General features: G+C 40.9%; 14 protein-coding genes across 43 annotated transcripts; 8 read left to right on the top strand and 6 right to left on the bottom strand.

Moving 5' to 3' along the window:
* The first annotated feature begins 13871 nt into the window (after positions 1 to 13871).
* On the top strand, positions 13872 to 120985 carry LOC138179220 (apoptosis-stimulating of p53 protein 1). Of its 8 annotated transcripts, none has more exons than XM_069111806.1 (11): positions 13872 to 15366; positions 20811 to 20866; positions 92671 to 92811; positions 97858 to 97984; positions 114593 to 114840; positions 115179 to 115680; positions 115769 to 117287; positions 118009 to 118773; positions 118856 to 119022; positions 119107 to 119306; positions 119465 to 120985. In XM_069111806.1, exons 2-11 carry the CDS (start codon positions 20834 to 20836, stop codon positions 119498 to 119500), a joined length of 3738 nt encoding a protein of 1245 aa, XP_068967907.1. In that variant the 5' UTR covers positions 13872 to 15366; positions 20811 to 20833; the 3' UTR covers positions 119501 to 120985. The 8 variants fall into 8 exon arrangements, with proteins under 8 accessions (XP_068967907.1, XP_068967902.1, XP_068967901.1 ...); XM_069111801.1 differs by lacking the exons at positions 13872 to 15366; positions 20811 to 20866 and adding exons at positions 30426 to 30855; positions 33173 to 33703; XM_069111804.1 differs by lacking the exons at positions 13872 to 15366; positions 20811 to 20866 and adding exons at positions 30463 to 30855; positions 85451 to 85960.
* Positions 120986 to 121026: 41 nt separating this feature from the next.
* Positions 121027 to 128414, bottom strand: LOC138179224 (uncharacterized). 3 transcript variants are annotated; one of them, XM_069111813.1, is made up of 6 exons: positions 128282 to 128414; positions 122781 to 122891; positions 122528 to 122708; positions 122015 to 122456; positions 121716 to 121942; positions 121027 to 121641 (listed from the first exon to the last, which is right to left on the bottom strand). In XM_069111813.1, exons 2-6 carry the CDS (start codon positions 122887 to 122889, stop codon positions 121560 to 121562), a joined length of 1041 nt encoding a protein of 346 aa, XP_068967914.1. In that variant the 5' UTR covers positions 122890 to 122891; positions 128282 to 128414; the 3' UTR covers positions 121027 to 121559. The 3 variants fall into 3 exon arrangements, with proteins under 3 accessions (XP_068967914.1, XP_068967915.1, XP_068967913.1); XM_069111814.1 differs by lacking the exon at positions 128282 to 128414 and having other exon boundaries at positions 122528 to 122728; positions 122781 to 122889; XM_069111812.1 differs by lacking the exon at positions 128282 to 128414 and having other exon boundaries at positions 121030 to 121641; positions 122781 to 123249.
* LOC138179222 (ESF1 homolog) lies at positions 123448 to 126686 on the top strand. The gene is made up of 8 exons (XM_069111808.1): positions 123448 to 123748; positions 123852 to 124555; positions 124653 to 124828; positions 124928 to 125035; positions 125107 to 125307; positions 125376 to 125598; positions 125671 to 126428; positions 126511 to 126686. The coding sequence occupies exons 2-8, from the start codon at positions 123853 to 123855 to the stop codon at positions 126613 to 126615; spliced, it is 2274 nt and encodes a 757-aa protein (XP_068967909.1). The 5' UTR covers positions 123448 to 123748; position 123852; the 3' UTR covers positions 126616 to 126686.
* On the top strand, positions 127705 to 140018 carry e(y)3 (PHD finger protein enhancer of yellow 3). Of its 8 annotated transcripts, XM_069111798.1 has the most exons (13): positions 127705 to 127903; positions 127999 to 128121; positions 128608 to 135195; positions 135298 to 135507; positions 135586 to 135948; positions 136690 to 137019; positions 137091 to 137601; positions 137673 to 137854; positions 137937 to 138084; positions 138159 to 138365; positions 138791 to 138906; positions 139151 to 139262; positions 139618 to 140017. In XM_069111798.1, the coding sequence occupies exons 2-13, from the start codon at positions 128115 to 128117 to the stop codon at positions 139688 to 139690; spliced, it is 8847 nt and encodes a 2948-aa protein (XP_068967899.1). In that variant the 5' UTR covers positions 127705 to 127903; positions 127999 to 128114; the 3' UTR covers positions 139691 to 140017. The 8 variants fall into 8 exon arrangements, 6 of the variants coding, with proteins under 6 accessions (XP_068967899.1, XP_068967896.1, XP_068967895.1 ...); XM_069111795.1 differs by having other exon boundaries at positions 135298 to 135948; positions 136705 to 137019; positions 139618 to 140018; XM_069111794.1 differs by having other exon boundaries at positions 128021 to 128121; positions 135298 to 135948; positions 139618 to 140016.
* Positions 140019 to 140037: 19 nt separating this feature from the next.
* LOC138179223 (uncharacterized) lies at positions 140038 to 145860 on the bottom strand. 3 transcript variants are annotated; one of them, XM_069111810.1, is made up of 13 exons: positions 145760 to 145860; positions 144585 to 144788; positions 144329 to 144513; positions 144185 to 144258; positions 143876 to 144056; positions 143602 to 143693; positions 143440 to 143530; positions 143194 to 143368; positions 142957 to 143124; positions 142545 to 142846; positions 141909 to 142236; positions 141747 to 141848; positions 140038 to 141677 (listed from the first exon to the last, which is right to left on the bottom strand). In XM_069111810.1, exons 2-13 carry the CDS (start codon positions 144697 to 144699, stop codon positions 141373 to 141375), a joined length of 2118 nt encoding a protein of 705 aa, XP_068967911.1. In that variant the 5' UTR covers positions 144700 to 144788; positions 145760 to 145860; the 3' UTR covers positions 140038 to 141372. The 3 variants fall into 3 exon arrangements, with proteins under 3 accessions (XP_068967911.1, XP_068967912.1, XP_068967910.1); XM_069111811.1 differs by having other exon boundaries at positions 140038 to 141650; positions 145609 to 145823; XM_069111809.1 differs by having other exon boundaries at positions 145609 to 145822.
* Positions 145861 to 146831: 971 nt separating this feature from the next.
* On the top strand, positions 146832 to 154890 carry CoRest (REST corepressor). 2 transcript variants are annotated; one of them, XM_069111786.1, is made up of 10 exons: positions 146832 to 147085; positions 147613 to 147681; positions 147802 to 147876; positions 147950 to 148164; positions 148246 to 148428; positions 149115 to 149225; positions 149743 to 149831; positions 150150 to 150324; positions 150449 to 150763; positions 150829 to 154890. In XM_069111786.1, the coding sequence occupies exons 1-10, from the start codon at positions 146983 to 146985 to the stop codon at positions 150910 to 150912; spliced, it is 1419 nt and encodes a 472-aa protein (XP_068967887.1). In that variant the 5' UTR covers positions 146832 to 146982; the 3' UTR covers positions 150913 to 154890. The 2 variants fall into 2 exon arrangements, with proteins under 2 accessions (XP_068967887.1, XP_068967888.1); XM_069111787.1 differs by lacking the exon at positions 149115 to 149225.
* Positions 154830 to 159978, bottom strand: LOC138179212 (tRNA (32-2'-O)-methyltransferase regulator THADA). 3 transcript variants are annotated; one of them, XM_069111777.1, is made up of 7 exons: positions 159844 to 159978; positions 158856 to 159739; positions 158022 to 158784; positions 157564 to 157951; positions 157349 to 157491; positions 157109 to 157260; positions 154830 to 157047 (listed from the first exon to the last, which is right to left on the bottom strand). In XM_069111777.1, exons 1-7 carry the CDS (start codon positions 159919 to 159921, stop codon positions 154830 to 154832), a joined length of 4626 nt encoding a protein of 1541 aa, XP_068967878.1. In that variant the 5' UTR covers positions 159922 to 159978. The 3 variants fall into 3 exon arrangements, with proteins under 3 accessions (XP_068967878.1, XP_068967881.1, XP_068967877.1); XM_069111780.1 differs by having other exon boundaries at positions 157349 to 157470; XM_069111776.1 differs by having other exon boundaries at positions 157349 to 157951.
* On the bottom strand, positions 159966 to 161823 carry LOC138179218 (cytochrome c oxidase assembly factor 6 homolog). The gene is made up of 5 exons (XM_069111793.1): positions 161451 to 161823; positions 161046 to 161155; positions 160733 to 160874; positions 160518 to 160579; positions 159966 to 160096 (listed from the first exon to the last, which is right to left on the bottom strand). The coding sequence occupies exons 3-5, from the start codon at positions 160871 to 160873 to the stop codon at positions 159991 to 159993; spliced, it is 309 nt and encodes a 102-aa protein (XP_068967894.1). The 5' UTR covers position 160874; positions 161046 to 161155; positions 161451 to 161823; the 3' UTR covers positions 159966 to 159990.
* Positions 161824 to 162013: 190 nt separating this feature from the next.
* On the bottom strand, positions 162014 to 164018 carry Membrin (Golgi SNAP receptor complex member 2). 4 transcript variants are annotated; one of them, XM_069111791.1, is made up of 3 exons: positions 163905 to 164018; positions 162973 to 163227; positions 162014 to 162806 (listed from the first exon to the last, which is right to left on the bottom strand). In XM_069111791.1, exons 2-3 carry the CDS (start codon positions 163110 to 163112, stop codon positions 162308 to 162310), a joined length of 639 nt encoding a protein of 212 aa, XP_068967892.1. In that variant the 5' UTR covers positions 163113 to 163227; positions 163905 to 164018; the 3' UTR covers positions 162014 to 162307. The 4 variants fall into 4 exon arrangements, with proteins under 4 accessions (XP_068967892.1, XP_068967891.1, XP_068967889.1 ...); XM_069111790.1 differs by having other exon boundaries at positions 163806 to 163910; XM_069111788.1 differs by lacking the exon at positions 163905 to 164018 and adding an exon at positions 163306 to 163601.
* Positions 164014 to 166851, top strand: LOC138179214 (beta-catenin-like protein 1). Its single transcript, XM_069111785.1, has 9 exons — positions 164014 to 164442; positions 164570 to 164949; positions 165028 to 165359; positions 165432 to 165655; positions 165779 to 165961; positions 166032 to 166179; positions 166252 to 166418; positions 166479 to 166662; positions 166728 to 166851. Exons 1-9 carry the CDS (start codon positions 164413 to 164415, stop codon positions 166814 to 166816), a joined length of 1737 nt encoding a protein of 578 aa, XP_068967886.1. The 5' UTR covers positions 164014 to 164412; the 3' UTR covers positions 166817 to 166851.
* Positions 166852 to 168120: 1269 nt separating this feature from the next.
* LOC138179213 (uncharacterized) lies at positions 168121 to 203898 on the top strand. Of its 4 annotated transcripts, XM_069111784.1 has the most exons (13): positions 168121 to 168430; positions 192445 to 194988; positions 199651 to 199745; positions 199830 to 199959; positions 200173 to 200276; positions 200415 to 200592; positions 200979 to 201222; positions 201309 to 201483; positions 201554 to 201680; positions 201753 to 201926; positions 202049 to 202131; positions 202533 to 202571; positions 203103 to 203236. In XM_069111784.1, the coding sequence occupies exons 2-12, from the start codon at positions 192862 to 192864 to the stop codon at positions 202552 to 202554; spliced, it is 3459 nt and encodes a 1152-aa protein (XP_068967885.1). In that variant the 5' UTR covers positions 168121 to 168430; positions 192445 to 192861; the 3' UTR covers positions 202555 to 202571; positions 203103 to 203236. The 4 variants fall into 4 exon arrangements, with proteins under 4 accessions (XP_068967885.1, XP_068967882.1, XP_068967883.1 ...); XM_069111781.1 differs by lacking the exon at positions 202533 to 202571 and having other exon boundaries at positions 168122 to 168430; positions 203103 to 203898; XM_069111782.1 differs by lacking the exons at positions 168121 to 168430; positions 202533 to 202571 and adding an exon at positions 185920 to 186071 and having other exon boundaries at positions 203103 to 203898.
* Positions 203899 to 207072: 3174 nt separating this feature from the next.
* Positions 207073 to 209965, top strand: LOC138178802 (protein O-mannosyl-transferase TMTC4). Its single transcript, XM_069111048.1, has 9 exons — positions 207073 to 207251; positions 207330 to 207555; positions 207626 to 207809; positions 207892 to 208071; positions 208133 to 208593; positions 208664 to 209044; positions 209112 to 209219; positions 209320 to 209461; positions 209528 to 209965. The coding sequence occupies exons 1-9, from the start codon at positions 207221 to 207223 to the stop codon at positions 209960 to 209962; spliced, it is 2148 nt and encodes a 715-aa protein (XP_068967149.1). The 5' UTR covers positions 207073 to 207220; the 3' UTR covers positions 209963 to 209965.
* Positions 209724 to 211698, bottom strand: Pbp49 (proximal sequence element A Pbp49). Of its 3 annotated transcripts, none has more exons than XM_069111050.1 (6): positions 211582 to 211698; positions 211279 to 211496; positions 211020 to 211209; positions 210673 to 210945; positions 210356 to 210600; positions 209724 to 210269 (listed from the first exon to the last, which is right to left on the bottom strand). In XM_069111050.1, the coding sequence occupies exons 2-6, from the start codon at positions 211467 to 211469 to the stop codon at positions 209999 to 210001; spliced, it is 1170 nt and encodes a 389-aa protein (XP_068967151.1). In that variant the 5' UTR covers positions 211470 to 211496; positions 211582 to 211698; the 3' UTR covers positions 209724 to 209998. The 3 variants fall into 3 exon arrangements, with proteins under 3 accessions (XP_068967151.1, XP_068967152.1, XP_068967150.1); XM_069111051.1 differs by having other exon boundaries at positions 211566 to 211634; XM_069111049.1 differs by having other exon boundaries at positions 211279 to 211648.
* A 1156-nt stretch (positions 211699 to 212854) lies between these two features.
* LOC138178973 (paired box protein Pax-1) lies at positions 212855 to 231176 on the top strand. Its single transcript, XM_069111364.1, has 3 exons — positions 212855 to 213698; positions 228673 to 229317; positions 229999 to 231176. The coding sequence occupies exons 1-3, from the start codon at positions 213680 to 213682 to the stop codon at positions 230463 to 230465; spliced, it is 1131 nt and encodes a 376-aa protein (XP_068967465.1). The 5' UTR covers positions 212855 to 213679; the 3' UTR covers positions 230466 to 231176.
* The last annotated feature ends 661 nt before the right edge of the window (positions 231177 to 231837 follow it).

Genomic DNA, 231837 nt, shown 5'->3' with positions numbered 1-231837 from the left:
GTAACCCATGTGGCGAGCTAAGTTATGTGAATATTAGAATAAAGTTCTTTGTAATACCTCAAAAAATCCTTTCCATACTTTAACAACGAATATAAAAGGCTCTACTACAGAAATACAAAAGCTAAAGAACTTTATCTCCCGATTTTAATTGAACTCGAAAAGACGATATTAGGGGGCAATGTTGTTAGCTTAAAAAAGTTAAGTAATTTTATTGATTGTATAAGTAGTATAGAAAATCAAATAATTTTGAGAGATTATTATAATAGTTTTAACAACCCTATTAAAAATACTAACTTAGTTATCTTAGCTTGTAAACACAATAAAGTAAAAATTTTAGAATACTTATTTGGTAATGACAGTAAAATTCTAAATAATCTATCTGTTGATATTGGGAAGAGCACTGTGCTACCAAATGATGAAAATGAAGTATGCCATAATACATTTTACTATGCTATACGTTCAGGCAATATTCATTTTCTTGGTACACTCATCAATAAATGTCAAGGTAATTATTTTGTTATTCATTTGGGAGAATTGGATGAAAATCTTTCTATACCTTATGAAGAATTAAAGCTAAGGGATGTACCATTGTCAGAAGAAATAGAAATTTTTGTTGAAAATACATTAATAAACGTCTGTTTCTTCTCTAATACTTATGGACAATATCAAAGCTTTAGGAATAATGTTATCATTATCAAAGAACGGATTGGATTAGTACTTCAAAACATTAGCCTGTTAAAAGCAAAATATGCAAACACAGGAATAGTAGATAAAAAGTTTTTATTTATAGCAAAATTTATAGCACAAAATATTCATATATTAAAACGACAGTTGGAATCAACCTATGATATGACCTTTGGATTACTTATATTGAATAAAGGCAAAATATTAAAATTTGTATACTTTTGTACCGTTCGTAAGTACCTACAGTAGGAAAAAACGAACTCGTTCATACAGTACTGACATCTATAGCTTTAATTTATAGTATTTTCAAATGGAATAAACGTGATTAGCCCGCTATTATTGTTTCTTCTACTGTAAAACTTTCATGAGCAAAACAATAACATTTAAACAAGATTAATTTAAACGTGGGGGTTATATGTGCCGTTTTTAATTGCATAAAGGGATTATATAATTTAAGTCGTCTACTAATAATTGTCAATGTCATTGTTTCATTATCAACTCCATTCCGTCAACATTAATCATAAATAGCTTTATTAACTTTAGTTACAAATGCGTATTGCATATGTTAATGTAATTTAAAAACGTACGTAACTTCGTGCATGTTAATGAAATGAAATGAAGACAGCCAAATACGATAGCCTTTGGTAAAAAAAATATCAAATACATACGATGTTTGCTCATACTCGTACTCGTACTCGTTAATGATCAGTTGGACGTTCGCGAAATTCAACGAATCGACGGAAGTTGAGGAATATCGGTATCGAAAAATAACCGGTACCACTAATTTAAGTAATTGCAGTATTATATTATAATTAATCAATATATGTTATATTTAAGTAAATTAAGTAAATGCTGCTTCGCATCGTTTACTGTAATAAATTCCAATTTAATGAAAGTCGATCTTTTATCTACGAACCAACCGTTCGTCACGTGAACTCACGATGAAACGGTAATCGCGATTAGGAATAGAAAGTTTGTTGACGGGAGACGGAAAAAAGTTCTTGGTACACAACGTTCGGACAACGGCCTCAGTTGCACTCGGTTTACTTTTTCATATAGTTCTCGACTAATTTTAACTGTACCGTGGTCTTATTGCGTAACTGACCTATACCGAGGCAACTGGCCATCTCTCTCCCTCTTTACACGACTCTTCTTCGATGTTTCTTTCCTTTTTACTATGCCCGGTGTCCTCGTTGTTATTTAAATCGGAACAAGAACGCCGGACGGTCGAAATGTTTCTGCCTCTCGACTCTGACTTCCACAACGTTGCACTTTTTTATACAACCGTGCAAACATTTTCGTCAAACTGACGTAGGTCGAGGTGGCGCTCACAATAAAAGAAAAAAAAAATACGGGCATTTTTTATCGCACTACCAGCAGCCCAGGAGCTGTTTGTGTAAATCGAGTCACTTTCGTGTACCAATTCCGTTGGTAACCAATTTCTTGATGCTTTTGTTTCGGTCGCGAATACGAACAGTGGAGTTAACAGTCGGTATGGTTGTCCAGCCTGCTCGTTGCCGTCGGGAATTTTTCGCCATGATAAAATAGGACCGTATTTGTTGGTATGCATGATAAAGGGAAATAGGCCAAGAAGAAGTATTATTTAGAAAAAGTGCAAAGATAGGCTTGATAATTTCGAGAAAGGAGAACGAGGTGTGAAAGAATAATGGGCGAAAATAGTTCGTTTCTGTCACGATAGTGGGCGTAATGCGAGGCAATGGAAGCTGTTGGCGCGTGTTTATCGTGGTACCTGTACGTAGAAACGTGACATTTAACTGGGGCCGACAGAAACCGTCCGTCGAACGCTTATCGCGCGAACCGTATCTATACATTTTCCCCAAACCGGATGAATGCTTTCGCGCCCATGAGAACCAGGAACCTATTTAAGAACGTCTTTTAGATACGAGTTCTTCTCGTTACACGAGATCGATTTTTCGTATAATAAATCGCAAGGTATACGTTTCGCAATTTCCCGTTTGCCCCAAAAACTACGTAGCGGTATATACTAGAAACGTTTCGTAAGATCTAAGATACAGAAGTCTCTACGATATAGGGAACTGCTAAACTGAAGGATCAAATAGCGGTGTTGCCGGTCGATACGGTGACAGGCAAGGTTGCATGCAATATTCTGCCTGTTTTAACAGCTGTGTTACGTTACCTGAAGTTTTCGCCAATTTACTCAACCGGAAATCCCTAAACATAAAGGTATGATAAATAAATTTCATGCTTTGGCTGATTTTATGATCCTCTTATATCGTGGATCTCTATATTCCTTCTCTTTCCTTATTATTTCTTATCTTATCTTTCCTACACTTTTCTTGATTTTTCTATGATCATACAACAAGATTGGCCACGTTGTTCGCCGTTAATTTCTGTCGCGAGAGAAAAAACGAATCCTTCGGTGTTGCGCAACGTTCGTTGTCTTCCTTTAATCATACATCTTCCTGGGAAGGATCCCAGGACGTTTCCGACCATTCTGTCTCCGAAGACCTTTTTCTTTTCTAACCGAGACGTTCTTGTGAACGAATGTTTCTCGCGTGCGTACACGAGGCATCGCGATGGTTATCGTTAATTGCGAGTCCCATTAAAACTCGTTAAAAATTTTTTGGGAATCTCTCGCGAACCTAATGATCGAACTTAGCCTTCCATTGTTCGACGCTCGAGACGCGTAATCGCGAGGCCCTCCGGGAAAGAAAGAAAGCGTATGACGAGTGTTTGACGTTCTGCTTCACGCTCGGAGAACGTCTGAAACGTGGGATTTCCATTGTTGTACGCGGGCAGGGGGAGGGGGTCTGTGGACTGGTTCGACGGATAAGGTACAAGCCGCTTTTGACGTGTCTGACGGGGAATTGTCCGACGCACAGGTAAATAACCGGGAATCGTCTGCTAATTCAATTTGCCGCGCCCTTGTCGAATCCAATTAACAGTGAGTTACCGGGCTTCCCGGATAATCGTCAGCTATCCGCAATTAAATTCAACAATTTAATGTCGTACCGCCGACAAACGTTTTGATTTCTCCTCACGAGTCGCCGACAGAGAAATCGCGTCTTGGGCGATTCTCGTCGAATCTGCTATCCCTGATAAAAATTCATGAAAAGCAGCGGACGATTCTATGAATTTTTATGCCATTCTCCTACGTCGCGGAACTGCCCATTCCTCTCGATGAGATTCTCAATTATAGTCCACGTAATTATAAAGTTCCGCTTACATACACCGTTTCACGGCCGCAATTTGTTTGGCCGCGGTTCGTGACAAACGTTTCTCAAGCGCCAAGGAGCGGAGAAGTGGCTGCTCGATCCGAGGTCGGTTTTCGCGCTGCGAGCAAACGCCGCCACTACGAGCTACGCCGTTTTCCGGACCACTTGGTTTTTGCTTACGCGCAAGCGGAAAATAAAGAGCGCGAAAATGTACTGACGATGGACGACGCGCGTGCAAGAAGACACTCGCGTTCGCGTTGAAAGAAACGCGTGCTAGTTTTCGCGATCGTAAAAGGAATAAAAGGATACGACGTTAATATCGGGAGTACGACGATATGAAAAAGCGTTGCGACATAGCCAGTCGCGTTTCATTGTTTTCCAGCGGGCCGATGTCGCGTTCGCGAATCATAGCTCGGCGCACATGTTGCACGCCATGTAATCTGCGATTGATAGTCGGCAGCCGGCTGATTCGTCTCGTGCATCCTGCACGTACTTACGTGCAGGAATTCGGTAACAAGAACCGAGAAATCTCATTTTTATTCCTTTACGAGGGGATCTCGTTGTTTGCCGCGGCCATGGACATCTCGCGAGGATATCTTGCAATTTCCGAGTTCCTTCGCGAAAGGCGAATTTCTTAGACGTTTTAAACGACTGTTGTTTGCTTCTTGGATTAATCATTTACGAGGTAGCCGATGTTCTTGCGCGTACCTATTTCCGTTCGCATCTCGGCAAGCATTTGCTAATTTTCTTTCCTCGAGATTCCGACGTCCGAAAGAGCCGGAGATCCTTTTTTTTTCGGTAAACACGAGCGTCCCTTTGATCGCGCAAATCGGGTCTTTTCAATTTGTACCGTTCGTAAATGAAATTTGCCCTGCTTCGTAATTACGAAAGTAGACGTCTGAAGATGGTTTTCGAAGTCTGGAGCACTGGCTTCGTGCAACTCCTTGTTAAGTTGGCGAGCAGAAGGAAGTAAGAAGAACTGGACAGAGAGTGACGCTGAGAGCCAAGGAAAAAGCAAGAGGCAAACTCATGACGTGATACGAGGTTGGCCGCAGAAAGGGTGAAGCTCGAGAAAATAAATTCACGTCTTTGGAGACACTTGCGTGAAAAGCTCTGAAAGGGGCAGAAACAAACGGGTACGTGTATCCTATGCGCGGATGCAGGCAGAAGCAAGAGGTCAACCGAATTTCGACTTCTTAAAAGGACAGAGAGAACCTTTTTCGGTGCGAGCTCTCGAGGAGCCCGGAGATCTTTTTACGAAATGTTTATCGAGCTTCGAAAGAAAAACGGTCTACCGCGTAACCATCGACAGCGACGATTCTCTGCCTCCTCTCCTCCTCGGAAAGCAATTTGCGCAGGTATCGCGGCTGGTTTTTTAAGAAAATGCCCTCTTTGCGCGTTGAATTTACACCGCGAAATTCGCATGGCATGGAAATCGGAAGGAAAAACTCGATTGTAAGCCGATTAAGAATTGCATTTAAAGAGAGAGAGAGAGAGGTGGTTTATTAAGTTTCACGAATGGAACCACGACCAGGTAAGCCGCTGGTAAAGTCAAAATTTCTTTGCTTTTAAAGAGCGAAGCTGAAAGGGCTCGTCTCGAAGCAGGTCGAATGAAATTTACGTCGCTCATCCGTCGTCGCTTTCACCGGCCCGTGAAAACAACCTTCGGGAAATTTCGCTGAAAATGCGTTGTCTCCCTATCGGAACTTGTCGAACCGAATCGAACCGTGTCTTTTTATCGGCGGCTCGTTAAAGGCTGAACGACTTGCACGTAGGATCACGGTGCGCGATACAATCCTTCGTTACGCAAACTCACCGATCCGATCTTCTTCCTCGTATTCGTTCCCGATGCAGCTGCAATCGGAATGGATTGATTCGTTTGAGACGCGCGTGATCCTCGTTGCAGCGAAATAGGGCGCAGCTGTTTGCATCCTCCGTGTTCTCCGTGTAATTTGTAGCCTATTGTTAGCGTGGCAAGCTTAAGGATATCCGTAAACAGGTAATCTTACGTGCATAGGAATTGAATCGAAGAAGAAGAAGCTCGCGCGAATGCAAAGGGAGAATAGAGAAGAGAATAAGGTTTATCCGGTTGAATATCGAATAGGAACGAGATAGAACTTTTTCGAAATATTTTTTCTCTCTTCTTCTTCTTTTTCCGTGTACGATAAGGCGGGCCGATCGAAACGATATCGAGAAGAGGCGACAAGATGCTCGAGCGTCGATCGACGAAAGGCTCTTCGTTGTTTGAAGCGGCAGCTCGATCGTTTCACATTGGAATTACGCGTCGATATAAAGGTTCGTTCGAAAGGTGGAATGGTATCGGACATGAAAAAGCAGATCGATCGGTAGATTGTTCTTCGGAGACACGCAGTTACATTTTTCATCTTCGATCCTCTTTCCAAACTCTTCACTCGACCCACATACCGAATAAAGATTTGCTGGAATCGCACCACTGAATTTGTCGCTTTCGCGAATATCGATGGGAACTTTGTATCGGTAACGAATTCTACGGTTTTTAAAATCTCGTGAATTTATCATCGGTAAAAGTGACGCAAATATACTCGCACCTTATCGTAGAAATTCGCTGAAATCGATCGACCTGTGCTCGACTTCCACCTAGTCGGATATTCATCCTCCTTGTCGTTTCATCGTTTCACGCGGCGAAAATCGATGCTCGCTTTCCTTTGTCCCTTTTATTTCCATGTTAATGGCCGTCGTCCATAGAAGGCAGCGATTTCGCGAATGTATTTCTGAACCGCGGATCGTGAGAAGAAGCGATTTTAACGCGGGCAACTCGGCTGCAATGGGCGACGAAGGAACGATCAGGGCAGTGGCTCGCATAAAGACACCAACGGGTAATAAATTCGCGTGAAAAAAGCCATGAAACAAAGGAGTACGCGAATACGGTCTGGAAACGTTGGGAAAATCGATGTCGCCGAGGAAATCGATTAAACGTATTGCAGTCTGCTGCAGTGGGATTTGAATTAACGTGGAGCAAAGGGAAATTTAAAGGCTTTCGTTGCTTCTCTCCACTGTCTCAGCTGCGATAGTAACTGCAAATCGAGTCTGTTTTTTGATCTTCTTCGATCGTGAAATAAGAAGGGGTATACGTGTATTTATACGTATGTTTATCGTGAAATGCAATATAACTGGGATAGTTGACCGCGGTAGAATCTGTTTTGTAAAGGTTTCTTATAAAAACAGACTCGATAGAAGAATAGAGTAAGAAAGTAAAGTCCTTTGGGACGAAGGGAAAGTAACGAGCCCTCTGATCTCGACTAAACGCACTTAGTGTCCCCGATGGAGAATCTCTATTTGTCATTGTCGCGGCTTGAGTGAGATTAACGACCGTCAGAAGAAAACTCGGTGTCTGATGCAGCGACAACGTAGCGAGAGTACCTCGTTTTTCGTCATTTCTTGTTGGCCGCTGGATATTTAACGATTTCCAATATCAGTTTTTCATATCGGTAATAGCCGAGCGGATCTTCATAACCTTGTGAGTTTTGGTTTTTCATTTCAATCGAGAATCAATTGATTCGACGGTACGACGACGGTAAAGAGGAGAGGGGCTTGGAACGTCGCCTTTGCACGGCACTCCAGCAAGATTTATGAAATCGATATCGCGCGATAATCGAGTCCACGGAAAAGCCCGGCCCTGGCAAAGTAATGGGCAAAGTTCTGGCAGCAACCAGTGTTCGCGGATATACCCGTTTACATCGGTTGTTCCTCGTCGAAGCATATTTACGTACCGCGGGTTAAACTTCCCGCCGATGCACCAGTTTGCCTTTTTGTCCCGTTTATTTATTCAAACAAGACGCATCGTGTTCTTAAAAGAAGTATACTTCCTCCGTTGTTCTCCACAACCATGCGAGAAACCATTCACATTTTAATTGTATCTCGCGATAACGGCACGCGTTTCGAGCTCGGTTACACGTTTCGCGTGTGGCCCGCGTTACACGATAAACAGAATGTTTGTAAGAAAACGAGGGAAATTGCCGGATGATACGGTCGTTCTGGAAAAACTGCAGTTCTATCCGTCGTTCCTTCTCTTGTTTGTTCAACGCCGGTTTCTTGCGATATTCGCAAACCTACGGTTGTATCGTTAAGGAGACATCTGGAAGCTGTGTAACGGGTATCTCGTTAAAAGTAGAGTACTCCGGTTTTTATCGCCTGGTCGTGATATAAAAAGATACGACGCGTTGGGTAATAAAGAAACGCTTTAAATTCGAGCCTGTGATTTCGAACGATGGGAAAACTGTCGCACAGTCACTGCGAGCATCATCATTTTACACTGGATTTTGTTCCACCAACGTTGCAGTTTACCTCATACCGCGTCACCGTGTTCGAAGGGCTGATTTTCATGTAACGATCACGACTATCACACGGGATATTCAGCTGCGAATCGCCCGAAAATACACGGAGCATCCCCGAGTATTATATTTCGGGCTTTGTCCCGGAAACCGGAATGACACGCGACGAACGGCAACGAAAATTGTTCGCAAATAAGCATACGATGATGGCTGGAATAAACGATCCGCCTCGAAATTCGCGCGGCCAAATTAGTCGCGATAATAAGAAAACCTATAGAACGAGCCGCGTGCACGCTATACGCGCTTCGAGATTCGTGGCGAACACGGAGGAAAATTTCGCGGCAACTTTAATGACACGTCACGAACGTATGGAAAATACCGCGATCTTCCTGCGCTTCAACGATAACACGATCTCTTTTTCCAGATGCAAGTACGTGCGTTGGAATAAGGAGGACGCGGTGTCGAGCGAAAGTATTCAACGAATGGCTCGGAAAACACGGAAAAACAATACGGCCGAGAAAAAAGCTCGATTGTTATGCGAGCAAACAACCGTTGATGGTATGTACCGAGACAAATAGATATAACGAAGTTACTCGTCCAACTCGTATTGCTGACGATTGTTGGATCGAACGATTATTTTGTTTAAAAAGAATCTAGTTATACATGGATGTAACAATGATATCGAGAACCAGAATCGGTTTCCATCGATGGATCTAGCTATGAAAGATGTCAAACAACCGGATGCATCAGCCAGAGCGATACGTAGATAGATATAGCGCGGGCTACAATTTTCAAAGCGTCGATATCTAGTTTCATCAAAGTCGTTGACTGGAATCGCTCGTACTAGGTAGCCCGGCTTATCTATGTTTACCGGGACAAATGGAAAAGAGCTGAAGAGGGGAATAAAGTAGTAGGCGTAGGTATGCTCGGCGCCAATAGTCTTAAGAGAGTGGTATCGGGTTACGCGCGATTGTTGTAATAATTACGTGTCACTCATTCCTGCGTACGTACGTGTTACGCTATTATTTAGGCCGCGCCCACCGTTGCAGACACATTGTCTAGAGACCATTCGAAATGGACAAGAACGTTCGATTCGTATTTCTGGACACGTGTACCATTCTGTGGTCACATCGCTAGCATGTTCTGTTATATTATATATTTAACGTAAAATTTATTCAAACGCGTACATTTAAATTTATATATTCAACTTTGAATTTGCCAGCTTAAAAATTGAAATGGAAACATTCAAATGTGAAATTTGGCAAGACGCGATATAGAGTCTTTCGAGAGGAAGTCCCGGCTACGCATTTACAGATGGACACGTTCGCGCAAAAGGAAGTGACCTGTCTTTTTGCGGCACGCACGAGGATGCGAGAGATTTCATTTCGTAAATTATCATTGAGCTCTGTCTGCATGAACCATAGCTGTCCGGAGAGAACAGCATTAATTACACCGGCAGGTAAAACTTGAGCTTTCTGCATTGTGCGCTGGGATTACAATGCATTTTATGCAAACCAGCTCGTAGAATAGCAGCTCGTTGAATACCGCGGCCAATCCTCTTTCCCCTCTTTGTTCCTCGGTCCACCCGTTCGTCGATTCTCCTTCTCCTCTCCATCTCGTTTTCCTAGCTCGGTTCCTTTCTTCTCTTCCTTCGCCTTGTTTTCTTCCTTGTTACAAAATAATAAACGAATCTGCAATTACTTTCTTAACTATCGTACCAATTGCCGGCGAATCGACTCTGTTTTTTTAGGAAACCATCGCCCTCGACAAAATATGTACCCGGACCGGTGTCCGTAAACGTAATATTTCCGCGCACCGTCGCGCGTCAACTGCCTCAATTTGTCAAAATGTTCGCATCGCGAGTTGTCGGAGCAATTTGACACGGGTGCCCGGTCTCGCCGAATCGACGTAAATTGCGATTCGTCGCGTTATTGGGCCGCGCGTGATCGCAAAACTCCTCCACGCGCTCGCCAACTTTCGAAAAGCCGATTAATTCGCCGACGAGCGCGGTCTAAAGTTACGATTCGTACTTTTATCGAAGGTGAGCCGAGTGTGCCTGTACGTATACGGCTTCGTGGTTTTCGCTCACAGAGAAATCAGAACCGCCACCCTTGACGCTCCGTTATCAGCCGGCCGAGGGGGACGTTCGATTTGGCTCGAGACAAACGAACCTTAGAGTGATTTCAACAAAATTACGTGGTATTAAGTATGTTGGAGATGAAAGGACACCGAAGCCTCCCCTTTGGAACTTCGGGAAAATCCGTAAAATTCTAATTAAAGTCTATAGTTGTAATTAAACAATTTGCCCTCATTCTACCCAATTGTATTTATTTGTGATTTGTGACAATGAGCTTGGGCGCAAGGCGACAATCAGTCGCCGCGGTCAACGGGACGAACGCTCCGTCTAACAAAGATATGGAGTAATAATATAGCCCTCGTTAAAAGAAATATTTGTAGAGGTACTCGACACGAAACATTCCAACGGTTCCTTCGGGCAAAATGATTTCCAGATGTCGATGCACCTACACAGCACAAGTTCAGCTAACCTGAGGCTAGCCGCTAGAAATCTTAGGATTTTGTTAATTAAGATTCTTCAAACGGGCAAGCAGTTTTTGTCCCAACTATGGGAAGATCGGAGAAATCTACTTTTCTCACGAACAACGCTTCCATGTTGGCGGCTAGCATCCTTTTCTAGCCACCAACATGGAAATTGACCAATTAACAGCAACGTCGATTTCTCTCACTTTCTGAACGAAGGTTATCCCCGACGAATCCGATGATCTCGTGTCCTTAGACACACCCCATCATAGTTTTCCTCTGGAGCATCATTGCGACGGAAAGTCATCCTCTTTCGTGTGGATATTCCACGTTTTAACAAAGAGTTAGTTTAGTAATACTTTCACCGTAGCCAAGCAAGTCGATCACGGCTTGGGCTTTGGAAGAAAGCGCGTTCTGTTACCCCGTTGACCGCGGATTCGTTGTTGGATCTAGGATCATTGTCATTAGCTTCTCGAGTGTCTGATTACCGCGATTACTTGTCAAATTCTGTAATAGTCGTATTTGCACTAGTCAATGTCTTCTCCATTGCATAGCAACAATGTGTAGTCCAAATGTGAACCATAATGTGAATCCGACAAGTACATGTGTATTTGCTGGATCATTCAGATGCATAGAAGGTGTGAAGCAAACGTAACGTAACGGGTCATTGGAAATAATGGTTGACATGTCGTCGACAAGGGGGATGTTCACTGCTAAGCTAACTAGAGGATAGAAATGAGCGTATAACGGAAACAGTAGAGTTAAGGAATTCGGAACGATCGTAAAGCCAAATGAGATTCTTAGAAGGGACGCATTAGTTTAGTAGGCAAAGCCGAGTACGATTTGTCTTTAGCAAATTGTCGGTGATTTAACTCTTTCCAGACGATTGCCCGAGAACCCGTTTCTCTCCCCGTCACCTCTTTCCGTGTATCTACGATTCGTTGGTCATTGGAAAGCGCGTACATGTTGAAAATTGAAATAAAAATCACTGATAGAATTCGTGTCAAGGATGACTTGGTATCTTGTTGTTCGCGAGCATGAAATTCTACGGATGGTCATGTTCGTTTCAAGGTAAATCGGAATGACGATCACATTGGGAAAAAACGACGAAATTATCTTCCATCGGTGTAGCCACGTGAAATTCAACAAGTAATCGATTCCGTTGCGTAACTGTTTCTTTTCTTGTTTTCAGATTGTTACGTTCTCGGCGAATACAAGATTAAAGAAAAGTACATATGTAGCATACGGGATGGATCGAAGTAAGCGGAAACCCTAGTTCGGGCTTCTATAGATATTTGATTACACGCTCTAATTCGGCAAGCATGTAGATCTCCGTCTCTGAAACGTATCGCGATATCGCGATACGAAACTGTATACGAGAGGCTTGCTCGAAGGTGATACGGAGGAACGAAAAGGGAAAGCAGCCAGCCAGCAGCAGACAGATATCGAGTATCTCTCGTTCTCACAAATCTTCAATGTCCCTAATCCACGTGGTGGCGGGTTGGCCGTGAACGAAACGGCGCTACAATAAAATAGGAACGAGTGAATGAGCAAATACTACGCCGAACGCGTGAGAGTACGCCCTCCATTCAGTGACGCCACCATATTGCTCCCACCTGTTATATCCGTCAGTACTTTATCTTTCCTTGGCCGTATTAACCTTACCGCACCACCCACCCCTTAGTCTCACTCGACCGATTTGCAGAGCACTTTATTTCCAAGAAGAATCCACTCGTTTGTCGACCGTTCGAACAAAAAGGTAACCATCTTCCGCGTGAAAATCGTACTCGTCAGGTAAAAGACCTTCCACTTCCTTTTTCCTTTTACAATTTGTTCGTCGATTGCCAGTCTTTATTTTCATAGTTATTACTCCCTCTGCGTCCCCTGGGCGTGCGTAGATAATGATTATTCCCCGTCGTAAAATGTAAAAGCAGATTGTGCCCGGTTTAACCTGAGCGTGACGGATAAATATTTACGGTGCAGCTGTACAACGACAATAGTGCAATATATTCGTGCTACGTAGCATATGATATATAGATACGATAATAAACGGAGAAAGTATTTTTAGCTTCGGGCAACGTCCCTTTCGTGTGCTTCTAACGATTCTATTGCTTCGTTTCGGATTCGATAAACTCGAACGAACGTCCTACCGTAGAACGTCCTGCCTTGTGTGCATCAGGCGTGTCGTTGTCCTAATGGAAAGATGAGTATCTCGAAATTAAATATGACTCGTGTTTGGTGCACCGACTTGCTCCGAATCGGACACTTATTTCCCCAACGTTGGCGGAGGAGGAAGGTGCATCATATGGAGAACAAGAGAGAGAAACAGAAGAATGGAAGGAAGGAAGGAGGAAAGAGAAAAAGAAAAAAGGATGAACGTGGAAGAAAAAAAAGAGGCCGTGTCTGTGGAACAGCCGGAACACCCACCTTGATTCGATATCGACGTTCCAGACGATCGAAAAAAAAATCCATTGCAAGGGTCCCTCGAGAAAATAGAGTAATTTAGATAACAGCCATCTCCCCCACCACGCTCTCCGTCTATATCATCGGCCAAGTTCCTCGCGTAACGTGCCTCCGGTGGCACAATGCAGACACTGCGCTCAGCGCTGGTACCCTCGCCGCTGTTGCAATTGAGAAACGACGTTATTCTCTGGAACTCTATATTTTCTCGCCTATACCTCTCGATATTCGATCAATCAGAAACATATGGTTCTGTATTAAGGCGTGATACAATCGCGAAAGTCGATCGTGAAAATTCGTGAAAACGAACGTCCAAGTTACGCTTATGAACGTGGGCTTACCGTAATTCGCCTCTCTCTCTTTCTTTCTCCGGTCTTCCCCCTTTCGTGACTTAGTTGCTTCTCTTTCGTTCATTCGTCGGAAAGTCAGACTTTCTCTGTCACGTTACCCCTTCTCCGTCTTTTGTCGACGACTCCCCTCCAGGAGTCGAGCAGGTAACGTGCCAACGCCAGGCAATGGCGCCTTAGCCGCTGCACCTGGGCTAACCGTTCGCCAGGTGAGAGAGTACGATGATTGGTCGAGTCGCGCAAAACGCCGCGCTGATTGGCCGATACCACGGTTCTGCCGGTACGGAGCTTTAATCTCGTTTACCGTAGGCGCGCTGCTGCTCAGTTCAACTTACCTTAGCCGCACGGACGGTTGGCCACGCAACTCACGCCGGACATTCCACGAAACGTTGCGACGAATAGCCCCCCTCTCCTCTTCCGCCCTCTTCGTCGCACAATAGTGTTCGTCCTCGGGTTAGTGGCGTGCGTAAAATCGTGTCGATCTTGGATCGTCGCGGGTGAGATCGCTGGAAAGCAGCAGGGAAGGATCGACACGACACAACACCCGTAAGATCGCGTCGCCGCTTGTCCGTGTGTGCGTGCGCGCGCGCGAGATCCCCCCTTCGGTGCCTGTGTATATACCTGTACGTAGTGTGTACGAGCAAGCGGACAAGCGCGCGCGTGTATATAGCGGCTCCACTTCTTTCTCTCTTCTTCTATCTTCTTGTACCGTCTGCGTTCCGTGCCCTCGTGTTCGTGATTGGTCGGTGCGTGGCATTTTTAAAAAGTCGTCCTGCTTCTGTCCGTTATAACCTGAAAGATCCGGCAGCGGCGATGTCGCGAAATCACGAGTAAATCGATACGGCGATCCATGTCGAAATAATGTCGGTACGACGAACCGGCTGCTCCTGGCTCCGAGTTTCTCCGGTTGTTCGCGATACGACGGTACCCTTCGAGTCGTGATCAACAGTGTACCACGGGTACTCCGTTGCTTTTTTTCCTAGTGATAGCAGCGGCAAACAACAGAAGAAACCGTGCAAGGGGCACGTATGAGATTTGAGCAAGAAAGGAACGGGGGGGGCTCTACTATTACGGTACCGGCTCTCTTGCTGCCAGAATTATTCGCGGTGGCACGTTTCTCGAATCAGCGGAAAATTCAAACACATTGAAGATCCATCCTGACTCGGCAACGCCGGCGACGTAACAACGACGCTATCGTCAGTGACAGGTAGAATACGCGACACGAGAACCGGAGGAAGAAAACGAAAGGGAAGAGTGCAGTGCAAGAGAAAGAGAGGAAAAGAAAGAAGAAAGCCGCAGCGTGCGCGTGTAGTTCCTTTTTCACGAGCTACCCCCGACTGACATATGCGTGTGGCGCGTAGATTCCAAAGCCAAAGATAAAGTTTCGTCGCGAATCAGAGGTCTGGAAAGCGGCTGAATTTCGAAAATAGTTTCTTGATCGCGTCTCTGCGCGTTGGAACCAAGAAGTAGAAGGAAGGGGGGAAAGAAAACGACGGAATAAACGTCTCGGCGATTTTCTGGTCTCTCTTTAGAGGTGCGCCTACAGAGGCGTTCTCCGTACGTCGCGGATCGTTCGCGGAGTGTCGGTCGTGCTACAGTGTATTGTAGTTGTGCTGGTGCAGGGTGAGGTTAGGATCGTGTTGGAGAGAAAGGAAGCTAAAGAGAAAAGGATAGATAGGAGTGGGTAAATGATAAACTGCGATTAAGTGCAAACGAGAAGAAATATCGAGGCAAGAGGACACTGTTCGAAGAGGAGTCGCTCGCAACCTCGAGAACTGGATAACACGGGCGACTCGAGAATCGCCAAAATTTTGCCGGTTTATAAAAAAGGTGAGTACGCATGTTGATGTCCGCGGTTATTGGTCCCTTGTATACACCGATAGCTTATCTTCGGCAAGTTGAATAAACGGGCGTCCAATTTCGTTAACTAATACGTCGATCTATTTTTTTCTCTTATCGTTTGTTTTTGGATCGGTTTATCGAGTTTATTCGATAAGCTACGTTTATTCGACAGCAGCGATACCGGCTGCGATTACAGCTGCGGCAAATATACGACCGCTATTTTGATTGCATTACCGATTCAAAGCATAAAGCAACGCGTTAATTTGCAAAGAACCAATTTGCCGTTCGATCTTTAAGAGCCATTTACTTTTGAATGGATCCATCTCGGAAGATTATGGTCCGTAGTCTTGACAGAAGGGAGAGCAATAATAATCACTAGGACTCTTCCGTTAATAGTATTAAACGCAGCTGGATCGAAATCGTGCGATTTTTTACGTGACGCGTACAGTCTTTATGTTATTCTCTAATTTCTTGTCGCGCTACGGAAGAAGAGTCAGTTTGCTCACCGTTTAACCTCAGATGTCTCGCTCCGCCTAACCTTGAAATCCCACTCGTCGCCTCTTGCGTGTTTTTAAAACACTCGGATCTTGCCTCTCGTAAGACGCGCGCATGCGCCGTACCGCTGGTCCTTTTTGTGTTCTTTAAGTCGTTTCTTTCTACCTTCTTCGTACCGCGTGCCTTTTGCTCTCGAGACTTCGACAAAATTTCAATTAAAATCCTTCCTGATGTCGCTGACATTGTCGAGCTCGATTTAATCTCGAAATAGAATTTCATTTTATTCGAGAAGCCGGGCAAAGTGCAAGAATGAAAATCCGATGAATTTCATTTTACGCGATATCTTCTGCATACTTGAATTTCGCGGGCTTATCTTTCCCATGTTTTCGTTTAAACAACGTGTGACCCAGAAGATGTGCGTCATTGTTTCGAATTCAGGTAACAAAGAGTATTGTGATCGATAGAATTTCTGTAATTCGTTGAACGTTTCACGACACGAGACAAAAGATGTTTTTGTTCAACATCCATTAATATCGATCGATTCTTGACAATGGCAAAAGCTAATATTTTCAAGTTATCGTGCATCGATAGTGTATATCTTTGACGGCATTGGTTTTCCCTATTGTGCGCTCACCCTACGATATCGTGTTGACAGCGTTCGGGAATGTGGATCATTGTGAGAATCACTGAAAGGAAAAAAAATCAGGTAAATCGACTATGACGAAGCTGAAAATTGCACAAGAAAATGACCAACGACTGTACAAAGATGATTCGGTATATGTGCATGTCAAGGGCGTTGTAAGACAATTCGAATTTTTTTTAACCTCGATTGCACGTACGATTTTTTCGAATACTACCAGCGTCACACTGTGACGCACCGATTTTCCATTGAGAGCCCAGCATCATAGACACGTGACGACAATCAATTTTTGTTATCTTTGTAGAAACAAATGGATCCTAACCTGAACTTGGCAAGTATAGCCGAAAATAGTCAAATCTATAACCAGCGCGTATGGTTTGAGGTTATATTATATAGTTAAAATAATTTATTAAAATAAAGTATTAACTCTTCTCCTCGTGTATTCTGTGATATTACTCAGTTTTGCAATTGCTAAAATAGATAACAGATATGTAAGTAATCTTGAATATATATTATTGTCGTATAATACATAACTGTCATAAAGTAGTAAGTAAATCTTCCTATCCAGGAGATCATTCATGAAAAACAGACGAATATTATATGATGGTTCGAGCGATGAAAGCAGATAATATGATGGAGATATCATAGATTTATTTGATACTAGTACTTTGTCAGACGATAACGATCTCAACAGGATACATTTACCAGTCATTTCTAACACAAGCGACGATTCTCTTGATGAAGGTTGTGATGATTCTCGTAACAGTGATTGGATGGAAGCAAACATTGATCCCGCTTTTTTCATTGTTTTACCGGAAAGGAAGGACTAAGAGTAAATCTTCCAAGAAATACTTCGATACTAGATGCGTTTTGTTTATTATTTGGCGATTTTCTTATGCAAAAAATTGCGAATTGGATAAATGCTCGAGCTTTGTTGTTATATCCTCTACATGCATTTTCCATGTTACAAAAAGAATGGAAACCAACTTCAGTTAAAGAAATAAAACAATCCTTAGGATTATATATTGCCATGGGCAATATTCGAACGCCTACTATTATGCACTCTATTATCAACCTCAACTTAGCAAAACAATGCCTTGAAATCTACATAAGAAAACTCTTCGCTGCCTTTGCTTCTATGGCCAAATGTGTGATAAATCGTACCGCCTTCATACAATTGATCAAGTATTGCAGCATTGAATAAAAAATATAAAAGATTGCTATTACCCTGGTGAAAATTTATCGATAGACGAATCAATGTTATTATGCATTCGTATTAAATATTCTTCCTTATTCTGGAAAAAATACAGTACGCAATGAAATCGGACGTGCTTTCTCTGTTGTTTATAGATTATTAAATGATTATTTGGGAAAAGAACATTTATTATATCTACATGGACAATTATTACATTAGCGTTGAACTAGCCAATAAAACTCATGTGGTTGAGACACTAAGGAGAGATCGTAAAGGTAATCTCAAGGTTGTAATTCAGCAGAAATTATAAACTGGAGAATGTATTTTCAAAAGAAAAAATAACATCTTAGTTCAAAAATGGAAAGACAAACGAGACGTATTAACAATATTCACGAAGCATAACACAGATCTAATTGAAATACCATCTTCAAGAAGAAAAGGAATAAAAGCTCGTACTGTGTTCGATTGTAACAAAAACATGTCTGGGGTTGATCGGTGCGATCAGATGACGGCATATTATTCCACGCCACGAAAAGCAATACGCCGGTATTCGAAAGTTTTCTTTCGCTTATTTGATATAGCAATTTGGAATGGGAATTGGCTGCTGAATAGAATTAATTTCTCAAAAAATGTCTTATTTACAGCTTAGAAATAATCTTGCACTAAAATTGCTTAATATCGATACCAATGTCCTTCGTCTCAATCTTAGCGGGATGTAACATTTTTCAATAAAATTAGACAAAAGATTAAGATGCCGTGTTTGTGCGAGGAGAAAGAAATCCACTGCCACATGGTATGCATGCGAAGCATGTAAGACTAATGAGAGTGAATCAATAGGATTATGTATTAGCATATGTTTCAAAATGTTCCACAGTATATAAATTGACTATATTAATTTTAAATACACGTTTGTATAGTTAAATATGGCACATTTTTCCCAGTAGAAATTTTATTTACTTTATGAATCGAATAAAATTTTTCATGTGGCCCAGCGTCACATATTTGTGACACGATTTGTGACGGTAAAACTAGATTTACGTGCTCATTTACTAGGTTTTAAAACCATCCAAATAAAAATCTGTAGTATATTTTGTAGAATTCTGAAAGAAAAAGTAATGGGCTGTGGGTGGAATTTCTTCTCCGCGGCGTGATAGCGAACGTGTTAAAAAAGAAAACATAACTCGTCCGAGTTACGTTCACGTAAATTTTTTGCTCGCCGGATCGACAAATTTCGTAGATTCTGTTCGCGTGTAATTGCTTGCGTTTCGCGACTGAAAATTATACGAGCTACTAATTTCATGGTGCTGCCGCGGCGGCTAACATTTATTTAACTGTCGTATACTTTGTCTGACAATTCTCGGTGTACATTTCGACAACGGATAATAACACTTTTCCGTCTGAAATACCGCAAGAACGTTAGGAGAAAGGAAGACGGCCGCGAAATTACGAGGATTCGTTTCAACCACAGAGGAAAGGCGTCGAATTCGAAAAAAAATGCCTGAAAGAATTCAGGAAAAAACGGATGATTTTACCTTGGTCGACCAGAGTCGACTTTCGATTCAAGTCGAAAATACCGAATATACTCGATTCGTGAAAACTGGACAAAATATTGGCGTTATTTTGCTTCGTTTTACGAGCGGTTCAGTGACTGCTCCCTCGATTACATAAGGTAATAAACACGTAACGCAGTGACCTAGAAAGCGCAGCTTTCGTCATCGTTTTCGAGTGACATAAATTGCAGCTTTAAGACCGTTTTATCACACATTCGAGACCTTGAACGACTCAACGGTTGTCCAGGTCATCGAACTCGCTTCTACATGCAGACCTAAGGCAACTATTGCTATTCGAATGGTTCGATTCGCCGTAAGAGAACGTGTTATTAGCAAAAGCTAGCGCGATTAGGCCATTCGTAGCGGAATCACGCGCGCGCCGCACTCTCGGAGGAGAAAGATCGGCTCGGCCAACGGAGCAAAGTTGAAGTTTTCTCGGAAATCGTTTGGCACCACTTACGCCATTGCTCGTGCCGCACGGTTACCTCGAAGCTAATTACGTTCGGTTAAATTTCATTTGGGAAGGAAAAGTTGCGGGCCCGAGCCACCTACCTTTCGCTTGTGCCTCGTAAACGAAAAGAAGACGTTGATTATTTCGACGAAGTTACGCGTGGAACCTGTGGCTGTTCGATCGCGTCGATATCGGTCGCGATCACTGAAAAATCTTGACGCGCCTAATGAAATCTTCATGAACGTTATACCGTTCTATCGGTCGCGGCTCGTGCCTCGGACTAATTTTCTCCGCGTCGGTTCAATTTTCTATTAATTAACTGGCCGTTCCAACCTTCCTCGTTTGGCTGAATTTTAACCATGCGTTTCCCTGTTTTATTACGTGTTAGCGCGACGGCGCTGGTCATTGCACTCTGGTCGCGCTAATTGAACGTTTCGTTATCGCGACTCGATCTCGTCTACGCTCGGATTCGATACGAAGAAGGTAAACGGCGCGTATTGCGAGTTTGAAAATCGCAAGATGCAAAGAACAAAGAAGAAACGGGAAAGATATGGCGCTTCCTGGATAGCTCGTTGCTCCCGCGATCCGATTCATTCACACGCGTTCCCGTAGAGCTACTGGTTGCGCAATCTTCTCCGTTGCAAAACTTTTACTAGACGACTCAGCGTCTCTGAATAATTCATCGGAGGAAAAATGTATCGAGCAATTGCGAACGTTTAATCGAGTACAATTTCTCGCTTCGATTACGTTCGTTGCTGTTAAACGATGACTATACGCAAGAGCGGAAGTCGCTACAGATAACACGAACGATCGAGCCAGATTCCCTGAAAAGCGGTAAAAAGTCGAATGATATTCACGCGAGTGGTCGATCGGCTCGCGACTCCAGTTTACGCACTCGTGCCACTTCCGTCTAGCGTGCTCGTCGACCACTCGAGTGTGACGATTGGCCTGAATCCTTGCGAATACGAGTAAGAACGAGAGATACGCGGCGGTACGGTCCGTCTTTGTGAGAGTTTACGACGCGAGTTATCGAAGCGCGATCGTTTTACGCCAATTATGCAACTATCCGATTTTCATAATGTCTTGCATTTCCGTTTTCAGGGGGACGCACGGACAGAGATGGCATGAGGGACGGTTCCGGCAACGTTGCCGAGGTGGTAAGTGCTCTTTCTCTCTTCTTTCTATTCTCATTTGCATATCGAGTATATATATACGGAATTTGTAAATGTTTCTCCAATTACGCAACGACTCGTACGTGTTGTTAACCGGACGGTACATATACATATATAGCTGTTACGTGCTACGTAACTTTACTGAAATAGAGCAAAAGTCTTGAAGGAAACGGAAACGATTCCCCTCCTTTTGTCTTCGTTCCTAAGAAAATGGATTCCAAACATACTTCCGGGATGCACATACTCGACCAAGCCTCGACCTCGCGGATATCCCTTACGGTACTCGTGTCACCCCTCTCTTGAAACTTCTCAACAACCCTTTTCCTCGAAGAGAATATACGATAAACACAGCCTTAGGTAGTTTCACCGAGGAGAATGGTGAATTTCACGAATGAACGCCATCATCGACCCTTCGGCTTACACAAGTTTAAGATAAGGTGGCGGAAAAGTGGGAAGGTGATAGGTGTTTTCAGTTCACGCTCGAAGGCAAAAACGAGCGTTTCTCCTAGTTTCCTTGCATTCGGGCGTTTACCTGGCGTCGAGTTCCTCGGACCTTTGTGAGCGTGAATAGGGCTTCTTTGGAGCCGACGTGCCGTAGGAAACGGCGAGTAGGTACGCAAAGTATTTTCGAAAGGCTCGAGGCTGTTGGCGCCAGGAAGTAGGCTACCGGGTTAATACTTGACAGGGAGAGCCGGAGAAAAGCACGAACCGTGAGAAGAACGTAGAAAAACTAAGGAGAAATTTCACCATCTTTAACACGCTGCTCCATAATTAGCCAGAGTGTGTTGCCCCGATACGTATCGATCGTTCGAGATAATTGTCTTGCATTCGATCGAGGTACACGCGAGTAAAGTTAAGCGAAATATCGGCGTGAAGCGAGATAAGTAAAGTAAAATACACCATCGAGATCGCATCGGCTAATAGCGGCCATTGCCGAAACAAAAACGTATAATGGAGCGTACGATAGCCAGGCGCGCCGGTTGAATCGATGAAAGCATAGTACATATATACCTGTTTCCTCGTTGCCTGACCTTGGAGAGATCAGGTGAAAAGTATACCGGATTGCATGGAAGGGGAACGTTCAGGTTCAATATACTTGGTGGATGAGTGTCACCCAGATCCACAGTGTGCCAGCCTTGTGTAAAATGGGAGAAATTATGCGAGCCGTGAGGTCACCTACGAATCAATTACGAGGTCATGGAATCCAGATACTCGTTCGTCGTCGAACTTGCCGATTGTTCTTCTTTCGCACGATCTCTGGTATCTGTTCTAACGCGTGATTTAAGTTGGAAAGTGGACCGAAGAATGGCACGTGCCACGGCAGTTTCATAGTCCCTCGTCACCTTGGAACTTTAACACGATTCTAGCCTCGAGAAACTTGTTCCCTGGAATAAAACGTGCAAAATAGCTGGTCTCGGCATAACTCGACACCCAAACGTCCAGCATTTTTACCCTCTCGCTTGAAAAGAATCGTCGTCGTTCTTGCTACGCCTACGGTTTTTGCGCGGTGTCACGATTTACGCAACCTACGAATAGACAAGGCGATATTTATACGGGAAACCAAAAGTTTCTTCAACGTGATCACGATCGCCTGGTACGTTTAATCGGCGAAGAAACTTGAACATTGTTGAAGTAAGTTATTCGAAAACGCAGTTTACATGGCGGTTACACCCTCTGCTCCCTCTCCTGATTCAATCGTTCAACTAACATTGATCTTCCGGGCGGTTCTATCCTAATTAAAACGAGGCATTCCATTGACTAAACTTCGCTCGCCCAATCGATAGATCTCGTTTCGCTTTTATAGCGCATAGTTTATCAAAAAGTGAGGTTGCACGATGGCGAATAATTGGGACACGAATTCCACGGGTTCTTGATAGCCATCGAATCGATTACAAGCGAGATCCGCGAGGTCGCTTTGAATTACCAAGTTGTCCGAACGAAATTGCGACAATCGTCACGGTAAACATAGCAGACTCTCGCGAACTGCTATTTCGACGGACGTGTACGTTCTCGCATATTTATCGCTGGTTCTGTATTTATTTTTACACGATCCGCTATCCGCCCCGTTCGTCGTTCCCGTTTCAGCTGGCGATTAAATATCGCGACAATGTTTGACTTTGCTCGCGTCAGCTGATCGGATTAATAAAACGTCACATACGGTGACAACGCCTCTGTTTCGTGCCTTTGTACGATCTTATCGTACGTGAAAAAATATTTCTCTGACATGGCAATGTATCGCTTTGCGAAATCTTGCGTATAAAATTTCGTCATCGTACACGTACGATAATAATTTGTCTGTATTTTTAATGGTCGCGTGTTATGACAATTCCATACACTCGACGCTCGATAGAGAAGACCGATCGAACGGTGCTAAATTAATTATCGGCTCCCTTTTGTGGCGACATCCAATGGTCCTGTAAATGTTAAACTCGGATGTAATTGCTATTTCTACAACCGAATGGATCGGCCAGGGAAATTCTCGATCGCAGAATTTCACGGCCATTTCGCAACTGGTCTGCGCGAGACACGCGGTACGTTCGCGTCGTCGTGAGAATCCTCTAGGCCAGCGGTGATTTTCGTTCTCGATTTTGATCAAATGCTTCTAATATCGAACGTAAACGCGTAATGGACGTGTGAAAATTGCCACGTAGATTGCACGTTTGCAGATATTATGGAGGGGAATTCGCGGTGATATTCTGCCGCGATCGAGTAATTAATGGGGCGATAATATCGGAATCAATTGGCGATGTAGACAGATTGAAACGATGGAAAAGCAGCGCGTGTGTGTACACGCGTGATCTTTCACTGGGATTAGTATGATTTCGCTGGCGAAATGGGATTCGTTGTTTTCGCTGAAAATTGAGAAAATTACAGGTTGCGACATCCCGTGCGTGTATTTTAAGCTTTAAATGGAATCGCAATTGGATTTCCCCGTTTCGAAACGAAAGGTGACAGTCGGTGGAAACGCAAGAGAAAAAGCATTTGGAATAATGGAAGGATGGCGGTTGTTTCACAGAGTTTCAACAATCGGTAAAACACGAATGAAAGATCGTTCGGAGGGCGGGAGGGCACCGACAAACAACGAAATTACCAACGAACAGTTAGACAATGAGTGCTTTAATTAACCCCTATATAAATTGTCGGTGCTGCATTGTTTGAATCGGGCAAATAATACGCGCGAGAACCCGCAATGACAGGATAGGTTGCAGCGAACCACGCAAATGATATATGACCGCACCACGTATCTAGCCTGTTCTATGCTTGACCCACTGTTTTGCGTCGATCTTGACAAATGACGTCTGCGTCGATGCTAAACGCATAACGCAGACATCCGTCGGCCATGTATCATCGTTTCTGTAGCATCATTGAAAACCGACCAACAACCGAGATTTATTGACTCTTTGACCGACCGACGTTGGTCGAGTAAGACGCTATATAGAACGAGTTTCTTCTCTGTCTAACAGTTTAAATATCGCGCGTCGTTAAATATAGTCATTCAGAAGCACGAATCTCGACGCTTTATCGGTTGACTGTTGTCAAGACGTTCGATCGATTCAACGTACCGCCGACCATATTCTTGGTGTCACGAGCAAGTTTCTCAAACGCTTGGCTGTTTCCTCCGGTGCGAACAATGTTCACGTCGCGAAAATCGTTTCTCGTTGGCAGACCATTATAAAATGGCGTGGACGTTGACGTTAGGACGACAGCTATGGAACGTTACCTCGGGGACAACTCGCGTTTACACGCGAAAGCGTTCGCACGTGCTGCTATTTCTTCCCTGCTACGTGTCGTTGATGGATAGAAGGGAGTCGATACGTGTCGTTCCCATGGAACGAATACGTTACGCACGTCGTACGTATGCACGCTTTTACTACCACATCTTCCGTGAGTTTCCAGTTACGAGAACTAGATTCCCGGCCCTTGGACAAATTCCAGCTCGCACCTCTGTTTGACTTCCAGTAGCGAAGAACAACAGTTGTTTCGAAGAAACGCGCCTCTTCGATTTTACTTCTGGAAACCGTGTCGTTTACCGACCCTCCCTAACGCCCCATTCCACCCCATTCTTATACAGCTTTACACTCTCATAACGGAGAGCCGCTTATCCAGAGAATGCCGTATTTATCGTTCACTTTGTTACGTACGGTTTGCGTATCTCTAGTTGTTTGTTTGCGTTTATCTATTCTTTTTTTACTTGCGTGTAATACTTTGCCGGGTTCGTTTAAAATATTAAACGAGCTGCAGGGTATACGTTCAGAGTGCATGGACGCTGCGAGCCATTTGCGAACAAATATTCGTCGTCCTCGCTAGTGGAAAAGATCGTGCGTCTATGCCGGTCGAGGCGTACGTAATTAGCTTTCAAAGGGACTTAAACTCGGCTCGTAGTGCGGCTTCTTCTCCGAACGAAAAGGGTTATTATAAATTCCCATTGATTAGAACGGCCGTAAACGGGTTTATGACGTACAAACGAGGCGACACGACCTCGTGGTCGAAGAAAAGAAAGATTTACGACATCGATAGTCGGCGTAGCGCTCGCATAGTGGCGCGTACGGCATGCAGCTGTTTCTTTTGACGGAAGTCGAGCACGTTCCGCGAACCTAGCACCGCTTCGAAGAGGCCAGTGTCGTGGCCGCAGCGTCGAACGCCTTCCACCACGAACATCTCGTGCACGTGAGCGCTCGCTAACGGTAGTACAAGATCTACGATAGTCCTCTTCCCCTTCCGTTCTCTGCGGTTTCGTTTCTTGCGGCCCCTTTCCTTCTTGGTCGACCAATCACGAAAATTCTCGGCGATCGATCGTTAGATCTTGCGCGAATTTCCTCCATAAATCGCGTCCAATTTCGAATTTGGTTACTTCCTCCCATTCCAAATCGCTATCTCTTTGAACAAACGATGGCGAGGATGATAGAAGTTGGGGGAACCGATTTTTCTTACTGTGTTGCTCCATAACGCTCGTATTTGCCACGTTTCGTTCCACCGCCGTCCATCGTTCTGCAAATTCATTGTCCAAATCGCCGCGATGTTCCGTGTCGTCGCTTGCTGAGAAATCACTGGAAATTTTTTTCTAGGTTCGTCCCTGAGGAAACGAACGCGATTTAAACGTCCTGTAAAATACTTGCGCGACGGTAACAGCGTAGGGGTAGCGATACAGGAAACGCGAATGGGGTGACCGGTTGTATCCCCTTTGCTCGCGTCACTTTAGAGTCCTCGTTCGATCGGATGCGCTCAGACGGTTTTCGCTCTGGGCACTTTTAAGGCGTCCTTTCTAAGTACCTTTTATTCGATGTCGCGAACTTTCAAGCGTTCTTTCTTTCGACCGAAGATACGAGCTTCTTGAAACGTCGCTGACGTCTATAAAATTCTTACGACGTCGCCACGGGACTATTATCTTTACCGACTTTTTCCTTCAAATACTTCCCTTTCAATTTATCTTTCAAACTAGTATTCAGCACCCGACGAAAACATTCATTTCCGCTCTATCGTACGGTCTTCGGAGAATCTGCGTAATGGTAACTTCATTCAGAACTACGAGTAGAACAATTACAGTAGCTAGACGGTTGGTCTACGTTTCTCCATCAAGCCCGTATAAATCATAATTAGCGGGAAGCTCGTAATTTAATCTCGCGTACCGGGTGATGAATGACAACAGATGTCGACAAGGACCACGAGCGGTATCGTTGCTCAATTAGGCGGCGCGGGCTAGGAGCGCAGGCTCAACCCACATGCTTTCCCGCACCTTTGACCTCTTTCGTTTCACCTCTATTCTCCATCCTCTCTTCGTTTCTCTGTTCCTCTTTCTGCTCTCTAATCAGCTTTCTCGAGGCGACTGCTGGGGAATTTGTTGCGAATTCACCGATTCCTCGTGCGTATCAAAATTCCACGCCCGTCCTGGTATCTTGCCGCGCGTAAAATCCAGACGAATTTCCACACTCGAAGCGTTCGAAGACGAGCGAGTCTGAGCGAGATGTCGCTGGTACAATGTCGGTAAATGGACGCGTGTATGTCGTATCATTGCGTGCGGTACAAAGCGCCGTAGCCGAGTATTGCGTTCGTTTTACAATCTTCGAACCAGCGACCAGGTGGGCGATGTGGAATTAAATGGCTCTCTTAGAAATAGTTTCTCCTCGTGGAGAATATTCTTTCGTTTCCTATGAGCAACGACCGCGAAATCGTAGAAGAATCGTGGAGGAAGATTCACTGCGTTAACAGGAAGCGGAAGCGGTCCAAGGCAGGTTTCTTTTAATTAAGCGTTTCTCCGACGTTATTTTCACTCGTATTTCCCTGCGTGATTATGCGAGGATTCCTCGCATCACCGGTTTTATTTGTCGTTCTTAGAACCTGGAATTACCTTTTCTCTCCTCGTGTCTACTTTCGGAACGCTCTCCGCGCTTCCAGACTAACGAAGCGTGCCTACCCAAAAAGGATCGCACGTACACGCTGAAATACGTGGCGAGCTAACGCGTTTGCACGGCCATTCCCGCGTGTGTACGAGCGGGTAAATTGCGCGAAAGTTGTACGGCGCGAACACAAGCGGGATTTAAAGCGGGATAACACGTAAGAAACGCGATGAAGCTGCATGTAGAGCGTAGAAAGTTGAGACTGTATATCGTCCCGTGGCAGAAACAGGAGAGCAAAGTGCAAAGTGCACGGACTCGTCGAGAGAAAGAGGGGAAGGTCGATGGTAGGCGAAGGAAGAAGGGAGAACGCGCCAAGGGTTCCTCTGTCATTGACTCTCTGCGTTTCATCGTCCGGCCTGAAAGCCTTCCTTGTCCTCGGCTACAGTGCCTTTCAGAATAGGCTGACACTATCCAGAAGCTGGCTCGCTGGATGAAAAAGCCGGGGAGATCTCGTTGTCGGCGTAGTTTTGTACCAATGGTTTCAACGATCTTGACTGTTCGAAGAAAAGGAAAAACCGCTTATCGTATCTACTTGAAATCCAGACTTTGACTAATCGAGGGTTCTAGTAGCTGTAATGTTCTTCGGTTGGGTCATAGCGAAGTCAAAATTGATGAACCTCGTTTTTCTATCGTGTTCTGATTGTGTCGAACAAATCGGATCTTTCAATCATCGCCCCCATTTTTGATCCCACGGACACGCTACGAAGGGACAAAAAGTAGTAGAATTTCGAAATAACAGAGCTCGTAAAACTCGATTCAGCAGCTAGCACAGGCAACAGCTTTGGGAAATTTATGCCACCCCGGAATAAGAACTCGGCTGTTGGAAACAACGTCGGACGAGGATGATCGCGCTGTATACCGGCGGAATACGAAGTGGAATTTCGCCGTTAATGATAACAGAAACAGAGTCGGCGGAGTTTCGTGATGTCAGTCAGTCGCAGAGAGGCCACTCTTACCGAACCTTGCTTTCGTGGCACGGCTGCTGCATTCGGTTTTGAGCGTACCCACACGTGCTATAATGCACGCCGTGTGCCGATACCAGCTCGAGATAAAGTACTAGGAAACGAGCGTGCATAGGCAGAGAACCGACGCGCAACAACCCGGCGTCGTGCATCGCGATCGCCATAACGTGTATCGCTCGTTTCAAAGCTTTCCGTGCACGGTATTGCACCGCGCTCGTTCCATACGAAGAAAGGTGAACGATCGTGCCATTCGACGATCAAAAATTTGCCGAAATTGGCAACGTGATTCGACGTGCTCTTTCGCTGTTTCGAACGGATACGCTAGATTTCATTATCCACACGATTTATATCGTTTTAAACGAGATACATTTCGTCAGCCTTCTATCTCTATTAATAAAAAAAATGCAGTTAATCGATTCGCGTATGTCTCATTGGTATGAGGAATGCGTGATAATATGACGAAAATTCTACTTTGACAGCAACGAACGTTTAGTAATTTCAAGCCCACGCGATAATATGAAACTTCATCAACTTTAAATTCAGCTTTCTCGATTTACAAACTAACAGAGATGCGACAGAGTGAAGAGCTGGAACGACGATTTAACGCAGAGTTGCCTTTCGAAAACTCGAAACTCGAGACAGTGTTCGCAACGTCACCGTTTTTCTCTACTTTTCGATATACAGAACTTTTTTTTTTTTTTTATTTATTAATATTTACAATCAATTCTCGCATTGAGAAGATATACAGAACTGACACACTTCTCTTTCTCGGTAGGGTCCGTAAAAATATAAATTTGCTTAAACTACCACAGTCTACTTACAACTGTATAGCTTCTTTGTATCGTATCATTTTCGCTGTAAATTATTTCCCAGCGATCGACGAAATCTCGCTTTTGCTCGGAAAAAGGGGGCCGATTACGTCGAATAAATTCCGATCGTAGAACGCGTTCCTTCTCCTTCGCACGTAACGGGGCCACGACCTGCGAAGAGGCCCTTTCGCGGCTCGTCGAATCCGCTTTGTAATGAAATTATACCGGTTCTCGTCGATCGGCAAATTACGGGCTAGATATTGGCCGATGTACACCTACCAACTTGATAACGCGGATATCCGTCTACGTTACAAATCGGAGGTCCGACGCGCGCCTCGCACCTACGTTAAGCAGATTACCCGCGCGTCGATGAATATGTATGAGCGTGGCGCATACACGGAGCCGAGAGACCCGGTGATCCGTGTCACGCAGAAGAGAGAGAACGGTGGGCGTGCGCGTAACGCACGCACGTGGCCACGTACACGCGCACGCATCCACCTACGTGAGTACACACGCACGCACGTGTCTGTGTACGAGCGAAAGCGTGGGTGGAGAATGGACTGGCGAGGAGTTAGCGCGAATAGACAACGACGAACGTTCCATCGCGAAACTGTGTCGCTCCGGGATACCAGATTTCAGATTCGAAACGGGTTTCGAATGAAGACACGCCGACTGTAAGATTAGTAATACGCGATAATTAACTCGTTAACCTGTAGACAAGAAAATTAAGCGTTTTAATCTATGCGACGATGCGTTCGTTCTCTCGGATCTCCGTCATCGCAGGTAGCTTGCTACGGGAAAAGAAATTCTAATTTTAATTCTAATTTAAAGCTTGGTTATTATTAACGGATACGAATATATAAATCGTGTAGTGGTACAATAACAATAAATCAATGAACAAAAGGAACATTCGTGCAGTACGTTGTATGAAACTTTTGGTAATTTCGTTAGCGCTGTAACGAGACGCGATAAACGCGTGTAAACATCGATGGTAACAATGAAATTTCACAATGTCTCGTACTTCACAACGCAATGTATTCGTACAAATAATCTACATATAAGTTTTATACTTTCGCGAGCCACCGTAATTCTATGCGGGAAATTTCCTATTACGCACGATGACAAATAGAAGATGGAAAGATTGGACTCGCTGTGGACGCTTCCCCCTTTCACCTCCCAGGGAAAAATAATTGCGGTAATCAAAGCCGGGTCGCGTTACCGATATCCATCCTCCTCTACAGGCGCGTGCATGGAGCGATCAACGCTTGGTCGGTATCGTGTTAAAGCCAGGCTGCTCGACCCGGCGACCGGACAATCGCGTAGCGTGTACGCGCACGAATAGAGTCGTACGCGCGCGGAGAGAGGATTAGCGAGAGAGCGTGGGTGGAGCATGGCAATGGGAGCAACGGTGGACTTGTTAGCGCGAATACATCGTCAGGAATAAAGCGTGTCGCATGTATATACGTCTAAATATAAAGTCGGTGGAGCCGGTGGAGAAGAGGCGCGAGTGCCACGGATCCCTGGCGAAAGAGCGGTGTAACCACCTAGTCAAAACACGCCTGTTGTGTCGCTCGGAGAACTCGCGAGGCGACGTCGCAACAGCGACTGCAGCTGTAGTTGCAGTCCGCTGCAGCTGAGTTCGATTCCAGACCGCCCTCTTCTCCGTGTTCTTCGCGAATACGTCGTTCGAGTTTCTCTCGTCGATTATGTTACAGTTTCGTGTCGTTTAGTGGGTGCGTCGATGTCTAGTGAAATCGATATCACCGTGCAGGATCGATAGTGGAAGCGGAAGAGAAATTGTGAAAACGGTGAATTTATTAAAAAAAATAAGAAACTTCGAATTTTGAATGCTAATACGTCGATGGCATTCGCTCCTTCTCGTTTTACATCTCGATCGTTCGTCTACGTATTACGCGAACGCGTTTATATTTACATTCAATGACACGTGTCTAGTACCCCGGTGATTACCAAAATACGTATCTCGAAGAAGTCGTGGACGAAGTAGATATTCGCGAGATTCGCGATACCAGCGACCAGTGGTTAAAATTCGCTCGCAGTCGCGTGTCGCCGGGATTACGCGATTGGAAAAGTTGAAAACGAAAGGTTATTGGAAGTTTCGAAGCGGCAGCGTGTCGCGTCAGAGAAATATAATTAGCCGTGGTTTTGAGACGCGACTGGAAAGCAGGCTGTCCATTTTACGACGATCTTGGCTGTGAGGAATCGTAAAAACCGACGTGGAACGCGCCATGCTCTCTGTATCGCGCTATTTTCGGGCGGATAGCGAACCACTCGCGCGTAAGTGGCGGGCGAGATCGAACGGGGACGCGATACTCAGATATTTTACGACCGAGTCCATCCATTGACGTGGAAGTTCGTTTCGCCAACTTCGTTGCAGAGCGTCCATCCGTACTGGCATTAATTAATTTATCGTACAAAAGGGAATCGAGTCAACGGGGAAGACGCTTTCGAGCGATCGGCGTCGTCCGTTTACCAGAAGCGTAGGTCCCGAACGAAGCTTCGCTCGAGCGTGTTAACGGCAATTATTATTATCGTTCCTTCCTGGTAATCAGAAGGGTGGCGCAACAAAAATCGACTGACGTAGACCGATGAAACTGCATCGAGATTCCTCGACTCGTAACGGTGTTGTGCGTAAACAGGTAGCTCTTCTGGCCTCGTCTACTGGTTCTAGATTCACAGGAAACGCCTTAGAACTGTTATATGTTACATTCTATTGCGGAATACTCGTCGTGATGATCTCTGTGCGTCCTATATCCGTTCTTTCGTTTCTTCTTCCACAGACTAGATTTCCTGCGGTTCTTGCATATAAAATTTACACCGTTCGTTAACATAGGAAGGAAGGATTTTACGATCGTGGATAGTTTCGCTCGCTTTAAGAATCGCTCGCTTTACGAGGAAACAGGGATCGCCTGTCTCAGTTGGTCTCAGTCTACAGGTTGGAGAAATCCCGTAAATACCGAGGGTCCGGTATCGTCACCATCTACGATCCTCCCGTAATTAATTATTCTCGTCGAGTCGCGGGGCATTTAAACGAACGAGGCCGGAGGCCCGTGAGAGGAAAGCGTAATCGGTTAAAAATTGTGCCGTCCCAGAAACCGAGGGCCAACAATCTGGACGAGTCCGCTCGCGAGAGAGAGAGAGAAAGAGAGAGAACAATAGCTCGGTTGATGACGATCAAACGTTCTCGTTGTTCCGCGTTCGTTAAAACAGAGAACCGGCCTTCTCTTTCCGGGATCGACGCGACGTATTACGCTTATTACGAATTAAACGAAAAAGAGGTTAATTCCGTGGCGGCTAAAACGGTCGATTCGAGCGGCTATTTTCAGCTGGAAACGTGACACTTCATTCATAATCCTCGACCGTGTAAGCTCGCCAGCCGACACCTAATTAAATCTGAATTTCCTCTTGCACTTGTTCGAGCGAACAACTTCCTCGTTGCTACTCGAGAACAAGACGCGACGTCGACCCCCTTTCCACTCATGCAAATTTTATTTACCTAGTAAAACTTGTTATTCCGTATTTGCATCGTGCCATTGAACTATACCGTATACATAGAGAAGCGTATTTGCTACTGTACATCGGCAAAATGACGCTCGAGAATACTTCATCGACGCGTGATCGATGATAGTCATCGTGGCACATCGTAGCAACGAAAGGATTTCGCAAGCGAGTGTCAAGGGAACGAAGGACTAAGTGGAAACGCGTGTTTCCGTCCCCGTTCGGCTGCCCTTTCGCCCTTAATCCCGCCAGCCCGTTTCCACGACAGCACGTAACTGAGTCGGTAAATCAACCGGGTATTCCTTTCTTGGTCCTTCATCCACCGAGTGCAGGTTGGTTCGCGATTGCGGCATTAAGTTTAACGCACCCGGATTAAAACCTTTACCGTATGTCGCGAGGATTAAAGTTTCCCCTTTATGCGGCGTCGCGAATGGAGAACGTCGTTAAATGTTACTAACCGCTCGTTGACTGGACGTTGCTCGATTCTCATCTGTCGACGATATTCTCCTTACCGATTCTGTTCCCGCGAAACAATTTCAAGGTGGACTTGCTCAGATTTTTGACGAATCGTTCGCTTGTCGTTTGTCTAATCAGTAGTGGGCGTTACAGATAGATCCGCGGTTAAACATATACCTTCGCTGTGACTTCGTATTTCAATTCTTTTCTAGTAAAAGCTTTTAAATCTTGTTCGTGGAACGAACGATCCTAATGATTAGCGCGCGTAGGACTCGGGTCGAAAATATTTAACCGACCGTGTCGAATGTTGACCCTAATCGCGACCGAACCAGATCGGACCCGGCAATTTGTGTCCTGTGCTCGGTTAGCCATGCGAGGATTGTGACTGTGCGCGAGCACTTCGTGGTACGATTCTACTTACCGAAGAACGAGCTGGAGATGGAGCGTGCCATTTCGACGGACGACAGTTGCGCGAAGAGGCTGTCGACGATCACGGAATACTCGGAGCCCGGGATCGACAGCGACGATAACGATCGCGAGGAACGCCGCGAGGAGGAGTCAGCGATTCCCAGAGGCGATTCCGAGCAAAGGCTCGAGGAGCAGGCGACAGCCGTCAAGTACTTCCTCGTGGACGACTCGCCGATGGCGAAGTTCAGTCGGAGCATCAAGTGGATCTACAAGAAAGTGAGTCTCGAAAGTACCTCGGTTAAAGAGATTTGTACTTTTTCTTCGTCTCGAATAATCATTGTAACGTTCGCGCAGTGGCTTTACGATAATAATTTCATAGCGGTGATATTGCGATCGAAGATCTTTGGAGATCCTTGTACGACGAAGGAAACGTAAGGGAATCTACGAACGAGAAACCGAATATCGCAGATTTCGCTGTGAAAGCAGAGAATAAGCAGAATTCTCGATACAGTTCGAACCCCAGGGAATCGTCTGTGAATCTGAATCTGCGATTCAAGCAGATTCGCCATTTGCACCTCAAAGTCAGCTTATGAGCGAACGAGTGTACCAGGGACTAATTCGTGCATATGCGGAGCAAAGCTCGTTTCCAGTTACGATACGCGCCTTTATCCTAAGTTGCCACCGTGGAATTATCGTATCTCGCGGATGTCTGACGTTGACGTTTCTATCGGGCCGGAAGGTTCGATCGTACTCTAGTCGCGTCCGCTTCGTCTTCGTCTCGGTGAAAGAAGCTATTAACCGCACGCAGCGAACGCCGTGCGTTCTTTTGCTCTGTTTTACTTTCGAACTCCTCGAGCCGTGTCTGCTTCGTACGGAACGAAACGTACCGTGTACGCCCGGCGGTTCCTGGCGCGACTCACGAAAGTCGTGACGGGCCTCGCGCCTCTCCTCCACTCATCTACGATGCCTCGGAACGTGCTCGAAAGCGTGCCCCGTCGCGATGCATCGACGCTCCGCGCTGAAAAGGTCTAGCGTGCAGGAATTTTAGGTGAATTGGTTCGGAGTTGCGTCGATCGAAGTTCGCGAGTGGCGGTTACGCCAGGAATTTCTAAGCGGCGAGTGAGAACCGCGATCCAACAGGGCATTTTGTTCCGCTATATATCCGTAAGAACAATGATTTACGCTCGAATTAATTCGTTTCCTCGGTCCCTGCGATTCGTAGAAAAGCCTTTCCATTTAACATTCACTGCCAACTACGAGATATCTCGCAGTATGTACCAAGACTGCCGACGATATCTCGTAGTTTGCGCAGTGAGCACAGGAATTTTATTCAGCGACGCCAGCTGCCAGTTATCTGGCACTGCTTTCTTTCATTTTCAACTTGGTGTAAACGCCATTTTAGTATTATATTTGCAACTAATAAAATTTCCAACGAATGGGATAAAGACGTTACAATGCACTTGCACCTTCTTTTCTTCATATTCTTGGTTTGTTCGTTGGTATTCCTCCTGCTTATTCGTTCTTATTTTCGCGCGACAAAGCGCACCGATGATGGTACACAAAGCACGGAACGTGTTAATGAACTCGGTGACAACATTCTCCTCTTCCGATCCGCGTCCCCGACCTCGGATGAAATGCCGGTGGAACGCGAGTGCCCGGAATCGAGATAGAATCCTCTCGTGCCCTCTTTCACCCTCCTTCCGCCTATTCTCCCGTTCCTTTCGTCCTCCTTGCTCTCAGTCTCGCTTTGTCTCGTCTCGTCCGCGGGTCTCCCGCTTGTCTTTTCCAATCTCTTCTCGTCACGTGTTCGTCGCAGAATGGGGAGGTCGCGCAACAACCACCGGGCTACTTGTCCTCCGCTCCTCGCCAGACGGATAAAGAGCAGAAGTGGAGACAGTCGAACCGGTAGCACAGAAGAAACAGCCTGAGAAAGATGAACGAAGCCGAAAGAGGGGAAGAGGAAATCGCGTGTCGAGAGGCTCAGCGGACCTAGAAACTCTTCTCCGACCTCCGCTACTAGAGAGTCACAAGACCAGCCTCTCGAGAAGGTCTTAGGAGGCGGAATGACCTATTTCGCATTGTGGCTAGGTTTTCGGTGTACCGGCGGAGAAACGAGAGACGAAACGATGCCGGCGTTACAGCGAGTCGCGTGGACTCGCAAGCGACTGTTAGCTACAGCTACCTAGCAGAGTATTCTTTGAAACGGGAAGGTTAACGAACTTCCGCTGAATTCCGCACGCGTTTTCCACGACGTGGAATTTCGTGTTTTACCTCTTTGTGACTCCATGAAAATTGCCAGCGTCTAACGCGTCGCGAAAGAACCGCCGTCCGTGTATCGTTCTCGATTTTCGTGGCGAGAAAATTGTGATACTATTTGAAAACTAAAGAATGTAACGTGATAGAAGACTCGGGAAATAGGTTTGTAGAAAAACTTAATGGGCCGGTTAGGAGGAAATCGATACATCAGCGCGACCCGGTTACGCGAGAAGTGATAAATTTTAATTACCAAATTATGCTGTCCGACCTGACACAGAGTTGGAGAACCGTCCTAACCCACGACCGACCGAGCTAATTGAAATCTCGATTTTTGGTAGCTCTAATTCGTTCCCTCGGCTTTATGGAGTCGTACATGCCTGAAATATCTCAGCCATTCGCCGTGCGCCAGGTGGAACGAATAGGCGGCACGAGCTCTACCCGAGATTCTTATCCCGACTGCGACGCGTTCCATGCGTCAGCAGGGTCTTCTCTCATTTTACGTTCCTTCGATCGACAATATTCCGGGGTCAATAGAAACCGAATCGTTCCAATTTCTTCCTGGTCGTTTTCTCTCCGCGATCGTTTCGCCCCGGTGTCGGACTTCCTTTCGAAACAGCATCTCGCGCCTTGCTTCTGATACGAATGACCGAGAACAAAGCGAATCGCGTTTACACGCTTTTAACATGCCGGCGTACCGAACGAACGCGCTCTTAGGAGCAAAACCAAAGTAATTTGCCACAGGAAACGCGCGTAATCGCAAAATCGACCACAATGTCGATGTCGTTGCCGAAAGTGCGGCGGCAGCAATTTCCATCGATGGGTTCGTCCATCGTCTGCGGGCTGCTGTGTAGCGACCAGACCTTCGATTGAAACTCGCAATTGACGTTACGAAGTTAACGCTTACGCACGCGAGTTCATGCTCCACGTTCCATATAATATCACCGGCACCGGAAATATCGACTACTTTTCGAAATTACCATATTGCCTAAGTAATCCTGTCCTCCGTAATTTCAATCAATTCCAACCCCTTTTAACCGATCGGCTACGATACGACTACCATCTGTCGTAAATTTTCACGAATCTCATTCATCTTCCTTCTATATCTTTGGAATTTGAGAAAGCAACAAGGATCGCGACAAGGAGACAGGTTTAATTCCGTGGATTACGATGATCTTTTTGGATATTTGTGACAGCGGTAGATGCGTATATTCGTTACTTTAAACATCTTACTATGTCTGAAGGAAAACCTGGAAATATGTATACGAAATTTCTAGTAATACGTAATTCTGCTTAATTCAGAAACTTGTTAATGGTCTTATCAACGATCCCTGAGTCGCTGTTCTAGTGGATTTCGCAGCGATATAAATAATCTCGTAGCTTTAAATTGAAATAGTAATTGGAGCTAGACTTTGATACTAATACGTAGGAACTTTATTACTTGTAGTAATTAATTCTTACAATGTCGTTTCCTTGGGATTTATTTGCATATATAGACTATTATTATATATATGGTTGTGCCATAAGTTTCTTTCGTTTTATAAGGAAATAATAGACGCACAACGTTTTGTTTTGTTCTATTGGAAGAAAATGGATCATGCATAAATCAATAAAATAAAAAATGTTGCGCATCTATTATTTCCTTATAAAACGAAAGAAAGTTTTCGGGCGATCTATCGTATTATTGAATTGTTGGTAAGAAAGTGGTGACTTAGATTTTAGCCCCACGCAACAGAATGTCGAACATTAATCGCGATGATCGAACAGGTATGAACGATGCGGATCGTGAAATTCGATAGCGTGGATCGCGATCGAACATTCCTGTTCGCCGATGTGTTCGTACTCGCAGGATATTTGATCCGCCGTGACAGTCCATCGAGTCTTTTCGATTCGAGGACCGGACCGCAGCATCGAGTCGTGACCGACGCGTTAAAGCGAATCGATTTCACCGAAGCAAGTGTCACGTTAATTGCAGCGGTGCCAGCCGATAATCAGCGTGTCATTAAACGTTGCGCGGCGACGCAGTTCCGGCCAAACAATAACAACAATCAGAACGACAAATCGGAATTTTGTGCTCGTTCGCGAATTGTTGGAATATCGAAGCCGCGACAGAGAGGCCAGCCTGCAAAATGAATTATTTATTTTGTCAACCGCCGTCGTGCTGTGCTAATTCGATGGTCAATTAACGAATCCACCCCCTGTGACGCGATTTGTTCGTCTGTTTGCTCGCTAATGCGCTGGAAATTCGTTTATGCAGAAGACTCAAGCCCCCATTTATGCCGAGAATGATTTACGCTATCGCGTTCGATGGTTTTCGCTATATGAAGTCCAGAGGCAGTAACACGATAAACCGTTATTATAATAAATATAGGATGAACGGTTTTAGTCTGCAAACGCAAATTACTCGTGCGCTATGTGTGCTATAAAAGAAAAAATAGCTGAGATAAGAAGCGAATGATTTAGAGAGGGGCACGATCTGGTGTAGGTAGTTTCTTTTAGACAGACTCGAGCAGGTCGTACGAAGATAGCATACATTTCTTTACACGGAATTGTATATTTTCTAACGCACGAATCGATGTAGCTTATTATTCTCCGCAACGAAGTATTCACCTATTTCTACCGAACAATCTCTCAACTCTGCTTTATCAAATTTAACGTATGAAAGATCCGAGATATCTGCTAAAGTAATGGTTCTTTCGGTAGAAATAGATTAACAGCCTTTTTGCAGAGAGTATCGAACTGCGTCGACTGGAGCATTACGAAATATACAATTCCATTTAAAAAATAATGTGTCACCTTCATACGATCTCTACGAAACTATCCACATTCTATCTGATCTATTTTTTTGTACAGCATATAACGTACGAGTAACATGGATTTATAGATCAAAATCGGTCATCCTGTATGTATCATCTTTATTAATGCGGATTATGCTGACAAAGTGGGATAAGTCGCCAGTAACGCACATAGGTGTAAATGCGAATACGCGATTATTACGCAATTATAGAACGCAGGTATTGGGTTGGCAATTAAGTGATTGGGAATTTTGACATTACCACCTAATGTCAAATACCAATACACAGGCATATGGCACGAGTCGTATGCTTTGTAAAGTTTTTCAAACGGAATTTCTGGAGTTACAAAGTCTAGTACGAAAAGAATGTAAACAAGTGCGATACGAGATGGCAGTATTACAAATGCGATTCGCATGATCCGAATTAACCACTGAGGATAAATAACGACGTGGGAGAAATATCCGTGTGAACCTAAACGATCTCGTGGGGGCATAGAGATTTAACAACTAAAAGAGTCGACGACGATCTATCGTATAATGCTATTAATAATCCTAAAAAGAAATAACAAACCCGTCACGATTCTCCATGACTCGAGGGATCGCAGGTTCGGCAAGAACATAATTAGACTGCAATCATGATCAGTAACAGACGTACCCTGATCCAACATGTAATATTTCGCGAACCTAAGACAACTATGCCGCAGCTTCTCAATGAGCTGCTTATATTCCATTGGTTGGCGACCACGTTACAGATGCATACTCTGAGTGTGTTGTAACTAATGTGCGATATAATAGTTCGATGAGTTGGATGATGAACAAAGTTAAAAGCACGTCGCTTAACAAATTCTAATTTCCTGCACGCGTCGTTAACGACGATAATTATATTTTTGATTTCCATAGAACTTTGTCAACTTCTCAGTTATGTTCAGAAGGTTCGAGCTTGAACAGGCAGTTTGCATTTCAATCGTGTCACGTCAAGACGCCGCTGTTTAATCATAAAACGCCGTTAAAATCGGTAAACCAACAAAAATGTATCTCGCCATGTTTTTCTCCTGGGAGCTTCATTCAGATTCGATGGAAAAAATATTTCTTTGAAGAATATTTCTATACAACCTGATATTTTTCTCTTTTTTTTTCCTTTTTCTTTATTCCCTTTCCCTCGAGGGATGCGCCTTTTTTCGTGCTATTCATCGCGAGACACCCTGCATAAAGCGATAAATTGGATTCCCGTCGACGAGGCAACTGGAAGAGGCGAACCGTAATCTTCGCGGGGACTTAACGCGTACACGTAGCATCATCCGACCGAAGAGAGCCGGCCTCGATTAATCATACAGTCTTACGGTGACAGCTTCTATGAAAGCTTGAATCTTCGCCTTGTTGCTCCGCGATGAGATCGATACGGTGATCCCATTGAGACTAAATTACCTCCCATTATGGGAGTCACACGGCCAACCGATACTCTCGCGGCCGCGCATGTTGCTCGTTTAATCTCTTAGCAGGGATTAACGATGCACGGTCCTGTGTTTGTCGAAAAAACTGTAGTAGTTGATTCTCAGTTCTTTGGGGGTTGCCCCGTCTCCAGCTTCTATTTACTTTCCTGCCATACTTTTATGTTTTACGTTTCAGGTATTTTTGGTGGAACGTCGACGTCTAGCATGAGCAATCATTTCTATATAGATATTTCTTTGTATGATCTATATTTATAGATCTATATATACATATATATGCATATTTGTGCAAAAAGATTCTGAGTATAAAAAATAATATAAAGTTTCGAGGTTGCTTAGGAAAAAGCGTTTCCTGGGTAATGCGGAAATATCATCAGATCGGTAACACGTATATCATGAATAACATCAAGTTCGGTTTAGTTTGAAAATCGAGTCAGCTGGATAATTTTCCATTTTGGCTATCGGATCCGCGTGTGTGTATGTTCTCAGGGAATGACTTTCCTCGGCAAAGGAATGTACAGTACAGCGCGACGGCGAATAAAATCATTGCGCGGGGTCGTGGTCGAGTTCAACGACACGAACCTTGGCTAGAGAAAGAGAACGGATCGAAAGGATCGAGGATCCAGGGGGGATCCGGTCGATCTCCGTGGACGTGTTTTGGATAAGGATACGTTCTTCTCTTCCTCTTTCATTCCACCTACGCTACGGTGGCGCTAATTATCTTTTACGTCGTAACAATATCGCGTAATTAGTTCTTCCCTTCCACTACCTTGAATTACACCGAGTAGAACTGCTGTTGCAGAACGCGGAAACACCTAGCGAAATAACGTGCATTTTTTGTTCGCTTTCATTCGGTCTTTCTTCTCTTTTTTTTTTTCCTAGTCGGAGAACTGGACGAAGGAATTTCGTGTCGAGTATAAAAACTGGTAGCTGGCCAGCGGCCCGTTTTTATCGGCTCGCTTCACATTATCGGCTATCGTTCGGCCGTATCGTCCCGTTCGTTTATTCCGAAATTCTTCGACAGATTATGACGTATCGGTCGTTTATTCGGCGAGGCTGACGCGCGAATGAAAGGGTCCACGTCCTGTCCGTCAGGATAATTCGGCTCTGTCCCGGACACCGATAGAGATCGATCGATTTTTCACGCGAGTTTATGGATACACGCGTACAAAAGATCCGCCGGGAAAATTACGCGCGTCGTAATTTCGCTTAAAATGAATACAGCACACGCTTCTACGATTTACAGCAGAGTAAGATGATTTCAGTCATCTCAACTTCCGCGTCTTAAAATTCAATCTTCAGCCTCGCACGGAATAATCAAACTTGTCGCGTATTATGAAACACCATCGATCTTCAACGTAATAACCGAAGAACGAAAAAATATCGCCTACTTAGATCCGATCGATCTCGAATTTGTCGTCGAACGATTCGAGGCTTCTATCGTGCAGAGTTAGGGTAAAACCAGCTTGTTCGTTCGTGCTTTTCATTAAACCCAAACTCAAACAAGATTGCGAAGAAAAAGAGCATCACTGTGACTTCGTATTGTACCCGAGTGGAGTAGAAAACCGCGCGGGCGAACAACGAAGGAATTCGTCGTGGTACGAGTCGAGAGAAACAGCCCTCCGTTTCTGTCTACGCCATAGTTTTTGCAAAGGAGATGAAAGAAAAAGTTGGCAACTGCAATATCTGGTTCCCATCCGCGTTCCATGTGCCATCGATCAGTCGATAATTGCAAACCGAACGACCGACAAACATTTAATGGAGTTTTGGGTCTCGCGCGCCACGATCCACTTTTCGTTTTACAAACGGCGGCCAATCGTTTCCTTCGCCGTTCTGTCCGACCCGGTTTCAATCCGCGTGTCGATTACACGTTTCGCGCTTTCTCTATCGTCCGCGACTCCATATCCACTTATTTTCCACTATTTTTATCTATTTATCTGGCTAGAGGTTTGGCCTTATCGAGATTCCAGGGACAATTAGTATTTTGTTTCCGGTCGAACTCTATCTTACACGGCTTCTTTCGTTCTTCCGTGGTTTCGTTGGTTCTAGGATACTTTTTAAGGAGAGACAATCATAGGGAAATTGATAGTTTCGAAGCTTTATGATACACCGTGTAGGCTACTGCTAACTTCGTAAAGTTGCTGGCTTGGCAGAAGAAACGAGATCCCATTCTTTGATGCTCAGCAGTCCGAGAATACACGTTGTTACGTAGCGGGCTAACCAAGTATCACGCAAATATGATTTTTCTTCGCTCGCCCATTTTACTAATAATTGAATATTACGTAATGACGCTACAATGAAGTTACATAATCGTATCGTTACGTACTAATCGAATACGGTATTTAGAATCTGGAAACACTGTAAATGCATCGATGATTCCTACAAAGAAACGCGGCGTAGTAACACGAGGAGAAATTGAATTTCAGAGTTTTGTTCGAAGGATCTTTGCGCCTTCCAGCGAATCGTTGCGACATTGTCTTCGGTCAGAACTCACAAAAATATTCTCAGTCGCGTCCATGCTTCCAGATAACAAGGATTCGTTGCTAGTAGCGATTTATAAAATTATCCTCCTCTGTTATTTCCCCAAGAGAAAGGGATATTTCTATTATATTACATTTATACAGGGTGGTTGGTAACTGGTGGTACAAGCGGAAAGGGGGTGATTCTACGCGAAAAAAGAAGTCGAAAATATAGAATAAAAATTCTCTTTTTAATTTTTTTAAAAATCTGCAGTGAGATCCGTTATAACGAGACGTGACAAAGTGCACGCGTACCGAGCGAAAATTCAAAGTCGATTTTCTCGAAAACAAAGCCTCAAACGAAAAATTTTTATTCCATATTTTCGACTTCTTTTTTCGCGTAGAATCACCCCCTCTTCGCTTGTACCAGCAGTTACCAACCACCCTGTATATTTCTTTACGTAAGAAGATCTAGTCGTCGAAAATAAACTTCGATCCCCCAAACGCGGTTCGACGCATCGTCGAATTATTTACGAACCGATGTACGAACAATGCGCAATCATCTTCGTCACGAAGGACACGGAAACGGGAGCGAAACGATCGCACGAAAAGACGTCGTTAAAGGAGGACGATCGTACGTTTGGATTAGCGTGAGTTCGCGCGTCGAACGAAGCGGAACGGCTCGCGTATAGGACCGTCCGTTGGCGACAACGCGTTATCGATAAAACGTAACTTTCAGTTTGCGAGGCAAACGTCCGGGCTGCGTTGCACGTCTGTCTTAATCCTCGCATCGGTGAAATATAGCAGCGCGGTCACGGGAACGCGGGATTTCGCCGGTAAGCCGCGCCCGTTGTTCCCGATTCTTTCTTTCTTTCCAGTGTGCCGGTTAAAAAACGAGCAGAAGAAACGACGAACGGGATATTCGCCAGGGTTAGAGAGGTCTGTCGGTGTCGCGATAGTTCAGTAAACCCGCTCGTTCCCTCGAATCCGTAAAGGAATTGACTTTGCCACGGATTCTCGTTATTCTCCAGGCTCGTGCAAACCGCCACGAAAGGATTTGCTTCTTTTGGAATAGCACGATTTGGGTATCCGATGACGCAGGGAACATTTCAATTTTCCAACGAAAGTATTGTTATTGTTTATCGCGCACTTACTCGTTTAACGTGCATCGTCGTTGATGTTCATCGACTTCTCGCGGACAGGAAACACGTTCGTAAAACAAGACGATATCGTGTAAAATGTTAAAAATTAATCATAATTGGATAGCACGCGAACAATTCCATCTGTAGATACAACAATGGGATTGAGAAAGGTGAATTAAATTGTAGAAGCTATTTGCAGGACCGACGATAAGATTAGCGCGATTAAATTTATCACAAAATCTTCTGTATTATTCAGAAAAGAGAAGGGAATGACGTTCAAAAACGTCAACGTTTTTTAAAAAAAAGAGATCTCGTGTATGATTCTTCTCTAGAGGTGTAATAATAAGCGTATTTCGCTCTGACTGGGAATTAAAAATCGGTTGTCAGAATTGAATGGAGGAGCAGCTCGAACGAAGAAGGAGAGTCGAGAAGGAAGCGCGTTATTCCGGGCCGTGGTGCACGTTCGAATAATCCGCGGGAAATTCGTCACGGCCGACTGGCCGCATCATTCGACGATAGTTTTAGCGAACGAACGTGCCTCGTCACTGTCGCGCCATTCCCGTCCGTTCTCCTTTTTTTTTCCCCCGGGCGCAATTTCCGCGCTACCCACCACTCGTCGATATTCATTCCCCTTTCTTCGGCTCGTACGCAGAGACCGTTCCGAGGGTAAATTGATTCAGCCTGTGCCAAGGCAGGACGCGGACATACAGCTCCTCCGTTCGATCGTGTGTTCTCGCGATTCAGCTTCCTGCGTTCGGTGCAGACCGAATCGACGTATCGTGGAAAACGAAGAGGGAACGTCCACCAGGACTCGTTTCTTGGAAAGTCTTTTCGCCTGGCGAACGATGGAATTTTGACGTCGATGAACGCGCATAATTTTTCGAACTACTCGATGAATTTTTAATAGAAAATTTCACGGTGAGGCGGACCCTTGTTGGGCGGTAGCCTCGCTGAGAATCGAGTATACGTTGACATTGCGATCGTAGGGAAATGGAATTTCTGGAATAAAATTAGAACGCGCAGGCACTAATTCGACGGTTGAATAGCGTAGAACGTTCGATGATCGATCTTCGTGTGGTTACCGTGTTACAATCTTTTCCGTCGATTATCCCAGATGCCCGTGCTTATGTATTTGTCAATCAGGTTCGTGGAAATTCACGAGGTTCTGACATATTCGTCAGAACGTTAATTCGACAGAAAATGCATCCACCGTAATCATAGCGGCAATTACTACCACGGTGCGACCAACAACCATCAAATCGTCGATATCCATAAATTTAGTCGAACTCGTCGCGTCATCCACGATTCGACGTGTTAGTCCCTGTCGCGATAGTTAAAAAAGTTCGTACGTTTGCTCTTATTTAACAGGAGCATAATCGTAAAAGGAAGTACCGCTCCAGATTGTTCTATCGGAGCGAACACGTGTTTAATATTACGCTTACCGATATCACCGGTTAAGCTTGTCGGAGGAGACTGAACCGTGGAGGGAGGTCATATTTGCAAGTTAAATTAGAGTAGGGTAAAAAAAAAAGGCGGGAATATGCGCAGCGTGCAGGCAAAAGAAAAGGGGATTTTATCAAACTTATGGCTCGGTATGGCAAGGGTGAAACTTGAAAACTTCCCTCCTTCCTGCAGCCCTCCCGTCCGCTTTTCACCTCTTGGTCGGAGCATCCTTTTGTCGCTCGAGATTCATAAGCTTTTTTTTCCGGTACCGTTCCTCCGCAATTTCAGCGGAGTGGCCTAGCGTGGTCTCGAGACGAGAGCACAGGAATTCACCTGTATTCGAGGGCCGCGAAATCAATTCTGTGTCTGCTGGTGAATTCAAGGAGAGAGGTTTGCCAAACTAAATAAAAGAGAGAGAGAGAGAGAATCTGGTCGCGTCGCAAATTAAACGAACGCACCTGACTGGCGTTCGCGTGATCGAAGCTATTGTCGCCTCGGTGGACCCTTTTTCCCTGCAACACCGGATCTATATTGTTCAATTTGACCTGGTTGTCGGGTGCACCAGCCAGTTTCAAACGCGCAGAGTGCTTTTCAAGCGGGATGCCATTATTTAGGAACGTGTGTAACCGTGAAAGTAGCGAGCGACACACGAGCGGTTTCCTTGAGTTTTTGCCCGACAATTCTTTCCTGTCTAGCCTCGATTCGTCGTTACTTCTACCGTTAGAAATCGTCGGAATCCGATGCAGAATTATCGTTGTCGTAATTTATTTTTCTTGCCTAACTCCGCGTATCGCTCGGGATCGAAATTTCCATGGGACGCGGATATTCCGTCTAGAACGAGAGATTCATAACGAGCGTTAATTTTCGAGGCAAACGACGACGGGGACGGGCTCTTTAACGTTCCGCGAAATTATTTAACGGAAGACGAAACGATACACCCTGGCGGCTTATTAAAGCCCGGATTTTCCGGAGGAAACGGGAACCGTCGAAGAAAACGAGGAGTAGAGGCCAGCGCGAAGAAGCTGAAAAATCTACTTTGCGTCGATCCCTCTAACGAAAATCTCGTTGAGAATTTCTGCCAGCAGATTCAACGTCTCGTAGGTAACGAGCGGCATAAATCTGCTAACGGGTTTAATTCGCGTTTCTTTCGCGCGTCTAGGAAAAGAGAATCGTTCGATTTTAACGTACGGTCCTCGCAAAAGATTATGTAAATATAGAGAAAAATATTAGAAAACAAGAGAGAATATTTCGCCACGTTCGCTATATGTCGCGTGCAATTAGAAATTATCCCGGTGCAAGCTCCTTTGACCGCGAAATTGCGGTTTCTCTACGATGTAATATTTTACCCAGGTTTTTCCGTGGATGCGCGAACCACCGCAGGTCAGACAGGCTAGGTCTTGTTCCGATGCACGCGGTTCTTCTATTTGCGATACCCTACCTCGTTGACGGGAGATGATGCACTCACTTTAATCAGAAGTCTGGTTCGACCATGCTCGAGGCAGCGTGCAGCTCTCCTAATTGTTACGACGACGAACGCGGTCATGGATACGCGTGCTCTGCCTCTGTGGTATATACTCGCGACGTGTACAGCGTTGCCTGGCACTCCGTTGCAAAAGGAGGAAAGAGAGCTGGCAAAAATGACAGACCATTTGGACGAGTTATCAGGAAGAGCAATCGCGACGATCTTTTGCTTGATTTTCGCTAATATGCGTATCGATCGAACGGTAACGGTGATCTTGTCGCAGTCACGTTCCTTCTTTACAAAGGTATCACGATGCATCGATAATTAATCGTCGGTAGATCGTGCAATTCGGACACGCGACAGTGGCGATCCGATGAAGCGGTGGATTAAAACGAACGGGGGAAATAAAATCGCAGACTCGGATTACTAGGAGGCGCGCACTCTCCACTAGATACCCGCTTCCTCTTCTTCTTTTTCTCGCGTTCGAAAAAGGCTGAGGGGAGCCGTTAAAAGCGACGAGCCAGCGGTCGAATTACGCCGGGGAATGGATTACTAGAATTTATATTGGAAGTGTATCGTTCGGAGGACTCGATTCGAATGGCTTCCAGCCGTATCCTGGTTGACGATATCAGGGACGCCTTTATGGAAATGTGGAAAATTCCCGCCGGCGAAATAGCCCGCGCCAGTTATCGACCACCAGTGCACCAATTATTCGGCCTTTCTATCATGAATATAAAAATAAACGCCCCGCCTCGTACGGCCCCTGTCATGCCACTGAGCTCTGGTAGAACGCGTAGGGTGCCAGAGAAATACTCGGCGTTTTATTTAACAGTGCGTTTATTAACTCGACTAGCGACTCCACTCTCGACTCGCGATTCGTGCGGACCACTGTTCAATCGCGATTGAACTCTTAATCCGTTTTCTTCCCTTTTGTCGCCTTCCGATATCCCCACTATGTACATGTTCGTCCACGATAGTGATCAGGTATGCCTTCTTCTGAGTATTTGGCGAAAGGACCATAGGAATATCGATGGCCCTCAGGCCTGTCGACATTTATGCTTTATTACGGTCTTATTTATGTTTTGTCGATCTCTCATAAATAGTCCTTCATATCGACGAAACCTTTGGTTAAGAGAGTTGTCCTTTTTAAAGTTCCTCTTTTCACCTCTCGCTGACTTATCGTCAACCGTTTTGTCCAGGCTCATTGTACTCGGCACAACAAACTCACAGAGTAAAAACACGTGGGAGTACCGTTTTCTATGCGTTCATCGGTGCTTAAGACAGCTCCTGATCGCCTGCAATTAAACTATTAAACGACGATTGTTTCGCTCTTTGTTTCCTTCGGTGGTGTTTTGCGACCCGGACAGCTCGTTTCGTTTTCCCTTTTTCGGAATTCCGGCGCAGTTTGACACTGCAGCCAATAGCCGTGACAACTGTGCGAAAGGTAACCGGGTCTAGGGCTCCGAACCCCACAGGTTCATTACGGACACTACCGTTACGAAGTCGTTTTTATCGCGCGACTACCTGGCCGCGTGTACTCGTATCTGCTCGTTAAATAGACGGCGCGTAAGTCCCTGGGAAATATGGCGCGCCGTTATTGCTTGTCTGCCTTTAATAGAAAATTGAATCACTTTCCACCGGTGAATAAGCGACTGCGCTGCGTGACGCGATTAGAAAGTCGAGCATCTGGCGAGATGGTTCGCTGTTAACCCTCGGAGATATCGTGGTTCGTTCACACGGCTACACGCGAAATTCTTCTCGAAATGTTTTTTAAACCGGTACATCGTCGTGCTTGTCGACGAATAAAAACTATATTGCACGAGCTATTGAATTTCTGCGTTCGTCGCTCGTTCTGAGGATACACCTACCCATATCGTATGGATTTCTACGATTCTACGATTCCAGAGATAAATGAAAAAACAACAAAATGAACAAACAAAAGGAAAAGAATGTTTTTATGCGGAAATTCAGTTTCGCTACCACGACCACCGTACGATTAATAAATATCGTCGAAGTTTTACAAATTCTTCGAAATTCCTAAACATCGAGAATCTCTAATTAGGAACGAAAAAACCTTGCAGAACTCGATATCCGCTAAACCCTAAATGCTATCCCCGTAAATAGATTTGTAGCGGTACATGAGTCAACGAAAGATTCGAATCGGAAAAGACTCATATTGTTTTGCCTTGGAGTGCCAACGTTGTTTTGCTTTGCTAGGTTCAACGGTAAACGAACTCCAGACAAAATATTATCGCTGTTATTTGCAATAGTCGACCGGAGTTATGTACATTTGAACTTTTTATAATACCACCGGACGATACAAATAGACGAACGTGCTCTCTAAGACAGTCAAAACAGCGAATCATTACAGCGAGTCACACAGTCGAATAGCGAGCGTACAATTGAATTACGACCAGCATACACTATCTCTGTACTTATACTCACAGTGATTTTAATATACACTGACTATTACAATTTTATCACTCGTCTCTTTAATAAACCAACCAACACGTTTAATAATCCACCTGAGATTCATGCCCCGTTAGAGGCAAATAAGATCGGTCGGAAATCAAATACTACCAGGCTGGCTGGCGTACAATGGCGTTCAATGGCGTTCGATATGTCCGACCGGGTTTCCTGGCAAATACCAAGACACCATAGGGCGTAGTTCCTAGGGCGTAGTTAGGGGCCAGCGGTGGTGATCAGTATGCCAGTGGTCGGCCAGCGAAACACGGGTTGGAAGATCGGTCAGTATATCTATCGGCCCTGACCCTCGTCAATTCGGCCTTTTCCCCTCCTCTTCCACTCGAACTATTAATATCGTTGATAAACCGTTACCTAACATCGTCAATTGCCATGTATTTCCTTCCGACTGGGTACGCCGTAAGAAATCATTTTCCCCGCGTTCGTCGCGTAATCGGTTCTATTTGTGGTTTTACGTGGGGAAACGGATAACTTAGGGTGACGCTCGAGATTGATATGGATATTGGATCCGATAGGATTTTGATGAGATTGTTTTTTGACGCGAGCTCTTGACCAGACGAATATCCGAGTGGATTTCGATGACTCCGTGTCGAACATCTCATAAAGAACAGGGCAATTTTCTTTTCTCTCAAATATATCAAAACTTGGGATTTATCGGTAGCGGATTTACTCGTGTAATATCTCATCGATTTATCATCGGATGGCTAGCGAGATAGAACGGTCCATTTTAGCGAATGTTTCAACTGGTCGGTTTTTGTTGCTCGCTGGTCGCTAGACGCCGGCAACGCCAAATGGAATTAAACCGAATAAAACTTGCATCAAAATACGATTGGATTTTGCCAAATGGAAATATCGGGTTATATCTAATTTTCCAAATTTTATCTCGTCGAAAACGGGAACGTTGTTAATCGACCGCCGTGCGTCGTTCACGTACAATTGGCTTTTAACCGAACGATTGGTTTCTATATTACCAGTCCCGCCTCGTCGTTTACGTTGGCATTAATTTTCCAAAGAGAAACAATTTTTCTCGTCCGTCTCGTTTTAGAAATCGAAACACAAGCGAAAGTTTCATGTTATGGTTGATTCCGAGGTGAGAATCGTCGATATCTCTCGACGTCGAGTGGTTTTCCTCGAGCCATTGAGAAAACGGGCGCACGCCGACGGAAGAATTTCCTGCCGACCGCCGAAATTTATTCCAAACGCGTACTCGCCTACCCTGACCCTACCCAAGCCAGGAAACTAATCGAAGCCGGAGTAAAGAAACGAGCACGAGGACGTAAGAAGTAGCCGCTAACCGTATAGAAACGAAACTAACGAGAATTATTAATAAAATAGCTGACGGACGTAAAATTTAATCTTCTAGAAGCAGCCATCCGGAAATTTCCGAGTGAAATCGTTTTGGTTTCCCAATTTTCCATAAGTTGTCGTTAAAATCGAAATCTCTTTGCAAGAGGGCATTAACAAACGAGCATCGAATAAACTCGCAGCGACGGACGGACGGACCCACTTAGAATAATGGTCGCTGAACCGTTTTAATAATAAAATCGATCAGAATCAGACGGCTTACCGTGTGGAAATAGCCGCGGGAAAATTGCCTCGTAAAACAGGGGAAATTATGATGCGCGTCCGGTCGAAGTTCGATTAAAACTTGCGATTATCGTCAGTATTCGTTATCGCGGCTATTAATCTCTGTTTGCTGAAAAACGATTTTTCGGCTAGTTTATTCGGAATGTTGAAGATCTCTGGTTGGAAAGCGCGTCGCGGAAAAATCGATGAGACACGCTGAAAAGCGTCAGCTCGGTGCCACGTTCTCTATATTTCACGATTTTTCTCGCAATTTATACGGCCTTCTATCCGTTTGGTCGTTTTCATAAATTTGTTAGAAGGGATTCGACACCGAGCCAGTGTAAAACTTCTAAGGCTGCACGTCCAGAGAGAAAATTTATGTTTATTTGATACATCTTGTATCGCAATCTTCCATTCTGTCCACTAGAACCATCGATGGGGAAGCGTTACATTTTTCAATCATTTATCTCTCGGTTTATTACCATTATCAGACTTGCCTTATCCTTTTAATCCAATCTAACTTCATGCCCGTTTAATCGATAAACTTTATACGGTTAAGAGTTGTGATTTACCAATAGCAGCTGTTTAAATTGCCGTATCGTGATGAAATTACTGCGTGTAAAACGATATTGTTCTCAACGGTTTGGCTCCTCGGAGAAATCAGCCCGACCGATGGAATTATCTAATGAAACACTCTCACGGTGTAATTGCACCGGCCGACAAAGTCGATTATTCTCTCAGCCGAAACACAGTAAAGTGGGCGTAAAAACGGGACTGGGTGGAACGAGAAGACGAGTGAAATTCATGGAACTTTTCTCCGCGCTAAGCGCTCGTTACCATTTCCATCGAAACTTTTCGATTAATCAATGCCACGTTCTCGATCGCCCAAAGATATGCCACGCTCCTCGTCGTCTATCGTTCGTAACTTTTCTTTCGAACGCGGCGCCTTTAACGACCAGAGAACTTGGAACGCGACGCAACTTGACGCTCGGAACATCGCTTCCGAGTCGCATATCGACCCAACAGTTTTTCTCCGTTGTTTCCACCGTGGAACTGCAGGAACACGCTCGCCGATGACAGTGGCGGACGATCGCGTTGAGAAGTTGGAAAGTTGGGAAATTGCTCGCTGTAAAAATGACCGGACGCGAAAGCGAGTTTCTTTGTCCACGGGCACACACTAGTCATTGCCTGGAGTCTTGCTTTGTCCTATGGAAAAATTTCTTCCATCGTGGACGTCGAGGAAATTGAAAAAAATCGGACGACGAAAGCGAGAAGCGGTTTGGGTTTGATCGGCCGAGAAGTCGACTCTGTAACTACCCTCGCGTCCACAAGATTTATGACTCTCATACCTGACGACCACGCTCTCTCAGCTGTCTCGTAATATCCACCATTACTTCGTCGGACTAATAACCATTGTGCTCCGTCGAATATCACGGCTCAAGGGATTATCTGGGCTTTTGAAAACACGAAGAAGTGGTGAGTTTCCGTTAGAGAGGGTTAACACCATCGGACTTGTGCTCGTCAAGGAGATGCTCATTCCCTGAAGAGGCGTAATCGTGCACTGGCTGCTGGGATACTTTAGAACGCAGACGGATTTCGGGTTTCCCGGCCGTGGGAAGAAATTCCAGGGGTGAATTGCCGAAAGGCATTCCAACGTACCTGTTCGAAGCCCCCGACCTTCCTTCTGCTTCCTGTCTGCAGAAGAAAGAGATACTTTTTCGAGCGCTATCCAGTTGCCCTATGGTCTCGTCGTGAAAGGCCTGTTGACGTAATCGTCGTTGCTTTATCGCCACGGTCGAGTACAGAGAAAGCAACAGGGAAAAACCGTATTTAAAAGTGCGGTCGGGTTAGTCGTTCGCGGGTCTGTTACGCGGTGATGTACGTGTTATTCGTCGCGCGTTACAGTTTGCACGAGCGACTCGCACATTATATTACCGACGTACAACTTCACCCGCGAGATTTCCGTTTCAGTTTGCGAAGTTTCCAGTTGCACCAACGAACAAGTGTCGGATCGATCGAGACGGTATTACTTTGTTTTATGCAGGTTGTGGAAACTACAGAATTCGTTGCATGGGGTAGTCTCGGGTCTTTTACTGTTACAAGTCGTAAAGTTTAATCTATTCAAGTAATCTAGTTTGTTCGAGTCGTTCAATTTATTCGAATAAACGGGAAACCTCTTTAAGTTTGAATACATACAAATACACACGTAGGTACGTAACTTTGCGAAAAAGCTAATGTTCTTTTTTCCTTTTTTTTATTTGGTAGACTTTTTACAATCAATTCTCATTGAGAATTATAAGTAAATTATTTTGGCGTGGTACTGTAACTTGGATTATAAGAGTTTACAGTATGTTTGATTCTAGTTGAATCTAATGCTTAAATCTAAAGGGTATTGTGTAGAATCAAAAAAGGGAAATAGTAAAGGAGTGCATAAAGGAAAGAGAGAGAGAATGGGGGAATGGTCGGGAAGGGTAAAGAGCAAGAAAGAGAAAGAAGGGACTAGAAGAGGTGAGACAAGGAGGGACGCAGATAGAAAAAGAGTGGAGCAAGTAAGGATGACAGCATACCAAATTATAGAAGAAAGAGGAAAGAGAGAAACAGAAGAGAGGGGGAAAGGGATAAGGGAATCCAAGTATAATATACACTACAGAAACATAGCCAAAGAGAAATTACCAAAGTATTTAGAAGGGAGGATGAAGTGGAAGGACAGAAGAATACTGGCAAGATTCAGATGCGGAAACGAGACCAAAGCATGGGAATACTGGAAAGAAGAGGGGGAAGAAAGATGCAGATTATGCAGAAGGAAAGAAGACCTAAGACATGTAATAGAAGAATGTGAAATAACGAGAGGATCAAAAGACATAGGAAAAACGCTAACCGAGACTGGAGAAGGTTTAGCACAACTGAAAGCAATAATAGAGAAGAGAAGGACAAACGACAAGAAGGAGGCACAACAAGGAGGCTAAAGACCAAAGTAGCAATAGTTTTTAGTCTAAAGGGTATTGTCTAAAAAGCTACTGTAGAATGAAAAATATAACAGTTGAGATCGCAATCTTTCGATGCATAAAGTACAGCCCATTAGGAATTAGTCGATATTCTGTGTATCGAAGTGGTGGTGAATCCTTGAATGGTAGAGGACCAAAAAAGCTTCTCCGATTGTAGATGTTACAGCCTACTTCGTATTTTCTATTTATGGTATTGCCGTGGTCGGACCTGGGGATGATGAGAGTGTTTACATAAAAGAACTTTGATAATCTGGCAAAGAAACGTAGGAATATGGACGTGGTTTACATAACTGTTAAAAAATTTGGTATAGAAAAATTGAATTTGCGAGAAATCTTTTAACAGCGAGTGAAAAATATCGTAGAAATGGATGCAAGATTACCGAGACATATTCCATACGAGAAAGAACGAGTGATTTGTACGGTAAGATTACAGCTTTCGAGGTTTTGAATTCAGTGCAGCTGCGTTCCAAAGAGTTCTGGATGAGGTGGCTATCATGTTCGTAACGCGACGGTTAAACGTAAGCTCGTTGTCAATAATAACTGCAAGATGCGGAATTTTTGTGACGACATTAAGCTTGCTGTCAGGTAATTCATTTATAAGACAAACTTTCTTATTACCGCGCGAAGATCTTAATAAAAAGCGTTTAATTACGTCAATTTTCATCGGATTATTTCTACGTTAACACTTTAATCTTAAGGCGCCTGGTCGAATGATTTATTAATAATTAAAGTTATTAGAAAAGCTTCAGACGAGATTTATAAATCGAGGGGAAAATGAAGAGATCGCTGGGAACTGGTAACGGGTAGTTCGTGCCTTTGAATCTTTCAGTAAATTCTTCTTCTTTCCATACTAAAAGCATCGGAATTATTAAGATGAATACACACGAAGCAAAGAAATATCGGAGCTGCTAGAAGCTAAGTAATAGGGTTGATTTTAAACGCTGGTTAAACTCTTCTTTCGCTATCGAGAGTCGGAGAATGATCAAACAGAAAATACAGACAAACCGAAGAACCATCGAAGGAAGATCTTCCCTCGGAAATCAGAAAGACGGGGCAAATGACGTTGCGAAACGGCAACAGTTCATTTCAGGATTCGCTCGACGAAGCAGTAATTAAGTACGCGGGGAAGAAGCAGTAATTAAGAAGCGGGTGCAAATGGCCAATGTGTCGATATCGATCGAGGGAGGAGCGCTGGGATGAGCAGAGAGGAGGAGGAATGGGGTTACGCGGGATTTGGAGGCACGCAAAATTTATATACAGGGTGACCGCGTCGCGTAACGACCCTCACTTCCGGCCACGGCCCGTTTCTACGTCGATTGCGATGATTCCAGCTGTTGCACGGATTTACCGAAAGCTGCACCAGCACGCCGTTACAGTCGGCCGCCCTAAACGAGCCCTCCGGCTATTGTCTTGGAACACAATGCGCGTGTTGTCACCGGCAAATTTTCGTTCGAGCTGTACCCTGCACGTTTTGCATCTGTGCCGAACACCGCCAACTTTTCGCAACTAGGAAACACACCGCTCCACCGGATGCTTCGAATATCCATCCCTTTCCGGCGATATCGATACCGGCGCTTGTGTTTTACACGTCAATTAGCGTTATCGACGCTAATGACTTTCGAGCTGCACGTCCACGCCATAAAATATGAAATAACGTGAAAGCAATGAACCAATTGGGATTTGTGTTATTATGCAGAAAAGTGGAATATAAATACTGATCGAGCGACGCGATTATAATTTATAGATGCGTTTCTCTCGGCAAATATGATCGAAAATGATGATTCATCGCGAATCAATCGGATCTGTATTCCTTTTTCTCGTCTTCTTGCCAGCTAAAGCTAGAACCGTGTCACGGTTTGTCTACGATAATCTGCACGGGAAGTTATTATTATACGGAGCCAAGAATCAGTACGAGAGAATGCGATAGTAAGTGCCGTAAGAAAGGAAAGAAAGAGAAAGAAAGGAAAATATTAAGAAGCGTGACACGACGCAAAAGTATCGTAGAAGTCCGTTTTGAAAGCGGATAAACGTCCAGATAAAAAGTTGACATTTTCAGCGTATCGATTCGCTAATTTAATAATTTCATTTAACGGATCTCGGCAACGTGGGAAAATGTCGAAGTATCGATCTCTTTTTAACACCTACATTTGGACGTTGCATACAGTTTGATTCGTTCCAAAAGAGACGAGTTCATTGTCCCATTAATAATTTCGAGTAAAAACGACAGGTATCCTACATTCTATATTCACCTTACTCATACAGTCTTACTCATTCATATTATTCGAAATAAGAAGGTAGTTGTGATCGTGCTACGACATTCTAATATCTAACTTAAAAGCAGCAAATCTAAGGAATTTGTGCTCAACTCTCTACGATAAGGTTACGTATTTATCATACAATATCATACAATACACCAGGTCTAACCTGAAGCTTGAAAATTTACACGTTCGACGCACGTTTTCACGGATTTGTTGACAATATCGGAGCAACGTTGCGAAAAATCCGAGTTAGCTGTGAAAGATACTCCACGATCGTCAATTACACCAAACTCTGTTAAAGTGCAATTTGATGGCTAAAACAATTGCATTCGTTTTACAACGGTCGTGTAACAGCGTGGCATCTAGTATTTCAGAAAGCACGCCAGATTCGTAGAAGACTGGAGTTAGGCTCGTGGAAACGGAGAGGAAAGACCGGCGCGATTTATATGTGGACAGGCAAGTTTTCAAAGTAAAATATAACCAAGAGCCGTAGCGGAGACGGCGCGATAATTTATCGCCGGTGTCGAGCACGTTAAACAAACTTTATTTACGAGGATCAAATTGCATCGGGAGAGTTGCATTCGCGAATCGGTGTAACAGAGAGGAGGAAAAAAGACCAAAATCGTGTACAAACATTGATATTAACTCGTCGACGAGAATCGGGGTCACGGTTTCACGTATGCACGTACTTCGCGTTTAAAAGAGACCGCACGCGTACTCTTCTTCCACGCATTCTTCTTCTTCTTCTCCTGCCACGTATATCATCGCGGACACGTGCGATCGATTATGTGGATGGAATATGGATAATAAGCTTCGTGACGAGGTCGCCCTGCTGTTCAAACGATGAAAAACTTCCGCTTGGGATCGATATCGTAGCTAACCGCCTCGTTCTCCGTTTCGTTTCCTTACGCCTTACGTAATTCGGCATGTTAGTTTTCCGAATCAAACGTGGTAGCTCGACGATCTGATCTCGTTAGGTCGAATCGTAAAATAGGTTTAATTAAGGGACAATCTGCCCTGACAATATGCCCTGATTAATCGTTCTTGAACCTCGGTAGTAAAGTGGTCTGGCAGTTACACGGAGTTTCCACCGAGGTACAAGAATTGCAATTACAATCTGATTTCTTCGTTAACGCGGCAAGATAAATCACCGAAACAGAAGCAAAGTCGAACTAGATAGGTAGATTGGGAAAGGTGACAAGGTATAAACGGCGAGTTAACGCCCGCGGAGAAAGGAACGGGACCAAAGAGCACGCGAGTAACTTCACGTCTATAATCATGGTTCGCCGGTATCTCGGTGGGAAGTTTTACGAGGCGAGATACTAATACGCTTTTAGGTCGATATCGAAAGATATTACAGGCATTCGCAACAGATGCTTATCGTTCACGGTTCGTGTTTAATCGTGGACCCGATCGATCCCGATAACGAGAGAAATTACAGGTTGCTCGCGGCTGCATGCGTGGATACAGAGATGTACTCTCTCGAAAACCGTTCTATCGAAACTTGAACGATTAACTACATTTGGTCCGTTGCGAACGATGAGTAACACATCGCGTGCTATTGTCAACGCGAAGCGCAATTGTAAATGTAGCTGGCATTCGTCAAACTTTGGCGCAATCGATGCCTGGCTGTTTCGACTACACAAACGGATTTCGCGTTAATTGGATAAAAGATGCCCGGTTAATTGGCCGGTCCCCTACCGCGAACCAGACCACGAGGAAACAATCGGTTAGCTGGGAATTCGGATCGTTTCGTTGATTTAAATAGTCCTTTCCGAATCGATTTTCCCAGCTACTTCGTACCAAGGGGAATTATTCTATCGACGAAACGCAGAGCTTCGAAACCTAACGCGAACTAACCGCTCTTTTTGTGTTTCTTTTTCCTTTTTTTTTCTCTCTCTCTTTTCGTCGAAAGCCTCCGCTTCTGTCGTTCGTCAAAAGCCCGTTAAGATGAAGTAGACGCGGCGGCACGTATCGATGTTCGTAGCCTCGAGGATGCTTCGGAGAACGCGTCCGAAGCCATCCACGTAAAAAAGCCACTTTTCGTCAATGAGACGTATCTGGCCTCCGGATGATAAGGGCAAACGCGTGGAAATCGATTTCTCTGGGGCTTTATCGCGTCATCCCGCGGCGATCTTTCAACGACACCTACTAAAGAACGAAATCTATATCCATTGATCGTCGAACGAATCCATAGAAATTGGCTTGGCTCGAGACGGAGCTAGACGCCGATGTCTATAGCCCAGGGTTGTGGCGATTGCGTGCTGTTGTTGTCGTTCCATCGTCACGTTCCTATAGTAACCACAGGCCATTGTTCAATAAACGCTGAATTATGAGTCAGTGCCTGTATGTAGCCGCCGGTCGAACTCTGTGTGACGCGCGTGTTCGTGACGAAGCGCCAGGGCCTTTTTTCTCTTCAACAGGGGGGGTGGCCACGTTCAACGAATCAGGTGTTTCGTCAGAAGTTCACGTTTGCTTTGGAACTTTGACCGACACCATCGTCGAGACGAACGAGAACGGTGAATTTTACCGACGTTCTCTCATATTATTTTTGCTCCGTGGTCGCGGTTACGCGATCGATCCTATGCTGCATCGGTTTTGAACAAACGGAGCGCGATAGTCGAGCATAGGCGCACGCGAGTTCTTCTTTGTCCGCGAAAAGACGCCAGGAAATCGGGTACTGATTAAAGGAATGAAGGTAAAGGCCGGGTCGAGCTTCAGGCCACGTATTTAAATATCAAATGCTCGCTTGAAATGTAGGTCGTAGAAATACTCGCCCCATTGTTTCGCTCTCAGCCACTCAAGAATTATCTTCGCCAAGGGGGAGGAGTTCGTGGACTAGGAAGCAGAGGCAGAGCATAACTGGGAAATAATAATATTTAACTTGCTCGCAATATAATTTCATTGCGGGGAAACTAGGTTCCCAATTCCCACCGGACTCGAACGAAATTTCAGTCGATAGAATTAGAGATCGCTCGTCTGTTCCGGTTGGTGAAAAATCACGACACGTTCGGGAATTCTTCCGTGACGTTTAGCCATCGCGCAACTAAACAGCGAGTGACGCTCGAGTTCACTTTCGTTTTCCCGCGAGTGCACGAACGTCCGTCACGAAACGTCGATTCGTCGACGACGCCCAAAACGCCATTAGATTCACTTTCTTTCCCATTCTCTGCACAACGTCACGAGATCGTAAAGTTCTCGCGAAACTCCACAAGAGGAAAAGAGAATGATCGTCGTCTATCTCGAGCGAGGATACGGTCGGCTAACTGTGGAAACGATCAACACCTCAAACATGGATAGAAGACTGAAAAGGAAACACCCAGCAGAACTCACAAAGGACAGAACCTAACAAACACGAAGATGGTATCCCACTGAGGGTAGCCACCCACATGATAATCTAACAGCTAAAAACTTCTACCAAATGTCCAAACTGGACAAATTGTGAATGTAAACAACTAAATAAAAAAAAGAAAAAAGGAAGGATACGGTATCCGAGCCGTTTGTTTATTTTTCACGGCGAAAACGAACTGGTGAGTACGAGAGTACGAGAGCATCGACTTAAACCATACACAAAGGTCCTATTTTTTCCACGTTGCAATCAACGTGGCTCTGTTTCGTGTCACGACAGTGGCGAAGACTGGTGTGGTCCGAAGACTCTTGTTCGTCCAGACCCACTGCGGCACCTGCTGCGAGTAACGAGCGTTTGTCCGCCCGTGAATGCTCTGTTTCCTGTTAAGAAAAAAAGGCGGGCGAAAGGAAAAGAAGTAAATGACTGTCAAGTTTGGTCGATCGCTCACGACGGCACAGCATTGTGTCGCGGACCGCGAGTAATTAAAAAACACGCATTTCCACGGGGCGAACGGAAGCAGAAAGAACGCGGGAATAAAATGTTTCTTGTCAAGCAGCGAGAGAACAGAAACAGAGAGAGAGAGAGAGAGAGAGAAAGACAGAAGCTGAGAGCGACAACCGGTCGTTTAAACGGTTCGGGACGCTGCGTTCGTTCGTTTCCCATTAATTTATCAATCAACGTTGGCCGCGGGCCTGAACCTCGCAATCTGCCGATAATAAAATATTTCCCATTCCCTATCGACCAATGGGCCCGCGTTTCGGGCTAACAGATTCGAACGGTGGAACGTTTCATTGGAGCTGGGATTCGATATGGGCTTCCTCGACGCTCCTGGTACGAGTGCAATTATCTTAATGATTTCAGTCAGTGGGTTTAATTAACCGAGCGGTTCGGCGCTCGGCGTAGATACATCCACATTTCGGAATTACGTGGTCCTCATTGGGAGATTATCTCTCAGCCGCATCTAGCTGCGAGTTTCGTTCGGCGCGCGACACTCGTCTAACCGAGTTCCCTGACGAAACTATTTAACGACGTCGCGATCGACGGGTTAAGGAGTTCGGTCGGTCGTTCTCGGCTTAAATTAAACGCCGAGCAACTTTCCCCTATTCACGACGGAAGCCACCGCGATCGTAACAGCGTGGACGACCGAGAACGACCTGTGATCGCTCTTCGAACGTCCTAAACGATTATGGATGACGCGCGTTTTTGTGTCCCCGACTTTCCTTGCAATTTGTACTCCGGACACCACGGAGAATCACTTTCTCTCTTTCTCTCTCTCTCGTCGAGAGTGGCTCGTTTCCCGCAAAGTTTTTTCTTCGAATTCTCAGATAGACGAGGATCGCGTTTTCCTCGCTTCTCCGATCGATCCTCTCGTTCTGCTGCTCGTTCTACGAAAATCGATTTTGACATAGTTAAAGCGGCATAGTTACACAGGCAGAAATGATAACGAAAGCAACAGCAACGCGGTTAATACGCAAACCGCAGAGCCGCGTAACCGGCTCTACGATATTTCGAGTTTATTTCGCTCGTCGGTGGTTTCTCGCGCGGTAAAAACGACGTAACGAGGCAACGCTCGCTTTTGGTCGAAGGGACACGCTCGTGAATGCCGTTATCGGATTACCGTGCGGTCGCCTGCTAAAATATTCGCTGGAAATAATCGCATAGAACCGACCGGTAATTACCGATTACAGATCGTTCCCTGGATCCGATCGAGTTCTGCTAACGACATAAAGAGTCGTGAAATTCGATTACGTATTATACGCAAAAGTATTTACGTTCGAATACCCGTGCATACTCGTTATAATCGTGCTATTTCGTAAAATTAAATCACCGAAGGGAGACTTCCAAGTTATTATAGAATATTTCGAACGCGAGGCCGACACCGGCACCGTTTCAGCGCGAATATTACGCGCTGCACGTATCGGCAAGTTTCGTTAATTAGTTGGCGAGAATTTCGAAATGCGACCCAATTTTCAAGTCAAAGTTGCACGCGAGCGTAGAGACTTATCTTTCGTCTGGAAGGCGGAAGATCGCGTTGAAAGACGGTCGTGGAATCGGGCGAAACGAAATTATGACGTTTCCACGAGCCAGGAATTCGACGGAGGAAGGAAACGTGATCATTTTCACTCGCTCAATTACACGCTTCCATCTTCCCACGTCAATCGGCGAGCACGCACGAGCTTCCAGCCCTGCGTGAAGCCTTCGATCCAAGGTTCTTCCCAACCGACTACGTCGAGATCCGACAGATCAGCGAACTAGATCTCGAAGAGATGTTACGCGATTCCGAGATCCTCGAAAAACGATAAACACGAAACTGTCTTCATTGCGCATGGAAACAGATATGGTTGTATAGTGATGGTAAACCAGACACGAGTGCGATTGTGGGAAAGAGCTACGAGAGCGGAAGGTCTGTTTTCCTTCGACTTTGGAAATTAGGGGACCCGGTCGAGGGTCCTAGAAACTCCTTTGTTTAAGGAATACTCGTGGAACGCGTTTCGAGTGTCGTGGGATAGCTTTCACCGTACATTATCGTCCCTTTTTCCAAGAAATCCTCCGAATAGAATGCAATTCGGCTTCAATCAACTCTCTTCAATTTTGATAATTACCTCTCCGTCCCATTTTTGGAACGGTCCAATTACAATCAGCGATGAAGTATGTATAGAGTCGATCAATGGAGGCATCAAAAAGGCCGGGGAACACAAAGAGCAACGTAAAAACTGGTGGAGCAGAAATTGCTGGAAAAACATCACCGACCCAATTGCCGGACGAGTAAATTTGATAACGATTTTCAAGAGCGATCTACCTTTCTCCGGGAGAATCGCTCGTTCGCGCGTTATCCACGTCTTTCCTCGGTCCCATCGATTTCGTTCTTGTTACCGCGATTAATGGCATATCTGCCGTGTACGATACGAGCACGAAACACTTATGTAAATAACTCGTATCGATAGGAGCGCGTCGAGTGGAGGTGGAGCTGGTTCCGTTGACATTTGCGCGCCATTCATTATCCGGGCAAGCTAACTAGCATAACCTGTCTCTGGTCGCTGGTCTCGTCGTAAAACTGGGTCAGAGGAAAGAAAATTCCTGGAAATTCTTCTTACTGCGTTACCTGTTTTTCGGTTTTCTCTCGGACCGATGCTATGCGAGTTGCGCGAAGGAGATGATAAAATTTCTTCTCCGATGTCGAACGGTTGCTCGTTCCTTAGCCATGATTCACGAAACAATGAATACGCCGAGTCGAGATGCCAATTAATCAGCGTGTACCTACTTAATTTTACGAGAGGGAATTTACGCTCGCGCGATCGTATCAACCGTGCTTCATACAAACTAAGTTTCACTGCATTACTTTTAAAATAAATCGCTGGCGTACTATAGCAGCGAGCTGCAACGCTGAACGCGAAGAAAGTTATGGTAGATCTTCTAAAATAAACCAGGAACAAACGAAGCAGCGCGATGACGCGGTGTGGTTTGAATCGCGATTGGAGGAGGATAGACGCAAGCGAATCTCGTCAAAATAACATTCGCTGAACGAACTTAGCCTGTATTCGACTGTCGTGTATGCTCGTCACGGCGGAAAATTTCGTTTCGGCGATCCTTTAACGCGACGTTACTTTTTTATCGTTTCACGCGCATTTTTGTACGGTGCACAGCGGGTCGAACAACGGCGGAAAACACGGTCGCGCGGTTCAGGAGAAAGGTACGGACAGATTGCGCGAAATTTCATTGCGCGCCCGGTAAAAATATTAGCTGTCGGCTTTTCGGATCCGGCTGGCCGAATCCGCTTTCCCCAATCCATTCGATAATAAACGGTCGACAAAGCAATAAGCCGCTCGAAATCGTTATACAGATATAATCGAGCTTTGTGTACTCGTTGTTGGCGTAATGTAACCGACTGAAAATTTGCCTGTACTACGCGGATCGACTACAATACGAACATCGACAAATGATCGAGCGTTTTGTTAACAGTTCGCTCCAAAAACCTGCGCTTCTCCGTCGGAAAAACAACGACGAAAGAAACTGAAAGGAACTGAGGGATAGAATTCCGAGTGAAAAAAGTGCTCTTTAAGAAAGGATAAGTCCCGGTGATTAAAGCTCGGTCCTTAGAAGATTAAAGAGTCTTAAAACCGGTAACCTGACCGTGTATAAACCACGTAGCTACGACACAGCTTGCAGACACGCGTTCTACGCGAACGGTTTGGTAGAAAACCCGTAGAATTATCTTGGTTTTCTCCATTTCGAACGTCATTTAGATTGCTTGAATTATTCATTGGATTACGTGGGCAGAGAAGGTGGTGGACTTTGATGGAACACGCGGGTTCTTTTTTTATCGAAGGAAGACCTCGGAGTCGCTTCGGAGCAACGAAAACGAACGGGTAACACGGCGCGGCGCGACGAGTCGCGTTCAGACCGGAAGCTCCGTAATTGGAGAGGACTAACGCGGGTGTTGGCCTCGAAGGCGTTGTTTAAACTCCGTGGCGCGACAAAGTTCACGTTGGAAATTGCGCAATCGCTGCGACAATGCGAAGAACGCGATCCCAGTTAACGAACCTGCAGCTCTCTCCTGGTCTCTCCCACGAACTCGCCTGGCACATTGTCGATTAAACGAACCTGCCGGGCTTCGCCACGAAGTTTCAAAGCTTCCTCGAGTCGATCGAATCAATCTCACGGCAGATTTTCGCACCCTGGTCACGGCAACCGGTTACATTCTTGCTCAACACCTTCCTTCACCATTGTTTCCTCTTATTCCCTCGCGTACAAAAACCGTGAATCATCGTGCGTAGTCGTCACGCGCTTTACAACTTACGACGGATTGTTTAGCGAAATGAAGCAGCTGCTTTGCAGTTTAGGTGGCCAGGTTGAGTTGAATTTTGGAGGTTCGTGGCTGGCGTAGCGCGAGATCGATCGTCTTTCGCACCAAGTTGCACGTGTTTAGAGTCAAGAGGAAGACTATAGAGGGACGTATGTTACCCTTACAACGCTTCATTATGCAGGCCAATCCGTCTGGCCGACAGCATCGGGATTTGAGCAGCCGAATTATGGAGCGCGTTAGGTGATTGGAATACGTGCGTTATAACATAGAACCCAGATGTCTGCAGTCTCGGCTACTATGCGTGGAATTCGTTCACCGTCTCCCTGCGCATTATACAACGTTTCGATTTTTACAGCCACGAATATTTTCGTTCCGCCGACTCGAACTCGCACGAGATGCAATTTTAATTATCCACGTTTTTCAATTGCACGCGCGATCGCACGATTTACGGTTACATAGATATACGAGAACAAAAAGGAAAGGTTCGGAAAGATTTATTCAAATCGGAAGTTGCAATTGAATAATTTCATCGAACAAAGGCGGTACTCCGTAAAAATTGGCCAACTTTACTTGGAGACTTTCGTAAATAATTCATATCCACCGTGAATAATATACAGGGTTGCAAGCGAACCGTTATTTTTATCCGTTGAGTCGAGATGCTCGTTCGAGATCCAGTTTCACCGAGATGCTACGTTTTTCTCAGGAACCAAGGGAATTACACGACAGGAGAACCGAGGACGCACGTGTAATTAACCGTAGCGTGTACGGAATGATAGTCTACTGGCCGGAACCATCCGTTTCGCGTCTGTTTTCTTATCGGCGTTTTTCTTCAACGTCGGTCAACGAAGAGAAAGATCCCCTAAATTGGGGAAAGAAGTATCTTCTCCACGAGATCTCTGCGATATAATGGCTGTGAAAGTTGAAATAGCGTCCCGTTAAGTAATAGACAGTAAATATATATATACACCGCGAAGCTCTTTCACAGATTTCATAACCCAAATATCTCCAGCTACTATCGTCCATAATGGGGATGGCTTAGATAATTCGCACGATACGATTAACAGTGTCCGAAGAGCAGTTGGGCGTTCCCAGCTCTCCACCAAATCCACGAGCAATGTATATCGTTGCAACATCGCGGAAGAATCGAGTTAATCCTAGACTAGCCGAAAAATCAACATCCCGAAACGCGCTCGATCGAACGTAGCACGCGCGTTGTCCTGCCGGACGCGAATCGGCGCGAAAATCGAATTACGCCAGGCGTTTCTATCCGCGCAGAGGTTTATGGCTGAGTCTATCGCACTGTCTGGCATAATATGCAGCTGGTGGAGGTAATTCGTCGGTCCCGGGGATCCGATGAAGATCCTAATCAATTTAATTCGGTTTCTGTCCATGCATCCCTCGTGAAAGTTGCCGGCTAGCCGGCAAGGGAGTGCGCCGTGCTCGACGCATTTCGGTGGTCGGCCGAATACCGCCGAATACCGAAGTCGAACAAGGCCGAACGGAGCCGAACAGAGTCGAGCTCGGCGATGAGCGCGGCTCGACACTCGCGGCGGCCGCAAAGCCACGCAGTTGGTCGACGAGCGCGGCACGGTGTATTAGCGGACCGGTTTCCTCTCTCTCCTTTATCTCTCTTCTCTTAGTCGCGCGTCCTTCGAGCTCTTTGCCAGCCTCGTGACAGCTGTTCAGCCGGCTCCGATGATCCGCGAGACGATCCACGGCATACGAGGCAGGAGCGGGCTGCAATGGTTCACAGTAAGCCAATCATTCACGGTTTTGATTTCGACACGTTAGCGATGCGCGAACGTGACACGCGCGGTGTTTCTCCCCAGAGGGGGTGGTTTTTAGGTATCCAAGGCTTTCGAGAGACTGCGTGAGATCGCCAGTGTAATTTGTACGGATGATATAGGTCGGCTACTCTTCCGTGGTCCGGTCGTGTCGCGAAACTGGCGATAAGGCCGAGTCGATGCTATCGCTCGGAGAACGATAATTCAATGGCTATTGTCCGTGTTCTACTACGTGTGTAATGCATCTGTACCAAGAGGTTTTGTACCTGTAGAGCAGAGCTAACAATATCGCGGCTTTATTTCACGGGCGGATACAACGTGACCGTTTTGTATGCATACGCTCTCGCGTTTAAGCATCCGCTCTCTTTCTTTGTCGACTGCGTTTCTCTCGCTCTGACTACCCCTTTCCGCCTATGTACTTTCACGACATTTAATTACCTTGCCAACGCACATAGAAACTCCACATCCATCCAAACTTTTCAGTTTGCGATTTCCAGCTGTCCTATATTTTCCCCTAACTTGCTCGCAGCTACCAATGTTATTACTGCTAAATACGCTTTAAGCTCGAAAGCCTCGGATCTCGTAGTCGCGGCTGTAATACACCGAAGCACGAGTTTCGCGCAAACGTTACCCACCGTCTAAACGGCTATGAAATACAAAGGTAGCCAAAAACTAGGAGAGACTGTTACGTTTTAATCGATGAACGGCTCTGGGAAGGATTCACGAGGGGTAACTTACGACAAAAACTTGCCCCATGGTTCTGTTAGTCGGTCAGGGTCATTGGTAATGAACGAGTTTTCTCTTCCACACGCGAATGGCCATCCGATATTTTCATTTCATGCTATATATCCATTACGTAGAAACGCTGAGCGATCTTCGTGAAAGATCGGAATACCGAGCTCGTTGTTGGTCATTGGCCTGATCGAAAGTAGCTTAATTTAATCTTCTTTCGGATTGCTTAAAATCGATGAATCGATCGAGAAAGCCTTTTAATCGTGATGATGAAAAGGTGATAATAAAAGGGAGTCCCGATAGCGAGTCGAGGAAACCTTTAATAGATGACCTACGGACTACGGCGAATAGGAATATCAAATTTTCAAGAGATAAAGGCTAGAAAGGCCGATCGTGCCGGTTTAAAACGTCAGAACGTTATTTAGATCCCGATATATACGAAGAACGGTGTGGCCCGTGCCTCGATTCCGTTCTCACGTTCACCATCTTCCCCAGGAATTTTCCTAATCTTCCTCCTCTTCTGGCCAGATAAGATCTTCGTTTATGGTCTCTGGACAAGTTCGACGCTCGATTAATCTTCGATTTAAAATCCAATAGATTACACGAAAAACCATGATACGAAGCGAACACGAAAGTCTCCGCGGCGAATTAACCGAAACAGGCGACACTAAAATTATCATCTTTGGTTCGCTTTTGTATGTTAGAAAGGACGATGACGATGTAGATCGATATTCTTACGGAGCTGTTTCGATATCGTCGAGTCGTAGCTTGAACCTAATATGGAAAGGCGCGAGATCGATCTGACAAGGTGACTTTGTCGTGTTTCTTGCGCATTTTTCCATTGCCAGTTGACGAGTTTCTATGCTCCACATGGTACCGTGATAAGAACGTACAGCAAAGGTTCTACGAGAGGCAAGGCGAGCCTCGTTTCACGGTTAACAATCTTGTAACGTCTCTCGAGGAAAAATAGTGGCAGCCATTGGAAGTCGTCGGTCTGCCAAGGTTGGCCGCCGATTCCTCTAAATGCAATTACTCGACCAGTTAATCTTCCAAATCGATCCGTCGGTCCTCCAAGGATCGAATTTCTTTCTCCTCTTTTCGACTCTGTCGTTCCCGAGTAAATTAGGTCATATATTTTTGTACCCGACATTCAAAGGGAAGTTTTTAAATTCTTTATTCAACAGATTCTCGTATTCGTTCGCGTAGCCACGGCGCGTTCCGCGTGAACGTGTCGAAGTTCGCGTATTGCTGCGACTAAAAATTCGCCTGTTCTCCGATCCAATTACGGCGACGTTGGAGCGAAATTCTTCACTTTATTGATAGAAACGATTCTTCGTTGGCGACCCAAGTTTTTTTTTACGAAACTTCGATAAGCCTTCGTTTTCGCTAGAAAATAGACACGGTTTCCTCCGGGAGGCGTGTAATCGAAAGTTCACCATCTCCTCTGTAACGTTGTAACGCGGAAGTTTAATAGAATCGACGAAGGAGAGCGTCGGGTTCTGTTTTCGAAAGTCGACGTGTTCTTTCGACGTCACGAGGGCTGGGCACTCGGATCGTTAATTAAAATTCTCGGCTTTTTCTCCCACGATATGGAACAACATTACGCGCGGACCAACCCCCGTCCGAATCACCTAATTTCACGCGCCACGGAAATTAAGCGAGCTCGCGATTCGCCGCATTTTCAACTTCTCCCGGCAGAATGCATCGCGTAACGAAGAAAACGCTGAAAGCGTTTCTTTCGCCCGCCATTCCCCGGTTATTTGCCTCCCGGGCCGCGTTTTCTTTCCGCCCTTCCGCCACATTAACCGCGACAACCGAGTGGTAATTGCGCAACGCGATACCAACGCCGGATAACAATTACCCGAGAAAGCGAATTTCACAATTGAATATTCTTCTCGGGGATTAATCCTTCCTTCTTAGGGCTTATCGAGTCTCGAGGGCCACTCGTTCCCCTCGACAGTCCGAGGCGGCCAGTTTAAGGCCGCATTAAAGAGATTAGTTCGCGTCCGAGAGAGCCAACCTACGCTCTCTCTCTCTCTCTCTCCTTCTTTCGCTTCCTCGCTCTCTTTTGCTATCGGTAATTCGAAAATCCCGGCGTCCCTTTACCCTGCAGGCGACCGTTCCTCTTACTTATCGCCCTAACGAACCAAGATGAGAACTTTCGTTCCCGTTGAAAGCCGAAAATCGTATTTGTCCAGCGGACGGAGCGCTCCTCTCTTCGCCGGCGCTGTGATTCGCCATCGTTGCACGAATTCGGTAGTATCCGGCGGCGGTAGCAAATCCAATAAACTTTGGAAAACCTCGATGAACGATACGATAGGTTTCGGGAAGAATTCACGAGCTCGTGACTCTTTTCTCGAAGAAAATTCTCGGTTTATGGGAGATGGAGTTATTATCGGGTTAATTAATGGGCAAGCGGAACTTCTTCGTTGCGGATTGCTCTCTTACGTAGCCTGTGACTGTTTAGAGATACGAGTTCGCAAAGTTCCAACGAAAGGAGCAAACGTGCAAGCTCCGAATCGGGACCACGTTTTCGATAACCGGTTTTACGAGGGTGTAAAATCTCGTCGCGAAAGCACCCAATTCCTAGAGTTGGCTCGATGGAAGCTCCGGAAAATTTCTGCTCGCCTCGAGGCCGAAAGTAAAGGGGAACATCTCCTCCGTGGTATCCTTTTCCTTGTTTCTTGCAGACGAAGTTGATCTCCGAAACGTGGTCGCGGTAACAAAGATAAATAAATTAACGTGAACGTGGGAACGTTGGAGTGTCCAGGGTGAGAGCGAACGCGAGAATTTCATTTTCCGTGGGCCAGGAAATATCGAGCGACGTTACTTGGTCTTTTGTTTTCCGGCGGGCTCGTATTCAACAACGTGCCTCTCGACCGAAATACAATTTGCCATAAAAGCTTTCCGTTCGCCGTTTACCGAATGACAAACCTTGTCGTCGCTTCTCACGTGATTTCCGAAACGTTTCGTTACGCCAGCGTTTTCATGCGCGTTTATGGCGTAGCTATCCGAGAGGACGGTGTTTCTTTCGTTGAATAAACTTGGACTTTGAGACGTCCGGTTTACATGCAATTCTCGCGTTTATTCGATCGAAAGTGGGTCGTTTCGTTTTAGCACAACGTCGGTGTATTTTATCTTTTTCGTCCGCGTAGCTTATTCAAGATATTATATTGCCGGCGAAGGGAGGTGAATTTAAAAATACAAAACACCGTCGGAGTGGATACAACAAAAGCACCGTTGCCAGCCGGATTCTCCCAAAACGGCGCAGCAACAACGAAGCACGAGCCGGCTCGAAAATGCGATTAATCATCCGGTCCTCTTTGCACGCAAACTCTAACCAACCCTTCACCCTTCGCAGCGGTATCGCCGTTTCTAACTTACGTACATGGCAACAGCCCGGCAAGAAACTAAACTTTGATACCACCGCCGATACCGACCTCTCAAATATACATTCGATGTATTCAGAAATCAAACAGAAGTCTATCGAAATGAAATCGTTCTTTGACGAATACTCGTGCAATCGGCTCGATATCTCTCCAAGGAGGCTGGAAAAAGTTTCTTGCGGCGAAAAACGGACAGAAGAACCGAATCGTCGAGATGGTTTATTCGAGGTTTTCGATGGTAAATCGGAGCCACGATCGACCAATGTTTCGCGAGCACGGCCTGTTGCGAGGGGCTGCTTTTAGTCGATGGTTTTATCTGTCTATTGTTCGTTGGTCCGCGAATAAACCGCTCACGCATCTGCTCGACAGTGCAAATAGATGGAAATTCGCCGGAGAACGAGGCATTTTTCTTTTTTATAAAGAACAGGATCGGTGACGATAACGACAGATTTATCGGGCCACGGACTCATAAACGACGCGTTACCAGTCGCCGCGAATAAAAACCTGTTGAGTTCTGGTAGAAGTGCGAAGATCCTTCGGCTATTGTTCTCCGCAGGCCGAACACGGCATTTCGCTCGAATTTCGTCGCACTGCCATTGTTTCCTCCGCTAACGATTCCGCGGTTTTACATGCAAATCGACGTGAATCGGCAAATAGACACGTTTACCTTCTCTTTTTCGCGACTCGGCGATTCCGAATTGTCCGGCTGTAACGAAGATACCAGAGTAGCTTCGCAATGTATCAGCTTTTGTTCGACGAAAGCACGATTTTAAGAAGTAACCTACTCGGAGTTGAAAATTTCTATTTAAATATTCCAGCGAAGTTTTATCGATTAGTTAGCTCGGTTTCCACGGCCCAAGTTTAACGTCGTCGTTTGTAACTGGTCCAAAATATGGCCGGTCTAAACTAGAGTATCCTTTTACGCGTCGTCCTTCCTCGCTAACATCGACGTCCTCCTTTTCGCACCTGCTAGCCTCAACGACCGCGTAACCGTAAATTCATTGCGTCGTTGGTTTCAACTTAGCTCCGAGGCTTCAAAAACCTACGGAAATTATGTACTGGGTCCTTAACAAATGTAATTAATGTTCGCGTACCGTTTTTTGCATCAGCGGATCTTCTTTCGCCTTGTCGTTTCTTTATTTCTTTCTTTTTTTCTTCTTTTCAAGCTTAAAAAAAACTTTGCGACACGATTGCTCGGTGTACAATACAGTTCGTTATGCATACCATTACGATCGCGGAGTGCAGCGGTATTCATTACCAGATCCATCGGGTTTTTCCGCGAGGACGAGCCAGCTCGGGGCAAAAAAATCGTATCACACGTACGCCAAGCTTTTTCCCGTAATTAAATCACAGCTGCGTCAGGTGCTAATTAACCAGCGACAACTTTCTTAACTCGCTGCCTGTCCATTACGCGAAAATGCAGCACATCAATTTGCTTCACGCTTCGACTTTCCAGCGTACAGGAATTTAAAATTAACAAATTGTCGTCCCTTTACGGTAGAATCTAGTTATCAAAATTTAGTAAAATCTAGTAAGATGTAATATTCGATTCGAAACCAGCGAAGCTTAGTCCCACGAGCTTCGTAGAGTCAACTTTTATCAGACTCACATTCCTTGTACAAGTTTTACACGGAAAAAGAAACTTTGATTTTCTCGGGCGAAACGAATTGTTCCGAGTGTCTTGGGTATCGGCCAAACAGCTTCCAAAGCAACAAGGAATTCCGGTTGTACGATTACACGCGACCGACCTCACAGTTTATAGCCAATTTTCACACGCGACACGTCCACTTTCGTTCTATCGTTTTTCTAGCTATTCCACCGCTCGATAAACGATCAGCTGTTTCGTTGCGAATTCCAGAGAATTCGCCAATGAACCGTCGATTACATCGAATCGGACGATCGTTACCGCCACTCATCGCGTCGCTTACGCGTCGACGATAACCGACGGGAGCTGAGGCTCAACGAGAATCCTCCAATTTCCATAAATCGCGACCACCCTCGCGAAACGTAGACGCGCTGTCTGAGAGAGCAAATTGCGTAACCGTTTGCAAAAGTTACGAGTCAGCTTACACCCTGTCACTCTGTCCGGCTGACTGCCGCCTGTTTTCCCTCTCTGGCTCGCGTCCATTTGTCAACGACCGACCACGCGAGCTACACGCTATCTTCCACCGCGCCATGGTGTCTCGATTTTCGCGGTATTTCTGCCGCGAATCTGTTTTCTTCGTGCAAAAAAATATCGAACGAAAATTGAAAAGAGAATCGCGTGGGCGAAAATCAAAGCAAATGAGATTGTTACGTCGGGCGACACTCTACCTAGACCAGGTCCATACACCGCGGGCCAGACGGGAACCAAATGTCCGCTCATCCTTACTGCGTACCCTCAACAGTCTTAAGGACCCATCGTAAATCTCAGTAATTTGCTAGCTAAGGTCCTTCAGACCGAACAAATATCTTTGTTTCTAAATCATTTTCTAAAGATTATTGTCTATTACGGCTTGACACGGGAAAGTTAGTTTTTCTCACGTACGATGTTTCCCGCTAGCAACTTTCTATCGAGGGCGGCTAAGACCCTTCCTAGTCCACCAACCTTCGTTTATCCAATCAGAAGCAATGTATACTGTCCTCACTTTCCTGACCAAAATGTCATGAACAAATCCGATGGTCCCGTGCGCTAGACACACCCATCGCTAGCTTTCCTCCGACACAGCATCGTCACTGTACTTTACTTATTCTTCAACGTTAGAATAGTCAACAACTCATTAACGTGTTACTTTCCTTAAATCAATCATTTACTTAACGTATACATACTTGTAGTATCGTGAGTTGCTTAGCGCTGTAGATGTCGCTGCTGGGTACGGCCGCTTTTCTTCTCATTTTTTGTATCGTGGAAGAAAAATCGGACTCCGGTCGCCGGGATTCGAACCCGGGTTCCGAACGTTCGCAACCTAAGGCGCTAACCACTGCTTTTTTTATTTTAATAACGTTTATTTACAACCAAGATACATATTAATACATTTGGGTATTCACAATAAACTATGAATTTGATAATATGTGTTAGGCAAAAGTACCGATACGCGACGGTACGACATAGCCATACTATATTATGTGTCGGCGCTTTACATTTTTTGTGTTAAAATCTAATCTTTGGATTTAAGCCGCTGGGGAGCGGAGCTTTTATGTAATTTTGTTTTTGGTTGATTTTTCTATCCTGAAAACTTGGTCGCAAAACAGGACGCTTCGGTAGTCTACTTTTTGGGTGCTGTATAACTTTGGGGAGAGGCGGGATGATATGGAGGGGGCGGGGGAGGGGAATGTCAAATAGGTTTATTTACAATATTTACAAATATTAACAATTTACACTGCGCTAATCACTGCGCTGCCGTCGTCCGACCCTAGTTAGTGTCGAGTGGTGGTATTTGCTATCGAATGCCACCACAGGCCTTTCTTCCACGATGCTACATACTCAACAGTGTACCTCATAAGTGTTGGAAAAATAAAGCTTATAACCCTGTTAATCGCAGCGTTATACTATCTTAACCACCCCTATTATCTTAACGGAAATCAGGGGATCGTATCGACCAGCGATTGGTCGAAAATACAGAGATTCTCGTAACACGAAAAGGCGTTTGCTCTTTGTCGAAGACAATGCTACTTTCGAGTAACTATAACGCGCGGTAGCTGTGGTTAAATTCATCGACGTGTCGGTATGGGGAAGAAACGTATTTTCTAGAGCATTGCCTCGCGGAATGATACGGCTGTTACTCAAAAGACGTGTACCATCGCGAGCAAGATATATAATGGCGCGTGATCTATAACTCGCGGATAAAGCATCTGGAAAGCGTCGGTACATTGCTGGTAACGACGCCATCTTTTATCTCGTGTCATTTCGACGTAACGATGATCGAGGATCGGTTGGAACGGTCGCATTTATTCGTAGACACGCTCTTTCAGAGCTAGTTCATTTGCTCGATCCAGCTGCAAATTTCAAGCTGCCGATACGAGGACGAGTATTGGCGAGAAATCGATCCAGATAATCCAGTCTTCGATCCTAGGCTACTGACTTTGTTTCTCTTCTCAAGTACGTGCAACTTCCACTTTCTTCGGTTCTTCTAGACTACCTCCAACGAGCACTGTCGTCGTCTGACAAATGTCCACGGCGGCAGCAAGGCGGCAGCTCGAATCGAGCGGAAAATATAGCAAAGTATCGGCCGATCGACCGAGACAAAGCGTCTTTCGCGTAGCTTCTATGCGGAGACAACAGCAGCTGCGGATTTCAGTAACGGTACACGCGCGTGTTCAACGTACGACGCGTGCAAATCGCCGATCTTCGATCGACGTTTCTACGTGGAATCGGTTACAACCTTATTTCTCCTGCTCTTACGGGAAATCGTATTCCGAAACGTTGCAGCTGCTACCGACGAGACGATCGTTAGAATTTTTCCACGGAAGCTACCTCGACTATGGCTGAGTCGATTTCGACCAATATGAAACTCGAGACGGAACATCGAGCGCGCTCGATGGAAAATTGGAACGATGTTTCGCGAACGTGGTCTGTTGACCGACCGCTTAGGGGCGAATTACAAACACTCGATTCGAGATCCGTGGAACTGTCGCCGACAGAGGGTCGCTTTGTTTTTCCATCCGACCCTCGACGAGGCAAAGTCGTGCTGCAAGGTTCCATGGAATTTTTGGAGTCACCGGCCATAGAGGAAATTTGGGTCGATTGGCTGCAGCCGATTCAAAGTTGACGTTTTTCGACGACAACCTGCGACCAAGTTTCTTCCAATTCGTTTTTTCGATAAAAGTTGAAGCATGTTGAAGTGAATGGGGAACTTTGATGTTTGAAATTTTAATGAAAAAGAACGTCGTGATTTCGATATAGAGGATCGGAATTTTTTACCAGCATATTCGATCCCTTACTCGTAGTAAATTTTCCCTTATCGGTGATTACGTCGCCGATCGGCTTGCTTCTACCGGCAAAGCTCCAAGCGTTCGTCACGTTATCGGTAGCTGGCGTTCGTCGAGTCAAACTTTCGACGCGTGGTAGCATGCCGCCGTGAAGTTGCAAGGGAATAGGACGGACAGCTTCGTTTCCTAAACGTCCCGGCCGGATAGCAGGAAGAAGGGCACGGAAGGGAACGTCACGTAGGCTTGAAACTCAATTTCATCGGTGCCGTTGCATGCATCGAGTGGTTATATTTTCTTTCGGGTCGATCGACGTCTGGGAACAATCGGCGTCCCAGCTGGTCGATTGTTACACGTAGCCTTGGAAAATCCACGTTTCTCCGCTGCTGTATCCGCCGGAAAAATGATGAATACCTTGCACGCGAGACGAATATCGATCGCCTAGTCTTTTAATAAGATCGACTTTCTGGTTTGTCTCGTCTTCGAGAGAACGTGACTACGTCCCCACTGAGATTTATACGATTCGTCATTGTGCTCGTGAATCGACTCTTGGTTGGTAGCGTAGTTTAACAACGATCTCTGTGGCAAACGTACGCTAATACAGCGATAGTTACAAGATACTTCCTAGTTAAAAGGGAAATTACTTGGTATTCCGGAAGAAAATCATCGACTAAACGTTGAGACCGTAGGTCGAGTGTTTATTTTTCACGCGATTAATCACGCAAGGATTCTCGGTTGCATCTTCGCTGTGAAAAAATCCGTGGTATCGAGGACGTGTGTCAAACACAGTGAAATTATCAGTGAGAGTATCAGCGTGGAGTAGAGTTCGTGGTCGGTGCACGAAAAATCAATAGTTTCCACTAAATAAATTTATCAGTTCGCCATCAAATTGCTGCCGCATTTCCTTCTCTGAAATAATATCTCGAAATATATATTTTTAACGAGTAGTGACGAGCTGAAAACTCCACGACGTGGTACTGTGCTCTAGGAAAATAGGAGAAATTCGCGAGGTGTCCCGGTAACGGAAGCGAAAAAGCTGGAAACAGAGCTCTGTCCTCCTGTGTTCTAGTTAACGTGTCACGAACTCTCCTCGTGTCCGACACGTATTCGCCTTATTTCGTTCGCTCGACGGGAAAAATACTTCGATAAGAAACGCGCGATTCATCGCGACTAAACGATCAAATCCCATCCAACCGTTTCATCCTTTTTTCTTTTCTTCGCTTCCATTTATGGAGCAGGAGGTGTAACGTCTACGATATAGCGACATCCTAAATCAAAGCATGGAGTAACTGGCGCGATGCGATGAAATTTACGACGTTCGAACGTTCTGCAACTAATTTTTAGAAATATACCGACTGGTTATCGACTAATTGGTTAAACAGAAAAAAAAGAAAGACGTGTCGTGATTTTTTAACGTATTTACGCGCAGAATTGACGCGTGTATGTCTGTGTGCAGAGACAGCGACGTTGTCGCGATACTCAAACGACGTGCGAACCGATTTGCAGACAGGTAGCGATTTAACTTGACTTCTCTGAGTTACCATTGGGATTCCTCTTTCGAAAACGCGCTATTTCAGCATTTTTAATGCCTCGTATCCTCCCTCCCATTGCACGTTATACCTTCAGAAGGAAGAACGAGACCCCGGTACTGCTACGTGGGGATGTACGTCGAGGTGGTGCAATTTACACCCCTGTGGAATATCCGAGAACATACGAGTTGTGAAACCGTTAGATCGTGTCGTTGCGTGACTGTTTGGAAACTCCAAGGTTTATGACAAGGTCTCGACTATTGAGCTAAGGAGAAGCGCTGCGATGACGTTAAAAATACATGGTACTGTAAGTCCGTTAAAATAACCCACGTACTATCTAAGCGCTGGCACGCAGATGCTCGTAGCGTTAAAATTCAGTTTCTCAAAAATGACGATTGTTGTCCGTGGCATAAGGCTGGCCTAACGGAACTCTTTGTTACATCGCGTTATAACATTCAACTGAAATAGATTTTCTTCTCTTTACCGGTATATATATTCAACATAGCCGAATACGACAGTTTATCTCGATTAACTTTCAATATTTCCTAGGATTTTTTACTCAGGTTTCTATGCATTTCGCTTAGAAATCGAATACGATTCCCTTGTCTGTTGATTATTTACGAGTACCGGGATATCGGAAGCTGGTTTACACTTGTGACTAGCCGTTGACCAAGTAGCTGACGGAAACAGCGTCCGTCCTGTGGTCAGTCAGCGGTCGGTAGTGGTCACTTTCTCCAAAATCATTTCTGGCCAACTACCTAACTTCCGTGAACGTGTATGGTCGTTGCCTTTCCAGTTTCACGCACAACCGCGTCCACTCTGGATCAATAGTACGAAATAATCTATGATCCAGCAGCTTCTCTTTGATATCACCGTCATCGAGACAGCCAATCGGGATGAAGCGGATTCGGAGCTTCGGTGGACGCAAAAAGGATTTTCCAGGAGGAATTTCCGTGATAAAAAGCGGGCAACATCGACGAACGAGTTCCATTGAGCGCGAAACATTTACGACAAGAAATGGTGCAAGTAAGAGGGATTTCAGCGATATTAAAAAAATGTTTATCGCAGAAACATCAAAGAAGGGATTGTAATAAAAGGAGGTAACGCAAGTGTACTTAAAAAACAAATTGAAACAACCGAAAGAAATGAAACGGATAGAAGAGACAGAAACAGCAAAGAGCAACAGAAGGGAATACCATCGATCGAAGAGCAAACCTGATAGAACTAGAAAAAGAAAAGAACGACATCGTTGATAAATGAAAATTCTGAGACTTTCTAGCACGAAACCGACATCGATATCTCCCAACTTTCAAACACGTCTATACATATGTCAGAAATCTGAGTATGGCAGCTTTTTAGGTGGAACGGGTTCGAGCTACAAAGTTGTCAATGCGAAAGTACGGCTCGATGCAAACTATGCATGATCTGTAGTCTGCAGCCTGGAGGTGGTTTTCTTATCCGCAGTTTCTCCTGCCGAGGAAAATAAGGAACGACGATCGAACCATTAAACCAAAGCTTCCCTTTTCACGGTCATAAATAAGGGTAGCTGTCGAAGTGTCGCTGCATTATCAGGGTATCTGTTCCCAGTGGTCGGACCGCGACGATTCATCACGATTTTATTCCATGCTTTCTAAGAGTCGTGCAACGCCACGAACCTCACGTTCCTGCTTGACTTTGGAGTTGTTCGAGGCGGGATTTATCGAGATTTTTCGATCGTTCTTTTACCGATTGTTCGTTTGAACGGCTACTCGGCCATTATCTTAAGAAAGTCACGAAATTAATCTGGCTTATAGCGACGAGAAAGTAGAGAATGGTGAAACCGTTGGCTCTAGGAGTCGGTTCGAGGAACGTCTTACGGTCACAGAATTTAATCTGGAATGTCTGACAGCCGGAGATGTACACTCTACGTGTCTAACTACAGAGGGCAGCGTGCAGAGCAAACCGTTCTCGATTACGGCGCCGGTTGAAAAAGTTAAAAAGAGGTGTGGAGTAAGTAGATGGAAGACAGCGTCGCGGAACCTCTGTCGTTTTACACACAAAGGCTGCGTCGCCCCCGTGGCATTGTCCGCGTTCGAGGTGGAGCTCATCTCCACCTTCGAACCCGCGCCGCGTGTTCTCTTTTTTCCACTGTCTCACGCCGGCCTCGGGAACAATCGGTGACACTTTGAACTGCATGAAGAGGCGCGAGCAGCGTTACAAAGCCCACTGGAACCAACGAACGAACGAAAGAAAGGAGAAGGTAGAATGACACTGTTCTTCCTCCAGCTTTCCACACGAAAAAAAAGAAGACTCTTCCCTCGTTGTTGTTGTTGTTGTCGTTGTTGGCAGGCAATGGCCACAAAGTGTCCGCTTGTATTTTTTCAACACACCTTGTTTTCCGCTAAGAGAGAAACAAACTCGTGAGTCGAAACAGCAAAACGGTGTTGTTGTTTCGCGAGTGGTAAAGCTACTCCGACCTTTTTCGCTGGGAAGCGCTCGAGAACCAGTGGATTCGCGTTTCACCGAGAAAGCACTGGATCAGCGGGTCTCGTATTTCGTTAATCGGTTAACGCTGCATCCGTGGGATAGCGGAGCAACGCGGAGATTAACGCAACCGAAGAACGGAGGAGGCGATCGAGAAGAGAGAAGAGGGCTTAGAGAGCCACGAGACGAGACGTGGGTTCGAATCGGAAGACGCTACCTGTTACACGCCATTTCCTCGCCGTTATTAGCGATACAGACAGAGGAGCATGCGATTTATAGCTGAAAGAATTTATAGCTGCAGATGGTGAATTATATCGAAACCGTTAACTCGCAGGCCACGGTTCGCGGAATCGGCGAACGCTTTTAAGAATTTACCTCGCGGTTTCTCCCGCGTCTCTCGTTCCATCCTCTCTCCGCCACTTTGCTTTCATCTTCGTGTCTCTACCTCTGGTTTAAATAATTCTACGAAACCAGGTACTCGCGTGTCGCCTTGCGGAGAAAGAAAGAGGAATATTAGTTTTTTAGACACCGAAGGTTGGAGGGTTTAGCCGGGTAAAAAAGAAGAATGGAAATTGGACGAGAAACCGATGCATTCTTAATCTTCGAGCAGAGCTCGGCGAACTTATGAATTTAAATCATCTCCCCACCGACGGCTCGTTTCTAAGCGGGTACTTCCGAGGTGGCGAGAAAAATAGTCGTATCATCGATCCCTGTCTCAGTGCGCATTCATCATCGGTCAGTTCTACCCGCGCCGAGACGCGGCTGCTCGCGTCTGCTGAAAGATTGAGGCAGGTCCTGCCAGTTCCAACGAGAGTGAAAACCAACCTCTTCTTACATTGTCCATCTTCGATCCATTTTAAACTGCGAGCTTCTTCCACAAATATCTCCAGTGGTTTACTCTACTTTTTCCAAACGAATCTTCTCCTTTGAATTGTAATCAATTAGAAGGCGAAGCATCTACTATCGACGCGACATCGTCACCATAAGTTTCCGTTGCTGTAAAACGGGACTCGTGTTTCATCCTCGAAGCGTCTCGAGATCGGTTAACGAGCGTATAACGGAAACGACCCCACTTTGAGTTAGATTCTCGCACGGAGTTGAGGATTACTTATTTAAGCAACGACCTTTCCCTTTTCCGTCTGTGCCGTCAATCGACAGACATCGATCAGGTCCTTCGTCTTTCATCGAACGCCTTCTTCGTTTCAAATTCTTTACTCCGGCTGGATATCAAATATTTAACAGGGGCTACTGCAAAGCGACGACGCGATCGCAACGCGAAATAACGAGTCCCCTGTCGATGACTGGTGAATATTTGACGATAAACAGCGACGGTATTCGCGTGCAACGATTAATGCGCCGATGGCTGAGAATCCGGAGCTCGTTTGCATTTCACAGGGATTGTATAATAATTCCAATATACCGGTCGATGATCGTAATTGAACGGCCTCTCTAGAAAAAGGATATTCAGCAGTCTTGCCTGGAGTCTACCTATTCGAGGACTACTTCATCCGCAGACGAGAGGACGCGTTCCAATTGTGGTTTTTACAGAGATCTCTCGGAGACCGATCTCGTACGATAATGACATCGATCGGGTATTTTATTTAATGCCAGGTGTCCGTGAAATTCTCAGGATGCCGTCCGACTTGGTTAAACCGCGACCATCGAGAATTCTCCTCCTCTCTTCTATCCATCCAGTCACCGATCTAAATGACATCCTTTCTCCATAACGAACACCTTTCACGCCGCTTTGCAAACAAAAACGATAATTTTCCGCTCGTTTAAATGTTTTCTTCAGCCACTCTTATCTGGTGTGTCATCGAGGTCCCGTGACGGTTTTATTTCGCCCGACGTCTCTTGCATCCCCGATTCGACCCAGCCGAGCGTCCATTAGCCGAATTAACGAAGAAACACGAGCGTGTTTCGCGCGAGAGGACGCTTTTGATAGCGGGGCGTTGGTTTTTCCGTAAATACGCGGGAAATATTTCGACGAGCACGCCAGTTTCGTGTCTCTCCGTCTGTTTCATCGACCGCGGCTGGCGTTCCCTGTTGCAAAATCGTTGCAAACTGCGGTACAAGCTCTCTAGTCATCGTCGATTCTGCGTAACCTGTGATTATTCGAAGCGTGCACAGGCATCACCGTCCCACGGATTATCATTTCTATTGGGGTGAACCGCGAGAGTGCTTGCTCTGTCAGTTTTCCGCTAAATCGTGTACACACGTTGTGCAAACAGGACCGCGTTCTACGATATCCCATTTTCGGCGAACACTCGCAGCGCGCTCTACCGTATCGTAGAACAAAAAAAGATCCCCATTTCAGGAAATCCACGGCTTAAGTCGTCACTTTGTTTGTCATACGTGAAAACGAATGAGAAAACAGCGTGGAAATTGCCAAGTTCTCAGCTGCCGGGCTTTTAGGGCGTCTACTATCCTGCCCGATCTTAATTAACTTCGATCTATTTGGTCGGTCGTGGTGGTTCACTCGCGTCTGCAATATCCTGGCAATATTCGTGACCCTTTCACCGGAATCCATCCTCGGCGATGGATCGAGCGGACGCCACGAACCTGCTGCCTGCTCGCATTCACGAGCCTAAAACGGACGATAATCGGGATGCACGTGGAAGGTATTCGCGTTTACAGTGTCCAAGTTCGTAATGGACGCGTGCAGGGGAGAGCGAACGGGCGAAACGCCGACGTTATCGCGACGAGATAACGTATTCACGTCGATGAATATTCAGGGAACGGGGGCAAATTTTGCGAACGCCTCCGTGTCGATTTCGTGTCATGCTGGGCTATGTGTACGGGGCTTAAGCTCCATCGTATGTCGAGCTATTTAGACCGCGACAGGCTCGGGAACGTGTCGTGGCAAGACGATAACGTTGCATAAGGCTGGGCGAGCAAGATCGACCGCTCTGACGATCGAGACAGTAGCTTCTGTTTCGTGCAAGTGGGAAAATTTGATGAATCGTGTTCGAAATAAAAATTATCCCTCGCGGTCTCTATGTCTCGCGATAGGAAAGTAGAAGAATCTTATTTATGAAAGTCACGAATTTATAATTCGTATCGCGTGTTTTTCATAAATCGTCAGAAATTCGGAAATGATGATGATATATTGTGTCCATATCAATTTGGATCAATTTGAACGTTTCAATCTTAATGAGAAACGCGTTTAGATGTTTATGATGCACAGGACCGAGGCGAGAGGTAGTAATTTCTCGAAAGATAGGGCTCGGATCTCGAAGCTGTGAGGAAAGTGTACGCGAGTTATCTTCCGGAACATAGCGCCACGCCATCTTCTCCGTGACGTTCAGACGAAAGTGGATGAAACCGTGGGACGTTGGTTTATCGAACTATCGAATCGACCTCTCTCCAATCGGCTCGGCCGCTTGAGATTCAACAACGATAGCCGCGAATATCGGACCGAAAGAGTAGCTTCTCTCGTCTAGTTTCGCGATAAGAAAACGATTAACGATTCTAGGGCGTATCATCGATTCCGTGGAAAGCCCTTCGTGTATTAATGCTCCGCTTCTTCTTCTCTCTCGTTTATGAAAAAAAAGCATTCTTGTCTGGAAAAGAATCCCTCGAACGTTTTAAATAGGTTCGAAGAAACGCGATGCCAAAGTTGGACAAAGATCTGGCGCAAATTAACAGCACCGAGTCACCGAGAGTCGAGGAATTGGAAAAGAAAGCCTCTCTTTCTCTCTTTCTTTCTTTCTCTCTCATCGGAGTTAATTTCCAAGAATCTCGGTACGATACTTGAGAAACAATCTACTAGGTCACGAAGGCCTCCGAGGTAATCGAAGATCGAAATAAACCACTTCTGTTTCTTAGTTTCTCGTGAGCTGATTTTTGTTGCGTGCTTCCTGCTTTCCTCGAAGCGATATCGGGAGAAAATGAGAGCGCCGTCAAAGAATAGAACGGGAAAGAAAATTAGGTGCAGACTATGAATTACCGGTACAGAGAATTTGCCGCGTGTTTATACGCGTACGATACTCGTTAATCGACATTCGAGCCAAGCATAATATAACCGGGCAAAATCAAGCTCTGCATGATTAATTTAGCGTAACAGCTTGGTGGGGTGGGGCTCAACCATGTAAGTAACGTACATACTCGGTGCGCCAGTAAAAACATCCCCTCGAAACTCCATCCAAAGACAACTTAGGTTTCCGTGTTATAACAAACCGACTGCCAATTCCACGTTCTCTTGCCTACAAAGCGAACCTCTCTGCCACTCGGAACATGTAGTTTGAAGGAATCTCGGGACACACCCCTGTTAACGAGAAAATTCATTTATCGACGAGAGCTCGAACGAGCTTAGTCGGAGGCCGCAGGCGTCGATCCGTGGAAATACTTTCATTCCCGCGGTGACACGCGTCTCGAGCAGAGGGGCCTCTGTAATCACGCCCCGATTTTTCCCCTCGAGTCAGCCGCAAATTAAATAAGACAAACCCCGTTAGGGGAGCGTTCGCTCTGTCATATGGTAGATTCGCTTCTTCTCGCGTTTCTCGTCATGCAACAGGCCTTCGAATACGTGGTGAGTGTGGCCTGTGGCAAACGTTCGAACAGTGTTTGGTGCGTTTTTAGGTCGTAAGGTTCGAGGACGATACGCTTCTTAATCGTTCTTTCGTTTATTTTTAAAGAAACGATTATAGATCAACGGGATACCGAGACGGTGTTGCTTAATCGTTTCCGACTCATGCTCATTCCCATTGTTTCTCGAATGCACGAACAGCCGCCACCGCTTCCCTCGATCGATTTCGGATACGGCTAAACTCGAGTTACGCGCCGCTAAATTTCCACTCGGCCGGAGAATCCGTCCTCTCGGAAGCGTAGATTCCTCGCTCCTCCCTGTGCTCGCTACGTTTTGCAAATTTGACTATGCGAGAACGAGACTGGAATGTAGGATTCGGCGGTTGAAAAATATCCGATTGATCGGGGTTTGATTAACGAGCGCGGAATTGGACGAGCACGCGGAGAACGATTTCAGGTTTATTTCCCATTTTCGATACCATCCCTGAAACCGTCTCTTTTCCAATGTCTCTTAATCAAAGCACGCTGTTCCTTTCGCTCGTAACTTTAATCCACGCCACTAATCAGATCCGCGGAACAGGCGGGAAAAATCAAAGGGACGCCGTTCGCAGAACACCCTTTTCATCCGAAGGAACAGAATTTTCGCCACGAGGCCAGTTTTCAGTAACGTCGACCTGTTTGAACGCTTGTAATAGAATAAAGGCAGAAGCAGAGTGTTCCCGGAGCAGGGATAGACTGACCTAATGAAAAATTTACGATCAAGCATTCTCTGAGAAGAAACGGGAGAAAGAGGAAGTAAAGCCTGGTGAATACAACCTCCCCGTTTCCTCCCCTCTTCCGACGCTTTTACTCAACGGGAAAGACACTGGAAAGTGGTCGCTCTAGCATTTTCAACCCCGTTGCCGTCTGCAATTCTTCGCAATTCCCGGCAATTTCTCATTCTGCTTTGCGATTGCTTTACATATTAGTCATACCGTGGATCGTGTGAAAAGTTGGCCTCGACGGAAGATTCTTCTATCGAGGGGAAAGTTGGTCGGTAATTCATACATGAAATAAAGTCAGAATAAATAAGACGCTTGTTCAATTTTAATGACTGGCAAGGGAATTAAAGAGAACCGCGATGCTCTATTAATCCAGTGACCCACAAACCTCTTAATTTATTGTGTACTTATAACGCGAAAGTCGACGAATTAATTAGGAAAAAAGATGTGCTCGTGAAGGAACGCGAAATAAATGTAAAAGCGCACGATTTTCGTTGGTCCTTGTTAACTTTGGCTAACGTCGTTGACTTCACGGTTCAGGCAGATTACAGGAATAAAGGAATCCTCGACACGTTATCCAGCTTTATGTGAAACTCGAAGCTCGCTGCGCGTCCCACCCCATCCTTCTCGTACGTACGCTTTCAGAATCGAACGTAGAGACTCTTGGTAACCATAGAGAGATGCACAGAGAGGCGCATACGGAGTTGGCGAACTGTATACAATTGACGAAGCTACGCGTCCAATCGATGCCCATTGCCCTTTTCCCTTTGCGGGCGGCAGAAGCCCGGTTATAATTAACAAGAGTTGCATTACGGATATCGCTCCTTGCAAACCGAAACTCGATTTACGTACGAAATGCGGTTCCAGACTTGCACAGCTCGACTTCAAGATGTAAATAAGCATTTCGTTCCATTTCTTTTCTTTTCTCTTTCTCTTTTCTATTCTTTATTCCCATCTGACGCGTATTTAAAAAGCTTTTCGGCCTCGTTGGAGCCTGCAAACCCATTCGCGAATAATCGCTCCATCTGACTGACAAACAGCGATACCTTTCGCAATTATCCTTCGTATACGGTTCTATAAAATTAACGAAGTTCATCGTACTCTTCTGCTGGCATATTCACGATCGGCGGATAGGTTTTCTCCAGCGAATTATTTTTACGTTACGGTGGGAGAGGAAACACGAAATAACGGTAAGCGATTACAATGAGACCCAGTGATGAGTTCAAGAGAAAACGGACGCTCTGACAGTTAGCTCGCGTTTTAATTGGCAACCGTAATGAAATCTAACGCGTGAGCACCGAATTCTAGAAGCGTTCAACTCTGGATCCTCGTTACGCCATGCAATCGTTAATTATCTTTGACAGTTGGCTGTATTCGATGACCCGCTGACAGTCTCTCCGCGTCAAAAAGTTACCCCAAAGTTACCCTCTCGCAACCGGTTAACGCTCGTTGGTACGATGTTATTCTAGAGGCAGTAGATTCGAGGAGAAACGATTCCAGCGAGCAACAAGCCTCGACGAAGAAAAAGGGAAACCTGTGAAAGTGTAACGCGAGCGAACGACGAATTAACGGCGGCTGAAAAAACGTGCTTTGCAATTAATCGCGGAATTAACGAGTTTTCCGAGGAGCCGATGGGACCGCGACGCGCGAACTTTAATTGCAAATCGGAAGAAAATCGCGCGCCACCGAAAGAAGGAAAGAACCAAGTTCGCGAACGTTGAGCAAAGAGGAAAAAGTGGTAGCGAGTTTCGAGGATAGCCACGCGTCGGGAGGACAATCGAACGAAAATAATCGCGAAACCGTGCCAAGGCACGATGCTGGCGTGCGTTTATCCGGCGGAGAACTTCAAGTCGAAAGCCGTGACGGTGAAGCTCCGGCACGGCCGATCCAAGAGAAAACCGAAGCTGCTGTCCGTGAAGGAGAAACCGGCAGACGGCAAGCAGCCGGAATGCGACAACACCCGTAAGCTCGAGAACGAGGTAAGCTCTCGCTTCGTATTCCAACCCCTTGCTGCCATCGACCACGAGCTATTACCGACTACACTTCTCTCTCCCTACCTACTTTCATCCTCTCCGATTCTCTATTTGTTACGTGCGAGTTTCTTCCCGTTCCGCCGTTATCTTAGAAAGACATCACAGCCACGAGAAACTTCAATTATCGGTTTTATTGTTATTTTATCGCTGTGCAACCTGGACAGTGTATTCTTGACTTTTACGAAGACAAGGCCGCGAAGAAAAGAAAAAAAGTAACGGAAGGTAATTTCATGGAGAGATAGATCTCGTTAAACCTGCACGATCCTCCATCGGGATCGTTATCTCTGTCGCCACTGTCCCGCGGAATTTTTTCCCATTTTACGTGCTCGCCGTCCTCCATCCAATAAATAAATCAGCCATTTATCTCGCACGGAGGACGTTCATTACTTCCTCGCGATAAAACGTGGCCGCGCTCGGAGAAGGCGGGCTAAGAAGAGGGAACGCGTCATAGTTCACAGGGACTGCATCGGTTGGTTGATCGAATAAATAATAGTTACGGCCACTTAAACTGCCGCGAGATAACTTTGTAAGGCGGAGGCAGCTGGGATTATTTCGATGAAATTCCCTTGTTATTTATGCCTTCTCACCGGCAAAATGTCTCTTCGTCGGTGAATTTCCTTAATTACCACCCCCCTCATCCCAGTACCGTGCGCCGCTTCGTACCAGAGTATCTGACCGCTTATCACCGATGTTTATTTAGCCGTGTTTACCAAAATTATTACAAATTTCCTATCTCCAGATCTACGTACGTGAATCAGTACGATGATAAATAAACGCTGTGTAGGGTAAGGAGACACCACTGAATTGGATACTGATCTTCCTATATTGGTAATTATTGTCGTTGGTGATTGCGCTTTGATGATTCCCACGCAACAATCGCCATATGTACACCTGGGGATCGTAACGACATGCGTGGTCCGTTTCCGCGAACGTTTTAACTTTCGTAATCCGTTTCGACGGGGTGCTACTCGTCGCGTCGCTATCGAGCGCGAAAAAGGAAAAAGAGAAAGAGAACGAAACGTTCGAACATAACGGCAAAAATAATTCCTTTCGATGGTACGAATGCCAATAGTCGAAGTCCTACAAAATCGTCCGGGTTCTCGAGAAACATGCCGCTAAAATTCTCAACGAGAAGCTGTTGATATAGTCGCGCATCGTTCCATCGTGTCCGCGTTCCACGCGATTCAATCGCGCGCTCGTTTGCTGACCGTTACGGACAAATGCTTTCGAAAAAGTTACAGTATAGTCGTTGGCAGTGTCGTGTTGCGCGATAATCGTCGGGAATTGTCCGTTGGCTCGATTTTCTCTCCAATACCTCTTCCCTCCCCCTGCTCGTCTCTTTTTAAATGTCACTGTTCCATTTCTCGCGGCTCGTTCGTTTGCTCTCCAAACGAAAATGGCGCGGTTTGCACTAAAAATTCGACGTTTAAACGGCTACCCGAACGAGTCTATAGTCGTTGTGAAAATTTCACTTTAAGGAACGTTCCGGAGCAAACAACGCGCCAGATATTCTTCTTCGTTCTCGACTTTATTCGACTGTGGCAGAGGCAGCTGCCGCCGTTTCTCGTACACAAGGCGAATTTACTCCTTGGAAGCCGGAGCTTCGTCTGGAAATAGGGCAATTCGTTCGGTTCGAAGGATTTTCCCGGTAAACGATTCGCGACGGGTGAATTTCCGAGCCACCCGTTAGACCGTGATTGCCGGACTCGCGTTTAACCCCGACCTCCGGCCGAAATGAGAAAGGTCAATATGCCGCTCATTTGAAGAGGCTTAGCTCTGGTAATGCTCGACCGGTTTCGTTGCTGGCCATGTTTTTACTGGAAACCCTTGATGGATGCCCACGCCGGACTGAAACCACTCCTTTGGTCGTTGATTCTCTTTATTCCCTGATTCTCGTCGAGAAGCAATCAGACCGTTCACCAAAATTTGGATAACGAGAATATGACGCTATATTTACATCTGCTTATCTCATGCTCTGTTATCAGTGATCGTGTCAGATAGAAAGCGACAATTCGGCGCCCCACGCGTTCAAAACGCGATCTCTTTCGTTTAACACGGTTGATGAATCTTCTTAGAGCCATATTTCTTCTATCAATTAATCCTAATGTTAGTCCATTCCGTGTATTATTTATCTCGTAATTCGTATTTCTTTCACATGTACAGATTATGTTTACGTTAGTCTTATACTCTCAGGTTATTCATCTTCGTATTTATTTCTAGTCAAGTACATTTCGCCGACCAAACGTATAAATAAACGATTAGAGAAGCAACAAGGTAGAGACAGGCAGAACGTTGTCTCCGTGGAACGTATTATCACTATTTATCTTATTTACGAGCGCACCTTTGTGGCCATTAACGATTAATAAGACACATAACGAGAATGTACGAAAAACGAAATAGGAGAATACGACAAGCAGATTTACAAACGTAAATAACAGTATCCATACATTTTCAGCATACATCGTTCAATTACAGCGTAGTACAGTGAAATTAACTTCAACTCGAATTAATATGATACAGTGTATGTTAGAACCAAGTCCTTAGCTTGCAATATCGTAACTGGCGATGCAAATTAATATCTTTGATAAAACAAAGAAAATCCTGACGATGCTTTTTACGATTTAGACGCGTCTGAATTTCGTTTGGAAGGGCAAATTTAATTTTTTTTTATTAGAAAACGTTGCTACAATTTAGAAGACGATCTACGGACAGAACGTAGTTACAGTAATTGTCCGTATTCGGCTCATTTTTAGCTGCAAGATGACAGTGTTATCAGTTCAACGTGCCTTCGTGGAATGTAATATCGAGCGCCGTTGAAACATTTGAAATCGTCGCACGCGAGAATCGAGCGAATCCATTCTCGCAAAGAGGCAATTCGACCGAATATTATTTGCAAACGGAATATCCAAAGATCGCGACTTCCTGTTTGTCGTTCATAAAGCTCCCTTTGAGGAACACGTTAGATAGAAACGGCGAATGATATCGAGAATTCCGTGGGACGTGTCTCTACGACGCTGTCTCGTTTCGAATCGAGAAAGGATTGGCCGGAGCTTCTACCGCCTAGAGTGCTGCAAGTCTCCGAAAATTATACGTAAGTGTCTTCCTTCCTTGCTTCGAGGCTGCCTGTTCAATGTCCTATCGCAGAAGACGCAATCTGCTCAAAGTGGAATCTCGCGAACAGGCTGGAACAACGAGCCTTGAAACGCCGCTGGGCCAGAATAATCGAGCGCTGTAAAAAGATTAACGAGGCCCCGCTGGTGTATAAAAATACGATTTTTTAACCGAAACACCAAGAAGAAAGAGAAAAATGGGAAACTATGTGCCACGAAGCGCAACGAGTTTGAAAATTTTCGACGCGGATCCACACGGTTTGTACAGAGATAGAATTTTCATGTTCGGAGGCGTGTAGAGCGATAGAGAGAGCGAAATCTCTTCGCCTAGAACGATTCGATAGCGTGGCAGATAGAACGTCGCTTCGAAGGAAAATCGTCGAACGTGGAACGAAACGAGACGAAAGAAAAAATCTCCTTCGAAGATAAATCCGCCGTTGGAAAGCGGCGTTAACGAAGATAGCGAGAGCTGGACGGATGGAAAACGTTCGTCTCGAAAGATCCGTTCGCACAGCTGTTTGGTTATCAACCGCGTTGATTTTGCACAACGCAGATGGTAGGCGTGAAGATACAATTTGCTTTTGAAAATCGCGTATGTCCGTGATCGAATCGATTCGTTTTCATTTGCAAAATAGAAAGCGTGAATTACCCGTTCGTGGCGATAATGAAAATTAAGTTGTTCGTAACTGAAAGGAAAATGGGGCTGATGAGCCGTGCGATCGAGCCATTAATAGTCGAGGACTCGCTTTTACTTCTAAATAACTACATGACTCGCAGAGTTATAGAACATCCGGTCACGTCTTCGAAACTCAGTTAAACCTCGTCTAACAAAGGTATTCGCCGGCCTGAAGATAATAAAATATTCTTTCGTCCATGGAGAAAATCACTCGCAGCGAGCCAGCGTCGTTAAATCGCCTGCAAAGGATGCCGAAATGAGCAAATTCAGCGAAATTTCTGTACACTTGAAACACAATGCGGCCGACGAGATAGCTCGGAGGTGTTCCTTTCCGAGCGTACAGGATAATAACAGGGCAGTCGCATCGCGTGTCCCTTCGAATCGCACTTGTTCGAGCTTCACGCGCGAAAAACGCGGCACGCTCGGAGGCATGCCAGCTCCTTCGCAGGGAATTCTTTTCCCTGGATCAGTGACCGCGGTTCTGTCTATTTACGAGCCGACGGTGCCGTTGAAACGCGGGAAAAATTTGTGGCTTTCGAAGCGAAAATCCCTCGCTCGCAGCTGCACCGGGGGTGTTTGATATTTATTCACCCTCCTGCTACCTTATCGCGCGATTTATTGCCCACTGCAGCCTCCATTCCGATCTTTTTTCTTCCTCGATAGCGGTTCCAACGAATAAGTAGACCGCTGTAAATTAGATGTTTTTCAAAAAGAGGCAAGACAAACGTTCGTTTTATATCAATATGGAGGCAGGATCTCGGAGATTCGACGATCAAGTCGATCGTGATAGAGTTTGAAGGAGAGTAAGCAGGACTAAGAACGGGCGGCGGATAACTTTCGTGGTTATCAAAGTGCAAAGTAATCGAATTCGGATTAACGGAGGGTATCGTCGGGACAGCGGCATCGAGAAAATTGAATTGTCGGTTAACGAGCGGAGAAGTTTCCTCGATTTTCCGTTCGCCGGTGATCCTTTGCATTAAAGATTACTTCTAACTTGAACTAGAGAGGAAAGGAGAAGCCTCCGTCCGCCATTTTCACCAAGGACTAAGCTAATAAAGGGGAGGAACACGAGGTGGAACGACGAGCAACGCCTCGATCGTACGACGACGTCGATCAATTCCACTGCTAATAACCGGCTTCTCTGGCGTTAATGATGTCACGATGAACGTGTGGTGAAACAAAAGCCCACGTAACCTACAGCCTTTCCTTGTTTAACGACGATTCTCGATGAATTTGACTATCGGGAATGAAGCTTATCGATATTATATTTCAGTGTTAGATGAACGCGGACGTTTCGCTTGGATCAACATTCTCTGTGGAGAAATCGGATGATGTTCAATGATGCGATAAAGGAGCACGATAAAAGAGGACTTTAATAAGGATTATAAATCGTACAGCTGCTCCGGTGCGGCGGGTTCGAAATCGGTCGTTTCGGGAATTAATGCTCGTAGCAACCTACGTAATAGATATTAATACGCTGGCAGATGATGAACAGAGAATTAGAGAAGATATTGATTTCGACTAAACAGCGTTAAAAGGAACTCGCGCTGTTGGATATAATCTGGGTTAGTCCGACGTCGCGCTCCACTTTCGCTTCAATTCGCTCGATCTATCGACGAACTTTTATTCGACTGACCGGCGAATCGTTCGTTAAGGAGAACGCATCGAGAGAAATTGAAATTCGAATGGAACGGTGCGCGTGCAATCTGATTCTGTAGAATTGGGAGAAGTTTAATTGCGACATTGTGGGTTCGCTACTTGAACGAACGAAACGGAACGAAGGAGTAACTGCGACGGAGACTTTGTACAGATGGTAAATGGAATTTTAGTTATCCGGGTGATTTTCGTTATTGGAATTATCTCCCGCGATATTTAAAAAAAGAAGAGATTTCCACGTTGAATTATTTTCTTGCTTATTCGGTCATAATTGTACGGATTTACGGGCAAACAGAAATCGCGAGTCGAAGAGCTCGCGAAATCCGTCACTGGGAAATGCAGCGAACGCGATACGCGAGAATCAGCGACAGACACGTTCAGCTCCTTTTCGTTGACGTACGAAGGTTACTGGGAGTCCTTGTCGCTGTGGAATTCGAAGGGCCAGGTCGACCTTGGGATTCTACTTGGTATCGGCGGCCGGTCCTTTCCAGATGGTACACGAGGTCAAGCAAAAAGAACCGCGAACGCTCCTCCAGTCCGGACCTACCACTCTTCGTCTCGCTTTTTCTTTTCTCCGCCACGTTACGCCTCTCCTCGGACACCGGCCCCCTTCCGTTTTTCCATTTGTTTCTGCTACCCGCGAAATCGCGTAATCCTCCCGGTTTCTCCTCCTCTCGTTCGTCTTTCTCTTCGTCCTCGTCTTCCTCCACGGGTTCTTCTTCCTCTCTTTCTACCTCCTCTTCGTTGCACTCTGACTCGCCGTTGCGAAATGGCAGCCTGACATTTAGACCGTTCGGCCTCCCGTGACATCCAACGAGATTTTATTGTGCAACCTCGAGTATCGTTGCCTTTAATCGAGATGAATTTCGAACCAAAGGCGGTACGTTAAATTTGGCGGATCTGGTATCAGCGTCATTTGTATTTATAGAGGCGAGAAATCCTACAAGCTGTGGTTAAAGAATAAAGTCCCTCGTAATCAATGGATTTCTATCTCAGTCACTGGTTTCTAAATCGGCCCTTGACTTTCTGATTACGAGATACCATTCCGGAGGAACATTTACAAACGAACAACTAAATTTTAAGTTAATTCGATGTTTTCCACAATTGTCCGAAGAAAATCCCAGTATAGAGAAGAAAATGCAGGACTAGTTTCGCCTTCTCTGCTGCAGATATTTGTAACCGCTTTTCCTCATGTACTCTTAATCCTGTTTCAGTTACCAGTGGGCGGGGGTGGTGCTGTGCTGGTGCTCAGCGAGCTTGAAAGCATGGCAGCCAGGCAACAGCGGGAAATTGCCCAGCAAAGGCGCCTCCTGGAGCAGAGAGAGGCCCGTCTAGCCGTGCTTCGAGGCGCACAGGTGAGAGAGAACCACTTCTTCCAACCTAAATACGGAAATCGTTCTGGAAATTGCTCGACAAAGCTCCAGTAATATTCCCTCGGTCTTGGCCGGCTCCCGATGCGTTCACCTTCCGCTCGTCGATGAGCCCGGCTTCCGGTTGCGACTCAACCTCACCGCTCAAACACACCGCCGTCTTTTCGTTTTCGTCTCTGTATCCTCCTATCTTCGACATTTTTCTACGCGCGATTGAATTCAAATATAAAATTTGTAAAAGACAAAACAGATGGGAGACGATAGTCTGGAAGATTTGTAAAATTTTATCGACTAAAATTAGGATGGATTCGTCCTTAGCGTCTCGACTACGGTTCGTTCGGAAAACAAAGCATCTTCGAGACAAAAAAAAAAAAGAAAGAAACAAAAAGGATCATTTGGTCATTTCGAAAGTTTATGACGTTTTCAAGACCGAAAACTCCTAGGAAGATACAAAAATATCGAACGAACATGGCCAAACAAGATCTCGATTCTATAAAAATACATTACCTTTGAGTTTTGCTAAAATTTGGCCGCAAACTTTTCGAAAAACCTATTACTTAGAAATATTTATAAAATGACAAAATAAATACGTTCTTTAGATATAGAGAATAGAGTGGTAATTTTCTCGGTTATGTCCGACGTTAACCAATTACCTTAAAGGTAGTCGCGGAAGTACTGCCGAGTCGGATCCAAAGTAACTAACTAAAAGAACACCGTGTTCAACGTCACTGTTCTTCCCGTTCGGCAGGATTCGATGTTTAGCTGTTTACAGCTGGCGAACGACGATAAAACGGATCGTAAAGAACCTTCGTTTCCCGTGATATAAAATCTTGGAATGATCCTGTGACTTTCATCGGCTGCTGCTAGTCCCCGCTGGTCTCGCGACGACCAGGGACTCTTCGGTGGACCAGCCAAGCATCCGCGTCATGAATAATTCAAAGTAATAATAGGCTGGCAAACAATTTATGCCTATTATCGACGAAATAACTGTCCATTCTGTTCGGCCTCGTCATCTCGAAGACGATCGAGCCGTCTCCAGCTCGTTGCCCACCAGCGTCGAGCGGTTTCCTCGCGATTCCGCGCGATTCATGCGCCACTCGCCACCGGAAGATCTATCACGCGCACCGTAATAAAGCATAATCACCGCGCGAAGCACCAGGGAGCTTCGTAATTCTCGATTAGGAGGTAAACGCGTTTTGTCCTCGGCCGTCCACCTCTCACGGCTATTGTAACCGCTCTCGCATGGAATCTCGCTGCGATGCTGCGCGTTTTACGACGCTCAGGTGGATTTCGTGGATGAGAAACGTTCAACGTGCTGGCGTTATGATTGAACTTAATGTTTATTAAAGCTAATGCGACGATAATGAAGATACGGCAGACTACGCGTGCGTCGTAGCGATAGAAATTCAACGCGACGCGAATAGACAGACTTGCGGGCACAGGACGCTGCGTTTTGAATATCTTTTGGACACCGGATTGCTACGAGCATTGCTTCTAATATAGTATAGCTACTTTCTAGAGGTTTTAGAAGTCGCCAAAGCCGAAAATGCGGCCCATTTTTTCATGGAAATAAGTCGCAAAAAATTTCGGTCAACCTGTTGATACGCGACGTCTTCGTGCATTTTGACGATACCTTTTATGAAATTTGATACTCTTGAATTACTGTATAACTTGCTCTTTATGCGTTTGAATCGCAAGTAATGGATTAGGTTTGGGTTATTTTTTATATTCCAGTCTTACTCGGGTTTCAATGGTTAAGACTCTCGTCGATCGAATATTTATAAGAGCGAATTTTCAGAACCGTTCATTTTCGTGAGGAAGTTCGTTTTAGACTTCAGCGACCTAAAATACCCTGGAAAAGACGTATTCGGATCAAAAATTCTGCATTCCGTATACTATACTATATCCTGAGTAAGTGACGTGCTGACATCATCTGTTACATCACCAATGACGCATAGAACGACGCGCGTGCAATTTGTGCGTGCAGAAGATGCCTGCTGCGACAGAACGCGTCATCGGAAGTCACGGCACCTCCGCACACCATGACAAGGATTTTCATACCGTTGCTGGATTCCTCGCTGACGTCGTCAGGGATTACGCCAGTATATCTTCTGCGATGGCCACCGTATTTTTCCTTCCCTTTCATATAGTTGATTCAGGGTATCGTAACGGTTCGTACGCGTCACGAGACTCGCAATTCAAGTAGCTCGAAGGGAATAATTTCTGGGGTTGAAAAATACCGAAGAACACCTGCTCTGATCGAGTAAATAATTAGCAGGTTTCTATCGTTCGAAATGCGCAATAGCGAGCAAAGGGCAACCGGCAATTACATCCATCCAGCATTGTCAGTCTCCTCGAAAATGCCTAGTTAAACAGCCGGTTGTCGTCGCGCGAGGTTCGATGGTAATTCGCGTGAAAGAAATCCGAAGGCCAGGTGTTCCTGCGGGAACGCCAGCGATTCGTCGTTGATGAATTCGCGATCGTGCGAGCGTCTTTCGCGTGGATCGAAATCGGACGCGGTTGACTCGAGAACGAAGAAGACAAGATAGAGTAGAAGTTAGTAGATGTACCTACCGTTAGTCTGGCATTGATAGCCATGACCTTGACCCTGTGTAAGAAGAATCCGACTACAGACGTTTGAAGCGAAGAAACGCGAGAGATCGATAGAGCTCGGCGATTATGTCGCAAAATGACGCGTCATGTAACGAAGACGTTACTCGGTTTCTATACTACGATTCCTCGATTCGTTTTCATCGCAACACAATTGCGAATCACGCTGTGTAGAATAAACTGCGTTCTCCTTTTGTCGTTATTATTCGTCGGCAACTATCGATAGTTTACAACTACAACGGACACGCGATAATTTTAAATACAATAGAACAAGGTCTGTCAACGTCGGTCGATGGAACAATGGCGCGAAATAGCGGTATCGAAGAGGCCGCTATAGGGATGGAGGCGTTCAAATCACCGATTGAACTCGATCCGCTTAGCGCGCGATTTTAATCAAGCCGCGTCCTCTCGACTCCCTTGCAGCCTCTCGCGGGTTGGTTAAGCGCGTAGCACGCTGAATTCTTCGTCGAGGGCGACGGTTCCTTGTCTCGTGTGCTTAGCACTCGACGGCCGTGTAACGAGCTCCTTCTTCTACGATATTAACGAGATTAAGAGCCTCTACTGCGCTCCGCATCCACTTCGTGTCGTTAGCTGGCGTCGGTCTAATCTTCCAACCGTTACTCTCAACAACGAGCCCTGACACTTTGTTAGATCGCGTGCAAAAGTCTTGAAAAATATCAAAGCTAGAGAGAAGACTAGCAGGATGGCACAGCAGCAAGAGGATTCCGCTCGCTCCGCTGATTGAAGTATACAATTACGATTAACGATGCGACTATCTCAGCCAATAACACGCTATTGCCAAAAACACGTATTACAAGACAAATCTACGTTTTTATGAACGCAGCTAAAAATTGAATCCAAACAGAGGTCCTTTCGCTTGGATACCAAATATTTAATATTGCGTATTTAAATTACTGTACTTTGAACGTTCTATTTATATGCATGACGTTTCGTAAGAGGATTCGCTTCAGCAATGGCCAGGAGACACAAAAGTAACGAAAAGAATTCATACGAACGTGTGACCTATCTGATCTTCTTTCCAAGTTATGACCACTTCTGTGTTATCATAATCCGCGACAGCTTATCTTCATAGAAAGTGCTCGAAGTGACCACCCTCGGTTTGTATGCTTTCAGTCGTCGCGTCAAAGAATCTGGCAATCTCTCCAAAATTCCAGGTGGATGTCGAATAATACAGACCGAGGATAACCATTTCGAGCACGTTCTACGAGGCTAAGCTATCGCGGATTTTCGTAACGCAAAAGTAGCTATAGCTTTGAAATACGGCCAAATAGGACACCTGTTCATACGAACTCTTTTCATTATTTTCGTATACTCTGTTCACTCCTGGTGCGGGCCCCACGTGTTATGAAACATCCTGTATTTTCGAATACTACGAGCATTCTGTCCATTTTTGTTAAATCTTCCATAAGCAGTTGAAAGCCCGCGGTCCAGCAACTGATCGGGCCAGCGTTCCTTTCAACTCTGCACAGTATCAAAGAAGCATGGCGGAAGTTGGCAGCTCTTTCAACCCCGATTTCTTGTCTCCCATTTCTCCCGTTTCCACCCTCTAATACGAAGAGCTCATCAGTCATCCCGATAAAATCGAGCCGAAAAATCCCACGATACACATGGAGCCTCGTGTCACTTGCAACGCGCCAGCTTCACGAACGATTCGAAGTAATACCGGGTAGACGGCGACAGGACTCAGCCAGGATTTTCTAGGACTTGAAAGCCTTAATCCTCGGTGTCATGGCTCTATTCCTGGGACGAGACGAGACGAGCTCGATACCAAAGATAGTGTGGGTCGCGGATCCCTCCATCCGGTATCGCTTTAACATTGACGGGCGAGCTGCTTTTGCTCGTAAGCTCGGGGACTTTTTAACGGTTGACAATACGCGCCATAGAACGTTCTAGTACTAGCAAGCATCCAGGCGAATCTTACTTTCTACGCGAAAAGGTTGACGATAATTTTAGTGGACGATTCTCTGGTGGATTACCGGACTCTGGTCCGACCGCGTCTGGTAAATTCCACGTGGATTTTAGAGGCGATTTCCGGAGAAGATTCGGTGTCCGTTTTCTCTGGACGATCGTAACGTAGAAGGAGGGTGATCGTTTCATCGGTGGAGGGTCCGAATTCGTCGCTGGTTAAGCTCGTCGGAGGCAGCTCGTTTCGGCGGATTTGGTCGTTTCGCGAGCGATATTAATAAAAAAGGCAAGGTAAACGAGAGAGCTGCTGGCAGCGAAGCGTAATGTCATAGAGAAGACAACAGGGTTCTCTCTGTTATTCGGTAACCGCATGAAATATTCTACGACCTCTGTGTCCGTCTCTGTCCCATTCGTTAGTCAGTATTCACTTTGGATCCGCTCTGTTATTCCGCTGCATTCAACGCCGTATTCAACGAACGGTGTTTACTGTTTCAGGAGCCAGCACAGCAGGACAAACTCGCCAGATTGAGGCACAGGCTGGACCAACAACAAAGCAAGCTGAATCGGCTGCGATTGCTCAGATCGCAGACCGACCAGTCACGTGCCAACAACGCCACATTGAGTGAGTTTATTAACAAGTCTCTTCCTATCTTTTATTCCATCCAGTTCGATATATTTCACCTTTGTTTTGGGTGTCGTATGTTAACACATAGGAACTCCCTGATGGACACACTACTATCCTCTATTTACTCCGAGTACCGTACATTCGTTAGAAGCTATTCGCGAATCCCTATAAAAGATCCCTATAAAGCAGAGAATCCCCGTAAAATGTCCGATGATAAACTTGTTTAATCCAATTCTCCGGGATTATCGACGTGCAGAGCGGCAGCGGCATATTGCGTTGAAGAGTGAAAGTTTGGTCCGGACGCAACGAATCGTGGCCGAGGAAATAGCCCGCGGAGAGGAATAAAGAAGAACTTCTCCGGCCATTTTGGTACCGAGGATATCGTTCGAATCCGGCACGATCTCGAGCGAAGAAGGAACGAGCTTCGTTATCGTTTCGTTCGTGTTGGCGAGCGACGAACGCAGCAGGAAGGCGAATTCCTGTAATTTCCAAGGGGATCGAACGTCTCGTAAAAGGATATCGAACGAGCCAGCACGAAGGAATATCGGATTCAATAAAGATTTCGCGGACAAAATGGTCCCCATCCGAGGCAAATGGCTTTTCTCGGCCGTCTCACTCCCATTTTCGGGCTTGGATGATACATACGCCGTATTTACGGCCACGATCTACCACGGCCCCGTTTTCGTCTTTCCGTGGAAAGCAAGCCTGTAGGATTTGCGACGAGATCCTTGGCCAAGGATCGTGCAACATCGTAGCTGTCTTTTCCATCGTCGAAGGCTAAAACGATTCGTGAGATAGAACCCCGAAAGTGACAACATCGTCGATCCTAGGTTCTTGCCCGATACAAAGATCTCTCGAGCTGGAGAAGAATCGATATGGTACGATCAATCGTCGTGTTTGATTCGAAATCGCTTACACGTTCTAAGTCGAACTACGAAAGTTCTCTACTGAGATAATTCGGTATTCACGCGCCTGTTCCCCGTTAAGCAAGACGCTTCCTATTCTTAAACTCAATTCCCTTTCGAACCAGGAATTCCAATTGGTCTCGTTATAAACGACACCTCTTCGGTACGAGGCTTTCCAAACATCATCTAACTTGGTTGGAGAGGAGTTCGACTTACCAATGAGCGAAGCATCACGCGATCCTATTCGGAAGAACCTTCACTCGTTACCACCATCCATTTCCAGCAGCCCCTGCCGAGTGGTACGCCGCACGAGATTCGACGTCTGTCTGTTGTCGATTCAACCACTGCTGCATCATCGTCCTCGTTGTCTTATCCGCTGCGTTCGCGGATTTTCTCTACTGGAAGTCTATACGTCTTTCTCCAACAAGTTTCCCGCAAATTCTCCTCAAGTCACTTCGCGACTGAAAGGCGGTAGACCGAGATCAGCCCGGTGAAAAGTGCAATCGGTCGAGAATAAGGTTCGGAACGAGGACAGAACCCGAATGGAACGATCCGATCGCGTTACCAGCGGAAATTCGTGTAATCCACTTCCTATAGAACGTGAAACTTGGTCCTCGTTCGCTGATAGATTCTCGTTTCCGCGGCTGGGAGCTCGTACAAATGCAAATAGTGGGAATTCATCGTCGGAACATCTTGGATAACCGTTCGAAGCATAAACTGCGTCGTACTTGCGACGAGTTTCCGGCGCGACGTCTGGAACAGTGGTACGGATTCGAAACTTTGTATCATCCTGACCCAATATGGTGCGGTGGCCGCAAACGTTAGTATCTACGCTTTATCCGAATAATAATATCCGAGAAACGTTTATGAAGCGCGTAGCTTCTGTCTTTTACGCCTGATTCTTGCGTGAAAATTCAATATAAGAAAGACGATAATTTTCCGAAGGAACTTTTATTTTTTTTTTTTTTGTCTCTTAAAAATCGGACAGATGAAACATTCTCTTCTCGTTCGAAACACACTGTACATCTCGTTAAATTAATTTCAACGTATCATTCGGTAAATCTCTGTGGCAAAAAGAGCTTTAGGTTCACCATACTTTCAAATACGTTGCATTCTAGATGCAAAACAGAGGGTTATACGACACTCGGAATCAAAGACAGTCTCTTTTAAATATACCCTCGACGCGAAAGCCTGGCGAAGATTCAGGCAGAACGAAATAGACGCGACCGTAATCCTCGTAATCCCGGCGTTCTACGCGCGATGCGGTTTATTTAAAAAATCCTGCGAATTAAACGGTCGACTCCATAGTAGCTGACGGGGCGGGCTTTAATTAAAGAGGGCTTTCCGGCCTCTCTCGTACGTTTCACGGACGGAATTAGGGTGGCTCGAGTGAATTTGTCCCGGCAAAAGTCACGACCGCTCTTCCTCACGTCGGATGAATCATTCTCAGATACGTATCGTTGGCCTCGCGATCGTTTATTTCGCGTCTGTATTTACTGTATTTACGTTGAAATGTCTGCCGAACCGTTCCGAGGTTCGTCCAGGATTTCATTTCCTGGCTATCGGTGTCGATGCCACCGGGGAAAGATCCAATTCTCCACGTTACAGCAGGTGAATCGCTTCGTAGGGCGAAAAGTAGGGTTCCAACTACGTCTGATATGACAGAAGTTTCACGACGTCGACGAGTTTACTTCGTTCCAAGATAAACCTTTTTGAGTCGCGCTGTCTCCCCCGACAAAGAGTCTGTTCCTTCCGAAGAGACGATTCTTTTGGTCGCTCCGAAGGTAAGGGACGTTTGACGAGCCCTGAAATTGAGTTTGCCGATATTTCAGTCGTAGCAGGGTGGAGCGACTCTTTTTTTCTTTTTTTCACGGAGACAAACGTCGTCGAGGAGAATCGAATATCGCTCTGTTTTTTATCGAAGACGATATTTACTACTGGAATCGGAGTTGCTCTCATTTTTCCTTTACGTCGAGGGGATTCCTTCGATATAGAAACAGCCGAAGCAGTGATCTGTTTTCTTTTAAGAAAGCACAGATTTCAAACGCGTCGAATACTAGTTACAGTGTGTACCGCGTGCCATGGCCAACCGACTAGGAGGTGATCCTACGCGCAAAAATGAGTCGAAAACGTGGAATAACATTTTTCTGTCCAAGGCTTCGTTTCCGAGAAAATCCAGTTCGAAGATTTGTCAAGTACATTCGAATTTGACTAAATTATCCCCTAGATATGGACAAATAATCGGTACAAGGCTATTCTAGATGCGAAAATAGGTGAAAAATAAGGAAGAAAATCTTTCTGTTTAAGCCTTCGCTTTTATGAAAACAAAGTTCGAACATATTTAATTAAGAATTGACTTAATACACGCGTATGACAAAGTCTTTCTTTCCTTTTTCTCGGAAGTAAAACGTCACGCGAAAACAGATCAATTTTCAATTAATTTTCGCATGTAGGATAACCTCCTACGGACTATTATTTACTCGTACCTAGCCGATAATTAGCCAAATTCAAGTATGCTGGATAGATTTTCAAAGTTGATTCTCTCTGAAACCAAGCACGGCACAACAAAATTTTATTCCACGTTGTCGACTTATTTCTGCACGTGGAATCACCACCTAGTCGATTGATCACGTTATCTGGAACACTCTGTATATCTCCGCGCGAGAATTCGATTTGGAAATTGAAGAATGGTCGTTGGGCCGAGCAGCAGGAGACACTGTTTAGATAATCAGCTAAGATAACCGTGCGGCATCGAAAACCGGAACCATCTATCCTCTTCTCGCGAAACAGCGAAAAGTTTGGAGTTAGCGCCGCGGGAATTTCAGCGGGAATAAATCTCCCACGGAGTTTCCGTCGTAGTGAAATCCGGTCCGCTAGCTGACAGACGTGGCGGCGTAATCGGGCAGACTCGTATTTTCCGTCTAATAGTTTCCACTTCGCCGCGTAATGGCCCAACTTTTTGACAGACCATGAATTCTAATTTCGACCGTCTCTATCGGAGAACGTCGCCTCCCCCCGCCTGTCTCAACTTGAAAAGACGCGCTTATCTCCTACTCATCTTCCTCGAAGAGGAAACGTAGCTATCTGGAAGATTGTTAACAAGGTAACTCGTCGACCGGAGTAATAGGAGACAGACTAACTGGCTGGATCGAGGATGCAGAACGGTTAAATCGATATTCAATCGGATAATGGAAGCCCTAGAGGCTTCTGAAAAACGGAGATTGTCCCATGATCCGTTTCTCGAGACTCGCCACGGTTAACATTCTGAATGTCGATAATGGCGTGACTGATGCTAATGGCTTAATCTCGGAAGCAAAGAAGATTATTCCAAGTCGTTTGTCGTAACGCGTGAAACGCGAACGCAGTTGTTATTCAAAGAGATTATAATACACGGTGTAACGTGGATTAATGCGTCCGAGGTACAAGGTATTAATGCGCTCGCGGAACAGCAGTTTAGAAGGTAAAACACCTACCCGTGATTACGAGTTACGCTTGGCCTTTCTTCGAAATACGCTTGCAAATAGGAAATTACAGTTTGGAATGTCGAGATCGTAAAACTGAAATTCGACCGTGAAATCTGAAGCGAATAAAGCGAATCTTTCTGGCCATTTCAACGAGTGGAAATTTATCAAAGCGTAGGTTTCCCAGCAATGACAGGTTCGCCACGTTCTAAACGTAAAAGTCACGCCAGCCTTCTATGAATTTCAAACGATCTCGTTTCCCGTCGACGGAGCATGTACAGCGATCTTTTCCACATCGCGAACCTTCCTTCCACGAAATACATCCGAAATAGATTATTTCGAACAGATCAGCGGAAAAGTCGAGTCGATAATTTAGAATCTCGTGGGTGAAAGGTTAGCAGAGAAAATTAAAAATGGGCTACGACGTAGGTGGATCCTCTTGATAACGAACGGTAATTTCGTACATCGTCCACGGTCTAATTTTACCATATCTCGAGGCGTTTCTTCTTCCACGCAGATATTTCCCGAGATTTTTGCTCGACGAAACGGAGGAAGTCAAGGGAGATGGTCACAGAGGGCGTGGAATAACTTGGTCCGACTTTTCCTCATTTGTGTACATAATGTGTTTTAATCCCTGCCGGACGATAAAAGTGGGGAAACGTAATATAATTTTTCTCTTATCTATGGTCGATGTTTAAAAAAGAGAGTAAGATACAATTAGAAAGCGCGTTATTCGAAAAGTAAGGCAGAGATACGGGGAAAAAGTGTGAAAGTAGGAGGAAGTCTAAAATACCAGAAATACGAAGGTCCCTCCTTCATTAGTTTAAGAAGCGTAAATTAATTTTCCTCGAATGGCCACGAGTAAACTTAGCTTGAATAAACTTAAGCCGATTTCCATGTTTCTAAAACGGTGAACTCTGATACACTTCGGCACAGTTTTAAAGACTCCTGTGTTTCTTGGCAGAGAATTTCGGGACTGTCTAAGACTCTAAACCTCGTGATAGATAGAGATCCTGCTTAAATTTCGCCCTCGGGATATCTCGATATAATTTCATCGTTTTGCGACGAAACTCCAATGAAATTTTCAATGCGAAAAATCGCCTGATTTCCTTTGATGTAATAAAAATCGCGCACCGATCCTTTCACGGATTCGACGCTTTTTCCCTCTCGAGTTCCGCCATTATCTCTGATGCCGAACAGACGGAATCCAATCGTACAACTTTGGCCGATCGATTCGAAGGTAAAGTTGCCTGTCGAGGAATCACGAGATCAGGAATGGAAACGGTTGCTGAAAATAGCAGAACTTTTTTTTCGACCATGCACAGCGACGAAGTCTTTCGTCATCCCCCTCGTCGTTTCTTGCACTCGCGAGCCCGATACTTTGCATTTACTAGGTTCCTCGTATTCTTCGTATTTCTCGGCAAGTCGTTCCGCGAGAATAGACTGATGCGCTCCCGACGAAAGGGAAAAACTCTCAAGTATCGACTCGAGCTACCTTAAATTATTAATCGAGAACGGAAGCTGCAGAAAGGAGGATTCACAAGCCTAGATCCAATTGAAAGCCAACACGGATAGAAATTCTCGCGCGAGTGCCGAGAATATCATCGTTCATGCTTATGTACGACGAAGCAGGAATCACAGTTAAAGGAACATAAATTGCAATAGAATTCGAAGTCTCGCATCAAATTTCTCCTACACAAACCTGTTAGATTGTCGCAAAAATTCTTTTAATTTTATCGCTAGGCACTAGGTGTACAATATTTTTAAGTTATTGTACATACGATCCACTCTCGTCTATATCATTTTTCCAAAACTGCTGTGATTTCTCTAAAAATATTGTATTGTTATTGTTCAGGATTTTCATCTCATTCGTTAAATCAAAGTCTCAGTTGCAATTCTTAGTGCGCAAACAATTTTTTAATGGAAGCAACAGATAGCTATTTCTCAGCAATTTTTGACGCTGAGAGATTTCCGAAGAGATGGAAGAGGCTGATATGTGAAAATGGATCGTGTATAATTCAGTGATATTATACAGGGCATGAAATATTATACACTAGCAATGTCTAGCAATGAAACGAAATGAACTTTTGGTACAACCCACTGTAAACTCTCGTGCGCGGATAAGTACGATACAATTGAAGAAGTTTTTAAATTGACCGGCAAACTTTCGCCTAGTGTCTATCGCAAATATGACGAGCTCGAATTCAAAGCGTACCGCAACGGAAATATCAGAGAATCGGGCAGCTGTTTTAAAACGGTTTCGTGGTTTGAAAAGTAAAGCGACTCGTGGAAGCGTACCGTTTGTTCTCCGATTCGCGGCTGAAAGAAAGAAAGAGAAAAAAAGTAACGATGGAAGGAAAAAAAGAAGAGTTTACGCTCTAACGTTCGTTTAATTAACAACGCGAGCAGTACTGCTTTTAATTGCGCGTCTAACGAGCGAATTCTGTATTTTTAGTTTCACCAAGCGGGATGAAAGTGGGAAGAAAATCTGCCGATCGATCAGCTAATGCGCATTCCTCGCCAATTAACGATTACACGCATTCATTTTACAATCATCGACCGTCTTATCGTGTCTTCTCACTTAGATTCATAATCAATGGGTCATCGTGCTTTTCGCTTATCTTGGAAGGATTTTAGCCTGGTGGAGAGGAGCTTGCGAGACGCTGTCAAAAGGCTGGATGTTGATAAACAGAAACGATTTTACGCTCAGCGCGCTGTATGCATGTACATGTATCCATGTAACATGTAATCGTGAACAGTGGCAAATTATTAAATCGCCTCGACGATCTTCTTCAGCCGAGAACATGTCTGGTGTTGCAGCAGTTTTGCTCCTGTTGGTTGTCTGAACGATAGTCAAATCAAGAATAGAACTTCCCCTTTTGATTTGAATCTATTCTTCAAAAGATCTTTCCGCTATCACGTAGAAAATGGTTATCTCCACGAAGAATCCACGGAATTCACTTTCAAGGGTCGATGTACTCGCGTATTGATTAAGATTCGAATTAAAGCAACACAGTGAACAGAAGTACCATCGAACGTTCACAGGGTCCACACAGAACGCACGACACTGACTGCAGCAACAGGGAACGGAACATCTTGAACGAAGAAACAGTGTGTGAAAGGATAAGGAAAGAAATGAACGACTATAACGATACAATGGATAACGATAGACCTTTGTTTAATCTACAAGCGATTTTCAAAACTTGTTCGCGTCTAACGAGCGGAAGACAATCCGCGAGACAGCTGCGGTCATTGAGGTTTCATTTATGCAAGAAGTCAACTGGCTCTGACAGTAAGCCACGAGGAAATAACAAGACAAAACGAAAATTATAATATCAATGATTTGCGAAATGTGGCGTTAACGTGCTGCAGCACGTATAGAGTAACTACCCTCGCTGGCAACCACATTTTCGAGTCTCCTCCGTCTACATTTCACGAACTGGGTTAACGCAACCGTGACCCTCTTCCGATCGCGAAATCTCGTTTCGACGGAGCACAAATATGATCGAGCGAACATTGTTCGCTTTCCAGCGGAGAACAAATAAGAGGAGCGACGAACGTGATCCCCCATTCCTCCTCATCTATCTTCTGCATAGGGTTGTTCGTCTCCTTTGCACGAGATGCGTGGATCGTTTTAGAACGAGTGCTCCGGAAGACTGTGCCTGAAGTACTTGGATCGCGAGTTCTCATCTCTATTTTCTCTAGAAACGGGGCTAATTTCTGGGCTCTTCTTGTTCCACGAAATTGTTAACACATTGCCGTGAATTTGACCCGAAGGGAATTTCCCGATGATCCAAATGGTTTAAATTGCTTCTGATAAAAAATACCGATGGCGGTGTTTCTCTTTGAGTGTTCCCCGTGCGCTGCTTTTAAACTTTGAGCGTGAGTTTATGTTTGCTATACTCTCGAAAGTTTCGTATAAACTCCACTCGTGCAACACGCTAGCTATTCCAAATGTGATTACTTATATACGTGTAGGCGGTGAGTCCTAACCTTGTTTCACGTTTCATTCTTGGAACACTGTCCGGAGTTCATAAAATAAGTTACAACTTGAAAAAACGACGGAACGAGTTTTTTTTTCCAGTGTCAGAGTTTTTAAGAACGCTCGATCGTTACCCTCTTAAACGTCTCTTCGTGTTTCCAGCGATCCTTTATCCTTCGCGTTCCATTTTGGTTCTCGTGCAATGCTCCGTAGGCTCTGCCGGTCGGGAAATCTCGTTTCCATGGGAAATAGAGAGGCTGGAAGTATAATAGCTCCGCGATAGCAAATTTTGTAAACCTTTCTAAAAACGTGTCGCCACGAAGATAAATAAAGATCATTGACCTATGTACAAATTCTTTGCATTTCGATTTCTCTTTCACTCGAGAAATTTCATTCTCGTGGAAAATGAAGGCTGGAGGCAGCTGTACGGCGAAAAAGACCTCTAAGAAACGCGTTGCCGCGAAGAGAATCGAAAACCATCGACCAACGTACGTACAAATTGCTTGGATCATCGACGAGATCGGATGCAATGCTCGTTCGCGATAGCAAGAAATCATCCTCGCCCTCTCTACGAGCCGACGGTCGAAAAGTTTCGTCGACGAAAGAAAGTAAAACAACGACTTCCCGCGACGAGCATCGGTAACCATCGGCTTTGCAGCTTTTGAGCACTTTGAAATCTCGCTGGCCTGCCTGTCGACAGGGAGAACGCAGCGGAAACTTTTCCAGCGAGCCGAAGGACGCTTTAGAGGCGCCAGGCTTCCACCTGGAGATTTGGTATTCAAGATGGAACGCTAGTCGAAGCTCCCTTGGTCGAAGTTTCGCAACGTCCCGTCAAGTCCTGCGAAGAATAAGAGAACCGATTTCTCAGTCCGATTTTTCGAAGGCGTCGCTTTTATTCTGGTTTTACTATCAAAGTAAAAAGGGGAAAAGCGTCTCGGGACGCCTTTGACTCCGTCGAAACGCAAAAACGGGATCGCTTATCTTTCCGAGCTCAATTTTGAATCGATTTCTCTCGTGGGCTAGCAAAAAATCCCTCTAGGGAGTCTGATATGTTATGAACTGGCACTTCTTCCTGGTTAAACTTTTCACATAAAGAAGTTCCTACGATACAAGTTCGCGTAAGTCTTATCTAATTACGTCTTTTTCTTAAAAACTATTGCTCGATCCTTAATGGGTCACTGATTAATCTAATTGGTCACTGATTACGCGTCTATCGAAATTAACTTTTCGCTTATTCATATATCGATCCTTAGTATGCTTTGGTCGTAATTAATACCTAAACTACGAAATAAGTTCAAGGAGAAAGGAAATTAATTTTTCCGTGTTCCTTAAAGAAGATATGCAGGCCTGGAAGTCTAAAAAAAAATAGAGTTAATCTAACACTTTTTTTCGCTTACAAGTATTTGGTAAAAGATTAAGACTTTCTAACTCTGTGTTTTTATTTCTTTTATTAAATAAAATTACAAAATAGCGGAGTGGTATAACATTGTCTTACTTCATATTCAGCGGGACCTTGTTTGCTTGCAGCCAGTGGCAGACGTGGCTGGAATGTAAAAAGTAAAACATTTTTGTGCGAACGTAAACAAAAATAGATCATAATGTAGCGTTTGATGACTTGTTTTAGTGTCTTAATCCGCTGAGTTTCTACAAACGTTTAAAGTTGTTTTTTTTTTTTACCGAAGAATAATATTTTGTCTCTCACAAGCCCCCACTTTTCGAAATTATGGAAAAATCGTATGCTACATCGAAGGTAATCTATTTTTGTTCTTAAGTTCGCGTACAAAATGTTTACCTTTTACGCTGGATATGGAGTCAGATAATGTTGCAACCACCCTGCCATTTTGTAATTCTATGTAATACAAAAAACATAAACACAGACTTAATACATTGCTTGAAGTTCCCTATAAAAATCTTCGTCCTTTACCAAATATTTGCAAGCAAAAAGAAAAGAGATGTTAAGTTAAAATAGCATACCCCCTTAAGCTAAGTCTCGATCGACAGACAATCGCCCGCAAACACGTGTCACAGCCAATCACTGTCTATCTCTCGTGGAAAATCCGCAGAAAAACAGATGCCTATTTGACTGCGACATTTGTTTGCGAATAATCCTCTGTCAGTACAGACATTTAGCCTCGGTAAGAATCTTCAAATTTCGTTGCTCGGGAGTTACTCCAAAGTCACCGGAGAATCAAAGGCACAGAGTGGCGACGGCATTCACGCAAGATACTCGAAAGATGGACGACAGGAAAATTGCCAGGGTACTTCGATAAATTTGAATCAGGACACGGCGCTTGGCGTATCGGAGGCACGCGGTGCTCGCGTATCAGAAATCCATTCGGTCGGCGTAGACACGGAAAACACGGTGTATCCGCGGCACGGATGCCGAGAGGCGTATCGAATCTCGAAGCCGCGCGACAGCCAGGAACACGAGCGAGAGTTCGCCAGCCGGCACATATAGCCAGAATTCGATAATGGAATTCTAGGTCATCGGACAATAGCGCCACGCGACGATACATCATCCCCTCGCTCTCACCCTCTCTCTATACTAGAGAGATTATGTAGCAGAAGCTTCGAGCGATTGGCCCACGGTCTCGCGAGTTAATTTTAGACGAACTTCATCCGCGAATACCGCAGCTCGTAATTTTAACGGATCGACCAACGATACCGGTGATCGAACAAGTTTGGAAAGGACGCTTGGATAATTATTCGGGATCTTGCCGATTTTTGACGACCGTGAAATACGTTGTCGAGGTCATCGTTCTGAACAGAGTTTTCTCTATGCATATTACCGCCATTCGGCTTTGGTTTTCGAAATATTCGCGCACAAAGGGCCTCTATGCAGCGTATTCTTTCTATCCTTGTATCGCTTTTTCAGCTCGCAGATACGGTTTATCTTTACATCTCTATGACTGTAACCATAGCCGAAAGCGTTTGGTGTTGCGATATTTTTCACCGATAACAATTTCTTCGCAAGAGTTGGCGAGGGATCGCGAGTCGGGAAAATTGAGGACGCGTTTTGGAAGATTCGAGGAAGTTTCATAAAACGAGAGCTCTGTCTCTGTAACTCTGCGGAAGTTTCTAGGGTTTTCTTTGCCTCTGTTTCCCCTTCGATTCAAAAGGTACTTCGAGAAGCTTCAGCATAATGGTGGAAAATTTGGACACCAATTAGAGATAAACATCAACTTTTCTCGTTAAAATAATTCAACAGCTTCGTCGAAGCAAGCTGTACGTCTAACTATTGTGTTCTGATCTACTAAAGCTAGCCGAATTTTCGTAAAAGAAAAATAGCGGAATTAAGCCAATAAACCCTTGCGTCCAACTTCGAGACAGCCCGCGTATAAATAAGAGAATGCTGGCCATTTCGTGGTAGCCTGCGCGACGCGAAATCATTGGCGAGGGAAAACGGGTGAGTCTAACAATAAGAACAAGGGTGGATCTTCGTGGCCGATTTATTGTTTTATTTCGACTATATTCCTCTTCGATGCAACGAACTCTGACAATCAAATCCAGCGTGAAAAGCAATCGAACCATAAAGCATCCTCGACGATTCTAACCCGTACTCTCGTTTAAAAAACAACGAATCGATTCTCGAGTACACTGGATTCAAATTAAAACGAATCTACGGGATAATGAAAATGAGAAATTTCTAAAAATCCATCGTTTCCATGTCGATTATTAAAAGCTCATATCGCTCCACGTGTAAGATACGATATGGTTGATCGACTTATCGTTCGTAGTAAATTAACGGAGAGAAGTTTCGAAATTTCCGAGAAACTCCGGAGTGCTGGAAACGGTCGTTTCCGGTGAAAACTCGAACGGAAATCCTCGTTCGCTGCTGATAGACGTGGGAAGTCGTCGCGAATTTGCATGAACCCGGCAACTCTCTGAAGAATCGAAGAAGTATAATAGCCGTCGGAGAAGCGGTGACCAATTTTCGATAGTGCAATCGAACTTGCAATTGCCGGAAGGTCCGGTGTTCTCAGGACGTGTTCGAGGCGTGATACCCTATGTGCGTCGCGACCTCGCGAAATCGATAATCACCGCCAACGTGCGGCCACAGCGACAACGTATCATCAAACTCGAAGCAATTAATAGTCTCCTAGTACAGCCGGCACGAGGTTCCAGTTAATTATCAGAAGAATTTGACGATCGACTGTTATCACGAACAGAGATACTGTTGCGGATGAATATTTCTTATTATCGTCTAAAGAAATTAATACGATCGAAAAGGTTATACAACACGCAATTTGAATTGACCAACGAAAATTCAGCTCACATTCGATCGAGATCAAATTGCTTTTCAGAACGTGCTAAATGAAATTTCCGAACAATTAATATTCTTAGTAATATTCTTCTACACTTTCGAACACGATATTCAGCTTTTAAAGTGCCCTTCATTCTCTTCCACTAAATACGATCCAAATTCTTGAATCTTTAAGGAAGAAAAGCGAAGCAAGAGAGTTGCTAAATTTTCTGAGATCCATCGAGGCAATAGATTCTTAACTGAGGATTTTAAATCGTCAACGTACCTCTCAACGAACGACGAAAGTGGCCTTTTTTCACGTTCATAGCGAGCATCCTCTTAGAATGGTATGAAAGATGCAAACGAAACTCGAGAGAGATTGGTACGTAAATTCTAACCAGACCAGAGAAATAATCATTAACCAGCTGGTTTAATGTTTCTAACGTCAGGATCGCGGAGAATGTGGAAATTTCTCGCAAAAATTGGCAAACGTTGTCGGAGAGGAACTCGCGCGATACAGCGGCCTGCGTTTAATTAAATGGTATCCTTTTAATTGGTGCATACAATTAAACGACGAGAATTCATCGATGCGAACGCAGCACGCTGTTGTTGTTGTTGTATCGTTTATCGAACGAATATCTCTTCGCGTCGCTGCTAACGACCGTTGCATCTTTAATCGTGCAACAGTATCAATTGAACACGTTTTACGCAACCTGATCCAATTAATCAGACCGTTTCGCAGTTCGCATTCGTTTATCGTGTAAAAACGAGGCAGCTCTCGATCGTTTCTTTCATCCCTTCCGTTTGTCGCTGGATTTCGAGAGATTTTCAGCAAACTAGCTATAACTGAATCGGCGAGCAGAGTCGCGGAATACGGAACGTTTGAAACTCAGAAGCATACGCAGGAGACCAAAGTCTGAGAATGTTCAGCGTGGAATTAGAGTGTTCGTGTTGTTAAGAGTAAAGTTCGCTACTAGTCTAAGCATTCTCCGCTTTTATAAAGCTGCTGCGCATCTAGTTAGCACGTATTTTACAATTCTCGAGGCAGCAACGCGACCGAAAACGACAAATTGCTACGTCTCTCTGTAACTACGCTTCGAAGAGTGAATTTCCCACAACGAAAATTTTGGTTCGCCCGCTAACTCTCGCGACATAATTTCCAAATTAGGCATACACGAAGGCGCGAAATACGGTTCGACTCAGCTCGCAGTAATTTCGAAAAGGGACGAGCTTTCGCCACGGCATGTCTGTCTCGCGGTTCACGAGCGTTGCCGAGAGGCAATAAGCTGAATGCAGAAGAAAAGGAAAAAGAAGGACAAGAGGAAGAAGACGAAGAAGGAAGGGGGAATGGAAATGAAAAGTCTAATAAGGCGTGGCTGAGACCGATCGTTCCTCTGTGGAGCAACGCGACAAAAGGTCCCTTCTCCTACATTCTTCGCCTCCATTTTTCCATCCTCATCGTTTCCCGGGCTGTTTTTGCTCGCCGCTTTCCACCCGCGGGAAATGACGGCAAGGCGGTCAAAGGCCTACGAACCAGTTCTCTGGTTTTTGCGAATCCGGGTCTCCTTGAAATTAAACGCCACGTTGCTTTAATACATACGGTGAGAGGTTCATGAAGACTTCTGGCCAAAGATTTCGGTTGGGAATAAAATTGCGAAATTTTAATCGCTTGCAAAAGTGTTCCTAGTGTGTAACCGATATTAAATGTTAATTCGTGACCGATATTCAATGCCGATTACAAAGATCGTCGATCGGTCGCTGTAGCCAAAAATCGTACGAAGGATTTTGAAGAATTATTTGAACCTCTGAGGTCCTGAAATATTTGGAACCGCGTTCTCGACGAAAAGACGACCTTCCTGAGCGTTTTATTTCTTACCCACGACTTACGTCCGTCCTTCGTATATGAATTCTCCGGAGGTTTTCTAATTAAGCGGAGCTACGGCTGCCAACGGACCTGAAAAGCTTAAAATTCTCGTCCTCGGTACATCCAACGAAGAGATTCGCAATAAACGTCAGCACGCTGCAAAGAAATGAAACACCAGAGACAAATAAAAGAATGGAGACCAGTCGAATCATGATCGCCGCGCAGTATTCCACGCGAGGTGCTCTTCTTCGCTGGATATATATCGAGGACACGAGACGAAGAATCGTCCCTTCCGCAGGACAACCATTCGGTCGTCCAGGATACGCGTGGTTTACGAGCTTTCGAGGCAATTCTTCTGCGGTGGTATCGAAACGAGACAGTCGAACGCGGACGACTGGTTCCAACGCGATGTATTCCAGCGAATCGAGCTGGAAAACGCGAGACAGCCGCGTTGCAACTCGAAAGAACGATCGTTCGGAAAATCGAAAGGGTGGTGGGATGCTTCGATCTGGTCGATTTGCTGGAGAAAGAAATTCCTGGACAGCCAAAATACCTTTGACAAATTTAACAATCGAAGAGAATCCAATAATTTCTTTTTAGGATTGTATATTTTCTGTTGTTTATTTCTTTGTTCGTTTATTTATTTATTCGTCGACGTGGAAACCCTTTAAAAAGAAGAAGATTATACATCTATGAAATGCAAAATTGTATAATGATATAAAATAACGGAGAGAGATGGGAAGAAACAAAAGTCATAGCGAATTACGAGCTCGTAATTGTTTAAACGAGTGGGGCAACTGATAAAAGAGATCAAAGGATACATGAACGTTTCATGATTAATTTGCTGAGAATCAAATTGTGGAATAAATAGCTTGTTGAAAATGAATTCTAATTGGATTAAATTTCGTTTATTCTTACGAGAGAAAGGCGCGCTTGTAGAAATCATTCTTGAAAGGATCGTAGGTGTAAGTTGCAGTACACGTGTAATGTTACGAAATGCTAATAGAATTTTCCAGAACGAGTTTTCGTTTTCAGGAGATATGTTTTTTAATACCCGTCGTCCTTTTGTATAGAACTTGCTAAAATCGAAAAGAAAGTCATGCGTTAGGTCATTCAAATCCTACGAGATTTTCCGCGAACCTTTCAGTGGAAAACCGTACAACCATTCGTGTTTCCCTTTCAAATTCGATAACGGAAGCTCCGAATTCTCCTGCAGTTCAAAAAATCCTCATCCATCGGCGGTAATTCGATGTACGAACTCGCGCGAGGCAAAGACCCGTGCGACGAGAAAGCTACCTCGACTAGCGAATAACGTTGGAAAGTTGGAAAAAGTGTCAATTAAAGGAATGATTTACGAGAGACACGGCAGGGATTCGCGTTACGAGTCGACGTGCTACGATCGGGCAATTAGTCGTTGAATTGTTTCGCCGTTCTCGTTCCGAGAACGAATCGATAGTCATCGAATTGGAAAAACGGGGACGGAAGATCTTGGAACGATCGTCATTTTCGCGGTCAGCGAGGAAAGCGTTCGTTTCTTTATCCACGGATGCGAATTCCTCTGCTTGGAAGGTACACGACTTTCTCGTCTTCGGAGAAAGGAGAAGATTATTTGTTATTTCAGCTCGCATACGTTTCTTGTTTTCGATAACTACTACTTTAAAGTGCGGTGAGCAACGGAGAGAAGAAGATAACGTCGTTAGACGGAGATTAAAGCTGCGAAGAAAGGTGTCGCGAACGAATCAGGGAACGGATCAAAGGAGCGAGGAAATAATTAAACGAAAGTTTCATCCTCGCAAACTATTGCTTTGTCGGGTCAAACGACCGACTCGTTTCACCTCCTCTTACAGACTCCTGCTTTATCTTTGTAGGGATATCGAATCAGTTTCCGGTTCATACTCGAAGCCGTGCAACTCTAAAGAAGAGACTCGAGAAGTTATATATCGACTTGGAACGATACTATTCCATTCTCGAGAACGATACTCTTTAAGAACGAGTTTCCACGATAAAAAAGAAAACGAAGAAAAGCATTCCTTTTATGATATAAATCTTCCACCTTGATTTCTCTGCACAATTTCTTAAACAAAATGTAACAGTTCGTAAATAAAATATTGCTTTCCGTTGTAACGTTCTTCTCGGTTTGATGTTCACAGCCTCGGACCTGGACTGCATAAGGGCGCTGTTTAACGAGAAGGAGAAAGAGCTCTCTCTGGCGGTGGCGAAGGTCGAGGAGTTGACGCGACAGCTGGAGGAGCTGCGGGGTCGACAGAACGCAGCCGGGACCGGAAACGGAGGTGGAGGTGCCGGAGGCGTCGGTGGCGGAGGCGTTGGCGGCGGCGGTGGTGGACACTTGTCGACGCCGGCCAGCGCCGAGCTGGAAAAACTTAGGAGGGAGCTTATGGTGAGCCCTTGCACACTCTCTAGCCGTCGCTCCTGTTCCCAGCTGCACCATTCTGGGTCGTGGCTTCCATTTGCAATAAATTGTAACCGACCATCCGAGGGCGAGTAGGTCGATATCGTCCGTTCCGCGAGTGTGACCGGAATGCTTTTACCGATCCCACAGAATTTTCTTATACGATGGTTTCTTATAGGAATGGTTGAAATCTTAAAGGGTCGGATAGAAATTGAACAACTGTTTTTCTTCTTTTTCGCTTTAACGTCTTAAACGAAGCAGGATTCGTGTTACTGATTTTAACGAGAGCTAGGAAATTGAAACGAATCCCTTTTCCCCGTCAACAGTATCGTAATAAGATGAACGAGCAGCAAAATCAGATGGTGTCCCAACAACGGTTAGCCCTGGCACAACGACAAGCGGAAATGGCGTCGATAGACGCGAGGATAGCCCAGCTTCAGGGTCGTCTTCAGCGCAAAAGAGCCTTGAATCAACGACTAAGCCAGCAACTAGGCTCTGGAAACCGCACGAACGCGAACACGGGGTTCACGGAGTCGAAGCTGGACTTCAACGCCGGAGGAAAGTCCAGACCCGCTGGAAACATAGCCGCCATCGAACCATACTCCCATATACCGAATGACAACGATTTTAATCTAAACAAGAACGACCCCAAGTACCAGACACTGCCTTACAACACCAAGTTCACGGTGAACTTCAAGGCGGCCGAGGACGATGTTAACAAGAACAAGATTCAGCACTCGGCCAGCGCGTCCCAGCTGGGTCAGAGAGCGGCGTTTCAACAATTTGGTCATCAAATCGCTCACAGCCAGTCGCAGTCGCATATTCAAGGTTAGTAGTTTGAACAAAATTTTCGAAGAACGATTTAATCGTAAGCTACAAGCTCGATTAATCGATGATTCGATTGATATTTTCTTAGGTCAATCGCAACTGCTAGGCACGAATCAACAGCAGCATAACCAGAACCTAGCAAACCAGCCTGTGAACATGCAACAGACCTGCAACAACAATAACAATAATAACAACAATACCAACAGCACGAACAACAATTTGATCAGTTCATCCCACAACTTCAGTCCGGAGAGTCTGTCGCAGAATCTTCGGATCCATCAGCAACAACAACAGTCGCAAACGCAACAGCAACAGCATGGGAACGTACAACAGAAGCAACACAACGTTGGTTCGTCGGCGTCGAACCTTGGCACCACGGTGTCCCTTACCCAAACTCAGAACCATAGAAACCTTCAAACGCATCAGAAACCGGTATCCAGCGTGGCGCCGAGTTTCTCCGTCAAGTCTCAGATTTATCAGACTTCCTCCACGAAAATTCATCCTGTAATGCCTCAAACGTTGAGTCTGATAGGCCGTGGACATAATAACGCGCAAAATTTTGTCGGCTTGAACGCTCAAAATGCCAATCAACAGCAATCAAATCAATCTATCCCTAGCAGTCAAACGCCAAATCAGGATCAGACTTACTCGTCGAGGCACAATTATCCTGTGATTCAGCACCCAACTCAAGCAAACACTCACGTGTCTTCGTCCTCGGTCTATCAGACTCAGAACTCTCCTAACCCTCCGTCGACCATTCACTCGTCATCCAGCGGGACCAGCTTCGGGAATTCGGTTCAAAGGTACAATCAAACTCAACCGATGACCAGTCCTACATCCAGCAACGAACTATCCGATAAGATGAAGTTCGAGCAAGGAAAAGGCCAAGAAAAGTTCGAACATGTTCTTCCAGCTAAGCACGAACAGCAAAGGTACGAGCCCAATCAGGTATTTAAGTACGATTCTCATCAGATAAAGTACGAGCAACATTCTAAGTACGATCAGCATGGAAAATACGACCAGACCAATCAACCAACGAAATTATACGAACAATCAAACAAACACGAACAAACTACCAATCAGACGAATAAGTACGATAACGTATCGAAGATCGAACAAGGGAAATACGAATCTGCGCAGAACAAGCACGAACAAATACATGGAACAAAGTACGATCCTAATCAAAATACTCAGCAATACGGCAAGCACGATCAGCACGAGGTTAGACCGTCGGTGGTGAAGTACGAACACAATGCAGGATTCAAGCACGAACCCTCGAATAAATACGAAGTCGGTGGGCAACAGTTCAAACAGGACCCCGTCAAATTCGAAAACAATCAGAATAAATTCGAGCAGGGTTCCGTGACGAAGCACGAGCACAACGGGAAATTTGACATCCCTGCGAAGACCGCGGAGAAAACGTTCGAATTCGACAGGTTGAAGAACGAGAACGAGAGGAAGAATATGGGAGAGGACAAGACGAAACCAGCACTACCTCCTAAACCGAGCAAACCAAATCCTCCGCCACGGCTGACTCATCATGAAAAGGTGGATAACTCGACCGACGGTATTAGCGACTGCAAGAACAATTTGGGAATCAATGCAAGGTTTGTGCATTATTTCGCTACCGTTTATTAGGCGTATTAATTTAGATTATAACGAATTTCACAGATTTCATAGCTACTTTTAAATAAAAATTTGAATTTCGGAATTTAGATTGGAATTTTAAGATTGAAATTTCTATCTCTATTCGAATCCATGCCAAGCAACTATTGCCCAAAAGAAACTGGTAGATAGAACAGGGATTTTGGGAACAGCTCATAAAAACGATTACCGGGTTAATTATAAATGTTAATTAGTCCGTGATCGATTTGGCCGGTGAATCGAAGCCTGTCTCGAATAATAGACACCAAAATAGAACCACTACCGTGCAGCTGAGACAACAGTTTAGTGTACGCGAGCTCTTCGATCCATCGAGGCGGGATCCAAGTTCCTGTTTCCTGACCTAAGTTCCCTCCAAATCTTACCATCAAATCGCGCGCTTTTCCCCTTTCTTCGAATACACGTCAGTCATCGAAACTTTTTTAAGAGATTAGGAGTTTGATAGACCTGGCGTCTTCGACCATTAATTCAAACACTTGATACAGAGTATCAAAGTTAGTTGTACGTATTAAAGCATCTAATTGTTCCGAAACTTCTTCGAGTCTCTAAGCTCGAGAATTAACCACGTCGATCGTACTGTCCCAATTAATGCACCTTCTTGGACAACCGCAATCCTCCAAGCTATTCTGTCGATCCTAACCGACGTTTCCACTGAATCGTTCACAGAACGGAGAAAGAAGAAGACGTACCGCCGATTCCTACGTCCGAACCACCGGAGTCTCCAACGGAAACCCAATTCGGCAACCATCAGATCATCAAAGCGAGGCCTCTGACCCTGAAGAAGGCGCCGATCTCCGAACAGCCGAAGCTCCGTTACGCCAAATCGAATGTTCACGTGTCGATAAATCGACGGATTGAGATGCCACCGGCGTTTCTATTCCCGGAAACCGAGATTCCAGCGGACCTAATGCAAACGGAACAGCAGCAACAACAACAACAGCAACAACAACAACAATCTCAGCAACAGTCACAAATCATCGACACGACGGACAATTGCAAGAAGAGCGGTATCAACGAAGATGTAATTAGCAACGAGAAATTGGAGGAAGCGGACATCATCGACGCGTTGAACGTTATTAATATCGAGGACAAGGCAAAGGCGAAAGAATCCGAAAGAAGAACCGAGCTGGAAGTCGATGGAAAGAGCAACGAGGTGATGAGGAGGAAAAAAGGGAATCTCAAGTCTAGCACAGGGAAGGCGAATCTTTCGAGGAGGGTTTCCTTCGATCCTCTGGCGCTTCTGTTGGACGCCAGCCTCGAAGGTGAATTGGAATTGGTAAAGAAGACTGCTAAAGAAGTGGCGAATCCTAGTTCGGCTAACGACGAAGGGATTACCGCGCTTCATAACGCCATTTGTGCCGGTCATCTGGAGATCGTTAAGTTTCTGGTGGAGTTTGGCTGCGACGTAAACGCTCAGGACAGCGACGGATGGTAAGAGCCGCTCATTTTGTTTTAATTGTTAATTTTATTTTGTTGTAAACCTTGAATAATTGCTCAATTAATTATACCGCAGGACTCCCTTGCACTGTGCCGCGAGTTGCAATAATTTATCTATGGTGAGATTTCTGGTGGAACACGGAGCTTGTATATTTGCCACTACCCTCTCCGATCATGAAACAGCAGCGGAAAAATGCGAAGAGGACGAGGAGGGCTTCGACGGCTGCTCGGAATACTTATACAGTCAGTACTAATTTTAACGACTAGTAGAATGTTTCTTGAATCTTGATGAGCAATTGCAACAAGTTTTATTATAACTCACTGCAGGTGTCCAAGAGAAGCTTGGAATAATGAACAACGGGCAAGTGTACGCAGTGTTCGATTACGAGGCACAACACAGCGACGAGCTTACACTGAAGAACGGCGATTCCCTGGTTGTACTCCGAAAGGGCGACGACAACGAGAGGGAATGGTGGTGGAGCAAACTGGGACACAAGGAAGGCTACGTACCTCGGAATTTACTTGGCGTAAGTTGTTGAACTATCTACGAGGAGAGAAGCCACAACGATCTGTAATTTAAAAAGAAAAAAGATAGAAATTCAAGCTTGAAACATCCTGAAAATATTCTAGATCCCTCCTTGATAATTTGTACCTGTTTTATGACCTATTTTATTCATTCTTCTAGCTGTATCCAAGAGTGCAACCGGCAAAGGTGGACTGAAGCGCGTCTCAGCCGGCGAACTCGTAATATCCGATGATTCATTACCACAGTATTCGATTCGCAGCTTTATCTCGTTAAGTATCATAGTTGCATCGTCGCATTACGGATCGTTATCTTAATTTAATCGCGTCCCATTGTCATCTGAACAAAGCGAGCAACAGAACGTTCTATATAATTTTTTTTATATTTCTTTTTCTCTTTTATAAAACGAAGCGAAGAACATTGCTAACAAGCCCGGATCATGGGTGAAATCGCGTAACATTAACGAACAGTTAGAATGTAATTAAGAAAACCGAAAGAACGATGAACTGGATCTTGTATACGCGCAAAGTATAATTGCACTTACTTTTTACACTCTTGTTTACTTCCTTTTTGTAAAGGAAAACATAACCACGAGGTCAATTTAATTTTGATTATTATAACTGTTAGACAGTTCCTTCAGCGAAAAAGTACAAAAGAAAATTTCAATCTCATTACCCGTGATTCCGCTTTTAGCCTGTCAACCGCATAGTTCAGAGATGGAACGTTTTCGTTTTAATATCCATCAGTTAAGATCACTCAAAAAGTTTCAGAAAATTTTAAAAATGTCAAATTAGAAATTAATGCAACTTCATTTATCTCTGACACAAGATAAACGCAAATCTTCTTTCTATTACTTAAAAAAACAATTTTAATTAACTTGATGTAACAACAAACGTTAATAATTTACTTTTTAAGCTTGATCGTTTCTATTTTCTATGCTTTCCTAAACTGGTCGAAGCAGAGTCACGAAACTTTTTGAATGATCTTTCAACCTTATCAGAGAGGCAACTTTTATTTTACCCATATTATGCGAAACGTTCTACGTGAACAGCGTAGACAAATTTAAAACGCGTTTGATTTGTTTCAACTAAATGTTTTTATTTAGATGAAGTCAGATTATATTGTTGCGCTCATTGTTACGTTTTTATTCGTCTGGTGAAATTTTCCAAATCCGATCGAGACAAATTCGGATTTCGAAAATGTTCCTAAGAGTGGTGTATAATGTAATCTTGCCAATACGCACTTCTAAATGATCTGTTGTAAAAAAGAAAATTTGCGCTTATGAGCACGAAAGAGATCAAAAGGATCTCGATAATGGTACACGACTTTTTTGTCGTTTTGAGTTGTATTCATCAGTGCGAATTTCTAAGTAATCGACTTAACACTTGACTAGACACATGTATAATTGATTATCGTCTAGGAAAAATTCAAACGGCTCGATCAGAAAGATTCTGAGCATCGTTATACTATCTAAAAGAGTGTACAGGTATGTGAAAAGAAATTTTACACGCTTCTTAGGATGTTTCTGATATTTACACACTCACACACACACACTCACACACACACATTACGCCACATCATACACCCGTAAATGAAGTATGTGCCTTTCAGAAGTAATAATGGATATATTATGTAAGAATGCATGATATATTATGACGAATAAATTGTTTTTAATAAAAATCAGTTTAGATGTATGTTTATTGTCATGAAAAGATACAGACGAGAAATTGTACCAATGAAATAAGTATCGTCCTTAAGTATTTTTGACAAAATACACATGAAATATATTAAAATAATGTTAAAATACCTTAAAAGAAGATGTCTATCATAAGTAAATCATAAATAACAAACGACACTAACGGTATACACACCTGAAATAAGTTACCTTGCACTGATAAAGTAATATCGTTTTTAAGCAATGTTCCTAGTTCGTATAACATTAATTATAGTTGAAAAGTTTATAAAATGTCAAATATCTCGAACAATTAATACAAACGTAATATAAAAATATCATTTGATTATCTTAAATACTATTAACATTACTATTTTAATACCGTTCTATATAAATCTCATTATGTGACATTATTATAAAAAGAAATAGTAAAAAAAATATAGTTAATTTAACAACTATCAAGACTCTTTGAGTCTTTACATCACGATTAGAATTAAAATTTATGCATATATTAAAAATATATATGTATATAAAAGTAATAGTATTTGTAATATGGCATACTTTATGTTGACGTAGAGAAAGCATTTAAGTTTCATTGTTTTTTACTTCGTGTATCAACTGTAAACAAACTTTTAAATCCTCATAATCTACAACCATCGCAACGAGCCTGTGAACAATTCCATAAAACGGGGTAATATCTTTTATGCTGAAAATACAAAATCCAAAATTTTTTGTCAGTACCTATCAGTAAATATGTCCAATATGGTACTCGTGAAGTTTCCTCTTTTTAGAGCTTGAGAACAAAAGTGTGTCAAATTTTTAAAACATTTATGAGTCAAATTACACAGGCTTTGATTTTCCTCTTCATATAGTTGCTTTGTAATATTCCATGCTGCATAAACATATTGCATAACTGATACCCAGTGCTGTGATTCTACAAGCCTTTTCCCCTGATCTATAATAGTTTTCTGTACAAATTGGATATAGCGTTAATAACAAATTAAAAAAATATATAAGAATGTAAAGAAATCACTGCACACCTGAAAGTTATCTAAATAAATGTGAATGTCAGATAAATCATCCCTATTAGATAGCACGATGCTAATTTGAATATTTTGCTTTAAAGTATTTAATGTGTCGATTAGTGGTTGTATATCAGCCATTGGCATCTTTTTTAACAAAACATTTCTTATTTTTTCATTCTCATGTAACAGACCATCCTCTTGCGTGGAAACCAAATCCATAATCATGTGAACTAATTGACTATGACTAAGACCTCTCAAACCATTTAATAAATTGCCATTAAAATATTTCGATGAATTATTAACATCCAAAGAGACCTGTGACTTTTTCTTCTTATCTGGTGTTGTAAACTGAGATTCACTGACATCACCAAGAGTAAGCCTTTTTCTAGGTGTACTTCTCAATACCATACTTGATTTTGACGGACTCTTCACTGGTGTGCGATCTTTAGAATTTGAGCTACAACAAATTCAATATATTTTTGCCTAATTGACTTATAACAGAAGTAATTGGGAATGGAAAATCTTTACCTAAAAAGGCTGTTTCTTTTACAAGTATCAAGATCAGGGGACCAAACTATAGTTCTACGACGACGTCCTCGTTTTTGGATTACCATTTCATCTGGGCTAGGTGCAGGGCTCCAAGAGTCATTGCCGTGTCGACTGTTTAAAAAATTATCCATTGCATTAACTTCGGTAGAATTTACTTCTCCTAAAACACGTAAATTGAAACTAAAAGAAGTAAACAAAAGATAAGATGACATGAAAAATGTAAGGAACGCACCAGGTGAAGCGGAATTATTGACAGGAATCACCGCTAAGGCTTGGCGAGAAGATCTCCTACGCGTTCCATCTGGTCTCCGCAAGAAATCTCTGGTTGTTGGAGTATTCATTTCTTTCAATATAACAGAGAATTATTCATTCGAAGATATAATTAACTGATGTACGTTTTCCTCGAGAAATTATTACTTAAATGTAGAACACGAAATGTCAACCTTATTTTCTGATAAGAACAGAATATTTAACTATTTCACATGGTTTATTGATAATCAGATGAAATTGTTATCTATAAATTGATAAAAAATACACGAAAGATCACAAAGAACACAAAATATTTAGAAGAAACGATCACGACAATGCGTCAAACAGAGTTATAACTTGTAACAAACAAGACCGGAAAATGGCGGGAATGAATCTAGTTGGTTTATTCCAATGTAACTTTCTATTGAATTCTATTACACTAGTTGAATAAAATTGACTTAAAAAAAAATCCACGTCTTATTGACTACGCATGTATGACAATTATTTTTGTGATCTATGAAAGTTTTTAATTTTATAATCAAATGTAATTTTTATATTAATTTCTATATCTTTTTTCATGAAATAATCGATTATTTACAAAATAATCTTCAATTTTTTACAAAATCGCCTATTCGTTGTTTACTATTGTTATATATATCTGAAACAAATTTATTAAATAATTTCCAATAGAACTAACAATTAACCAATTAGAATCAACATAATAGAACTTGACACTTTGAGGCTAGGTAAGGTTATGTTAAAATATAATATTTTAGTAGCACATGAGTTATGAGAGTAGAACATTGTCTGGCAAATTATTAATTTTATATTATATAATTATTAATTTTAAACTTTAAGATAACTTTACATACTTTATTTAAAATTTATACGATAATAGATATCGTAGTATTAAGTATTTTTCAGTCACAAGTTCTTATAAGAAACAGTAAAGTAAGTATAAAATGAGGTTATTTACAATGAACATTATACAATAGTTATACATAGACTTATATACTTTATCAGAATAAAAAGTAATTTAGCATCTTTTCTCTAGCATGGATGAATTATTAAATGATAATCGATTTGCTCATATTGCAAGGGATCCTAAATTTAAAAGGATCCCAAAAGCAGAAAGAAAAGTGAAAATAGATAAAAGATTTCAAAGTATGTTTAAGGATAAAAAATTTACAGTTCAATATACCATTGACAAACGTGGTAGACCTGTAAATCAGACATCGTTTGAAAATCTTAGAAAATATTATGATTTATCTAGCAGTGAAGAAGAAGATAGAGAAAAAGAACTTGAAAAACCTAAACAAGAAGAAAAGAAACCTAAGAAGCTTAAAAAGACAAAAAATAAAAAGAATGAAGTTCTTCGATCAAAAAAAAGTGATTCAGAAGATGATGCAAATAAAAATGCGGATACTGATTCATCAAATAATAATTGTTTTTCAAGTAATGGGGAGTTACTTAGACTTAAACCAAAAAAAGAAAATGATGTAAATTCTGAGAAACAGAGTAACATAGAATTTGACTCTGAATCTGAATCAGATATAGATGAGGCAACCGATGTAAGAAACTTAGAAGTAGATTTGGAAGAAAGTAAAAGGCAATTGAATATTAGAAGCAAACATAAATCTGAAAAGCTTACAGATAAAATCAAAGAAAGGTTAAAAGATTTAACTGTGAATTATGCCAGAGGTGAAGGAATTTTGATGACAGACAGTTCTTCTGATGAAGAAAGTTCTGAGATTTCTGGTAACATATATTAAATAATTCTAATTTTGTGCGTGTGTGTGCATGCGCGCGCGCGTGTGTGTGTGTGTCATTTAATAACAATTTGTGTTACAATTAGATGAACAAGATATTGAACATGATTGGGGTGAATTAGACAAAGAGGCTGAAACAACAGATGAAATTACACATAGATTGGCAGCTTGTAATATGGACTGGGATAGAATACGTGCTGTAGATTTAATGGTTTTATTTAACTCTTTCTTGCCTCCTGGTGGCTTTATTTGCTCAGTTACTGTAAATATAATTAATTAACAGATAAAATAAATATTATATATGTTATATATGTTATAATGTTGAAATATTTTCAACATTTTTATAGTTAAATAATTTCAGATTTATCCATCAGAATTTGGAATACAGCGGATGAAAGAGGAAGAAATTAAAGGTCCAAAAGAATTAACAGAGATAAATAAGGAAAAGGAAAACGAAAATGGAAGTGATGTACGAATTCATGCTTTTCTTTTTAGAAATACAAGTGAAATTGTATATAGACTTAGAATATAATTTTCCAGGACGAGGAAGGGTCAGCATATCACATGGAAAAATTAAGACAATATCAACTAAATAGATTAAAATATTATTATGCCGTCGTTGACTTTGATTCTGCTGAAACAGCAAATAAAATTTACACTGAATGCGATGGTATAGAATATGAATCTACAGCAACAAAATTGGATCTTAGATTCATACCAGATGATATGAAATTTGACCAGGTATGTTACTTAATCCTAATGTATGTAAAATATATTCACTGTATATGATCTTAGATACTTATTTTAAGACTCCTAGAGAGGTATGTGATAAACTGCCGGAGCTTACAAAGTATCAACCAAGACAATTCATAACTACAGCTTTGCAACAAGCTAAGGTACAGTTAACCTGGGATGAAACAAACCCTGAAAGAACCGAGATTGCACAAAAACTGAGTTCTGGAAAACTGAATGAAATTAATGAAAACGATTTACAAGGTTATTTAGCAACTGAGTCAAGTGACAATGAATCAGGTACTATATCTTTTTTATCACTCTGAACTTCGTACTTCTTTTATTTCATTAACATGTTTTTTATTACAAAAGAAAAAGAGGAACAAAAAGAATCTCAAGAGGATAAAAGCGACTCGGAAACGGAAAAGAATACCGATCCAGTTGAGAAGTATAAAGCTTTATTAAGAGAGATAGAAGAGAAAGAAGAAGCCAAACAGAAAAAGGACGTTGAGCTAGAATTTACTTGGGGTTTGGGCGCAAAGGAGAAAGCTGAGAAACTGGTACAAGAAAGATTAAAGAAAGATCAAAACCTCACGCCATTTGAGCAATATTTAGAAAAACGGAAAGAGAAGAAAAAAGCTAAACGAGAGGAACGGAAGAAACATAAAAATGTAAATAAAGATACATTGGACTCTGAAGGTTCAGAAATGCTTGATTCAGATAATGAAATTGGAAATAATAAATTATCTTATAAAAAGAAAAACAGTATGGAAAATGATAGCCTTGCTTCATCAGATAGCGAAGACGAAAAAAAACGTAAAGCTGAATTAGAACTTTTATTAATGGATGAAAATGAAGATAACAAACAACATTTCAATATGAAGAAGATCGAAGAAAATGCCACAATGACAAAGTCTAAACAAAAACGATTGAGTAAGAAGAAAAATAGACAAGACCAAATAGTAGAAGATAACTTTGAAGTAAATGTACAAGATGCAAGATTCAATGCGTTGTTCACATCGCATCATTTCAATATCGACCCAGCAGACCCACATTACAGGAAGACTAAAGGTACTGAAGCTCTAATTAAAGAAAAATTGAAAAGAAGAGCTGATAACGAGTTTAGCGAAGTGAGTAAAACTTATTTATATGTATTCTCAGTCTACTTATATATATTACATGTATTTATTCTTGCTTCTTTAAATATTTTAGGAAATACCTGTTAAAGAATCAAAACTGAACTCTAATACAGAATTGCAGTCATTAATTAAATCAGTGAAGAAAAATGCTAAAAATATTTCAAGGCCTATAAAATAATTCCTTTTATATATAATGTCATATGTTTTTAATAAAACGTTTGTAAATACATATACAAATTTGTAAATTCAGGGTATATTGAATTTTATTAATTCAAATATGTATTTCTGATAATTTATGCAAACCTTCTATACCTCATATATTAATCTATTTTGCATAAAATATGATGCTATAAAATATTTTAAAAAGCGAAAGTCAATAAGCCATGACACGACAAAAACAAAAACTAAAAAACTGTTGGTTGAGTTTCCCTTCTCCTACGGAAGTCCAACCCCACTTCTATGGCACTCGCCTTCGTCTCTCTCCACTGCAGCGACCATAGACTGAATTTTGAAGCAGTGTAAAAATATATACTAATAATATCGATAGTGCGGACGAACCACCATAAGCTGTGAAATTTCTGTAAAGTAAGATATAGCAATTATGATCTATGTCTATAGTCTATGAAATGTCTCCAGAATAGTAGCCCTATGAATCGCCGTGTGAGATTTCAATACACGGTGGTATATATATGTACGTGTTGTATACGATTGTGCTTCAAACTTTAAGGGGGGAGGTGTCGCGTCTCGTGACGCTCATATCTCTCGCGATTCTCGATACTTCACAAGTGTAAATTGGGTTACCCGCCAGAATTCGAAACTATGACACCAATCACCGGTGTAGACTAGGTTGTTTGAAATTGCGCAACTTTTCATGCATATTCACAACGCAAAATCGGTCGAGCTCCCACGCTTTGACAAAGCTAGTCATCATATGAAAGGTACGATTCTCGTAGGAGAAGGGAAACTCAATCGAAATTTTTTTATTTTACTGTTTTTGAAGGGTCTTGGGATGCGACAAGAAATTTTAATGTTTTTGATACGATAATAGTTATAAAGCCTGTTTATATATTATTACATATAATACATTAGATTCACAATTTTTTGTTTCCAGAATTACACATTTCCTTGTAAGACATTTTCATTATTGAACCGAGAGTTGTTTCTGCTTGATTATTTCACATTAATATTTCTTTCTACTATTTCTCTATTTCTTTGACATAACAATCATTCTCAGATTTTTTAAAACGATTTTATGTCATTAGGATTATTTTTCTCAGCTATAGGAACTTTTCTTTGGCTCTGGTCACATCTTTCTCTTACATTTCAGGTTTTTCTGTGTTATGGTTTATTGATTTGCATCCGAGAAAGAGTTGTAATTTCACTTTCTAAAGTAGAATCTAATGATATGATTAATATCCATGATGCTTAGGGTTTCTGCATTATAACTTTCGGTCAATAACGGTCAGGTAAGTCCTTCTTAGTTCTTCTTCGTTTCTTTCGTTTTATCTTTAGAATAGGCTCACCTGAACATTATTAAATATTTTTTAAATATTTGACACAGGGTACGTTAAATATGCTTACAGGAGCTATGATGATAAGTCATTTAACTATGGTTAAACGCGGTTAAATTTCCGATCGCTGTCTCAATTTTCTACCGTGCTGGTCCATGTAAGAAGAATGTTTGGTGAGTTCTGACAGGAACTCCAATTTTGAATCCAAGAATCCAATTTTGATTCGTTGGTATGATAGCTATCATTGTACCAAGTAGTTTTTACTTACCACGATTTTAAGTTTATTTGTTTTCATTTAGTCTACATATATATATAACAAAAATTTCCTCTTACCGTGACCTCATATCGATTTTTACAAATCGAGGGCGCGAACTAGTGTCGAGAACGCTATTGTCTTGTATCGAATGTTATTCACTCCTAACCTAACCTATAATTTTACGAATTACCCATAGTTCTCTTTTATATATATAATCTATGTTTATTCACCATTTATTACGAAATAATAATAAACAAATATTTTACTTTCGATCAAAATATATATAACGGAAGGTAATAGATAATACGTGGTGTTACAATCTGTGTTTGTTGAATTTACATTTTTTATGAGGGTTTAAATTTTAACTAATTATTTATCAATAAACCTGCATTTTTAACATTAGATCATGCTGAAATCGTAGTACCTGCAGAGGATACAAAAGATGAAAGTATGGAAGAAGAAGTAAATTTAACTTTAAAACTTGAAGAAACTGAATCACAGTCAGAAATAATGAAAAATGATATAGAAGTGGATCCTGAAAATAAAAAGGAGAATTCAACTGAAGAAATTGTAAAAGAGTCAGAGGTAGATGTAATTAAAAATGATGTCGCAGATGAGCCAAAAAATCAACAAAGTAGTGCGTTTTACGAAGAGATTATAAATGAATCACAACCTGAAATTGTAACTAAATCACAGTTAGAAATAAACAAAAGTGATGGTAAAGAAGATCCTGAAACTAGAAAGTATGCAAAACTTCCTAAAGAAACTTTAATAGAAAATGAAAAAAATTTTGTCATTAATATGGATGATAATATTGCATATTCAGTAAATGAAACAACAAGCAATGTTGAAATGGATGCAGAAAAAGTTGTAAAGATAACTGATGCAGAAGATCTAGAGTTAAATAAGAATGAGGAGCTCTCTAACAAGCAACAATTGGAAGATAATTTAAAGTGCGATACCAATAAGGATAATTTGAAAGATATTTTAGAAACTGCTAGTAAAGTAGAAGATATATTTTCTGAAGAACAGTGCCAAAGTACACAGGATATTGTTACAAGTATCCTAGATGATGTAAGAAATGCAACTGATTTCAAAAATATTTTAAGCACGGAAGCTGTTGTAGCAAATGAAATAGAAGAGGTTCTTCAACAATCTGGAAATATTCCATTAGCAGAAACTGAAATTGAAGAATTGACTGAAAAATTACCGCAGGATTCAGAAGATATCCTGAATAAGGATATGGAGGATTCAATCTCAGAACACATAGATTCCCTAGAAGGACTATTAGGTTTAGATTTAATACCAGAGGGAGAGGATTCTTCATTGAAAGCAACAAAAGCTGAAGAGGAACTTCAGAAATCAGACCAATTATCAAAGGTTGTAGACATGAGTCTTTTGTTAGAACAGTCAGATCCCATTTCTGACATGGCACAAACTTCTGATTATATAACACAGGTGATCAGTAGTTGTTTAACAGATAGAAATGATTTACCATTAGAAACTACAAAGAAATCCAATACAATTGAAGTTGTTGATGATAAAGTTAAAAAATCTCCAGCTAGTGATATATTGAAAATCGATGGAAATATAATTGTTGAGTCTATAGATAAGGATGAAAATGTTGAAGATTTACAAAAAGATTTAAAGCAAGTTACGGACCTAGAAGAAAATGAATTGGACATAGATTTTGAAGAAGCTCAATTGGAGTCTGTAGGTGATCTTGAAGACATAGAATCACAGCCAGAAATAGATAAAAATGATGTTGATGAAGAATCTGAAAATATTAAAAATGCAGGACTTTCTGAAGAAATTATAGCGGAAGATCAAGAAAATTTAGTTATTAATATGGATGATAATACTGTAAATGCAACAAATGTGGAAACAGCAAGTGATATTGAAATAGAATTAGCTTCAGATATCTTGCTGCATAACATGGATCATAATGACAAATCTGAAAATGTAGGAGATATACAGAAAGACTTAAAAGTGGATACTGATTTAACAGAAACTGAATTGGATATCGAATTTGAGGAAGCACACCTGGAATCTGTAGGTGATCTTGAAGAAATAGAATCACAGGCAGAAATAACTAAAAGTGATTTTGAAGAAATAGAATCACAGGCAGAAATAACTAAAGGTGATGTTAAAGAAACAGAACCACAGGCAGAAATAGCTGAAAGTGATCTCGAAGAAATAAAATTACAGGCAGAAATAGCTAACAGTGATGTTAAAGAAATAGAATCACAAGTAGAAATGCCTGAAAGTGATGTTGAAGAAACAGAATCACAGACAGAAATAGCTAAAGGTGATGTTGAAGAAACAGAAGTACAGACAAAAATAGCTGAAGGTAATGTTGAAGAAACAGAATCACAGACAGAAAGAGCTGAAGATAATGTTGGAGAAACAGAATCACAGGCAAAAATAGTTGAGGGTAATGTTGAAGAAACAGAATCACAGGCAGAAATATCTAAAAGCACTACTGAAGAAACAGACTCACAGGCAGAAATAATTAAAGGTGATATTAAAGAAACAGAATCAAAGATAAAAATAAATAAAAGCAATATTGAGGAAACAGAAACACAGATAAATATAGTTAAAGATAATGTTGAAGGAGAACCTGAGAATAAAAACAATATGGAACTTACTGAAGAAATTATAATTGAATCACAGCCAGAAGTAATGAAAAGTAGTGTTGAAGAAGAGTGTGAGAATAAAAAGAAAATGGAATTTACTGAAAAAATTGTAACTGAATCACAGCCAACAATAATGAAGTGTGATATTGAAGAAGAGTCTGAGAATAGAAAAGAACTTCCTGTAGAACTTCCTGTAGAACTTCCTATCGAACTTCCCACAAAACTTCCTGAAAAGATTGTAATAGAAGATCAGGAAAATTTAGTTACTAATATGGATAATAATACTGCAAATTTGGCAAATGTAGAAAGGGCAAGTAATATTGATACTTCAAATATCTTGTTGCATAATATAGATTGTTATGGGAAAGAAGAAGATGTTGGGGATTTGCAAAAAGTTTTAAAAGGGGGTACTAATTTGACAGAAAATGAATTGGGCATGGATTTCAAAGGAGCTCCACTGGAATCTGTAGGTGATCTTGCAGAAACAGAATTACAGCCAGCCATAACCAAAATTGATGTTGAAGAGGAATCTGAAAATAGAAAGCACATAGAACTTCCTGGAAAAATTGTAACTGAACCACAGCCAGAAGTAGTAAAGAATGCTGATGAAGAAGAACATGAGAATAGGAAAGGTGTAGAACTCTCTGAAGAAATTATAACAAAAATTCAAGAAAATTTAGTTATTGATATGGATGTTAATGGTGTTGATTTATCAAATGTGGAAAGATCAAATGATATTGAAACACAATTAACCTCAGATATCCTGTTGCATAACATGAGTCAAGATAACAAAGATAACAATTTTGAGAATTTGCAAAAGGATTTAAGAGAAGGTACTAATTTGGACATGGACTTTGAAGAAGCTCCATTGGAATCCATAGCTGATCTTGAAGAGACAGAGTCACAATCAGGAATTGTTAAAAATGATATTGAAGGGGATCCTTCTGAGAATAGAAAGAATGCAGGACTTTCTGAAACAATTGTAGCAGAAGATAATTCAGCAGAAGGTAATCTAGCAGAAGCTAATCTAACAGAGGATAATCTAACAGAGGATAATTTAGCAGAAGAAAATTTAGTTACTAATATGAAAGATAATATTGCAGATTTCCCAAATATGGAAAGATCAAGTGACATTGAATTAGAATTGCCTTCAGATATCTTGCTGCGTAGCGTGGATCATGATGAAAATTTAGATGATGCTCGGTCTGCCATAGAAACATCTCAACCTAGTTCTGAAATATCCGAGCTTGAATCAGCTGTTAAATTTTTGCAAGAGTCTGAAGAACAAGCAATGGATTCTCCTTTGGTATTATCTCCTAAAATGATGGAAAGTGTCGTAGATGATATATCCAAACAAGCTGATGCATCATCTCTGTTTGTACCTAATGAAGATATATGCGAAAATACGTCAGAATTAGAAGTGGAACTACAGAACATCACGACGGATTCGATTTCTATTTCTGAGGCGGAAATCATCTCGGAAGCTGCGAAACTGGAAAGCGAGAGAAAACTTGCCGAGCAAATTAAAATTGTTGCTTTACAAGACAAGTTTGAGATAGATGATGATAAAGAGACAATAAATGAAGGTATAATCGAAAGAAAAATAACACTATCTGAGACTAAATTTGGCGTAACACCTTTGGAGAACATTGAAATACAGCAATTACGAAACTTAGAAAGCAATAAGATATCTGACGCAGTGATAACATTACCACATGTTTCACCCAACGTTTTAAAGACATCCGAATCTATACCAAAAGTTTCGATTTTAGAAGAACGTCTAAGGGAACCACCCAAGATAGAAATTCCTACTACAGATGTGGCAAAAGTATCGATATCTCCGAACATCTCTAAAGATAGCCTCTTGATTCAAAAGGATGCAAAATTAATTGCCTATCAAAAGATGTTGGAATCGCCGAAGATGTCCGATAAATCAGAATCGAAGATAGTTGACACACCACGAAAGGATTCCGAAAAACACGATTTCGAAAATGTAGGATCTCCACGAATCATTTTAAAGATAGCAAAGTCTGCAATCACTGATTGTGGCGAACCAAGATCACCTAAAAGTCCGAAGATCAGATCTGCGACTAACTCGCCAAATCCTGAAGATAGTCCAGGTCAAAAACTAGGGAAAATAAAATTGAAATTATCTAAAGGAGGTCATCCTTCTATAATATCTAATGAAAACATCGAAGAAGTTGGACAGTGGTATTCCGAAGGATCATCATCGTTGTCCCCTCTTGGTATGAAGATTAAATTTTCAAAATCCGGGGATCCATCTATAGTTTCCGCTGAAAAATACGAATCGATCGATGATTGTAAAGAAGGTAAACATAAATTCGAAGAAACTGTGCGAACAGAATCACCGATTGGAATGAAAATCAAGTTATCAAAAAGTGGTGATGCGTCTATAGTGCAACAAGATGCAAAAGAAATGCAGATAAAGCATAAAGATAAACTAGATATGGTTCAGGAAAGTCCAAAGAGAACGGAATCTCCAATTGGAATGAAAATTAAGCTTTCAAAGACTGGAGACGCCTCGATAATACAATCCGAAAGACAAGATTTTTTGGAAGAATATAAAGATAATGTGCAAATAAAACCAAAAGAGAAGCTCGAATCATGTTATGGATCTCCCAAGAGAACTGACTCTCCTATAGGAATGAAAATCAAGCTATCTAAAAGTGGGGACGCTTCGATCGTTTCTCCGGATTTGCCAGAAGAAAATAAAGATATCAACAAAATGAAAGATAAATTAGAATTATCTCCAGAAATTCCAAAGAGAACCGAATCCCCAATTGGAATGAAAATTAAGCTAGCAAAAACGAAGGGTGGCGGAGCTTCTATAATATCGGTAGAAAACTCTGAAGAAGTAAAAGACAAGCTAGAAATTCCAGATATTCCAAAACGGACGGAATCGCCGCTTGGAATGAAGATCAAATTGTCCAAAACTGGCGATGCATCGATCGTTCATTCAGAAGTATTGGACGAAATTAAAGATAAAATGGATACAGTTCAAGATGCGTCGAAATCATTGGAGTCATCGCATATTGAGGTCTCGGAAGAAGAGCAATCAGTGGAAACCATACATGAAACTTTGCCAAAGATTGACTCGCCTCTTGGTATGAAGATCAAGCTTTCTAAGTTTGGTGACGCATCCATAGTTTCTTTAGAAAAGCAAGAACAACTGGAAGAAAGCCCCAAGAGAACAGAATCACCTCTTGGTATGAAGATCAAACTATCTAAAAGTGGCGACGCTTCCATCATACAAACTGATACGTCTGAAGATGCAAATAAAACAATACGAACAATCGAGGCAGAACATACTAAAACCACTGATGCTTCTTTAGGTATGAAGATAAAGTTGTTAAAAACCGGAGACGCCTCTATAGTAGATCCAGAAAAGAAGGATAGAGAACAGAGACGTCGAGACGCTGAATCATCTCTGGAAATGAAAATTAAACTATCTAAAACGGGTCATCCAACGATAGTGGCTTGCGATAATCAAGCGGAAGTATACAAGTCCAAAGAAGCTGTTGATCCGCCTCAAAATTTTGCGCAAAGGTACAAAGAGCCTGGGCAAATCGGACACAAAGAACCTGCACTAAAGATTCTTAAAAGTGGTAATTCAACTATTTTACAAAGCAATCGTTCAGAACTGACTATTGAGCCGGTACAAATGCAGGGAAAGAAATTAGAGAATGTGATTGAAATGTCTCCAAAGCGGAAGGATATCACCATCGCGCCGATCGAATCAAAAAAGTCTAAGCTGGAAACTCAGCTTACTCAAATTTTACCTGAGGTTACTATTCAGCCTGTAACGTCTAGGGAACAGAAGCAGTTCTTGTTCGATCCAAAAAACAGTGCAATAAGTCTTCAACAGATGAATGTGATAAATCAAGAAATCAGTATTACTCAAGTGAGACCTCAAAAATCGACTGATGCTTCTATGAATGAGAAATTGAAGGATATTTTATCGAAAAACGTATCCGGTTCCCCGCTGAATTCCGACTGTGAAATTATAGAACACCGTTCAGAATTGATAATAGTAAATGAGAACTCAAACTCAAGCCAAGATGTTGTCATAATAGAAGAGGTATCTACGAATAGAATGCCAGAAGTTAAGGTGCCCAAGAAAAGAGGTAGACCCAGAAGGAATCCATTACCACAAGGAATTACTCATCCTCCACCTCATTTGTTAATATCTAGGGATCCTTTGCCTTTAGACGACGCACAACAGATGCAACAACCACAAGTACCTCATTTTCCACAATCCAGAGAGAATGAGAGACCTAAGAGAACCTGCAGAAGTCAGAAGAGTTATGCACCTCCTAGAAGAGGTAGAGGGCGAGGTTTGTATCTTAAACTTTTCATATGCAAATATTATAATATTCTTTTTCATATTTTACCTACTACTTTCCTTTGTTTCTTCTTTTTCATTTCTAATTCATTAGGTCGAGGAAAGCGAAAATTGGATACTGTGGATCCTCAGATAATGAAGAAGCCTAGAATTGAGCAAGATCTAAACGCGATAGAAGCGTCTACTACAGCTGTAATAACAATAGATGATTCTGGGTTGCAACAAGAATCTTTCGGAAAGTCACCAGAATTGTATAAAGCTCTTAAACAACCAGTAATGGATTCCAAAATTGTTAATTCTTCGGGTAAAGTCAACAAGAAGATTATGGGACAAAAGAATGGCGGAGTAAAAGGTGCAAATATAGTTAATAACACGCTTCCAGAGTCCACGGGTATGCAATCGGAAACAAACAAACCACCGGAGATGCGATTACCTAAACCCATATCGAATGACGTTAAGGATAAAAAGTTGGCTGACATCGTTCCTGAAAGAATGCAAAAGACTGCAACGAAATTAGATTCCGATATTAGATCCGATAAACCGATGGAAAATGCAAAGTTGGAAAACAAGGACATGTTAGTACCACCCGGGCATCCAAATTGGTTAACACCAGCATTGAAACGAACAGAAAATGCTACAAAGCATGAAAATATGTCTATGGTACAAGTAATAGATGAGGAAACAAGAATGAGTGCAGAATCGGGTTCCAGATCTCAGACTCCAGCCAGAAATATTTCTGCACCAGGTATGATCTTTGCGCTTTTTACAAATTACTACATCATTTATATTGCTTATCAATTGTATAAATAACACAATAATTATTATGTTACATTTATTTACATATTTTACACTTATATTAATTATTATAAATTTGCAATATAGATAAATAATAGTAATAACTTTATTTTACTTTATTTATGTATATTAATATTAATTATAAACTAATTATATGTCCTACATAAGATATGTTTTTTATTATATTTTAAAAATAAATGACTAAGGTAAAAAGCATATTGACTGATAGCCATGAGGAGCATATATAACCCATAGTCATCATATGACTAAACTAAATTAAAAGATAAATGCATTGGTAGACCTCCAAGCAAGGTATCTATAAATAGATCTTTTTCTTGTGTCCTAACATCTCTCAAGTACCTAAATGTGAAATAGATGTATTTCAATCAAGCATAAAAAGCACTGTTATTTCAAAACAGAATTTTTAAATCATGATGATTAGAGTTTTATCTATTACTTATATTTAATCTATCAATTTTAAAAAATATTTCTATCTGGAGGATTTAATAACATTGATATTGAAAGTTAATTTTAACTGTGAATAAGCTGACATTTTTTTTAAGTTCCATTTATCTTAGTTTCAATATAAAGGACATAATTATTTTATTCAATATCTTTTTTCCCATAATTGTTATTCTATAATTCAAATTACACAATAGTACATGTAATACAGTAATAATAATTACTATAGCCTCTGATACCATAGTAAATGAGGAGTCTCAAGGAAGTGTACTTAGTACTGCAACTACAGAATCAGAAAAAGTAAAGGTCAAGAATCGAAGAATGGAAATTAATTTTGATCCAGACGAAGGACCATTTACAGTCGATAAAATTGCTGAGTATGAATGGCCACTTGACCGTAAAGGTGAAACCTTTATGATACAAGAACAAATATCTCAATACCTTGGTGTAAAATCTTTTAAAAGAAAATACCCAGATTTGAAGAGAAGAGTTGTGGATATGGAAGAAAGGAATTATTTGAGAGAAAATGGTTTGGTTAGCGAGGCAATGTGTGATATGGGTAAGTCACTCACTACGTACATGTAAATTATATTTGTTTACTAATGTACTCTCCTTTTAACATTAACATAGGTCTAACTGCTATATGCAGTTCAGAAGTATTAGATGTAATGTGTAGTGATTTCCCAGATCAGTATGAAGAATATCGCAAACATATGCGTGAAAAGCAAGTAAAAGAACATTCCAAAAAACAGAAAGAATTAACAGCAGCTGCAAATGCAGAAAAAAATAGAATTGATCTAGCAGAAATGGCAGTTCAGTCTGCATTATCTTGGAATATTAGCTTAAATAAAGCTCGACGAGAAAATAGGAAATGCAGCTTAGACTTACAAACTTTCACAATCCATGTGCCAAAGAAACAACAGGAAGTTGAGTCAGAACGCAGAATTGGTCACTATCCTGTTGCATTAATACCAGGGCAATATACAGATTATTACCGCGAATACACACCAGCTGAGTTACGGTATTATCCTCTAAATACTGTTCTTTATGGTCCCATGAGGCCAAATGAACGTAAATTTGATAGCCAATCAGAAGGATCTCAAAGTGATACCGATAGTGATTCATCTTCAGATGATTCAAGGTATATCCCATCATTTTAAACAATTAGTATTTTAATATTTCGTGAAAAAACAGCTGGTTTTTTTTATGTAGTTCGTCTTCTAGCGAGGGAACGCAAGATACCGAAGGCTCACAATCTACAATGGATGACGTAGATATGGAAATAGCAAATCGAAAAGATGAAATAAAATTAAAGTGCAAGATGTGTTTGAAAACCTTAAATAAACATAGTAAAAATGAAGTATTAATTCAATGTGGTACATGTAATGGACATGGTAATTACTTTATTAATCCATTATCCTTTATTGGTATATTCTTTATTGTTTTACAGTATAAATCATAATATTTTTATTGCAGTCCATCCATCGTGTATAGATTTAACATTAGACATGGTTCCTCATATCCAATCATACGCATGGCAATGCACAGATTGTAAAACTTGTGCTCAGTGCCATGATCCTGCAGACGAAGATAAAATGCTGTTTTGTGATATGTGCGATAGAGGGTATGTTTTTCTGTTTTATTACAAAAATAAAATATATGATAATATATATTTATGTAATATTTAATGCTATTCAGGTATCATATTTATTGTGTTGGTCTCCGACGAGTACCGCAAGGAAGATGGCATTGCCAAGAATGTGCTGTCTGTGTGAATTGTGGCTCAAGAGAACCTGGTGGTATAAATTCTGATAGAAATAGTGTCGCTCAGTGGCAACATGAATATAAGAAGGGTGACAAGAATACTCGCGTTTATGTTTCTACGCTGTGCGTGCCATGCTCGAAGTAAGTAGTACTAATTCTTTTCCCTTCATCTTGTGGTGTAATGTATGAGTGAAGATGTGATTCAGAACACACATACTAAATGTTAGTCTTCAAGTTTTCACGGGGCTTCGTTACTGCTTCACGATTTCCATAAATCACACAAAACTCCTTTGTTATAGAAGTTTTTGAACTAATGTTTAGCATTCAGTTTTATCATATCTGAATCCTTGGATTACGAAAGTTGAATATAATACAATTATTTGCTTAATTGATAACATTCATAAATGTTAATAATATACATTCATTTGTACTTAATTTATCCGTGCATGACTGAGATAACAAAAAATCGTCTAAGGTTCAGGTTTTTATTAATTATACTAAATTCTGACATTATAATAGACCCTCATCCAAGTTCACTAACCCTATGATCTTTATGCAATAACAAGGCTATGGCGAAAGGGTCGCTATTGCCCGCACTGCAGTCGCTGTCATACTGCCCCAAGACTTGACCTGGAAGTGAATCTAGTGCATTGCAGCGCATGTGACAAATATCTGCACTTAGGTATTGACACAAATTCCATATAATTCCGCTATATACTTTTCATTGCATGTTGTTGCGTTTGCATGTTTCATCAAATGTAATTGTCTTTAAAAGTAATGTAAACATTTGAAATATGTATGAGAGGTTTCAGGTATAATAAAATATTAAATACGAAAAATTATTTGGTGATGTAGATACATATATTAATACATGTGCATAGCGCACAGAAGTTGTTACCATTCGTGTTATTAATATTTTCTTACAGGTTGCGTGGAGACCAAGGGAATGCCACTAGACAGGAAAAATTATCTATGTGATTTCTGTGCACCAAATCGTCAGCAAATGGTGAAATCACTAATATCGAGAACATTGAGAACGTAAATAGAACCAAAATTTTTATTTCAACTCGGGAAGTGTATAAAATGTGAATCACGCGCGTAAAGAATAAAAGTTTTTATTTATGTGGACAATGAATACATTGTGAAGACTTAAGTATGTAATTGATTTATCATGAAATGTTTCGTACGAATTTTGTGAGTGAATGAGATACCATTGTACATAATTGTATGATTACGCTGAATTTGAAAAATTAACGTTTTGTTATACAGTGATGGGTATAACTAACTGCATATAAAACTTAGAATATAAAGAAATCTCTCTTTAAATGTTAATGTTTAGTAAAAGTCTTAAGGATTCTAATTTTCTTTATAATTTTTATCCTTTTATTTTTAGATATGAATTTTCCTTTATGAAGATATTGCTGCAAAATGAATCGAGGAGAAATCAATTTTTTTGTTATATATAAATTGTGTTTATAATTTATCTTCTTTTTTCATTTCTTATAGATAAAAATGACGTATTATGATAAGAAATAATTATGGGAGAAGACTGCTTCATAGAATTATATAAATTTTCTAATGATTTTTAACATTTCTTTTTAAATGTACATAATGTGCTGTTTTTTTAATATTTACATTTGTTACAAGCATACACACAAGTTCAATAATAACTTATAGAATTAATTTTAATTTATAAGGAACTTAACAATTTTATAATTTATTAGTACGTTTTCTAAAAAAGCACTGAGAATTAATGCGTATGTATATTGAAGGCAAAAAAGGGAGTATAATAAAATATGAAACAAAATAGCAATTTCTTAAAAATATATATCACTTTCTTTATTTTTCTTTGCAATATAATCCTCGGAATAGTATTTTGTTGCGAGAGTTGTATGCCTTGCAAATATCTTTTTACATATTTATAGTAACGCAGTATTCACGTCGTGAACAGTATATTTCATGTTCCTCGTATCAGAATTTTATCTTTCCCTGATATTCACACGTAATTGATAACCAATTGTCGTTTTCGAAACTAATTACATTTTATAATACATTGCAAAAATGTTTTAGATTATTTAATAATATGTACAAGAAAATAAGATGACATAAAAATCGATTAAACAATGTCCAAATTGTAAAATACAAACTTTGGCATATCGTTGCATGAATATTATACTGTCAAAAATATTTTAATATATGTATAGCACATCGTTTTTGTACAAGATGTATCTTTAAAACATTAGATTAATTTTGCAGAAACTACCGAGGATTTAAACAATACCTTTTTTGCGAAACAGACATTTTGTTATATCTTTTTTGCAAAGCTACATGCCTGCCATTTAATATAAAGTCTAAATGATAGCGGAACAACATCGGCAGCATTTCAAAAGTGAAAGGAGATAATCGTTGAGAAGTGCGTGTTTTAAATTTCCGCGTATTGTTCCAGTCTCCTTTCTTTTCTTTTTTCTCCTTTTTTAAATCTTTTTGGCTAAAATTAGAGAGGGCATAAACTAGGTTTTTTTCATATCTGATGTTAGAATGTATAGTTTCTCCTAGTATGTCTGATACATTTTTTTATATTCAGTTTACTTTGAGCGCTACTATAAAAATGACTGTGCACGCTTTCAAATTCTTCCATAAAATCACACACTTAACACTCCGCACGTATCGTGAAATTGTGAAAAATAGAAAATAACTTGAGCAAAAACGAGGCATAGCATACAGCACACGTTATGAGATGGCATAACGTGTTTTACATTATGTAGAACACTTATACTAACGAGACAAAATGACTTAAAATCACTAACGTCTCGTTGACTAGCCGAATATAAATACACTATTGACAGATGTCAAGTGAATTCTGAGCAAACCCAACAAGCAATCAGTAGAAAAGGTGAAAAATAACGTTTACATTCGAGCACTGATACTGCTAAGTAATTATCCTTTAGAATATATAAAGTTTTACAATCGTGGTCGAGTTTCCACATAGCCGTTAATTATTTTCATATTCTTATCAAAATCAATTTGTTCTTGGTTCATATATCTATTGATCGAAATAATTTAAACGGCAAATAAAATCTTTGCAATGTTTATACGAGACAATAATGTTAATGTAAATAATTGACAACGTAAAAACTATTGTTAGGCTTTACTCGTGTCTAATACCGCATATAGATAAAAATGTACTGAAATTATGTAAGTGCGTTGCCGGTATAATAGTAGTGACTAAATTTCGTGTAGAAAATTTAGAAAGAATGTCCTGAATAAAATTCGGTCCTGGCGAACTGCCGACTTTGTAGAAGATGCGTAGATTGCATGTCGGATTTACAGTTTGGGATCCCTTTGTAAGTTTACACAATACATATTCAAGTGCTTCTGTTAGTTCGTTTACAGTTAACTCTGTAGAAGATAAATTCGTCTCCGCGGCTAAATTACCAGTTGAATTGGATGAACCTAATTAGGATAGAATACTTTTTATTTGTTTACGAAAAGTTGTAAAAATATTCAAACAATAATATGTACCAGTGGACATATAACACACAATTGCTGAAACGTTATTTTCGTAATTCCATCTACGCCTTATTGCCACTTTGAAATTGCCTACGCATTTACCAGTCTCTTCATCTGTAAAAAAATGAGTTTTAAAAATATTGCTTAATAAAGATTAGTCCTTCATATACTTACATTCAAATCTATTATTATCTCTATGAGCCCAAACGCACCATTCAACCTGAGCACCACGTGGAAGATTCGGTACAACGATGTAATCCACTATAGCATTATTTGTTCGCTTCTCCCATTCCTTTCGTGCATCTGGTATATAACTAGAATGAGTCAAAAAACAAATACCTTGCACAATATCCCTGAGTTGCGTATTCGAGTCCATAGCTTTAACGATACGATCTATATGCCTCAACGTTAAACGACATTGCCTTTTAATATTTAAGTCCAGAATAGTCATACTACCAGGCACCAGTGGTATTTGGCCAGCAACTGAGATAATATCACCCACCTATCAAATAAGCAATTAAAATTTCTGTTGTGAAAAATGACATAGTTATTTTTTTTATATATATATTGATTAAAATAGATTCAGAATTATTAGTAAGTGTCATTTAAAAGTTTTTTTATATTACTTATTAAATGTTCAATTTCTTATTTTCATTCTAAAAAATTTTATTTTGTTTACCTCACTGTTATGTTTCTTTTGTAAACCAGATGTGTGTGCGTGCGCGTATGAATGCGCACATACACACATTTTGTCTACATATACACACAGAGACGCGCACGCAAATTGGTTTGTAACGGTAGTACACTCACACGAACAGCTTGAGAATAAGGACCAATGTTTGCAGGTGCCCAGTGACTTATGCTCTGAACATGCATTGTATGTCGTTTGTGAATTTTCTTATCACCACAGTCTTGAGTTTCTTTATAGGCTATAGCATCAAGTACAACATGTATATTTAACGGACATTCCACACATACACGAACTGGTGGATTTGTTTTGTTCAAACATGAGATATAAACCTCGTTTATAGATATGTAATTCGACATATCTTTTATATATAACGTTACGGCAACGATGTCCGATATTTGAAGATTTTCCTTTTTGACTAGACCTAGACAGTCGATACGTGTGTTTTATCAATCTACATCAAATCCAAAATACGATATTACACGAAAAAAAAATTAACTAAAAGATGATTTAAAAAACTTAAAGTTTACCTACTGCTTAATTTCTCCAATGCCTCTCGCATCGCAGATTTAGCATCCGGATGTTTACCAGCGATACCGCCAAACCAGAACCAGCCGGTTTGATTTCTGTTTACTACTGGCACATCAGGATAGTCTTCTTCCTCATATAAAATTTCCATAGGACTCGGTGGGTTAAATTGACCTATTATTGTTGTAAATTGAATTAATTTATTATGTAATAAACAAGATAATCTGATCGATTAAAATTTACCAGAATTCGAAGTTCTTAGATTATTGTCTGTACAATCATGTTCATCGTTTTCATCTTCCGATAAATTACAGCCGTCGTGTAATTCTGGTCCAACTATTTCTGTAATGTAATCAGATGGGGTTTTAATAGGAACATTTTTTAATCTTTCTTGTAACGTTAATCCTTCTAGACCATCCTGAAAAAGTTTTTCTTGATTACCTATGGATTTATTCAGAGATTCATAAAAATATAAAAATTTCAACTTACATTTTTTTCTTGTACATGAATTTTTTTAAAGTTTATGTATCCGACGGGTGCTATGTTATCATTTGAGTGAACTACACTTTCATATTCATCTCTAGAATAAAATAAACAGTACATATATGTACTCGTTTTACATTCATGTTGATAATAAATTTGAGAACTTACATTACAATACTTTTACTAAATAAGGGGCAATCTAATATAAAGGTTTCATATTCTCCTCCCTCTCCACATATGTTAACACCATATTTTTCTTTCTATAAGTAAACATATAGCTATTAACATAACATATATATATCTACTCGTTTACAATTTCAATAAGTTTTCTTTGCATATACTTTTTTTATATGAGCTATTTATATTTGGAATACTTCCAATATAAGATGAAATCAAAGGAAACTCTTTTGTATTAAATTAATCATTAAGACATTTTACTTACTATTTTGGCAAGATGGGATTGCATTTCAGAAAGTGATTTACCCAAATGCCTTGGTTCAAGGCCTAAAGCTGCCACCTTAATTATAACTGCATTTACAGAACTTTCTATCATTTCTTTTAACAATTCATCTTGGTCTCTTCTCCATAGATATGATAGAGAAACAAGTCCTAAACGACTACATCTGAAAATAAACTTTCAATACATTAGATATTTTTGTCTTTATCAAATTAAAAAATAAAATTTTTATTTTCTGCTTCATAAACTTTTTCATAAAAATTAAACATTTAAAAATTTGCATTAAATAATTACACATTTTCCACACGAATTCGTTGATAATCACTCAGAATAGCTCCTGACGAAACAGCTTCTATATTCTCTTTTTCCTAAGGAGTCAACGAAGTTAAAATAATTAAACTAACAAAATTATCCTATAATGTATTTTTTATATCTTACCTTCACTTTACTTAACAACCTAAAGAGATCTTCAACTTCATCATTTTCTGTCGGATAATAATACTTTTCTTGCATTTTTGACCTACCAAAGGTTGGTTCACGATACATTGGTAAACCTATAGCTTCTGCAATGTATTCAACACCTTGATATCCAACAGTTTGAAACATAAATGAATCTAGTTCATCTATAAATCAGTTGTTTCATTAGTTATAATATATTTAAATAGATTGAAAGATTTTATCAGCTATTATTTACCCTTTCCAACAGGATATAAATTAGCTAGGGCCACAATATCATGGCCTGCAGCTATACATTGCATCATATTAAAGCACGAGTCTTTACCACCACTGACTAGTGCAACAACCCTCATTTTGTTTAATTTACACTAGAATCTCTCAAAAAAGCTTACCAAGAGCTTAGAGTAAAGTTAAATCTCAATATATTGTTTCAGACAAACATCTGTAATAAAGCAATAAAAAAAAAATCCAATGATAATGATAATCTTATCATATTGACATGTCAAATGTAGAAATAATTTTTTATGACAGTAGACAAATAAGATTATAAATGGTTTTTTAGATACTATGTATATCTATATGTATGTATAAATGTATAAACAGATACAGAAAAAATAGCTTAATAACCCAAATATTTATAAAGAATCATTCCTTTATTTGCAACATTTATATGAGGACAAGCTATTTAAATATAGATTAACAAATACTTACTACTGAGGGTAAGAAAATATCTAAACTACAAACAACATAATGATAGGAGCTTGTAACATATTTTAGATTACATATGTATATATACTACTTGCAAATATATATTAAGCCAAAATTAAATTTACAATGTATGTACACAGATGTTTATCTTGAATGGTCTAATATATAAATAATACAATAAGCATTATTATTTTTCAATAAATATTTAAGAATATATTCAGGAAAGTTCTTTTTTTTTTTTCTTAATTCTAACATGTTTTCAATAAAGAAAAAGGTATGTACTATCTTAATGAATAAAATCTCGTAGGAGAGAAGCACAAAAAGGATATCAGATATTCAATTTAACTTATTAATATGTGTAACAATTGGCTGGTGAACAAAAATTAATCACTGTACTATTCTAAACAGTAAACGTCACATAATCCGAAAAAATGTAGACAGAACCTAGATTCTTTTTAGAAGGGTTATAGAACTTGATGTGAAATAAAATATCTAACATTAATGAGATGTTAAGGAAAAAATCAGCTATTATTAAGGAAAAAAAGAATACCTACGGAGAGATTTTTTGGTTATTGCCGATCTCGGCTAAACGAGAAATATTACGGAATGACGCCCAGCAATGAATTGCACGGGGAACGCAAACAATAATTTCGAACTTATGTATGCTAAAATAAACTCTAAATTCTCAACAAATGTAATATTTACATTAAATTGGCGATGAAAGTTCCTTACACGGCAAAGTCTATCAGAGACTGCGATTGCTTGATAGTGGCGCCTCTTAGTGATAAAACTTTCAACATAAACCATAGAATTGAGGTTATGACTTATTTTAATTCTATGATTATTTATAACAATTATTAAACAATTTACTTTCTGTATTCGTCTTTAGTATACGTTACATTTACTATTATCACAAGCTAATATTTACAATTTGGCGAATTTGTTACAAAAATTGATGTAGTTTACGAAAAATTCTCAGACATAATTCGTGCCACTATACCTCGTGACATCATCAATGTATGAAGTATATCGATGTCTCGTTATTTCAATCTGCTTCTATGCTATAATTTACTGATTGTGATATAACTTAAACCAAATTGTAATTTAATCGTAATTCCTTCCTTTTTATATGTATTTATTTATAATTTTTCATACATCCATCTAGATCATAAAATAAGAATATGATTTGTTGCAAAGATGAAATATATAGCATTAAATACCAAATGTGTATTGTAATACAGTTGGGTTGAAATAATTTTCTAATCCATGCTTTCTCGAATTACATAACTTCAAGTCATTTGTTTATTACCATCAGTATCATTTGTTTAGGGTTTTAGTTGGCGTATTCCAAATATAATTATAGGATAGATTATTGAAATTAATATGTATGTCTTCATTCATGATTCGATAAAATAATAATATATTTTGTACAATATAACAATATTTTACAATTATAATAGTTCATTTTGTGAAAATAAATAGATTTTTCTAAATTGATTCAAAACGTTATGTATTTTTATATATTACTAATGTAATTGTGTTAAGAATCGAATGTTTTATTATTTTTGCATGTATAAATAAAATTGTTTTGCTTAAGTTATGTATAAGTTCAATTGAAAATACTTGTATTATAATTACAAAGAAATTATTGCAAATATTCGTTTTTTTTTTTTAAATACGATTCATTTCGAAATACATTGAAAATATACGTTGCCACCTTTACTTAGTAAATCGTTGACCAATCGGATCACTTTCATAAGCAGCCATTTTACTTTCGCTACGGTCGCACGAAGCGTGAGTCGGATTCTACCGAACACGGTGTAGTTTCAAGCTATCGCCTGCATCGCAGGTTTTACTGATTTTCCGTACAAAAATCTCTTTGCTAGGGTAATAATTTGATACAAAGTAAATCGAAGAAAAGTTGGAGGATGGTTCTGGCGGAGAGAAACTCAGAAAATGTTAGAAATGGGCGCAGATCGAGGGGCCCCAGCCCTAATGGACAGACGGAATCCTCGAGCGAAGAAGACGGAGGTACTAATTTCATATTGCACTTCAATTAGTATTATAATTAGCGTGATCTTCTTAATCCTTATTTCAATCGATATATAATAAATATGCAATAACTCTAAGAATATGTTCTCCTTTGGAAGTTTGCATACTTTTATATTGATCGAATGCGAAAATCCGTAAGGATCTTCAAACAGCGCGCCCCACTTCTCCTCTTTTTAAGCTTCTCCCATTTTCAGCCAATTCCTGTGAATATCTTTATGAAACAATTTTAATTCACTTTTTCGGTATTATTGAACTTTTATTTCTATATATCGTTGTAATAATATATTATTTTTTTTAATCGAACTAAATGAAGTATAATTGAGTCTTTATATATGTAATTGTATATTAAAATAATTGGTAGATATTACTGTATATGTATTAATAAAATATAAATTAAAAAAAAATTTTTGGAACTTCATGTCTTAACAAACTATACAATAAGTTTACTTATATTTTTCCATTAATTTGAAATTTTTACATTTTTAAAAAATTATAATTTCTTTAAGTTCCAGCAGAGAAAATCCGTGTTGGAAGGGATTATCAAGTTATTGTTCCAGAATTTGTTCCAGTCAGTGGTATGTTATTTAAACAGAATTATTAATTTCAGGTTCTTTTTACATATACATTGTAATTTAAAAAAAAGTTTCTTTCAAGTTCATATTTTTACTTTCATAATTATCGATTTTATATTTTAGAACGACGATTGGATCAGTGTCCTGATAGAGCATTATTGGTATGGTCTCCTACTACTGATATACCTGATCAAAAATGTAAATATCAACTGTTTTATTTATTTGATTTTTTATAATACATATATCTTACAAATTTCTCTTTTCTTTATAGTGGATGAATATATCATATTAGCAAAGGAAAAGTATGGCTATAATGGAGAACAAGCATTAGGAATGTTATTTTGGCACAAACATAACTTAGAGCGTGCTGTATTAGATTTAGCTAATTTTACACCATTCCCTGATGAATGGACAGTAGAGGACAAAGTTCTTTTTGAACAAGCATTTCAGTTTCATGGGAAAAGCTTCCATCGAATTCGTCAAATGGTAGAATCTTTCCTGAATTAAAAATTAAAAAATACAAGAATTATATAAAAAATTGGTAATTTTTTTGTCTTATATTTACAGTTACCAGATAAATCTATTGCCAGCCTTGTTAAATATTATTATAGCTGGAAAAAGACAAGGACTAGAACATCACTAATGGATAGACAAGCAAGGAAACTAACGAGTGGTGGGAAAGAAGGAGAAAATGGTAGTGAAAATGGGAGTGAATTAGGTTCCAATACTGACAGTGAATCAGAAGAAAAAGTAAGACATATTTTTCAGATATTTAACAAATGCATGCACTTGATGTCCATGAAAAAGAATAAATTTTCTCTCTCTCTTTCTATCTAGAATAATATTTCATATTATAAAATATAAAATATCAGTTTTTAAATATTTTAGTAATTACAAATATGAAATTGTGTTTTATTAATTAGAATAACAAATTTATTTTCGTTGCTTGTTAACTTTTTTTACAAACGAAGTTAGAGCTTTTTGTTTCCATTTTAATTTTGCTATTTTTTTTTATCACGTTATGTTAAGTAAATTAACGTTTGTGCTATTGCGTGTGGTAGTGTTCTCCTCTTGCTGCATTTTAATGCCATGGCACTGGCTCAAAATCGTACATATCTAATATGCAGTAATATGTGTCTAAAAAATGTATCCACACGGTAACGTATTCCATGCGGTGAATAATACGAAAATGATAAAAACACTGATCTACAATTGGTAAAAATTATCAGAATTATGAGTTAAGAGACGAATATGGAATGAACTAATATAATATTTTAAAAAATGCAACTTAGATACATTAATGTTAAACTTCTATTTTTCGTATCTTAATAATTTTCTGAACTATTAAAAAGATCTATATAACATCAGTAATACAAGACTAAAGCTAGTTAAATTATCGTTGCATCGTGTATGAACGTAAATGTGGAACGTTCTAGAAATGGACGATCCACCGCGGAATACGTCGTGGAAAGAACCAAGCTGTGCCAGGAAGCCAAGGCACTGACGCCAAAGCCCCATCCGACTCGGAAAACGCCCCTCAGGTTCAGGTACTCAGCCTAAACCTTACCCTGTTGCATAGCATAGTATGCTTATTATATTTTGCTATTATTTTTACCGTCCCGTATTTATTATTTCTCTGCCCTACATCTTTTTTTTTTTTCTTTATCAAAAAGAACAAAATTTTGCGAAAGTAATCTACATAGTAGAATTGATAGGCTGAAACCTTACTGAGGAAAAAATGTTGAAGCCCAAAAATTATCTAATACAAGGGAGATCTAAATATCTCATGAACTTATTAATTCGAAAGAAATTATTGGCTTTTTATTACTTAAAAGTTTAACTAAAATAATAAAACTATAAAAAGTTCGGAGCTTCTAATTTTTTATGGCGGGCCGAATTAACGTTTCTACATAGAATTTTAAATACTCTCATGTATATATTTCATTCTTTTCGTAATAAAAAATTTCTAAAGATTAGTTTAGTTACATGTTAGATAAATATTAACGGATGGAAAGGGTGGGGGGATTGTCAGAATATATTTTAAAAGGGTATTATGTGTTGTAGGGCTCGTGTAGCAACTGTGGCGTTGCTTGTCATAGTGTTCGTGCGACGCCGAAAGGACATGCGTGTCACAGCTGCTATCTGCACTGGAGGTCAGTGAGCGCAAGTTAAATAAAATTTCAATAATTGAGAAACTATTAGAACTTTTCTTAAAATTAGAATGTTCATGCATATATTTCATCATGAATTAAAGAATTATAGGAAATTAATTTTATATATTTAATGAGTAAAGTAATAATACATGTATCACAAAACTTTTTAAAATATACTTTCATAAGAATGCATGAGCATTCTTATTTATGTTAGTTAATTTTAAAGGAAGTTCCAAGAACAAAGTAATTGTAGATCAGATATATCACTGATAAGAAAATATTAGAAGTATACATTACAAATTTATTTAAATGATTTAGGCGAACTGGTGTAGCAAGACCATTAAGTTCCATGCCAGGTCGAACAAATAAAAGAAAACCACCTCGCGGTCTCGTTGTTAATCATGATGATTTAGCAGCATTGGCTGGTCAACCCAATCAAGCAAACAACAGTTTACAAGCGATTGACACCGAAATTGTTAGCCTAAAACGCCAAGTACGTTTCACAATAAAATAATATGAAACGTGTGGATACATTTTTATATGGAAAATTATATAATTTATTGTTCGATTAAGAAAATCTGAGTTAGCTGAATAAAATTTTTAATTTTAATACACAGATACAATCAAACAAACAGCAAGTAAGCGCATTGAAACGTAAAACAACTGATGGTATTGATGATTTACGACCACCGGAAGTATCCAGCCGCATAAATGCTCGTTGGACAAATGACGAATTGCTCTTGGCCGTTCAAGGTGTCCGAAAATATGGGAAAGATTTTTCTGCGATTGCTGATGTAATTGGAACTAAAACAGAAGCTCATTTGCGGTCATTCTTTGTAAATTATCGACGAAGGTATAATTTAGATGCTGTCTTGAAGGAATATGAAGCTGAAAACGGTCCGATATTAATTGACGATGAAAAAGAAGAAAAGGTAAAATATTTACAACTTATTCTGCTTACATTATTAATAGATATTATTGGATATCAATGTTTCAGATGGATGTAGATCAGCCTAATGAAACAGCAGAGTCATCTCAAAAAACAAAATCATCCGTAGGTCTTGGACAAACTGCTAAATAACAAATGACTATACTTTTGAATACCGGCAAACGTGAAAAGAATAATCACAGGCACTTTGATCATCGATAATATTCTGTAAAAGGTATTTGTTCATAAGTCAGTTTGCAATTTTTATTTTTAATTTTACTACGTTATGCAATACTAATGCAATACTGCATTAGAAACATCAAGTACAAGCAACAGTTTTCATTGAACTTATGCGTGAATCAATAATTCATAGAAAGGAATAGGAATAAATTAATAGGAACAAAAATATGTGAATTTATTTAGCTAAACTTAGTTTTGCGTATGTCTAATATGGATTTTATTAAGCAATATGGAAGAAACGTAATTCTATTAAAGACATCTAGTATATAATTCTAAGCATAGATAAATTAGATTAAAGATGAATACATCCAAGTGCGAATAATAAGTATGTCTGCAACATCCATTGTACATAATCATGGATGCATAATAAATTTCTTTCAAATAAATCAACTGTATTATGTAGCATATAATATTTGTAGATATACATAAGGGATATCGAAGTCCCATTTTAAATGAAAGTAATTTAAAAAACAAAATTATTCACTTTAAATGAAGAAAGATTCAAACATTAATAAATGAATGAAAGATTGATATAATTGTAAAAATATTGAAAAAATGCTATAGTTTATAACATTCAGAAAGTCAGGTATGGTTCAGTAACTTCGATTTCATATGCGGATAATCAACGGTCTTCAACGATTTTTTATCTATGCTCAAATATTAACTAGATATTATTCTAACAATTTGTCGCTACAGTGAAGCTTTGTTTGTATTAATTTCAAGTTTTGCATGCACTTTATGTCGACTTATGCCCTGTATATTTAATTTTTTATAAAGTGTTTATAAAAAGTTTACATGATCTATGTTACGAAACTTAGAGTAAAAAGAATATATAGATAAGAACAGAATATAGAGAGCAATCACTTATTTATATTCCATTTATGTAAAATGTTCTTAAACAGTTTTCATGATTATTTCGTAATTACATAAATCGGAAAAGAATTCTTGTCTTGTGCCTATGCATTCTTGGGCGTATGAAAATGAAGGAAAGAACAGTAAAATTTAAAAATATTCAACTTTAAAAATTGAGAAGATATTTCTCTTCTTTCCCCACTGCTTCCTATTTATATAATATGTATTCAAGGTATAACATTGAAATTTAGCGAGAATTAGACAATCTTCCATTCTTTATTAAAGTAAATAAAAATTTGGAGAACAAGAGAAATTCTTCCAACTTTTAAATTTTTCATATAATTGATTATGAACACTTGAAACTGTAACAATTTCATACTGTTCAAATCATTCGCACGTATATTATGATTCACATCATTTGTGAAGGTACTAGCAAAAATTTAATGCAATCATTGCCAAGTTATTTTACGTAAAAATAAAATCAATGATCGTGTTGAATGATATATTATTAAAAGAATAATGCTCAAGGAAATAATACAATTTCATTCACATTTTAACAAAAAATATTTAATATTTTATTAAAATACATCACAATAGAAATTTTTTTATTAGTTTTATAGAATAACAAACTTGAGAGATTGAAAATCGAATATATCAAATTGAAAAGAATATATTTTTATGGCTTGCTGCTGCATACTCAATCCATGTGTATAAAAAACAAAAAGAAAAAAATAATGGTTCCTGATATTTCTATTGTATTATGCAAAATTATGTGTATACTAAAATTGTCCATACTTCAAACTGACAGTGCTTCTATATTTAAAAGCACAACATTTTGTACTCCTATAAAAAGGGGTATTTTACTTGTATAATAAAAAATTATATTGAATAATTTTAATTCGACAAAATCTTTATACAAAAAAAGGTGGTTTTTATAAATTTGCCGAAATGCTTGTGTAATCTTAAATATTCGAACAAATAAGTGTATGTATATTAATCCGTATACACAATTCTATCTTAGAAGAAATTATGTCGTGAATTTTCTAGGTTTTAATAATAATTGTAAAAGATATAAATTTAGTTTGGAAGAAATAATTATTATTAGACATCATTCTCAAGATAAACTTACTTCCAATGATTTTTTACTGTTTTACGAAAGAACATTTAAACATCATATACCTGTAACTTTGCTTATAGTTTCATGTGTACATCCACATTTACTATTAATAGCAATAGCAATAAGACCGTTAGTTTAATGTTTGTCTAGGGTAGAGTCTACTACTTAATGTTAACCGTTTGAGTCTCAGGGGTCTTTGAAAAAATAGGATCGAAAAATTCCGAACAGCGCGATAGCGCTTGTCTTAATCAATTGCGAAGAAAAACAAGTGGCGCAATAGCGCTCATCATATTTGTTATTTTTATGAAATATTATATAATTGTTATTAAATTATATTATATTAAATTATATTATGTTATATTTTTATGAAATTATTATATATGCATACTATAAGTTTATAAATATTTCAAGTTTTGTTCAATAAAAATTATTGAGAAGATAACAATGAAATACAAAATACCATTAGTCGCCCGTAACGTTCAAATGTACTGGGACTTTTCGACACAAAATCTAAACAGCGCGATCACGCTACTTGGGACTCAAACGGTTAATAAAAAAAAAAAACACTCGCAAGCGTGTGTGCACGATTTCTTTAACAAAAGATGGTATTCTTGAAAATGATTATGAGATTAGGTACACCGTAGAAATTATTATATAACATGGATGTAAATAGAAATGATCACCAAAGAAATTTACTATAATCGTTAGCGACATATCACGAAGGCGGATGAAATAGCCGACAAAGACTATCTTGTCAAACAAATAGTTTGCAAAACTCAAATGAAAAAGTATATAGTACGATTAGAAGTAAATAGAAAATTATTTGAAATCTTCTGTTCTTTTTTTAATACAATATTCTATTCAAGCATAATGTAATGATTGTAAAATATTAAAACTTTTAATGAATAGTACCTACATAGAAAAGCATTTGAATTTACTTGTGTAATAAGTAAGCAAAAGTTAACTTTCAAAAATATTCAATGAAAAATAATCTGTTATGTTCTGATCGTTTTCATATTTTTAGTACGTGCAATTTTTTCACACACGAAAGCATGGCGCAGTGTTCAAATATATTATTAAATATAAGCTTTCATAGTTTAAGATTGAAGAAGGAAGTCACATTCAAATATTTTGCTATGTGGATGTCCTCTTTTCCTGCTAAAGGAACTTCTTTCTTCAATACTTCTTTAATTACGAATGCATTTAAACAAAAGATGATGGGCTGTCAGCGAATAAAGGATGTTTCAAACAAATGAACTTGCTTGATGTCCAGATATACTTTTGAAATTGAATTTTTGTAATTTTATATATACTATATATATTGCCAATTATTAGAATGTTTGCGTAAGGTTGTTCTGATAATTCATGAAGCACATTGACGTTATACAATACTTTTAACTTGCACGGACAACAAAATTTTAGTTTAACGATTAGAAATATTATGTATTTTGAACAATATTACGATAAATTTACTACATTTGATAACATTGTGTAAGAGTGTTAATTGTAGATACGGTAAAGTATGAACAATGGGACATATTAAAGGATGAAAATTACACAGTATGTAATATACATATATTCTATGATCGTTCAAAATTTTCTAATATTTTAAGGCAATTAATGTAGCATAATGTAAATATGAAGTTACAAGCTTCGTGAATGTATACACATTCATATGTCCGTAAAATGTACAGATGTATTTATTCAGAACTACATATTAAATATTTCTTGTGTACTTTGATAGGCTAAAAAGCATTTATTTCGAGACACCCTAATAAAAAAATTATAAGTATCTAGTTATAAAGAGTACTCCGTTATTGCTTATCGTTTATTCATTAAAATTGTACATTACATATTATTATTAGCTATAATTCTGTATTACAATTTTTCGTTTCATTAATAAATAATTTACATACTTAGTATTTAAAATAGTTTCTAAATTCATATCATCGAAATAACATTCTCGTTGCAGTTGATATTTCGATTCATGCGTTTCATTATCGCATCCTATCGTACTATCTTTTGTAGAGTAGTTATCATGGCTGTGCTCCTTTCGTTTCATGTAATAGAAACAAAGATTTAGAAACTTCGACTCTTCTCTATAAAAAGGATTATCATCATGGTAGAAAGGATTTTCAATAGTCGTGTTACTATCAAAATACTTAATATTGTGTGTGAACAATTTTACGAAAAATAGATTCATATCGTTATCCGTAGGAAAATTTAATTTTTCCAGCATTACTTCGGATAATAGTCTTTGATATATAAGTTCATCATGCCCTAAAGCATTGTATTCAGTATTAATTGTCTGTAGAACATGCGCCCTTAAATTTTCCGCAATAATTTCGCGTATCTCCGTAATTTCATCTTTCAACAGAATTAAACAGCAATGTAAAATACTTAATTTAGTTTTGCTTGTTAATTCTGCAAATCGATGAACTAAGAATTGCATAAGTTCAACTGCGATTCGCCTCATGTGTTCTTCTTCATGAACACTTAATTTGAGTGTATGGGATAGTACTTCGTCTATCATTGCCTCGTTTCGAGAAAAAATTATCAATATGCATTTTAAACTCCATAAATTATAATATCTTACAGTTTCTAATTTTTCAATAAACGAAATTTCTACTATTTCCGTAATATCTAATTCATTTATATCTAATAGCGGCCAATGCTTCAAAGTTTTCAAAATGTAATTTATCATTGCATTTAAAAGTAGTTCATTACATCCGTATTCATTCAGCAATACACGTTTGAGTAAAATTTCCAAAATTGGGATGCTATGTGACACGTGATTTAAGAAAGAAATACTTTGATCGATACAAGGGGAGTACAAAATTTTATGCAAAATATCAATATTAACGTTATTAGTACGGTTTATATAGTCAGCATATAACTTTGTAGAAAGGTCTACAAATTGGAAAAATCCTGGTTTTATTTTCTCAGAAGAGAGTAAAAATCTGTTTCCGTTGAAAATAAATATGTCTTCTTTAGATATCTCATCGGAAATAAATTCTTTTAGTTGTAAAAATAGCATTTCAATCATGTAACATATTTGTGAGCTACATTCTCCTTTCGACATATTACTCCAAATTCGTAATATTTTTCGAAATCGCAGCCATTCTGGAGATTTTTCTAATCCACGATCAGCGTATTGCTTAACATTCGAACACACATTTATACTTTCAATTTCAACGGATAATTTTTCTTTGAGAAATTTCATAGTTAAAAAATAACCATGGATTAAATTAACACTCTGGCATGAAGAAATATCGCACTTTAATTTCTGAAGCTCGAGTTGAATTTGTAAAAAGTCTGTTAATGCTGCATATGCTTTTGCAGCTAAGAATCTAACATAGAAAATAGGATTTCCAATCAACATATAAAGTAAGTATTTTACTTTTGATACATATTTTTGCGAGGAATAATCAATTAAGTTGCAAGCACTACATGAAAATTTCGAAAGGAGTATAAGAATATGAACGATATTCGAATGTAAATATAGAGCAGTAGAGAACCTTGTAAAGGTAAATGAAAACCTACGTAATTCTTTCATGGCATAGTCTGCAAGTAGTGGATAATGCGTAACAAAATGATTAATGGAATAACCATTTCCAAAATCTAAGGTATCCCCATAACTTTGGCCTATTAATCTTGGAACTATCGAACCAAATAATTGTAGACTTGCATTTCTGATAGTCCATATTTCTGATTCCAAATATTTAAAACAAGTTAGTGAAATTCTTTCCATATATAGAGTTAACTGTGCGTTTATTTCTTTATCAGCTACTAAAGCTCGTAGAAAATATAAACGTCTTGCCCATGGAGAATCGTGTTGAAATTCTATGCTCTTCAAATTCTCATCAGAAACATCGTCCAACAGGTCTAATAATTTTTGTACTGCAAAATGCAAAAGAGGTCTATCTCGTCGATTATCGCTAACGACAATTCTATGAAACATAATTGATAATCCAGCACCTCTTCTGGTAATGTTTAAAGAATCCATAGAATTATTTTCTAATATACGCAATATATGTGTTTTTGGCAAATTAGAATACTTAGCTTCTTTGCACAAACATCTGAAATGACATAATTGCTAGATATTTAATTTTCCTATTATCCTATCAATATGAATTATACCTCGTTAATTGTCCAATTGCTGTACCCGCTGCTTCCACTACACCTTTGTGTCTACATCTGAGTAATATAGTAATGATAACATTTGCGGAACGTTTAACTGTATCGTCGGAATACATTAATGTACCTATTTCACAAGCTATTTCACAGGAGACCTACATAGAAAATATGCTTTATTATCTTACTTTTGTTTACAAAGAGATATATTTATTAAAATTAAACGATAAAGGTTAAAACTTTTACCTTTAAAGACATCCAAATGCAAGAGATGAGTACCTGATGTGCAGGAGTTAAACTTAAATCATCGAAATTGATGTTGTCTATCTTACTATTTTTAATAGCTTCGTTAATCGCTAATCCCATTTCTGCGAACGACGACGAATATTCTACAAATTCAGTTACAATTTCATCTAAGGCAAGATATATTTTAGACTTCAATGAAATTGAATAAAATATACCTGTATTTTTGGATTTTGAAGAAAATATATATAGAAAAAAATTTGTAGCATCTTCCAATAGATACAATATTTTTTCAATAAATTCTGAAGATATATTAGAACTTTCTTGACCATTTTGAAAAGCAATATTTAATAAAGCAGTCATCACACCATAAAATGGTTTATTTTGAACAATTGCCTTTAGTACATCTTCTTTCATTTGCATTAACTGATTTGTAGCTTCATTAAACAAGAAATCCGAATATTTCAACTGATCATTATAATCCTTATGATCTTGTAAAATATTCAAAGGCAACCATTTTACTAAAATTGACATAAGAGCCGCACCACTTTCAATTTCATAGAATTTAGAAGAATTACAATTTTTCAATGCCGTGTGAAATAATATCTAAATCAATAATGTCCTTTTTTTTTAAATGAAAAACCAACTGTTGAGAAAAAGATGAATAATTTCTTACCTGCTTTTCTACATGAGACAAAATATCTTTATTGAAATAATTAAGAATAATAGAAGCAGCTAATTGCTTGACATCAAGTGCAGAATCTAGTACAAGTCTTAATAAGATAAATAAACTTCTTCTGTTTGTGAATTTCCAGTTTCCAGTTATTATTAAATGTTTTTCCAGCAATGAAATGCACAAAACATTTTCGATATTGGACTTATTTGTGACAAAGCCATTGGTAAATGAAAGTATGGCTCTATATAAATTTAAGCCTAGAATTTTTCTTTGATAACAAGAACCAATTTCAAAACAATCCAAAAAGAATTCATGCAACCAATGTGTAATGTAATACACATCTTGTATACTATTTGAATTATTATCACACATTTTTAGAACGTTAGTATAAAATATTTTAAAATATTTGACAATCCCATCTCTCATGTACACTGTTGTACTATTTGCATTGTGCCATAAAAAATGTTGTACTGTAAAAAACTGATCTCTATTTTCATTGTATAATCTAGTTATTTGATAACAATTTATGGCAAATCCATTCAATCTTATGATTTCTTTATTATGATTTATATAACATTCTATCCTTGCTTGTTGTGGAAGATCAATATGCATTTCACAAGCCAATTTTTGGAGATGTGAACGTAAAAAATGTTCTCTTATATCTGTGATTAAATTCCATAAATAAGGTAAAAGATTTCTGTACTTTTTAACAACTGGTTCAAGCCAATGTTTGTAGAGTAACTGAAGAGCATTATGATTTTCACTGAAATTAAATATCCATATTTTGACACTCGAATTTTCCATTATTTGTAAAAGTTTGGTAGTTTAACTCACTTCTCTGACGATTCCCAATGGTGAAAGAGGTAGTTCATTATATCTCCAAAGGCTTCTTTCCATTCATTTTCGCTTAATTTTTTTACAATAGCAAGATAAACTTTTGTACCAGCAGAACGCAAATAATATTTTGTTAAGCTAGTACATAAAGAAAATAAAAAGTCATAAGATGTAATAATTTTGATTTTGTCCAAAACTTCGCAAATTTCCGCAAGTATATCATATTTTAATTCGTTCTGCCAAGAAATTGTATTGACACAATGCTTAAACAGATACTCCAAATATCCATTATATTTGTTTTCCATAATTTTCAGGTACATGTTAAAAATAAGTGCTGAATTTTGCTTACTTATGTCATTGATAGCATTACACCAATTTGAAAAGATAATTGCTTCAAGTCTCTGCTCTACTTCTGAATATGTACTCCAAAAAGTTGTGTTTATGGTTCGTTGCAACCACATGTATAATATTTTGTATGCAAAATAAGAATGTTTAGTATATCTTATACAATGCTCAAATATAACATCGAAAATGAGAAAACAAATATCATTAGAATATATTTTACTGCAATTTACTTGTAAATACCCATAAGCGCAAATCAGTTTAAATAATCCGGATTCAACAGTATTATACTTTTTATTGAAGATGTATACTTCATTATGTTTAGAGCTCAAAAGATTTGTAAAAGTTTCTTTTAGAAATACTAAATTAGATTGCATTGACAATAAAGCAAAAAATGTATGGGAAGCCAACAAGGTTCTCTCTCTTTTTATTTCTGTATTCGAAGCAAAAGCTCCTATAATGTGTATATAAACTGGTTGCCATTGTTTTAAATGTTCATCATTCCAGGATTCTTTGCATGATGAAGCAAAGCTTATCAGTTTCTAAAAAGACAACAACAAAATACTTTATGTTTATGTAAAGTAATCTAACAGACATTAATCGTTTTAAATGAAATTATACATTAATAGAATCATAAAATACTAACTCTGAAAATAGCAGTGTCTTCTGCACATGTTTGTAACTCTTTGATTACATAATTCAATTCCATATTTTTTGTACACATTTTGTTATTGTAATTTAGTAACAGAAGATTCAATTTAATAATTATGTATATTATATATATTTTTGTACCCTAGTCATACGTGTTTGTATTTGTTGTTTGAAAATTAAAAACTGCTTTTGAAGTTTGTGCAGTTGCATCAGATTTGTCTGTTTTGTCTCCATCAAGGCTGCATGTCCTGCAATTAATATGTAATAATAACATTCTTTAAAATTTTGTTTTTCAAACATAAAAAAATTAATAGAAAACATAATTAATGCCTGCAAAACCATAAAAAAAGTTTAAAAATTCAAAAGATAATGAATTATTGGTTTAAATGTAAATAAGCATATCATCCAGCAGCCATAAAATTAGCCTCTATGTGTAAAATAATTGAGAAAGAAAATATGATCTGCTTTTAATATAATGGATTAAGGATCATCATACAATATAAGAAGACAATATTGTTACTTGCATTTGTTTTATTATAAGTAATAAAAATAAGAAAACTTAATTTGGAAACAATTTAATAGCTATTAGTTCAAATGTAATAAATTATAAATTACAATTGCTAAATTAGTTTTATATTTTATGTTGCATTTTGTTCTTCAGGAACATACCCCCCTTGTTCTAGCTGCTCTTTGAATTTCAAGTACTCTCGTTTACGATCAAAGTGTTTTACCTAGTAAAAAGTGATAAACATGAAGATTTAATGAAAGAGAGACAGGCATTACATATAGGAAAATTATTTCCTTTACTGTTACTTATTATATTTCATAAGTGAAAAACATAATATTACAATTCTTCAATTATTATAATAAAGTACAAAATTTACCCATAGTGCAGGACAAAACTTTTCATATTGATCTCTAAATTTTTTACACTCTGTTTCTGTTTTACCATCATCAAGACACTTCCAATATTCATCTCTATGATTCCAACATTTTGCACGATCTTCTTTACTTGGAAAAGACATCCTAAAATAATCCAATTTGTATATTCAATTATATATTACACATTTATGCTTTCCTTTTTTAAATTAATATGCATTCCTTTAGCTTTACAAACTTATTAAATAAATTTTTATGTATTTTTTAGTAAAAAAGAAATTACAATGTTCCAACTCAAAAGAATTAATTTGCACTTACCTATATTATTTATTGTACAACTGAAACCTTTTCGGAATTGAATAAATTTTCACTTACAAATTCAAAATGTGTTACAAATACTTATTTTTACAGAAATTAAAAATAAGAACCTTAAAATAAAACAAAATGATTACATAATCTTATAGCACTATAGTGTAATTTATACACCAAAAATCATAAGGAAAAATTGAACTTTTTTACTTTTTAATTTAAAAACGACTTTCAGAGATATAACTTAGTGATTTAATTTTTTAATTTATTATATTGAACATGATCTGTGTTATAGGTTACTCAGGACAATAAATTCCATTTTATTAAATAATTTATAAAGTTTTTAATATTATAAAGGCATATATACATAAATAAAACAAGTAAATTGAAATTTGTATTATTTATGTATTTTACCTTCATATAAACGGAGATTACTTTATTTTTATGCTAATAGTGGAAAATAGAAACTAACCTGTTTATTATTAGTTTCCTTAAGATAAACCATGGAGTACTACAACACAAGATTATATAAAATTTTGTTGTATCGAATTTACATTCGCTTTTTAAATTACAGATATATATAATCCTTATTTTTTTAATTTATTGTAAAACAGTATGAATATTCAACACAAATAAAAAGTCCTTGCAAGCATAATTTATTATTCTTAATGTGTTCAGTCTAAAAATAGTACTTTATCATTTAAATTAGGATAAAAAATGAATTTTAATCCAATTATTTTACAAATAAAAAAGCACATGGGTATCCATATTTAATATTCCCACATGTACTTACTTACTAAAGGGAAATGATATCAGTGTTGCCAATACCCATATATTAATTTGTGATTTTTAGGAATGAGATTTATTTCTAGCTAAATTCGTATAAAAGTGGTAATACACTATCAATAAAAAATTAGAAATCTATTAACGACATTAATACCGGAATGAATTAAATTGCCACATTTATACTGTTAACATATAGCTCTGTCATTCTTATTTTATTGTGTACACACATACAAATACATGTGTATTAATATTTAATAAGTAACAATTACAAATTTCAGGTTCACAATGCAACATTCAAATTAATATGTGAAGGATGAAGCATTCAACATTATTAATTCAAATATATTATATATCTCTTATAGTAGTAAAAACATACCAAATTTCTTTATACAATGCCAAAAACAATTTCCTGTTTAAAATACTTCAATAATTAATAGTGTTAATTGCATCATCCTATGTACTTAAAAAGTGGAAGGTAATATTTTCTATGTAAGATAAATTATAACTAAAACTATAACAAAGCATGTGAACAACATTCCACCAACTAGGATAAATCCATCCTGTCTTGCTCTCTGCTCTATTAGTCTCATTGTGGTTTGTGAAAGTCCTAATGTATTCCCAATGTCTATTAATTTCCTATGAGCCCCTTTTAAAGTTATTCTTTGTGATCTCAAACTATCCAAAATACTACTACCACTTTGAAGGAGATCATCCATACCACTAACTGCATTTCTTAAACTATGATTGTGTTGTACATTATGATCTATCATAATATCAACATGATCATTTGTGGTAAATGTTCTAGACAGCAATGCTTCCCTTTCAGCTTCTTCTCTTTGCTTTCTAATCATTTTGTTGCGCCATGAATTTAAAGCAGCTGTGAGATGACGGCTGTCATATTTCAGTTGATCCACACGCATTTTAGCATTCTGTCTTTGAGATATAGGGCCTTTACGGCATAATACATCTAATTTCTCGCAATTACTAAAATGTAAGAATATGAAATTGTATATTATTATTTCATAATATTTTTATAAAATACACGTATACATGCAAGCATAATAAATGTATCTATGAATTCTACATAGATCTATGACTTCTTTGCATAATTACCTACATAAAAAGATAAAAGTTTTTTTTAAATAACTACCTGTTGATGAGGTTTATTTTTGATTCTATGTTGTTTTCTATTTCTTTTACATCCAGGTTAGGCGTTTTTTTCTCAAGTTGTGAGAAAAGATGTTGTGTTTCTTGGACCAGTTTGTTTGTTTGATGATATAGAGTTTCCATACTTAATAATAAATAGTTCCATTCGTATTTCGACAACTCGTGTCGGACCGTGTGCGAAAGTTATGACGTGTACGTATAAATACTACTGTCACTGTCAGATCATCAAATAGGATATCTGTAACAGTGGTTATCAAAATCTATCAGAGGATAACTTCCAATAACTTTTAGATAGAATAAAGATAATAGATCAAACTTCAAAAAGCAAATAAATGAAGAGGGCCAAATATGAGATAGGCCAAAGAGAAAACTCAAAGTGTTAAGATACATTGCACATATAAATAAAGGAGCGGACCCTGGAAACCATGCTAATACTATACAAATCATTGATAAAATCGGTAATAGAATACGGAATTAACATATACTTTCCAACAGGAAACCATTAAGGAAAAAACAGAAAAAATATAAAATGCAGAATAGCCATGCGCTATAATATAACAACGCCAATCAACGTGATGAATGCAGAAACAAGTATGATGGACATAGAAAATAGAATCGAATTAGTAACAAGAAAGTACATCATTAAGAAAAAAGCAGACTCCATAGAATAGAGATATAAAGATAGAGTGCGTGAGTGAGCTGAAAAAAATATATGAATAGAAAGAGAATGTTGCATAGAAGCCCCTTATATCCTTGTCTAAAAAGCATATACATTGGTACTTCGTACGTCGTACAGTAAATATGGAAGTGTAAAACCGGTCAACGAGTGGCGTCAATAAGCGTGCCTGATTAGACAAGCACAGACAGGCCCTCTATGCAACATTCTCTTTCTATTCTCATATCACATCTACCTACACGGTAACATATGACTCGCGCACTTTATCTTTATTCTATGGCAGATTCATACAGCGCCACACTAGGGAGAATAAAAGACATAGTAGATATCACCATTATAGACACCCACACAAGAAATGATTATACAATAAAAACCTTTAAAAAATAAACTCGCTCATGGTGATTTTTTTATTTATTAAGTCATGAAATAACTATAAAATTTTCTTTTTTTTAATCAAAAATAAAACAATTCTTGTTTGCTTGAATGAAACGGAAAGTACTGACATCTTTAGGTTTAAATCGTATACAAGACATTTTTGTAAGTCAATGAAATTTATGTTGGTAAATATAATTAAAAGATTAATTAATCTATTGGATGTGTAATTTTTATTGCATAATAAAGTTTATACAACTTTTTTAAATTTACAGTGAGTTACTTATGACCATGATATATATTGGCTGAGAGTGATAACCAAATTGTGTTTGTCGCATGTAATACCTTCTAAAAGGAAATCTATCGTTCTTACAAATGGATATCGGTGAATTATTATCGTACAAAGTAAGTTTGTAAAACCGTATTATTTATGATACGAAAATTTGTATTATCTAAAATTTTGATGCTAACCTAAGTACACACAGTACATACAAGTTATTTTTATTTGCTATTCTGTGTTCATTTCATATAGCCACCAAATACACCAAAACGACCAGTAGCAGGAGAAGAAGATGATGAAGATGAGTGGGAAAATGCTAAGAAACCTAAAAGAGTAATTAAAACTCCATATCATGCACGTCAAAGGCAACAGAGAGAAATCGAAGTGACTCCAGTTAGAAGCAGTGAACCTCCTACACCTATCAGAGCTGCTTTACCTTCACCAGCAAATGATGTTGTTGAACCACAGCTGACAGAGAAAGAAAAGCAAGATATATTAAAATATGTAGAAACTGAGGCTCCAGAAATAGAGGCATTAGATGAAGCAACATTGAAGAGAATGGTTCTTCTATTTGAAAAAAGGGCTCTTAGGAACCAAGAAATGAGAGTAAAATTCCCTGATCAACCAGAAAAGTATATCATTTTCTAGCATTATGCATGAAAGATCAAACTTAAAATATAAGATTGAAATTATATTTTAAAATTTAATAGATTTATGGAATCAGAAGTAGAACTGCATGAAACTCTCCAAGAACTTCATGTTGTTGCAACAAATCCAGATCTATATCCTTTAATGGTGGAATTAGGTGCTGTACCTTCACTGCTTGAATTATTATCTCATGAGAATACGGATATAGCAGTTGGTGTAGTGGACCTTTTGCAAGAATTAACAGATGTAGATATTTTACATGAAAGCCAAGAAGGTGCTGATACATTGATTGATGCTTTATTAGAACAACAAGTTTGTGCTCTTCTTGTACAAAACTTAGAGAGACTGGATGAATCAGTAAAGGAAGAAAGTGATGGAGTTTATAATACTTTAGGTAATTATTATTGTAAGTTGGTGAGTACTGTACTTTGAAATTAAAGTAAATATTATGGTACATTTTTTTCAGCTATCTTTGAGAATCTTTTAGAGTTTAGGCCAGAGCTGTGTGGAGATGCAGGGAAACAAGGATTAATGCAATGGCTCCTAAGGAGAATCAAAGCAAAAACACCATTTGATGCTAATAAGCTTTATGCTAGTGAACTTTTATCTATTCTTTTGCAAAACACACCAGAGAATAGGTTACTTCTTGGTGAACTTGATGGAATTGATGTGTTATTACAACAATTAGCGGTAATATTATTTATATTTTTCCTTTTTCTATATATTTTTTGTATTCCTTTCTTTATATTTTACTTATTTTTATACTTTCCATACATTTTTATATGCTTTTAAAATAATTTCTATTAATTTTAGTATTACAAAAGACACGATCCTCAAACAGCTGAGGAGCAAGAAATGATGGAAAATTTATTCAATGTATTATGTTCAAGTTTAATGGCAACTGTAAACAGAGATAGGTTTTTAAGGGGAGAAGGACTGCAACTTATGAATTTAATGTTGCGAGAAAAAAAAATGTCTAGGAATGGTTCTCTTAAAGTAAGTAGCAGGTTAAAATTTATATTTAATTTGTTTCTTAATATTGATAAACAACAATGTTATATTCTAGGTATTAGATCACGCAATGAATGGCCCAGATGGAAAAGATAATTGTAGTAAATTTGTTGATATTCTCGGATTGAGAACAATATTTCCTTTATTCATGAAAACACCAACAAAAAATCGGAAGAGAATGCTTACAGCTGAAGAACATGAAGGTAACTAAACCATGAGAGATTTTCCTTAATTATGTTTGTCTACGATATTTTTACAAATAATTATTGTTGTAGAGCATGTAGTATCAATTATAGCAAGTATGCTAAGGAATTGCAAAGGCCAACAACGTCAAAGATTGTTGAGTAAATTTACGGAAAATGATTACGAGAAAGTGGATCGATTGATGGAGCTCCATTTCAAATATCTTGAAAAAGTGGAGGAAGTTGAAAAAAATACAAAGGTTAGTAAAAAGATATAAATTTTGAAGATATTTTATTTGATAATATATTTAATGATATAGGAAGATGAAGATGAAGAAGAATCGTACCTGAGAAGATTAGATGGTGGATTGTTTATTTTACAATTAGTAGATTATGTATTATTAGAGGCGTGTACCGGTTGTCCACCGGCAGTTAAGCAACGAGTAACACGAATTTTAGCTCAAAGAAGAGCATCTTTAAAAACTATAAGGCATATCATGCGAGGTATGTTTTTTATTATAATATTTTAGTATTATTTGATTTGCTTTTAATTTAATTATTTTGTTTAGAATACGCGGGAAATCTTGGCGATGCTGGAGATTCGGAATGGAGAGAAGCAGAGCAACAACATATATTGCAATTAATCGATAAATTTTGATGTATACTTTTTAATGAAAGAGTTAAAAACTTTAAGCTTTTTGCCTTTTTGTAAATTTTTTCCAGAAGTAGCAATCCTATGGCTATCTATCACATGTATAAAATATATCATTAGAAATATTCATTTTTATATGCAAAGATTAAAAGAAGCGTTCGTAAAAAATTAAATGAGTGTCATATATTTTATCGCAGTTTTATTTTGTGTACAAGTAAGTTGTGAAGTAAGCACTATATCAAATTATACGACGATTAATCGATAAATTTATTGTTTTAATTCATATCAAGCAACATGATTGATAATGCTATGCTGTACGATAGCGCGTAAAGCTTTGTACTCAAAATTTATAATTGATTTTAGTTCTCCGAAGAATTTTTTCACCCACTGATGAAATATTTCGTAACGATATCATAGATGCACGTTAATAAAATGGGTGAAAATAAAGCAGTGATCACAAGTCGTTATTGTTTGTATCATGTCAGTTTTGAGCAAGATAATCCCAAGTTTAATCGATGTTGTCCATCCATACGAATCGGAAGATACCGTTTATAACTTTCAAAATTACTACGGCGAAATTCTATTATCGGGCTGTTTATGGAGGAGCTGCTATCGTAGAAAAAAATTTGGTTTTTACGAAAAATTCATTGTTGACAGTGGCTGTGTGAAATACTTTCATCGATTCAACGATCGTGACAACGTATTTCATTGTCAGAAATACTTTTCCTATTTCGAGTTCATCATTTGTCAAGTAAGTACAAGATTCTACTTAAATTTCTCAAAATTAAAAATGACGGGTCAATAACCCGGTGTATACAATACGAACATCACAACTACGAATGATACGTGTATCTACCACGTAATTGTACTTCGTACTTGACACTCTGTGGCAAACCTATATTTATGGTAAAATTTAACATTTATTTCGTGAAATTTATAATTAAATGTAATAAAAAAAGAATGCGCGCGTTTTCTCTCAGACTCACCGTAACCATGGTAACCCACGTGGACGCATGCGCTTACAATTGGTATGCTTAATCGTAGTACCGTGTCCTCTCAGTTCTATATCAGTTATAGTCGTACATGCACTTATTAAGACTAAAAAGAGATGTTTAATTAATCGAATTTAACGTTTACTATCAATCACGTGTTCAGAATCTACAGTGTTCACACATGGTATTCTAGCTGTCTGTTTCGAATGTGCTGCCAAATAGATATGTGTTATGATATGTATAAGTGGGGAAGAGGGGGTCAACGTTCGGTGAACGATCGATCGCGATTGGTTTAGCCGCCCAGCTCTCTACCAATCGGAGCGCGTGCTGCGCCCTAACATGAAAGTCTGCTGCACGAGACAGGCCAGTTTGCTGTTGCAAGCTTCAGAGGTGCGGTTGATGGTTGTGTAAGCCGGTTCGCGGTGTTTTCGCTGTTTTTAATTTTCACGTTTTACAATTCACCGCATAAAGTTGAAGACACTTGTCGCAGACATGCCGAGGAAAAACGATATCCGTGCGTGATGCGAGTGGTAAATTTTGTGCACCCATTTGTGTTGCAATTACAACCGACTGAATTTGAAGAAAACTGTTACGAGAAAGTGTCAATTCCTCTGAAGAAACAACCACGGTATGTCACCTGTCAATTTCATCCCTTGTTTTACGATTAATTCGTGCATGTTATTGATTGGTATCGTGCTTTGGATCGGAGCGTGCGTACGTGCGTGTACTAGCATATTTACGAACACGTATTGTGATTCAGAAATTCAAAATTATTTTATGAATGGTTTTTCAATATTTATATGACACCCGATGTTTAGAAAATATTGCCACACACCATTCATTATGGCATAAGTATGTACAGTTTACTTCATCTTTACATTTTCTTGTTGACCGTATCCGTATATGCGTATCCTTTTACCTAGCATACATATCCAAAAAAAAGTTCATAGAAATTAGCATTAACGACTAGTGCCATTTATAAAATCGTCGCATATTTATAATTAGCTATCATCCGGTATATTATAAATTAAGTTTCGGTATTATGAGATTTTACGATGCAATCAACCAGACAGTCGATTGAACCATGTTAATATTCCATCGAACAACATTATCATACACTCATCTCTGGTGCTAACTTGTTCCTCACATCGCATTCCTAAAATAAACGCTTTTTACGGTGTCGTTAAAATTCGTACTATGTAGTTTCTGTAGCACGGTTGAAAACGAAGTTTTCGTTTCGCTCGCCATAAAGAAGGGAAGGAAAAAGAAGAATAGAAGAAAACGATATCGAATGACGGTGATCACGCGGATAATTTTATAATTCCATCTGTGTATTTGACACCGTGGATTAGCATTCCGGCGAGTTGTTAAACTGTGTTCTAAAATTAGATCGTTTCAGATTTATCTGTGAAGCTTATTTGCGCGATTCTAATCGTTGCAGTTTGGATTGTCTGTAATTCGGCCGATAGTCGCGCGTGAGGTTCGCGCATGTAATGAACATTGGATAATTTTCGTTCGTAGGGCTTCTTCATTCTCTTGTAACGTAACTCCAGTTGAGCGGTGTCTTCTTGCTACTCAAAACCAATTTTGCGATTGCGTACCTGACGCGATTGTGTATCGGTGACGTAACATTGCTTCTTCCGATTTGTTGTTACGTGCACGTGCCGCGGAGCAATGTTCGTCACGTGATCGCTGGAGCTACTGCTTAGTGCTTATTCAATAGCTCCGTGTAAATCTCTGAATTATTCAAGGTCATTTCCCCCATTATAAGTTTGGAGAAAAGATTTATCTTTATTTTAGGTCATTAAAAAAATTTTAATCGATTCCTACATCTTTATTAATGATAGTACCTAATCGACTAGATGTGTCTAAAATTAACAATTTTGTGTTTAAACTATTCTCTAACCTAACTGAATGTTTTAATCTAACTTAATTGAGATTTAACACAAAACTCTAATCCAAATTTGGGAAATTTGATAATCTAATTGAAACTTTAACTTAACTTACCTGTAAATTAACTCAAAACTACAACTCAAACTTAGCTTCCTTTGTCCGCGAACTGAACGCTGTTTTGTGAAAGTAACATTCTGCACTGAGTTCAATATAACTTCTGAAACAGAAATAATTTTTAGACCGGCCGTTCTCTCAGTTCAAAACTTGTATATTTTTTGTTCTACTTGAGTAGTATTCGAATATAGATTACAAGGATGAATAAAAAATTATTGGCGCTTCGAAACGAAATTCAGTAAAAAAAGAAATTGTTCTTGTAATTCTAGCATTTTTAAGTTATATTAATTCTCTTAACGGGGGGTTAACAAGTTCAAAGCAACTTTATAGCGCAAATAACCGCGAGAGGATTCTTTACTGTATAAATTGATAGGAGTGAATCATTCAGGGGTTGAGTTATCTCTTTCCTCGAGGGATACGGTAATTATTTCTGTAAATTACATGCTCTTGTAGCTTAATCACGTTGCGTAGTTGCACGTCACTGGAAAGGGGAGAAAAAGGGAGAAAGTTGGCAACTTTTTATGGTTTGGAACGGGACGTGAAGTTGCATATAAAATTCTCCATTAATATGTTTAAAAACCTGACGAAATTTTCTCGACAGAAATTAAACGATTGAATAGCAAACGATCAGACATTAATCTCAAATGAATACGTTGGTTAGCTTTGACATTGGAAAACGTTTAGATAAAAAACACGATAAAAAAGATACAAAAGTTGAGAGGTTGAAAATTTGTTGGTTCTGAGATATATAGCAAAGGTTTTAATCCCTTTGCCGTGGTTTATCGATTCTCGTCGGTGCAGAATGCACGCTAGTGCATCACTATGAATGCTGCGGACGACGTGTGACCTTGAACGAGTGGCTCGCGAAATCCAAATAGAACCCGGACAAACAAACCCTATGGTACTTTTCAAAGCGATACTAGTCATTTTTCTGTTCTATTTTAAATAGTTTTAATATCCACCTACTTACATCTTCACCGTCACTTTCCACCCCTTTGTACGAAGTTTGTCTTCGTCTCTTGAAAATCCTCGAATTTTTGTTTCCATGTGATCCTCTTCTTGTTTCCATGGCTGATCGACCCGCGGGTATTTAAAAGTTTCTTTAATTAACTTATAAATGGATTATATTATAGTTTAAAACGTTGTTTTTAATTAGTTCATATTGCTTAATTGGTAGGTTTAAAAAGTTTCACCTTTCGAAAGGATTCGAAAAAACGTTCGCACGGTTGTTCGTCTCGAAAAGAGCGACGTGCCTTGAGAGAACAGCGGGCTGCGGGTAGATTGAAATACTTATTTAAGGAGGATCCAATTAGGCTGCCATTCCTGGAATTGCCGCGGCCAGGTTTACGCCATTATCGATCAAACTGTCCCAGATTCGCGAATTCTTCGTTGCTGAAGCGTTCATGCACAACGCTCCGGCTATCCTGTGCGCCTATAGTCGAAGCTTTCTGTTCAGTCTTGATAAAATCACCACGTAAATACTTGGCTTCTACCATTGAAAAATTCCTTTTCATTTCTCGATCGGTTTTCCCTTGTTTTTTTCTTTTGGTGGAGATTAAACGAGAAAACAATTTAACTTCTGACTTTGTCCTCGAGTTTGATCTGTCTATCGACAAGCAAAAAAAGAAAAGAAATATGACTGAAGAGCGTCTGAGAAATTTGGAAAGCTCGTTTCTTTTATGCTCGAAGTAATTCGAGGCTGAAAGCGGTCTGGAGTCGAGTCAATTAGCCAGAAGTGGATGGAAATCAAGGGTGGTTAAGGAATCCCTCTTACGAGCGACTTTTTCCCACTGATTCTCTTCGCATGGAATCTATTTTTTTCCTTTTTCCCAACTCAACCCCGCTCCTTGTCTGCTCTCTGAAAGTTCGTGTCTGAAAGGCTCGTGTGGCCACTCAAGTCGCGAAAACGCTGAGCGAGCTACTCAAGAGCGACGAGCGAGCACGCCTGGTTGGAACGTGTAAGCCGCTTTCGCGAAATTTACGCTAATTTTTAGGTCAGATACGCGCCAAACTGACTATTAATTTCGAATGGTACCCATGGATGATCTCTCATCACGAAATCTTGCTCGCGCGATCTGCTTTCACAGAGAAATTAGCATAGGATGTTGCCATAAACAGTTTATCCACCAAGAAGATTCGTCAGCCTTTCACGATCTCTAACGATAAGCTATTTTATATTTTCGAAAGATATTCACGATCTTTTCAAAGATACCGCAAACTATGGAAATATTAGTTAAACAGACATTCAGCAAAGTTTCTATACCTTTTACAAAACATAGAACTTTTACAAAATGTGGAAGAGACGAGAGAAAAAGAATCGGACAACAATCTATCAAGATGAAATGTAACATTTAACTAATCGATAAACAAATTGGTAATAATTAAGATTAGTATAGTTTTGGCAATTAAACGTAGAGGTCCCAGTTTCTCGTCGATCAGCTGATCGGCGAAGAAACGAGTCTTTTGAATAGCAGCCAACGTCCTCGTTACCATTGTTCGGCTGTCTCAATGTTCCCAGCTTCTTTTACGTACCTTTCGACGAAAACATCCCTTACAATCCAGCCTTGTTGTTTTATTCGTCGGCTATTTACTTCCCGAAGTTTTTGAACGATTCTGTGGTGAAGAAATAATTGTACACAGGCTGAATCGAGCGTTTCTTTTGCAATCGGCCGAAGGAAGACGAATACGGGATTATGGTCATTTCAGGCGGTTACATCACGCGCGTTCATTCCCCGTCGAATTACTCGTCTTCGATGCTAACCCTTTTTCCTTGATTTTGCAATAGTCGCGTTGCATTAATTATGCGCTTCCGTGGGCAGTGGCATGCGCGAACGTCGAGAAACTACCACGATTTGCATGCACACTATTGCACACAGTGGTCGATTATGTCATCGGACCAACGCGGAGGAATTAGTCGGACAATGTTATCTTTGCGCCTCGAGTCATCGTGAAGACTCCGTCTTGCTATTTCAATATCAGGTGTGTCTTGTTTGATTCATTGGCAGCCTCTTATAAAAGTAAAGTAGAGTAATTCTTTGTTTTACCCTGCTATTATTCTCGCATCTATATAACCTGAAATGTCAAATGTCATACGTGTCACGGTTATTACTATTATTTTCTATAAGAAGTTAAGAGTAGTTTCGTTTATCCGATAGCAGAATTGCAAGAAGTCTTGGCGTTAAAGATATACATGTAACTATTCTCCGAGTTCTTTATTCTTTTACTATCCCCTTTTCACCCTTTTACAACATAGCTTAAGCTGTCGTGGATAGTATTACATGTACATATTTTCTGCGTATGACGTCAAGATGTCGGAGAAATAGTCATTTTCTAAATTCATTCTGAATTTCTCGTGATCTTGTTACGCTGTGAAAGGGTTAGTAGTTTAAAAAAATAGGTGTATTAGAAACTATAGGAGACTTCTGTAGGAGGTAATGGTTAGTACACGTAGTCCGAATTCCGTATAACTTTTGTGTCACCCCGTGATTTTTCAGTTGCACGTGAGTACGTAGAAGGGTAGAGAGAGAGAGAGAGAGAGAGAGAGAGAGATTCTGTGGCGTAGAAATCGCGAAAGTGAACGGTTCTGGTCGAGTTCCCATGGACTTTCTAGATCAAAGAGGTCCGACGATTCGCGCTATTTTGCATGCGTGTACGGCTCCACTGTGTCGTCGTCACACAAAGTGGTTTAATCGAGCTTATCGACAAGAAACTCGCCTCTAATCGTCAAGAACCATTCCTCGACTGGTAATTTTCTTGCTTCGAAATCTCTCTGTAGTAGCCACTTTGTACATTGGCCTCTCGTTAGATACTTTTTATAAATGGTTTGGCTAATTGCGGAAAACGCAGAACCAGCATTCGAGGGATTCTATTATACGTTGGTAATGTGTTTCCCGTGGCACTTTGCGACTACATGAGACACAAAGAGGTATTATAACATGATACAGTGGCATTATAGTGTAAAGACAAAGGCTGATCTCGTTTAGCTTCCGTCGAGACAATCTACTTTTACGGATGATCGATAGTGTTTGCAAATTTATTCACGTAGAAGGTATTAGTTGATGTAGCAAATCGAATTATCGTGGCCATAAATAATTCTATAGAACGAGTATTGAATAATCAATGGCAATTAGGACAAGTAATACGGTCGTAGATATTCGTCTATAAGCGTGATGTTACATTGAACGTGGTTTGATCTTGTATAGCCGAATACGCATGGAAACGATGAAAAACCATATGGAAATATCGTATCTCGGCTAGGTCAACGACCTCGAGTATGCAAGCATAGCATTGTGATCACGGCACAAGATAAATTGGCAGTAAGCATAGCTCATAATCGCGGCAGCTGACAGTACACCGTCTTCTAAGGTCTTCGCTCCAATGCATGACGGACGTGCAACGAAATATGTACTCGTTTCTATATCGGTGACGCAACACGTTCGATCGTACTGTTAGAAAATTTCTATCTCTCTCGTGTATACACCTCTCAATCTGTTCCTATCTTGTTTCCTTTCGGATAAACAGATTCTTCTAAGAAATTAGAGTTTCTCCAACTCAATGCTCGACGCAACTTTAAATGTTTCTTTCGTAAACATCAAAGAACGCGAAGCTCCGCTTTTAGCGATTTAAGGAAGCTCATGAATCGCTCAATGACATTGCAATTTGGCAAATTACGGACCAACTAATCCCAAAGATCGATGAACGCTGACATTTTGGCCCGACGATGTTTTGGCGATGGCGCCCGCTGCGTCGAGACGGTCTCATCGATCCATTCACTCTCACTGCCGTTTATGTGGCCCGGTCTTCTCGCTTCCTCCAATTTTCTTTCCTCTTTTCCTTCTCTCTTTCCCTTGCCCTAACAACCTGCTACCTTACACCTTGCTCCTATCATAGCACTTCTATCGACCTACGCTTGTTTCGCTTCCTCGTTCTCTCTCCTGTACAGTCACCGGTTCTTTCCTTCGTTTATTTTCGCGCAAGTTCGTTTGCTTCTTCACCCTTGTGTTCACTCTTCTCTGGGTTTGTCCATTTTGTTCTTTAATCTTCGTCAAAAGACAAAACAATCCGGAGCTCTTTTTATTCACGATTCTGTAACGCTCGAACGATCAAGAGATTTTTAGGATGATGAAAAGTACGGATGAATTTTGGGAAACGTTTGACCCAGATTGACGAAGTTCGACTAGGTTACTTTCGAGCGTTTTACATTCGCGGGACGTTCGGTTTTGCGACGCTGGACACATATTCGATAGAGTTATAGAAATTCATTCACGAGAACGCGCGAGTTATGACGCGTGTAAGAGCGACAAGGACGTGCGAAGAGTTAGAAATGCCGGCCGTATTACCGAAGGAAGGCACGTAGGAATCGAGGGGAACGAAAAGTCAGAGTCATAACGTTTTAATGAACAACTGCGATTTGTCATGTTGTAGGTGATGTTTAAAATAAAAAGTATTTAAGAGCCGAAGATATCAACATATATACGATATTTTATTTTAATAAACGTTAAATGTATTTGTTTTTCGTGAAATTCAAAATTTAATACATCATGTTTCGTTGGAAGATATTTCAAAGTTTCTGCGAGGATCGATGGACGAAAACGGTTCAGGAAATTGTAGACAAAGGTTGACGTAGCCTTGGAGGGAAAAAGCCGCACCTTCCCACGGAAAGTCGCGTAACCGGTGATCACCGGCGAAGGTCTACGGTGTCTAATGAAATTGCAGCCTCGTTTCGATAAATCATCGAGTGATCAGCACTCGAAGCATTCACCACACCCTTCTGACCTGACCCAGAAATCGGAAGGTGGGCGCGCCAACCCTGTAGACGACGAAAGGTATCCTTTGAACTTTAGCTAGGTGGTCACCGACTGTCGAACGAACGAACCTAAACGTGTCCGTATCCGGATCTCGTGGCGAGTATCCGACGATCCAGAGATCGATCGACAATTTTCTTGGATGCGAAGGAAACGGTGCAATTCGGTGAATCCACTTGCAAGTGGACGCTGCAACACAGCATACAGATCCGAAAATAACAACGATTCCTGGCGTCTCTTCAGCTGCTCGTCTATGTCCGAGCGTTATTAAATATTGCTCGACGTATTTGAATTAGATGTTTGTCGAGTCGTGTTGCGTATAGTTTCACAAGCATGAATTTTCTTTCTTCTTAATCTTCCACTACCAAAATAACGTTGATCGGCAGTCGTTTATACGAAATATCGCATTTTGCGATCGAAGAATTTCGTAGCTCCGTTTTCCTGGCGGAAAAGTCAGACGATAGAAAACACAAACGGGAAGTGGCTTCCCGGGGCGCTCGATTAAAATATTGATTTATCGTGAGGCGGTTGGGAAAGAAAATATTGGCCCTTTTCCATCGTCACACTCGACTCCTTTCTCTCGTCCTTCTTTGGAACGATTCCGATGAAATTGACCGATTCACGGGTTTATTTGCTCGAGTACCAAGTTCGAAGTGCACACGGGAAATCGTTTCTTAACCTAGCAAGTGCTTTTCTTGAAGACTATTTGTGTCATAGCTCGAATACTATCTCGAATACCATCGTATGCTGCTGATTTTCTATATAACGTGAAACCACGTGGAGAACGTACTTTGTTTCCTTCTTATTCTTCTCGTAACTGTGGTCTTCATTTTCGTATCTCGATTTCAGTCGATCTCAATGAGAATTAGATATCGCAATGGAATATGAAAATACGTTCAGAATTCGGTTTCTCCGTGTATCGGGCGCTATAATCGTTTCAGAAATGATCGGTAGCCAACGTGGTGCATAAACCTCTCTTATCCAACCTGTTATCCTTCCAATCCCCAGTTGCAGTCGGATAACTGTCATCTCTCCCGAGTTACTTCAGTACGCGATCGTTTATTTCGCGTTTTTCGTTCAGCCACGATGCTCCTTATCGTCCCACTTGCCTCCGTATCTTCCCTCCTCGTGGCTCTATCCGACTCGTTTATGCTTCGTCTTGGAGTTCTATCGCATCGGTTCTCACTCGAGGCGGTCGTGTCGTCTCCGTGTTCGCGGAGAGGACCGAAGCAGTCCGCTCGGCCGGCTCCGGCGAGTGTCGTTCGGGCTCGAGCAGTGCTAAGAATACCGCGGCCAGCCATATTTGGCAATGAGACCGCGTGGCCGCGCGCCGCGTTGCCCGCGGGAACACGAAAGGGAGAACCGCCTCTCTTTTCGGGGGCAGAATCGGATCGTCGTTAACTCGAAGGGAAGTTATAGTGGTTCCTTCGTCCCCATAAATTGTCATTTTGCTATCTTCTAATAAAATATTTGTCCCTTTGGTGGTGGAAAATTGTCCTTATCGATGATCGGTTCAATACTGATTTTTGTGCACTTATGGAAAATTTAAAGATGCAATTACCCATGGAATGCACACAGCATGCTAAAATATATAAAATACCCAAAAGAAAACAAATTCTTACTCTGTCATGAAAATATGAATGAGCATTCCTGCTTGGTTAAGTCACAGATTTTCGTTCGAGCAAAAGTGATGTCTCCATGATCAGAAAGCGAAAGTAGTGGAGAAGTTAGGATGTCACGCTGTTAGCCAATCAAGATCAACAGCATTCTCTTTATGATTTCTCTTAGAAAATTTATTCTCGATGGAGGAGTTTTCTAGAAAATTCTAATATTCCTTTTTTTTGTCTTTGCGCTATTGAATCCTTGAAGATATACGACGTTATTTTGTTTCACAGCGAATGAGAGAACTGGACGCTGATGGTTTTCGTTAACGGCGATGGGGGACAACGTCGCCGGTCGCTTGCAGCGTTACAGGTTTATCGCGACGATACCGGCGCTTTAACGCCAATTAGGCGGTAATTAATTGATCGTCGGGAACAGGCAACGAGGTTATTAAGGTCACCGAGCTCCGGTCGACGTACGAACTCCTCTATGCTGCTCGACCGTTGCCACAACGATGCTCAGAAATTGTCTCTTCAGGTTCGTCAAACAAATGATTCGTTTTCGAGGGTCTTTGATGGTTCCGTATAATGGCCACGTTGCAACCCGATCAATCTTCGTATTGTTTTCGTACGGCAGAAATTCGCTCATTTGATGTCATCGCAGAACAAGCGATTCGTATAATTGAAGTTCACCTATTTGTCCCACGACCTATATTTAAAATTATTTTTATTTCGAACGATGAGAAATAACTTCATCACTTTTTCCTGTTTCTTAATTTATGGAGTTGATCGGTATAGCTTCTGAGTGACTCGTATAACTTGGAGATACTTTCTATTCTCCTTTAGTTTCTTCGTTTATCGAGGCCTAATTGCGTTAAGTGCGGTTAATATGCTTTCAGATGGCCATCTAAGATCTCTATTGCAAGCAAATAGGTACTCGACCAGAATCGATAATTCAGCGAATGACCGACTAATCGTATTATACGAGGCCTGTTGGCGCATGCCAGAAAGGCCAGAAAGAGGTTCACGGTCTCGATATTCGTCGAGCGAGTTCTTTCGTCGGTTTCTTGTGAAAAATCGGTATATAATCGTTGCGCAAAGCCCGTGCGTTCACCTACGACCCACGCGTTCACCACCAATCGTTACGTTATGTTTGCAAAGCGCGTACAATTGCACGTGCCTGCATTTTCGAATCGATCGATGTACCAAAGCTGCAGCCACGGAGGCCCGTTACATCCGGTTCGCTAGCGATTACATCTGCAATCGAGACGCGATGTGTCGTTTAGAGGGGCATTAATCACAGGCCTGGATCCTCCGCGGTTATTAGCTTTCCCCCTTGTTGCTTCCTTTCGTGCTGTTCTTCCTTCAATGCTCCCCTTGTAGCCCGGCCGACAATTTTTCGGCCTGATTTCCACTGGTATTCCACCAAGCAAAACACTTGCTCGTTGAAACGACGAGTTCCATGTCGTTGTAACAAGTGAGTCATTCCGAAGTGAAAAGTTTCTTGCGTATCTTCTTTTCAAAGATGCCATTAGTTTGATGAATTGCACGAACAAAAATCAACGAAATAGACGACGTAAAACAAATAACAAATAAACATTTTATTTCTCTTGTAATTGGAAAGCTTATGGCCTCTAAATTAAATTTCGTTAACAGCAAAAATATCGATGAGCGATGTATTGGACATAGATAATTGTAATTAACATTGAAATTAATTTTAATCCAAAATCTGTCGTTTTGATAAGTTTGGTAACTCTAGCGTTGACTGTTAAGCAACGATCATGTGATTTCAGCTGATGAAACAAGTGGAAAAAAGTATACGAGATAAAAAAGTAATTTTATCATTTTTCTTTACGGTAACTTTCACGATGTAGGTTGAAGAACTTGTAGATTTTTCGTTTCATTGTCAGTGAGAGGTGGTCGGTGACGATATCGTATATAAATCGCGTCACTTGATACATGCATAATGTATCTCATTCATAAACACGAGGCCACCTATCGAAGAGGGCACATAGGGGCCGCGTTTCCGTAATTCGAACATTCGTATTCGACGAAGCCCTCGCATAAACGCGATAATTCCTGTCCCGCTTCGTCAATTAGATTCCGTGGAAAATTCCCCCATCAGTTTGCATTTCACGTGTCGTTTCACGGTTTCGACGCTCCAATTCCGTTATGTAGATAGTTTCTCGGAAAAAATTCTTTTTCCGAAATCCTCGTCATCTTTCCTCATTTCGATATTTTAACTCGGAATCTCAGAAATCGTGAAATTTCACGGGGGCACATTTTTCTATTTCTAATCTAATAATATATATTGTAATGCATTTATTAAATTTCACGGTCTAGAAATTTCTCTTGGTTTACAAAAATATCTTAGAATATCCATATCTTCGTCTATCACTCATACGTATTCCCTTGCACATCACGCCACTTCTAATGTAGTGATTTTAACAATTTGTTTCGAGCAATTTAGAACACGTGTGCTGTAAGAATTGTACTTGGAATTTAGAATATAATTTGCGAGATAAGTTTTCGATCTTCTTTGACGCCGAGCTCTTCGTTGTAATACAATTTTAATTAGCGTTCGATTATCCGACACTACTTTGCGTGCGTTTCGATAAAATTCACTAGAAAATTATGTTAGAATAATCACGATTACTCAAGATAAGGACATATTTGATGAAAAGAGTATAGTATTCCATCGACGAGATAACTGTATTCTAATAGCAATGAATCTGTTAAACAAATTCCTGCCGATTGAATTCATTGAATGAACAAAAAATCATAGCTGGTGGGCAGAATCGATTTTTATTACGTAAAATATTTGTTTCCCATGAGATTCGGATAAACGAAGCTATGCTATACTGTATTCCAAATGTACCGCGTCAGACTCCAAGCATAAAGCGACATGAATCAATCTTCGATGAAATCACTGCAATTTCCCGCGGATGCCCCATCCATCATCCATCAATATCTTCGTAGACCCCGAAACCACCTATTCATCGTTTCAACAAACTCGGGATTCGCCTCGCGGAAAGTCAACTCGCGAGAAATCTGGTTTTCCGCTGAATCCAAGCTGGTTTCGAGGCATCCGGGCCGAAGTTGTAAATAGAGATTCTAGGAAATGCTAATAAAACATCCTATGGCATCGCTCCACGGCGTGGCTAGACACGACTGATGAGGATCCGCGCGCACGTAGGTATCTATGCTCGCCGGTGCCCCCTTCAATTTGCGTATTCTCTTTTTTTTCTTTTTTCTTCATTCGCGTACCGTCGCTGAACCGACTGAATAGCCAGCTAAAAAGCTCTTTTCATCCACGGCTTAGAACTCCGTGACCGTGAACGCGCGCCAGATTAGACGTGCCTCTTTGCTTTCTCCTGGCTTCGTCTGACGTTGACTCGATCTTGGAAAAATTTCTTTTCACACAGGAACTCTAATTAATTTAGGCTTGACGCGTTGAAATATTTAAAATACACCAGAATATTTCTACATATTTTTAGAAATATCCTCGTTTTTACTTTATTTGAGCTTCCAATCTTATCCAATGTATAGGATATATCACTTACACGTTAGATGATTTCTTCCAAAGATTGTGATCGTTCCGAACGAAAGTCAACCAAGAACAGTGCCATAACTCGATAGCTACTTATAGCAAAGAAAATTGTACACTCGCGTCAAATAATTAAGTTTAGGCGAGAGAACGTATCCGACGTGGACACGTTCAGGTTGCTCGATTGCTTGTATTTTTTTACGCTACGCATCATTAGAGCGTTATCAAGAGGCGGATGATAAATGACGTAAAGGAAACAGGTTTTCAATTTCGAAAAAGCCGCACATCACATTCACGTGGGATTAATTAATGATCCGCGCGACTTCGTTGCCTCTCAATTAGGTGAAGTCGGAAGAGGCGATGTTTGGTAGAACGACGAAAATTATAAATTCGGCATTTTTCGAATAACTCGACCTACGTAGAATATCAATTACATTTTAAGTATCTTATTCGGGATCCGAATTGAAACACGACCAATGAGACTAGATTCTTTTCAAGATTTACGAATGTTCCCTGCTGAGTGGAATTTACTGTTTATCGAAAAATAATCCGAGTACGTAAAGAATACACCTAACTGATAATTTCCGAGATTTACTCTCGCCTTCGTAACTATGCAGTGTTTATTTGTTGTACTTAAAATTTATTTGAAGAAGATACCATATTAGATAAGTTGTTTAAATTAACGATACGATAAGTCGATAAATATAGAAGCTACATACTTGGAACGTGACCAAATTATAAAAACCGATGCTTAGAAGTTTTCCTCTTCTTCGAAAGACCGATAAGCGAAAATAGATGCAGGAAAGTGATGTGCAATCTGCTTGAGACCTTCGATTCTCGTTACGTTCGATTGTTTATTGCCTTCACCTGCGTTCTATTCAACTGTAAAACGTAATTGAAGTAAGTCCCTGGAGATCGTCGTCTTTTTCCTCGTTCGACTGACAATTAGCAGATGATTAGATGGTGCAGTATGTAGGTTAGGCGATCACGAGCCACGAGGACTGAAGGAAAACAACGAATTATGCGAGTTCTTACGCGTGTCGGCCGTTACTGCGATACACGACATAAGAATGATATATGGCGCGTGCTGAAAATAGCACCATGAATATATAGAAACGTGGAAACGGAAGTCTGGTTATAAACGAACGATACTCTTTGAAAATTATTCCTCCTTAGAATTGTGTTCGTTTGTATCTTGGCTAGAATTTGTACGATTGTTATTCTATAAGGAATCATGTAAAAACGAGAGGGTCGATCAATGGACAAAAGCCATAAAAATTCATAAAGACGAAGTCTTCTTGCGTTCTCAATTAAAAACCGACTACAGAACTCAGAGTTCATTCGCGTATCATTGCTATCTCGTTTCTTTCAGTCGACGACCCTCTTGGTTGATAAAAATTCATAGTTGCAACGCTTGGCTCACGATTCGCGAATTACATAACGCGATCTCGTTGCGTCACGGCATGGATAAGCTCCGTATTTCTCGGTAATTATTGAATCGTAAATGAGAAACATACGACACTGCTCGTAGCAAAAACGAGACGTCACGTGCTTGTTGATTAATCCGCTGAAATCGAGACGCTTGCCGTGCCACGTGCGAATTCTCTGTAACAAGCGAAAAATGATACACGAAAGAGACCTGGTCGAACGTTCTTATAAGAAATTACGATAAGGAACGTTAGTTTCTCGATACCGTGGAACGTAGAACCAAGTCAGAGTAGAAGTGAAATTTCAACTTTTCATTCCGTAAACACCTCCGTAATATCCTCATCGATTTTCTTGGCAGAATTAATAGCCAAGAATTATCTATCAGCTTCTGGACGCGAGGAAGTGAAAGCGCGGCTCTCATTAATTTCTTCCTAACGTTCCCATCGAATTACCAATCTCTCGACCAGAAGAGAGCCGTGTTTTTCTTCATCGAGAGTCGATAGATCGAGAAAATGAAACTCTTCGCTTCTCTTTGATTCGTTGAAAGGTCGACGCTCTAAGAACACTCAGCTTCTCTGTCTGCAGAATAAAACTGTAGGCTATAGGAATCGTGTCGATATCGGAAGGAACCAAGAAATTCCATTGGAGCAGAAGAATACCTCGCGTTACTGGACATCGTAACGCGGAACGAGGAAGCGGAATTGGCGCGGGTCTCGAGCACCGGACGGAACGCAGGGAAAAGAAATTGAAAGCCACGGAGAAGGATCTGTTAACGAGTTCCCGGAGAAACCGCGCGGTCTTGAAATCCTCCAGGGAGTAATAATAACGAGCGGGCAAGTAGATCGCGAGGTCAGGGCATTTGCTTCGATTAATAGCGGATTAGCCGTCTAACTCTGTCTCGCAATAAGAACAGCTGGTCATGAACGACCAAGAGGACGACGAAGACGACAAGGACTACGCCAGTCTGGAATGAGAATAGACGACATGCCGTGTATATTTTATCTCCTCCTCTTTCAACATCTTTCTCAGCCTAGTCGAATGGAAAAGGGAACAAACCAAATCTTTTCATATGTTCCGTCGTTTTCTTTTTTTGTTTTGCATCACTTAGCGACGTATACTTCTTGACATGTCGAGAGGATATTGTTTATCAGCTGTCTGTTTCATTAACCAGTGTTCCATCTTTGATAGGAAAATTTCAGAAGAATTGATAAACTGCTTTATGAGCATCAACAGTGGCAAACTATAAATCGAAGGACATAGAAATAGTTCCAGGAGAAAAATTTTGATCAAATTTTAAGTTAGAGATTTGATAAGTTAGACTTAGAAAAGATGAATTCGGTCATTCAATCTATATTTCTAAAGTTTCTACGCGAGAAGGAATGAAAACGTTGACGATGGAACGGTGCTTTTCTGTAATAAAAGCTTTCGATAAAAAGACGACGAAACTCGTGAAACGACCTAGTAACAGGAAGAATACACGGAAGAGCGAAGGATGTGCGAGAAGAATGTAGAGAAGTCGAAAAACAATGAAAAAGACTTTCGAAGGAAGACAAAAAAAAGAAGAACGAAGCTCCGAAGAAGAAAAGAACGCGGGATCCACTACGGTAGAGGAAAAAGAGGAGGAGGGAGGCTGGGAAAAAAAGGAAAAGAAAATGTCGAGCCGTTTCTGGCGTCCAGAAATATATTTGGCTCGGGCTGTTCTTCCGTTCGCAGCGCGCGACCGCTGCCGGAAAACTCAAAGCGCTTACCTTCGTGGAATAATTAAATCGGTTCGTAGAGAGTGGTCGAGGAACCCTCCAGGGAATGGCAAAAGGGCTGTCACGACTTTCTGCGTCACGCGCATCCGTGGACTGAACTCGAAAATTTACTCAACTGTCGACATCGTCGACTTTTGCTATGCTTTTCTAGCTCGTCGTCTCTGCATTCGGTCCTATTCTTTACAACAACTCTGTTTTCTGGCCGCGTTGCACCGTTCAACAAGATTGCACGGTTGTTGAAATGCAGCAACAAATTGTGAACGAACTGTACAGTCCAGTTCCTTGAAACGATTCGTACACGTTCACGGAATTACAAGCGACTGCAGTTCCGTATTCATGATTACAGTGATAGGTTTAATGCATAGGTAGCAAAGTTTATACCGCGGTCGTCATTATGGTTTCGAAATTGTACGGTGTAAGAGGAGATTTTTCGTATAATGTTGCTAGTGATCGAGCAGAATAATGGCTCAATCGAGTTCTTGCCTTATACGGAACACTCATTCGAGAATGAGGGTTCTTGAAGCAGTTTCAACAACAACAAACACAAATTAACCTAATCTAATCTAAAAACACTGATGATATGTGGTATCTTTGTAAACAGAAAACGCGATAGAGAGAATTTTGGTCCGACGAACTAACCGAGTCCACGCAGGCATCGTCTCTTTCCCATTGTCACAATTCAGCTATTCCACTTAATAGTCACGTGGGAGTGAGAGACGTCGAAGCGAGGAGGATTCATTGAAATTACGGTCAGAGAGGAGTGGGCAGGGACATAAAGCGAGAAAGAGAGTCACGTCGAGTCGCGAATTAAATCTCATCATCGAGGAGGAAGGTATAGTTTGACCCAGTGACACCAGGGTTTTAGCTTGACCCCGTGATTCAAACAAAAACTAGCAAACAATAGGAAATACAATGGCTTCGAAATACACACGTCTCTCCTAGGGTGGTCCTCTTTTACGCCAAGAGAAATTCTCAACCTCTCGATGTTATATTTGCGCGAATCCCCTCCTCCTCCTCCTCCTCCTCCTCCTCCTCCTCCTCCTCCTCCTCCTCCTCCTCCTCCTCCTCCTCCTCGTAAGTCATATGTTTCCTCCTCGCAAAACGCAACGCGCGTTCTCTAATTACCAGGAACATCGACTACGTGCGAGTTACGCGATTACAAACTTTGCTGAATTACGAGTGGCTACGAGTGATGCGTATTCTCACGTTGATTTACGTAAGTAGCGTAAATTGCGTTGGTCCTGGCACGCGTTAAACAGCGCACGCCTACTTGAACAATGAAACGTTGCATAGTCGGCGAGAAATCGGTTTGGCGAACGTGTCTCGTTCGATCGTAACACTGGTCACGTGCATTCGATCGATTAATCGTAGTTTCGAGTCACGAATAATTCTTATTTTCTTCTGAACATAATTGCTTGTCCGAATTTTAGAGATTCAACTTTGTATCACTCTGTATATTTTAGAGATCAATTCGTCTTCGTATACCTGTCGAACTGATCTAGTGCAATCCGTAACTCTCTCGAATCAAACGATATAATATATTATACCTGCCTAAAATAACCGGGATAGCGACAGCCTGTGGAAAGCGTATCGCGATTGTATTCCGAAAGCCAATATCTCATGCCAATCAGAATCGCGCTTGGACATCTCCCAATCCGAAATAAGTCGGTATTGTCCAACTGAAAAATCATTTCATCAATTATATCATTCCGCGTCGCTATATCTAAATGCAATCGTGTATCAAACCCGCTAATAAATAAATCCGCTTTTCTATTCACATCAACCGTTAATCACATCAAACGATATTATTCGACATTACTTTGAGTTCGTAAGATGGGCCGTATAAAGTCTACTATCGATAAGCTTGTCGAGGGGACAGTATCGTCGCTTTGAAGTTTTCTTTTTGTCATCGTACGATTCAGTTTGTGTCGCGGGATTGAGCGACGCGTGTCGTCGATGCATGCGCTTTGCATGTCGTTCAAACTTTTTTCTCGTTCGTGATTTTTACTCTATACGTACTGTGTCTCTACGATGTTAGTTATCCGTTGCGAAACCTGGTATTTTTGGATTCTGGATTTTGGAATTAGAATAGAACAGAGTGCGAGAAAAATAGAAGAATAATCGGGTAAGTTCGGCAGGCTGAATGTTATCGCGAGACTCGTGGGGATTCGTTTAGTAAATTTTTGCTTGTGGTGGTGTGGTACGAGCGTGGATTTTAGGGAAGTAAACGTAGTATCTCGATGCCAATTTTATTTTTAACCTTTTAAAAGCTGCGGTTGAATGGAAGAGTCGCGTCACGAAGCGTAGATGTTTCATTGTATTTGAATGGAAGAGGCGCGTTTGCGCTTTGGTGAAGATGATATCGAGAGTTTCAAAGGAACCAGCTTTGATGAAAAGAAAGATCACAGTGGACTTTCTTTTGTTTCGTATTAGAAACTCCTTTTGTTCGTTTATTAATTAATCTCGCTTCCGTTATTCCTTCTACCCGATAAACGTTTGACGGATAACTCGGATTATAATTTCAAACGATTCAAATGTAACGTCGATGATTAAACGTATTTCGTTCGTATTAATCTGGTTTTGGAAACTCTGTCCGTTTTACCGTGCCTCCATAAGATAGCGATTTCGTGGAATTTATATTCGGAAGATATAAGACGAGTCTCGACGGAAGAGTTCAATCGGTCGAATACACCGAGGTAGTACGCCAGGTTACAATTTTAGAAGCGGACAGATAGAAAGAAGGATTGTACTCCGCGAATATCATGCTCCGGGATTCGACACGAGCCGATTCAGGGGTTTCTGCCCCGAATACGTGTGTTCGACTTCGCGTACGAGAGTATTCGCGGCCAGAAATACATTTGACCGTAAGTTATCTCGGTGTCGATGATCGACACTGTTCGAGTATTGACTCGAGCAACGTGACAGACACCTTTCGATTCGATCATTTTTAATGCATCGAAATATTTCATTCGTCATTAACTTCCATTCCAGGAAGTTTGTTGAATTCGTTAAATAGCGTTGACGTAATTAAACTCGCGATTTTGATACCTTATTTTCAGAGTTAGGATACTCGAATATTCTAGTATTTACTCGGTATTTACTCGGTGTTTTCCGATTCAGTCGTCGCCTCCTAGATCCTGCGTGTGAATGTTCGCATCACGTCTAATATTACAGGACGAACCGAAATAAACTTTGCTCGAGTGCACATAGTGGTGCATGTACGCATACGAGTCGCACCTATCGCTACGTTCGCGTTTGCACACAGCCGTACACATACACGAGCCACGATCTGCATGCGAAAGCACGCACGACACGTCTTGCTTATTTGCAAAACTGTGACTCGTTGATCGGTGGATTTTATCGCGACTGGTGACGATAGATCGCTGTTGCTTGGGCTTCCGTTCGAATAATCAATTCCTTTGAAATCTTCCGGTACTGTCGTTCGGTTGGAACTGGATCGAAGGTTGTATGAAATTATCTCGTGACTATTTTTGTCCTATTGTTATTTAACTAAGCAACGATGTTACGACGCGAGAAAAAGCGTATCTTGAACATGAAAAATTCACGATAAAAGGTAGAATAGTTGGAGAAATTGAAATTGCCTATAATTGCGATGAATGATAATAACTCCATCGACAAAAGAAGTTTTATCAACGGAATTATAGTCGTCTGTCGTCGGTGAGTGGCGTGTTTTAAGCTGACAAGCGAGCATTCGGCCATCGTATTCTTTTAATTTATCATCGACGTAGTTTTTAATCGGAAACTGATCGCAGATGTTAAAAGACGTCCTCTAGTCAATCCATGTTATTTCAAGCATTTAAGCAGGCCAGAATACACAAAACTTTTAAGCAGCCTATCGGCAAAACTTCCGACGTTGTCGAAAGTCCGGAAGACGTGGAACACTCGCCGAGAAAGTTGATTTATCGAAAAGTTTGCCTAGTAAATTCGAGGCTGTCCTGACGTCGTCGATAATCGCATTGATCGGTTCCTTTTCCTTTCGTTTATCGAGGGGACTCGATGACGAGTTGGAATTTTTGGGTCAATCTGATGGCAAAACTATCGACTAGAGACAGTTTCGCGAAGTCTTCTGCCAGATAATAATTCATATCTCCGCTCCTTGGAAATATTTCAAAGAGATCTAAAAATATTTGCAAAACGAATGCTTGATCGTAATCTGCCGTTCATCGGCCTTGTGAATTTCACTTGATCTTCTTTTTCAGACGATGGTAAATTAAATTTTCAAAATTTCACTTTGTAACGAACTTCTAAGCAAAGTTTCTTTCGGAGTGCTTATTCTTGATCCTGATTCTTCATATTTCTCGCCTGAGAAGGCAATTTCACGGGCGAACCAGGCAATAAAGAATTTAATATAACGCCCGGAGACTATGGATGAATGACTTTAGGCTGTTAAGCCTAAAAACTGCTTGACTTAGCGACGAATTCTTGGGTGAAATTCTATGGAAGGCAAGAGGGCTTCGGTGAGCGACTTTTCGACCGGCTATTTCGAGAGCCGAAACGCTCAAACCCTCGTGGCGTTCGTTTTACATATTATCGCGATTCCATCTGCGTACGGAGGTTTTCGCGTTGACCGCGAGAACCGAAGGATCCATACAGCCTTGAGATTAAGTAAACCATACGGCGTCGTTCGCGTAATCGCGCCAATTTCTCTCTCTTTGCGTATTTACCATACGGACATTTTAAGGAGAAGAAACTCACAGTTCTTCAACGAATCATGTGCAATTTCAACGTCTCGATCGTTTATTATATATAATATCAAGTCGTTCCATAAGTAACGTTCTTTATCTTTGTTCTGCGAATTTCCAGGGAAATATCGAACGGCAGCTGATGAAAGCTTGAGCTCGAGCAATTGACGAGTTAAAACGGTGAATGATGATGAAAGTGATGAATTGGTTTTTATATTAACGTTAAAGAAAGGGTATTTTTAAGGATAGAAATTGGTATTCCTAGTGTGAAATGATCACAAGAGCTTGAAGGTTCGATAGAGGGATTCTATATTTTGCCAGTGGATCGATATCGGAATCGATGGACCGTGTCGGCGAAAAATACACGGTCATCCTTGAAATCGATTTTTTCCCTCTCTTTCGCACGTTGCATTAAGAACTATTTATAACGAGACACCCTTCTCGTCTCCGATTGTGAAACTGTCTGAACTAATTTTCTTCGCGATGCTCCCGCCTCGTTGAGATCTGTATTCTTCCCATCGCGTTGGCCCACTTTTCCCTCATAGATGATAAGCAAATTGAAGGTTTGCGCGAGATGCGTTTTAATTGAGCACGATCGAAGGTAGAGTGAGATTAATTAAGACCATCTACATAGTAGTATTTCTATGGAATCCTATGGCATCGACGAGTAACAGAATTTTGTCGACCTTCTGTTGCAACCTTTTAGGGATTTCGGTGAAGGTTGTAGAATTTGTTCGGTCGTAACATCTATTACATAATTCGCTAATATTATTAGCTTGTAAATTATTGCGCAAAAGAAGAATATAGTAGTAAGAGTATAGTAACTTTTTGTCATGTATACTTTAATTTTCTGAAACATGACAAGGCCGAGGTTATTCAATAATGCAGAGATTTGAACTTATTTGAAGTAAACATCAATCGTGTAAATTGCACGTTTATTTATTTTCATAGCTGGGTATGTATCCTTCGATAAAATTGCAATTTGAGAAGAATAAAAACGAAAGGTAGGATTATTGTATACACGCGGAAACTGAACGTTGCGTGCACCCGACGTGGTCCCGATCACGGGATTGACACCGTTTACAGCGTATCGATATTGGCTCGGCCGCTATTTTTAGTGGGCCGTATCGTATTCTAACGATGCAAACCGCAAACGTGACCGAGTTATGCGACGTCGAGAGTCCCTTCTACGTAGAAAACGAAGCGTGTACACCGCTACGTGACAAGCTGACACGCGACCCATTACGATATACACTTATCAGGCCGCGATGTGCGATCGTCGTTCGACTTTCTGTCGGTCGTTCACGTTCGACGGTCGTTGATTATCCGCTCCTCTCCTGGAACCGTTCCAGGAACACGCGATTTTGACGTTTCACGGTATTTCCGGCGAAATTCCTAGGTAAACTCGCTTGTTATCCACTTTCGTCGAATATCCGACGAACATCGAAAACGAAAATTTCGGTTCAGTCCGTGTATTCCAACGCTGTGATTTTCCTGGCGAATCTTTCATTCGAACTGATCGAGCAAATTGTCGAAAGGACGAGGTGTGACGCGTTTACCCCAATTTAAAGGTGGAAAATCTGGAAGTGTGGTCCGTTTGCGACCTTGTTTCAGCATTTCGTTTGTTTCATCGTTGGTTATTTCAGACAGAGAGAGAAAGAGAAAGAGAGAGAGAGAGGGAGCTGAAAAAGGTAGGTGGTGCCGTTATCACAGGCCAAAGTGATTCATAGATTGGTAGAAAATAGCAAGGTTGTGCAGAGGTTGTTGATTCGTGAAACGGTGCGGTGGGCAGCAACTCGGAAACCAGGTCGAGGGAGATATACTTTATTTTTATTGAGCCAGCGGAATTGCGCTGTTAGAACCTGTACGCTATGCGTTTCGAAACGTTAGACAATCCGTCGATCAGAATACCTATTCGGTTTTGAAGGTTACATCATATTCCTGTAAAGAATTTATAGTTTTCTTTGTTACGTCACCTCTTATCCCTAGCGAACGATATATTTAGAGTACACCATGAATCGTTTACTACAAGCTTAAGATTTACCTAGCCGAAAGTTAAAAACTATACGACGGTAGTTACGAGACGTTCATCGAGTTGAGTTCCATCGCAAAACTACTTTAAAAGAAGGAACTTATTCGAGTATGTTCCGCGCGAAAGTAGCGAGATTGTTTGAACGATCGTTGACATTAAGGACGTCGACGGGTCTCGAGTATCTCTCGAATCTGTATTGCCAAACTTTCATAGTAAATGTAATCTTTGGGTAAAAACGAAGGTAGAAAATCTGTATGTACGAAGACAGGTTGTCGTAGATCGGAGAAATAGCTTCGACAGAAACGGTACGTCCATAAATTCGTTTGGCATATACTGCAGGGACGACGTGCGAAAAGCGAGGACGCCAGGTTCCATTGCTAGATTCCTCAACTAAAAAAAGAAACGGCCGATTATTACATACGACGATGATTTACATAACGATGTAGAGATTAGCTGACTTACATTGTCACTGATATCAGAGGAACATTAAAAACGCTTATCTTTTATTCTTATCGAAACAACGAATGCAATCTATCATTGTAATCTACGAACGAGGTGAAGATAGAGAACTCGACAAATGTGATAAGTGGAAGACTATTGAAAGTCGAAGGAACGCGCTTGGTTCGAAGCAAAAGACAAACGCGAAAAAAGAGAAGTCTCTATCAACGGAAATAGAAAGCACGAATTGTCGGCGCGACGATTTACTTTAAAAGCATAGAAATTAGAATAACTCGCCAGCGTTTCTTCGTAGTTCCCGCGAAGTCTTTGACATCGTGGCGCGAGTAGAATGCGGGATAACGTTAAAAATCATCGCCAGTAAGTTGCCAAACGCACGTCGGCCAGTCGGAGACAAAGAAAGCTTCGCTTCGGGAATACAAATTTCCCCTTGCTTGGGTTAATGGGCCGGGGGAAAAGGGTAGAGAGGAGAGGAAAAACGTGAGGAACGCGTAACGTGCATGAGTCCCAGCCATTCGAGCACGATCGAAGCCGTGCACGCACGCCTGGTCACGGCCCGTACGCACGCATTTGCATACGCGTAGCAATGCAGGGTGAAAGTACCGATACGACGTTGCGATCTAGCTTGGACAAAGCCTGTCACACGTTTCGTATACTTCTTCGCGCTTTAGGAAGCCTAGACTGAAATGCGAAATTTCGGAAGAACTAGCTGGAATATAAATTCATGGTCAAGTAAGAAACGTAGCGAGATCGTAAATCGACTTGCATTGGCTACTATGGTAATTTCCAAGATCATTCGAGACACTTTACGAGTCTCCATGAGGATTGTAATAAAGATAATCTTTTCACGAACGAATATTTTTCGAGCAGCGAGAAAAAATGTGTGTTCGTTTCACGTTGTAAAGAATACATACAGCGTTCAAATTTAAGGTCAGTTTTAACGAGAATGTATGGATTAATTACGTAAGAATTTATAATAACAGTACTTTATACAACTTTGTCGAGATTTTGATTTCTTACTTTCTTACGTTAAAACTTACTTTGATCTTACTATCTCGCTACGTTTTCCATATCAGCTGTAATTATCATTCTTATCAAGCCGTGTACGAAGTGGTTACTCGGCGCAAACGTAGTAGATGCCACAGTAAATCATTTCTAATTACGTACACCGTGTCCAAGACAAAGGGCGAGATTTATAGGACGCGATCTCCACGGTTTCACACCGCGTACCGTGGGTATCATATCCGAAAATACATCCACCTCGGATCAGCCGGGATAAATACTAATTTATATTTATCTTCTTTCAGATCACGTCCGATGCCCGCAATACATCGAAGAACGCGAAGATGTAGCTTGATCAGCCGCCACCAGCCGCGTGATCATCAAGAATCGAATTCCGCCGCAGTAACAGTGGACATACTTGGTCTATAATTAAACTATATAATGTGCTGACGGTGTACCCTAACGTGAACTCGCGCTCGCGTACCAGTTGAGCTCTACGACAAACAAGAACCTTCCTCCTCCGTTGTTCAATGCTCGCTAAGCTAAAAGAACTACTTAACGTCTAAACCGTCGAGAACGAGAGATCAGGCAAAAAGACAGAAGGAAAGAAAACGAATCGAACGATGGGGGGACAGGCAGAGGGAGCGAGGATTGCGTGGACAGTGGCTCGACTTCCGTCGTGGCCGTGGAGAACGAGAATCTTGGGCCAGTTGGCCTGAGATATGCCAGAAGTGGCATCGTCAACGGTATCATCGACATCGTCATCGAGGCTCAAAGCGGAGACGGCGACGTCGAGGTCTGGCGGTATCGCTGGCCGACAGCTGGCGATAGAAATCGAGACGATCGAGCGCCGGGTCTGCGCCACCCGTCGCGACCTCTTCGTCCCCGTGACCATCGATCCGCGGCCCAGTCGGGCCGTCCACTGTCCCGATCTAAACGCCTGTTTAGTGAACGAGTCTCGAACCGGCCACGAACAGGTAGACTGTCAGGCGATTCACTTTGGCTACGCGATCCCAGTGAACGTGGTCCCCCTCGAGACCGATCCACGACTCGCCGAGCTTGTCTTGGACCACTCGACCGAGTTAAGCAGACGCGCCGCGAGCTTCTTGCTCGAGCACCATCCCCAGCTGCGTCAGCAGCGACAGACACAGCACGAACGCTGTTCAAGCATGGCAGCCACCGCGAAGCACGATCTGCGTCAGAAGTTTCCGACAGAAACGTCGACGTCCGGTGACGAGGACATTGCGGCAATCGCCAAGCAGATCAGCGATCACGCGGAAGCGATCTATCAGACATGGAAGAGTCGAGGACTAGCTCCTACAGAGATACTGAATTGCCACAGTAATGCTACGGCCGCGGACAAATTTGGAACTGCTCTTACGCCGACTTCCGCGTCCAATAGCCCGAGTAGTACGGGAAAAGTTACTCCTACGAGCTCTAGCCCTGCCACCGCAGTGGATATATTGAGTCAAACGCCGAATCTCGATAACGGGAACTTGGAGAAGCTGGTGAATAATTTCGTAGTGGAGGACAAGGCTAGGTTAGCTGCGTCGAGGCAGAGATCGCCGTCGAAGACTCTGCCCTCGTCGATACAATTCGCGTTGGAGAAGTTCGAGAAGAACTCGATGCAGCAACAGCAACAACCGCAGACTTCTCCTTTGAAGAACAGCAACGTTGGTAGTCAAGTGAAACCGAAACAGGGAACTGTTTTGTTGTCTCCGACGTCCCCTTTCGCGAACAAACCGTCGCAGATAGTAAAGCCTCAGGTATCCACAAAGATTCCCGGTGCTCACCACCGGGAAGTGTTTCTAGAAACCATAGAGACCACTTTTCCGGCGGACATAACGCCGTCGAAGATCGTCCAGCAGAAGAGGCCGACGAGTACGGTAATCACCTCCCCCACCGCCTCTAATCTAGATGATCCTTCGACGAATTCAGGACTGACTACGTGGCCCTTAAAGAACAAATTAAACGAAAGTAAAAGAGTGACAGATCCTTCCAGATCGCCTCAGCAGGAAGTTAAATCGTTGACAAGTAAGGAGGAGAAAAGAAATAGTGGTTCTAATTCGAGCGTTTACCTCGACGAGGTCGCTCGTGAGGAGGAAAGACTGATAAATGCCCTGAAAACGGGCTCGGTGATCACGGAGGAGCCCGTAGAACGAACGGTACCTCTGACTCGCCAGAAACCGGCGATAAAGAGGGAGAAGCCGAAGGTGGAGCCTGTTAAACCGATAATTATCGGTCACAATCATCACGCAAGCGGTCTGGTGACCACTTCTGGCGCAGTAGTGAACAGTGCCGCATCTCCGACGCCTGGTAGCAACGCCAGTGCCACGTCGGATACGAAATCTCTAAGTAAGGATGATTTGTCAAACATGTCAATGGTGGATTACGCAAAAGTCAGATACAGAGCGGCTCAGCAAAATCCTCCGACTCAACAGAGGCTGGAGGAGCAGAAAACAAACAACAACTTCAATTCTACGGAGCAGCTGGTGTCGACCACGAGGTCCAAGTTCGAAACGGAGATACAAAAGGACAAGGAAGCTAACAAAGACGAGAAGGATCCTGTTACGTCTAGATGGGGTCCTAGAATCAATTCTCCTAGGCCGAGAATCGAACAAGTGCCCCATCCGGAATTGACCACGCAACAGAAGCAGCATATAAGAGCTGCTGCCGCGACTGGCACCGGAAACAATCCTATTAGACCGTTTTTGACCAGAGGATCCGTCGCGGAACGCGTTTTGATCTTCGAGAAGTGTCCGAGCGAGCTGTTGCTTGACAAACGGGGGCCACGGCAACCGGCTATCAACACTTGGAGAACTGGGCACGATGTTCAAAACAAGGCTCAGGTAAGTCGACGTTCATCGATTCACGATTATCCTTTCTCTTTTACTTTTTAGTTTGTTTATCGAAGATTCATTAACGCGACGATAACTGGAAAAATGAATTGACGAAGTTGGGAAACTATCGAGAGGATTGAATTTCGTGCCAGGGATACGGTGTAGAGGCGGAAAATTTCGAAGAGGTTTATCGAGTCGAGCGAAGATTTCAACCGGTCGAAAATTTCAGTAGGTTGTGCAACAAACGTGGATGCATAAAGAAAATCGTGCAAGACAAGCCACGTTTTCCTGGAAGCAGCGTCTAATTCGACGAGATGAGTCTGTGCCTCGAAAACCTCGAGTCCATGCCGATCGGAAAGACGTGTCTTCTCTCGCGCGTTTTCGCCGCTCTGGGTGGCTTATATCGGGCGTTTTGGTCGCCGTCCAAATTCCTCCTTCTCTGGGAGGATGTTCGACCGGTCGACTCCTGCACTTTTGTCTCGAAACGAGTTCAAGATCTCTTCGCGTAGAGGTCGTTTCTGCATGCCTCGAGTCTTTCTTCTCGAACATCGCCCGATGCTACTTCTCATCTTTGTTATCGAACTCGCCTAGCTGCCTTTGATCTCTCCTTTTTGGAACGATATGAACGATGTTATTAAATTGGAGCACCTTCAAAATTATGTACCGAGGCTACGAAAAGTATTGGAATGTCGAAGAACATTTGTCATCGTCTTTGAACTATGTTAAAATACCTGATTTCTCGAAAAATTTGGTTACCTAGCTGATTCTTCTAAAATTAATCTTTACGTGAATCTATGAATATTTCAATGTTGTTCTTAGAAGATATACTATCGAACGATAATAAGAAACACAAGTTTAAATCGATCGAACGATTAAGAAAGAAACATTCTCGCGAGTTTCAAAGTGGCTCTGGATCATAGCCAGGAAGAGGAGAAATATACCTGGCACGATTCGCCTGCCAAAAACCGTTATTGCCCTGGCTTTTCCTAGTCGAACATGGGTATACTTGTTTCGAGTGCATCCACCGGTCTTCGTAACCTTATAATCACTTCAAACAAACTCCAACCACGCGCCTCCTTCCAAATTTTTTTCCTTTATTTGGTACGATCTATCGAGAATCACGGAGGCTATTAAGCTTAATCAGCCAATCTTCTTCGGGTAGTTAAAGAGCGAGTTAATCGTGAGTTACCCACTATGTGATAAACCACGGTTCTCCAATATGGCGCTGCTGAATGATCAGACAATGCACGTGACACGAGGGCTCGGCTATGACATTGTTATTAGACGGTTATTGCCTTTTCAATGTGCTTTGAGATCAAACTAGATTTTGCTCAGAGAAATTCCTGCCAATTCCGCCTACGGCTTTTACAATTAATTCGAGATCATTATCGAGCTGATTCGAGAAAATTGATAGCAAATTCTCGATATCGTTGTAATAAACAGCACAAAGTAACAATGGAAACAACAAGATTCCACGGATTCCAGCGTGCGTGTGAAGTAAACGAGAAACACGTGGATATTTATGGATGCAATGTGTAGCAGAGAGGCCGCAGCAATTCCCTCGCGTTGCACCGTCGATGGATATAAAGGAGACTCGAAGAAAATTTGTTGTGTTTAAAAAAAAGTAACATGGAAGTTGGTGGATGTATCCAGAAGTCAATGGTGTTTGTTGCCTCTGCTCAATGCCAGATGTATTTTCTTATGCTTGAATGAAGTCTCTCTTTCCATGTGGTAGCCGATGTTTTCGTCGCCAGTTTTCGTGGCTATTAACCGTTTAAGACGACTCATAAACAGGACGAAGAATAAAAAGAAAGATACGTCGATGGAGTTTAAAAGACGCAGTTCATCGTGATATCAGAGAAGAGGGCTCGATTAATTTAATCGACGCGTGTCTCTCGTTTGTTTGATCGCCGAGCCGCTGAGTCACTGCTCGGTTTTCGTTACGATTAATGTTATTCGACCTCGAGAAGAGGAATAAAGCGGACCACCATGGCCATAAGTGGAAACGGACAGCTCTCGACCGCTTATCGTCTTGTACTCTTGGCTAAATAATACCCATGACGTTACGTTGGTGTTATTTATCGTGCAGGGTGGTCCATGATTCGCAAGGCTATTATATAGAAACGAATGACAACTCGATAGAATATAGTTGGTCACGATGCACGATAGGATTACTGGAATTGGTAATTTCGCTGAAATTGCCAGCTGGAATTAATTTAACGATAGAAGAACGGCTTAAGGCGATCACGCGGCTAGGTAAGGTTCCAGGTATCGTGTAATTAAAATTCCCATTGGAAAGGACGCGCGATCGGTGACGCTGCGTTGTATCACCGGTGTGTATATAGCCCGATATGGAAAAACGTGAAGACTCGGGTAGCGGCGACGTGAGATCGGTGGCACGACGGTCAAAGGAAAATAGGAAAAAGTTTCGAGCGCCCTTGGGGTTAACGGCGAGAAATCGTTCTCGCCGGCGAATATCTGCGACGACTGACTGACTCATTGTAGCCGCTCCATATTGGATACCGTGCTAGATTTTAAAAGGCCGTCGTCTGTCGCCTTGGAATCGAGCGTGGCTGACTCTATCACCGCTTATGGCTGAAAAGCGGACTCTCAAGCCAGGAAAGTTCACTGTGACCAACTACAAGCGACACTCGTTAGGATAATGGGAACCAGGAAGGAAACGTTTCGATATGAAATATCTTTAACGACGTACAGGTTTTACGTTTAAACTCGAACATATAATCGCAACCATGCAGATTCGAATACTTAAATTTAATATCGAACTTTAGATATTCAAATTCACACATTTAGAAGGTTAAAATGGTAGAACAAACTATTCCCCTCTTAAGAATAGAGCTCTCGATGAATCCAATCAACGAATTAGGTTCCCTGGCTGGCGCATTTCTCTGCACAGTTCTCTTCAACTTTCTGTACGATCCTCGCAAGAATATCTGATTGAATCAGGACCTCGATGAAACTGCCACTCTCTTTCATCGTCAGAGCCGCGGTCCAATTAATTTAAAATATGTTTACGAACTCGGCATCCTTCTCTTCCATGAATTAAAGCACTGATGGGCAACAAAATCGAAGTAAATACCGCAGCATCGGTCGAACGGTGAAGGTCAAGTATTCGGTATCGAAACGAGTGGTCCTTGGCCGGTTGGCAGAGCGAGGATTCGATCGGGAGGCGTAGCCGAATTCGCTATGTCAATTGGAACGCTGATTGACGGTATCCCGTGTGTCAGACAGCGAATCGTGCCAAACATGAGACTACGATAATTGTACCAGTCGTTTTGCCTAATCTGCCCCAATGTCACGGGACGTGAACCCGATCTGTTCCAGGATTTCACAACGATTCCCGTCTTCGGTTATCGATAACTATCGATTCGTTGTTTATACTATAACTATCTATGCTATATCTGCTTTATATTCCAATTTCGTTGCTTTTCCACTTGTTAACTTTCGCTCGTGAATAGCAACTCTTACATTAGGTCTATTTTCATTCCAAGTTGGGTTCCCCCGAGTCTTATCCCCTCGATACGTTCGATCTGGGACTATCGTTGATTATCGTTCGATCACTCGAGCGGACGTTGCCTTATATTCGCCTGGTGGAACGAGCGTGCATTATTGATCTTCCTTAAACGGATTCCATCGAAGAAGCTCTACCGCTATTTTTATTACTCGCAGTATTTTTTTCTCGCGTCTATTATTACCGCTGCTGTCGTTAGCCTTGTCACTATTTCTGGCGATCATTGACATCTCTTATCTTCGATACTTTCGTTGAGCAAACTTTGTAAAATCTCCATTCTTCCCGTTTTTTCTTGGAAAAAAGCAAATATTTGAAATGAAGCAAAGGAAAGGATGTACAGTGTTTAACGATCGACACCTAACGTGCGATGAACCGAAAGATCCTGTCGCCTCTTGACCGTGATGTTGGAAACAACAGCGTATATAGGAGGAGACTCGTGATGTAACCATAGTCACATGGGCGAGGCGATGCATTAGCCGCGTTGGCCGGCCTCTTTGCATTCTTCGGATCCTTGGCGTCGCGTAACAGGATGTCGTGTCCTTGGTACGCCGATACCTTCGCCTCGGAACGGCGCTTTCGAAGAAGCATAGAATTATTCCGACTCGTCGACGACGATCGATTAGACACCTTGGAGAACCGCATCGATCCAACGTAACCGGAAGCTCGAACAATATAATGAGATCAGGATCGTGGCTTGCCGTGTCCTTTGTTTGTAACACGCGACATAAACCAAGTTATGTAACGAAGGAAATTAACTGGAGGAAATAAAGCCAATTTAGCTTCTCCAACATGTTTCGAGAACTTTATGCTGCATTACGAGATTAACCCTGCTGCGATTCTTGAATTTTCATGTTTTATGGAACGAAAGAAACTTCAGCACACGATGCAAAATTATTCGGCTCCGACTTAAGAAATTTTCTAACCGTAGAAAATGTAATTCGAAGAACGCAGCAGAGTTGAGTAATTCTAATTACGGGTTCGTTGCGAATAATATCACTAAATACACGGTGCAAAATCGTAACCATGTTCAAATAACGATTGATCGTATACTAAGCGAATATATATAGACGAACGTAGGCTGCGATTTTGCTACTTTTCACGGTCCCAATCAGTCTGGTCGGAACGATGCTTGTTGGTTCTAGACGTACGCGAAAGACAAGACACAGCAAAAGAGCTTGCCACCGCACACGACACTCCAGAGGCACGTGAAAGCGAACAGAAACGTTCACATACCACGGTAAACATTGATCCAAACCGTATGCGATACAATAACCGTTGAACTATTCGATTAAGGATAACGAAAACGAAATTTCTATTGCAGATTTTACTTTCCCGGAGGGAAACCTCTGCCATTGTCGCAAGTAGAGGCAACTATCGCGAGGATCACCGCTGCTTTCCAAACTCTTCCTGGTCATCGTGCATCTCGAGCCCAATTTCACGCTATCACCAAGGTAAAACGACCGTTGGAACTTGTTAAAAGTCCCAAGGATAACGTTCTTCCTCGTTTACTCGTTCTTCGTTTTAATACAGAGAGTCGAGTCGAGATTTGATCTTGACCATTCGCGTATTCTCTCACGTGGGCAGCGATTTCACGTGGGAAAGCCGTAACTCTAACGTTCCGTGGTTAGAACAGCTGCATACAAAGGCTATGATTTGTCTTGCAGGCATGCGACTTGCCGCTCTATTGGAAGGTGCCGCTTTTCCTTGCCGCCGGAGGAGATCAGACCGGCTACGTTGAGATGAACGCGTTCCTCGAGTTTTGGAAAGAGTATGCTATAACATACACCTTATAAAAGTCAATAAACACATCTGAAAAATGAATCGAGATATTCGAGCGCTTTAATTCGAAAGAATTGTTCTCTAATTCGGTAAGTTTAATGAATGTCGTGGGATTGATTATTTATAGACTGTCGAACACCTACCATGACGCGGCAAGCAAGTTTATCCGAATCACAACCCGGGGCCAGAGGAACAATATACTACCAGAGGATTTGATCCCATTGGTACAAGACGTAGTCGAGACTCATCCCGGTTTAACTTTCCTCAAAGAAGCTACTGAGTTCCATTCACGCTACGTACACACGGTTCGTATTCGCGCGATAAATATTTGCTGGATATTTCTCTCAATGCAGGCAAAGATAGAGGGAGAAGAAAAAAAGATTCCACGGAAGATGGACCGTAGTTTACGCAACGTGGATCGTCTTGAATTATTCAAGATGATCGTGCTCGCCTCGAGCAATTATCACGCGCGCTTCTGGTCATTGGAAAATCATTTTAACGAGCGAACGTTGCGCTGTTTTTTTACTCGATTTCACATCAGCCACTTAAGTGGAATCTTTCAAATTTTTTTCTATTTAACCGGCTTCTGTATTTGCACGTCGTATTTGTACGTTCAATATCGAGGATGTAGTTAAGGCGACAAATTTATATTTATATCTTGTTTGATAATTTTCACGATTCTTGACGCCAGGTGATCGCCAGGATATTCTATTGTGTGAATCGAAGCTGGAGCGGAAGAATTTCCGTCGCCGAACTGCGAAGAAGCAACCTTTTGTCGGTGATAGCGATCCTCGAACACGAGGAGGATATCAATCAAGTGACTGCCTACTTCAGCTATGAGCATTTCTATGTGATCTACTGCAAATTCTGGGAGCTTGATCGAGATCACGATCTCTTTATCGACAAAACGGATCTCACAAAGCATAATGATCACGGTGAGGAAAAATTCTTCCAGAAAAAACATCCTTTGTAAGTTTCGTTGCTATGGAATTCTCTTATTTTTGGTTGGATCGTATTACAGCTCTTTCCAAGCGTATGATCGCGAGAATATTCAGCGGTGCAGTGACCAGGGGTGGCGTGAAAAGCGGAAACGGCGTTCAACAACCCCAGGATAAAATGAGTTACACGGAATTCGTGTGGTTCTTGTTAAGCGAGGAGGACAAAAACCATCCGACTGCTATTGAATATTGGTTCAGGTATAACGTGTAATGTTTAAGCTAGATGCGTTGTACGAACAATAGATATTTCATTTCGGATGATCGATAGATGCATGGATCTCGATGGCGATGGATATTTGTCAATGTACGAGCTGGAATATTTTTATGAAGAACAGTTGCATCGTATGGAAGCGATTGGACTGGAAACGTTACCCTTTGAGGATTGCCTTTGTCAGGTTAGTAAGTGAAAATTACGTCATTATGTAGTTTTGTTTATAATTTTAAATTAATAATTTTTTGGTTGGTAGATGTTGGACATGATCAAACCAGCGACGCCGGGAAAGATATCTCTAAGCGACTTGAAGAAGTGCAAGATGACCTCAATCTTCTTCGACACGTTCTTCAACCTCGAGAAGTACCTGGATCACGAGCAGAGAGATCCCTTTGCATCTGCTAGGGAGCATGACCCTGATGGTCACGAGGTAAAAAGCTTTTGAAATTATCAAATGCAAATAAAATGAAATTTACCAGGAAACACTCGTTGTTATGAGTACCTCGCTGATATCTGTTATCGTTATGTTTTCTTTTGTTTCATTCGCAACAGCTGTCGGATTGGGACCGATTCGCGGCAGAGGAGTATGAACTGTTGGTCACCGAAGAGAGCGGTAACGAACAGAATGAGCAAATGTAAGTATTGATTTCGCGCGACTTACATTACACACACGGTTCGTCTATGTCATATAATCGATACGTGAATATTGTTTTTACTATCATCTATTAACGTCATCAAGCATATAACTCATCGATATTATTAATAGCGATTAGTATTCATTAAAATGAAATCAGTCAGGGATTCGTTTAAAGAATCGTTTAAAACATTAAGAAATATCGAACACTAGCGTGCAGTACAATAGACGTTTCATAGAAAGTTCTTGCTTATCATATCAAGCTATGAAACGAAAGTCATAGCTTTCGAATTGTGGCATGCGTTGTCGTTAGATAGACAGTATGCCCTGCTGCGGGATCTAACAATTTCATTTTGTACTGTGACCGTAATGACCATAGTGCGCTCTATGCGTTTGTTGCAGGCTGTGTGATGATGAAATGTAACCATCATCTGCAGCTCAGTAAGTAAACAAAACAAAAACTGCATGAACTAGTGATGCACGACCTTCGTGTATGCATAATGTATTAATTAGAGAGTCGGCTAACCGCTTATTTTTATTTCTTTCTTATTTTTTTTTTTTTTTTTTTTTTTTATTCTCCGTACCGTTTTATCCGTACCGTATTATTCGAATACTAACTGGCTCTCGGTTGAACATACGGTATATCATTAATTTTAATTCATGCAAGATGGTCGAGATATTTCGAAACTACGATTAACGCTATTAAAAGCTGTATATTTTTATTCCTATAATCGCTGAATGAAGGAAACTCTTTACATGTTCGTAAGCCAAGAGTGAATTTCGAGGATTGAATTTCAAATGCTTTTTAGACGCCATTTTTGCTTCTACTAAAATATGAACCTGTGTTGCATCGTTTTTTAATCGACTAAGTGCTGTAGTTGAATCACTGATAGTTCACCTATTATTTTGCCCTATGACAGAATCAAAGATTTATATAAAGCAAAACAGAAAAAAGGCGTTTATTTTTCCTAGGTCAAACGATTCCATGTCGGAAGACGTGTTTTCCCAACACCTGGAGGTTCTGGACGGTGAATCCGTGGATGTGCTTCAGGGTATAGATACCGAATTCCAAGGATACCCCGAGTTATCTACGAACAGTCCATTGGATTTCAACTGTCAACAGTCGAGGTACCAATATTACGACAGTGGTGACAGCGACGATTACGCTGAGAGCGATAATTGAATGGGAATGGGAAAGCCGAACGTCAACCTCGGGAAGAGAAAGCAAAGGAAGGGGGAAATTGACTTTTTCCTCGAAGCAATTCAGTAGTCTAAACGCGTAGTTGTTTTCCATATAGTAGGAGTGTCGTGTAATCTTTTTGTGAACAGCCGTATATTATGGTGAAACGATTCTCGACGAAACTGTGCATACGAATCCATTCGGTGATCTGGCAAGAATCGTTTCTTTCAAGTACAAAGACATCTAAGAACGATTGATTTTAACCTTCTACCTGGATAGTATAATCGAACAATCTTAAAACGTATCAATGAAACAGAACAGGAAGCTTTTTTAGAAGCTAGACATATTTAATCGTTTGAGATAAGAAAATAACAAGAGGGAAGTATCGAGTGATCCTCTTTGAAACGGAGCAGCTTCGATATCACCGAATCGATCCGTAACTATGAATAGTAGTCGAGAGGAAGATTCAGGCAACGGCACGACGATGTGTGATAAGCAAGCGTCATTGTTCAATCTCTCTACGATATACATATTGTGTACTTCACGTTGTAAATAGACAGCAAATCACGGACCCTTATTTTTACTTAACGCGAGAAAGTCACTTGAAAAAAATGCAGGTCTTTCAATTGCTGCAGCCATTTATAAGAAAGTCAACTGACAGTAGCTGTAGAAATATAAAACAATTTAACCAGTCGGTTCTCAAGCAAATTCATCCCGATGGACTACAATTTTTCTAGTTCGAAGGATATTATTTTTTAGACGAGAACGGGATGAAATTCCGCGAAAAAACACACACCCTAGTTTCAGCCCGAGGCTGCAACAACTGGAAATTGCGCGTTAGAAGATTCGACGTCGTTGGATTTGCGAGTAAGAGGTGCTGTTACCCTATATAATCGTCTTGTAAGCCATAGTGTTACACTGTACGCAAAGTATTGCACGCACGAGAACGTTCAAAGGATCGAGCGAGATCGTAACAGTAAGATATTCCTCTAATTCGATCCGGTATAATATTCGTAATGTGGGTGTGTCCTATTCTTTTTCTGGAAATTTCAGACTACGATCTACGATTGTTGTTTCTTTTCCACGTGTTTGCAGGCATTTCTTGCAAAATGATGAATACAAGCCAAAGATGAGACGTGTTCTGTTATCTTCAGCGCGAAGATAGAAAGGAAAACGAAGAAACAGAGAAACTGTGTAAACGCAGATGCTGCTCTAAATGATAGGAACATCGTCCCTTTAAACCTATAAGTGACATTTGTTTCGAGGTTCAAAGGGATTTATTGGGATCTCCCTTTACCAGTTGGACGTTGAGTGGACGTAGCTTTTTTTATAAATTAAGTTAAAGTTGCTTTATAGTGTTCTCCTCGAAACGATGCATTCTGAATATCGATTGTTTATCTTCTTTCCATTCTTTCTTTCTTTTTTTTTTTTTTTTTAATTACGTTAATAAAGTGGCCCCGAGAGTTTAGATACTTTTGAAATCGTTGTTAAGGAATTATTGTGGTTTAAAGTATGCAAATCTCCGCTGACAGATGCAAGGAGATTCTATTTTTAGATTCCTTTTCGTTAGGAAAACACCATGAAGAACGTATATATGACGATCATTGAAGAGCGTGTAGTGAAATTTTGTTGAAAGTGTCTACTGCCACAGCAATGGATTCTTAAACGCGGCTCAACTTAACCTAATTTACGACATTGGAGAACGGAACTTGTACCCTCTTGTTTTTTAAACATCTCTTAAATACGTTTTAATTGTTACTGTTAAATTAATTGCTCATTAGAGATTTTATTTCTGCGTGAATTCTACGACTTGTTGTTCCATTAAATGATAATTATACGAGCGATATATCGTTACGTTTGATTGTGAAAGTACTCGAAGAGTACTCGTATGTTCAGGGTACAATTAATTTACGAGAATCCGCTTGAGCCGCCAAGACTGCTGGAATGTATATATTAATTTCGTTTCCGAAATTTAATTTTAACTGCGTATACATATATAATATTACTCTAGTCGAAATGTGTGCTATAATTCACATAACGAAGACCACGTGAGATGGCGCGTTAATTTTAAATCTGTTTCGTGTTATTTGTTAATTAACAGAGTTGAATTGCAAGCAACGTGAACGAGCGTTGATGGAAAATTCTTTGTCGTAAAGGATGCTCGAGTACTGGACCATATTACAGATAATCACTTTCGATAATACATCTTGGAAATACTTCCAAAGAATTTACCAAAATATATCATAAGTAATTCGCAATGGTAATAAAGACATATCGAAAATCTTTGAACGATCAGGCGTTTTAAAATGAAATATTTATATTAGAAAGAATTGTGATCCTATCGATACTCCTGAAACACGGTTATTGTTCTTGTTATTGTTACGTACCTGTGTTCGCTTGATTACGTAAATCGGTTCTTTTAAAAACCATTCTTTAAAATCGTTCATTGAGATTTCGTGTTTACCAGCTTTCGATATCACACGATGGAATCACACGTTCCTTTACGTCGTTGAATTTTCACGATTAACAGTAAAAGAGAAATAAAGTGATGTAGGTGTTCAATAGAAAAACCTCTTACAGAATCGAATTCTTAAATATCGACGTAATATTTTTTAAGGATAGCTAATCTTTTATTTGGCGAGTTATCTATTAACTTAAAATATTGTTAGATATTCTATCATTAAAAAATGTGAAAAGAAAAAGGAAAGAATCTTTCCGATAAGAAGAGGAGGATATTTAGCGCTTCCTATTGACCATTTGAAGAAATGAAAAAAATGAGGAAACGATCATCCAAATAGGTCTCCCCAAATAAGAGGTTGACGTTTATCACGGAAGTTATTTAATTTCTTTATTGCGTTTCCGCATTCAGAGAACGGTTTTCACCGCGAGTGATCGCTTTTGTTGATTGTCCAAAGATGTAACTATTAACACTTACAGTTGTATCTTTTATATAGCTCGTTATGACTTTTTTTTTTACAATATATATATATATATATATATATATGTATATGTATATATATGTGCATATCTCTTGGTAAAAATTTCGTTGTGACAATGTAGTGCGCATCGAGTTTTCATTAAACGAAAGTTAAGACACGTGGAAGATGGGCGAGAACGTCCGGTTATATTATTCGTCATTGCATTTGGCCATGTTTTCGATTGTTATATTTATTCATTATTCTATGATAGGTTTATCACTGTTCTATAGATCTGTTACGTGATTTCTTAAATCGAGCGTCGTCATGCCACGATTTCGTGTCTTTTTCGAAGAAAGGAAGGAAGACGATTATTATTATTATTTTCTTCTTTTTTTTCGATGTGAAATTCGAATTTGTGGTTTAATTTTGCACGCGCGTGCTTAGACCGTCTCGATAAATAGACTCACGTTCACTATTTACCTACATTTTTATTTATATATTTTATCTGTGCATGAGTAGACAATTAAGGTAATTTTGCAAGTTAATAAAAATGAATGGTAAAAACTATTATCTGAAATCGATTTTTCACTCTCTTATCCTTCCCTTTTATCTTTATTATTTTGATATGAAATAAATTTCAAATAATGCAACCACATACACATGTATGGATTCGTTACGATAAATCGCACAGGGCGCAAGATTGTAAAAGGTTTTCGTGATCGGTATTACAGAACATGAAACATGACACGAGTTATATGAAATGCCATCTATTTATTATTCTATGAAACTCGTCTGCGTAATTGTATTTTATGCTCTACCGATAACATTGAAAATGACATGAAAATGGTAAGAAGTAAGGAATTCACAATTTCTCAAGGCGTTTTGTTACAGAAGACAAAGATACAGAGATAATAAATTTTTAATTAGAAAGAACAGATATATAAGAACTTGAAGATGAATATTTGATAGAATTCGTTAGAGCGGAAAACAATATGCCATTAAAAATGAATTCCAAATTACCAGGTACATTAATGTACATACCTGTACAGTATTGTATTTTATAAATTAAACAATACTAATAATATAATTTAACTTTTACAGATGTTCCAGTATCATTTTCTTTAATTATAATCACTGCATTATCTCTGTGTTTTATTAATAGCTATAATGGTGAATTTGTATTTGATGATTCTGAAGCCATTGTACATAATGAAGATGTACAAACCAGTCCTTTGATGGATATATTTAAAAATGATTTTTGGGGTACAAGACTGACATATAAACAAAGCCACAAGTCGTATAGACCACTTACGATCTTATCTTTTAGGTAGCATTTTTTTATACAATAAGAATTAACGTATTAAGTATATTTTCTAAGGGAATTGCATTATTTGTAGATTACATTTTTGGCTTCGTGAAAGATTGATAGCTCAAGATTATCACATAGTGAATATAATACTTCATACCATTGTTTCCATATTAATGTTACCAGTATTTAATATACTTATAGACTCAAAAGAAAGGAGTACTACGTTTTATGCTACCGCATTGTTTGCTGTCCATCCAGTGCATACAGAAGCTGTATGTAATTGTAATTATATGCTTTTCTTTTATAAGAATAAAAAATGTACCTTTTGTTCTCCTAATTCATGCAAATGCATAGGTTTCAGGCATTGTAGGTAGAGCAGAATTATTGTGTGCTCTATTTATGTGGATATCCATTATATTTTATTACTATTCAATCTATGCAAGGAGATTATTATACAGATGGCTCAGTATGTGTGGTTGTATCACATCTGTTGCAATTGCAATGCTGTGCAAAGAAACAGGAATTACTGCAGTGGTAAGAAATATTTTTTCCATCAATTAGTGTGTAAATATAATAATGACAATATCTTTTTCAGGGAATTTGTTGCATATATGACATTATAGTAGTAAACAAGCTATATCCATTTCAAATAATCTTGTTCATTACATCAAGACCTTCATGCGAGCAACTGAAGAATTTTATTAAACAAAAACAAAAATTACTAATCAGGCTCTTTATACTTTTTGCGTCTGGTTTGATACTTATAATTTCAAGATTTTGCATAATGGAGTTTAAGGCTCCAATCTTTCAACCTGTTGATAACCCAGCATCATTCATGCACAATATATTTTTACGAATATTAAATTACAATTATATTTACTGTTTGAATATATGGCTATTAATATGTCCTGAGTGGCTGTGCTTTGATTGGTCAATGGGTTGTATACCCTTAATTAACTTTAATGATAAAAGAATACTTTTTGTTCTTCTGTTCTGGTTAATAGTTGGTGCAATGTTGGTATATATATTTAATTCTTATGAAGATACATTTTTAAGGTAATTATATACTTCGTAAATCTATGGAACAATAAAATAAAAATATAAGAAAATTTTCTTTGTATTGCAGATACTCGATTATGGGAGTGACAATGCTCGTTATTCCATTTTTGCCAGCCAGCAATATCTTTTTTAATGTTGGTTTCGTTTTGGCAGAGAGAACTCTATACATTCCCTCTGCTGGTTACTGCCTTTTAGTTGTTATAGGATTACAGAAACTTTATAACCGTGTCCCTGTGCAATATTTGCTATTAACATATGTAGCTTTAATTTCGTTGTTCTTTGTGAAATCGTGGATAAGAAGCGACCAATGGAGAACTGAAACTACTTTATTCCGATCAGCATTACATGTTTGTCCATTAAATGCAAAAGTACACTATAATATTGCGAAAAATGCGGCTGATGCCGGAAACTCTACATTAGCGCAATACGAATACGAGGAAGCTCTGAGGTATAAAAGACTACAGAAATAAAATAAATCTCTCAAACGTAAAATAACTTTAATATGTATTAAGTAGACTAAATCCCACGTATGCTCAAGCTATGAACAACCTCGGAAATTTGCTCAAAGATCAAGGAAGGTATTTAGAAGCAGAGACGTTGTTTAAGCGAGCTATTGAGTTACAGTAAGTCTAATTGTATGTATGTATATATGTCCAATTACTTAATCGTCTTGGTTAAAATTTTCTATTGGAAAATGCAGTGCTACTAAGTTGTCATTTTTAGGGAGGACTTTGCCACAGCATGGATGAATTTAGGCATTGTTTTATCGGCATTAAAACGATACGAAGAATCGGAAAAAAGTTACTTGACTGCTTTGACTTATAGAAGCAAATATCCTGATTGCTTTTATAATTTGGGTGTGCTGGTTAGTAATATTAATTAAAACCTTAAAGAAAGTAAATACGGAAATTCTAAGTGACTGTATTTATAGTATTTGGAGCAGAAAAATTATGATAAAGCATTGAAAGCCTGGGAATCTGCTACGAAACAAAGAAATACGCACAGAAGAGCATGGACCAATATGGTATTACTTCTTGATGATTTAGGTATGCGAGAAGATGCTCTAAAAGTAGCAAATCAAGCTTTACGATATATACCGGATGACGCATCTATTCATTTCAATATCGCAAACATATTGGGGAAAGCAGGAAATTTTGTGGAAGCGGAAGTGTATTTCAAGAATGCAATATCAAGGAATCCTAAAGATGCCATGTTTTATACGAATTTGGGTGTACTGTATCATAGATGGAATAAATTCAATGAAGCAGAAGATATGTATAAGAAAGCATTAGAATTCAAACCAGAATTAAATAGTGCAAAGGAGAATTTGAGAAAGTTATATTCTCTGAAAACGTTAATAAAATAATTTATTTTTAATGCAAACAGATGGAGTTCGGTACATTTATATTTCTATTTTTCCCTTCACGGCTTCAATATTTCGTGGATATGCGTACGCTTTAAATCCGCCGACTTTTTTACCGTTAATATAGTTATAAGACTTAAAACAAATATCACAAAAATAACAAGGATTGTGCGGTATTCTTTCATGTTCCATTGTAATCCATTGAACAGTGTAGATACCACATATCATACAAAATTTGGAAGATGTAGGTCTTAATCTAACTATTCTTGGATACGCGGATATCGCTAATTCATCATCACAGTTAATAAACCTGAAAATAGTAGGAAAGTAAAATGAGGTGAAAAAAGGTAAACCTATTTCAAAATTAGAAGTTTATATATGACACAATAAAATTACCTAGCATCGCTAAACACAATTAAATGTTCACAACCACCTTGGTGCTTGTACACCCATGGGAATCCAAATCTTACGCACAATGAATCCAGCCTACAATCTTCCATTGTAGCAGTTTTAAAAGGTCCTAATTTTGGTCTTCTTTGTGCCCAATTGATGATTACCTTACTGTAGTCGACATTTGTGGGACACCTCATATCATTATAAAAAGTATCTTCAATAAAAAAAAATCCTGATTTGTAAACATCCTAAAGTCATGAAAAATATTATAAATTACAAATGCAGTGCATCTAACTAAATATTAAGAAAGAATAAATTACTTTTGCCATAGGTCCTATCGCATTGTCCAAGTTATTGCTACATTCTCTAGAAATACTGTAATCAGCAATACATGATATTTTATCCCGTAAATGAGCAAGTGTTTGAGAACCTAGTACCGCTATAATATTATGTAATCGTAACAATGTACCACATTCCGTCTTTGGTGCACTTTTTCCACGGTGCAGAAAAGGATAGTAAATTCTAACAAATATAAGAATATCATGACCAGGAATAGCACATGTTTCATTTGTTGCTTCTACCTCTCTATAATTCTGAGGGAAAGAAAAAATAGTAATCGCATACAAAACATATTTGTTTTCATTTCCATTTCAAACTAGATACTTACTACGAACAGTTCACTTAGGTATTTATAAGTAGGCTTTTTGAAGTTTTGTTTTAACCTTTGCCTTAGACTTTGAATAGTTTGTAACTGTACATCTTCTGGTGGTTCTTGAGCATCAAACACCTCTTTTTTTCTTATTTTTCTATTATTAATTAATTTTGGAACTTCTCCTTCCACTGTTAAATTATCAACGCTAAAAATAATTGTTTTATATTATCGTAGAACAACTTTGAAAGATCGAAATTTACAGATGTTGAAAAACCTGCAATATTCCGTTAACGTGGACATTTCTTCCTGTGTAAGCTGGACTCCCATCATTTCCATCAAATTATCTTCAGCTCTTTTCATAGGTATAAAACAATCGGATATCAGTCTCCGATAGTCATCAAAATACTCTTTTATATGCACTTTCGCTGATGCATTTCTATTATAAAATTTATATACATCGTCCATTGTAACAAATTAAAGAAATATCTAGAACTACAATTATTTCAAGGTATAAAATGACCTCGTCAATTTCACAATGTTTTGTGATTGTTTATACTGCACCTAACCTCAACCTAACCTGCACTATGCTTTGAAAAGCGGTGTCTCTCAAACTTTCGAAGTTAAGACTGAAGACTAAAGACAACTAATAATTTTTACAGTTCAGAAGAATATATGATCGACAAATGGTAACTTTCGTTTTGCATGGAGGACGTGTTTTGCTAAAACGATGATAGATGGCGGTGCAATACAGAGTAGAAAGCCACATTATTCACGGAGACCCATTATTTATCATAGGTCAGTTATTTATCTCAAAACCAAAAATTAGGATGCTTACGTTAAAAGTGAAATTTATAGAAAGAAAGTATATTTCACTATTTATCTCACGCCATTAGGGTTACTTTCTATATCGCATAAAGATCCGAAGAAAAAATCCAAAGAACTAAACAAAACACCTAAAGGCAAATGTATCAGAATTAGCTTGCAAACTTTCTCGTACAACGCTCTCTTACCCTGCAACAGTCACGACGGATAATTCGCGAGTAGAAAGTGTCAAGCGTAGTTCGACCGAAATGGTATATATACAACGCATTCGAGTCATCAACAAGGGAGAAGTAGAATAAGACAATGAACGCGTGGCAAAAGACCACAATGAAGAGGCGTAAACCAGGCTCGCTCACGGTGCACTGCACTCGCCAATGGTCCGTGCGAATGTGACTCCGCCTCTTAAGCGTGGCCAACTTTCCCCCTTAGTCCCATCGTGATTATTGGCCGTGCTTGGTCGAGCGTGCGCACCAGTACTCCTACTCCGGCGCACACAATAGCAAGGGATCATAATTACAAGAGAGCATGTACTTTACTTGCTCGATCACACGGATGCGCAGAAGTGTGCGCAGAGCTTTAGTGTGAGCGGCCACCGATTGGTCGATCGACCACTTGCAGCCCTCTCATCTTCCATCTCCTTTCTACTCGCGCTTCTTTGCATATTTCTCTCTCGTTCCCACTCTCTATCCTCGTTTAATTTTCCTTGCACGGATGAGGATCTTCCTCTATATTTCATCTCACTCGCTCTCGCCGAATCTTTACGTTTCCTCTTATTCGCTCTCGTTGCGACGAGTATGCACGATCACGCACGCTTAAAACAAGAGTACACAGTAGGTGGGTACGTTCTTTCACGCACACACGCGTTCAATCACGAGAGATACGCTCTCTCTTTCTATGTTAATTCGTGTGTCGTACACGTATACGCGTAGAAGGAGACTACTTACACAAGAGAGCAGGCGGGGGACCGCGTTCTAAAGGCTACGCTACTAGCCGGAGAGGAGATTTCTTATTTCTGCTCTGGTAAATCTGTCGCCCCAGTCAGTGAGGCAGCGAAGGGCGAGCCGCGCACCATTGACCGTGTCCGTGCTTCTTTTTTCGTCTCGTCTAGCCGCGACTCCGCCGTTACTGCCTTTCTCGTTCTCGCTGCCCCTTCCCTCCCCCCGCCCCTTTCTCTTGTTCCTCTTTTTCGTTTATGTCCACGTTTCTTCTTTTATAGGGCGAGTGCACACGGACACGGTGCCGCGCACCGGATTATTTACCGTTCAATTGTCGCGTTTTTCCGTGTACAGCCGCGAGAACGCCTTCAGTGTCCCCCTTCGGTGCGCGTGAATGAAGGACGACGAAAGAAGGCGGCGTGACTCCCTTCACGCTCGTTACCACTCGATTCTTCCAGTGTTCTCCACCTTTCACCTGGCTCGCGTGTCCTTTCCGCATTCGCCCAAGTGACTTACCGATACCTCCTCGGCGAAGCTAATTACCCACGTATTCTGTTATTCGTTGTTACGTGTACGACAGGAGAATTTCAAGATCGGAAGATCCTTCGAGATTCTTCGAGACGATCGGAGCGATCTGTTGCACGTATCGCTGGAAAATGTGAAGCGGGAGGGATGCTGATAGTCGAAGGAACACGGTTGGTGCACGGTGAACGGAGTGCAGACTTTATGAGATCGTTGGACGAGCTTTGGAAGCTATTACCGAGATCGGCAAATCGAAAGATCGAATAAGCGAATCGCGCAATCAGCCTGGATAGTATAATTAAAGCGGAGAAAAGCGGAGTGAACGGGGCAAGGCCTGCGGAGGAACTGGAGGAACCGCGTTGCGCGTAGCCGACGGCTGCAAGGCTGCTCTTCCTCATGGATCCCATCGTGCTAGGTGAGAAATTGCTCCTACAATTCCCACTTCGTGTTCATACCATACGACAACGTAACTACCATTACGTAATAATGTACCTCTGAATCTTTTTTTAATAAACATTGCTAGATGTTGAGGAGAATTCATTCCTGGTTTGTTGGAACAGTTGGAACAGTCGAAGAAGAATTTGCTTTATGTTGCTGAAAATAGCTGGAGAATATCAGAAACGTATCTGCGGAAAATTATATTTGAACGATATTTGTTAAACCGTGTAATTATGAAACTAACGCGATCGAAAAGTTGAAACTCGTACAAGCAGAACTTTCGAACTTGTTGGATACAAAATACTTCGCTCGAAAGTTCTACGATAGTTGTCACATCTTCTTCGAAATTGTAAAATATTAAGAGATAGTCAACGTTCGTAACGATACATCGAACACCGAGGTTTCGCTAAAAATAAGAGATATGTTGCTGTATGTAGCTGTTACATTACATTGGTATAAACTTACGTTAGCGTCACATGCCATAGAATTGATTTACCACGCTTGATATGTACTTTCGTCAAACTTTGAGTTCTGTTAGCGTCACGTTATTTCTGTTTCGCGATTAATGGGACCATCCGCGCCTTATCTGCGGCGAAATTTCAAAGCGTGATGTAACTTTATATAGAGCGATGAATCGCGGGTGTCTCGACGCCGGTCTCCTAGTGAAACTCATTTTCTTCTCGTACGTTTTTGCCCGAATGCGACTGTTCGACGAGATGAAAGATCGAATCTCGATGGCGCGCGATGTGTTTGCATATGCCAATCAACTTCGACCTAATTGAATTTATAATTAAATGAGACGTGGCGCTTGGTTGTATCTTGGTGTGGCGCCGTCGCTCGCCACTTATTAATTTCAAGCGAATCGCGTACGATAATGAAATAGGTTGCCAGAATTATCTACCAACACGAGCGCATCTAAACACCGTGCGCAAGCTCGTTTCATTCGAATTTTTTGTTTACGATCGCTAGAATGCATCTAAATCTCTTCTATCGGCTCTGCCAGTCTCGACAAACGATATTCGATCATTCCTCGATCGTACGTCATCGTCCAACGAAGCTTTCTGTTTCGTTTTCAATCATTTGTACCGTGTAGTTGCTCGAAAGAAATTTTAAACAATTCATTTACGAGAAATGCGTATCAACGACGATTTTTCAAAAGAAATCTGTTAACGGAGGAGGACTCATATTATAATTTTTTAATCCCAATCTCGCTCTTCTTTTCTTCAACAAATTATACGTACGAAAATTATACGTATCATCAACGATCCTGTCGTATTCTATTTTTCCCAAACGTTAGAAATTCGTTAACAATAACGACGTGTAATGGGTTCAAAAAGCGACCCAAAGAACTGGTAGCAGAGTTAAGAAGAAGGAATATGCGGAAACAGAAATTTATTTACTTATCGACATACGAGCGAAAGCGTACTCATTAGCGTACGTAAGCTGAATAACGTGCTGACTTGGACAGCCGATAGGATCGATACGATTTACGAAAGCTTCGGTATAAATATAAATAGTTGGCAAATGGTGGAATAATTCGCGTGAAAGATGCTACGAGTCGATCCATTCATAGAAAGTATACTGTACTCATTTCTCCAGAAACCTTTGACCTTGCTGGGTGCCGGATGCCCTCCTCGGCTCCTTATCGCTCTGCTTTCGATCTTTCTTCCTTTTTTTTTTCTTTTCCTTCTGAAACTCTCGACCAGGCGTAGCAACCGTATATCGGGACTGGCCGTGGCCACGAAGCGTAGAACGAATCCGTTCGGTGTTTAATAATTATGTCAGCGGTGTTTTCTGGCTTGACGAATATCGAAGTGGACCGTCCTAACGAGACTGTTTCGCAGACGGTTCTCAGGGAGCATGATCTATGCCACCAGATACCGGTGAAACGTCCAGCCAACTGCGCATTTCTGTTAACTAAACAGATCTTTGGAAATACGGAGAGAGTTTCCTCTGATATATGTTATCGTAACGTTGGCTGTTATTACGCTATCCTCCGATTTCGTCTTCTTCGATTAATTATTCTTATCGCAACAAATCTGAAAAAAAGTTTATTCCTTGTACAATGTCGATCGTATTGTACGTTGACGATATATTGTCATTTCCAAAGGCAGTGGATGAAATCGATTTAATAAGAATTTTGTAGATCTTATAATACTTTGACGATGATGTTTTCTCACAAATGTTCACCGGGAAAGGTTCTTAAAAATTTACTCCGTTTTTCGTCGATTTTCCCAAGAAATTAATCCACTTTTCGGTAAGATGAGTATCCGTACCATGACATGATAGTTGCAAAACGTATGACAATTGCAAAAGTGTCGATCTTTTTTGGAAGACGTCTACGATAGAGGAATGACACGTCCGATCGACGATGCTGAACCGAGTGCACGATGACCTACATTTTGGTAACGCAGGATCATAAATCTCGATGATGTTCCACGTTTATTGTGACGCGCGAAACGCTGCCGATGACCTAGATCTATCGTTACCCTTGCAGCAATACCGATCTTTATACAGACGTATGGACGCGCGACATTATTTCGTACATGTACGAATCGCAGGCCAACCTATCCATCTTACTTACGCAAAATTAAAAAATCTATTAGCTCGAGTGTTCCCCAAAAAGGATTCGATTAGGACGAAGACTTTGTGCGGGAAACATGGAATAGATTATAGGGGGCGTAGACAGTATACGCGATACAGGTCCTCTTTTTAAATATTTATAAATATTTATAAAAATCCGGAAATATCTAGTCGTACGAGTCATGTTTTTCTTGATGATAAATGATAAATATACAACCGATTACGTTAATTCGTCGAAATAGGTCTATACGGAAACGAGCTTTAGATTTCAGGCTGAAAATCGTGGAAAACTGCGTTTCTCGTTATTTTCGATCGTTCGTAGCTCGTAGCAACGTTAGCCGGTTCCAATGAAATTTTCAGCACGTACTATAGCGTAACTGGCATAAATCTACAAAACGTATCGTTTAATTTTTCATTACAACATCGGGTGGAAAAGTTGTAAAAAGCGACGTTTATTATCGCTGATCGATCGTAATTTTTTCGAAAGTTTCTTACGCGTCATTCAGCTTGTTGATTCTTCTAACTTCTCAAGGAAGTCCGAGTACCTCGATTCAATTTTAAAAATGTTATCCTGCTTCGAAGGGTATATTTTAATACGACCGACCGCGATGACCGCGTTGTGAAAGTCGGTAAAATTTCGCAGCGCGAGTAGAAAGAAGAACGATGGAAACGGAGGCGATGTTTGAGTCGGTTTAAAACGCCTGTGTTATCGGGCTCTGGTTTTTTCTCCAATGACGTTGACAATCTCTGAAGTCATTGACACCAATACACCCGTAGCCACATGTACGGTTCAAGACCTCGATATGTAACCGCGGTACATTGGAAACGTATTCCGTAGATAAAACGACGTTTTATGTTCCTTTTGTATTCCTTCACGCCTGTTTACGGGGGTGAGACATTACGGCGGACAATACAAATTTGTCACGGTACTTCGCAACGAACGATTGACCGTTAAACGATCCTCCGTTATTTTGCACTGATCACGAACCGTTTCACAAAGCTATCTGTGGACGTTGAGATTCATCAATCGCGTTTAACAATGCTCGTAATGTGCACGCTGCTATCGACGTGGAATAATTAAGCGATTAATGCACTGGTCGGCTGATGCTTAATTCTTAACTGCTACTGTGGGGGTCCAGTTAGAATAGTATTGTTATACTTTCGCTTTAACGCTAGAACTATAGACCTGTAAAGCGTTGTAGTGAAAACAAACAGGTATATTTCGTTGTTAGACTGCCGATGTTTATGCAAATTCATATCTCACGAGGACAAAGATTTAGTTCACCTACTAAATATTATAAGAAATATCGTACATACTGTGAGGTCCAGACTAGTTAGAAACAATGTTGTACTTTTGCTTTAACGCTATGATATATAGATATATAGCTATAGATAAGATAGGACTCGTAACATAAACGATTATGATTAAAATGAAAATATCAAATGTAGTGGGAATAAATGCGTATGTTTTGTTGTTAGATTTCCGATATCTGCTTATGCAAATTAATAATACAAAGAGAAAGCTAAAAAATTAAAATTAATAAATTCTTATGAAGGCAAAGATTTAGCTCATGTGTATTAAATATTATAAGGTTTGGACATTTCACGTAGTTTTTTTATAGACAACATCGGAAAAGATTTTCGCGTTAATTTGGATGAAAGGAGGATACTGTTCGATTCTGTAGTCTACTAAGTAGAAAATCAGATTGTTCCCTATGAAAGATTCGGGAGAACGTCTCGTGTCTTATTGACACTGTCAGACAACGTGCAGTTACAGATTCATTAGCGTTCAATTAGTACCGTTTGTTCTAGTTAAACAAGGAAGCTAGCTTTTAAGGGTCTAGTTGACAAAGGACTGCTCAAATACTTGTGCTGGCTTCTGGAGTTGTCTCGAGCTACCTACCAACTGTTCTGTCTCTGACTTCCTTTCTCAGGGATGTTTCGAATCCTCTTTCAGCCCTCTCAGAAGGTTTGAAAACTTCGCGACAATTTGGTCGTTAATTTCTCGACCCTTTTAAAGCTAATTTCGTAGGAGAACCTCCGTATTTGCTACTATGACTTTGGACTAAATTTAAAGCAAATTTGCTAACTACAAATTACAGATTCCTAAAGGTCCTACAAATACTCCGAACGCTCCTAAAACATCGTCGTTTCGAACCGGTTCGTAAAATGTTTCATTTTGGATGTTTCATCGAGTTTAATTGTAAGAATGTTAAAACACAGTTTTACGAAGTGAAGCTAAAACGATTATCTACCAATTACTATCTAAATATACCAAAATTGCATCGATATCGCTAAATACGTAAATAGTGGATTACCCAAAACGTAAGAGATGATATCTTCTTTTTTGCGACTGTTAAGCAACACTTTAATGTGTCTCTCTCGTTCTCAGAATCATATTTTCGAGATTATGGAACTTTTAGTAAAATGTTATTGCACGACGATCTCTTCGGTCATTTAAAGGAAATGATACTGTTAATGAATAAATTTGGAAATATAATCGACGCGTTGAAACAGTAAACGATGTAAACTATGAAACTATGTAAATATCTCAATTGAAATACGAAACACATTTCTGTTTATTTTGACATTTATATTACCTACTTAACATAGTTAAATTTGTTTATTTGATCCTATGCTCTAATTCGTATCTAAGTATCAGGACACCTGCTATTTTTATGCGATACTTCACGATTAATTTAAAGTATCTAAGAAACAATTTAATCGATCAAACTTCTGTATACGACGCTGCAACCTAATATTTGTCCAAATTATTTACATTACAACTTGATATAGTATTATAATAAGTTATGATTGATCTCGAAAGTTTGCTGATCTAAATCCTATTAGAAAAATTGAAGGTAGATTAGATCAGATATTCGAAAAAATCTGTTCAAAATCTGAATCCATATTATATAATCATCCACAGTTTATACATAACACGAGTCCCTTATAGTCTAACGTTTCACGCGAAACGATAACTCTTAGAGGTTTTGATCATTTTTCAATGACTTTTCAGGTTCATTGAACTTCTCGCAAGTGTACCAATGCCTATGAACGGAAACCTTTCATGAAAACCTCGATTTGCACATGTCTATAGGAATGAAAATTAAAAGCTGCAAATGAAAAGACGAAAGAATGTTTTCGACCGACATTAACGAAGTTAACCCTCTGACTGTACCTCAGGTAATGTAGCGTGGATCGCGATTTGGCTATGAAAGCGTGGCAAGGTGGAACGTATCGTATGGACTATTAGATACGGCATATAGTCATCCACAAACAACGATCGTAAGGCGAAACGATCCGGAGATGTATCGTTGACAAGTTATTACTTGCACGATTTGGACGTGAAGTTTTGCATACTCGTCTCGTGATTCAAGATCCTGGCGGCCCGCCACAGGGGTTTCTTCTAATAGCCCATCCCAAAAACCTGTCGCGACTCTATAGCATTCAGAGTCGAGTAGCAATTTTCGTCTCGGCACAGAACATGCTTTCAATTACGGCTCGCTTTTCGTTTACTTTGGTATTCATCTTCGAGGTCTTCGTCTTCTCTAGGAAAACTTAACTCTCTCGATTCTGTCTTCGGTATATTATACCGAATGATGTGCCAGAATAGACAAAACGATCGATCGATAAATTTTCTTAGAAATCTCATAGGTAGATTCGCAAGTTTGCTAACTTCAAATTACAAATTCCACAAGGTCTTGCGAATACGTACTTCGAACGTTTCTGAAACATCGTTTCATCGAACTGGATCGTAAAATCGTTTTATTTTGAGCGATGCTGCATTATTGGGGAGTTTCTGTGATTTCTGTTTTTGTAAAGTATATGGACAAAGTCTCTCGTATATCTCGTATTTTAATTCCTTTAGCCAATTTTCCTAATGCGCAGAGACTAAATTTGATGGAAGGGGAAGGTCGTTATTAATCATTTAGGCGAAAGGAATATTATTTGTTTAATTTAACGAAAATCGAGCCGCGTTCGAAGGATCTAAGTGAAAAAAGGGAACGTAATTTTCGGCGGAGCGCGTTTTTTGTTCGTCCATCGAATATATTTCGGTCCCACTGTCATCGCGTATTCCAGATGTGAGCCGGCCTCACGCACACGCGTGTGCGAGATAAATTTTGCACGCGTGTATTTTAGGTTGCGCGAAGAAAGGTACGGTCTCTCGGAGGGAAAGGGAAGCCGAGTAGAAATCGCGCGGGAAACTTACAAATCTATTCGTTAAATGCTTAATGAATAAACCGAGTGCGTAATTTCGTCGACGAGAAGAGACGCTTTCAAAATCACGATTTAACTGGTGATTAAAAAGTTGAATTATACAGGCTCGAAGTTGCGAGGAAATCAACGTCAAACGATCAGTATTATCGACCGTGGTTGAAAACTGAGCTTAAAGTTCAAAGAAAATGGTTGGATATTTACAAGGAACATAAACGTCATGGTGAAAAATTTTGAAGAGAAGAGTTGCTTGACGAGATAATCGTGTTTCGTTAGCAGAGGAATCAGAGAGTTCGATTGAAAATCATCGTAACACTCGGTTTGCTCGGCAGCCGCATGTGGAAATCGGCAGAGCTATGATGAAACTATGTTCGACGAGGTCAAACGAGGTTATCATGAAAAATGTACCGCGATTAGCATATAATTAATTTCCTCGTGCATCGAGTTGCATAAATTTCACGCTTATAAATAGACTCTCAGCTAATCGACGAAAAAAATTCAAAATCCGTTCTTTCGATGTCGGGATCCGACGAGTTTTTTTCTTAAAGAGTTCGCGAAAAATATATTCCTGGCATATATAAATTAACCATTCGCGATAACGTGACATGATTTACGATTTATATTACTTGCATGTAACTGCGTGTATTGCTATACTTGGATCGAACGCGATAGACGATTCGATTACAATTCCCAGTTTTTAGATTACGCGAAATCCCGTTCGAATTATTGAGAATCTTTTCGGTTTCACAGCAGAATCGAAGAAAAGTAACAGAGGTTTGCGAACTAACGCGCTGTTATATGGCGAGTCGGAAGCATATGTTCAACGCTCTTTTCTTAATTATTAACATTATGACTGCGTAAGAGTAGGTCCTAACAATTCTATTTGGCCAGTGCCCAGGTTATGAGGCCTCTGGAAATAATGATGAAACATGACAGGACTATTTTCAACGTCTGCGGATTCAACGTGAGCACGTGTTATAAATCTATGCTCGTGCATCGACTCGGTATTCCGCTAAGTATTTCGGCTAAATATCAAGATTCACGACCCTTCAGAATATTCTCCATTCCATGAAACGATCTCGCGAATCCTAACTAGCTCCGCGACTCCACCTCGTTAACTATCCTTTCGTTAATTTAATTAATTACCGAACGCTCTACGCTAGCGATGAGACCAAGTCCAATACGTGGTAGTACGAATACGAGTCAGTTTTCTAGTACAAAGGTCTCGCTTTATGACATTCTATTGTTAATCGTAGGAGATTATGTTCCGCTTTATTTGGATCGATTCCGAATATCAAAATGAGTAGCCGTAGAGTTCGAGAACGTACATGTACGTAGGAGTACTTAGACACTTTGATTAGATTTGAAGGAAACCTAAACTGCTAATAAATTTGAAAGGAATTTTATAAAAATGATAGATCGAGTAGTGAAAGGCAGAAACTAAATATTAGGAATATCATTGTTCAATAGAAAGCTGAAGCAAATAGAAAGCTACCACAAGGATATCGACAACTAATCTTCTATTTAATGTACTCATAAAGCTTCGAATTTACCTAATCGGAATCCTCTTATGTTCGAAAGCATCGTTTCCATTTGTCAAGTTCCATATAAACAGTTCGAACCTATTTTCTTTCAAAATATTCGTTAAATAAACCTACCCTCTAACGATGTATCGAGGTGGATGAAAAAGACTAAAGCAAGGAATGTAGGTCTGATTGTTTTGTATAAACTCAACACAATCGTAGAGATGGGCAGGCGTATTGACCGAAAATGTCACATAAATACAAATAAAACAATACACAGTAATGCGTGAAGGCGAGCGATACAGAGCAGTGCCATCCAGTGCTGTACCACTGTATTCGATGGATTTCGAGCCAAAACTTGCTCCAGATCGTTTCAGATCGTTTCAACTTGTTCCACGTTCACGGTGTAAAACGAAGAACCTTTAATCTTCGACACGGCGCGGCGTTTGCGTTGGAAGGAACTAATCAGTGACATGTGGGCGCCGGGGTGCAGACGAGCGCGGAAATTAAACGAAAGATCCGTTTCTATAAAAGAGGAGCGAGAGGCCGACAAAGGGGATAGGCAGAGGGGTCGATAATTAGCGAGTGAGAATGGTAGACAAACACTGGTCGCGTTTCGGGCATCTATGTAAGCGGAACACGTGTTTTCGAGGGTGACACTGACATCCATCACTCGTCCGGTGTACGCCCACATCACGGACTCGCGCGTCCGTCGTTCAACTTTTCTACTTATACACCAGCAGCGTGCACCAGCCGATTTTTGCTGCTTCTTTTATCCGCGACAATTTGTTCCGCCTCCCCGGTATCGTTTTCGCAAATTTCCAGTTACCAAATTAGTCGATCCTTCCCTCGTCGTCTCGCCGGCTCGCTGCTTTTTATCGTTTTCTTCTTCGTTCCTTGGAAAACGAAGCGTGCATGCCACGAGAAATAATTGGAGGATCGTTTACGGTTTACACGAATAACAACATATATAGCTACGAGCGAGATCGAAGAGATTTAGGACCACGTGCGAGACGAGTTAGGACCATGTTTCACTTTTTCAGTTGCGCGTCGTAAACGTCAAATTGTCGTTAGCTGTCCATGTTATTACCGAACCTGTGTAAAAGCTCGTGCACTGATCTATTTGATACATTGCTATACTGTGTCGTGCAGCTATATTGCTACATAAATTGTAGTATGTCATGCTAGAGTTGAACGTTATTGAAAATATCTGGAACCTATTCAAATTATGATTCGAAGAGAAAATTTCAAAATGTTTGGCAAAATAACGAGAACATAAATTACCTGATACGACAGCTCATGTGCAACGTATCTGAAATGTTACGAATTGCAATCCAAGCGGGAGAAGTACAAATTATTAACATATAAAAGTACCTATACTCGATCTCTCCAAGCTCGTTCTATAAACTTACATAAATTGAAGGCAACATATCTCTATAAAGGTATCGTATACCTTTGGTCCGCATGGTTTTCGATCAATCGACCATTCAACGTAATGTCCGTGTCACGGTTTGACGTTATCAATTATGCCTGGACTCGCTCTATCAATCTTGATCACGAGCATGACGTCGACTTCCATCGTTTCTCTAATATAACCCACGATTGTGGTAAAATCGTCTGTTAACTTATAAAGCTTCCGTTGATTCGCTTGTGATTCATTTCATTTTCTTTCCCTTTCTTCCCTTTTCCCCTGCGTCTACGCGAAGAACCGCTCAAATTTCTCGGATCCCGCGAATCGAGGTGGAATATATCGTCGTAGGAAGATCGAGTGGACGCATACGTCTGCGAATCGCGCGCGTGGAACCAACGATCTGGCCATTTCACGCGCGCACACGCGCGTGAACGTCGCGGTGCACGCAATATTATTAGACTTTTTCTCCGGTCTACGGTGATAAATGGCCGACATCAAAGGGTCCGACGCGTGTAGTCATTTTACACGCGTGTAATACACGTATTCATCGTTGAGGAGGGTGAACCGTGCACGCGTGTGTGTCTGCACACATGCTCTGCACCCGGAGGATCTCTTTCCCATTCGGGACATTCTTCTTTTTCTCTGATACTGTCTACCGAGGAACATTGACGGTGTAGAGTTTATTAACATCGATAGGTATGAGCTCGTACACTTTAACATTCACAATTCGTCGCTCCAGTTCTTAAGCCTGATTCGTGCCAGCGGTCAACGTTACGGTCAGATCGCGATCAATCAAACGCTTGCCCTCGGTGTTCTTTTTCGACTGTTGACCGCATTGACCGCGATTTTTATTGCTACTATATCGACGTCACGGTCAACAGATTTTCACTTGAGCCGATCGTACCGCCTACTGTGAATGCTCTCCTTGAATTACGTATATAGCGATTTTGACCGACGGTTGACTCGATGTGATCTGACCGTACCGTGATCGCCAGTGTGAATCAAGCTTAAAGATATTCGTAGCGCGACGACATCCCTCGAAAGTAAAACACGCTGGGACTCGAAAGCCATAGTATTCGTGTATGTCTAAGACTCTTTCCTTAGAAAGAAATTTCTTGGCTGTCTGCACTTCCTACACGCACACACTAAGGAATAATTCAGAAATGGACAAAATGACAACTTCGCATTATAACATAGAGATATTTTGCACGCTGAAATTATTGATACTATATATTCCACAATTACTTTTATTCGAAACTGGCGAGGTCGGAGCTGCACTTGAAAAAGAAGGATTCTTCTAGTCGTTTTACAGAACATAGATGTTAGTTTCCTAACAACTTTGTGAAACCGGTTTATCCGTAATTGATCAAAAAGTCAGTTTTCCAGCGATCTTACTACGGGGGATTACGGGTTAAAACTTTCAACTTTGAAGATGAATATCTCTAGCACTATAAATGGGCACTATAAACAACTATAAACTGGCAAAACTTGTTGCGAATTTGTATTCTTTATACCAATGAAACATACGTGGATCAGTCAATTACATTTCGATCGATAGGATTGTTACAATAAGGAGGTAGCTTCACTTTCCAGTAATTCGGGAGGACCAACAAGAACCGACTCAAAATCAATCAAAAGCATGTCACTTTTATTGAAAGTGAAATATATTCACGGCCAATTAATATTCGTTGTAACAATACTGAAAAACGAAACTCTTCTTCATATGCTTTACAAAGAAATCAATGTATTGTGCAATGTCTAAATTGGTTTATAAGATTCCGATATTTGTCTTCTCGAATCTAGTTTTGTTTTCGTTCCTGTTATCGGCTGGACTTACAAGCTGGTAGACTTAGGGAGAAACCTATAAACCGCCGAGAATTTATTGCCGACCCTTATTGGATTACTAGAGCTTAGGTGCTTTAAGACTCGAGGACTAATGCTCGAGGAGTAAGAAAAATATTTCCCTTAGATCGCATAAAGAAAGAAACATTTCGTTGAACTTAAGGTGTGCTATTCTGCAAACTATCACAAAGATAATAATTGTTTTACATTTTCGTTACTTATAAAGACGAAAAGTTAGAAGAAATAACACAGGCACTGTGGATGACACTTAAAACAGGCTCCATATCTCGCAGCCTAGGAATTTTATCTTTCAACGTCTCTGTCTCGTCCAACAAATATTTAATTCCACTTTACTTCCAATTCTATCGAGAGCGTAATCTCGATTCGGCGAGTTGTCGACAGTTTCGTGGGAACAGCTCGAGAGCCAAGGAAATTCATCGTAATTATAAATCTATCATGCGAGCGGTTTATTCCTTCATTAATTACTCACCTATAGAAGAGAGCCGACGAGGAGCACGCATAAACCACGGGGCTTGTCTTCCGTTTAACGAGCCCGCGCTGCTCCCTCGCGATCGAACGGTTCGCCGGCAAAAAGACGGAGTTTTAATGTAACGCGGGTCATTAAGTCCAAATCGTTGGAGTTTAACGGGCCACGTCGGGGTCGTTCCACGAATCGGCGATCCGCTGAAAAACTCGCTCCTTTTAGCGGGGTGATTCTTCGAAAATCGCCTCCTCGTTTGTCTTTCGATTAAAACCGGAGAGCTTTTTCTGGATTAAAGATAATATTTGCGAACCTGTCAACGATAGATAAAAATTATGTCGTGTATATAACTCATGTAACTCGCAATACAGTGTCTAACATACGCGCTAACTCGAAAAGTAATAAAACTACAGTAAAGGTATTAAAATCGGAACACCCTCGTCTTTGGAGCGCTTTATTAATACGATAACTGGATAGATAAGACGAAGAAAATCCAATGCTAAAAAACGATCACAGCTATGAGCTCGCTCAAAACTCTCTTCGTCTACGTTCTCCGGAAGAACGGAGACGCATTGACGATCTTATCTTCCTGTTTAAATTTATTAACAAAAAAAATGAACTGTTTTAATCCATACCATATCTAATATAAAATATAACAATCTAATATAAATCTAACATCAAGTAAAATGCGACTCAATGACCCTTACAGACCTTTTCGTTCCTCTCCGCTTTTTTCACAAAATTACTACACAACCAACTTACTTTACTCTGATCCAATAGATCCAATAGAACGTGTATATACACAGCAATGAAATACGTAACTCCGTGGACTCTCTTCCTGAATCTTTCAAATTCTTCAAAACTTCCATTCTACGTGTTATTAATTATAACCGTCTAAATTATATCGTTGTTTTTATGTAATCTTTTATATTACAATATTATAATATTGTTTTATTCGTCTTTACTGCTCTACGTCGAGTACGTGAAGTATCGTAACTGTAATCTGTAATAGAGCATTTTTCCATGTATAAATAGATAAATAAATAGATAGATAAATAAGTAAATATCTATCAGCGAACAGCGAAAGAAACGAAAGTCGCGAAATCGTACCATTTGAAAATTACTTCAAGCATCGTAAGTTCTAAAACAAACTTGCCCCACGTAAATTGATAGAGGATCGTTGATGGTGGAAACGTGGCGTAAAGGGCGCGTGTTTCGCGCCTCTGCCAAGGAGCCGCCATTACGGGGAGATCGAGGGGATGTCGAAAAGGGGGACGAAGAAAAAAAAAATGGTGGCCGGTGGCCGCGCAAAAACGCGTCTCTACGGTCGGCGGCGTCGCCGACGAAACTCTTCTTCCAGGAATCACGGAGGCATCGTAGGGCCCTCCTTTCCGCCGCGGTTTTCTTATTTATTCCTCTTCTCCGTAACGCGTACGTCAGCTCGGCGTTCGCGTAGAAAAGAGAGACGATGAGTAGGGAATATGGAGACCGACGTAACCGAAGGGAGAAAGGGCCAAGCCACATAAATTTTGCCCCTTCCACGGACGGAGGAAAGTACACTCGTGTTCTTCGATGACGACTTCGTACTTCCTTCACGGATATCCGTTCACCTCTCTATTTCTACTGCACGCCACTTCAAATAGATGCAAAATGAAGAAAGGAGCTTTCGATCCTCGACATCAAAGAACCTGGAAGATGTCAACGCATTAACGTTTTTGCACTCGAGAAGACATCTGTTTGCGAAAAGGAGGACGTTCAATTCCTTTTGGTTTTCGTTCTCGTTTACGTTTGTTTCGTGTCGATCGTAAAGTAATATAGAACGAGGTATTTGCATATTGGCGAAAAATTCTATTTTGAGCGTCGCCTATAAATGCGCTGCGTTTTCCTGAATAATGGAAAATTAACGTGCTCGCCGGGAGTCTTAACAACACTTGAGCATCGGTCTCTCGAGTTAAAGATAGCTCTCTTATTATTCTCGTGACGGGTTGTTGTCTTTGCTTACCGGAGAATGGAATTTAGGTGGGTTTGGAACGTAGTTAGGGGCAATTGCTAGGGCATTGCTTCGCTAATTAAGGGTTGTTACAGACGAGCTCGGCCGAGTAGAGGCAACCGACGTACATCTGCATCTCATTAAAACCCAACCCAGGCGCCAGGTGTAAGGCTCGATGCGAAGTATATTATAGTGGCGTTATTTAGTAGCCTAACCCGTCGAATCGATGCGAGATTACCCGCTCGTTTTACGTTCCAGCGTAACGTAAAATTATCCATGGCTTTCCCTTCGCGACGATTTTATAAGTCGACGTCGCGTTGCTGTTTCCGCGAATCGGAACGCGAGATTCGAATTGAGAAACGGGGTGTCACGTATCCGAAATAAGAGGACCGAATGAAGCAGAAATTTATTAAGAGTTTTATGGGCCCGGAGGGTCGCGACGTAATCAACCACGTTTTAAAAAGACGACCGACCCAAGGTGGCTGCCTAATTTTTCTTCGACTGCTTCCAACCGTTCTTCGACCACAACGAAGACGACCAGAGTTAATGCGCAAGTGGTGAGAATTTGCTCTCGATGTGTTCGCTCTCTTCCGATATAAATGAAGAAAATCTTTATTTTTAAGCTAATGCTCCCAGACGATCAACAAATATTGGACGATATTGTACTGACAATATGTACACGTTGATCCTTTTAGTTGAGAACCTTGAAACATTTATATATAGATATAGCAATGATAGTCTGAGGGCAGCCTAAGATTGTACAACGAATGTTCCACCGCCGGAGAGTAATTTGAAGAAACAACAGCTACAAATAAAATTTATATATCGAGTCTGGTCGTCTCGAGTCGATTGCTGTTATAGTTATCAAAAGCTAATGCACCGTTCGACGTTGTTTACGGACAGAGAGTAACGGGAGCGAACTCGGTGCAGATCAGCAGCAGCAACAGCAGCAACAGCCCCATCAACAACAGCAGCAGCAACAGTACGGCGAGGTGAACCAATTAGGGGGTGTGTTCGTAAATGGCCGACCCTTGCCAAATGCGGTCAGGTTGCGAATAGTGGAGCTTGCACAGCTGGGCATCAGGCCGTGCGACATCTCGCGGCAGCTGCGAGTCAGCCATGGTTGTGTCAGCAAGATCTTGGCCCGGTACCACGAGACAGGCAGCATACTGCCTGGCGCGATCGGTGGCAGCAAACCCCGTGTCACCACCCCGAAGGTGGTCCAGTATATCAAACAATTGAAACTGAAGGATCCTGGTATCTTCGCTTGGGAGATCAGGGATCGTTTATTGTCGGATGGCGTGTGCGACAAATACAACGTGCCATCGGTGAGCAGCATCTCGAGGATATTGAGGAACAAGGTCGGCGCGGCAACCGCGATTCATCATCATCCCCATCATCCGGCGCATCATCACCATCATCATCATTTGTACGCGGCCGCGGCCGCGGCTGGAGCCGCCCTTTGTCCTGTCCCGTATCCGCCGACGCCTTATCACGCAACGCCGCCGCCCGCTGTAACGCATCATCACCATCATCATCATCATCAAGGTTGGTAGCCTCAATGATCTCGCGACTTCTTGTTCTTCTTCCTCGAGCGAGAACTTTCTACGATTTTCAGTTTCCCGTGTTCGCATTGATCCGCGTTGCATTAGATAATTACATCAACGATATATGTACATGTAATACATAGATACGTATAGGTATCAGAAGTGCCATTATCGATAACTCTTAAAGGCTATCGTGGTGAAAGTTTCACCCCGTCTTCGTGTTACTTAGTCGATCTTGTTGTTATTCGATCGAGTAGCATTTATTCGACTCGGGTGATTTCTGAAATAAAATGGAACGCACTGGGTGAAATTTCGTCCCTCGTAGTATCAACGTGATTCCCTGATAGCTTTCAAGGGTTGCATTCGGAGCAAAGTTCTCGCTCGAGACGCCAACCTACCGGGCACGGTACGTGACACATTGGTGGAAGAACACAGTAGGTGTGGCACCTCCTCTCTGTTCGTATCCCGATACGACAGAGAGGAGGAACAAAAACACAAACCTGTCCAAAAAAGAAAACTTCGTTCTCCACCAGCGCAACTTGAAGTGTGCGTTCAGTTCTAGCAGCGAGCTCGCGGGATATCAGGCAACAGTCGCGTCTCTTTCTTCCATCCTGATACGAGCGCTGAATAATCGAATTCGAACGAACCTCTCCATACCAATTTGGTACCGGTGCGTTTCCAGTTGGGCCGACGACGCCGGGCAAGCTGTCACCGTCTTCCCCGACCGCTATTCATCCCGGTGTCGGCCATCAGACGGCTACTTCCGTCGGTCTACAGTGGCCGAGTTCTCACACGGTTCACGACATCCTCGCCACCAGCTGCAACTTGATCAATTCGCAGTCGTCTCCATCGCCAACGTCGCCATTGTGCGCTACGGTGAACAATAATCATCACCACGGTCACCACCATCATCATCAGAGCAACGACAACGCTGCCAGCAACAATAACAACGAGGAAACCAGCGGTTACCATCATCCGCACCACCATCACCATCATCAGCAGTATTACGCGTCGGCTCTGTACCATCATCATCATCACCATTCGGACACCGTGACCCCCGTGGCAACCACGTCACCGGTTCTCACTGTACAGTCGATCATGATGCAGTCGTCGGCGACGAACAGTCAACCAGCTAGTCCCTGTAATTGAAACGATTGTGACGTTAGATAGGATTTTATCGGATAGTAAACGTGAGTGGTGGAAAGACTAAGTAACTGAATCGTGGTATAAGACATATACATAGTGGTTGCATATGTATCCATGAGTTAATAATCGATATGTAATTAAGGAAAAGGACGATCGAAACGATGAAAGTAAGTGGTTGTAAGTGAGAATAAAGACAAGAAATATAGGAATAGAGAAAGAGATATGAATAAGTACCTAATGGGGTGTGGCTGGCAAGAACGGTATATCATCTCACCAGTATTATATATTTTTATCGTCATTTGCCAAGAGTGCCTTCCTTCGAGTGCCATAAAGAAAATTGTACTTTCGTTATTATTCGTGAAACGGACTGTGAGAGAAGACGATCGAGATTGTTGCAACTTTTGAAAAAAGGATTTGCACGTTACTCGTGGAACCTGCGAATACTGTTTTAATCGTTTACCTTGTTTTATTTTTTTTCTTTTTTTTTTGTATGTTTGTTCAAACTTTGCGTAGATTTAATGATATAATCGTTAAGGAAAGAAGATCGTTTATTCCCAGCGAAGCGAGATTTACGAGCGAGACGTTCGAAAAAAGCTCCCCCGATAAATTGGGAGGATGTTGTCGATATTATTTAACTGATAAACATGTACGATCGTGTCACGATTGTGCGATTATAGTCCTCTGCCATGCTTTTTTATGGAATGCAACTTTTGTCATTGGGAAATATATATTTTCCGTCAAGTTAACAACCAACTTACGTACTTCTTTTCCTTTTTCCAATCTTTTTCCATCCATACTTCGAAATCGAAGAGGAAAATCTACAAAGGACGAAGGTACCTGGTACGTATTAAACAAATTTATTAATCTCGTGTAAAATATGGATATCAAAACCAAATTGTCGGAATGACGAGATTTAAGTCTTTCTATAGTTTCTGTAGTTACTACAAATACACAAGTGCCTTGAATGAAATTAATACTAATTCTCAATAATTACGTAGCCGTCTATTTTCATGATACGACTTTAGATCCACATAATAACGTGTATTATACAAATACCGCGCGAGTCAGTAGCATCTATCAGCGTTGATCTGAGACATCGAAAAGATCGATCTGATAACAACGTATCCCAGACGAACTGTCTCTTTGCACGGCGACTTCGCTATAATTCACCGAAAATTTTTCGTCCTCTGACGTTAATTTACTTCCTAGCTCACGGCTCAGTTGGCACGCTGAAGAGTTCGAGAATACAACGGTGCTTTAGATTTCCTACAACTTCTCTTCTTTTTGGCACACCTTTCGAACGTTCGGTTCCCTACGGATGATAGTAAATAATTTATTTATTTTTTATCTTTTCTATCTTTATATAATTTCCGAA

The sequence above is a fragment of the Bombus flavifrons genome, chromosome 4, assembly GCF_040668555.2.
Source record: "Bombus flavifrons isolate JBK064 chromosome 4, iyBomFlav1_principal, whole genome shotgun sequence".
Taxonomy (NCBI): domain Eukaryota; kingdom Metazoa; phylum Arthropoda; class Insecta; order Hymenoptera; family Apidae; genus Bombus; species Bombus flavifrons.
This window is presented reverse-complemented; position numbering and strand designations above follow the sequence as displayed.

Coding starts and splice junctions, on each gene's coding strand:
- LOC138179220 (XM_069111801.1), top strand. CDS start 33,458: ATGGAGCGTGCCATTTCGACGGACGACAGTTGCGCGAAGAGGCTGTCG. Junction 117,288..118,008: donor AATTTGGGAATCAATGCAAG/GTTTGTGCATTA, acceptor AATCGTTCACAG/AACGGAGAAAGAAGAAGACG. Junction 119,023..119,106: donor CTGCTCGGAATACTTATACA/GTCAGTACTAAT, acceptor AACTCACTGCAG/GTGTCCAAGAGAAGCTTGGA.
- LOC138179224 (XM_069111813.1), bottom strand. CDS start 122,889: ATGAATACTCCAACAACCAGAGATTTCTTGCGGAGACCAGATGGAACG. Junction 121,943..122,014: donor TTTATTTAGATAACTTTCAG/GTGTGCAGTGAT, acceptor CAATTTGTACAG/AAAACTATTATAGATCAGGG. Junction 121,642..121,715: donor TTGGACATATTTACTGATAG/GTACTGACAAAA, acceptor AATTGTTCACAG/GCTCGTTGCGATGGTTGTAG.
- LOC138179222 (XM_069111808.1), top strand. CDS start 123,853: ATGGATGAATTATTAAATGATAATCGATTTGCTCATATTGCAAGGGAT. Junction 124,556..124,652: donor AGAAAGTTCTGAGATTTCTG/GTAACATATATT, acceptor TGTTACAATTAG/ATGAACAAGATATTGAACAT. Junction 125,599..125,670: donor GTCAAGTGACAATGAATCAG/GTACTATATCTT, acceptor TTATTACAAAAG/AAAAAGAGGAACAAAAAGAA.
- LOC138179223 (XM_069111810.1), bottom strand. CDS start 144,699: ATGAGGGTTGTTGCACTAGTCAGTGGTGGTAAAGACTCGTGCTTTAAT. Junction 144,057..144,184: donor CGAATTCGTGTGGAAAATGT/GTAATTATTTAA, acceptor GTTTATTTTCAG/ATGTAGTCGTTTAGGACTTG. Junction 141,849..141,908: donor AGATAATAATAGATTTGAAT/GTAAGTATATGA, acceptor ATTTTTTTACAG/ATGAAGAGACTGGTAAATGC.
- CoRest (XM_069111786.1), top strand. CDS start 146,983: ATGGTTCTGGCGGAGAGAAACTCAGAAAATGTTAGAAATGGGCGCAGA. Junction 147,682..147,801: donor AGAATTTGTTCCAGTCAGTG/GTATGTTATTTA, acceptor TTTATATTTTAG/AACGACGATTGGATCAGTGT. Junction 148,165..148,245: donor TCCATCGAATTCGTCAAATG/GTAGAATCTTTC, acceptor TTATATTTACAG/TTACCAGATAAATCTATTGC.
- LOC138179212 (XM_069111776.1), bottom strand. CDS start 159,921: ATGTGTACAAAAAATATGGAATTGAATTATGTAATCAAAGAGTTACAA. Junction 157,952..158,021: donor TGTCTCATGTAGAAAAGCAG/GTAAGAAATTAT, acceptor TTATTGATTTAG/ATATTATTTCACACGGCATT. Junction 157,261..157,348: donor GCATTTGGATGTCTTTAAAG/GTAAAAGTTTTA, acceptor TTTTCTATGTAG/GTCTCCTGTGAAATAGCTTG.
- LOC138179218 (XM_069111793.1), bottom strand. CDS start 160,873: ATGTCTTTTCCAAGTAAAGAAGATCGTGCAAAATGTTGGAATCATAGA. Junction 160,580..160,732: donor AGTTTTGTCCTGCACTATGG/GTAAATTTTGTA, acceptor ACTTTTTACTAG/GTAAAACACTTTGATCGTAA. Junction 160,097..160,517: donor GAGCAGCTAGAACAAGGGGG/GTATGTTCCTGA, acceptor TATTAATTGCAG/GACATGCAGCCTTGATGGAG.
- Membrin (XM_069111791.1), bottom strand. CDS start 163,112: ATGGAAACTCTATATCATCAAACAAACAAACTGGTCCAAGAAACACAA. Junction 162,807..162,972: donor AAAATAAACCTCATCAACAG/GTAGTTATTTAA, acceptor CTTACATTTTAG/TAATTGCGAGAAATTAGATG.
- LOC138179214 (XM_069111785.1), top strand. CDS start 164,413: ATGGATATCGGTGAATTATTATCGTACAAA. Junction 164,443..164,569: donor GTGAATTATTATCGTACAAA/GTAAGTTTGTAA, acceptor CATTTCATATAG/CCACCAAATACACCAAAACG. Junction 165,656..165,778: donor TGTTATTACAACAATTAGCG/GTAATATTATTT, acceptor TATTAATTTTAG/TATTACAAAAGACACGATCC.
- LOC138179213 (XM_069111781.1), top strand. CDS start 192,862: ATGCCAGAAGTGGCATCGTCAACGGTATCATCGACATCGTCATCGAGG. Junction 200,277..200,414: donor TTCCTCGAGTTTTGGAAAGA/GTATGCTATAAC, acceptor GATTATTTATAG/ACTGTCGAACACCTACCATG. Junction 200,593..200,978: donor ATTCACGCTACGTACACACG/GTTCGTATTCGC, acceptor TCTTGACGCCAG/GTGATCGCCAGGATATTCTA.
- LOC138178802 (XM_069111048.1), top strand. CDS start 207,221: ATGCCATTAAAAATGAATTCCAAATTACCAG. Junction 208,594..208,663: donor TATGAAGATACATTTTTAAG/GTAATTATATAC, acceptor TTTGTATTGCAG/ATACTCGATTATGGGAGTGA. Junction 209,045..209,111: donor GAATACGAGGAAGCTCTGAG/GTATAAAAGACT, acceptor TGTATTAAGTAG/ACTAAATCCCACGTATGCTC.
- Pbp49 (XM_069111050.1), bottom strand. CDS start 211,469: ATGGACGATGTATATAAATTTTATAATAGAAATGCATCAGCGAAAGTG. Junction 211,210..211,278: donor ACGTTAACGGAATATTGCAG/GTTTTTCAACAT, acceptor AATTATTTTTAG/CGTTGATAATTTAACAGTGG. Junction 210,946..211,019: donor ACCTAAGTGAACTGTTCGTA/GTAAGTATCTAG, acceptor TCTTTCCCTCAG/AATTATAGAGAGGTAGAAGC.
- LOC138178973 (XM_069111364.1), top strand. Junction 229,318..229,998: donor CCATCATCATCATCATCAAG/GTTGGTAGCCTC, acceptor GTGCGTTTCCAG/TTGGGCCGACGACGCCGGGC.